Source organism: Rissa tridactyla, chromosome 3, assembly GCF_028500815.1.
Source record: "Rissa tridactyla isolate bRisTri1 chromosome 3, bRisTri1.patW.cur.20221130, whole genome shotgun sequence".
Lineage (NCBI taxonomy): Eukaryota > Metazoa > Chordata > Aves > Charadriiformes > Laridae > Rissa > Rissa tridactyla.
In genome coordinates this window covers 50,360,085-50,624,567 of record NC_071468.1, presented here as the reverse complement: position 1 = coordinate 50,624,567, position 264,483 = coordinate 50,360,085, and the positions used below count along the sequence as shown (strand labels likewise).

At 39.2% G+C, this 264,483-nt stretch overlaps 1 protein-coding gene across 2 annotated transcripts; it reads right to left on the bottom strand.

Moving 5' to 3' along the window:
- Window positions 1-30,065: 30,065 nt before the first annotated feature.
- Window positions 30,066-227,721, bottom strand: PDE10A (phosphodiesterase 10A). 2 transcript variants are annotated; one of them, XM_054195390.1, is made up of 22 exons: window positions 227,603-227,721; window positions 146,082-146,210; window positions 109,512-109,540; window positions 97,515-97,635; window positions 95,516-95,565; window positions 81,464-81,604; window positions 78,926-79,081; window positions 76,367-76,417; window positions 74,321-74,379; window positions 71,637-71,688; window positions 67,892-68,034; window positions 65,584-65,676; window positions 64,783-64,969; window positions 63,204-63,346; window positions 61,422-61,505; window positions 58,392-58,542; window positions 55,126-55,281; window positions 51,736-51,908; window positions 47,851-47,962; window positions 43,358-43,438; window positions 38,627-38,715; window positions 30,066-33,888 (listed from the first exon to the last, which is right to left on the bottom strand). In XM_054195390.1, the coding sequence occupies exons 1-22, from the start codon at window positions 227,628-227,630 to the stop codon at window positions 33,771-33,773; spliced, it is 2,346 nt and encodes a 781-aa protein (XP_054051365.1). In that variant the 5' UTR covers window positions 227,631-227,721; the 3' UTR covers window positions 30,066-33,770. The 2 variants fall into 2 exon arrangements, with proteins under 2 accessions (XP_054051365.1, XP_054051364.1); XM_054195389.1 differs by lacking the exon at window positions 227,603-227,721 and adding an exon at window positions 225,378-226,544.
- Between the last annotated feature and the right edge of the window lie 36,762 nt (window positions 227,722-264,483).

Sequence of the window (264,483 nt, the reverse complement as noted above, 5' to 3'; positions counted from 1 at the left end):
TGCACAATATTCAATACAAGCCTGTCTCTCCCTGTTTGCTTTGTACAACACCAATGACAATGAGAGCTCAACCAATAATGATGGAGCCTAGCAAATAAAAAAAAAAGGTAGTAACATTATTCCGTAAACAAGTATTCATGTTAATATTTGTAATGTTATTAAAAAATCAATTACTTGATATCAACAACCCATCATAGACCTCATTATCAATCTAGATTTAAACCTGACCTTCCTGTCTGTGTTTGAAACGTATTGCAGAGCTATGGTCATTTATATACTCCAGTGAATAATCTGCAGTAACGTTCAGTTATTTAAGCATCTAGAAATGGGATTTCAAAGGGAATCCAAACTGTCCTATGCCAACTTGGGATACTTGAAAATCCCACCAGAACCATCCCATTCTCCAGGCCAAGAAATACAACAGATTAAAAATAATGATGCTGTAGTTTAATACATATTTGGTTAGAAATCCCCAAACTCATAACATGAATGCAGAAATAATCCCTATGTCTGTAGACCATCATCTGACGCAGTGAGGATCAACCTACAAGCCTCCTGTTGCAGGGTCAGAGGCTGGACACTGTGGTGATCATAGAAGCGCCCAAACTAGGCAAGTATTATGTTCTCAGAGGAGAAAATAAAGACTGCTGAGTGTCATTCTTGGTACTAAAAGGCCCATCATGGTAGTACCTGGACATCAGTACTTCTCAAGAAACCTTGCTAGGACATGTGTAGAATCAATGAGTTCTTGCCTCTATTTCTTTAAGTGTTTTCCATGATATCCACTGCCCCAGAATAAACCAATTATTCTTTCTTCTCAGTCTCATTTCCTCCCATTTGTCGAGAACTTTACACCTCATAGATTCAAGCTGTTCAAAAACGGAAAGCAGTTTTCTTTCTGTCCTCTGTCTCTCGTGTCTGCTGCAGGTTTCTGGAAGTATAAAATACATGCACAATTTAAAGGACTGAAGTGGCAGTGGAAAGCTAATTGGCATCTAAGTCTGTGTCCATAGTGCTTTCAGTAGGCATACCCCAATATAAGCTTGAGTTAACCAAGCAGTACAGACCAGGAACACCCACAATATCGCCCCCCATTCAACTGGTACACATACCCACTGTACCCACACTTCAATTCCTCCAGTCTGAACACTGGCACACAAGCTATGCCACTCACCTTTCACAGTCTCCCAACCAAGGAGCTTTAGTACTTCATGCAAAAATATGGTCAGGCCCTAGATACAATGGGAACACAGCCAAGGAGGAAATCACTGCATCCCAGCACAGAGAACAGATACAGCATGCCAGCAGCAGAATAAACATGCTGTATGCCCTTAGGATAGTCCAGAAAATGCACTTTGGAATTTTACAGGCCAGCTTCACTGCCACCTCACCCACTCATCTCACTAAAACAAGTCAATAACATGATCCTACAAGATCCTACATGCCCAGCTCACGCTCCTGCCCAGCCAGGGTCTTATTTGAGTCAAAGACCTTTTCAGCTTTTCACAGCTTGTCAGCAAGTCCATCTGCAGCCTGCCAGTGTCCATGCTGCTGCAGCCGGAGCTGTATTATGAGGCTTTGCCAGCTCCTCATCTAGGGAACGAGGGAAGCTACATGCACAGTCTAATACTGCCCCTCACTCCAAGGGTATGGACTAATAAAAATGAACTGCTTCCTTCCCTGGTTACAGTGCAGCTCAGGGTCATGCTGCCTTATCTGTCTCCCACGCCTTGGTTCACCTCTTGGTGTTTGTCCATAAGGGGAGCTATGGAAAGGAGGGCAAACAGGAAAGATACCAGGGTGCAGGGTTACACCTCTGAGGCTCTGTGGTTGCAGAGCAGGCAGAGAGAGGAAGGAAGGAGGGAGGGAAGGCACCAGCACAGGGAGCAAAAACAAGGAGAGGAAGAACTCGTCTGCTGTGTGAGAGTTCCTAATGGTGTGGCCTGGCTTGTCTGATCGGTGCAGTGAGTGCGTCAAGAAAATCTGATGACTCAGGGGCTTCCCTGGAGCGGGGAGGGGTTTTTGGGGCCCTCAGTAGTTCATTAGCCACATTTCCAATGTAACGGCTTTGGGCCACACTGTCAGATTCAGGACTAGGGCACTATGTTGGCTAATGACGATGTTTCAATGATTAAAGACTGCTTGTTGTGATCCCAGGACACCTAAGCTTCCTACTCTCCAAGCAGTTTGTCATGGGCAGCCAGCCCCCTCCACTTCCCTCCGGTCTGCGGTGCAGTATCAGTGTGCAGTCTGTAGGTCCAGAGAGCCGACAGCTTTGATGAAAAGCGAGGCAGGATGGAGGAAGAGAGTGTGAGCCCAACTTGAGTGTGCGCTGCCTCATGTAGGGTAAGAGCCTGACCATGCTTCCTGCAGCTCCCTGTCCCAGGGGCTAACGGGCCCTCAAAAATCCTGTCCTTTCACGTGAGCCACTGAAAATGACAGAGAGCAAATCCCCCCCTCTGTGGATTAGGATAGCTACAGGTCCTGGAAGGGCCTTACAGTCATGCTACCTGGAGAGAGGATGCCTTCTCTTTTAGAAAAGATTAAGATAACATTATATTCCATTTTAAAGTAATCAGATCTCCTTTTTTTCCTCTGGGGAAACTGTAAAGTTCTCATTTCAAGTGAACTTGGATTGAATACTTTTTTAATTGCTTAGCACCTGACAAAAAAAAAAAAAAAAAATCCCAACAAATAATATTTGCAGAGTCTTGTTCCCTATAGTGCCAGCACGTTTTAGCACATTTGGCCCAAATTTCTTGGCTTGAGCTTCTAAATACAGCTGTAACACAAAAAGAAGAACAGAAACATTTACATCTTTCTGACTTGGCTGGTTTTGATTCCTCAGTGTGTAATTGAGGAAGGTAGGGAGGGGAAGTTTGAGGTTAACTGAGTAAGTATTTTTTTAAATTAGTACCTGGTAGGGAGGAGAAGGGGAGAAACCTTTACCCACTGTTTAAATGTCTTTTAGCTCATTTTATTCAAAACCATTCCTCAGATATGCCTTGGCCTGGAGAGTTTTGATTGTTTTATTCATTAGTCCTGCAGGAGACCCAGAGCCAATGACTGATTTTTATGGGTTTTTTAGTGGATGGCTGCAAAGCTCTGGAATTTAAAACCTGTACCATGCTGTAGAAACAAACATAATCAGGGCAGCTGCATTCAGGCATACATTCATTGACAGGAAGACAGTTAACACTAGGGAGGAATTTGGGCCAGTTTAATTGCTGAGGGAAAAAAAAAAAAAAAAAAAGCAGTGTTTGTAAAAGTGAGTTAGAGGCCAGTGTGTGTGAGAGGAGCTGCCCATATTGAAGCTAACAACTGCCCACAGCCTGGAGCAGGACACCAGAACACTGGGACACAGCACAGAGAGCAGATTTAGATCTTACTCTTTCCTCAAAGAGGAAATGCAGAAGGCATTTTATATCACCACTCAAACAGCTATTATTTCCTCACTTACCACGTTATAATTTGCTAACTGGTATGTTCTCTTGCCCTGGAAGAAAACTGTGCTTTGAGTACAGGTTTTCAATAAAGGCATAAAATGCAGGTGTATTATGGTCAGAATAGTTGGATTGTGCTCTACCTTGATGGCATTTCACAGGATTTCCCAGTTCATCATCAGTGAGCTTTTCTTTTTGCTCTTCCACAACTTTCCAGATTTGTCTTTTATCTTACTCAAAGGTCCTGATCCAGACTCCACTGATCGAAGGCCTTATCAGAAGGCACTCCTTTCTCAAACAATACATAAACAGACTGTAAACCCCATTGCTGTTACTTAGCCAAAGTACCCAGAAAGCATCCAAGAGGGTACTGGACTATTGTATGGATAACTAGAGCATCCAGTACTGATACAGTGAAGGCTGAAAAGAAGCTTAGGAAGGACACGTGAAAGCACGTGATTCAGGGCTTAACCTACTCATGATAAGCATGAAATCCAGTTATCACATTTCTGCCAGCTGAAGGGTTTCATGTACCATCCCCTGAGACATCTTTAACACACCAGAGTGCTGTGACTCCGACAGTGACAGAATCAGTCACAAACTCATAGAGATGATTTGGCGGTTCCCTAGGTTTCTTCAGCATTAGAAAGTCTCCCACTGACATCTACTGGTTTCAGATAAGGCCAGGAGAGAAAGAAGAAAGACGTTATGTGCCTGATTTCATTATATGTCAGCCGATTTTGATCATACTGTGGCATGCTACTAGGAAATATCTCAACAGCTGAGGTAATTTTTGGTTGCTTTTCCTTCCGACCCTTTAGAACACCTTATTACCATAATTTGTGCCATATTTCTTTTCTGCTTGACTCAGAACTGTCCTATCACTCACTTGTTTTATCTTCCAGAGTCTGTCTCATCCATAGCCCCATTTCTAATTCATTCTTCAGTCTAGAATAGAACAAAAGAGAAAAAAAGTTTCACAAATATCTTTTCAAGATCATCTACCAACTTAGATGTGAGCAAATAGTTATTAAGTGTAATGAAGACTATTACACATGTCCAGAGGCCAAATGTTGCTCTAACAGGGCATAGAGCAAATTCAAGCTCACTGAAGTACAGCGCAGTGACTCCAGGTTTGAATGTTCAGCGATGCAAAGGGGAGAAGAATTGACTTTCTGTGAGGAGCTAACAGGATTCAAACAATCACCCTCTACTTCATTAAAACTACAGCTTCTTTTCCTAGGAGGGGAAACTTCTTGTTCATTGAATGAAAATACTGAAGCAATTACACATTACTTACACACATAATGAGACACATAGGTACCACAATAACATAAGCAGACAGCTTAGTTCTTTCCATATACTTCAGCATTCTTTCTTCCCCTCTCCTCATCAGATCTCAAAAATCCTACCAGATATTCTAATATCTACTAACCAATGTTACTTTAAAAAAGACATCAGTCTTGCATGAAAACCTTTTCTTCTGCCCACCCTCCAAGGGTGGTTTACCTATACATAAAAAGGACTACACATGGTCTATGGCAAGAGGAAAGATTTGGTCTTAGGCTCCCAGTAGCAACTAATGCATGCAAACGACTCTGATTTTGATTCTTAGTTTTCATGCAAAGCTAGAAAATTGTCATTAGGATAGCCCAAGTTCCTAGACTTCTCTGGAAACAGATTGCTGCCCAGTACCGAACAGTCTTATAGGGTATTGGATTTTTATGCTTATAGCTGTCAAATCTCTCAAGAACTCCTTTAGATCATTCTAGGATGTTTATCATTATTCCCTTTCAGCCCGTTGGCAGAAGACAAAATGTAATATTTTTTCCCTTTTACCTCTAAAATATTTATAAAAGCTTGCACAAAAATCAATCTCTGTAGCCTAGATAAAATTTGCATATGCGTGTTCTATAAATATTCCATATTATACCCCTGATCCATCTTAAATTCGTGCCAGTTTGACTTTATCCCACAGTAACACATCATGAACTCTCTCTCTGTAGACAAGTATAGACATGCAGAGTACTGGGCCAATGTTAATTATTTTCCTGTTTACAGTAGAAGAAAATAGTGAACACGATTCCTTTTCACACTCCGGTATTTTAACTGCAGAATCATCCTAACTACATTTCAAAAGCACAGTGTAAATATTGTAATGTGTACACACTAAATACACTTGGAGACAACAACTGCAAAGGCATAAAAGACCTCTTAAGTCATCTAGACTAGTTAGAGTAACATTTACAAGAAAATGGGTAAGAAGGGGAACCAGCAGCTTAGCAAAAGAGTGACTTCTTAATTCTTCAGGTTCAGACAGAAGAGGGGGCAAGAACAGGAAAGTTGGTAGATAAGATCTCCTGCTAGGACAATTTTCAAGCCTAAGGTTAGAGCTCTAGAATTAAGCAACCATAAGGTCAAACATTGAGGGTAGCAAGTCAGATCAAAGCTTAGAGCAGAAGTAAGGAGATTAGGAAGCTGCGATATAAGGTATCAGGGGCACACAACAGAGGCATGGAAACACTGTGTCAGTCCAAAGAAGACAGGGAGATTTAGAAAGTTTGAGAATAAGCTAGGCAAAATAAGGAAGTCAAACCAAGTCCTGCTTAGAGGACAAGACGCAGGCAATTGAAAGCACAGGCTGTGTTGCCTCTGTAGCAGGGAAAAAGGCAACGTTCCAGCAAAAGTGACACAGTCTGAAATTTAACAATGCAGTCTTCAGTCTGCATGGTCAGGAGACTTCTCTGTGATGACATAGGCCCTTTGGTGAGGATCAGTCAGGAATGGCAAAAGAAAGCCTTTGTCCTGCTCAGAGCTAAACCCTGTCTCCCAGTGCGACTGGTACAAAAGACGTGGGTGGGGGTGGGGGGTGTCAAAAATAGATGTTAACAAAGGAGAAAGATCTTTGCCTAGAACAGGCCACACACAGGGTCTAATCCTTTGGTCTTCCCTCCAAGACCTGACGTTTGGAAAAAACTTCAAGAACTCTATTTGCTTGTTTCTGCTTTATCCCAACTACCCAGTTGCTGCTAGAGGGGCTGACAGCATTTGTAATACTTACTCTTTCTTTACAGAGCAGTACTGGCCGCCTTCATCTTTCCTGAGTGCCTGTATTTCTGGCGCTTTTGAAAGCTTTGTTTCCATCCCTTGGACCTAAGCCTTCACAGCCTATGAGAATGCATGAAAAAGTAAAATGTGAAGTCATGTAATCGAATATTTATCTCCTTTGCTACAGGTTCTGGCACCATTTTAAAAATTATATTTTCTGTGAAATTCAGTTCTGATGAAAACTTCTGAATGATCTGTTAGTGAGACTACGACCTAATGTGGCCAGACATGAACAAAAAAAAACCCTATGGCAGGCTTTAGAGTCACTCTAAGTTCTTTCCATTTATAAAGAGATTGAAGGTTTGTTACAGACAAAAAATAACATGGATGATTCTCTCTGTGTGTCACAGCCAGTAAATATGAAGACTCGTGCAAACCCCTTTCTTTTGGACAATCCTTTCAGGTATTTTGCCACTGAGTGGTGTGTTAGTCATCCTAGACAAAGCACTTATGCTGTCAACTGTGCCACATTCGTCATTACCTTTCATTTTCATTTCAACAGATTGTCAATATCCCACAGGAGATCCCAGGCTCAGTGCCAAAGAGAGAGGACAGCTAGGGTGAAATCCTCAGAGCAAATCTAAAGGATTGGCTCTGAGTTGATGGAGAACACCAACCTAAAAAGCTATCGGGAGTGGAAGGGGCTAGTTTTGGAGTAGGGAACATAAAAAGAGGAAGAACATGAAAGGGTCAGAGAAAGGAGCAGGGACTGTCAGGTCCAGGCTGGGCAGAACTATGCCATGGGTAGGGTGGGAAGAGGATCCAGGAGAGATGGGCAGGGCAGTCAGGGATGGCTCTGCCCTCAGGGTTTGACATCTCCTCTGTGTTCCCCTTCCGCTTCCATAGTGGAGCACACCTTTCCTGGCACGTCTTCCTTTTGCCAAAAGCAAGATGTCACTGTTGGAAAAGGTCGGGGGAAAGGGGGCGTGCAACTACTCCTGGCAGCCTGAGGCCAACGTCACCTTCTGTACAGCAGGACTTCTGCAGTAAAACTGGCACTAAGCCCGATGTGGCCCTACCAAAGAGGAAACACAAGGACAATAGGTTTGATACTTCTGAAATCCATCACAGGCTATTCAGCCAATGCTCTGCTTATTCTGTAGCAGCTGCTGTCTCAGTTTTCTCTAATGTGGGTTGGTCCTACAGAAATTATTGTAAGCAGTGAAGCAAAAGGAGAGCACTAGGTCTCCTATGTCAAAGATAAGTTCAGGAAGTGCTTATATCTTACTTCGAATACTTAATTTCTCTGTAGCATCACCAAGGAAAACAGCTAATATTGACAAGCAAATACTACCTTGTATTGTGCTATAAGCAGAGAGGCTGGAGGCATTGTCATGTACAGCTCATACCCACTCTAAAGAAATCGAGAGGAAAGAAGACCATCAAAAATGCTTAAGACAGTCCAGAGAATACAGAATCTTGTTTCACTTTGGCTACAGGAAAAATCATACCTTTTGTACTGTGACAGAAGGTCTACTTATGCTACCGCACATGGGTTTTTTCAAAACCCAGAGGTGATCATTTGGATTTTGACTATGCCAATGTGATTTTCAGCACAGTTCAATCACCCAACTAGCTCCTCTTCGACAAGGATTTCTCACTTGTAATCCCTGCCCTTTCTTCCCTTCTCTTGCTTACAAATGCTGGATTTTAGCGGGTAATTATTTTGTCAACAAATATGGAGGAATGACTTCCCCCCCCCCCCAGTTATTATTGGGAGAGTCAAGTAGAATTTCCACCATCACCAGCATCACACCACAGTGTACATAATCGGAGTGCAATTTCATTTTTCGCCTATAATATTTCAGTTGTGTTCCACATGCAAATCACTGTCCTGAGTGCCCAAGAGGAGAAACAAATAGATTTGGTCCCCAAATAAAGCATTTCAAATGTCATCCTTCAGCATAGTGAAAAATACAAAGGAAAAAAAGAATAGGAAACTGCCCGATAAATCAGATAAGAATTGTCACTGCTCACATGTAACTAGAAGTGAGAGGTGGAAAAATAATTCACCGGTAGGTTACAGCCCCATTATTTTTCCCCAAATATTTTAAGGATTTTAGAGTTAGGGCTAGAGTTTCAGAAAAAAAGTTAGTGAAGGTTGGGCTTTTGGGTCGGCTTAGTTTGTTTGTGGGGTTTCTTTTTAGTAGCGCTTTTATCAAAGTGCTTAAGTGGTAGCCGGATGTTTGGTGTCTGTTTGTGTAACTCACACAGTACATTAGAGGAAACCTGGGAAAGAACTCATATGTCTTTCCCAAAAGCTGTCTGCCCTTCTGCCCTGACCATACAGAGACATTTGAGCATGTGCAAATGTAAGTATTGCATGTGATGCGGCTGTTTTGTAACCTGGGGGACACAGCAGGAAAAGAGAGTCATGGCTTGCTGCTATATGGTTAATAAAAATGCATAAAGTCACAGTAGGAACACCAGCACACATGCAAGGGCTTGTCATCTCACCAGTCAGGTCAGAAGCAGATCTGGGAACACACTGAAAACACGATCACGTGGGTTTTATAGCCACGCAGTTAGTTTGCTGGTCAGCTATAAAAAAAAATGAGGGAAACAATATACACAAAGTTGCAGCCCTAATTTGAATGAATGAAAGCAGTGACTGAAAATGTAGTCTGCTCCTGAACCCTGAATATGAGCAATTTCCAGCTCACCTTTCTCCCCAGTGTTATTTCCTCCAGTCTTGTGGCCTTTGCATCTGCAGATGATTTGCACAGGTGTGCAACGATGCACAGGAGCTATGAGCCCATTAAGCTTGTTAGGTATGTTTGATTTAAATGTGTGAGCGAGGGGGCAGAGAAAAGTCTCCTGAAGAATATAAATCCCAGCAGAATCACTTTCCTCACTGTAGCTAAAAGGGTTAAATGTCCTGGATGCACTGAGGTAAAAAAAAAAAAAATGGCAAAGGGCACTGGGAGACAATGCATTTTAAACAATACTTAAGGTATACTTAGCTTATGTTGTGCTAAAGTTTAGGAATATTTTTTACATTAATGTCCTTCAGAATATCACGAAATATCAGAAAGGTGTTGCAAATATCTTCAAATAGTTCCTCCACAAACTGTAGTCACTTGAAATGGAGGGGATCACGGCCACGGATTTTCTGGAGCTCCTGTACGATCATCAAAACGAATGACTACATACCCGCATGTGCAGAAGGCGCTCTAAAATAGTTACTGTCAGAAGGTATTACTTTGTTCAAGTTCATGCCATTTCTTCTGACAGTACGCAGTAAGAAATATCATGAGAATCCAGATCAAGTCATGGTTCATAGCATGAATTCTGTATTTTGATCATCAGTAAGAAGAAAGCTAACATTCAACAAGACAGGATGTACTAATCATCAAAAAGACTAGTAGAAAACAAAGGAGATGCAGATTTGTGAGGCAGAAGACAATTACTACATTACACCTCAACTTATTGTTGAATATCTTGCATACATCTTTACAGCCAGTCCTTGTATATACGTATAAATTAGTCTGTCTATACTGACTTCAACACATCACCTCCAGGTTTGGAAGAAGCATCCCTTGGAACATGTTGCATCCCTTAAAGCAACTGTTAGCTCAGAGAGATATAATCAATATGTAAATAACCAAAGAAACCCTAGCTAAGGAATACAACAGTTAAACTCGTACACTTATAATCTCATGGTTATACATACCACCTCCAAGTAATAAACCTGGGAGAGAGAAAGAAAGGGTCTCTTAGGCAACCTGTGCTCCTTCCTCTGTCATGGGAACTTTTTCTCTGGAGTGCTGCTGGTCTCACTTCAAAGTGCTCTGTTCCCGAGATTAACTTTTTCACAAGAAGCCTCTTAGGTACAAAATAGACTATGGCAGTTTTCCCCTTTGTGAATATCCTTGTTTCAAACCAAGGCTGATAGAAATTTTGACCATGTAATCAAAGGGCAAAGATTGCCATCGCTGCTAGTTAGTACAGCTTTCTGCTAAACTTTACCAGAGTTACACTATCTCACAAAAATTGTACCAATTCAAATTGTTTCTAGGGAATACATTTTCTGGGAAAAACCTGCTTTAAAAATTACAAAATCAACCTGTTATCTTGGTATAATACAGCACTCTGCCTCCTCTGGTTTTCCCCATCCTTTCTTCCTTTTACTCTGGCCTCTCAGTGCCTCTGGAGGCAGAAGATAGGTTGCTTGGGATAATTACTGGGGTGGGAAGGAGCCAACTTTTTTGGCAAGTTGATTAAGCGCATGGCAGATGATACCTCCTAGAATCTGGTGAAGCATGGATTATGCTGCTTCTCCAAGAGTTATATCCACAAGTAGATTGAATGAATTTGTCACCTCATTTCCCTCATTTTGCATAACTTTTCTTGAAAAGCTTTAGTAGCATGTTGGAGGTACACAAGAAGGACGTCCGCTTATTTGCTTGATCGTTTCTTTGTCAGTTTCTGGTATACGTAGCACTGCTATTGGGATGGCTGTTTCAGTTGAGCCTGACCTCTATTTTCTCTATCCGCAGCCATCTCTCCACTGGTCCTGCAAGTACCACTGCTTAATTCTCTGTAAAATGCCCTTAATAAATCAGCTGACATCTTACAAAGGATGCAAACCTGGCTGTAAGTACCACAGTGAGGGACAAGGTGACAAATTCTTTCAGAAATTACTCATCTACGTGAAATGCCAGTTCTTCTCCGGCCCACACTAGCCTAGCCATTTCTTAGTTTGCTGACCCCCAACTGCTTTCATTCAGTTCCATCCTTAATTTCTATGAATCCAGTATCTTACTCTCACTCCTGAAATTGGCTCTGAGTGCTGATGAGACTGTTAATGCTTCCCTCAGGGCAGCAACTCAATCAACACGAGCAACATCTGCAAGGTGTATGTGCTTGACTGACCAAATTCACTGACCATCTCACCCACCATGAGAGGCCAGCCAGAGTGCAGCAACTGCCTGTGCAGAAAGAGATAGTCTACAGCACACATAGAGAAGGTAACTTCTTTTACAAATTATCTCAAAAGTGCTGCTGGGCAATACGCTGAATATATGGTTCCTACAAAGCTGCTGACCAACAATGATTTTTTCCCATACAGATCACCAGCTTGCTAGATCTTGCTTTACAGCATCCTTAATACAACATTTCGATGTGACAATGGAGAAAAGGGAAAACAGTGGTGTACAGGTTTGGGTTCAGGGTTCTGGATTATGTAGTAGGTGTGTCTTACAAGTGTGCAATCAAGCAAACACATGGGGTCATCTCTCTGACAAGAAAAGAGAGGTGATTTTGCCTAAAGACATGCCATCTTCCTGGAACACATTTAACCAATCCACCCAGAAAGATAGTGCAAAATTTACCTTTCCAATAACTTGGGGACTCCTTTTCTTTTCTTAGCCAGCTTTCTTTTATGCTGCTCTGATACATTGCCCCCTGCGAAATCATTCTGTAACAGTTCATGCCTTGCTATGAACTCCTTCTGGAAATGTAGGAACTTGTTAATCTGTTCAGTTTTAGTTATACCAGCCAAGTATGAAGATATGAACTGGTATTCCTCCTTGACAAGCTCCGTAACACATTGTCAGCTGTTCATAACTGGTTTGTTTTTCAATACCGTAATCTCCACATCTAACTCATCTCTTTTGAGACACATATGGAGTCTGTCGGTTCCCTTCTCTACTTTCTTTTTAAGAATTTTCAACTTTAACATTTCCAGTGGAGTAGAAAAAAATATCTACTGAGGCACCAACAGCAGTCACAGGTGACTGTGAATGTCTGTTGTTAGGGCAGGAAGATTCAGCCTGTACTGGAAGCAGAGGGATGCTGGAATAAAAGTTACCTGAAAATCTTTTCATCTTCCTTGCTCTCTCATTTTCAGCTGGGAATTGATTTTTTTCTGTCATGAAACTAGTTTGTTTCCTGGCAGAGTACCATTGTCCCTGTTTTATTTTTTCTGAGGGCTTATAAATCTTGTTATGATGTAAGTGTCTGGGGGTGCAAAGTTTAACATCTGTTCTGTAGTGTAGGCCATTTCCACACTAAGAGATAAGCCAGGCTCCTCACTTGATGGTTTCTCAACATGATGAAACAGATTGTTGTAGCACACACTTAAAAGAAAGATGACAGACAAAATACACTCAAAAAGGGAAAACTTTAGATGACAAAAACTTCCAACAGAGAATGAAACTCTTCCACTTCTAGAACAGAGTATTTTACACAGACATGGCATATAAAAATATTCTACCTTCCTTTTTATCCACAAATAATCAGACAGGTCTAGGGACACCTGTGGGTGCCTGGGAAGCTCAGCCTCAGCCCACAGTTCTTGTTAACACAGTCTCTGACGTTTTTCATGGTCTCCCCGTGAATTCTGCTGCTTGAGATAGCAGCCTCTTCTGTCCATTCATCAACACTAGACCTAAGCTTGGTCCCCTTTCTATGATATGTAAAATAATCCCTTTCAGAAACTCACAGTGTTCTTATTGGTGTGTTGCTTTAAAAATTTAGTCTTCCAAATTATAAGTCTTACTTTGTTCATTGCCAGATAATACTTTGTTACCTGCTAATCTTGTGCCAGTTATTTGCTTTCAATAGTTCTTCCCTTGTCACCTACTCTTTTATGTTGTTCATAGAAAGAAATCATGGTTCCTCTCAGCCTTCATCCTTTCGCCCAAGCAGTGTTTTGTTGTTTATGTATAAACATAGTTTTGTAAGATAGGCTTACAATCCTTCTACTTATCTCAATAATGATGCTTTGTTCCTCTTATAGTTACACAAAGTCACAGAATGGTTGACATGGAAAGGTGCCTCTGGAGATCATCTAGTGCAACCCCCTCTTGTCAGAGCAGGGTCAGCTACAGCAGGTTGCTCAGGGCCATGTCTAGTTGGGTTTTGATTATCTCCACAACCTCTGTGGGCCACCTGTTCTTATGTTTGGTCACTCTCACCATGAAAAAAGTTGTTTCTTGTGTTTAAATTGAATTTCCAGTGTTTTCGTTTGTGCCCATTGCCTCCTGTCCTGTCACTGGGCGCCAGTGAGAAAAGCCTGGGTCCATCCTCTTTGCTCTTCCCATCAGGTGTTAATACACATTGACAGAACATGGAAGAATAGAAAAAGTGAAGAAAAGTGGCCATCCTGCTCAATAGGGAAGGGAGCAGAGGAGGACAAAAATGCCAAAGTGAGATTTTTCCTTCACTCATCGCTGAAAAAGCGAGCAGGTGGCTGGTACAGGTAACATCAGTGAGAGAAGGGTAAATAAATGCTAAAAGAACTAATAGCCCAAATGAGCAGATTAGACAGCACTTAGAGTAATGTATTGCTAATTTGGCTGAACCTGATGAATATCTGTCTAGCACATGTGAAAAACTGCCTGAAACAGTCTCAGACACATTAGCAGTCACTTTTGAGAAGACAGCTGGGGTCTGGTGAGCTACCAATGGTGGGAATAGCATAAGGATAGGGGCTGTTTTTAAAAGAAGTGGAGAAGGGAGAAAGGAGATGAGTAAAAGCTCAGCAACTTTACCTTCAATTTCCAAAAAGAAAAAACATCCTGGAAAAAAGTAAATTTGTTCTAAGCACCAAGCTGAAAAACAAGGAGCTAAATAACAGCAAGTATGGTGGTTGAAGTGTTAGTACAGTGCAGAAGCAGTAGCTGTTTACTGTTTACTTAGGCTTTTGGCATTGTCTTGTGTAGCATCCTTATGAGCAAGAAAAAAAACAAAAAAAAAAAGGGAAGTCATCTAGATGGAGATAGGCTAACGTGAGTGCAAAATAAAACCAAAACAAAACTCTGTGAAACTATATTCAAAGAATAGTTATAAAGTTTCCCTGTCCAAATGGAAGAGGTACCAAGCAGTATTACATGGAGATTCATCCTGAATCTGTATCTAATTTTCCAAGCATTTTTGTTTATACTATGGATGATGGAATATACAGTACGCTTGTTAAATTTGCAGATGGCATGAAATGGAGAAGAAATGCAAATATTCTTAGAGACACGATTGGAACTGAACATGCTCTTGATAAATTGGAAAATTCTGAGAACAGCTGGATGAATTTCAATATGTGCAGAAACAATCAGCTGCCCAGCGGCCAGAAACAGCTGGCTCAGTAGAAAATTATTTACAAAATATCTGGGGAATATGGTAGATGACGTGGTCAGCACAAATCAACAATGTCAGTATGGTGAGCAAGACAAACGCTACTCTGAGATAAAATGGCTAGCGTTTAACACATAGCAAGTGGGAATGCTCCTGTCAGTGTGCCCAGCACAGAAGACGCTTCAGCCAAATGTTATGCCCAGTTTCAGGCACTGCTCTTCAGGAAAGATATAGGACAACTGGAGGATTCCAGAAGGGAGTGAGCTGAAACCATAAAGGAGAAGAAAAGAATTTAGTTTAGCCTGAAGAGGAAACCAAGTGAGGGAGATATAGCAGAAAACGTGTTTGTAGCATGACTGCAAAGATTTTAGGAGTTCAGGTACAAAAAAATTTCTCCAGCGTTACAGACCATGCCTTGTTTTTCCCAGTTTCTAAATGAGCAGCCTGGGGTGGCCAACAGCAGACCCTAACTGCTCTCGCTACCCAGGAAAACAGACTAGGGACTGATAGACACAGCCAGAAAGTCAAATCCTGACCCATCAGCCTAGATAGCATGATAACCCACAGAATCCCCTTGCTACTAAATGGTAATTTGAAGCATTTATTTAAATGTGATGCCATTGGAGCCTTGATTTACATATCAAGGAGCAATAAATTTAAGTGGGATTGTCTCACTGGAAGAAGGACCCCTGGGCAGAAGTAGCAAAAGGCATGCAGATATGGGTAGGTTTTAGGTAGCACGGAGTAAATTTTATAAACTCACATCTAATAAGGCAGAACTATATTATTCCTTCAATAACAATATGACACAGGGAGCAAAGGGGAGGGGGGAAAGAAACTAATTTTCCCTTCCTGCCACTCCATTCTTATCTCTGTTTCTTTTTTAATTGTCACCTCTAATTCCAGAACTGTTTAATTGTTCCTGTGATTGACTTGTGCTGGAAGGAATGAAACGAGCATGATTATAAGGTCGTGATTTTTTTCATGGAAACATGCGAGAGAAAGAGCCTATTGCAGCATGTTGAGAAAAGGAGAAGCAGCAGCAGCAGCAGCTGCTACTGAGAAGGATCTGCCTAGCCGATTATATTTGCTCCTCTTTTCTGTTTCTAAACAGACACAAAACCCTCTTGTGGAGATTATGGTTATTTATTCTAGAAATGTAATAGTAGGCTCGCTAGGTACAGGGCAGAAAAGCAGACTAAATGTATTTTCCCACTCAGAATATAGCCTGGGATGGCCCTGAAGGGAAGTCTGGAGCTGGGTTGAGATAAGTTCATAATCAGATGTTGTCCTTTCGTTTCCTCTTTGGGCAGATCATGGTAGTTTGAAAACCTCAACACAAAAGCAACCTTGAGCTCAGTCCTCATTTAAGCTGAAGCTTTAAGTTCTAAGTGGGTAGGAAATGAGGCAAAGTACAAGGTAAGGCACGAAGCAAAAGAAAATAATTTGTTATAAATGGTTTTCTTGAACAGTTCAGGAGCAGGAATTCTCTCATTTGTCTCCTTAGTGACTCCTTCAATGAGCAGATAGTAAAGGTGAACACCTCAGGGCCTGTACTTCCTGCTAGGGGATAGGTCTGCATGCTGTCACCATCACTTCTGGTGGTAAGTGGGAGGCTGATAAGAAAGTGAAAGTTTCCAAAGGCATAGGGCATCACGCTGGGCAGCACACGTCTTTCCTCTTCCAAGACTATCTCCACTGCAAGTAAGAACAGTCTCATAAAAAACCCTCCCACCCTGCTTCTATAGTCTATAACAAAAGAAAACACTGCTCTGAGGAGGAACTAAGTCTTTGAACATCTCTGTATGGCATAAACACAAGCACAAGAGGATGGGAAACTACATGGTTAACAGAAAGTAGCAGATAGATAGAAAAACTGTCTGAGAGACCTTGACAGGCTGGAGAAAGGGGCCAACAGAAACTTCTTGAAGGTCAAAAAGGGGAAGCGCAACATCTACAACGAGGGTGGCCTAACCCCACATGCTAGGAACGAACTGGGTAGGTAGCAGCTTTGCAGAAGAGTACTTGAGGGGTTCTTTTGGGCAAGTTGCACAAGAGACGGTAGTGTGCCTTGCGATGAAGGCAGCTACCCACATACTAGGCTCCATAAGCAAGTGCATAGCCAGCAAAGGAAAGTGCTTATTTCCCTCTACTCCGCACTGGCAAGGCCACGCCTGGAACATAGTGTCCAGTCTTGGGCCCTATAGAGCAGGCAAAACACTGACAAACTGGAGAGAGTTCAGCAGAGGAACACTGAGATTGCCGAGAGACTGGAGCATGGGCCGCCCCAGGAGGAACTTTTTTGTATAGCCCAGAGACGAGACCACTAAGGAGAGGCAGGAAAGAAATTGCAGTCTCCCACTGCAAGGAGTGGTAGAGAAGAAAGGTGCACAGTGAAAGGGCAAGGGGGCACAGCCACATATGCAACAAGGAAAAAATAGGTTGGACACGAGGAAAAAAAAATCTTCACAGCAAGAATGATTCATCACTGAAGCGCATGCCAGAGGGGCTGTGAAATCTCCATCCTTGGAAGTACCTGCAACTGCACTGGATAAGGTCCTGAGCATCCGATAAAAATTTCTTAGCCTAGCATGGAGGAGGGCTGGACTAGGTGAACTCCAGAGATCTCTTCCAACTTAACTTCTTCTCTGTTTCCAGGAACATCTTTAAGCTTGCAAATGAAACACTGTAAAGTCAGGAAATACCCCGATGTGCTTCCCCTCATCCTCTGTCTTGTGCATCCAAGCTGTGCACTGCAGGTGGCAGAGAAGCAACAGGAAAGAAGCAGCAGCAGCGTTATTGTAGTCACAGTGCCTGAAGGATGTAAGCAAGACGAGGCCTGTAGGAAGAGGTAATCTCTTTTATTAGATCGACTAATATAGTTAGAAGAACTTGGACAGGATTTCAGGCACACAAACGCTTCTTCAGCCCAAAAATAGAACCAGCCCACTTCAGTGCTAAACACAGGTTAAAAACAGTTACTCTGAATTTAGCTAGCTATATTTATCAACTAGACCATCTGAGAAAAAAAAAAGCACAAAAAAACGCAACACATAATTGGCACTTGCAGAGTGGAAGAGATGTTAACTACATTTTCATCTCTCCTCTCAGTATACCTCCTGAGGGAGGCAGAAGGATATTTTTACCTACAGAACATGAGGGTGGAAGAGAGGTTTGAAGCGTGACAAAGGAGCTCGGTACGGCTGAGCACGGGAAGCTTCCCGGGAGTCAGGAAAAGTTGAGCTGCACACTGCGAAACATGGTACCTGTGCTGGAGCCCAGGGTGATGTTCTGGACAAGGTCACTGAAGAGGGGCGGCCCCGCAGCCTGTGCCACGCCAATCCCCGCTCGCCAGCATGGACCACACGGGCGATGCTCGGCTTTTTCTGCTGGATGGGATGCCCACGCAGCAGTTGGCAGACAGGGCAAAGGCCTTGTCCCCTGCATCCCTTGTGGCTTCCTCACCGTACGCCAAAAGCCCCAGCTGGCCCTTCAGCCACGTGTGTCTGACAGGAACGGGCGCCTCAGCCCCGCAGTGCACACCTCATCCTCCCGCCACTGACAGGGCCTGGCAGAGGCTCGGGCCGTGCCCGCCACAGGCCCCATCCATCACCACAGACACCGGCCGGACACCCTGCTGTCCCCAGGCCCTTGCCCAGCGCCAGGGCCGAGCCCCTGGGCCTGACCCTCACCCTTCCCTCATAACATTTCAACCTGTGACATAAGGCCCGACCTGGGCTTGGTTTGGGATCAGCTCTGCCAGGTGCTTGTCTGACACCCTGCTGCCCCTCACGGAGCTACGGCAGGGACCCCAAGCCCAGCACGAATTTACCACAGAAGCCTGCTGCTCCTTCACAAGCGTTAACCTCCAGTTAGGAACCGCCCTCTCCCCAGCCTGGGGTCAGCCTGACACACCTCTCCCGGCCGCTGGCGCCATGGCCCTGCTGCCTACCTGGTGCCCAACTGCATCATCCTGGAGGACGGGTGCTGGGACGCGCAATGCACCCAGCCAGGCTTTTGGGACAGCCCCCCCCGGCCGCCCAGGCCAGCTTCTTGTGCTAATTACTTCTGCTTCTTGCATTAATTACTGTTTTCTCCAGTTTTGTCTAAGAGTGGCCTGACTGACACTATTTCAACCCCCCGCAGACATCCAGCAGCATGCATCCCTTCTCTAAAAGCATTAGTTACCAAACAAAAAAAAGAAGCGGGGGGAGGGGGAGGAAAACATTTCGTATGGCATGTCCTATTTTTGGTGAACTCCCCATCCCCCCATTTTCTGTTCCCTCCATGTCTTTAATTAGATTTACTTTTAAAATTTGTCCTGAATTTATATGTTCCTCATGTAACTAAAGATCAATTAATTTGTATGCAGTGCTTAGCTGTTACTTCTTCCCTTCCTCCTCCTCTCCCCCTGCTGTCCTTGAATACGGGTGGCACGTTTGCTGTTTTCCAGTTCGATGATGATACCCTTCATCCAACATCCTTTTTTAAAAAGCTCTCAGTGTCGCAGTACCATGCACGCACCAGTCCTTTCAACATCGTGCCCCACAACCGTTCAGACTCCCCAGAGATGACTTGAGTGTGGATGAGCAGCTGTGGTTCCTGTTCAGACAAGGCGGACTCCTTTCGTCTTGACTTGGTCTCTACTCCTTCTCCTCCTGCCTCCCTCTGTTCACTCACCCTCATTTGCCTCCCTCCACCCCATTTAAAGGAAAAGCTGTGGCAAAGCAGACCCATCCCATTAGGAGCATGGTTGTAGCAAATTTGAGGCACCCAGCACCTGTTCATGAAGAAATTCCTGGCTCCTGGGACGTTTGAGCATCCACCTGCTGCTTGTGGTAGGAGAGGCTGTGGAGGTCCCAGGCCAGCTGTGGGGAGCCAGGAGGAACGCCTACACAGAATATATATTTAATTTGGATATTTACTGCAAATCTATGACATTGACCCTCTTCCCACTATTTAGCTCCTATGGCCCTGCTTTTCTTTCCCTCTCTCACATTCCTACAGGTGCTTCTTTTTCACTGGTACAATTTCCCTTCAAAGGTTTGCACCAGCCTTTCTGTCAATGTAGGAGTGCAGAGGACCTCGGCCACCACCCTCACCTCCTTTCAGGGTGAGGCTTCATCTATGTCTAAAGAGATCATGTGAGTGTGACTTAGGTATTACAAACACAGGGGAGCTAAAGGGCCAAGACCTTACATCTAGTCCTCCGATAAAGCTTGGGTTTTCCCTCCACAATGGCTAACCTCCAAAAACCATAGTGTTCTTGTCTGAGGAGATTTCTTTCATGGACAGAGCACCAAGTCTTTTTATTATATATCAAAAATATTTTAACCTTTAAGGACAGAGGGTCTCCTGCTTTGCTTTGCTGACAGCAGTCAGCAACTGAAGATTTTTAGCCTTGAACTGAGCTGAGGTGTTGGGTGGCTGCAATGTGGAGGGGACCAGGAACTGCCTAATCCAGCAAAGCTGAATTCCTATATCCTCACGCAGTCACACCAGTATCTAGTGAGAAACTAAGAAGCAGGATGAGGTCAAAGCATGAGCCATTTCAGGAATGCGAGGTGGGTGAGAAGGACCTGTCACATGGGAACGAGCTATAGGCAAGTCTGTACTGACTCATGGATGAGTCTCTACACCTAAATCAAACAGGGGGACAACACCATACAGTGTGAAGAGGTGAAAGAAAACAAGTGGTAGGAAGTTTTAAGAGCACAATATCTAGCAAAGCCACAGACAAACTGAGCCTCTGTGAGTGTCAGACCAGACTTCTGAACCTGTTGAATTAAACCATAGACAAGCTGATAACACAGTGAGAGTGTGTAAGAAATATGATGGAAGATAGTCTTTCCCTGACAGATAACAACACGCACATGTCTGACTGGTTTTAGAACCATGAACAAGGCCCCATCTTCTTAGCACAGTTGTCCCATCACATATGCATTAACTTGAAAATCCCATAATTTGTTCCCAGTGCAGGAAGAAAGGAAGAGCCACCAAAAAAAAAAAAAACAACAAAAAAACCCAACAACAACAAAAAAACCAAACCCAAAACCAAACCATCATACTGATATCTGTACATTAATCCTACAAGCATACCTAATGAAACCCGTTTCTCCTGAAGCTTGAGTAATATCAGACTGCATGCCTGATTTCTGACAAACTAGATGACAACCACTCTAGTGAACATCAAGCACAGCACCGGCCATCACACCTGCCTGACTCAAAAGTCTGCCCTTAGGCTGCCAGCCATCCTGCAGATCGGCATACAGCAGCCCAAGCCCCGCATTCTGAAGGATCTTTGGTTTATGCTCAGGAGTCACAAAGCAGTTGGCCCCCCGTTATAGTTTAGAATAAATATGAATCCTCCCATCTGCACCCAGCAGTGATCATTCCCAGCCAACATTCCTATGTACGGTGACCACAAATTTAGCTAAGTCAATATAGCTTTGTTACTAGTGAAATATGTAGGCACCAAGCTGCAAAGGCTCTCTTACCTCTGAGCTATTGCTCCTGCTCCTCAAACTGTGTTTGTGTAAGGGGAAAAGAAGCAGTAGCATTCCTTCCATTGCTGTTGGTGCTACAGTGGGACTTTTGTTTGCAATGAACAGCAGAAAAGGCTGCCAGGGAATCAGATCTGTTGCGACAAGCTTTATGGTTATTATCTTTCTCCTCAAATGCCCTGAAATGCAAATATCATGGTTGTTATGCACTTCGTCACAGTCATGAGTTCCATTTACTTTAATTTCATATTGGTATTACATAAAAAGACGCAATCTACCAGAGGGCAGGGGGTCCATTTGAAGGGTCGGATGTATGTGTTCTGCAAGACTCTGTGAGGGGCCCGGACCAGACTACTGCAGCTGGAGCGACCTTGTGCTCATAATCATGGACCAGCCCAGAGGCTGCATAGGCCCATTGCATTAAGCGCCCCAGAAGCAGCCCCGCAGTGTGTGGAAGAGGCAGGATGAAGGCAGGCTCTTTCTCAGTTACCTCCGGCACAGAAACAGGCTGGATGCTGTGTTGAGCCAGATGTGCAATCTGTGCCATGTGTAGTGGGCCCGAGCAGGTTCAAACAGGTTCCTGTGTCAAAGGCAAGCTCCAAAGCTGGGTGGGGAATGGGGGCAAACAGCATTTGCATTATTACAGTAGGTCTTCTGAGGTCGCTACCAACCAACACTGTTACCTTCAGAGGCTAAATGGACATTGTAGTTTAGGGACTGATGATGACTCAAAGCCTCATCCAGCCTGGCCCTGAACCCATGCCTGGAAGTGTTCCAGGCCAGGATGGATGAGGCTTTGAGCAGCCTGGCCTAGTGGGGGGTGTCCTTGCCCATGGCAGGGGGGGTGGAACTACATGATCTTTAAGGTCCCTTCCAACCCGAACCATTCTGTGATTATGTGATTTAGGCATTTACACCTGTCCCAACTGCCCCCTAAGACTGGTCTTTATGAAATCAGTCAGCAGGAGCTTTCTGTAGAAATCCTCCATGAACACAGCCAGGACCCAGCTCCCATTTTACTGCATGGACCACGACAGAGCTGAAGGCTTTAGGGTGCAGAGAGGAAACCACAGGAGGCTGAAGGAGGCTTATCATGGAACTGGGGTAATTCAGTCCTTTCTGCTGTGCAGGGCAGGCTTTATACAAAGGGCAAAATGGAGCCCTTAAATACAGCCCATCTGTCAGAAACTGTTTATAGGGTCTGAGGACAGCATCGCAGTCCGGCTATTCAGTAGTCACACCATGCAGTCTCATCAGTACCATTGGGAAGGCTGGTGTCAACACCAGCAGGTTCCAGGATTAGACTTAAGAGAGTTTCTAAACATAAATCCTTAAACAAACCCAGAAGTCCTTAACAAGTCAAAATCTAAGATGATTTTTAAAAATGTGCTACTCAGTGGTTTGTCTCCATCCCAATTTCATAATCACACTTTTGTCCCAGAAATATAACCTGTAGGTAGTCCAAAGCATTGTTGCAGTCTTGAAACCCAGACTTATCTGTAAGGAAGTATTGTTCCCCATTGCAGACAGTGCTAAAATATCTCTACATTATGCATCTTAAACGGAAAAAACAAGTTAATCCCAGACTCGTTCTGAGATACTGCAGGCAAGTTGCATTGTTTAGTTTGTGTATTAGAAATGCCAAAAATAAAAGTTTGCTAGTATTCATACAGTATGTGGGGCTTCAATAGATCTTATTTTTTTACCACAGTTCTAAAGTCAAAGTTTAAACTGTAAAGCACAGCCTGATATCTTAGGTGGCTTTCCAGCAATGTCAGACTAGACCTCCCACTCCCTGGCACCTTCATTCTCCTCCTATAATTTTCCCCTTTGAATACATTGGCCCATTTCATCCAAACTTCACCAGGGAACAGTCTCAAAAACAACAGTGTTCCATGTTTCATAAAACAGGTGGCTGTTTAGAGAGAGGGCTGGGGCTCACCCCATAACTTTTCATTCTGTCGGCTAGTTGTGCAGAACACGGCATTCTGTGTATCATAGCCAAAATACTGCAAGAGATAGATTCTAATGGGAAACAGAGGAGAATTTCAAACTTATGTGTAGCAATAGCAGAAAAACCTAACTTAATGTTTTTAACTTAAGTATAATACTGCAAACCCATAGGAACCCAGGCTTCATCACCCCTGTGAGTCAGAGGAATACCTGTTTGGGAACACAGTGCAGGCTCAGGCCCTTTGGGTAGGATTTCACATCAGCTCTGCTCCTGTGGATTACAGCAGTTGGCTAATATGACTGGGGGCAGACATGAGCAACACAGTGGACTTCTGTACCAAAGTCTTTTCTGCAAAGGGGTATATTTGGTTTGGTCGTGTCTACTGCTTGTTGTTTGGGTGACTGGCAGAGATCGTTTTACCAGTGGTACTTACTGCTTCCTTGTCAGAGAGAACTCGCAGTCACACTGAGCACCCTCCAATCCCATTAACGCAGTGACAGTGATGTGCAGAACAGTTTCTAGGTTAGATCGCTCTAAACTGCCAGCGCTAAATAAGGTGCAGCACCACATAGGCGTATGTGACTACAAGAGAGAAAAGTGACTGCAGCTTTCCTAAAGCCTTCCCTGCCCTGCCAGCACCCCATTTCCAACAAGCTGGGGATCTGGCACGTGCTAAAAGTAGTTGAGAAAGTTATTTCTCAACATTTCAGCATTTTAAAACACCAGCGTTTTGCTTTTTGTAGTTTAGTTTTCATAGTTTAGTTATGAAGTCTCTTTCTGTGTGTTCCCAGCCCGTTGCTACCGTAAGTGTTGAAATTATATTATTGCCAACAATCATAACAGCTTTTTGGAGCCTATATAACCTGGAGAAGCAGCATCTAGGTGGTTTATTAACAAGTTAAATGCACCTATCCTCAGAGTAATAAAGTTGGTTTTTTTCAAAATATCACTCTAATGGAGTGTTCACAAGCACTTCCCTCTCACCATTTCTTGGCATGTAGAAATTACAGCATGTTACATTTTCCTCCCAGGCTACTTGCGTCTGAAACGGACATCAAATGCAGTGTGGGTGTAGTGGTGGAGAACCATACAGGCTGTGGGATAATCACGCATTTTAAAAACGTGTGCTTTTATGTATATACACATGAAAACACATGCGAAAAATTTGTCCCAACCCTGTAGGGTCATGTGGAGAATTACACAGTTTGTGTTTAGTTTCTAATCTTAGTGCAGACTTGATGAGACAAACTCTAGAAAGGAAGAGGATTCAATCTGTCCCAGACCCAGACTGTCCTCTCTCTCTGCTGAGGTTACCAGTATCGCCCACCACTCGGGACAAGCATGGCAGTAGCGTCATTTACAGGAGGAGAGAAAACTGGGTTACAGCCATCAACCTATCCTATAAAGATCATAGAATAGACACTTCCAGGCTGTGTCAACCTCATTAGCCTTGACTGCAGCAGCATAAACATTAAATTACAGCATTCTCAGTCACAGGACTCTCTTGTTTAAAATGCAGAGTTGTTACTAAAACACAGCAAAACAGTTAGTGATGTGTCACGGACACAAAGCCTTCCCGCATCTGAAAAAGAAATAATGTTCTGCCTCAGTCTTTCCACGGTATGTCTTACATCGACTGACTTAACTGAAAAAGATGACACAGCTCCTCTTTGGTACTCACTCCAGTTGAAAAAATGCGAAAAAAAAATGTTTCTTGTTTACCACGTGGATGTCTGCCACAGCATTTCCTGTAGCATCGGTATTCCCAGGGAGGGGGAACTCAATCAGTGTCAGAAGTGTTTTGTCAGGCTAAGGTTAAATACCAAACACAAGTGGAAGCTCAAGCAAAATTCTGCAAAGTCTGCTCTGGTTTACTGCCATTATAAGCCAGCAGCAAAAAGAGTAAGATACACAAGTGGCTTCATCTGTGACACAGGCTATGCAGGATCAACTAAATTCAGGAAAATGGTAAAAGGTCTTGCAAATTAAAAGCCCTCTTGATCTCACTCTGTAGTCCTTCCTTGTCGCTTCCTAAACAGGTCCGTAATACAGCTTCAGCTTCAAAAGAAAAGCACTGGGATCCCCAACAACATTAATTTCATCTACGCCAACTCTGCGTAGAGACATTGTCCAAAGCACTTCAGAAAGCTCTTCTGCACGATGAGCATTACGCTACACTGCTTTGAGGCAGAGGGTGCTTCCACGCAAGGCCTTTGTGCAATTCAGGGCAAAACTTACCAAGCAGGAGGACCGAGGAGCTGAGACTTCAAACCAGCCTCCCTACTTTAGGCTAGCCAGTGGGTGAGAGAAGCTTTCCCTGTATGCAGAGCCCCGTCTTCCACTTTAGTTCTGCCCTCGCCTTACCCTGACATGCCACAGCATTTACTTCATTCCAGGCTTTTCAGGTATGTAATACTGCACGCAAACTATTACTCTCGGGGCAGAAAGAAACTAAGGTCTCAGTTCCACAATTGCAGCTCATTAACTCTGTGTTTGCTACACGCTCTGCTCTCTGTGCTTTACATAAACCTTTGAAACGTAGCCCTGCAGAATAGCTTTATACTTTTAATTCCCGATCACTGGGAGTTAATTCAGACCACAGAAGTAGAAAGGGTGGCAGAGGCCATAGAGATGGCACTCTCTTTTACTCATGCAATTCTCAAAGGTGAAAGAAAAAAAGAAATTGTTCCACCAGGAAAGCAAATTCATAGGACAAAAGAACAGAAAGGAAAAAGGTAGAAAATGAGGAACCTGCCAACCTTATTAGCAAGTTCTACTTAATGATTTCAAGGAATTGATTTAGAAGCTTTCAGATAGCAGCTACGCAAGTCTGTTATAGGATGTTAGTTTTCCTGCGTGAAGCCTTCTTCGAAGTCTGCAGTACAGTAAATCTTGCTTTTCTGAGACTGGTGCTCTTGGGGTTCACACAATTTGTGGCAAAGGACAGAAAAAGCCTTCAACTGATGCCTCACCAGCTGGAACGGCAACTACCTCTAAACACTAGGTCGGCTCCCTCTGATCTGTTGGCTTTGCAAATGTTTAGAACAGACTCGATGAAGACTGTTGTCCTTGTACATTCAGGAAGCAAAACTGTATCAGCAGACATCCTGGATTAGCTCCGACTCGCAGACCATGTGGAAGTTCTTTACATTCACTTGATGGACCAGGCACTTTGTTCACTACTGCTGCCGGTCTATCACCAGTAAAAGATAGCTAGCTCTGATGGCACTGCTCTGCTGGGGACAGAAGGAGGGATTTCAGGGAATATTTTTCTGTGATATTCAGGAAAGTGTTATGAAAAACAGCTTCCAAAAGGAATATATTCTCAGGTTTTTTGTGTTATTTTACACCCATTCCAACAGCAAACAACACGAAAACCCGGTATTTATTCCTTGGAAACTAGTTCTACCATGCTTGTGATTCTAGAGTACCTAGAACATTTACCAGTGCTGTGGTGAATTAAGGAACTTTGAAAGAAAGGAAGTCAATATATTGCACGCAAAGGTCTGCGTGAGGCTAGAGCCTGTCTTACTATATTTGGTAACTAACCATGAAAACCAGGGAGAACTGCACAGAAGATAGACCCAGTTCCCTGGGCAGGTACTGAGTCCAAAACGGAATGTTGTCTGACAGCTGGAGCTGATGCAGAGAGTTTAGAGGACCAGGAGAATTAACCACACCACTCCCAGCAGCCCTGGGACGGGACCCCGCAAAATGGCTGTGGAACAGGAACTACACAGATGTGGTACCCCAAACCATTTGCCATTGGCCCTCACAGAGAACTCAGTACAGACTTAAAATAAAATCGGATCCTGTGTTTAAATAAAGGGGGAAAATTGATAATTTTTAAGATCATATAGCATTGTGACAGCTCAAAAGTTGTTAAATACGAAACTACATATGCCAGCTTGAAATCTTGCACTGTAATTTCTTAAGTGCCTCACATCTGGAGAGGATGGAAAAGGAGGTGCTCATCTATGGTACTCACCAGCATCGGAGCTCTGTGATATTTGTCCTTACCTGAGAGGAAAGCGAACATCATTGTACATATTATAAGGTTACCACCTGCTTGCATCTACATATATTTTGAATTCTGGACTGCATGTAACCAAGGTTCTTTACAAACATACATAGCATAAAAAAGTGTTTAGAGGCTTAAATAAGTTAACAAAAAACAAAACCATCCAGTGCTGGGTAACTTGCACAAGGTCATAATGGAAATCTGTCACGGAACAACTTAGTTTCCTCATGTCCATAAGAAGCATCTTAACAGATGTCCGTTGTCTTTCCAGATGTACCATAAATATTCTTCTCTGCAAGATTCAGTGCATTTTCATGGTAAGAGGAAAGGCACATGTCACTGGCCTTTTTCCCAGGCTAGACACATTAGAAACTACTTTTTTTTCTGCAAGGTGGGATTTTTTTGCCCAGTATCGAATACTTATTTTTTCTCCATAAGTCAGCAGCAGAAAAAAACTTGGACTTCACTAGTTGGAAACTAATGTTTGTTATCATACCGCTTCTCTTCTTAATGATCAACTTGTCCATCAGCACTAATTTCAAACTACCGATATTCACCACTGCACCACATTCACCGCTGCTATTAACATTGATGGTAAAATTTTCGAAGGCTTCTGACAGATATTGACTCTCTGATGTGCTTCCGAAAGGTTCTTTTGGCTTTTTTTTTTTTTTTTAAGCCCCATTTTCTTATTTCCATATGCTTATTAAATAGTGTTTATTAACAACTTATTTTGCTTCCGTAAGCAGCATAAATACGGCTCAAGGAACAGAAGTAGCTCCACAAATACCATATTCTCACCTATATTCACGGGGTTTACATTCCTGTAAAAAAGAAAAATAATTAATGCCAGCTGCATGTTAACAGGCGATGTGGTGAAAATCATTTAGCCCTTCCAGCAATGTTACAAACAAAAAAAACACGAAAGGAAAACTTTACCTGGTAAAACTAATTCTTCTCAAAGTTCTTGAGTCTCAGGTTTCTTCTTTCTTTTAGAAGACTTTTAAACAACAGCTCTTCTGCACACACCAACTACCTTCTGAAGCATTTTTCTGTAACTCGTTCTTGACCCAAAGATCATCTTCGTAGGCAACATCCGCAGTACAGGCAGCTCTTCCTAGAGCACTACTGAAATGCACTGAAAACATCTTTTCTCCCTAATCTGAGGAAGAGGGACTACAGAATGGGGAAGGGGAATTTCTCCTCAGTATTTATCTTCAAAGTAAGTACAACAAAGTAATCTCCAACACTTGTTGAGCAGGTGAAATCCATTGAAGCCTCTGTCCCTTAAAATTGACTCAGATGAGCACAGGATCTTACAGAGCACTTGGATACTTTCAAATAAGCCTAATTCAAAGTTCCTCAAAAACAACAGAAAGACTCCATTCCTCCCCAGACTTCAATGAGCTTCAGTTAAGGTGCTTTTACATTTATTTTGTCCAATATCTACCAGGGAATATATTCAGGGATTGTTTTTTGTAAAGCTCTGATGATGTTTTCTAATAGCAAAGGGCAAAAATGTTAAGAAAAGCATACCGACGGGGCAGCGACCATCAGCACAAAGCATCGTGCTGTGCTACAAGAACTAAGTCCGCATGACAAGCAGAAAAACATGAAAAGGTACGTGATTGACTGCCATCAATTTGAAAAGCTTAACCATAAAGTCATTAATTGACTTCAGACTGCAGTTCCTTGCCAACACAAGGTAGAAAAAGCTGGAAAGGGCCAAATTAATAGTATTCAAAGAAACATTCCTCATGTATTGCCTGTCCCTCAAAATAATTTGGAAAGTTTTAACTTAAATGAATAAACCCTAAAAAATGCATTAAATGTCAGTGCAGTTTCTGTTTCATCACAAAACTTAGCCCTAACAGCACGTTCCTTACAGCAAACAGAGCTTTCTGGAAGGGCTGGTCACAACAGCACAAACCCAGGTATATTTTGTAAAACTTGTTTTTGACAACTGTATGCGGTAGTTAAACTGAAACAGTTGCCCTGGAAACCTGTTTCTGTCCAAGTTGTCCCAGCAATGCTGAGTTCCTTCAGTGGAGGGAGACCAGGAACGTTTGGAGGCCATGCTGAGAACTGGAGAGAAAGCTCAGGTTGAACTTTCTGTCCCAGGCTCAACATCTTTGAGAATGGAAGGGTCATGCAGCCATCAAGACACGAGGCTACGCTGAGGTCTATAAATGGTAAAATACCGTTTACTGAGCATGAACAGTGCAAGAGATATTTGAAGCAAATCAATGTATTAGGTAGATAAATACACAGGATTCCCCACCCCCCCCACCCCCCATTTTTGTTTACCTATTTTATAAATATCTGCTAAGGTGTTGTTCAGAACTTTGCTTTACAGTTCCCTGAACCTACCTTATATTTTCAGGGTATTGGCAGCCGTTGAAGCCCTATATTACTTTGGACTGGCAAACCTTAAAACTTTGGGCACAGGATTATTTTGTTACAATTCAGCATCTGAGTATCTCCGTAATTCCCCAAAGGTAACAAATGATTCTTCGTTAGCTGCACTGCAGTTTGACAGTGGCAAAGCAAGGATCTGTGTGGAAGAATCTGTCAACAGCAAGGTAAGCTCTCTGGCAACAGGAAGGCAAACAGGAAAGCGGATCCCTTTGCAGTTTGTGACAATATGAACTTGCAATATTTGATATAATATAATATGTTTGGCTTTTTTTTTAAAAGAATGAACTTACGTTGGGAGAACACACCATACGCAGTGGACTGCAATTATAGGGAAAACCAGGCACTGCCTTTTTAAAGGACTGCATTATGCTTTGATTCCATTTCTGCTGTGGATTACTTGTGGTACCAATACACGCACACACACACACACACTTCCCATCCCTCACTTCCACTCCCAATGATAGCAAAAATAAACGTGAAAAATAATATTAAAAAACTCTGTATTCAGTAATATTCACACCAAAGTATATGTATAGATATATCCATTAAAATTATGAACATTTCTAAATATATTTTATGTATCATACATATATTTATATGTATAATTACATATCCACAGAAGTAGTGTTGCTGTGCTAAAGCCAGCATTAAAAGCAAAAACAGGTTTCACAATAGGACACCCATATATGCATATGTTCTGGCTGTTTGGTTTGTGAATTTATTTACAACTTAACTATATCATAATAAATGCTTACTGTTCTATTGTACAAACGTAATAGTAAAGGTTTAGGTTCATTTTTTAAATACAAAGACTGCAAATGAATACATGAAAAAAATTACACACCATGTACAGTATTTATAATTTATAAATGCAAAGTTAAGACCTCTTTAAATTATTGCACTTGCATATTTTTTTGTTTTTTTTACAAAGATAGTTTATATGTATCATATATATATATATGTGTGTGTAAATATATATATATATAAAACAAATTTCTCAGCTCACTAAATGTAGTAAAGTTGAATGTTGTTACCTTGAAGTTCTTTCTTCTTCACATAACAGCCCAACCTGAATCTTGAATATATATGAATCTACAAATCAGTTTGATCTACCCTAGAAAGCAGTCCGTTATTTTAGGTTTTTTGACAGAGTATACACCCGTATTACAATCGAGCACAGTTTTTGGTCAGAAAGCAAAACAAGAGTTGTGATGTGCCTTTGCTAGATTGGGATATATAACCTAAAGTTTGAACATGAACTTCATTGTAGTAGTGTGCAGAAAGCCTTTCCTGTGTTTAGAATGAACAAATTAATTGTTCCACTTCACAGAACTGTTCCTGTATCACAGTGTTTGAGGCAAATGCATTATTTCAAGAGGGTCATAATTGTTTTGAGCATCTAACAATCTCTATGCTTTAACACGAATAGTGCTATTTCCTATCCCTACAATTTTACACTAAATGCAATCACACCAAACCGATCACACTGTTCTAAGTTTAAACACATGAAAGAAGTCTGTGCCACATAAAAAGATGAATTCCACGCTGCATGTCCCCTCCGTATCCAAAAGACAAATATCTTCTATCATATACTCCAACTACCAAAAAACCCCCAAACTATTATATTTCTCTAATGGTCACTTACAAAAGAAAAAATACTGCCATGAGTTGAACCATTCAGTAGAATGTTGCACTACCGTACCAAATTCATAGATTAATTATAACAATGGAGTGTCTGTCAGTGCTATAATAAAATATGCAACATCTCGGATGAGTATCATGCCATGTCAACTATTTCTCTCCCTTAGCACATACCTTTCAGGCACAATTTCATAATACATTAGAAATGCTCAGGTATGGCTTCAAACAGTCCTTTTACCTTTACTGGGTTTAGAAGGGAAACACAATTGGAATTACTAACAAAAATAATGCAGTTCAGGGAGTATGAAGTCTAACACTTCTAGGAAAGGAGAGATCTGTGAGGTTTTTTGTACATTCTTATTGATCTGGGGCAAGATCAGTTCTAGCAGTAAGATCAGCATTCAAAGGGGGAGAATAACAGCAAATATACTTAACCCACGAAGGAAAAACACTCCATCCAGTTGTTGGGGTATCTGAATTTCAGAGAGCATTTTTGTAGTCACCATAGATTTGGATAATTTCCATGTAAATTAGGAACAGTGGACATATCTTAAGTACTTAGCAGATGAAAGGTTGCATCTGAATGATTTAGTTAGAACTGCTAAGGAGTAAAGCAGAGGACACAGCATGAGATACTGCTTTGGTGCAATTGTTTCCTGCCTTTTTTTTTTTTTTATTCCAAAATAGTTTGCTGCGGTTAACATGAATTTCTGCACTTAGAATTGGTAAAGCAAACTGAAAAAAATGATGGGGCTGCTGCTAGGAACCTGTATCATACAAATAAGATAACTTCATATTGAATTCTCAACTTCTGGGATATTTATGTACTGCAAAGGCTTAGGTGCATTTATACATTATGTGATTATGTACACATACTGTACACACGTACAGATACTGGAATGTGCTCGACCATAACAAAAGGCAAAACTCAAGAGTCCAAGTCATTTACATGAAACCCATAAGATGGCATGCTTATTAGAGCAATACAGCTCAACAGACGTGAGATGGAAAAAGAGAACCTGTGTTCTGTCTTTAAGTCACTACTATTATTTGTTGCAGTTACACAAATGGCCATGTTATCATGGAACCACTATTATTTGTGAAAAAGCATATAATGTAGTATAGGCTGTATGTGAAAGGTATGCAAAGACTGTGTTTTCACCTACTGTGTGGATTAATATGAAGATATTTTTTTCCTCGTTGTTCTTAAGAGAAAGATGAAGGCAAATTAACTGTTGTTGAAACATACTCTGTACAATTGCACTGAATTTAAGAGTGGCATTGAATGTAAGGTCTTAAAGTCTGTGCATAAGTTTGTAAGGCTGAAGCCTATGTCAGCACAGAACTGTAAACATAATATGTTAGAGTACTTTTCTTCAGTCAGCTATTCTTTCACTGAGAAAGGCAGTTCTAAGCCTGGAAATTTTGCTGAACTAGGGGAAAAAAGCAAACAGACAGATGGAGAATTTTACTAATTTCACTTATCTTGGAATGGTGAAAAAGAGCAGTAGAAGACATGCAGTGTTACTGTGCAACACAAAAGCTAGTGAATACAAAACCATTTTTGATTTATTATGATGGTACTACAATCCCTCTTATCAGACCTGACTTTTCTGACGAGGCTTTTGTTCCCAGCAGATAGCATACTTCAGGTATGTTTCTAATACCTTTTAAAATACAACTCAGCAGGTAGAAATAAAAATGATGACTTTACTTAATTGCGAGCTAGGCAAGGAAATCTTTGCTGTCACATTTAAATTCTAATCTGATACTTCTGTCACTACGGATACAAAATCTCCAACCTGAAACTCTCTGTCATATTGGAGATAAATATCCAGTATACTTCCAGTGTTTTAAGGGAGGAGTCATCTGGGTTTATAAACCATTCCGAAGAACAAAGCACCATCACTAGTTCTTTCAATGTTTGCCTTGCGAGTGACAGACAATTTGCATCATGAAGCTCAATGAAGTACTTTAACCTGAATGTTGGTTTTCCTTTAGTTTGCAGCAAGAGAATTCACTGTAACCTAAGCATGAATTACGAGTCTCCAAGGATTCTGCTGGAGTTCAAACTGATTACAAGTAGATCACACATAAACATTCACAATAGCAATGGGTATATTGTTCTATTTATAGCCAAGAACTCCCAAGTGACACTGGTGTTAAAGCCAGCCACAGTACGGTATAATAAAAGTACCATTGAAACCCTTACTAGAAAGATACAATTTAGAAGTACCCGCTAAGATTTCCCCCGCCCCCCCATCAGTTTTAAATTAAGGCCTCAGCAATGTAGCCCATGAGATAAGACCAGTCTTTTATATTCACAAGTCCTAAGTTCTCTTTTGATAGCTGATTCCAAAACATCTGCGTTGTCGTTTTCCCTCCATTCACGTTGTGTCACTGGTGTAGGTCAGGAGATTGGCTGCCAGAGTCATTGAGCTGAGGTAACTCCATGGGTGTTACCTTCATAGGCAGATCTGCTTCTTAGTTCGTGTTTTGTAGCTTTTCCTTTTTTTTTTTTCCAAATAAAAATGAAACTGAACAAAAAAAAATCAACCCCCAAATCAAGAAGGGATGCTTTTCGAGTTAAAGCAATTTGTTGCTGCTGTTCAGTCATCAATCTTCACAGGAAGTGAATCTGAAGTCCCAGGAGCATGGGACTGGGAGGGAATCCATATAGAGGCTTCCTCACCTCTTGTTACTTTCTCCCATTGGTTGAGATTGTCCCTGGAGATGCAAAAAAGTCAAAGAGGTAAAGCATTTTTCGTAAGTTTACTGGTTTCCTTCCTAACAACGCTGTCTACTGGACTATACTTGAGATGGAGCTTTATGCTGTGTATAAGTACCTGTATATCATCAAGCTTTTATCGTCTTTATTTCATCCTTCACCTTCAGTTAGGCCATTTTGTGATTCTGTGTGGTTCATATACATGTTGACTATATATAAGCTTATGGCATACCTTCCCCACAACAAGCCCTGGACTTAAAGGCTCCTGCTTCCATTACAAATTTCTAGCCCTCATGGCTGCAGAGAAAACCCGGCTGTGACCCAAGAGAGACATATCTGCAGAGACTCCAAAACAGCAACTCTGGAGACAAGAGGCCTTCCTCACTTCAGACTTCAGGGATTTCACCACAGCATACTTTGGCCCTTTTCAAAACCACCACAGAGATCAGGACTTTCGCCAGCAAACTTCTTTCACTGGAAACCCCCGAAACACATTAAGCCTCTGAAACTCCTGTACAGGGGCTGCCTGACAGCGTATAAAATGTTGCACACCAAGATCACAGTATCAACTTTCAGTTACTAATGCGGTGATCATACTATCAATCTCCTACATTTAAAGAGTACCCCTTCCTCAAGACAGGAATTGTTACTGCCTCACAGCCGGTAATGTTCTAATGACCTGACGGGAGTACGGACCCATGATCTTACTTGCTGTACACTAGTCCCGCTCCAGTGACTCGGGAAGTCTATGTTGATGATACCCATAAGAGTACCACGGCCAAATCTAGCATTCAAATACAAAGAGAAACAGAGCAAGCTCAACTGTTTCAATTTCATCCTATCAGATACCTAGTTACTAAAACAACAGTTCTCAGAAGTCTTCAGGAAACAAACGCGATGGTAAAAGTACTGAGGTCTCACATGCTGTGTCATATTATCATATTACATCAGAATTTGTGTGTCAGAGCTCTTCTGATTTTTATGTCATAGCTCTGCCAAAATAGTTGATAAAACAGCAAATAATGAGCTGAAAGCACAGGGAACAGGTAAGAAGAGAAAAATGTTGCATTTTCCGGGGATGGGGGAAAGCAGGATCTGATGGAGTTTACCGAAGAAAGCTGGTGCCCTCTAGGGGAACACCTACACCAGTTTCTGCACGCAGATGGAAACCTGCTCTGCCAGGGCTCCAGGCCAACTGGAAGTCATGAAGAAAACGTTAATATGGCACTGAATAGCAGCTAATACAATCAGGTACTAAGGATCAGAAAAACTGAATCATCACTATTTGTAGGTCCCTTTCCTGAAACTGAGAAAAAGTAATGAGGAGAACTGCAGCCAAAATATTTTTAAATTATATCAATTTCAGCGAGAATTGAGAGACTTGAAAGCACATGGAAAAATGCTTAAAATTATTTGGTCTGAAATAAAGGAAAAATTAAATCTCTTCACCTCAAACTCAAAATAAATGTACTACCATAGATTTGCCACTTTGGTAGGCCAACTGAGTACATAGGACTTATTCTGAACACTGTAACACAAGTGGCTGATAGTTTTGATCTACACAGAATCACAAGAGAGCATTTAAAAATGCGGAATAAATTACAGGAGAATAAAACCTTCTAGACTCTTAGCTGCTGCCTTACCTCAGGAAATCAGTGACTGACGCTTTTTTTTTTTTTTACGATGTGTATAATACGCTTCATTTGCCTTTGTGCTCCCAATCAAACTCTGGCTCCTCCCTGATTCCTAAGTGTCTGGAATAAATGCCCAGAGGCACTCAAAAGATAAAAACTTGATGCTGACATGCTGCCTTAGGTGCTTCTGCTGTTATTATTTGCAGCTGGTGTCTGAGTTCCAAACAACTCAAGGACTCAGCAGCTTAAACACCGCCTTCCAAGAACGAGCACCGCTGGTGAAAGGGTGATATCAAAATTGGTTCCGTCAGCAGCTGAGGCAATACCAAATAGGAATGAGGCTGTATTCCTCTCATCACACTGAATAACAGTTACCCATCAAAAATAAAGGACAAAAAAATGTAGTGCAAAATCAGCTATTTGAAACACTCTGGAGTAACCTAAACACTGTAATAACATACATTTTAGTAATTGGGGAATTGAAGATAGATCTGTGTTCTTCATCTCTTACTCTGCATCTCCAAATCTCAGTTCTCAACACTTCCTCCTCAACCAGACAGCAGAGGGTAATTTCAAGGCTAAGCTAAAGTTATTAAACGTCTCCTCAAAAGCCTTTATGCCAGGGTGTGGATTATCAGGAAGCTTTTTAGTTTTATGGAAATCTTAAACCCCATCCACACATCTATGCCTCAGTTCTGCATCTGTTTGAGTAGAAGCAAGTGTAAACACTCATGACAAGCATTACTGCATTTCTACTGGTGGGTATTATAGTTGATGCTGTTTAGTCCATGTAAACAGTATAAAAATCTTTCTGACTGAAAACATGGTTACACAAAGCACAATCTGTGCTCCAGTTACATGGATCGAATAACCGACCATTTTGCTTTCAGCCATCAATACAGCTGAAACTAGATGCCTTCGAGCAAGGATTACAAAGAGAGAGCAGTTAGAAAACTTCCAAGATCTCAGACTACCTCTCAGAAAAGCAGTTGGATAACTCATGACCTTGTAAAGACTGAAAGGATTACAAGCAGTTCTGTAGTTTACTTCATGTTCTCTGATTTCACACCGAAAGCAACTCTTCTTTATTTGTCAGAGTACACATTATTCCATTATCTATAATCAAACTATCAACACGTACCTATTAGGTCAACACAGCTCAAGGAGTACAAAATCCTACCCTGTACTGTAACTCCAAATTCCAAAACAGGAGTTGAACTTTGATACCATTATGATAGTAACACACTCCATGGCATTTTGGAACTAGAGAAGAGCTTAATGCCATATTGTAATTGATGGAACCACTAAAATATGGACTTAGGAATACTTCCATATTACTCAATTTAGGATAACAAATTACTGCCTATTATTTACCAGACATTGTTACTTTCATAGCTTCTAAAAACGAAAGACACCATAAGGATCACCTAGCCTGAGTGCCTGGAGAAGACAGGCCTTGGCAATTTGCTCACAGTAACTGTGCCTCAGACCTGTACCGCTTTTACCTCTCTCTTTTAAAAAGTATACCTAGCCATGGCTCAAAATCTTCAAATGACATTATTCCAAATGCTAAAAAAGACATTCACCATATTACTTGTTTGAATCTTTGGGCTTCAAGTAGTCTTTACCTGCTAAATTACTGAGCTTTGCCTAATCAGAAAACATATTATGGGGTCAGTTACAGATTTTGATAAAGTCATTCTTTTGGCTAAACTTAATATATTATGTCAGATTTTTTTAGTCTCTCACTACTAAAGATCTCAAAACATTCTTTAAGGTCTTTCTTAATCTTCTCTTATTTGCTAGTGTATTTATCTACTCTTCTTAAAGCACAGATGCTAAACAAGATTCCAGCAGTAGCCCCATTAATGTAATAACTACAGAGGTACAGTCTCTAATGCTACTTAATATTTCCTCCATATCCATCTAAGGGTTGCAGAGCCGTGCCCAGCAGCCGGACCTTAGAGGCAGCGAACTATAAATGATGGCTCCTAGATACTCACTGTTTTTCATATGATGTCTGTCCCACTGGTACAGACCTACATGTTCTTCTCATACCTATATGAAATAGTGTTTGGCTGTGAATGAAATTATTTTTGCTAACCACTGTGTGAAATTTCACTGTGTTTTGTACATACTGGGCGCCCTTCTGTTACTTCACACAGATCATTTAGTCCACAGGATCAGGAAAATGACAGAATAGGTAGATCTGCCTTACAGGACAAAGAAAAAGTTCAATGCAAGCTAGAATTTAAGGACTACAAGAGGAAAAAAAAAGGAAAAAAAATATTATGAGAGAGATGCTAGTCAGACCATAGAAAAATAGGCCTCTTTTCCCTGAATAAAGATTGCTGGCATTTTATGAACCAACTGTTTTTCTTTAGAGAATACTGATTAACCTGAAATGAGAACATTTTCATGAAGCATACTCGTTTCAACAGAAGTTCTGTCAGGAAAGCTTGGCAAGGTCCTATCCTGGACAGAACTACCTACAAAGACATCCACCATCATTCCAGGGTAGAAGCAGACAATTGGTTAAGGACCCTTGCCTCTCCCTTCAGAATATCCCAAGCTACCTCCCAACTGATTGATAGGACAAAGTTACATTTTCCTCTCCCACATCCCAGTGTCACTACTCTTACATTCCCAATTACTGAATATTTCAGGGATCTTTCTTTTCCTGCTTTTTAATAAAAAAATGTTCTGACATGAAATAAAACATGCCAAAACCACATTTTTTAATGAAACAGAATTCTAGCCAATCTTAGTTGTGAGAACCATGTTGAATTAAAAAGGACACAGAGGGAAATTGCACTGAACCAGCCTAGATGGGGATACATAAGCACTGAACCTGCTTCTCTCCAAATGCTTTAGGCATCAAACACATTTTAATCAGCTGTGTCTGTAGATCTGCGTTAGATAGTCCAAGCCAGTAGTTATTGCCCCTGGGTTTCTGCATAGATTAATGCAAGATGCATATCCCTGTTTATCTGCATGCAAATTCTAAAATTAAAAGTCTGTATTTCCAGACAAACTTGCAAAGCATGTTTGCTTTTTCTTTAACCAAGCTACACGCTGTGCAAAAACTTCTGCTTTTACTCACCTGCACGCTCGGAGTAGTGGCCCAGTTGGAGGAAAGATCTGTGCAAGTGTGGTGTAACATGGGATGGCTACAGCATTGTAGAACCCAATCTATGAAAAACAACAATAAAATAAAAAAGTCAAATGTTGCCAAACTACAGCACTGCAAGTTAACAGCCAGCTAGCTCAAAGCTGTTGACTACTTACTTAATTACTACTTATGTTAGTACTTCCTACTTCTGCATCTCCTCTTAATATCCGAATACTTTTAAATGAAGCTCTCACAGTGAAGCCTCTGGCAATTACAAGTTGCTTACCTGCCTCTCTTTTGTGGCTAATATGGCTGCTTCAGATAGGATTTTCTACATTACTTTTTATTATTCAATTGACTTGGTCAGGATCTGTCTGGCTTTTTGATGTCGGTAGTGGCAGAAGTAGGTGCAGATGGCAAAGCCATTTCTGTAAACATTATTGTTGTGATGCATTCTTTTTTTAAAAAAAAAAAAAGTAAAGTTGTGCAGCATGGTCAAAATATGGTCAGATTCTGGACTATTCTGATGTCCTTCAGAGTATGTATTCCACAGCTCAATTTACCCTAGCCAATGCTAGGGGCTTTGCACCTTTGGAAAGTTTCTGAAAGGCGTGCACTGTGATCAATAACTGGCTTGCAATTTCTTTTCATATATATGGTTCAGCAATATGTTTTTACCATTATCATATGAATCTATTTAGAGAACATCAAATGAGCACCTTTTTAATGGTATCTGATTCATACAGGCTTAGGGGCCTATGACAGGTACCGTGTCACAGCTGAATTGTCATGACATGAGAAAATTTTTAGAAAGTGCTACTTATATATTAGCAAGGACAACAGGTTAAATTCAGATCCATTATAACATCACGCATTTATCTCAGACTCTCATAATAGTTACAGTAGTGCACTATGATCCCTTTCTTTGGGCAGAGTTTTTAAATGCCTTTTAGTGAAATACCATGTATTGTACTGTGACCAAAGCATTTGATAATAAGTCTCTTTTTAACAGTCTAAACATTGGTCCTTATTCAGAATCTTGCCCTCAGCTCCATCAATACCAATTCCTGCCATACTGCTGTGTAACGAAGTCCATGCCGTACTTTAAAAAGAACAATAAAATACATTTTCTGACCTGAGAGCCCAACAGTCTGAGTTGAAGTAACCATGATGTAACCAACAGGAAGAAACTGCAGCTGGTGAGAAGGCAAAGCTGCTCTCAGCGGTGATGCCTGCTCAGCAACAAAAAGTTTGCTATTTTGCATAGTGCAGTGTTTTCTTCCTATGTATTTTTTCTTGTGATTTTTTTTTCTTGTTTATTTGTTTTTAAGGGGGACTATTGTATTTCACTGGAAAATAGCAGATTACCCCCCATAGCTATTAAAAATTAAAATGGGAACTTAGGTACAGTCACACTGTAGACCTTCTGGCCCGATGAGAAGTTTGTTGCCGTTGCAAAACATAGAAGATTTCAACCAAACTAAGTTTGTCTGCAGTATATTCTGAATGACCTTCTCTTTGGAACTCCGGTATATAGAATAAAATGTGTCCTTTAAGGTCCTGAAAACTTTTAAGTTAAAATGCACATCAACCAAGGAGGAAAAACCCTAAAAGGCTCAATGGATTTAGGCTTTGAATAAAGCCAAGCTAATTAAAAACATTCCTTTGTGAGTTTCCATTTCTGACTAGAGCAAACTCACACAAATCCCTTTTGTAAAAGGTTTAGATTATCTGAATAAATTATTCCAGATTTATTTTTATGTTGCTGTGGCTAGACAGAAAGCCTAGAGTTCACTCAGGTATGACCAAACTATTGAAGTCACTGCAGGAAAGACAGTATATATATATGTATGTATGTATGTGTGTGTATATATATATCTCCTAATGATGCATAAGCAAGAGGAACTAGAAAATATCTTTTGTTTCTGAAATAAATTGTTCCTGTCTCTCCAACTGTGCATCCCAAACACACTGCTAGCTTTAAGAGCTGAATCTTTAATGTTCTGACTGACGTAAGACGTAAGACCCTTAAGATTTTAATTAATCCTTGCTGCGTAAGACTAAACCTTTTATTTTCAACTTGAAAACTGTATTTCTGGGGTAAGCTTTGACTGGCCAAAGCACATGAACTGTTCCTTCTCTCTCCCTTCAGTACTAAGTTTGGCTTGACTTGCTTATTAAAAGGGCTTTCAAGTCACTGCATAGTTTTGGCATTTCTATTTTCTTCACAGGTTCCAAAAGGAGGGGCAGAAAAGAGGGTGATGGGATCCTTGCTGAATCAGGATCCTCAGTGCAGGCTCCACAGTAGGAAGACACCAAACTCAGAGACCTTACGTGAGTTGTGCTGCAAAGGGCATAAAGCACAACAGAGACCAACTGATCCAGCCACTCAAGTGAGAGGAAGAGCTAAGCACAAGCTATTCTCAAAGATGAATACTTGAGGCAGAAACAGAGTTTTTCAGAGATTACATGTTTATACAAAACCTCATTTCCTAAACATCATTGTCATTTAAATGAGGTATTAATGCTTTAATTAAAATCCACATTAAAATACTTATTAATGCTTTTTGTTAGAGCCCAAGGAAATGGGTGATAATGCTTTAGTAAATTCTTCAGTCTCTACATAAATATAGGAATGGTTACTTTCACAGAATTATGTATGTCCTAAATCTCACATTTTGCTGTAATGTTGTAAGATACAGCAGCTACAACTATGCTACTGAAGTTGGCTTTGAATGTCCTATCATGTTTAATTTTTTACTGTTATACTACTAAGAAGCATGAAACAGAGCACAAAGTAAAAAAGAAACTGATGAGGACAGTACCTGTTGTCCACTTCTACTTAAAAAAGATTAACCCCGATTTGAATTGGGGTTTTGGGGCCCTCACTACAAAAAAGACATTGAGGTGCTAGAGCAGGTCCAGAGAAGGGCAACAAAGCTGGTGAGGGGTCTGGAGAACAAGTCTTATGAGAAGCGGCTGAGGGAGCTGGGGTTGTTTAGCCTGGAGAAAAGGAGGCTGAGGGGAGACCTTATCACCCTCTACAACTGTCTGAAAGGAAGTTGTAGAGAGGTGGGGGTCGGTCTCTTCTCCCAAGTAACAGGTGATAGGAGAAGAGGAAATGCTGCCAAGTTGCACCAGGGGAGGTTTAGACTGGATATTAGGAAAAATTTTCACACTGAAAGGGTTATTAAGCATTGGAACAGGCTGCCCAGGGAAGCGGTTGAGTCACCATCCCTGGAGGTATTTAAAAGACGGGCAGACATAGTGCTTAGAGATACGGTTTAGTGATGTTTTTTGTCAGAGTTAGGTTGATGGTTGGACTAGATGATATGAAAAGTCCCTTCCAACCTAGGCAATTCTGTGATTCTATGAATGCAGAACACAGAATTCAGCAGCCCACATACCCTAACATCAAATACAATCTTCACTAATATATAAAATGTTTTATCATAGAATAGTTTGGGTTGAAAGGCACCTTTAAAGGTCATCTAGTCCAACCTCCTCTCCAATGAGCGGGGACATCTTCAACTAGATCATGCTGGCTCAAAGCCCCATCCTGCCTGACCTTAGAATGTTTCCAGGGATGATGCATCTCCCACCTCTCTGGGCAATCTGGGCCAGTATTTCACCACTCTCATTGTAAAAAAATTATTCCTTATATCTAGTCTGAATCTACCCTCTTTCAGTTTAAAGGCATTGTCCTATTGCAACATGTCCTGCTAAAACGTTTGTCCCTGTCTTCCCTGTAAGCCCCCTTTAAGTACTGAAAGGCTGCAATAAGGTCTCCCCGGAGCCTCCTCTTCTCCAGGCTGAACAACCCCAACTCTTTCAGCCTGTCCTCACAGGAGAGATGCTTCAGCCCTCTGATAATTTTTGTGGCTCTCCTCTGGACCCACTCCAACAGGTCCATGTCTTTCCTGCACTGAGGCCTCCAGAGCTGGACAAAGTACTCCAGGGGGTATCTCACCAGAGTGGAGCAGAGGGGCAGAATCACCTCCGTCAACCTGCTGGCCACACTTCTTTTGATGCAGACCAGGATGCAGTTGGCTTTCTGGGCTGTGAGTGCATTGTCAGCTCATGTCCACCTACTAGTACCCCCAGTACCCCCAAATCCTTCTCAGCAGGGCTACTCTCAATCCCTTCATCCCCCAGCCTGTATCCATACCAGGGGTTGCCACGACCCAGGTGCAGGGCTCTGCACTTGGCCTTGTTAAATTTCATGACATTCACATGGGGCCATTTCTTGAGCTTGTCCAGGTGGTTCTGGATGGCATACCGTCCCTCAAGTGTGTCAATCGCACCACTCAGCTTTCTGTCATCTGCAAACTTGCTGAGGGTGCACTCAATCCCACTGTCTATGTCATTGATGAAGACATTAAACAGTACTGGTCCCAATAGGAACCCCAGAGGGACACCATTTGCCACCATGCTGGCTGTCACTGGGTGCGATGTTTCCCTTCTTCCAGTCACTGGGGTCTTCACCTGACTGCCATGACTTTTTAAACACTGTGGAGAGTGGCTTGGCAGCTACATCAGCCAACTCCCTCAGGACTCTGGGATGCATCTCGTCAGGTCCCATAGATTTCTGTATATTCAGGATCCTCAGGTGATCACAAACCTGATCAGTGGGAGGGACCATCCACTTGAGAGGAGGAGTTTTCTCCATACATGTTTTATTAATACTATAAACATGTATCATTTTACTGAGAGAGTTCATACCTGACCCTGAGGGACTTCGTCTTTCTTGTCTCTGTCCATCATAGGAATAGGTTGAATACCCGTTTTCTTCATTTCATCACCCTGGAGAAAAGCAGAGAGAGCAATCAGGAAAACAAAAATCAAGACTACTGAGATCTGAATTAATTCCCATCTTCTATTGTATATCAATCTAAAAATCCAGAATTTAAAACTGCCTAAGGAGGGGCTAATAAGCCTACATTATACATTCACCTAAATGACAATGTAGACAGCAGATACTGAAAATGAAGTTTTTGAGTCAATGTACACACATTTTCCTTGTTTCCAAGAGTGTCTCCATAGTAAAAAGCAACTGGAAGAATAAAACCAAATAAATCAGTTCATTCTATTCTCTTCTATTCATAGTTGGTCTCATCTTTCAAAACATTACCTGTTTAAAGCACTATAATACAACGACCAATAGAACACAACTCACCCATTCAAGGAAAAGCTAAGTAAAATAGATTAATTTAAATCTTTTTGACTATGCTGCTTTGAAGAAGCTGCCTGTCAAACATCCTTCTTTAAGGACATTATCCCTCTACATTCATAAGAGAAATACTAGGAAAGATGAAGTATATCCAAAGACCGGATATATGTAATGTACAAGAGAAAACTCTCTCCTTATATTTCACCCATTACCAGCAGAGCAGCCAAAACACATTTCTGAGCACTATACTGGGCTTGAACACAATTACTTCTTAAAAATCCATAAATTTTCCAATAGTCTTATGCCTCAACTGCATTGTTAAAACACCATGGATATTTAATCTTGAGGTTATAAAGTCAACTACAGCCATAGCAATGGTTGCTTTTGGCTACTGTTCATGTGTGAGGTTCCAAAGTCAATGGGATCTTCAAACTCCTAACCTTAGGTATTGGATTTGCATGGTGAGGTTTTGGTAGCCAGGGGTCTACAGTGGTGTCTTCTGTGAGAAGATACCAGAAGCTTCCCCCATGTCCGATAGAGCCAGTGCCAGCCCTATGAAGGCTGCTGTGGGGAAAGCTAACTCCACCCAAGCCAGACCTTAGTTAGGGAGAAAGCTTATGCAGGATAACTGCTTATAAAATATTTGCTTATCTGCGTCCTTTAATGTGAGATTCAGCTTACAGAAGTTTAGCTATCTGAAAGCTTGGGACATTCCCTAAATCCATGTTCTATGCTTCTGATACTGTTGGTGAAGGGATCTCCAGAAGACAATTTATTAAACGTTTCTCATCAGATTTTATAAAGCCATGTTTCAAGTGCCAATGTGCCTTTCAAAGAAGGATTTTGGCACCTTTACTCAAAGAGAAGTTTGCAATATAATAAATTGATTCTGATCTGAGCAGAACATCTTTCTGTTCATCTGCCTTGCAATTACCTAGAGGGCAAAAAAGATGGGGGCTTCTGGAAGTCAATTCCTTCTTGCATATTTGGCCTCAACAACACCTATTAACTATGATCCTGCTCAATTAACCAACAAGAGATGTAATCAGGAAGCTATTTTTGAACTGGTGTCTGTACCACTCTCTCATATCACATATTTCTTTCTCCAAGTAGTTAGAGAGGCTAGAATAATTGAATCTAGTCTCTGTTAGACATTTTACTACTGAAAGAAACAAAAGGAAAGGCCTCCTTCGCCAGCTGATAAAAAAAAAAAAGATGCCTGTAACAATTCCAGGCACAGAAGTTCAGTGGATTTTTGTTTAGGAACTGTAAGGAAATTTTGTTATTATGTGCCCCCAGTAAATAATTAATTTTTTTTCACATTTGCTTGAAGTACTGCAATTGATTGATCCAGGACTCTGCAGCTACCATAGTCTCAGTGATAAGAACCTCAACACTAAACCACTTATCTTCATATGATTTTAAGCTCTTCAATTAACATAATATCAAATGCCTGAGAAACACTTGAAGTCAGAGCTTTGAGGAAGCTGTCCAGCATCTGACTGATTATGCCAAAACTGAACAAAGCTCAGATTTGTGTTCACCATTTCACCTTGAAAGAAAAAGGTATCACAGAATGGTTTAGATTGGAATGGACCTCTTGGGATCATCCAATCCACCCCACACACCTACACCAGCAGGATCAGCTAGAGCAGGTGATCCAGGACTGTGTCCAGTCAGGTTTTGAATATCTCTAATGATGGAGATTCCACAACCTCTTTAGGCAACATGTGCCACTGGTCGACCACCCTCACAGTAAAAAAGTATTATGTTTAGATGGAATGCATGCACTAGAAACATAAGTGTTTTCTTGTGTTCAGTACATGCAAACACATATGTGATACACTGTTGTAAAAATACTGCTTTTATCCTCATAGTTATGATCATGATCAGAAAGCTAAAGTTTAAATTTTAAGCAAAGAAGTTTGTATCATACTTGCACTATGGCCATAATAAGTGGCTTAGAGTAAGTCTCGTTAAAAATACTGCAGAAAGGGTTTAACAACTTTCTAATGTCTCATAACTCACAAAAAAACCACAGCAGACAAATCTTATACAAGCTTTTAATCCTATATAATTGATCAGCAAGTGTATTATTTTGCTTGAGTTGTAGCACTGTGGGAAAGCTTCATGCTTAACTGATATAAAGTTAAATCTTAGCTGAAAACATCAGCTATATGTATCGGCTTCATTCAATGAAAAGACCAGCGTGACATACCACAAAATTCCTGCAACCTCTCCTGCAGTTACTGTTTTAGTTAATGATTACACAAAGAAGAAATATTATTTGAATGTTCTGATTAAATCATTCAATATATTATGAACTCAAGTAGTAATTAGAAGCAACATTCTATTCTACTTTTAAAACTGTAACATAACCTAGTCATAATCTAGTCAAATATACTTTTCTAGAATTCACCTTTTTTTCCCGAATTAAGTGACAATTTCTGCAGTGAAACACAATCTAAACTTTATATTGGTTTAGCTTTCCCAGGATTTTCTCTATATCTGTCTCCAGTTTTCTCATTTCCAGAAGCGTTTATACCTCTGGCTGGGTTTGTCGGCTGTCCTGACTAGATCACAACATGCTCAACTTCTGCCACATATCAGTTACCTCTTCTTAAAGAGGATTCAGTAAAACACCAATTGCAGAACTCAATTTCTGTCAATGACTTCTAATTTACATTTGCTCCATGTAGTAGCAATATAACAAGATCCATACATCCTTGGATTACAAAACAGGTTAGTTTGGGGAGGCTCAATTATGTCCATAATGCCCATCTTAACTATTGTTGAGTAGGAAAAAATCAGTTTGATCCTTCCTTCTCCACTGAGTTCACAAGATTTGCATTAAAAAGTCTTTTTACTTGTAAGCAAAAAAGTTGAGTATGTAATTAGTGAGGCACATCAACGTTACACCTCCATTGTATCACTCATAAGAATATTCACCTTCCAGTGCTGACATTTTAGAAAGTGAGCGCTGAACTAGATCTTTGAGCTTATACAGTCTGCATTTTTCAAATATTTTATTGTTGTCTGAGCTGTTCATAATTAAGAGAATGAGAACATGTCAATACAAAAAACACCCACAAGCCATGCACATCTTGAATTTCATAAAGAACATGCAACAGGCACGACAACAATCTCCACACTAAATGCATGCTACAACTCTGTGGGCCTGATTTCCATTTTATACCTGTGTAAAACATAAATAAGCCCACTGAATTCTGCAGTGTTCCACAGGACACATAACAGAAAAGAACACTTTATGATACACGTGTGCAATAGTAGTTCTGACAATACAGCCTATCTTCTAAAACTGCATAATTCAACTCTATGCAACACCCTCAGAATTCATTTCTTATCCCTAAAGTAGTCATTTCCACTTTAAAAATTAAATGATTAGAACATTTACTCAGCCTAAGACACGTGAGAGACTGTATCTTTATTTATGAACATGATTACGTTAGCGCAGCTCAATGCCTTGTTTCAATTCTCAGTACATCTTATCTGTGCAGTAACTTTCAGTATATTAAAAAATCAGCTCGCTCTCACACCCAGTTGTTGAGCTGTCTCACAAAGTAGATTCAAATGGTCAGATCAGAAAAATGTTACGGTTTGTCGTATTTGCTTTAGCATTTCCTGGACTCATACTACAGCTTTACAAGTGTGTTTCAAGGCAGCTGACCTGGAAGCTGGTTTCATATTTTGGATTTCTAGAATACAAATAGATCCTTCACAAAACTACAGTTAGTTACTCAAAAAACATTACTGATTTTATTCTGTGTTCTGTTGCTTCGTCACTTTATGTTAGGACATACTTTCTAAACTCATCTTTAACAGAGAGAAAAAACGCTGCCTGAAAACTAGGAAGCTAACTTAACTCCTTAAATAGCTTCAGAGTAAACAGCAAAACACGTGCATGCACCAATGAACACTTTTTAAAACAAGCACATCAAGATATCCAATAACTTATAGTTGTTTTTTTCTTCCTCGATACTTCCATTTATAAAGTAAAGACAGTAAACAAAAGAAACACACATACCTCAGCCCAGAACTCTGCATATATATCATTGGCTGTCAGTCTGGTAACTGGCCACAACTTTGTTACAGAACACAAATCACAAGCTGTCATCATCAGACCAATCACTCTATCCCTAAAATAAAATTACATTAAATTGTAAGTTTGGTAAACAATTAATGATCACATTACAAACTTTTCAGTTGCCCTTCTTCAGTTCAGTCTGAAGTAAAGTATATATACTACAAAATTTCTCCTGTCTTGCTTGTTTCTTCCTCACTTATTTACGATTCATTGGTAAGGCATCACAAACATTGTATATTATATTCCCTGCAGTATTCCCTGCATTGTTTGCAACCAGAGTCCATTGACAATCCTCTGCACAATCACATTCATAGAAAAGTATTCAAGAATGCCTGCCTGTTAAAACACTCACGTGCCCCTCCTTAATTTTCTGAAAATACAGTACAAGTCTATAAAAAGAAAAATGCCATATCCTGTTACTACACTTCTTTCCGTTCTTTAAAGAGGGACACACATACTCCAAAAAGAGGAAACAAGTAGTTCTGAGTCTATCTCAAGGTACTGTCATTGCTTTGTTGGAATGAATTCTAATGCTGACAGAATGAGAATCCTAAACATAACTCTGTCCTATACACTGACAAACCTGTTTACAGAATAACTGCAGTAAGACTATAATCATTATTAGAATAAGGCACACACACAAAAAAAAAATCTTATTTAAACAGTTTTCTAGCAGTCATCTGCTACCCAAACCTATGTTTATGAATCTAAGTTTTATAAAGAAAACTGGCAAATTAATGAGTGAATTCATGTGTTTTCCACCCAATGGAGAGCTTAAGATGACACTTAAGGACACCTGCATCTTTGTTAATTACGCCTATTACATGGAAAAAGCACACAACTTGCTAACTTGCATGCCAATGTGATGGCAGTCATTAAAACTGATTTGATAGGTGGACTGTTCAGTGGATAAGGAACTGGCTGGATGGTCGCATCCAGGGGGTGGTGGTCAATGGCTCGATGTCCACATGCAGAAGGGTGACAAGTGGTGTCCCTCAGGGATCCGTACTGGGACCAGTGCCGTTTAATATCTTCATCAATGATATAGACAGTGGGATCAAGCGCACTCTCAGCAAGTTTGCAGATGACAGCAAGCTGAGTGGTGTGGTTGACATGCTAGAGGTACGGGATGTCATCCAGAGGGACCTGGACAAGCTAGAGAGTTGGGCTCACGCAAACCTCATGAAGTTCAACAAGGCCAAGTGCAAGGTCCTCCACTTGGGTCGAGACAATCCTCGTTATCAACACAGGCTGGGGAATGATAGCCCCTGCGGAGCTGGGCTGCAGGGAGCAGCCCTGTGGAAAAGGACTTGGGGGTACTTGTGGATGAAAAGCTGGACATGAGCCAACAATGTGCACTCACAGCCCAAAAGGCCAATTGCATCCTGTGTTGCACCAGAAGAACCATGGCCAGCAGATCCAGAGAAGTGATTCTCTCCCTCTACTCTGCTCTCCTGAGACCCCACCGGGAGTACTGTGTCCAGCTTTAGAACCCTCAGCACAAGAAGGACAGAGACCTGTTGGAGCGGGTCCAGAGGAGGGCCATGAAGACAATAAAAGGGCTGGAGCACCTCTCCTACAAAGACAGGTGGAGAGAGGTGGGGTTGTTCCACCTGGAGAACAGAAGGCTCCAGGTAGACCTTATAGCATCCTTCCAGTACCTGAAGGGAGTCTACAAGAAAGCTGGGGAGGGGCTGTTGGCAAGGGCATGTAGCAATAGGACACGATGCAATGGTTTTAAACTGGACCAGGGTAGGTTTAGATTAGACATTAGGAAGAAGTTCTTTGCAATGAGGGTGGTGAGCGTGGCAGTGTGCTCTCTCCTTTTACCCCCTGGCTCCTGCTCAAGCTATGGCCATCAGTGGGAGTTGTTATGATTTGCACTTGAACTATGGGGGATGGCTGGCAACATAGTCAAAACATTGTCTGGAGTGGGGACCTAGGTATATTGTTCCTTTGCGAATATGACTATAGGTCAATTATCTTACTAGTGGACAGCCCAAGAGCCCTTTGAGCCCTCCTGCACAGCAGCAGGCTGCAAGACAGGATCTCCCCTTGAGTGGGGACACTCACTTAAGGTTCTACTCCTCGAGGTTGAGAGATTCCTTGCTGATTCTCAGTAAGTGACTAGTAGCACGCTAAACTTTGAAATCTTAGCTAAGTGATATAAAGGAATGATTGCATATATATAATCCTTTAGACATAAACCGTTGACCAAGTCTGGGATTAGGATTGGATCCAGTCACACCTAGACTCCTCTCTGAGAAGGAGTTTAGGAAGCAAGGGGGTCCTTTCTGAACCTCGTCACTCAACGGGAGGGTCTCCCTGACAGCTTGTCTCACCCTGGCCTCCATGCAGTAAATAACCAAGCGTACCCTGCCATTGAATCTCATAAAGCACTGTCACGTTCATTACTAACTTTGTTAAATCACTGTTTTATGTTAATAAATATTTCATTACTTCTCTCTTACAAGTGAAGTTAATCACTCCGCCCGCGACAGTGAGACACTGGAACAGGTTGCCCAGAGAGGTGGTGGAGGCCCCATCCCTGGAGACATTCAAGGCCAGGCTTGATGAGGCTCTGAGCAACCTGATCTAGTTGAAGATGTCCCTGCTTACTGCAGGGGGGTTGGACTAGATGACCTTTAAAGGTCCCTTCCAACCCAACACATTCTATGATTCTACGAAAACCGTACCAACAGACAAATATACCAAGGAGAATACATAAATACACAATATAAACAACAGATAGATGGCAAAGTGCGATTCCGCTGAGTTAAGAAAGAGGATTCATCAGCCACGTAAGGACCAAATTTATCATTTGGTTGCATGTAGAGATACCAACTACAAGTCTTGGATTCTTTAGCCACATTACAAACTGATGTCCTATCTTCGGGCACATGGCTTTGCATTGAAAGTGCTCTGAGGGCAGGTAAGATAAAAAAATACAAACATAATAGAATATTAAATAGCACACTAAATATTTGTGATGCTATTTAAATTTTATAAACCCTAAATTCCAGATTTCTGGTAAATATATATTTAAGATGTTGAGGTTTATTCAAGTCTGACAAGCTTCAGTTACATACTGGGAAATAAGCTTTTAAAAACCACCCTTCCTACAGTGTTGAAATAATTTATTCAAAACTACTGGCAAAACCCTGTAAAAGTCCTCAGAAAGAAGAGCCAAGTACCGAAGTTCCCTCTGTAAAGAGATCAGAAGCATGACTCTATTTTTTCCCATATTACATCTCTAATGTTTCGCTGCATTACATTGATGACAGGATCAACTTTCCAGCAAAGCACCTCCAAAGGGCTGCACGAGCACTTTAATCAAGCCTGTTATGAGAGACATCTCTCATCCAGGGTGCACTACGTTTTGCTTATGAGGACAGAGTCATGTATTTATGAATACATGTGCTTGTATACTTTTAAAACTTAGAGCTATCTTAATTCACAAAGGTTGAGATCTGACCAGAATTCTTTCCAAAAAAGCATGTTGACAGAAAATAAAAATATTGACGTAAGAATAAAAGTAAGCAATTATCGCACTATATCTTTTTCCCCACCACCGAACTGCCTGTGCGTTAACTTTCCTCTGCAGGTGGTCTGTCACTGAACTGTGCAAATGATATCCAAAGGCAGTGAAATGCAAATATAGAACAATGGAAATTACTGTTACATACTTGGAATTCTACATACAGCTGGTCTGAGAAATCTCGTATGTAAGAAAATTACTGTGTACACAGAAATGTTTTTGCAAAAATAAGGTTTTTCTTTCCAGGACTAATGCCATAGTGAACTAATACTGGTTTGCTGCTTTACCTGTGTGCTTGGTTCTTAAGGTTTAATGCTCCAGTCTGATGCAGCTCTTCAAGTTGTTTTCTATTTCCAAAATACAGGGCAAGGTCCGTGGCGATGATGGCTTTCCGGATGATCTCAAGTACTTGCTCATATTCACTGGAGCTCAGATTGGAGAAGACATTGTGCCCTTCCAGCTATGAAAAAGTAAAAAACCAATAAAAAGCACAAGCTCTAATTCTGAGATGATTTCAGTCTTTACTTCACCAGACAGGTTACAATGGTTTTACAGCCGAATGACAATTTTTGTGGCAAATTCAAATGCTGACAGCCTGAAATTCCCATTTTTATCTTTCCTTTTTAAACACAGTCATGAAACCTATGACTAAGCCACTGATTTTGTTTTGGGACTACTCCATCTGAAGCCTAAACGTATTAATAGAGAAAAATGCTAGCTTTTTCTTCTCTGATTTATAAGCACTACAGACACAGCACTTCCAGACAGTATTAGCTTGGGAACTCGTGATTCAATACTAATCTAGAGTACTGCATTGCCAAGTTGGTAAACTGTCTGATTCACTCTGAAGTACAATTTTGATACTGCATAACACATAATATGGATAAGGAAATATCCAAGTTGAAGTACTAAAATAATTCTGTTTTCATAGTGTTCCAAATGAAATGTGCCTGAAATTGCTGCAATTACTGATACCATTTTCACTATAGAAATAAAGTTAATTACAGTATTTTAATGTATACGAACATTTAGGGGAAAAAGCTGCTTTGTTCAACCATGAGTTGACTGACTCATAAACTAAAGACAATGGTTACCACTATGGAGACTCTGGCAACACGCCACTGTCATCCCTTTTCAATTTCCACTACGTATTATTGCACATTTAATGGACAATATCCACGTACTGTAATCGCTCATAAAGCTATATCCCATTTTGAAAAGTCAACACTATTCGCTGTCTCTAAGATTTGGAAAACAACTTGTCAAAAGTCTTCCTATTGTTGAGAGGAAACAGAGAAAAAATAAGAAAGAATGAGCCAGTCATGTCAAGCTGTGCACATTCACGAATAGAAAATATTATCAAAATACATCAAATGCAGATGTGTTTTGACATTTAATTGGCATTTGGGCTGAAGCTCATAAAAAGTTTTCCTGACTTTTGTCAAGCATTTACATAATTTGTTCAAAATAAATCCTCCATGGCACAAATAAAGGTCGGTTTCTCTCACCATCCGGAACGTAAACGTCATTTTCCAACATTTTTACTTGGACAAGTAGATTTATTGTGAATAATGAATAGAAAATACAATCCGTCTATGTCTCAATGTTCCTTTGACAGACTAAGTCATAGACATCATGTTTAAAAAACACAGTTCAGAACATTTTAACCCATCATCAACACTTTGGGAGCAGGAAACGACTACTACTAGTTTTCATGATTTAGGGTTTGGGGGACACTTTCCTCTCCAACTTTGCTGCCTATCCATGAGAACAGGCTATTTGTCCTAATATTTGAATTATTCTAGATTCTACTCTTTAGGCTTTAAGAAGTTGCACTATCAGAAAGTCCACTCTGACATCTTCTGTTCATACTACTAGAAAAGAACTGATTCTGTTCAGTACTGACAGAAGCTGCCATTTCTGAGCATGTCACTTAGGCTTTTGAGTAGTACATATGAAGTATAGCTCCTAAGATTTTACTCTTTCCCTGCTGAGCTAAAGCTAGTCAATGGAATCCTCTGTATTCATAAGTATGGTGTACACTAGAACTGCAGGTGGATGAGCAAAGCAGCTATAAAGTTTCAAACAGTGAAAAGTACTGCAGGTTACTAACATAAAATTAAAACTCATTGAGATAAACCCTAAAGGTTTGATGGGTTGCTTGGCTTTTTTTTTTTTTTTTTTAACAGTCCAGGAATTTAGTAAAGCTTTTTGATTCTAACAAAAACCAGCAAGTCTAAAAGGCTGCTCTAATCTGCCTTTGCTTCTAACGACGGGTAGGCAAGTGTTTGAATTTACTCTGCAGCCCTGACCACCTCTCTTCTCTTTCCTCACTCACACTGATGGCCAAAGCTAGAAGATAGTAGGGAAGGCAAAAGGGTTCCCTGCCTTCTTGGCAAATGGGACTTTCATTGATTACAGCATTTCTGCAGGAAAAATGCAAAATGGTTTTTGAAGAACGACCAAAGTCTGCTTCATGTAGCCATAGTGGGACAGATAAGTGTTAATGACTGAGGAACTTGCTCACTGTGCACAAACTCACACGAAGAATGGATACTAAAAATCTAATGCCGTACCACCACTGAAGGATTCAATTACACCCTCCTACATGGAGGAGCATTCAGACATAAAGTTTCCGTTCTTTGATGAAATGCATATGATACCTAAAACCACAACCACAAGATGTGCTTCTGAATACAATACAGAGTATGTATTTTTCCTAAAAGGTGATAGGTATTTAAGAAAATATCTATCTTCCCCCTGAAAGACCAGAAAGAAAGAAAAGTTAACAACGAATTAGTGGCACAGTAGCATGGTAAGGCTGTGCGTCGAGCGCGTGTATGGTAAACTAAAACCAGTGAGCACAAGTATGTTATGGACTGGCAGTGGTTTCACAGGTGAGAGTTCTCACTCTTCTAATTGAGCATGAAAAGAATTTTCACTGATGAGAAAATATCTGTGTGTCAGTAGCACACTTGGATTTCTTTCTGCATGCTTTCTTGTAGTTCTCTAGTCATTAAACATACAGACACATTACCTCATCTTAGGAACTCTCTTTCATAGAATACCTTACTCATTTTTTTTTTTTTATTTCAAATTGCTGAATAACCAAAAAGCACATGATAACACAATGAAACAAGTTTAAACTTTTCATGCGTGCAAAATTAGCATTTCCTCCGTCATGCCACACATTTAACATTCACAGAATTTATTACAGCAGGTTTTCAAGCTTCTCATGCAAACTTTTGCCAGCACTTGAGTTTTTATTCAGAATTTCACGATGGTGGAAGACTTTGTTGAAGCACATTATGCCAGAAGTATCCAGCAAGTAACAAACTGATTTTTCATTTTCAAAGTTCCTATTCCATATGGTCATAGGAAAAACCCTCATTGATCCAGAAGCTAAAAGCTCTGGCCATTAGCAAAGACCTTCAAATACACAATATTTTTTATAACATGAAGATTTTGAGAAAGCTATGTTTTGCACTATTATTTAATGCTTGGTTTGCTAATTGTGGAACCCATCTTGCTGTAATAAATCTACCACTCTTCTAAATGAGCACTACAATCTAGAAATTAAATTAAGCATGCTTCAGAAAATCTACTGGGTAATGATGTGACTCCTGTTTCCACCACTGGACTCTACTGCACAGAAGATACAATTTCAATAATCCTACCTGCAGAATGGACACAGTCTGTGAGAAGTGGTGCTGTTCCATTGTTGACGTAGAATAGAGAGCAGCTAAGGGGTGATCAAATTTCTGAAGATAGCTGTTGCTGTAACCTCTGTGATCCAGGTCATGGCACAGGCATGCAACTAAAAGACCTTTTCGCTACAAAAAAATTGAGATAAACATGAAATGTAAGATGTATTTCCTGCCCCTAGATGTCACTCTCTCCTCAGAATAAGGTAAAAAGTTGCACTATGCTTACAGTGCCTTCAAAAGTCACTTGGACAAACAATCTTAAAATTGTGAGAAACATGGAAGTGAGGACATACTGAATTAAAATTCTCGGTGCAATTGTAATTCAAACATTTAATATATTATGAAAGTAAAAAACATTGTTGCACAACCACATACTATAGGAGGGATTCTGCTTCAGCAAGAAATCTGAGTTTTAAACAGACAGTCTGGTCATCCACTGAATCATTACCATGTTTATTAAAAAAATAAAAAGTGCAGTTATTGAGGGAGAGGAAATACATAACATGTATGATCTCCTGGCCAAGGCAGCTGAGCCAAAGTCCAATGCTAGACCTGTCTCTGTAACGCTCCTCATAGACAAGGAGCAAGTCTCCTAGGTTTAACTCTTCCTAGGAACTCACTAATATGAGCCACAGAAACACTCGACAAAGCAATTGCAAATGAAGAAAGACGGTAACTGATTTTTTTTATTTAATTAACTCTTAATATCCTGAGAAAATTGAGTCCCTGAAATCTCTCTTTCAACACACAAAATACGTGAACACTTGTAAAAGTTTTTCACACAGCAGGTGTGTTTTGAAAACACATTCATTAATGTTTGTGAAGCAGTCTGTCGGCATGGAGTATCACAAAAATGTCTTTATAGACTTAACAGTTCTGTCTTAGAGTTTGTTCTGATGAGTGTTCAGTAAAAAAGGATAAGGCTACAAAATGAAGCAGAAAAAGAATACTGATTAACCACCTATTAAGTGAGCAACATCCAACCTGTATACTGTACTGAGGCACATGATTCTGTGGAAAAATAGCAAACAACGATGTAACTAAAGATTTTACCACAAATATACAACATGCAGAATTAAGGCTGTAGCAACCCTAACTGTATTTCTGATTTTGAGACCTTCACTTTTATTTTAAATCCTTCATATTTATTTTAGTGATATCTTTTTAATATTGCATCTTGTGAAGTGCATTTTTAAAAAGCACATAATAAAATAGATGATGCAGCAGCACATGTCCACGCAGATCCTCAGTGGAGGTGGAACCCTTAAGAACATAACACACACCTATGTTACTTGAAGTCACACAGTTACAACTATAGGAAGCTGGTATCCCCTTTTCACTACTATCAGGAGGGGCAAGAGGTGTAACCAATAGACTTGAAAAAGTCTCTGATGGCAAAAGAAAGATGAATCTCAGAATCCTTTGTGCTACGTGTTAGATCTAGTGGGCATAAGCTTTTCTGTCCTTCCCCCACAAGTTTAATTGTCTTGTTGCATTCTGTACAACCTGTATGTTTTCTAGTCTTAACAATTCTCATCAGTCTGTCTCTTGTAACAGATGGTTCTCTTTGCCTCCAGTCTCCAGGTCCCACGAAGTTGTTCTTGTCTCTGTCCTTCAGGGTTATATACAATGCCTAATCCCACTGCTCTTGACTTTGTACCCATTGTCCCTCCTCAGATCTCAACTCTTTGACCACTGCCAGCTGCTGGATCTATTTGTCTCTAGATCAGAAAGCCCTTTTCAGTGTTTCAGACTTCTCTTCCCATGTCTAAGTCTATCAAGGCTCATGTAATCATCCTTCACCTGAGATGAGCCCATCCTAGTTCTCCAAAATTTAATTCAGCTGTTCCCTGGACTTTTACTGGATCAACAAAGTGAGTTGTTGGACTCAAGACTCAAGTCTCAAGAAAGGAGACTGCTAGAAAGAGCTGGAACATAGGCATTCAAACAGGTGAAGGCTGGCTGGAGTTTAGCAGGGAACAAAGATTGTTTCCATCTCTCTTAACAGCTGCCTCCTTTGCTCTCCCTGTCTTTTCTTACTCTGCATCTCCAAAAAGATGGGGCTTACTACTTGGTTAGTACTGAATAATATCAGAGCTTTAAATATTCCCTGAGGCTGCAATCCACAGATTTTTGCTGTTAAAGAAATACAAATTTTTTCAAACTTGTATAGCTTTGCCAACTTTCAGCATATGCCTGGCAAATGCCACTTTCCTATTTCAGTGTCAATTTTCAAGTCCTTGGTTTCCAGCAGAATAAACTAGACCTTTTCAAATGAAAGATCAACAAATCTTATTGTACTCTTATACACTGAACAAAAACTTGATTTCTCCTAGCATGTTTCTTTAGAAGAGCCAAACAATTTTGGCTGAAATTTCCCCAAATGAATCAGCTTGGGAAAGTCAAGGAGCTTGGAAAATTACAGCCCATATGGCTAGTAATTGGCAAAGTTATACACAGCTGAAAACAGGTTCTCTCAGTCAGAAGTTTCAGGTAGTGTTAATGATAGTGCTCCCAGTGGCACCCACCATAATTCATAAAAAAAACAAACAAGTGGCAGTTCTTCATAGTGTATATTAACGTTTGACAATTCTAAGCATTCCATTTTATTATTATAACTTTTCCAGTTAGTGACCCATTCAAAGTACTTTTTTCCTGATTTTTTTTAAAAACTATGCATTTATCTTTAAAATATGTACATGCATACTAAGGAAAACTGTTGTATAATAAAAGTTAATCAGTGAATTAGCACATTTGAATAACTGTTTTCCTTTCATCCTTTCTGCTCTTCTCCTTTACTCACATATATCAACCCTCTCTGCAACACCAAGCCCTTCTCCCTTGTCCTCCTATTCAGGATCTCCCAGACCTCACAGGGTTCAAGATCCAGGGTGCTTCCCTCCCCCTCAGTACAGATCTGACAGTTAGTTAAATAATTAAAATAACGACTGTGGTTGTAAGTGGGCAGGAAGAACCTCAAAATGTGGACATGGACTTATGGCAAATCTGCTATAGTTTCTTCAGTGGGCAGACCCAAAAAACATGAAGGAAACACTAGGATTAGGAATCTGAATAATTGTTCTTCCTCAGGCTTTCCACTCGCACCCGTTCCTCTAAAGGCACATTTATATACACTCTGCCCAAGCTGACAGCAAAACTCTAGCATAGAAAACATACTTCTCTGAGGACCGATACCTCTGATGAGGTCCAGTAACTAATACAATCATCTCACCTACCTCTAGATCAGTGAAAAGCCCCTGGTTGTTCTGAAGTATGGCATACATGCAATGTGCAACGGTAACTGCATGCTTCCAGTTGTGGTAGGGTACACGGCGATAATTCTTCTTTACAGACATAGTAAATCGGCATAGCTTTTCAAGTTCAAAGCTAGAAAGAAATTAATTTGGACAGAGACAAGAAGTGAGAACGGGAAAAATAACCAACAGAGGATAAAAGATGCTCTTTGGTTTACTCTTCGTGCTAGGATTGACTCTCATTGCAGATGACTCGTTGATTACAAGAGTCATTCAAGTTTTGGCAAGGACAGAGGAGTGTGGATAACTGACAATGCTCCTCGTTTAATCTGTAAAGTTCTGGAACATAAGTCAAGCTACCCAGCTCAGGCAACACAATTGCATAACATTCCCAGAAATTTGAAGTGTGGTTTCTTTAAATCATTATCTATTCAACCTGCCAAATAGTGAAATTTTGCATCTAATGGACAATTTGAAAACATCATTTATGATCAAAACAGAAAAATAGGGAGTTTTAAGCAAATGACATTGAAGAAATAATCCTGTTCAAATTAAAATTTCAGCCAAACACCAAACACATAAGTTGTTTTGAATGAAAGAAGTTGAAATGCTCCATATTGACATCATGAGAATAATTTATTTTTACCAAGACTTCAAGATTTTTTTCCAGTTTAGCCAAATGACCCAGAAATTCACATTTCATTGTTTCTTCATTTTCCATCAAAAATTATTTTGTGAAGTAATTGCCAGTCAACCATGAAAACACCCCAAATCTATAGCATTTATGAGATTATTTCTTAAAGATTTTTTTTTTCTTTCTGCTATTAATATAGACACACAAAATGAATTTATGAACGAGAGTATTTTCACTAAGGTAATAAGAAAAAGCAGTAATAAAGTAGTTGTTATGTTTGGCTTGTATGTTCATCAAAAACACTTCTGGGAGAGTTCACATTCTGTAGTACCAGAGCTCTGCACAATCTTTAATAGACTTTGTCTACCGATGTTTATTTGAAAAGAAAGTTGAATACTTTTTGTTTACAGATGGGAAATTCAGGCAGAGATGAGACATCAGCTAAAATTTTCGAAAGTACCTAATCCAAACCGCCCAGGGTGAAAAAGGAACATTACATTTGAGCCCAGAACTGAACTGAAGATGCCGGAGTCCCAAGTCGTGGACTTATTCTCTCATAAACAGATCAGTTTTTCTTTATTCTTATTTTTTCCCCTGTTACTGTGGCTTGAATTTTTTTTTTTTTTTTAAGTTCCATCATTTGATCATTTCTTGGGTATCTCAGGGAAGCAGTTAGTAACATTCTAGTGTTGCAGCATATGTGGGCTGAGAAAACAAAGCTGAATGCCTCTGACCTATATGTTAAAATGTAAACACATCTACTATACAGAGCCAGTTAGATAGAAAAACATATTTCTATGGTTTGCTGAGCAAGGTAATTATTCTTCTTAGCCTTTGTCTGATGTTAGTAAAAATGGCAGCATATTCTTTCCAAAAAGCTTTACGGTTTCTCTTTTAATTCTAGAGAGTTAAGTCAGACGGCTCTAGAACAATTGTTACAACTACTGCCTAAAACAGTCGATCATAATTCAGAATATCACAATAGTCACCTCCATCTACCTCCAATATCAACTCAATGGTTACTATGGGATAGTACAGTTGTAGCCAAAGGGAAAATCATTATCAATGATACCTCAATGTAGGCTACTATTACTTTCTCCATTGCTGTATTTTGTACACTTGATTAAAGCAGTAAAAGATTATTTCTTCATGAGAGCAAAGAACATGTAGTGAGTATCATACATTTTTCTCCAAAATCCTCCCAGTTATACATTACATATGTGTATACTTAAAGGCACAGTCTTACTCCTCAACATATTAAAAATCAAATTTTTGTCTTAAAATAGCTGTACTTATTTCAGAGGGTTGAGAAGTTTTGTTCTTTCAGAAATTAAATACGAGTCCAGTCCTAACAGCCTCCTTTTCAAATATTTCCCTCACTTTTGTTTCTTCAACTGTATATGTGAAAGCTGAGATTCATTTGAAAAACGTCAATTCTTTGCCATCAGTTACATCTTGAAAGAAAGAAACTGGGAGATAGGCAGGGAAAAGAACAGAACATAGCTGGAAATTTGAACCCCAGTCCTGCATCCACAGCCATTCATTCAGGAATGAAAACAAGCTAACTACACTGCGCAGCAGAGAACTGTATTTAGAACAGCCACCCACTTTACAGTATTGAAGAAGACACAAGAGAGACCCTCAGGTCTTTCTATATGCTTTGAGGGCATGGAGATGTTACTAAGATGAAACAGTCACCAGCAAACGCTTCCCAAATATTGCCCCTTTTTGCAGGGAGATACTTCCCCTTTCAATTGCCCATCTGTAGATTTTTTCCATAATTCGGAGCATCTCCTTTCTTTCAGCAATGGGATATACTTAGCCAAAGGACTACTGATCTTAGTAATGATAATGGACACTGAGAGAAAGGACAATAAATGAAGCATTTCATCTGAAAAACATTCACTTCCATAATTAATGCACAATGATGCCGATAACTGATTTATTTAGCAAGATAACATCTAACCTTGTATTGCTATAACCATATACTATATTAATTTCAGCAATCATAAATTTGAAAAAAATCAGTATTCGTGGACCTTCTCTCCTTTTTGGCAAGAGTGCTTTTAATATTGCCACTATCTTCTGTCTGAAAGCCAATCTCATCTCTGAACCAAACAATCCTTCTACATATTGGAAGGACAACTGTTTGGATGATACCCTGAGTTTTTTTACCTGGATGTTCCCAAATTTTATTAACTGAAGACCAAGAAGCTGGGGCAAGAAATCCAGCCTGCTTATTATAACCCTTTACAGACCAAAGCAAATAAACTCCAAAGACAATGAGACCTTGAATTAGAAAATACTAATCTCAAAAATTCCTAATAAATAAAACACATAAATAACAGAATTAAAGCTATAAATCGTGTACTTCATACCAGGCTGTCCCACAGGACTGGTGAACCATGTAGACAAAAATGGCAGGCCAGACATCCTCATACGGACTGATATCAAAGTGGTATCTAAGAAGAAAGTTTCAGCTTAGTAAGGACAAACACATTTTCATTCTTACTAAAAGCAAGTGAAAATGACTAGGTAATGTATATCCAACAGCATTCACTTGTTTCGGAATACACACAGAAAACTGACTTTATGGGCTATATTTTCCAGCAATGTAAGTGAATATATTTCTGCTAAGATCAATGGAAGTACACCCATAGAATCATTTAGGTTGGATAAAACCCTTACGATCATCGAGTTCAACCGTTAACCCTTGGTTAGCCTTTGGCTTTGTTTACTTAATAGAAACTTCTTTATTTAAGAATCCATTGCTTAAGTAATGTACAAAACTCTTTGTTCTACAGAGATGATGAGAGCTTTACAGGCACTCCTAAAATATTCCAGACTTTCCTCCCAGGAATTGTAAAGATGCTGTCCCTAATAGATTTAGTGGCTTTTTTTCCCAATAATTTCTGTCACAAATTCTGCAAGGCTCGATCTAATTGTGATAGAGGAATAAATCAGCTAAAAATTAAGCCCAAACTTCAAAAATCAAACATTTAATACTGCATTTTTTTATGTTTCATTAGCTGAGGACTTCTCCCCTCTCCCAATATCAACATTTAGGCCCAATATTAGGGACCCGCTCAGCAGAACTGTTTGTTCTTCGATTATTAATTAACCCCTTTTCCCTGCACCTGCTGCGCTGCAAGCCTTTTATTCACTTGCCATTGAACCGAGCTAAACGCTTGCACATACGCGGCATACCGAACAGCACAGCAGGTGCAAGAGAGCTGAAGGTAGCTGAATTGCTTGGAAAATGGTTAAATGTATTCAGATTGCTTGAACTAAAGGATGTTAATATAATTTAGAATGAAACCTGTCATCTTGGCAAGTAGAAGTCATTTTTGTTGAGGAGGTGGGTTATATAATATCATCTAACAAAGCACAAGAAATTGTATTGCAAAGAATAAGCTTCTATTAGGGTGTAATCCTGCAAGCTGCTAATACTTTGGCTTTCAAGCAAATCACTTCAGCATGTAACGAACTTTAACTGTAAGCAGCCCCTATTAAGCATATGCTTGCGTGCTTTGCTCGCTCACAGCTACAGCACTGAGTGCCCGAGAGGAGCGAGCAAGCTCTGGAGATTAGGTTTACAAAGACAACTTAGATTTTGTGACTCAATATCATAGAGTTTTGATTTTAGGCACCTGGTCACTACAGTAGAATTTATTGTCCTGGGACAGAAATAGCGATGAAAAAATGAGGTAAGTCCTGGTGTTAGCGTTGAGTGGGGACTGACTGGTAAAATACAGAGAGGTACATCTCCAGCACACAGCAGACCCTTGAGAGCTGAAAGTAATTGAATTATTTCAGAGAAAGCCAAAGAGGCTGGATGGGAAGTCCTCCTCCAAATTTAGACCACAATTCTAAACTCTAGCACCTGGGATTCATAACTCTGAATCATCTTCAGAAGTTTAGAGATCTGTGTCTATCTTCCCCAAACCTTTATCTATCTTTAATAGATAAATTTTGTTCACAAATCATTAAGCATAACTAAGTATAAGAAAGCCAGAGATAAACCCCAATGATTTTAGGACAGTTCAATAATAGAAGTGCTTCCTACAAAATGCTCCACTACACATGGGGGCGGGGGGGAAATAATCTTTTTCACAGACTGATACAAGATGCAACTGGCGTTATATGAGAAAAATACTTACAGTTCAATTTCTTTATAAATATGTGGAGGCAGTGTACAGTGCATGAGGTTTTGCCACTCTTCTGCTGTACAAACACTGTGGTAGGATAGCTTCTCCATTGTTACACGGTAAATACACTCTGAATGGCGAATTCTGTGGTACATCTGGAAAAGGGAAGTCATTCATTAGCGTGAAATTTTAATAAAGGAAAAAACACTTCCTTCCTGTATTCAAGCACTTATTCTTAAAATACACATCTGCAAAAATGTTAGTGCTTTTGGCTGCTCAACTTCACACATTAGGAAAGTGACAGATTATATGAAATTCAGTACTTCTGGAAAACTGGGCCTTCTATCACATCATTCCACGTCCACTCAGTCAGATAAACATCTAAGGCTCGGCTGATTTTTCACTGCATCTGAGCTCTCCCAAGAAAAAGAATTAAAGTTCATGAATTAGAAACAGAACTCCATCCCTTGCAATATGCTAACAGAAAGAAAACGGATAACAGGGCACAATCAATATTTTGTGCCACTGCATGAATTCAGCTATTAATTGCTACATATAACTGCTACCTATGCACAGTAAAAAGTACATGAGATGTTTATCACACCTACATTACTATGCAATAATGGTGAAAAATAAGTACAGTTAATTATTGAGAGGTTCAGACAGCTATTGCAGACACGGCATGGTTTGTAAACAAGTAAAGACACAACAATTTTACTAGTAAAGAAAATGCTCTGGAGCAGGATGCCCTGAATGGTAACATTCACCGTCTAAAAAGAGTGAGCTCACACACAACTGAATGATTGCATAGTCCCAAGTTTCATTTATATGCGGGACTTTCTATGTGCCTTGAGTCATGTGGAACAAGTTTAAGTAATTGTTAGTAAAATTTGCTGCCTGAGCAGCAATATCAACAGCATCCTGTTGGTAAAATGGCTTAATGTAAATCACCAGGCTTAACTGGCACTGCATTGTATCTTGCCTTCCACAAACATGACATTTCTTCTGCATTGCATTTTTATTGCATTTATTGCATTTTTATACTTAAATAGTAATGATCATTAAACTGTTTACGCTTCCTACAGGAACAGTAATTTCTGTGACGATAAAGGGTTTGAAAACAAAAATAGCTATCCACTCTTACCTAGACGCATGGATAATTATGAGTATAAAGCACAGCATATAAACGTATAAATCGATATCTTTAAATATTAAACATATGGAATAGAGAATACATAACATCTCCATCCGCCAGTTAAATCTCTGAATTTATGAAATAAGAATCATACTTTCTAATGGAAAAGAGAGGACAGACAGATATCATACACATTTCAGAGCTTGCTCTCTCAGTTTAGCTACACCGAATTGATGTATCCAGAGCACAATTATTTCAGAAAGCATCAAATGAATCCCTATCATCCTCTTAAAATACAATTATTCAGCAAAGAATTCAATGACTCCTGTTTCCTCATTAATTCAATGAAACAGATTTATGAATCACTTTAATTATCTGGAACACCAAACCCCTTAAGTAGCATTCTAAGTCTTCCCACTATAACCAACAGCTTACAAAACTGTAAATAAAACTTACATTAGCACAGTGTAAGGCTAAAGCACAAAAGACTGCAAACATTTTAAAGTTGTTCTCATCAGTTTTAGAGAAGGCACTTCCACTTATTTTGTTCACCATCTGCACAACACCTATTACACTTCCTCGGCTTACAATAGGCATGCACAGGATATTTCTGGTTGTGTAACCCGTGTAGAGGTCTACTTCTCTGTAAAGTCAGAAAAGAGAAAGAAAAAAAAAAAGAAAAGATTTAATATTATTGATTCTCAGAAATGGTGATGTATAATATAGTAAATAGTAAGTAGATGTAATTAGTACCTGCAAGAAGTTCACCTCCAAAGTTCTCAAATATTTCCATCTACTGTGTCATATTTAGAAAGAACTTTTTAATCTTTTAATGTCCATTTGCAAGATAAAGAATTAATAGTTCCTCAAATGTACAGTCAGCTTATTCAAAAAATTAAAGAATACATTCAGATACTTAGGCATGCTATTTGTTAGCAAACTTTTTTTTCTCCCCTGAAACTAATCATATTGCAGGGAGGCTAATAAAGAAAATCAGCAACAGTCCACCTAACTTGGCAAAGTTCCATAACAGGAACAAGAACTACATTTTTCTCCATTATATTCATATTTGATAAAAATAACACTTTGTATCTTAAAAATATCTCTGACGGTTAAAGCATTTAAATAGGTATCTATAGGTTGTCTTCTCACCAGAGCGTCACAGCTCCATGAATGCATCCTAATATGAAGTTAAAGTAGTAAATTTAAGTAAAAGGTTTGGTGAGCTATCTTCCCCTCTCATGAATAAAATCCTACCTGTTAAAGCGTGGATCTGCATAGGCATCAGGGATGTTAAGGACTTCTCCCGTTCTTGCCACTTGACCAGCTATTCCTTTTTCTATTGAGAATCTGCAGAAAAGAAAAATGTGTGTTAGCCGCAATATGAACTATCTGGAAAAACATTTTTCCAGTGGAGTCTGTGTTGGACACGGTAATGGATATTTCTTCCCAACCAGCGTCATTTTGATGCTTTTAGGAGAAAAATCTTACGAGACAACAAGTAGTAGTAAATAATAAAATAAAAAAAGCACATACTAATACATACTTGCTGAAAACACTTTACAGAACTACATAGTTTAATACAAAAGATACCATAATATGACCATTTTAGTGACAAAAATTCCAAGTCTTCAATAACCCTGGGGAGTTATGCCTAATAAACAACACATTTCTACAGAACCTGAGACTTGCATTTACCTTTACAAGCTATTGATTTTATCACCGATTTTACATCTTCGTTGTTTCTTTAAACACATCACAGGCAATATGGAACTTGTTTCTTCAGGATGCGGGGATTTGGTAAAATAAACTTATAAACTTTGGAAAAAGACCAGTGGAAATTTCAAAGCTAAACATTATATGCATTTATGCATTTGCCATGTACACTTCAGAACAAATAACTTGTTTCATCTCGTGACATGCAAACAATGCCATGGTAGTAACTGCATCCTGTAATCACCACAAGACAGTTAAACACAAAAAATACATTCTGGAGTCGAATCAGAAAAATCTACAAGTCTGTCTTGCGAGGAAATAATTTTCAATTCTTTGACATAGAACAGTTATGACACACAGGCACAAAAGAATTTGCGGAGAAAAATAAGTAGAAAGAATCACATGTGGAACGCTTTCATATCTAAATGTACCTGGGTAGCAATCTGCCCCCACTGAAGTTGGTGACAAAGCTGACAGGATTTCACCCTGCACACCTGATTTTAAGTTACTTTCTTCTGCTACTTGTTATGATATGTACATCACTCCAACTTAAGGCTCCTTCCTAATGACCGACTGACTCAGTGTCACTTTCTTACAGAGATTTAAGTTGTATTTCTCTTTCAGTATCCAGCACCCGTGAAATGGCTCACATCCTTGCACTCAGAGTCAACATTTCAATAATTTTCATACAGAAAAGACAGAAAGATATAAGCACGAAAAACAATTATCAAGCAGGAGTATGAAAGTGTATGTTAAAGCAGGCCACCTTCTTTAATTTACACCACCTCCTTGCTTGTCAGTATGTAAATTGCACCAATTTTGACTCCTTCCATTCTCACTCACATAATGTAATAAGTGGGAGTGAGTTTGTCTAAAGGAGTCTAAGTGAAGACATGAATCACATCTCATATTGGCCTAGAACTTTAAAAGCATAAGGAGAAAATGAAAAAAAATTCTGAGAAAATCTATGCTGAGTATGTTATCAAAATTTTAGTGCAGGATACTTAGTCATACATTTATTTCTTTCTAAGAAGCTGCAGATTTAAAACCTGTGTGTCTTTGAAAATCTCGATCTGTATCTATTAAGTATTCATAGTTTTTGAAAAGTGAAAAATACTATATTTAATGTTTTGGTTTGCCTCTTTCATTAAAAAAACATGTATATGCGTCAAAATTACATACTTGCAACATGAAGCAGAAAACCACATCAATTTTAGGCAGAGAATCCTCTATATTCATTACGAGCCCATATACATTTTCAAATTCACCACTTCAAGCACACTTCAGAATCACAATTATTTAACAGTTTGAAAATAATCTAAATTCACATGAGGAAAAAGTAAAACTAAATTACTGGACTTGAAATCTTCAAAACCAATGACCAGTCCATACTACATTCTACATATGCCTAGTCCATCTGTAAGAAGTACAAATTGCGATTTCCTTGCTTTGTATGTTCTCGAATCGCACAAATTTCAATTCCTCTTGGGAACCCTCTTGGGAAAAAAAGTCCCATACTGGCAGACTATGGATTAGGTGCATCTTTACCTGCACCTTTACCTACCTCAGAACACCTCTGTTTTTTTCCCAACATGATTTCCAAAAGGACCGCCTCCGGAAGACGGCATTTCCAGGAGTGACGTTATAGCTTCAGAGACGTTGTTTCGATGGCACTGCAATGTCATTCCCAGAAGTACTACCTTCTGGAGGCGGGTCCTGGTGGGAATGATATCACAGTATGACAAGTATTGTCAGGGTACCTGCAGATAGGCACAGAGACTGGGTAATAAAATGCCTGCACATCTGTAGTTATAATGAAAGTGGATTCTCTTCTGCTAGCTACTCTTACCTTATTTCTTTGGTCTTCTTGAAGACAGGTTTCCCATCATTTTCTTCTCCAATATCAAAAAGGTCTGAATACAGCTCCTTATTTTTGTGGTCAACCTGGAAGAGTGCACACCTATCTGCATTCACCAGGTTTTTTGCATATATCTATAGACAAAAAACAAAACTAGAGTTAATGGTCATCAGTTAAATTTTTTTCAGTCACTTATCTGATAAAAACGTAAGTCCCTAGAAGATAAAAGCTTTGAGAACTTATCCATTATGAAAATATGTTTGAAGGAGCACCCATCTTCACAGCAATCTTTTAGGATACAATTCAAAATGGAAGTGTCTTATTCCGTATTTTTATTGCAAATTAGAGTGTTCTTCTCTTTGAGAAATGCAGGAATATCTTTAGAGGCTGGAATGTTTTCTAAAAGAAAAAAGGCTTTCCTATTACACACAAGTACAAGGAATGCTTTTCAAAATGGTATCTTTCCTCCCTCTATGTTTAGATATTATTCACCTTTACTTGATTTTAAATAGATAGGATAAGGCAAGACTTAAGAACATTTTTGGCTTTTTGTCTTTATCTTCAATGCAAATACATTGCTATTGAATATCCAGCAAAGACAGATGTAACAGAGGGGCTAGCGTTTGTTTCTTAAAAAGCTAAATGTACCTATAATACATAACAATGAACAAATAGGGAAGATTATCATTGTCACAATTACCACTGTAACTATGGATTGCCCTATGCAGCAGTATAGGAAATGGCTGCACCCTCCAGATGCTAGGGACAGCTCTTGCACAAAAGCTGAGACTTAGTAGTTTTACATGAACTAACCAAAGCCCACAAGGTACCACCCAAAGTCAAGAAAGTACCACAGTACTCAATACACTTGCACAGCCTCTGTCATACTTTGAACCAGCTAGTTTGATCTTAGCAAAACTAACTGCCAGCCAACTGCACTGATTGGCAGAACAGAATCTTGTCCTGGGAACACAGCAGCTCTTCACTGAAATGTTTCTCAGACATACAATGGACTTTCTGAGAACAAGAGGAAAGACAGAACCAGAGTCAAACAAGGATCATTGTGTTAACTAAAGATGCCGTACAGTAAGAACCTGCTCTACCCAATTCAGGTGTGTATCCTGTATTTCTTACTTGCTCAGAAAGTATAGTAACTACATGGTAGAGCATGATCTGAAGTAGATCATGCTCACCTTTTAAAAATTATATATAATAGCTACCTAGTCATTCAGCCAGAGAAACAGGTTGACTACATCTTGGTGTGCAATGCATGCAGGTGGCACGTCTTAAGAATTCTCAAGACTTCCATATGAATGGATGAACTTCTCCCCCACCCCCGCTTGTATTTCAGAAATAAAAACAAAAACCTGAACTATTTCATTTAATATTAATGCAAATAGGCAAATGTTATACCTTTGCAGAACCCCACTGCCCCCACCCCCACCATGAGATGATAAATCATTAGTTGGGAGACTCTAACCTCATGTCATTTGAGATGCTTAATGGGAACTGCATAGAAACCATCTAGACCAAGTCTACAAAACATGGAGGGCCCTCCCATATCAACAGAATCCATAGCTGGAAAGATTCTGTTGCTTTCTACTCCATTTGCTCCATCAGAGTGGTAGACAGTCAGGGAGACTGCAAGCTAAGAGGTAACTTTTGTGAAATATTACCCACATAGAGCACTAAGAAGTTTAAAATCTCAACCGCTCACACCATTTATGTCTTTGCTCAAAACAGAGTGAATATAAACTGTGCCGAAAAGGACAAAGGGGTCCAGTAAATGTTTCCCTACACCTATTCAGAAACTGTATCAGATTTCTTTACAGAATCAAGAGCACAGTGTTGATTTGTCACAATTAAACTCTTCTGTTCTAATGCATATGACTCAAGAACTTACCTTGGTCACGACTCATGCTTTTCAAAAAGAACTGTTTAAGCACTACTAATTGAGAGAAATGGTTAATGGGATGAGAAAGTCTTACTTCTGGTAAAGTCCTAGCTCAAATCCAGGCCAGCAGCTGAAGGGGAATATCAATACAAAAGGTATGCTCTGCATTGTCAATAGGGAGGCCAGGGACCACCTTTTGGGTAGGTCACTTGTAACTAGTCAAACCTATTGGTAAGAAGATTTGTAAGGCAACTTGAACTTTCACTTCCCCTCCTTCATTTATATTCAAAACCATCCTTATACCACTAACTTCACTGAGGGATTTTAATGCAAATAAAAATGAAAAGAATGCCAAAATCCCTGTTCTTTTGTCTTTATAATTACAGGGAAAAAAACAAACTTCAAGTGCAATCATCAAAGGGTGAAGCAGTGAAGTGAAATTGAGTTCCACTCTTTTCTTACCATGGGACACAGAATAAGCCACATAATGATAAAATCACACTCACATAAAATGGCAATAAATGTGCAAACGCGGAATTCAATGCATTGGCCCAAGAAACAGCCAACTGCTACAAGTTTACAAAGGAAGCTGAGTATGAAACATCTACGCAGGTTAAAATGCAGAATCATAATCCAGCCAAGTGTTGGAAAAGAAGATGAAAGACTAAGCGTATTCTACTGCCAAATGTGTTTTCCACCAGACCTCTATTCATAGGGAAGAATATCAATATTTGTTCTCAATGCCATATGTTATACTACACCAGTTCTTTTAAATGTTAAGCTATTTTTAAGCAGTTCATTTAAATTGGAAAAGTCAACGTTCAGAAATGTGTCCTATGTGCTGAATTCTTGACCGTGTACTAACTAGAATAAGACAAACACTGCAGAATATTTTCCATTACTAACTCAAGTTTCTAAATAAAACCATTTTAATATTGTTTGCATTCTAAGTTTGTTGTCTTTGAATAGTCTAGCTAAGAATATCACTTTGAAAACTGGAGCAAGTATTGGAGTACTGTTGGACAGTAATTTTGTGAATACGCAAACTGAAACAATAGCATCACAGACCTGATTATGATTTATATTCAGGATGCAATGAATGTTCCTAAAGCTAAAATGCATAATTCATACATCAAACACTCAAAATGTGCTACGAACAACCAGTCCACATGTATTTGTAAACACTATTCAGGAAATAATTTTTAATTCAAAATTGATTCAGAAAATTATAATCTGTTTCTGAACTGTACTTTAATTCACTGATTAAAAAGTCTTAGTTATTTCAACAGACTTGGCTTTAGTGGTTTTTATAAAACATTGGCTCTGCCACTCTAGTTATGGGTCTACATACTTTTGCAAAGCAAAAAAAGGGATGTCATGACTCGCACATCTCATTCAGCAATAGAAAAAACACTCTTAAGAGTCATATTTGACCTCTAGTCCTTCCTACAGACAACAACTTCTTAAGGAGTTTTTTGCAGCATGTAGCAAATTTAATTTAGGAAAAAGGAATCAATACAACAAGCTGAAATAAGAAGAAAAACAGAAGCCTTTCTGTTACAATTTTCAGCTTTTCTAAAACACAATAGTAGCTATTTAGTTCAGAGACAGTCACGTTTCATTAGTTATGAAAGCCGTGAAATGAAGTTGTTGCAGCAATGAAAAAATCAAGCTGACCTTTGCCACCTTCTTCCATATAGAGATGTTAATACTGTTTGTATTACGTATCCATTATAAACAGCTCATATATTTCAATGACATAATGCATTACTTCAAGGAAAGGAGAATGAAGGACTTTTAATAACTAAGACTAATAAACTTAGAAGCGAAAAAACAACTTACCATTATATGTTCAAGTAGAGAATCTATTGCAACTATATTATCAAAATACGTTCTGCAGAGAAAGAGAAATCAGTAAATATTGGCATTTAGTCAAACGCTTCTCAAGTGGCTGTCATGGGCTCTTGTTTCACAACCGCTTAACAGTGGAGCCCGAAAGGTGAGGACAAACCTCTGCACCTTGAAAATCACTGACTGGCTTGCTATAGCACAAGGGAATTGAGAAATGGTCCTAGTTCTGTTCCTTTAAGCCATTATTCTACAATGACAGAATTGTATTGTCTAGAATATGTAGAATTTTCTCTGTAAAAAAGGAAGACTACCAAACATTGCCTACCACTAAATAGGCCCCTGCTGAGCAACACCAAGAATGTATCAAAATGCTTTGTCACCCTTTACACACTGAAAATTTTAAAAGAAGAAGCAAAAAAGAAAAGCAATCCAGAAGACAAAAAAAATATTGTATCTTCCATTGCTGATACATACTGTCTACATGCTTTCAAAATATTTCATTAGGTTTATGCATAGAGGACTATGTACTGAGTACTAATGAAAACTATGTATTGAAGCTAAATTCAGGTCATATTATGCAACCCTTAACTCTATTTGAAAGGCAACAAAACTTATAAAACTCCTAATGAGTTTTCTCTATCAACCCAGGTGTAGCATGTTGAAGTTGTAGAAAAAGACTGATCTTGTTTCTCAGGGAAAAAAAAAAAAGGTATCTCAGTTTCACGGCAAAGTGGTAGATGTCCAAGGACAGTCAAGAACATTGAAAGATAAAGGTCACACTTATTAGCAAAAGAAGTCTAAATCTTCCACATGCCAAGTCTTAATAACCCTTGGATTACAATTTTCCCAGCAGACAGAAAGACATTGTCCCATGGCCTTGAACATATATACAGCTCAGTTCTGTTTGGGTCTAGTGGAAAGGAAATATATAATAGGCTAGTCTTACATTGTCAGGGACATGAAGAGGTGGAGCACTGCATACTATGCTCTTTCTAAAATGCTACAGAACATGTCCCAGTGACATTGCATGCTAACAATTTCCTCACTGAATAGGAAACCTTCTTTCCATGTAAGAAAGAGTACAGACCATTTCTAAGAAGAAACTAATTATTTTCTTGCTAGTGCAACTCTTTACCTACATGAAGTTCATAAAGTTGTTATTAAATGATATCCCAATTTTGTGGCTTAAAACATAGGGCTTGCTTCTAGCAATTGATAATTATGTATGAGAGGTATTTTCTTATAGAAATGCATATTAAGTACTTGCAGTATTTATTGAAAGTTTTATCTTAAAATTTAAAAATCATTACAAAGTTCTTTAAAACAATCTCAGTATTATGTACCAAGAGTAAATTGCCAGCCAATATATTTGGGTAGATTAATCCAGAGTTCTCTGGTAAACTAGCTCAGTACAGACGTTAGCAAAATAAAAGCACTCTGGAAAGGAACATAATGGTGCAAGGGACTGCAGCAAGTGGGTAGCTCTGGCAAGGGCATGATGAGAGTGCCTTCCAGGAGACATACTCTGAACGTTAAGCTGAAATTAAAAAAAAAAGTCATCCCTGAGGGAAAAAGCTAGGAAAAACATCTGGATACATCCAGCTTGCCCTCTTTGCAAGGGGTAGACTCCTCCCTGCGGTGTATCACTCTTCATTCCAGGCAGGTCAACTCAGCTGCCTGCATTCCTGAGCGATGGCATAGGAATCTTGGATGTCCTCTAGTCTCATCAGTTTGAGAATTGTTCATCAAGACCCAGAGAATTGTTTGTAACAGCAAAAATCTGAGACATCTCATTTTTCCACAGTATCATCAGTCCTTAGAAATTCTTCAACCAACTAGTTTGATAAAACACTGTTACGCACCTCAGACTGGGATTTACTGAAAATACAACTTTGGTTTGTCTTTTAATTTATTGGCTATCTCTACTATTTAAAGATGCTAATAGCAGCAACAAAGAAAAATGCATGAAGGAAAAGCAGATCACCTAAGACGCTAAGTTGACTTTGCAAGTCTAAGCCCTAGGTTTCATACTCTTACTGTGTTTTCAATTTAATCTTGTGTGCATTGTCACAAGAAATTAAAAGAAAACACACTAGATGCAGTTACAGTTTTTGAAAATGAAAACAGGGCCTCCAGCAAATGCAGGGAAAGAACAATCATGCGGCATCCCTGATTCTTCAAGCATATATCCCTGAGGTGCATATACTTATACATGTGTGTGTGAATACCTACATGTCAAAAAAAGGGGCGGAAAGCTGAAGCAAGCTAACTATTTTTTCATAAAATCCTTTCAAACCTTCTAAAACTGCCCATGGAAAGAGATGGCAAGCCTATTCCTCGCTTCTCAAAAGAGGGCCATGTTTAACATTGACAGAAGAGGAGGGAAAAAGGCTAAAAAAGCACGCAAAAGACCAAAACAACAAACAAATTCTGTTAAGCATAATTGGATGTCGCAACTTCTTCTGCACCACCACCAATAAAAAAGTTTAACAGGTATACACCAGTGCCACTCACATCATTTGTTCTTGCCCCAGTGCTGAAGTTTGCCCACCCTCCAAGGTGTGCCTTCACACCTGCATGTGAGCTACAGTGTAAAACACAGGTAGACTGAAAGAGCCATGTTAGAAAAGCCCACCAAAATAACTTGAAGAGATTAGAGTGCAAATCACACTTACTTCGATACATCAAGCAAGAAGTCATTCAGTTCAGTCTGCTTGGCAAGGCCCCGGCACACCTGGAAGCACAGATCACGTTATCATTTGCTTCAAAAGAACACTGAAGTTAGAGGGAAACTGAAGTCACGCAATCTACCAGTTTAATTTGTATGAAAAAAATACTACTACTAGTATATACATATGTTACAGCACTGTATAAAATTAAAAGCTGGATTTGTGTGCTGGGCTTCAAACTTAGCTATCTAGCTGCTCAGTGAAAACTATCAAATGCAAGTAACATCTTTCATAAGACTCTTTAAAAGATGTTGGCTGTTAACACTTGTTCATGCTGCCTCAAAGGCTGCCACTGAATGTGATTATGGAATGAACTTAACACCACCTCCTTATCCAGACCCTCAGCTCTTCTGAGAATGTCGAATATTTTGTTTGCTTTCTTCCTTACCATACTTTTACCACTTTTTTGCAGGTTGCAAAGTAGCGTGTAGACACAACTGAAGACTGACATCAGGCAGGTTTAAGTAAGCTAAGTAGCAGATGATAAATGCTCAACTTTTGGAGAAATTAGCATGAGTATGAACACAAAAAGTAGTATTCATACTACAGCTTAGAAGGAAAGTATTAGATAAAGCAAAGCTTTGAACTGTATTTTTACGTCACCTAATTGCATACTCTGTATCTAAAGTATAATTGTACACCTGTATGTTACTAGAGCAAGCACTGACATCAAAAAAAGAAAACAATCCTCTACTGTTTGTACCTTTTACACTATAAAATATCACTCAGAACTAGTAATACCTTTCATATGTGCAATGCAGATATAAATAAATATGCAAAATATGACAAACTACATCCACAAGCATATAATTAGGTAACTAGGTACAACTTCTTGATACACACTACTTCCTAAAGCCCAGCTGTGAGGATGCTGGGTATGGCCCAATGCCAGATCAAAGTTTTTGCATTCTTCTCATGCAAAAGCTTGGGAAGGGCAAGTCTTCTGCTTAGCAGAAGGGAGAGAAATGAAAATGACCAGTGGACAGGCTTAAACTAACCCTTCTGTGTTTTGTTCTCTTAGGTGTGAAAGACTTTTCTATTAAAGAGGGAGTCATTGTTACAAAGTGAAGCTACAACTGCACACAATTGCAATTCTACTAGCACACAATATTCTACATCAGCTAATTCTGCCTAAATGTGGCAGGGTGAATGACCATCCTAAACAAAGTCAACGACCTCCAGCACCAAGGTGGAAAATATTAGAGCCCAGAAAAGAAAAGCAGGAAGTTTTGTGCGAGTCTTCTGCCAAATGTATGAAAGTCACCTTGGAGAAAAAAAGAATGTTGTGAACTTCCTCCTGTGAGCTAACAAAAGAACCTATTTTAGCATCTTCTGTGAGTTGATGGAATATTGGATGGTCAGACACTGGAATAGGCTGCCCAGGGAGGTGGTGGAGTCACCATCTCTGAATGTGTTTAAGAGTTGTTCAGGTATGGTGCTAGGGGATATGGTGTAGGGGAAAACTTTGTAGAGGGGGGTCAATGGTTGGACTCGATGATCCCAAAGGTCTTTTCCAACCTAAATGATACTATGAATATGTTTAGTTTCAGTGTTGCTGTCTTCCGTTAGCCGAAATAACAAAACCTATTAGCAAAGCTGCTTCATTAGGCACCCGACTAGGGACAGCATAAAGTATCCTTAGTGGAAGGATGTTACAGGACCATGTAGTAACTAGCAACGGTGGCTTAAAGTAGGCTTTAGCCAGCAACATCTAATAATCTCAAACTGAATACCAAAGCAGGAGGAAAGCAAGCAGTTGGTCCAGCAGTTACCTTCTTACAAGAAGAAAACATGTGAAGTTTTTATAATTCTGCTTTAACAATTATTTATCTACTTTGTTAAAGTTTCTTTTTCCTTTAGTAAAATCTACTGCTTGAATCAATGTTTTAGTAGTGACTTCCACTTAAATTTGATCATAATCCATGTTCCTACTAATCAAGTCCTGGCAGAAGGGTTACATGATGAAAAAAATGAAAAAACAGCCATGCTTACTTGTACTTGATGTATTGCTACTGAAGCCCAGGCAAGATTTGCTGTTGCAACCTGAAACAAAACAGGAGAAAGTAACTCTGAAGAAACCTTGAAAGCTTCACATCAGTTACATGCTCATTTTCTCTATCTAGCTGCTAAGTAAATTATCTGAGCTGTTTTAGACAGGCAGGCAGTAACAATTTGTGGAAAGACAGTTATTTTGTGAAAGTCTCAGTACGCTTGTGAGTGTTTCAATTTTAGTAAGGTACATTCAGTCACAAGAGAAAAATCTTCATTTTTTGGTACCAAAAAAATGCTTACCAATGCTCTTCAGAAGCGGTATTGGGAACCGATCAGCTCAGAAATACAACATCAAAACAAACATTCCATAAGCCAGAGAAATAAAATATCCCATAACATCTTTCTGAGGCTGTCTCTCTTCAGCCACAGCTATTTCCAGCTGTAAACAGGCACTGTTCTTTTCACTACCATTTTGGTGGCAGAAGAACCAGACCTGATCCCTCAGCTCAAGACTAGTGTTTTAAGTATGACAGTTTCCAGGCAACATTTCAAACAAATGTCACGTAAACTGCAGTTAACTGAGATGTGCTACCATGCATAATCTCCTGGCCTTGAAACACAGGAGCTTTATAGGAACACAGAGGACAGAAGTACAAGAGGTCTACTGCTGTATACCCTCCTAAGATACTTTTTTTGTAATTTTATTTTTTTTTAAACAGAACACATTGTACACATATTATAAAAACCGCTGATGGTATCCAAAGGCTTTCTGAAACTTGAAAATGAAAAGAATGCTTTAGAAGACTCAGAAAGTGACCTTAAAATATTTTTAATTTACTAACAAAATACTCTTATTTAGCAGCCAGTCTTTTCCAAGTAGAACATTCATGAACTTAAGTTACAGAAGGTATTTCATATACCATAAAAGATTCCTATTTGCACAGAACAATGTGTGTCTGAGACCTATCTGAATTGCAGATTCATTAATGAAATAGGATAATTGTAAAAAATAAATACATCGTGTGTAAGCAGCAGAATTAATGAAACCCGGTTTTGTATGAATGCCTGTTCTTTGTTCTGTGAGCAGGGACACTGTCACCACCATACTAATCCAGTCCTCTACCATGACCTCTACTTACTGGTGGAAAAAATACCAGATGTGACGCTGAGGCTGAAGCAGCATTAACTGCCCAACTAATACACACGTATAAGCATCGCATGTACGCTAGGCTACTTAGGTTACTGATAAACAGAATATACGATTGACAAATATTGATGTTTTTTCCTCCCTTGGGAGGGCTAGTTTCTGTTCTTTTCATAAGATTAATTCCTGTTCAGTACAGCTAAACTGCTCAATGGTGCATCTGGTACCACTAATAAGACAACACACCTGTCTAGAAGTCACCCCATTTTGTCCTAACCTCTGTGTTCATGTTCCTTTCCTTGGGGAAGGGTACAGAGAGAAATGAATGGTACATTCATCTTAATGTGAGAGCCATCTTAATACGTAGATGGGATATAACAAGGATCCTCACCCAGACATGAGAGCTAAGATGCACTTCTAACACCTTTAATACAGTGCTAGCCTTTGAGACAACTGCTCTATGTTCAAATTTGTTTCTACTTGGCTAGCAACTCATAACTTTGGATTGACAAATGGACACATATGGACAACATAACTAAACAGGCCTTACATAAATACAGTAAACCATGCAGTGTAGAGAACAGTTATGGAAATGGGAAGATGGTTATGAATGGGAATATCTGGATGGGGAAGCATCAGAACGAAAAAAAAAAAAGGCAGAAGAGATCTTCATGAATGGTACCTAGATTAGCAGATCATCCAGGTACCAGCACACATACACACAGTTTCTAAGAACATCTAGCTCAGGAGACAAAGGACAGTGAGTAAATCTTGATGATTCAGAGAGATGGGACAGGCTAGAGAGACAAAAGATGTCAGCCCCTAAACACTAAAGAAAAGGATGACCTAAAACCAGCACATTGTTGTCAACCTAGGAAAGAAACCTAAGGAAACATAAGGACTCAACATCTGGCATCATGTTTTAAAATGGGGCTAATTCACTGAGAAGCCACACCTAAAAAGTCAACTAAAAAAAAATAAATATTTCCATACTGTAAAGTAAAGTGTTACTGGAAAGTTAAAATTGAGATTCAAGATAACTCAGCAGTGTCCTTTTTATACAAAGTGATTTCATTTTTTGACACATGATTTACACTCATATTTCATTCACCTGCTCTGCATTAGCTTCTCTAACAACTCTGTATTGATAAAGAAATGTTGAACCTGTTTTCCACAAAAGAACACAAGGTAAAATTCTTGAGGTTTCCCTGTACTTGTATATGTAAATTTTACCTTCTGTGACTGAAAATACAAATCACTACCTATTTTTTTTTCCAATTGGTAACATTCGATGAGAACAAAAGTCAAGTACAAAAAAGGCAGAAAAAACATGAGAAGAGTGATAGAAGAAAGTCTGTGGGGGCTGAAGTGCTGACCATTGTGAGGTAGTGGGGAAAGGTTGGGCATGAACTCACCTCTTGGTGACTAAGATGGAAAGCTTCTTTGCCTAAGTGACGGTAAAGCTCCAGGATACCAATCAGATCACCAATTGCAGTGACAATTGGCAAACACAGAACAGATTGGATACGAGTCCCTGATTCCAGTCCAGTACCTTTGGGAAATCTCTCATCCTAGAAAATGTAAACATAATCTGATAAAACGTAAATATCGTAACATTAACGTGAAAGATATACTGACATTTTCCTCCCTCTTCTGGCTGATTAAATCTGCAGGAAAATGATAAAATTCACTAAAACTCATATCTCAGCATAATTTACACACAGTGCTAAGACATCTACTAAAAAATGCAATAAAAACATCTCAGCATTAATTTACATATACAGATAACCTTATTGATGTAAAGTCAGAATTAGTTGTTGTATTAGACCCAGCTTTGGGTTTGTTTTTATAATGCATTTTCTCTAATCTCACAGGTAGAAAAACCATCACTTCGTTGCTAATGTCAGATCAGATTAAGTAAAAATCCAAACAAACAACAGTACCTCACCACACTATTTCCCTCCCAAAAAAACCCCAAAGCATTTGTAATTATGATGTGGACCATTCATATTTCAGTGTTAACAAGCAGACAGCAGTGCTTGCAAGAGAACAAAAACTGAAACCTGAGGTTTAGTTTATACAAAGTTATAATCCTCAACCGACTCCTGAGGAGGAAAATGTGTTCTCAAAAAAATTATGCATGAGAGTCAAAATCTTTCTCATTGCCTTGCTTATGCATACTGAATAAACCGGTGCAAAAGTTCCAGGAACAAATATTAAAATAATCTAACAGCTGCTATAAAAGACCCAAATTCTTAACTTCTAATCTACACAGGGAACATCCAAGGCTTTATAGCTTCAATTCTCCATGTATGAAAACTCACAAAGACCTGAGAAGCCACCTGGATGTTACGGTTAGTAAGGCAGTAACTAGCCTACATGAAGTGTGAGAGACCCACTCTGCTGCACATCAATCCTTCAGTCATTTAGTACTTGATTCCTGCCAGATGTTCCCTGCAGGCTGTGGTTAGGCAAGACAGACACACCCTCAAGGCTCATCAAAATCTCTCCTTTCTCAAAAGAAACAGCAAGTAATCTCTACTTTAATTACTATAACGACAATCAATCTGGAGGGCTAGGAACAAATAACAGACAAAAAGAGAGTGGGAAGCACTTTGCAACACGAGCCTCTCGCTTTCATTTTTTATTTCTGTCCTCCAAAAAAAAGGGCTGGCAGTCTATCTGCAAGTGCTTCCTGTCACTGTTGAGATCCTCCGAAAACCGCCAGAAGGCAAACCATGTCACCAAAATGAATCTCCCTGTTCAGTCAATAATACACTGATACTGTAAACGAACAAAAAAGTTCAAAACTCCTCCCCACTATCTCCCTCTGGTTTTATTATAAATGTAAAATCAAAACATACACACCCCATATGAAAGGATATCATAATATTAATCGGAAATTAACAGTAATAATTTAAGCCCTATATGTAACTCAAAAAACCTAACAACATATAAAATCTTTCTAGTCCTGGTTGTATAGAAAGTATTGATTGTTGCTACAGTGAAAGCGGCTTCTGCCTTTTTATTTTGTGGTTCTAGTTAAGTCTACTCACATTAGGCATTTAGGATTTTGTTTATAGCTCGGGTTTGCCCAATAAAGGTCATACTTTTTTTATAATAGCAATGTCCAATTTTGGCCACAGCATCCAAAGACTGTTATTTTGGACAAAGCTCAGAAGAACAGAAAGCACTGAAAAGAGAATTTAAACTTCCTTGGTGTTCTCATAACCAGCTGCTCATAAAGTGTTCTCATAAAGTACAGGTGAAAGACCAGTTTGATACAATTGCATAGGCATGACTAGAGGATTAAGTTTTTCAAAAAATTAAAAAGGACAGACATGCAGAGTGCCAAGAATTATCAGAATACCACCTTAGGATTTTCTGAATCTTTTTATGGACAAAGGCCTATATTTTGATATCAGTTACATTAGTGTGCCTTTGATGTAGGTCTACTGATGTTGTAAGTATTCTAGCTTTACATTAGCGTAAGCAGAGATCAAAATCCTGTCTAACGAGCGGAATTCTGACTAACGTTCTTGTCAGTATGAGCCATGTATTATAATTAAATCAAACTTTGAGGGACTATATGGAAGTCATCTTGTTTGGGATTAGCACACTAAGTATTTCAAGACCAGGAAGACAGGAGTTTTGATTGATAGGGTTTTTTTCCTCTCCAAGTGACTATAGTGCTATTACTTCTTTATCTGACAACAAAAACAACAACAAAAGGTTAAAAGACAAAAATCCTCTAAATTTACACTTAAAAATAAATGAGGTATCCTGAAATTATTCCATTAAGCTAATCCAAACTTGCTAACACATTTCCTTGGTATCAAGACAGATGTAAATTCCATCATTATACATTCAGCTCAATAAACATTTCAGCATCAAAATATTCATTCTAAGAACATGCTGTAATCATCTAATTAAAAAAAGAAAAAGCTTTTTACCCCCAGAATATCTTCTACTAGCAACGTTTTTCTGGATCTGGCTACATAAGCAGATACTGTAGTGCCATGTGCAATGGGCCCTGCGGGAATGAGCCGTGGTTGTCCTTCTTTAGCTCCTGGTGGTGTAAATACACACAGACTCTAGTTAGAAGGAAAAAAAGAAAAAGAAAGAATGCAATTAGAAAGCGTGGTTACTTTTACACAGTTCCTGTGCTACCTATGTAGTGCAAAGGATTGAATAAATTAATTTTAATTAATAAATCTTGCTGCCTAACTAAAACTGTCTCATTTGTTGAAAAGTCAGGTATGACAACATTCACATCATGAAATATCTGATAATTGTTCTGTAACAAAAGTATTAAATAAGTTAACACCACCAGAATGAATGGGATTGCAAATATTACTTTCCAAAAAGAAAATTAAATACGCATATAAAGAGGTCGAACCTGCAAACCTTTCTGTATGCCAAACACTCTTCAAATCTAAAATTTCATTCATTTTGGGGTGAAAAAGAAACTTTATTGGAACAGTAGAGTGCTGGAAAGCAATGTTCTTATCACAGTCTCTCTAAAATTTTCCTTTACTTTTTCCCCTCAGACAACCTGAAAAGCAGCAGTCTGTTAGTGCCAACAGATTTTAAAGTCACAAAACCACAAAAAAACCCACCTGTCTTCAGTGCAATCAGCAGGAACAGTTCATTTCACAAGCAAAAAGTTTCACCTTCTGTTCCATTTTCCTACCTTCATCTCATTCCATCCATCAATTTATGTGTCTCCTAACACTATGGAACCAGAGACTCTCAAAATTTTGAAGCATTTATACTGCCACACCCTATTCAGCGTAGCAGAGCTATTACTCTTTAAACACGCATGGAATTTAGACACATGAGGAAAAAATGACATGGCAGAGGTTACACCAAGTGTTAGAACAGCAGGGATCAAATCTGTATTTCCAAGACTTCAGCTTAATGTCTAAACTCTTGAGCCATTCCCACCTCATGCACTCTAAATATTAACACAATTAAAGCACTACCTCAGATACTCATCTTCTACTGGCAAATTGTGTTTTCTTATTTACTATTATCAGTGATCCAATTAATTTCACTGATAAATTTGTAAGACCAGTAGTATATAGTGAGAGTTCCTGTAGTAAGTAACTCTACTGCTAAATAACTATATGATTTTAAATTGTGAACTTAAAGCATATGAACTAAGATGAAACATTTTAGGCAAAGAACCTTGCTAGGCATATATATTTTATTTTTTTTTTAATTTACATTTCTAATACCACAGATAGATGGTAGTGCCACCACACAACGTATTACTAAAATTTCTGGTAAAAATGGCCACATATTGCGCCATTCGCTCCTTTGTATTGATTAATTTTACTATCAGACTTTGCTTTCATTAGGGCTGTTACAAGGGTCAATCACCCATAATTTTAAAGCATCAACAGTTATGATAATTAATATTAATTACATCTAATCTGTCTCCTACATTTATCATTCACAAAGGTTTCTGTATTAGTAGACAAAAGCAGGTGCACAGGTACTCCAGACTGTGGTAGCTCAGAATGCAGCATTGTCTTGAAAGACTGAAGAAAGAACTTCTAGTTTGTTCAAGTAAGATTTCAGCTTAGGCTTAGCATTTAGCAGGGAGCTTCGCATTGGAGTTGTTATTATTTAAATAGTATGCCATTATATGCATACTTATTCCTTGCGGAAAAAAAACACTACAGAAAATTTAGAAAAAAAAATATCTATGGGCATGATTCATTAAAGAAATTAAGCTAAATCCAGTCACTATGAAATCAATGGAATCTCCCTTATTTCACTCTGCTAGACCTGTGAGGGCAGTATCACTCTAGCACCTGAGTACTTCACAATCTCTAATTATGCCTTATTACAACTGCCCTGTAAGTTGGGTGGTGATGCTATCCTCATTTTATAGAAACTATGATAAAAAATTTGTATTCATACAGTTATTTTAGCTGAGGCTCCAATTACCATTCGAGTATGAACTTCACAGCTCACCACATACTCTACAGAATGCCTTGCACTATGTCTTAGAGCTAGAACAAGACAAAGAAAACTCAGGTACGAAAGGACAGACACAGATTTCAGAGATCAATAGTTACCAATTTGGGCCCTGAGCAATCACATAAATTACTAAACAGGGGCTGTTTTCTAGCACAGATTAGAGGTACAATTTGCACATGAAAATTCAGCATCTACTGTCAGCTGCAGAAAATGAACGGATGATATGGGATGTATTCTCTCATAACTATCGTTTCTTTATCCTGCAAATGTGTGAGGCACACCATAAAACATACTAAGCAATTCCAGAAAGAACACACTGAAATGTTCAGAAACTAAGGAGATGTGATATAATGCACTATGTGTAGGTACTCCTGCAGCAATGAAGGTACCTTAGCTGTATGAATTAACAGCATTTTGGAAAGAGAAAGCTGGACTTCATACTGAGGGGAAAACAAATGGTCAAATAAAGGTACGGAATTCATAGCCAAAACAAGAGTGAAGTCTATCCAAGAAGAAGAGTTGTGCAATGGCTAGGGCATTTAGTGAGTTCAAAAGAAAAACACTCAGGATTCTGATAAAACCAGTAACTGCGTATTTGCCTTGCTCTTAAGCAGAAAGGCAGGCAATCTCAAAAAGTTCAGCAAGACGAGAAGGGAATTTTCCGTCCAGTTACTCTTTTGCTAATATTGTGATACAGATGAGAATTAGACTCTCTTCAAAGAGAAAATAGAGCTCTGACTAGTCATTTCAGCATATTTATTTCATATGTCTCATGCAGTTGGAAGGAAAGATACTTCTTCCACGGAGTAGCTCTACTGAACATGCACCATATTTACTCCACTTTGATATCTTGCATTAAATCTTGAAATTTTCTGTTTATTCTGATCCCAAACATCAACCTTATTCTTCAAACCCATTTACACTCAAGGCTTCTTTAAAGAGTGGCCTTTAGCACTGAAAGACACTGGAAAAGTCAGAATGCTTATTTTCCATATGAATTACAAAAATGTGCCAGGAAAAAAAAAAGCAGCAACACACACACACACAAAACGCAAACAACAAAAACCATTAAATTAATACATTGAATCTGACAGAACAAGCCCGCTCAATTTACCAGAATGAAAAGCTCCATTTATTCTTACTTTCCTATAATCTAATAAAATAGATACACATAATTCTTAAATGAAAACTTAGTTTCACAGTTACTTGCCTTCATAAGCTTCAATTTCATTTTTTCACATGTGCTTAAACAGAATGAAAAAGAACATTTTACATAACTGATCCAAAAAAAGCACCCCACAATCTGAAAAAAAGTACATTATTCTAATAAAACTGAAGAAATCACAGTCCACGATTTATTTAAATCAGTGTTCTGATATAAAATATTTTTTTAAAAAAATCAAAGCAGCCAGTAAAAGGTTTAGGATATAAAGGGTATAGAAACACAGACATACATATTTTCACAAACGTTTGACCTGCTACACTATATGCTTATAGGAAAAAGATTTACTATTTAAAAACTACTTTTTTAGCAGGGACAGTAACACTATAATGTGTTCAATACTGAAAAGGTGGTTCATATTGCAGAGTACTGCAAAATGTAGGAGATGAAACACAATGTTCAAAATTCTGAATTATGTCGTGTAAGTAGTGGAATGAGTCAAATTAAATTAACAGGACACTGGAGACCAAAGTTGATCTCTCCAAAGATTAACACTATTATTCACACCATTCTTCTTACTTTTTCTTAAGACGTATTTGCTTCTTTATGCCAAGATAGCAATGTATGACGCTTAGCAAAGTAACTATGTTATTTAAATTACGTGTATAAAATGTGCTTTTCCACACTGGTCTCCTGAGTCATGCCCATAGCTAAATATAAAACAACACAGAAATCCTTCTCTTCTCAGAAACAGCTTCTCAAAACAAAATACAAGGAAAAAAAAAAAAACCAAAAAAACCCCCAAAAAACAACACAAAACCAAATGGCCACTTTCACCAGAAAACAAAGAACTCACTTCTTCCACACATGTATTTTTCTCCAGAAAAGGCCTTCACTGGATCTTCAATGGCCAAAAAACTGTGTTGACACCATGAAGTGTTGCTAGCAAAAGTTGCTTTTGCCAGCACAGTCTTTCCTGTGTCCTTGTGTAACTACCAGTTTCGCTGGTAAACCCCTCTGTTCCTACCACCCTGAAGTACTGCTGTGAATAGGCACCCCTATATGGGAAAAAGATCATGGACGTTATTTTACTTTCAGCGATAAGAAGAGTTTTGCAGAAGCAATTCCATTCTGCCCACTGCTACGGGCTCAGAGATCAAAAAACTCTTCAAACTACCCAGCAAGTTCTAAACTTGCCACTCTTCCTCCTGACTCTGTACAAGTAGAGAAGTACGACTGCACAAGGACAGTGTCCTTGACCTAGTGGACCTAGGACAGTCCACCTAGACCTCAAACAACAATCCTTGATCTCCAACACCACGGAACAATTGATAATCTTATCCTGACCACGCAGCATTATTAAAAAGAAAGGCAAAATTTCTCATAACCATATATAAGCTGCAATTAGTCCATAAGCCTCTACCCATTCCACGTTGACTTTATACATACACCTAATGAAGTTTTATGACTGCTGATACATTCCATATATAATCAATTTAAATCTGAATGAGTTTAAACTTTTATTGCCAATTAAGGATGTGCAAATTTCTCAAGGTTTGTTGGAGTTTTGTTAACAAAGCTTTTGAATCCGAGAATTCATCAACGGCAAGGTCACACAAATGAAATGCAGTCAGAACAAATAAGCTGTGCTCTGCTCTCCTACAGCACGTTACTGAAATAATCTCTGAGGCACCCCAAGACACTGCTTTAACAGAATCTCTTTAATTACCAGTGTCCAAAACCACCAGGTTTTTTTCACCTATCCAGCTCACGTTTCCTGTTCTTCCTTTTGTTTATGAAAATACTTATAAAATAAAATGTACAGTAATAATAATAAAATTTGGGACTCAACTAATCTCTTCTAACCATGAATCACGCTAGCATTCTTTTAATTTGCAAATGCAAATTCAAATCATCTTTCACTAGCTCAAAGGGTAATTAGAAATGTTCCCATGCAGACATCAGATATATTGTATACAGCTTCACAAGTAAATGAAGAAACGGATAGATTGGGTCCTTTTAAATTACTTGCATTCGTTTAGTGGTTTTGAATATTTTACTTCAAAAACAGACGAACAGTTTACATTTCTGGTAAAGACACTGAACGGTGATTAATAATCAAAATAAGGAACTGGTGGATTTTCAATGACAACTTGAACAATATATAGTCAATAAAAAAGGAAATATAAGAATATAAAGTCCCATAATTTCCCAAATACTATACTGATAACTCACAATGCAGCAAATGGAAAAGGCAGAGGAGACAGCAGGATGGCTGTACGCTGTTCACAGGATCTTTTGCTGCTATAACCACTTGCAGTGACAATTGTCAGTATCAGAAACAGATAAACAAGAACAGCTCTTTATGACATTGTAATGTCACTTTCTCTCTCCTGGCAAAAGTTTAATAAAAGATACCTACTGTACACAGAGCATTAGATATCTCTACTAACGATGAGGGAGAAGGCAACCAAGATGGGAGAGTCACTCTAACAAAAGAGCAAACATCGGCTTGGAGAGTGAATCCTCTGGAAGTTTCCAGGTTTGTGAATTCTGGCACCTGGCTGCTCACGGGATCCTGCAATTCCCTATTTTGATCTGTTTCCCCTCCTTCCAGACACAGATAGAATCTCCTTACCTACATCAAACTCAACTACCCTATTACCAATCTTTTTCCAACAAGTTCCATATGGCAATGGGCTTCTTTCTTTAAATGTAGTTCGGTAGGGGAACACTAAAGTCTAACACCAGAAACCTCCTATACCTTGTTGGAACCTCAGAGCACACGAGGTGCTTGCTTTCCTGCCTTCTGCGACACGACAGATTGTTCCAGCTGGGCCCAAAATCTTCAAAATGATACCTTCCCTCCCAGTTTAATCTCTAAATTCACTTTGATACAGTCTCCAACCAAAAAAAAAGAAATCCTATTCATTTTGACTGATGTTACAGTGTGGCTTGGAATCCACTAATGGCATGACTGTGGCCACAGAGAGCAAGGGTGCTTAAAAAACCCAAACTGAAACAAAACAAAGTCCAAAACAAATGACAACCACAACGAAGGTTCAGCCACTGGTGAACACAGACAAACGCAACAAAATTCACCCTTTTATATTTCACAGGCACTTTAGGTATAGGCAACACATTGTAATCTCTAATGTATTTTTAAAATCCTAGTATATTAACAGTCTTCCAGTCTACAGGAATGCAGAATGATGTACACTGTAATCCTGTAATCAGTTCTTGAGGGGTATCAACATGGCAGCGTTTTCAATTCACTGCTAAACACAGCAAACTCGGCTTTCAGATACATAACAAAATTAGTAGATAACCAATAAGCCATAACAGTACAGCTTTCGGTGCTCTTTTCTTGGTGCCATGCACACAGTCAGTTGAAATTATGGAGTAATTTATCTTGACCCTCTTTTACTGTGGCTGAAAAAACCCTCATTACTGTTCAGCTAAGAGCATGCACATGAAGAATTACTGATGTTCATCTTGTCATGCTGCCATAATTTGGCCCCACAGTTGGTTTTTCTAGTGAAAATCTAATGTTTGACAGAGGAAGCAGATTAAAATCCCAACAAAAGAAAAAATGAGGAGTAGCAGCTCAAGCCTCATAACACAATACCATCAGCACCTCCTGACAGATATTCTTACAGCGATAAGTACCTACAGTTTTCAGGTGGTTTCAGTCTTTGGTTCTTCTGATGAAGAGATCAACTACAGGTGTAGTTGATGCTATTTTTCTAGCGACTGTTGGTGGGTAGCCCATGGGAATCTGGCACAACACCAAATCCCAACCCACAAAGGGTAGAAACCATTCAGCTAACTATATAAAGTTTGCCAGGGCTGGATTTGAACTGCAAACATGTAATGCTCAGCATTTCACTAACTGCTCAGTTGTTTCTTCTTTTTTTATAATACTCCTTGTAACTAAGCAAATACCAATCATAAACCGATTTTTCTAAAATTTCTTTGCAGAAAAGAGGTCTGGGTAAGAATCTGGTTTAGTGATTAGAATGAGGGTTAAAGTACACACATGACAAATATTCCATTAACAAACTGTTATGGTGGTAAGGGTGACTGGATCCTGATCTAATTTCTTCCACAGTGAATTTTGCTGATAAAACTGGCCCTAGAACTGCTTAATGGAAAACCAGTTAATATTGAACTGACATTAAATGGAAGCCTTAATACTAAAGCATTGCTCTACGACTTGATGCTTGGGAAAAAAACCCCAAACAAACAACATTAAAGAGAAATGGGAATTAAGCAAGTTGATATTAAGTGAGCTTAATGGTTTTTGCTGCTCACATCCTTTTCTGTTCAGTAACAGTAATAGATTTTTACTCTTGGTAAAGGAGGTAACAACTCTATGTAAGACCACACAGCCTAATGATAAAATTATTTGCAGATAGGTATAAAGGCTGTGCCCTAAGGCCAGGTTTTTTTGCAGGAATAGAACTCATCACAACAAGCAATGACGACCAAGAAAACCAAACGCACACAACTAACTTGGAAAGTATCCACAGGCAAAAACCTTGAATTTGTAAACTGGCTAAATTGAAAGAGTAGCCCTATAGAACCACACTAAAATCTTAAAGAGCTATGAGCAATTATGTCCTGGGTTTAAACACAAGCGCAGCAATCCTACTACATGAAGCACACAGGGATAAAAGAAGTGGAAAAAAACCAAAACCAAACCAGCAACTACCTCCACTGTTTAGAAAAACTTCTTAGTTCCTTCTTGATAACTGACAGTGTACTTTACAGGAGATCTGCATTTTTAAACTACATAGTATGTACAAGTGTTGGATACTTGTGAAATGAGGACGATGCACTTATATGCTGTAAAACAAGTAGTAGTTGTGTGTTGGGTTTGCAGGTTTTTTTTTAATGTTTTCCTCCTTCTGAATGGTTTCAATTTCTAACTGCACTTCACTCCTGGAAACTTCCCAGTTGATTTACAAAACTGAAAAACACCACAAGAGTTACATCAGTTCATTGACACAGAAAACTAAGTTGACACACCTCTCTTCCATCCCGTCCATTTTAAGGCATGGTCAGCTAAGCATTTTTCTGAAAGATGTTTGTCCAGACAGTTCTCAAACACCTCCAGGGATGAGGATCCTGAGCTTTCACAAGCAACACACTGTAGTGCTTCATTACAGCCACAGCTTTCCTAATGCCATTTCAAGCCCACTACTTCTTGCCCTACACACCGTAGGTATGGAGAAGAGACGATTCCCTTCCTCTCTATCTTATCCAGGCATTTCTTCACCCCTCAACTTCCTTTGTTTAGACTAAGCAATACCAGTTTTTTTTGTTTCCTGACCATTCTCCCTGCTCTCTCCTGGACTCACTTCAGCTCCTTCAATTTTTTCTTAAAAGTGCTGTGCTTAAACTAGACATGTCATTCCATCTGAGACCTTACCAATGGACAGAGGAATGGGAAAATTACCCAAAGGCTAGATTTCTGCTTCTAGTACACACAAGAGTGTCTTTTTTCCTACAGCAATGATATTGCTGACTCATGTATACCTTGAAACTCCCTGCAAACCCCAGAACCTTTCTCAAAGTCACCAACTGTCCTACAAAGAGAGGGGCAATCTATGAAGAGCCCAGCACTTGTCCTCACTCCAGTTTCTTCAGACCATTTTTCCAAGATCACTTTGAATTCTAATCCATCCCTGCAAACACATCTGCACACCTTCCCAATTTCATGTAACATGCAAATTTAATAAGCCTATATTCTTCCTTCACCCATGCATTAACGAATATACTCAGCAAAACTAGATATAGGATAAATCCTTGAGGATTTATGCAAAATACTCTCCCATTCTGATAGTGAACCACAAACAACTCATCTCTGTACAGTTTTCTAACCAGTTCTGCATTCTACATATAGTATATTCATCATGACCATATTCCACAAGTCCATTTACATGAATATTAAATGAAACAGGACCAAAATTTCACTAAAATATACCCTGACAGTTACCTAATTTCTTTCAGTTTGATAATCTATTGGCTCAAAGTTAAACCACCACACTATAACTCATCAACAGCTTTCTCTCTCTGATGAGTATCACTATTTACTGGCAAATAAGCAAGCAACAGATTTCTTCCACTTTATATATAAAAAGAGTACATGATGTTCGAATTGATTAAAGGACAGAGACCGAAATTTTCTGAATTGACTTGCAGCTAGAAGGGTTTCACCTGGAAATATGTTTAAAAGACTCAAATTTCAGAGATGTCTACGCACTCAAAATAAGGTATCTTAGCCTGGCTCAAAACCCTGAAACAGTTATCAAGCAGTAAATGTTTTTATCCTGGTTCTTAATAATTCAAATCACCCACCCCACAAATTCACTAGGTGGCAGTGCATATCAAGCTGCAACAATTCCTGCACGACCAGAAATTCTAGACTAGCTTAATAAGACAGACCCTGAAGCACAGAGTATGTGCACATATTTGTGGCCTCACATAATTATTTCTTACAATAAAGCTATTGGAAACTTCTATCTGAAGCAAGGATGATCTGTTTGTCAACACAATTTGCAGTTTCAGGAAGTAACACTCACAAGACCTAGTAAAAGCTACTTTAAGTGTATGCCTATTAAATTTGAAGTCATACATTTTTTATGTAGGTATCACAATGTAATCATGAGGTGAATTACTCACACAAATAAGGACTATAAACAAGAAGTATCTGAAGAATCAGATAATATAATAATACATTAGAAACTCTATAGCTGTGATAAATATTTTAGAAATATTGCCTTGTAAAGACGTCAGTTTATGGGCTTAAATCCATGCCCACCTAGCACGGTACTTAGGCACATTGACTTACACACACACACCCCCAATCCAATATGAGAATTTCAGTAAATTCTTTAAGTCATGTTTGAAGATGATATTCAGTTATGGTCATAACATGAAAATTATGAACTATATATTCATTCCCCTAAGAACCAAAACATAAAACTGAAATAAAGTCAAGTCCTTTGCTGGAGGGCTGCGAAACATCCTTGTCTGATTTTCAAGTGTTTCTGGTCTCCAATATATAGCATTAGCAAAATGGCCGTGATGTACCTTAAGAAGAAATAATTTTATTTGCATAACCGCACTACCCACGGACAAAGATCATTTCTTAGATATGAAGAAAGTTCAAGAACCAGAGGCAGTATGGGCACAGGTCTGTTCAGACCACTTGACCCTGATGAGGAAGCTATATTTCCAGTACTTGAGTATTTTGCAATGCATTCTACCATATGTATAGCATATGCAAATCCAGAGTGATACTCAGGGCAACTTTATGGGGATGGAAGGAGCTGGGCATGTGTGTGGTACTTACCTGCTTGGGGGCAATTGTTTGAAAAGCAGAATGATACTATCAGAACACCCTTAGCAAGGAGCGTGAGAAGCGCCAGCACTCCCAAGCAATTTGAACAACCAGAAGGTTGCTAAAATAACTGAACTGGTCACACTCATTCTGGCACCAATTCTGAGTAACACTTGCATAAAGAAATGCACTGTAACATGCAAATGGTGTGTCATCTTTCATTTCAAGCAAATTCACTCAAGTAAAGATCCTGAAGGCATTTGACCTGACCTGTCAGCCAGAAATTACCTTGTCCTTATGCTGTTATCCAACTCTAATACAAATCAAGATATAGTTTTGTAAACTTCAATAGAGAGAAACAAAATAAGGCCATAAAGAACCTTTATATATGGACAGGTATTTTAAACTCACATTTGTACTGTTAAACTCCAAAGGATTTTTTTCTAAAACAGGGTCCTCCTTTAAAGGCCAGGGTATCATCTATGTTTTGCAAAAAGGAAAAGACCAGCTAATCTAGAGCTTTTCTTCACATTAAACAAATTTGATTTCAGTTCTAATATCATTTTCATGTAAGGGAAGCACTGTCCATATTAAAATTTGCATCAAAGAAAGATTTACAATAAATTCTTAGGAACCCATGGGAAAAAAAGATTGCAATGATATGGCAATTCTCTGAATATTAAAAAATAAGAGCACACAGTATGCAGTAATCATTTGCTGGTTTTCATTTTGTAAATATCTAGAATTTCTCTAAAAGGAAGTTATCTTCTATCCTAATTAGAAACTCCCTATTTAATCTAGGCTAAAGGTAGTTATGGAAATCTCATATTGCAAAAATGTTCGTTAGCTGAGATTAACATGTGTAAAGATTCTCAGATTTGGATGTTTTTAAACAGACAGAAGTCCACCTATACGTATTTACAGGGGGAGATGAAATGAAGTGGAGTTAATGCTTTTGCCTCAGTTTTGATCCTAAGTTCCCTTACAGAATTGAGTCAGAACACACATCACTAAATGTTACAAAACCGTTTGGGAGAAAGAACTTATCCACTTATTAACAGGATTCCTCCATCTTCCCCAATCCCCTCCCAGTACCTAATTCTCAAAAAGACATATACACACACTCCAGAAAAGCTGTACTCAGGCACAAATAATTTCTTTGAAAGCATGGTGGAAATAACCAGGTCTAGATCTGAAACACGAGGCTGCTGACTGGATAAATACAAGCAGATTTATGTATATTTCTCAAGCTAACAAACAAAAAGCCAAATGATAAAATAGAAAAAAAAAAAAAAGGTTTTGTTGAATTTGCAAAATTTAAGTCACAAACCATGCACCAAAAATTAAGCCACCAAAAACTAGAAGCCATTCTTCAACATGTGTCCATAGGTGTTCAGCAACTACTCTGTCCAGGCTAATGCTAGGGTTTTGTATCATTTTTGAAACTTCAGCTTGAAGAATTAGCTCCTTTCCACCATTTATGCTATGCAAAGTCTTTTTGTTCCCATTTGAAAAAGATATTTAATAAAGATAAATAAGAATACATTGCCAGTATTTGCTGGACAATGGCTAATCTCACTTGGACACATCCTTTAAATTAAATATTCAAGAGACAAAGATATCCAAATTAATTTTCAATTGCAATTTCTTACAAAAAGCAGGCTAATGCATTACCATTTAGTTACAAGACTCCCAACATGAGTCTGGCCCAAAGCCCACTAACGTGAATGGAAAATCTCACACTAACTTCAAAGGATTTGGGATCAGTCCCTTTAATAGCTACATGAAGAACATTCCATTTTGGGAGATGCAGCTACATAGCAGTGGTTAATAAAGTCAATATGTGTTTTTAGTGGTTGGAACTTCTTTCAGGAAAGAGTTATACTGGGAAGCAAATAGATTCCACCACCTAATTGGCTAGTAAAAAAAATTAAAAAAAAGAAAAAGAAAAAGCAGAAGGTCATAGAGTGTCAAGGCCCTCAAAGCATCAGAAAACTAGGAAGAAGCCCACACTAATAGGAAAAACCTCACCATAGTAAGAATTCTCTGGGTCTCAAGCTGTAAAGTTAATTTTACTGTAACCTTTGACAAAGCATTGAGAGACGAACATGCTCAGCTGGCATGCAGTGACGGCCACTGAAGCTGGCCATCGCTGAGCATTCAGAACGGATGGCTGCACTTCCTGAGAGCTCTGCCTTTGGCAGCAGGAGGAAGCTCTTCAGTGACTGTCTGCATCACCCCCCACTCACAACAGTGGATGCTATCACCTACTAATGAGAACCAAAGATTGCATTCATAAAGGATGAACAACACGTTACTTAAATTACACCCCTTAGTGAAAGGGTTATTAAAAATATATGCTATTTACTTACTTACAGAACTCATTCAGAGAAGATCCAATTTCAGAATAATAAAATGGGTTATCTTTATTATATGAAATAATTATTAGATGAAAAATGAAAAACCCATTTCAGAAATTTCTGTATGAGCCTTCTTCCCCATTCTTCAAATTAGACACTATCTTTTTGAATAAGTAAAAAATATACTCAGGCAAGGCTCAAATCACCTGCAGGTTTGTACATCTTCAATCCTGTTTCCATTATTTCAAAAATGTCATTTTTTCCTATTATTCTGAATTCAATTATTTCACAAAAAGCAGAGGAAATTGGCTAATGGACTATACAAAAAAAAAAAACCCTACAAAAAAAACTGGCTGTGTACAGTAAGGAAACAAAAACAATGAGAAAAATATTTTCCTCTGTAGTCATTTTTCAGTAAGAAAAGTTTAATTTGTTTCTTGAACCAATGAAAGACATAAAAATTCTGACAAATTATGATTTTTAAGTTGATGGAACTGACTGAAGTATAAACTGCATTTCCTTCTTGGCAGCTGTTTGAAGTAACTACAAAATCCTACATAATGGTAACTGCACAAAATTAATCTGGATAGAAAAAAAATGTAATGCATTCTAAAGGCCAAATAACAAACCAGCAAACACTGGACTCACTCTTATTCAAATTATTACATCAGAAACTAATTTCAATTATACATTTTAAATGTACAATATATTTTATGCTAACTACATCTAAAATTTACATTATCTCTCTATCAAGTTGCAGTTGGCAGTTAACAGAAGACCCAATAATATTTTTTAAAAACATCAGAGAGTAAATCCAAGTTAAATTCTGTTTGTTAAAGACAATTAATAATGGGGCAAAATCACAAGTTAAGTTGTTACAATCAGAGAAACAACAGCACTACTGCCAAATCTTTAAAAGAATTGAAGGCCAAGGATCTAAATGCAGGAAGCACTTTTTCATTACCACTCTATGTTCAATAAACTTCTATTTTACAGAAATACAGATAACATAAAGCTAATATTCAGCACTCAGGTAACATTTCCTGCTAAATGACGTGCAAAATAAAATCAAAATACCATTGTCAAATTGGAAAATGCACTTGTAACTGTACAGAAAAGCAGCATCTTAATCCAGTATACTTACATTATTGCATTCTCCCAGGAAATATAGTGCAAATCCATCAGCTTTTGTAGCTGCCAAAGCAATAATAAAAGAAATAATTGTACTTACAGGGGGAAATCGAACTTACACAAGATCTCTGAGGTGAAACCACAGATTCAATTCCACTTAGGACAAACATCTAAAATTCTAAAGGTGAAGGTCTATTGCTGCATCCCTTGAAACTTCTCAGACTATACAAAGTTAGAGGTACAAGATAATTCTTGTTTTCCCCATTGTCATTTACTACATTCTAAAAGATAATTACAAACAACCTCTTTATACATCTTATTCCTATTCCAAGGTCTAATGCCTGTAAATTCAAATTAATTCACATGACAGTAGAGAAGTAACATAAGAACACGTATTTACAATGTAATCAGCCAGATAATATTATCATTTCCACGAATAAAATAAATACCATTAGTAGATTATAAGCTATATTTGTCCTTGCCTTAAGATAGAAAATTATGGGAAAATAAAATGTTGCAAATATTGCCATAAAAATGTGTTTCAAAACAAACTGTTTCTATTTTCTGCACCTGCCCCATATTCAAAATACTGACACACACCAGAAAGTTTATACTTGTCAGATTTCTGCCAGATTCAGATTGTTGTATGAAACAGGGTAAAGTCCAGTGACCTTAAATTTTTGGGAGTTTAAGGAAACCAACCGTTATAACTTATTGCTAAAATGAAAACTCTCAACATCAGAAGCGGATATTGCAGTCAATGTTTTTTACCCCGTTTTACACAATAGACTTTGATACTTCGAGTGTACGTATGTCTGTTCAACAGTTAATAAACATTTTAATCAGTAAATGTACATATCTGATACCCAGGTTTTATGAATGAAGACAAGAATCCATTCAGTACATTTCAGGAGAGTGACTATACTCATGTGTGATCAAATCAATTGTCTTTCTGCATTTCTTTGACAAAAAGAAAAAAATCCCACTGTGTAGTTACTTGCTTATTGCCAACTGTGTAAAACCAGTGAGAGTTCAGAGCATGCTAATTTGCATTCAGATTTTAAATCCTTCAGCTGTAGTATGTAAGCATATTGAGTTAAAAGGCAAATGAGCACTATAAAGGAAATACATATAAAAAGAAAAATCTCATCTGCTTTAAAAAAGAAAAAAAAAATTGTAAAAGATAAGCAGTCCCTGTCTCCTCTAGCTTCTCGCTTGCTGTGTATTAAAAAATTCCAGTCTTATTTGCTGCGAGCTTGACATCAATATTCAAATAACCACTTAAGCAAAATCAGTAAACAGAAGTGGTCCTTTTAAAACATCATGTATATAAACCAGAAACATTACTCACCATTACAAAATAACAAAGTAGCAGAGAGGGTAAAACCTTTTTGAAGAGTTGACTGAAAGCTATACTGGACAAAGCTACTGATACTTCCTATTGAAGTCTGAGTACCTCCACTCTGGCTAAAAAGAATCTGAATTACGCTTATATTATTTTTTGAAAAAAAATAATTATTTTTTAACTTCTGATCATGTATAGTATTTTCTTACCACAAAAGTTACTTACATCAGATAGAAAAAAAATGGTTAAACAACTGTCTGTAACTTGAGATCCGCAAAAGATATGCCCTCTTTCAGTAACTTCTCAGCTTTGTTTCAAAAGGAGTTCAAGTATGCAGTGATATTACCGATAGATTTATTTATTTATTTTTACTTTCACTATTGACATTGCAACACCATCATAACCAGAATAGTCTATTCCTTGGTTCATTTAACAGGGGAGTCTATTTTTGCAATTGGATACACAAATCTCTCCAAAGATTAAATTCACTTAAGTGCAGTCCAGGATTCACTGAGGGACAGAAGGTGAAGTAAGTTCATACTGAAACAACACCCAAAGGAAACACTGTTATCCCTCAATACCTGTCTTTATCAATGAAACCATGTAAGAAATGTGCTGTGCACTGATGCTAAGTAACAGCTCAGAGACACACGATTCTCTTTCTTACCTATTTTAATGATGCTGCTCAGTTCATACAGAAGTAGTTGGTTATCTCCTCCTGTATCCAGGCGCTGTTCTATGTAGCTGTTCAATTCGTACACTACACCTTGCATATTCGTATCCTGGTACTACAGAAGCAAAGACGAGAAGAACATTTTAGAATAACTCAGATGTACTTTGCACGTTTTAAACATATAAATTTGTTAAAAATAATACGTTGAGATTTCAATACTGAGTCAGTTGTGACTGTTCTAATCCAGCTGCCTGAAGAACTGGGTCACTGCCAAGCAAGAGGCACAGCACTCCACTCTATGCTCCTTTAGATATTAGTTCAAAGGGTACTGAGTACACCACTGAGCAGTTAGTAATCACCTAAACTTGGCCAACATGACAACGTCTCAAGAAGAAGCTGAGATGCAACAATTATAAGGAAAGTAACCTTCAACGCCTTCCTTTTAAGCTCCTACTCCACCACAAAAAGTAGGCAACTAGCTGCTTTGCCAGCACTTTCCACCTCAAATTCATGAACCAAATGACAAAACTGTGCCAAGCACCAGAGCTTTGACGCAGTAGCTCAAGGAACCCAGCCTTTCAAATACATCAGCAATCAACACCAACAGACTGAAGTACAGAAATCGCATGAGTCAATTGTGATAGTCACTGTGGCTTAATAGGCATTTGTTTCAGCTGAAGACAGCAGACAAAGCCAGAAAGAGATTACAAATCGGTTAGGATACTTAGATGTGAGCAATGGGGCGCTTGTTGCTGGTAAGATGAAGCAGCACGACATGGCTAAAATCTCATAGGAAAGGAGACACGGCCTCTCTTCAGGGGCCCAGCTGCATTTGGTTACCCAGTTCCCAAGTCCTGAAACCAAGTTGTGAAGGGCTGATAAAACTGGCAGTATATGTGCATGTGTAGCATGACAGCATCACGAACAATAATTTCACAGAAAGCAATACTTGGCAGTAAACAAAGATCCATTACCCTGCACAAAACTGGTAATGTGGTAACTGAAGAAAGCAATATGGTCAATTACTTATGGAACTCAGTGATGCAGTAAATTATGTTGCTTAAACTAAAAATGAAGTTGGTGATATTTAGATGAATTAATGTTGCTTGAAAGACTAAGACTTATTCTCCTGCTCATTCATACTTTAAAGCCAAACGTAATGTAGACCAGAGTAATGTAAACCGTATTATGGAAAATGCCACGAAAGTTCAGAGTCCCACAGTCTATCCACCACTCCCATGTTTATGCACACATATCTAACTCTGCTCCTTATCTCTCTAGATCTTCTCTGCCTGTAACTTTGGGTAAACCCGTACACGTGACACTTAGTGATGGATTAAGCATGTAACTTACACAATATATTCCATGATACAACTTTTATTCCCACTATTGCTTTCATGCATTTCTACATACAACACACTATGTCATGAATACAAAGCATACGACCATATATTCAGGATATATTTGGCTTCTTCATCTCAAAAAAAACTCCCAATAAACTCCAACAACAAAAAGCCCAAGTACTTGCTGGATAATATCAATTTCTGATTCCTTTAAATTAAACATATCTTAATCTTGACTTTAAAATGGCTCCTGAAAACATACAATCTTTGCTATGATCCCTTCTTACCACAAGGTGTTGTCTTAATCTATTGCTCCAGATGGACATATTAGAACATTTAAGACCTAGGGTGTCCAAAATGTTCTCAGTGTATAACAAACTTAACACTGAATAATTCTTTCTATAAATTGATGTGACGATTATAAATTTTGACAGCGCTGCAAGGTCACACTGCATACATGCATAAACTGCTGTAAGTCTTGAGTTTACAATACAGCATGCCATTACCATTATTAGCACCATATGGCAGCTGGCAAGCTTCCATTGACTGTTCTCTGTTGTGTCCCACATTTACTACTGTATGATTCTTCAAAGGGAAAAAACAATAACATGGTTTCATGAAAGTGGCATTTTTATACTTAACGATATAGCTGTAAGTAGCCATATAACAGGAAAACGGTGAACAAGAGTCTATATTATTCATATGTGTTAACCCATATCTGCAAAATTACGTGTAGCCACATATCCTAAAGCAACAACAGCTAATCAAGCACACATGCATAAAGACTTTATCACGTGGAAAAATGCCAGAACTTGGAAATGAATACGTATCTCTTCACCTGCGATGCAGTCAGGATTTAAACCAAATCTTCAAATGTTAAAGCTAATATACTAAGAGAACACATCATCAAAATGACCCCACTGGCATAACAGCCATGGCAGAATAATAACTTTCCCTGTAATCAAGCAGCAGTTCCGCCTGCATAATAATTATATAATAAGCTATGTGCCCTTTATCCTCACCTCTGCAACACACACTTCCAAACATTTTGTAAGTGGGGCAAATCATTACATGCATCCATGTTACTAAAAAGATGGTAGCTGCATAATACGTACAGTTGTAATACAGCAGATTACCATTACTGACAATCTGTGGATCCACAACTGGCCAAATGAATAGAATTTGTCCAGATTCACAATTAAGTAATTCTAAGACTTAGATCAAACACCAGCGAAGAATTACTCTGTCATGCTGTAAAATGGTTTTATTTTTATTACAGTGGAGTGAAAGAGGTTTATTTATTTGGTTCTAGGCATTTTAGATTGGATAACCACAATTATGTTTGGTTGAGAAGCCACAGTATTCTTTATGAAACCATGTATTTAAACACTGAATAAGTCATCAGCAAACCTTGGTACAAGCACTATCCAATGTGGTTGCTAAGACAGACTTGCACATATTTGGTGTAAAACTTACTTTAGGAAATCCTCAAAAAAATTCAACGCACTCAGTGGAAAAAGAATATTTATCTGTCACCAGATATAGCATAAGTACTGTTTCTTAATTTGTTAGGTAGTTTAGTTTGCAATTTAAACATTATTACTCAACTCCCTTTACTTACTTCCTTCTTCCCATTGATGATTTCCTTCTATTTAAGATTCAGTGTCTACAAGTATTTTGGGCATACTTACTGTAAAATTCTGAATTTCAGTGACATTACATTAAAATATTTCAAGTGGACTAAAACCTGGTTTAGCACTATTATACCACTATCATATTGGCATCATATATTATGATGCTATGAAAATGAACTAACAATTAAGAAGGGAAATCCTGTTCTAAATATTCATATTCAAATTTATAAATATAAAAGGATATTTTTGCAGGATTTATACAAAAATATTTCTATGGTTATTTGTCTTTAGAATATTGTGGTACAAAAGAAGGCAGTAACCCATGACAGTTGATTTAACAATAGTGCTGTGACTTAGATCTAAACAAAGAGGCTGAGAATCCCAAATATTTTATTCCATGAAAGGAGATACTGAAATATCAAGAGTGAGATGTACTTTAAGCATTCGTTCTGAACAATTAAGGTACAAAAAAAAAACATTCAAGGACACAATTTAATATCTAAAGTAAATTTTATGTATGACGAACTGAAATGAAGATTAATTTCCATGCTTTCATGCTTATGGGGTAGCTGTGCCAGGGGCATTTCATGCTCCTGCAGAAGAGAAAATGGCCTTCTGCTGCAACAAAAAGCCTTCATTTATACAGCACAAGGTCAATAAGTGCCAACATAATCCAGAAGTTGATGTGTTTCCTCTGTAACTTCTTAAAAAGTCTTCTGAATAACAACGAGAAGAGCAAGCTCCGATGTAATACTTCCTCCCTACTATAAAGCTCTTTCTCCACAGCAACAACTGCCTGATTCTGCAACAGAAACATGTCCTTTTACAGACCTCACAGCACACAACATTATCGCAGGATAGGAGGAGTCAGAATAAACGAACAGCTCAAATTCCAGTAAAGTGGAGAGGGATGTCCCCCCCATTTTGGGGACACAGAACTTCGTTGGCTGAGAAAATAATAATTAAAAAAAAAAACAAAAACAAAACAAAACAAAACAAAAAACCAAACTGTGAAAGCCATAAAACATGGGGGAAAGTGGCCACATCTGGAGAGATTCCTCTTGATGTTGCGTACTTTTCATCTGTAATTTAGGCATCTTAGGCTGGTTTCAGAGGATGTCAGAGAGAAGCACAAAGAAGCTCTTCATCAACTTATGCAGGCGGCCTCTAGCCCACCACAGGGCTATGAGGGTCAAAGGACTACTGCCTTCCGGGAGGTGGCTGTATACTCCTGTTTCATTACAGGCTCAATGGAGAAGGACAGCACAGGTGTTTTGCCCAGGAAAAAAAAGATGCTGACCTGTCCTATCAGTATGCCTTGGAAACAGAGTTTTGGGAAAGCAGGGACCAATTCTTCTAGCAAGCAGCAAGTATTTGCCTTAAAAATTTTCAAGGCTCCTTACCCACCCTTTCAAGTATTATCAGACTGAAAAGTAGAGAGGCTCTGGGAATGCACTTTGGATCTTCATAATCAGGGCTTCAGGTCCAGCCCCCGGTGCCATTCCAGGCTTCCTCTATTTCATTTGCTAAGCGAAAGGAGCTGGGACGTGAAGAGCTGCCTGACCCTCACCATTGTGCGGGCAGGCTGGACAGAGTGTGCAATAAGGACATCAGCAGTGCTGAGAGAGCTAATGTTATGCATGTTGAGTCCAGTGCCACCCCATCCATTTGCAAGGCACTCTAGAGGTGCCACACCATGGATAGGTATAGGCTATTCTGGCCTAGGGCACTTGAAATTGAGGCCATAAATGTAATCTGAGACATGTACATGGGGTGGGGTGGGGGGAGAAAAAGCCAAAACCAAAACGCAAAAAAACCCAACAACAAAAAAAAACCAGCTTCAAAAAACTAAGGACAAAAAAATTTCATGTGATCAAAATTACATTCTTAAAAAAAAAAAAAAAGGGACAAAACTAGCTGTTCAGGTAAGAAGCAATTCCTGGACCAGGAGTAGGATCTGTTGGGACAAACCGAGGCTCTTGGAAGGAGCCTTAGCTGTTGAAGTGTGCTAAATCATTAAGAATAAAGGATGTACATAGGCCAAGGAGACTGTATATAGACACGGGAGTTTAAAATGCCTATTCTCTCTTTAGTTATATCAGGTAGTATTTCAGATACCCAGCTAATCCTTTATCAAGCCCCCTAAATTAATCTGTCAATGACAGCAACAAGACTTGCAGATAGTGAATCCAAGTGATTCTGCGCAGCACTTTATACAAAACAGTGTCCTTAGGCAGGGAATGAACTTCACCACAAACACCAAAGTCATGAGATTTGAAGTATGACAACAGCCTCTACCCAAACTTCTTCAGTCTTCTCTTTAAAACTGACAGCTACTTTCTTCTCCATGAAGCATGCTACAGAACATAAGCAGCTGCTAAAGCCAAAATGACCAAAATCTCATGATAAACTTCTAGCCAACACAAGTTTTCTTTCCCACAAAACTATAGTCTCAGCAACAAGAGAATTTAAAGATGGACTAAAAATATCTTCAAATAAAAAGAAGTCCATTCCTTTGCAGCCTTAATGGTCTGAACGTTTGCTTGACATTTGATTGAGATGTCAGTCTAAACTATTTCATGCTAGGTATGTTCATACCAGACCAGAAGTACAAAAAGACTGGTCTTATGTATATAAGTTCTCAATGCCATTGATACCTGCTTTATAAAAAACAGAATTCCCAACAACAACACTTCTTAAAAACAAGCATTGCAGTCACAAAAATAAATAAACAAACTAAATTGTTTGATGCCTTTTGTTGAAATAGATCAGCTTTCCCTTCCTTTCAGGTAGCATTATGAAAAAACCCAGATCCACATTTACCACCCTGATTTCAGAGACGCGCTTTATATAATTTTCTGGTTGTACCCATAATTAATATTTTGGGAAGACCATCAATATGCAATTACTGTATCTTTGTTAAAGAAATATTATATTTCCTTTAAGAATTTTGGGACCATTACTTTATTGGCCTGCGTCATAAGCAGATTTTTAAACTGAAATACATTCTTGCCTCTTCCCGCCCCCTCCCCCTCAAAGGAATTCATAACTAGAGAGGAACATAATGGTGACCAAATCCAGTCCCTTGCAGGCAAAGGCAGCCTTGTAAGAGACGTCTTATTTAGAAGTACCTAGAATATTCATTCCATGTGTCACTCCACTTCACTGTAATGATTATTCAGACATCTTATTTAGAAAGAAAAAAGGCCAGACCCGTAAGTATCACAATAGTCACCTACTTCTTTAAATGCAAGAAATTATTGCATTTTAGTTATAGTCATGTTACTGCATTTCTGATGACCAATGGGTATAAAGAAAGAAATGCTTGTAGAAAAAAAAAAAAGCCAAAATATTTAATTAAACCAATAATAAAATTGAGAAAAGGGGAAAAGGACACAAACTTTTATTCAGGTTATTTTTATGTGTATGTAAGTTAGATTGTGTACATGTTTGATATATATTATTTACATTTCCTGCTACATTCCGTAGGCCTTGTACTTCCACTGGCTGCAATATTTTGCCTTGTTTAGCTGCACCAATAGTTAGTTCACAGCTTGCATAGAAACTGCTGTTTGTCAATTTGGGGCACAAATAACTAAGAGATAACTGTGTCCTAAAAACAGTGATAACATCTAAAACATCTAAACCATGCATGTCAAGAACCAAAAATATGGGTCTGAACTTAATTTAAAAAACAAACAAACAAAAAAAACCACCAAAAGACCCCTAAAGAGTAGGAATAAAACTGCTTGCTTGCTTCAAGTTGGAAATGCTGAGCCAAAAGATGTCAGATCCTCAGACAGTAAAAAAAAAAGCGGAGAGAAAGCGGTAAGCAAGCTTACAGTGCGGAGCTGGCTTTCAGAGGAGCGGTGAGCGTGGAGAGGAAGCTCAGAAAAATCTCTCTGCTCCAAAAAATCAGAAGAGGTAACTGGCATTGGCTGGAGTAACCAGTTTTGTTTAAACTTGGACACTGGAAAGCAAGAAGCTATAAAGAGCAGACTTAGCTGAGGTGATTAATTTTAATGCTTGTACATAGCCTCAGAGAAAACTGCTTCTACACGCATTTGTCTGACGTCTATTCTTCTTGTTTTGACTGGAGAGGACATGGGTTAGAACTTGCTCGGTAAATAAAGTTTAGCATTGCGGCACTGTACACAGGTATTTATGAATTGTTTGTTCGCACATCAAACACCGTTCATGACAAAAGCAAAGAAGGGAGAATATGAGATGACATTTGGCAGGACGGGCCCTATTATGTCAAAAGATGCAAATGAGCTCTCACTCTGCACAGAAAGGGTTCACTAATTTTGAATGCACATGTTTCACAGCCTGTTTACATAGCCGATTTCCAAGCCTTGGGAGAGATGGTGAACACCTTCCCTAGGAGAAGCGTCTTGCCAAATAGCCCCCATTCACTGGCATTCAATTCTAATCTTTCCATCAGCTCCTTCCCTGTTATCAAATGGTAACTGAAATAAAGTGCTTCGCTAGTAATAGGAAAATCATATAATAAAAAGCAAAGGCTTGGCTTACGAGAAAAGAACATTATGAATATATAGAAGTAACCATATAAGCTGTTATTAACTGTAAAGCTCATAAAAATGCATGAATATCTCAATTATATCACCTCTCTAGATTATATAATAAAACAGCATAATGAGCTTCATTTTAACTTGACAAGGCTGAATACTGCTCCTTTTTTTTGAAAAAGCTTTTTATAAAATCCCATTCCCTCCTAATACTTGACTTGCAAGCACTCTAAAGACATCATGTACAAAATTAAAAATAAACTTCCTCATTTTCCTACCACTGTTGCTTACCACTACCACAGTATCCACAAGATTTTCTTTATAAAGAAATCAGCTTATACAAGCATCTTCTCGTGACAATGGGTACAACGCCATTTGCACCACTTCTAAAGGCTGGATATATATGTTTGTTCCAGTTCCCCTAACTTTTTGATTAATTCGTCAGTCTTCAGTTCTGGGACTGTGGAAAAACATTTAAATCCCATCTTTAATAAGGGAATAGAATGAGCTTGCTTTGCCAATGTGTCACAAAAAGCCCAAACTTTTATTATCAGATGCATGGTAAGGATACATGCAATTACTGCAACTATTTACTGAAAACACACTTGCTAATTCTGTAACTGTCAGCGACATACCGTGCTGGGTGCTAGCTGGTGCCAAGGCAGCTGCCAAAAGCTCCAAGTCCAAAAAGGGGAAAGGAGAAGATTAAAGTATTATTCCCGTTTCCAAGAATAAAGTACTGTAACTGAGCAAGTCACTTGCTAGGTAATAATTTTCTGATGTTTATATGGTAAACTTCTGCAAAGTGAATTGCTGTTGGCATCACCGGAGTTTACAAAGCAAAGGTACTTGCCAAAAGGCAGCTTCACTGGAAGTATTATTCAAGTAAACATGGAATGGAAAGTCATTAAGCAAAATGAACAACAGCTAATTTCACTGTGATCATATCAGGAACATTAAGTATTTTTGTTTAAACTTTGGAATCTGAGGTACAAAAGAGCACACAGTGATCATGGGAAAGTTAGCAGCACGTAGAACAAAATCCTGGCTACAGTTCATGTAGGAATGGGGTTATTTTTGCCAACTGAAAAGAATAACATGTCTCCAATGCACACTGTTTTCATTAATACTGTCACAGAAGTATATCTTTAGTCTAGATATACATGAATACATATGCAATTAATGCTCAAACTCACTCTCCTCTATTCTAATTTCTTTTGTGGACAAAACAGCAAAGGATAAACTTCAGCTTAAGTTTTCCTCATCAAAATAGTTCAATAGTTGGTTTTCTTTCCTAAATCCCTCTGCCCAGAAAACCACTTCTGTAGCTAGGATGGGATGGGATCAGCCAACACACATCTGCACAATAAGTAAGCAGAAGAAACTCAGCATTTCCAAGGATGTTCCCAATACTACATCACATGAAAAGGAGATTCTGTCCCCAGTTACATATATTTCATAAATACTGGAACCTAGCATGCAGAAAAAAGTTCACAGGTTCACTCTTTGGTCACAGATGCTCATGAGATATTTTGTAACCAGAACTGTTCTTATACCAAAAGCAGTCTATAGGAATCAGGAAATCTTTCCCCCCCCGACTCCCACCCATCAGCTACTATGTCAGGCCAAACTAGGGTATCTTTACACATAACTTCTGAACACTAAAATATTGACGAAATCACTACAAGTAGACCAGATTTAAAAATAATTTATTTTGAAAAGTTTCTTTTCTATTCTGTAAACCTCAAAATTTAAAATATATGGAGGGTTTCTTCTATTCTCTCCTTGTAATGCTGATAGCCAAGATTGCTGCTTTATTTTCATTTTTCTACTAAGCTGCTAAAGATGGAAAAAGATTAAAAATGCAGTTCCTATACAACAGCATTTTTCAGAACTTCCTCAATTCTCAAAGAGTGAAACTGCAATACAAACCCTTGAAAATACCAAAATTTCCTTTAAATAATTCAAGAAGATTTTTTTTTTCCCCCACAAATCTGGACACCATTCATCCCAATGTGTTTTGCTGATAAAAAGAAAAAAAAAAGGCAAATGAATGACAATTTCAGTATTTTGAGCCCTAGAACAAGTTTATAATCTTGCATGTTTATAAAGAAAAAAGGTGAGGCTTTTTTGGGGGAGAAAGGGGTTAAAAAAAAATATCCTCCCCCAATTTAATTCTCTTGTCCTGTGTAAGCACAATTGAAAAGAAGACTATTGAAGCAACTGATGTCACAGCATATGACTATGAATGTTTTAATGTTTTCACTCTGTTCAACATTGAATGATGGAAAAAAAAAAATCCAGTGATGAAAACCACATTTTTTCAGCATGTTTCTACCTTGATTCCTAACTAATATAATACTTTTAACCAGTTGGTGATTTAATTCTGCAATAAATTTCCTTTCACTAACCTTTATTTTTGCTTCTCTATGATATAAGCATCTTCTTGAAGACATTTTCAGGAATTAAAAATGTAACACTTAATGACTTTAAAACTCACAATTCTTCAGTCAGCAAGAACACGTCTTTTTGTCTGAAAAACATTACTCACGTACAGAACTTTCCTAATTTAAATTCTAATTTATGTTCAGATTTTAATTAAACTGGCATCTGTTTGAGCTGCTGCTGAAGAAAGAGAATGTATTACAAAGGTTTACGTTATTATATACAGCATTATTCAAAAATACTATAAACTAACAAACATGTTCATTTGTAGTATGGTGCATTACTGAGCGCCCTCAACTGTTGTACTTCTAAAAAAAAAAAAAATAATAGTGTAACATGGTATACGCACCAAATGCACAATGACCGATAGCTAAACAAAAAAAAGGGGGGAGAAAACGTTTACTTTAGAACACCTCAAGTATCATCTGCATCCCACTGACTCCAGGATTTGAAGTGACAGCCCATGCACCTTCAGGAAAACTCTAAGTCACCATATATGACTTCAAGGGGCTGAGGTGGCTGGGACCAGCATGTTTGAGAGGGGGGTAACTGGCAGGGCAGACTCGGGTGGGGGCCGTTCAAGGTTCCAAAGCTTGCTTTTTTTGCCTCAAATAGCTTGAATGTGGTAACCTGGATATGTTTTGTAACTCCATTTTACAGAGTTTTAAGTAAAATGTGAATCTATTTACCAAATTACTTAGAATGAAAAGGAACTTCCTTCCACAGAAATAATTACAGCTTCTGAGATTGTTAGGCAGATCTTTAATTATTTTGGAATAAAAAAATATATAGAGATATAATAATAACAATAATCTTTGGTTGCACTGATAGGTATTTACTCAACTACCATAACTGTTCAATACTAAGGGGGGGGCAAAAGCTATTATAAATTAATAAATTACTAAAACATATTAATTGACACCTAAATTCTCAACACCCTTACGCATCCATAGCACATCACATATATGGAGAATTTCTGCTTGAATAAATCATTTTAGACATTATTAGACATCTTTTTCGTAGTCTCGTAAGAGATGAACTTCAATTCCCCCTTATGGAAGCCCTCTGCTCTCCAGGTTACCAAACTGAGGTTTCCACTACCAGCCCATTTCCGCTCCTTCCATGTCCCAGTATTTTCCAAAAGACTTCTGCGAGCAAGACCACCCAGCCAGCTTTTGCAATCTTTCAATCAGCCTTATTTTTTAATATGTGTCTGACACCATTGTGTTTCTCCTGGGAATGTGAAATAGTTTATGCAAGACATTCAAGAAGAGGAGGAAAACAGGACTATGATTCCACCTCAGAAAGCTGTAAGTGGCCGCCTCATCTTATATGAAATAAGATTTGGGTGCCTTAGGCTGACTGGATACATTTGAGGGCAACAGATTGTCATATACTGATCTTTTGTCATTCCCGGCAAAGGCACAGGTTTCTAAGATCCCCTAACTAGTCCTCAACCACGGACTGATATTCTACAGGACACAGTGTCAACCAGATGTAAAGCTAGAGTTGGGAATTTATTACTGAATATATTTTTTTTTTAGATTTTTAAATTACATTTCATACAGTACACTGCAAAATATTTCAAAGATTTTAGTTCATCCATACCACAGCACATCTCAAAAGGAGTTATTAGATAGGGCGTATTCCTTCCCTTGTTTCCTCTTATGCTTGCTATCTCTCGAGGCAGTAACACTGATTAAATAATCTGCTGTTATGCTCAAAGTCCCATGACTTTCCTGGTTTCCGTGAAGTACCTTTTTAAAACTGGATCATGAAAATAGCACTTTGGGAACTCTAAATTTGTTAATGCAAAATAACCTTTAATTTATTTACAGCCAATTAAGTGTTCTTAATATTTATTTTCCTTATTAACTGTTCTCTAGTCAGTCAGTCCACCAATTTTTTTTCTCTGGAGAACCACTATGTCCAGGGAATAGAGTCAAATCTTGATCAGAGACTGCACAAAAGTCATCTCAAGTGAACAGTGGGCCTCAGAGACTACACTTTTTTTTAGAGGGGATACAGAGCAGCACTTACCCTGCTGACTTCTTTAGGAGTCGATTCATCTAAGAGGAAACAAAACAAACAATTAGGCACTCAGGGAGGTTTCTAGACTGAATGAACAACAAGATACTGCACTTCAAACAATTTTTGCTCCTTCTTACAAAACTTTTCTAAAACAGTTCAATAAAGTAATTGAAATATCCTGAGACTGCTGTGCATTTACAATCTATTAAACTTCTAAATCAAAAAATGAATTAAAATTAGGATAAAGTATTGAGGAACTCTGTCCTGACTTAATAAGAATAAAAAATTTCCTATATTTCATAAGTCATTCTCCCACATTTATATTCCAATTCAGTAAAGCAACTGTTAGTAATTGCACAGTCTGAGAAGGCGGCCCTTTGCTACCAAATATATGCCACCAATTCCTACATATACAAGCAAGTTAGTGAGTAGATTTGGACTTTTTGTTCTGAAGATCAAAGATGCTATTCCTGTTGACTTCTTTGGATGTGGAAAAAAAGCCTTGCAACCGTAAGAATAAAATAGCATCACTGATGCGATCTGGTATAACACATTAAAAGCACATAGATTACAAGGTTTTATATTTTTGATATATACATACACACAAACACTATAATGTTTTGTCATTTCAAATGCAAGTAGACCCTCATGCATTTTTTTGCAATTTAAATATGTAAAAATAAACACAGGTAGAATACCAGAGGACTGGCTAAAACATTGACCAGTGTTTCTGAAAATAAAAGGAAAGCAGTTATGTAGCAAGCATCTGCCACAGGGGGAATTTCCAACTTCCAGCTCAAATATACCAAAAGTAGCTTAAACATACCCTTACAAACCTCCAGCTGATTAGCTGCCTCTGAAAACATGAAGGGAACTATTTGTAATCTTTTATTTGATACTAGGAATCAAATTACTATGCTTTAGAAATTAGTTTTAAGTCACTAAATAGATTCAATCTCACAGAGAAAGATCATGTGTTTTTATTTGTGACTGTTACTTTACACATATTTTGATACATCTGCATTGAGTGGACTTTCAGATAACTCTGTCAGAAATACATAGAGTATCACCTCGGCAGCTTAACAGCAGATACACTACATTTTCTCCAAAATCATCCCCAGATGAAGGAGGGATCTCAAGATGCCCGTTAAGAAGGGCACATTTACAAGTATTTCAATGTTATCACCAGCAAAGGCTCTTCATATCTTGCTATTTAAGATTAACTTTAAAACAATAAAGCCAGAAAAAAAAATATTCTAGAAAACAGATTCAAGATCCAATTTCCAATGAAAGAACTCCCTTTTTTTGGCCTCAGTCTTCACTGGCAAGTGCTCTAGCCACACCACCCAAGTCACAGAAGGCAGAGATAGGGACTGGGATAATGAAGAACTGCACACAGTAGAATCAAGTTTGAGACTATCTAAGGAACCTGAAGGTGCACAAATCCATGGGACCTGATGAGACGCATCTGCAGCTCCTGAGGGAACAGGCAGATGAAGCTGCTAAGCCACTATCCATCATATGTGAGAAGTCATGACGGTCTGGTGAAGTTCCCACCAACTAGAAAAGCGGAAACATAACCCCCATTTTTAAAAAGGGGGAAAAAGGAAGAGCCGGGGGAACTACAGGCCGGTCAGTCTCACCTCCGCGCCTGACAAGACCACGAAGCAGATCCTCCTGGAAACTATGCTGAGGCACATGGAATATAAGGTGATTGGTGACAGACAACATGGCTTCACTAAAGGCAAACTGTGCCTGACAAATTGGGTGGCCTTCTGTGGTGGGGTTACAGCATTGGCAGACAAGAGAAGAGCAACTGACATCAGGTACCTGGACCTGTGCAAAGCATTTGACACTGTCCTGCACGACATCCTTGTCTCTATCTGGAGAGACATGGATTTGATGGATGGACCACTTGGTGGATAAGCAGGTGGCTAGATGTCGCACTCAAAGTGTTGCGGTCAGTGGCTCAATGTCCAAGTGGGAACCAGTGACGAGTGGAGTTCCTCAGGGGTTGGTATTAGGACCAGCGCTGTTCAACATCTTTGCTGGCGACATGGATAGTGAGACTGAGTGCACACTCAGCAAGTCTGATGATGATACCAAGCTGTGTGATGCAGTCAACATGCTTGAGGGAAGGGATGCCATCCAGAGGGACCTAGACAGGCTTAAGAGGTAGACCCATGCAAAACTCATGAAGTTCAACCAGGCCAAGTGCAAGGTCCTGCACATGAGTCAGGGCAATACCATGCACAAATACCAACCGGGAGGAGAATGGATTGAGAGCAGCCCCGAGGAGAAGGACTTGGAGGTGTTGGTGGATGAGAAGCTCAACGCGAGCCAGCAACATGCATGTGCAGCCCAGAATGCCAACCACATCCTAGGCTGCATCAAAACAAGAGTGGCCAGCAGGTTGAGGGAGATGATGCTCCCCCTCTACTCCACTCTTACAAGACCCCTCCTGGAGTACTGCATCCAGCTCTGGGGCTCCCAACATAAGAAGGACATGGACCTGTTGGAGCAAGTTCAGAGGAGGGCCATGAAGATGATCAGAGGGCTGGAACGCCTCTCCTATGAAGAGAGGCTAGGCTGAGTTGGGTTTGTTCAGCCTGGAGAAGAGAAGGCTCCAGGGAGACCTTACAGCAGCCTTCCAGTACTTAAAGGGAGCCTATAGAAACGATGGGGAGGGACTCTATCAGGGAGTGGAGCAATAGGATGAGGGGTAATGGTTTTAAACTGAAAGAGGGGAAACTTAGATTAGATATTAGGAAGAAATTCTTTACTGTGAGGATGGTGAGACACTGGAACAGGTTGCTCAGGGAAGCTGTAGATACCCCATCCCTGGAAGTGTTCAAGGCCAGGCTGGATGGGGCTTTGAGCAGCCTGGTCTAGTGGGAGGTGTCCCTGCCCATGGCAGGGGGGTTGGAACTAGATGATCTTTAAGGTCCCTTCCAACCCAAACCATTCTATGGTTCTATGATAATCATACAGATTTCTCCTCAAAATTGAGTGACACCAAGAAAAATAATATATTTCACAACTAATAGAGAATATTTGTCTTCTCTTACTTCCAATCAAATGATATACCAGTAATTTACATATGCAGAACAGAGAAGTAAACTTGAGCTACTTAAGGTAGTTCTGTTGTTTGCAATGCAATGTATAACACATACTCTGCAATGTCCAGTGACATTATCTTCCTTGACAAGATAGATCTACATACCAGTTACAAGAATAGCCAAAGCTAGACTCAAAATCCATCTCGCCTATTACCTGATTTCTGAAAGTGAACAACAGAAGATGTGAACAACAAAAAAAGAAGTGATGACATAATGATGCTTCCCCTGGAGTATACTCTCAGTTTTCAGAAACCAATGGATCAAACATTTCTTGAATGAGTGGTGATATTTTTCTGTTTAAAAGACTAGGATGGGGTTTTCTTACTCACGCTTTTGGGGGATGAGAGGTGTGTTAGATTTTGTTTGTTTGTTTTTTAAACCTGAGCCACCATCCTCCAGCATTCACAACATTCTCCAAGTTCCACGGTTTAAATAAATACATATAATGAGAAAAGCTATCTCTATTTTATTTTGAATCTGCACTTTATGAATGTCCTCTTATCTATAGAGCCTGTGATTCTACAAATCTCTTAAACAAGCCTTTCTCTGCTTCACACCCTGTCAAAACCTTTCCTGGCTTGAGAAGTCTGGACTGGTTTGCTGCTGGTGCCAAGCAAGCCACTCAACACTGCTGGTCACTCTCACCACTCCTGCCTCCTCTATGCCTCTGCATCCTTCTGGGATGGAAAGTCCAGAACAACAGGCAATACTGCAGCTCAGTTAAAACAGTTATTGAATGACACAGGGATGATTTAGAAGTCTGCCCTCTATTTGAAACAAGTAATCCTTACATTTTACCTGCTTCTTGATGGCTACTAAACATTGGGCTAACATTTTCAAACATATATATTTTGTAATACGAATATCTCTCTCCAGAGCACTAACAACTAATTAAGAGCCCACTACTGTATAAATATAATTAGAAACATCTTCCCCCATGTAAAGCACTCAGCATTTATCAGTATTAACATTGTCCACTGTTTTATCTCTCAGTTACACTGTACTTTCAGCACCCTGAATAACATCATACCCTTTTCAAGTTACCTTCAATCCTGCATCCTCTTACCCAAATCATGTATGTATATGCTGAAAAGCATGGGTAGATCATACTAGTTATCTCCCTCTACTGGAATAAAAGGAATTTCTTGTAAAGTATCTAGTGTAAATGAATACCATCACATTCCTATGGCTTTCACACCATTGTGAGACATAACTGTCACTGCAATTTCCAATGGCAGACAGGTTAGATTAAATGTACCAAATCTAAAGCTTACTATATAGTATAAAAGTCTACATAATCTCTGTTTGGGCCACCACAAAAAAAAAAAAAAAAAAAAGTACTCCAATATCAGAAAGAGCAATTAATGACTTCTTATTCTTGGAGATCATTGACAATGCCATTTCATAGTCTGAGCAAGACGTTACAAATGCCATCAACACAGCATGAAACTTCCCACACATATATAAAACTATGCTTTAATTTGTATAACATGAGATACACAGGTGTCATTTCTGCCTTGCGATTCATTGTTAATTCCTTTATTTATAGTAAAGGAATCATTCTTCTAATAAGAAGTTGTATAAATGTAACATATGAAGCCCCTGTCCAGGTCTGGGTCCATTTTCCTGGGTACAAGACATGAAAATGGCCAGATGGGGATTACTTCAAAAAACTTTTGATTTTTTTCTGTGAGGAAATTAAAAGAAATATGCTAACAGATCAGGAAGGAAAAAATAACACCTCTGATACAATTATTAGAGACAATACTTTTACAAAATGAAAAAAGATATAATAAATTTGCATTTTTTTCAGAAGTAAGATAAACAAAGTGTTTTGGAGGTTTGGTGTTAGAACTCCACAGATAAGGTTTGCAATTCAGAGATTATGAACCAGTGGGAAAAAATGAAGATATTTTTAGTGGAAGGAGGAAAGCAAAAGATGAGGGGGAGAAGGGAAAAAGTAGCATCAAATACTCTGTTAATACATCTAGATGCAAGTTAAATTACTATCCAATGAGCTAAAAATAATTTTCCATATTAAAAGAAACCAAAGGTCTAACAATGCCTTTTTTTCCCCACCCAAGAGTAAAGGAAGAATCGTGAGTGAATCAAATTGCTTTTCTGGAGATGCAGTCTTTAAGGCCCAGGTACACACTGAGTGACAGGATGCACGTACACCTCAGTGCCGGCACCACTTTGCTGTGGTTTTATCCATAGCACCGAGTACGGTATTTCCCTTATGACTTTGTTTCTGTGAGCTAAATACAGAGAAAATCATTGGAAGCAGCTTTTCCCACAAATTATTTTAATAGCCAAAATACAGGATTAGTTAACATATGAAAGTAACAGGGGGCTGATGAAAAATACCCTCAATTTGCATACTTCTGTTTATTTAAAAGCCATAAATTCTATCTGTTTAAAAGGTACAAACACTCCAACCTCGGTTGTAAATCAAGTTCCATCCCTGTAAAATATGAAGCTTTTAAAGAAACAGATTAACCATTAAAATAAATTCAGAGACATTAAGTACATAGCAGCTTGCTATAGAGTTAAATCTCTCAGAAAAATTCTGTGCTTGAATATAAAGGTCCCTATTTATTATAGCATATTGCATGGGAAAACAGCCAGATAAGGGAAAGTATCTTATTAGTGTCTGCATTGAGGGAAATGAACACCCTGGGAGAAAGCAGTATTTGTGAAAGAGATCATACAAATGCTCCAGCCCTTAGAGGCTTTTCAGTTGGAGTTCACTTTGTCTTTAGACATCAAGCACAGTCAACCATGATACATGAGTAAATGTCACCCTCTCAATCCCATTAGTTGGCAGAATTGCCGTTCACAGAATATAGAAGGATCACGTTAATTTTTTGTGATGCCTGACATAATTATTAACACAGTAGTACAAGAAACATGTATGATTTCGTTCTGGAGCTCTGAATATGCCAATGTTGTTCTCAACAGTTTCAAAAATAAAGTGATGAACTCTTGAAAAGAAAGCACTGTACCCACATACATTAACTTGGCTGTACTGCTCAATCCAGGCTGTTGCAAACTGTATTTTTAACACCATGATTCTTAATGTGGCCTGGTGCAGAGTGAGGTAGGCAGTCAGCAGCGGCGTGATGGGAGCAGCTCAGAAGAGCACACAAGATGAGCAAGAGGTAATTTTATCCTCCAGAAGCACTAGGCACGCACCAGTAATCTAGCAGAAGACCCTGGTTAGCTGATGTTATAAACTCCGTTATGTTAACATCTTATTAATTTGGGCATAAACACGCAGTGATACCACAACTGGAAAAGCAGGAAACTGTGGGGAACAGAACTAAATTTCAAGGGCTTCCCCACCACTGTATATCAAGTTTGCAGACCAAAGCCCTTGCACCAGCAAAAATGTTCTTCTACCCCACACTGGGCTAGTTCAGCCCACTAAATGTGCAGAAAATGGTTCACTTCCTAAACTTAAAAACCAGGTAACTATATCCTAGACCAGAGGAATAAAGTTACACTCAGTTTTGTCTTGACAACTTTGCAAACATTACTATTTTAAAAGCTCTCTTCAGAGGTTAGTGACATTAGGACAAATAAGAAGAGTTCCACGATAAGATTTGGGTTTTAAGAACAAAATTACAATTTAACAGACTTTAATATCTCAGCTTTACTACCTGTACAACTATGATTAACAACTGCACAGCACACTACAGATATGCATGATAATTGGTATGGTAATTGAAGACAACATCCATCTGGAAAAGCTTCTATACTAAACCAGGACAAGCAAGATACAAAGAAGCAGAAAACAAGAAAGGGAACACATAGAAAAAAAAATAACAAACAAACAAACCAAACAACCTCCACAGAAGGTTTGGAATTTGGCATAGTATAAATAAGGCCAGGTTTGGTATTTGGCACAATATACATGAGGCCAAGTTTAGTTTGGTTTGGGGTTCTCTATTTTGGGGGTTGTGTGAAGGGCTGATAACTTGTGTAATAGTTCATTTAATAGCAAAAATTCAGATTATATTTTGCACATTTAAAAAAAATCTGATTTCATACTTGTATTTCTATGCATGCTTTTATTTTTATTTTAAAAAAGGTGAATGATGTTTCAGCAATTGCAAGATGCTAAGCCAGAGCAGTCACAAAGACAACTTTAATGCAAAGCAAGCCTTCAACATCTCAGATATGATATTCTGACACGTTTATCAAGGAAACAATAATTCTAACGCCTAGTTAGTTTTATCACAGGAACTCTTTCAGAAAAACAATATTGCACTTTCTCTCCGGTCTTACGCTGTTATTTGTTCTGTGTAGTTAAACACTGCTGCTGGTCCACCATTGTTGTTGATGACAGCAAACAAATGCTTAGGATTAATTCTGTTTATGAGATCCCAGATAGCTGTACAGTCACATTTTCCCAAGGAATGTTTTCCCACACAGCAGATGTCAGATTGACCTAATAATTTTTCTTTTCAAAATTTGCTTTAGGCTCCTTTTCCTTCAGCTAATAAGACACAAGTTGTTTGGAATGCAATTAGACTAGCATAAATATCTTTGCTGCTTTTTTTTGTCCCTTGAGAAGTGTCACACACCCACACGTCAATAGAAATTCCACATCAGTAAGTGTAGATTGGTTAAAGACTGATCTCACCACCGTGAAATAAAGTTTACCAGGTTTAATTTATTTCTGTGGTAGAATGGCACCAATGAGATGAGTTGGTCAGTCTATTTTAATTTCAATTTGCATCCCTGTTTGAGACACTCTGCATCCTTATTTTAGACACATTGCATCTGGCAGCTTATGCCTCCACGGAATTTGTAAGGTCCTGCAAAGACACCTTAGCTGAGGGTGAGTTTCCTAAAGCGGCAACTGTCATACATATATAACAAAATGCTAAAGCCGTCATTCAAAAATCTTCTTGCTTCTTAATGCACAATCTCACCGAGAGCACCTGAACAGCTCTCCTGCCTTCAACTATCTGGATTTATTTCACAATTCAGAAGCACTTGTAATGTTACTTCATAGAAAACAAACAGTTTGGTTAGACATAGACTTAGACGTTGAAAGGGAATATTCATTAGTATTAATCCCTGGTGGCACACTATTTTTTTTGCTTTGAAGCTGGACAAAACATGAATTCTAGCTCTTTACGTCAACAGTAAAATCCACATTTTTAAAAGTTCCTGAAAAAGGATGCTCAATTCTTCCTCTTCTTAAACAACAAATTAACATGGATCAAAAAATGATTATGTCCTGAACCAAGACTTCATTGCAGATGGTAAGCAAAGAAACATATTGTCTGCCAGGTGTCCTAAAATTTTTATATGCTCCTTTGCATATAGGTGAACAGGGCACTACACAAAACAGGAACCAGGAGACAGTCCATTTGACTTCATTAGAGACACCTAAACATATGGAAGCTCATTGTTTCCTATGGTCTTAGCCCTCACAAAACTGAGGAAACATTTGGAGCAATTTTGCAGGTCAACCTATTCTGGCCCAAAAATTTCCAAGAGCGACCATCCGAAAGTATCACCAGCCCTTGTGAGAATAGCAAGGCATATGGAAGACCCAGATTTTGCTCTTGTTTCTGAAATTGCTTAACAGTACGAAGCATACTGATAGTAGCTCCGCGCTTTCCATACCCATGGACAAAAAATTCTCAACTGTATGCTTGATGTGACAATTTAGGCTAATCTAAGCAGAGTATTTCCACAAAATTATGATCAAGAAAATTGCTTTATAATTAACATAGACTTACCTTCTCACTTTTGTTTAAATAGCTGGATGATCGATGTACCTCTGAACTTGTGGAATGACATCTTCCCCACATTAGCTAAAAGTTTTATATAATTCTGTAAAAGTCTCTCAAGTGAACACAGCTCAGCAAAAATCATGTTGGAACCTGGTCTCTGACCACCAGGAAGAAACTTAATAGTTTCCAGCAGTGAATGTACTTCACCAAGTCTACAATTGTGTTTTATGGTAATTAGCCTATGACTTCATATCCTATTCAACGAGTGTTGAATGAAGAGACTGTCGAATTGGTTAGGTCATCTATCTTATCAGTCAACAAGCTGCAATCATCGTTACTTATTACCAGAATACAGCCACTAGACAATGGGCTAAAGAGCATGTATAACAACTATCAATTTTTTTCATCCTTAGCAGCTTACAGCTACACTTTTTTGTCTGTATCTAACACTTTCCTTGCCTGACACTCAATTCTGCTTGGCATTTACTGCCCTAGCTGTTGTAGGCAGCTTTCTTTAAAACTGATTATAGATCTTGCAAACATGCTTGATGAAGGAAGTCTCATCCAGTACAATTTCAGTATCACTCTTGTTAAATCAAATTTGATATTCTCCTATTTTTTGGTCCCAGAATCCTGCTGGTTGCTGAGTATAAGGTACCCTTAAAGTTTACTGCAGTTGATGTATTCCAGAAACAGCATTAACACTACTAAGCTGTTCTCTCACTACTGAACAAAGCTGTTCCTTCACTTTTGAATTCATTTCAAATATACTGCACAAAGGTTGAAGTTTTACTGTGTTCAGCGGGTGTTTTCAATGAGAAGGAAAAAATTACTTTGCTGTTGGCTCAAATACTACTCGGACATATACCTTAAGTAATTCCATTGAAACAGAACTGCTACAGCATGCATTGAAAACCAGAAATGCTTTTATATATTAAATGTCATGGCATTCCTGTTATGTATTCAGGGCCGAAGTAGATCATTATAAGAGAACACCACTTGAGGCAGGTCCTACAAAGCTCCAACAACCCAAGAAAGCCACACTGGATCTTGTCCATTGCAAGACATTTGGATATTTTAAAAACATACATGATTATGCATACACTTTGGACTCTGCCAGGCCTCTTGGGTTTGCTTTGGCTTGTTCATTCCTAGTCCATGATTACCTCTCCCTGGCTGATAAGCTGTCTGGAGGATTTCAAGGAAAGGCACTTCCTCTTCCTTCCCCAACATCTGTATACAGTCCATCCTCCGCTCTCAGCCCTTTGAGGCAAGGGACAGGATCAGAGAGTACACAGAGCTCAGGGCCATGAAGTTCCCATCCCTGGCATGGAGTGAGGCTTCAAAGGTTTGTTGTCCCAAGCAAGCGAAAAAGTTTCAGCCTGTTCTCAGCTTATAGAGCAGGAAACACTGCATCATTTACCTCAGTGACAGCAAGAGAATATAATAATAACCTTACACTTGTTGGGAAAAATGTAATCTTACACTTACTTTGGGGAAAAAGAGCATCAGATGCCAACATTTTTACTACACTTTTTCCCTTTAATTCTTTTCATTTTGTTCTCATCCTTACTTTTTTGTTTACTAGATTCTCACCTCTTTCTGTTTAGAAACATACAGCGTGGGGGTTTTTAGAAAAAAAAAGAAAAAACATGTCCGTGTAATAAAATTGTAAGCGATCACACTCTTATGAAGTTGTTTAAAATTTTCAGATTCCAGTGTTTATCTGCTATAGAGAATCTAAAGTAGAACAAGAAGCTTTACAGCCTGCCTGATTTTCTTGTTTCTGTGTCTCTGACTACATTGAAAACAAATGTCACGTTACTGAACTTTGCAGTAAAATCCTTAACATCTGCAGAAAAATCAAGACTGAGCAGTTTTCTTCTCTTTAGACCAGCTGACAAAGGAAACAAAAGAAAATGCCCCAGAGGAAAAGTTTGCTAACGTCAACAAGGGTAAGGGATCATTAGAGCTTGAGATGATAGGTTACCACATGGGAGGGTGTAGTGATCCGGTGTGAAACATATTTACGTCAGGGGAACCATTTCAATCCCTCTGAAGAAAACCTACTGTAACTACAACATACGTACATTTGTATGTATGTTATTTATTTTATCCTGGATATTGAAAACTGAGAAAAATGATCAAATTAATCCGGATAATACTGAAGAAGAAAAAGCAGCAGAATAAAATTTACAAATGAAGCCTTTTTGCTTTTAGGATATTTCAGCGGATTTCTTTGTAATCATAATCAAGTTCTCAGTGACTTTGCATTGAGTATTACGGATAACGATGTGTAGATAACTCAGGACTTTGGAGCCTTTGAGAAAATTACACATTACACTAACACGATAAACAGATTGAAACCAAGAGAAGATTGAACTATTTACTACTTATCAGCACCATCACCATGAGTGAAACATTTTGCTTGCAAGAAGACTGTTAGAAAAAAAAAATTAATTATAACTTCAGTGAGTGTAAAGGAACAGAATATGTAACTACAAAATTATAGATAGCTCTCTATGAAAGATAATGACAGTACCATCTGAATTTCTAAACTAGACAGTTTTACTATAAAAAGATTTATAATGACAGATAATTATAATCCAGAGGAATTATACAATAAAAAAAAAAATCTTTTTGGCTGCTGTACAACACAAAAAAAAAATTAAAATCCATGACATGTTGTGGAGTTCAGTATTCTTATACTCATATTTCAGCAAATGCAAAATTTTAACTCTCCCTAGTAGCAGCTACAGTATTAAAGATACTAGGCCAGACTTAGAAAAGTTTTCAAGCAGCAATACACGCACTAGGATTTCCAAAAATCCCTAAACCAGTCACGTACCCAGTTCCTTGAAACGAAAGGAAGTTAAATACCCCAACTGTAAGTAGGCATGATGATTTACCACAGCTCAAGTGAGAATCATAATTCACTAAGTTGCGGGGGGACTCAGCGTAGCATCATCTTAAGGCTCTGCACTTTATAATGAACCTCTGATTTAATGCATGAAATAATTGATGAAGATCATAATATTGGACAGTGAGCTTAGAAAAGCAACATATAAAATGTGACACATACCAGTTATTCCTGGCTGGAAAGAAGAATGTTATAAATTAAACTCGGTTTATATACCTGCAATTGGCCTTGCGTAAACCTCAAAGACACACTGTGACAGCCAACATCAGGCACTTCAGCACTGGAACACATTGCAAAGTCATGGCATCTAACAGTCCACATACATCAGGAGTTATGCTCATTAAATGTCTTGGCAAATCAGCCTCCAGATTACTCGAGTCCTTTTATCCACAGTGGTTCTCTAAGAGATTCCACAAAAATCAACAGTCCTCAGTGGACTGATGGTTTTCTCATTTCTGAATGTATCTACCAGCACATCCTCATGCTCCACTACACCAACAAATCTACTGCATACCAACTTTAAGTACAGAAACTTTGACACAGGCTTCAAAGAGAGGAGTGGCTGTACTATCAGGCACAGGTGGTTGTAAGGATCTAGCTGATAGCAACATTCAACCATAAGCAAGGGAGGTAAAGCATGGTACCTCTGCAATTACGAACATGAGAAAGACTTGGTGACAGAAAGCATCCCATTTTTAGAGGCTGCAAGGCAAAGGTGCCTCAGACACACACCCATACAGAAAACAGATTACACAGGCAATTTCAGAAGGAATTCTCTGCTCATGGCCCACCTGACAGATAGATATCAAGGAACAAGGAAAAAAAAAAAGAAACCGTAGAAACATCCAAAAGAAAACTGCAAATATATATGTACATGCTTAGAGTGAATGAAGAAGTGGACGTGTTCATGCAAGATAAAATTATTTTCATGTGCTTTTTTATTTAACTAACAAAATCCAATGCAGATGGTAAATTAATTGAAATACTAATAAGAACTCAGGAAATATATAAAGAAATCAGCTGGGAAGCTAATAAACTATATCTAACACAGCAGTAAAAGCGTGTGGAAGTATAACTTCTGTCAGTAGAATAAAGGGAATCAGAGTCAACCGTACCTCTTCAGCATGGCTGAAGTTGCCACCTGCTGGGATAAGGAGCTGTGTCTATCTCCCAAATTGTCAATCTAGGAGAACTACTAATGATCACACACTGAGAGCAGGCATCCAAGCGAGAAATCTATTCCTGCAAGTATGAAAAGGGTAATTCATAATCTAAGTCCCTTCTCCCCATGCCTTCAAAATAGTTTTGAAACAGTCATGATTGAGGAATCTCATTTTTGTCAGTTACAGCATCATTCTTCCCAACTTCCTTCATCAGGCCTGCCATACGGTTCTGGCAACACCAACATGAATTTCTTACATAAGCAAGCGCCACACAACTACCTGGAAGAGGACTTTGGGAAAACAACACCATGATGTAACTACTCCTTAGACACTTTCTTTATATTCTGCATCTACCTAGTTAAGGAACACCAGAGCCACGTTACTTAAAACAGTTTGGGACTTACATCCACATAGGCATACATAGAGTGCCATCTGATTTTTCACAAGCAATAAACGGCCAGCAGCACTAACTCATTCAGGAGCTATTAGGGTCTTGACCATTTCTAAGCTTCAGGCCACTTATTTTGACACCTAATGGCAGGAGTGAGATTAAGTTCCAAAACAGTACACCAAAGAGAACAGCCTAGTAACTACACAGTAAGCTGGTGGTTCAAAAGACAAACGTTAACACAATTAAATAAAGCAAGACTGAAAGTGGGAGAAGAGTCAAAGAAAAGAGCTTCAAAACAGTTTCAAAAGGAGGAGATGCAGGGAGAGAGGGACAGAGATGCCAGGATGAGTAGGAAGCTTGGACAAAGACGTCAGATGCTACTAACTATGATGTACTTTACTGACGTCTCTGGGACTATTTTACTTTCTGCCATGGTGGAAAACAAATTCTACTAAAAAGAAAAAATAATACTGTTTATTACTGATCAAAACTGCATCTAAAGAAAATCATACATATAATTCACAAGGTAAGGTTTGCACCAAAACGTATCCTTTTGTTTGCAATATTGTTCACTGCCACTGTTAAAGAAAAGACTGGAAACTTAAATCTTAAGCTTTAAAAATACAGCTGTCAAGAAAAAAAAAAGGCAGTTGCTTCAATGTGCTTTGCCATTTTCCATCAAGTGAACAGATGGCATTATTAAAATTCTAGTAGAATGAAGTATTTATAAGTTCATTAGACAACACTAACTATACAAAAAAAAAAGACAGTAATATTGCAAATAAAGCTGAAGGATCCAAAATAGCATACAAGTACAAATAATGGTTATAAATCCACAATTATGAGTTAATACATAAAAAAATAATGCCAAATGAAACAAAAGCACACAAGAAACACATGAAAAACTCTATAAAACAGTAATTTATTTTCCAGGGTCACTTCCAAGTTACTCCATGCATTCTGAACCTGAATTCTATACAGAGGGTTTCAAGTTAAACAGTCTATAAGAGAGCTGAGAGGGAAAAAGCCTGTTGGTTTCGCTACATTTACTTTTCTTTAAACATATAAGTAAAATTCATACTATGATATACAATAAGTAACAATGAAATTACTCTAGAAATAACCCCCACAGAAATTTCAGTCTTGTTCTCCGAGGTTATGTTCCCAGAAAATAAACAAAAGGTCAGCCAAATGCGTCTAGCACACGTGTCAGTGCTTTTAAACGCTGTGCCAGACTGGCTTATTTGATACCTGAGATGCTTTATCTGCTGTTCTCTTCACCATCTTGAATTATTAGCCTACACAGAATTCACTTAGGAATCGTATGATTTGTAATTGTATGTCTTACTTTCTATTGTCTCTATTCCAGCCACAGCAATGTCTCAACTCAGTAGATGTCTGTTAGTATTCCAATTTACTTGAAAAAGATGCAAATTCCTGTCACCTTCAAAATGTGACAAAATGGATTCACTATAAAAAGAGATAGCTAACACACTAAAATTCAGCTTTCACTCCAAACTAATATAGATCAGTTCCCATACGTGCTGATTTATTCAGATGCACACCGCTTCTCTCTGCATTTTTTGTTACTACAGTCTGTGTTAAGGTTTAACTCCCGTAAGCACCCTGTCCACTCTGAGCATATTTTATCCAATCTAACATGTCATTCTTGGAAAGTCCTTGCTTTGATACCTATATGGAAAATGATTCGAAGAGGGATGCATATTATTTCCAAATGTGTATTTTTTCCAGATTTTAAAGAATTGCATGGCACTTCTTTTTTCTTTTGGTGGCTCTATTACTCAAACCTTATCCAATATTTTGCCAACGTGCACCTATTACTTAATCTACTACAACTGATGCGATCTCAGATTAGAATATTTGAAAGTGTTTCTTCCTAAAGAGCTGAACCCATCTAGAGAGGAATCACAGGGTGCAGGTCCACACCAGCAAAAACCAATTTAAGCCTGAGCTGCCACTTTTGTGCTCTCCCCTCTGCCTTGGGGCAGTTTTCAGCTGCAGGAACTCGGTGAACTGTAGATATAATCTAAAATTACATAAGCAGAACGACCAATGCAAGGGAAAGGCTGGATATACACACCCAGGGATGGAAGCTGAGGGCAGGCAGTGCAGGCTTAGACTGACCACAGAGTTTTTTTCTGGGAACCAAGAGGTTCTGGGTTGAGTGAATACTGCTTGAGCAGACAGGACTCATTGGCATCTCAGTTTCTTAATAATCGGGTTATTCAAGACCAGTTGGTGCCTACTAAAAGAGCGTGATATTCTGAAGACTCTTAAAGAGGCACTGAAAGCTGTCTTTGCTAAGATGACTGGGGTTTTTTGTTTGTTTGGGGTTTTTTTAGCATAACATGTTCCTTCATATGCAATAGTTCCATATTTAATTAACAAAAAAGATGCAATTATGGCTGCCTTCAGGCAGGAGACACAAACACACATCCTCTTTAGTGAAGTGTAGCAGTTGCAGAAATGTCTAGATTTAAAGGGTTTTTCCATTTAAAGGGTATGATGACCTACATCAACATTCATTTCTATTTATTAGTTTCCTTTAGCACATTACTGGAAAGAATAGGAAGTTTTAACACGTTTTAGATATCTCTACAGCATGCAGCAAGAGGCTTATGTAAGAATTCACACTATTACCTTCAAATCTTGAAACACCATTTCAACATTCAAGACAAACACAGCTAAGTCATACCACTGGGCAGCTTCTGTTGATCCATCCAGATTAAGAATTATTGTTAGCTTCCTGGTTTTGAACTATCAAGAACAAAACAAGCATGCAGAGAAGTCCACTTTGACAGCACAATGGCAGATCCCCTAACTTCATTCTGAAAGATGCTTGTAATTCCAATTAGTAATTTACACTGTATTATTACCTTTACTGCTTCCTTTTTCCATTACAATTCCAGGTATATTGAAGGAATGCAAAACTACTCCCTAACTTACTTTTTTTTTTTTGCTTGCCTACCATAGTATGGCAATGAAATTGCATGAAGTATGCCTACAATGTCAGTGACAGGGTTAAAACGTGTCCATTTCCAAGGAAAATCCTGGCTAGAGACTACAATTTTGACAAAGTCACTTTAGGAATGAAATGAGTCTATTATATTTCTGCTTTGGCTTGGGAGAAATATGACCTACATGGCTAGAGAAAATTTATTCCTGTGAATATCTAATACAAAAGATTACCGTAAAATAAAAAGCTATGGGTGAATGCTATAAAGGGGTGGATGCACCCTACTGTGCAGTAGAAAGCTGAAAATAATAGCTGGCTTTCCAGTGGAAAGACTTGGCCGTCAGCCACGTGGTGCAGACTGGGTTCGGTCCCCAAAGACACGTTCACATTGGCAACATATTGGGAGGTTGTTTAGAGTCTAAAGATTAAGAAGAATAATCTTTCCGTTTAATCTATCACCTGGTCAATGCTAGTCATAACCTTATTGTACATAATTTGATCCAAAGAAAATATAGCAAAACGAATATTCAAAAAGAATTATTTTAATGACAGAACCCTGTGTTCTTCTACTAAAAATAATTTTTTTTAATTATCAAAACAAGCAAAAAAACCCTGATTAAATGTTTTGGTTCTGTTTTGAAATACTATCAGTCACTACACTTATTTCTCGTTCCATATATCATTCAGCAATAGTGTCCTTTAATTTGACATAGAAAAGGATTTCCCGTAATCTTAAAACAAGTACATAACTGCAGGTGTTCTTTTAGAAACTCTAAGTTGGTTGTTTAAGTTAACAGCTAATATTAATATAAATAGTACTTATTACTTGAATTGCAACTTGTTATTTCCTGGAAATTATGTTTTCTTTAAGTCCAAAGAAATCAAGGCTCTGTCACATCCTACTTGATCAATCTACTAATAGCTGGAAATGAAAATCGGCAAGAAAATGAAAACAATAAAAACTCCACATTTATTGGAATGGTTTTTTATTATTATTATGGTGTTTATTAATTGAAAGGGATGAGTCTCTCAGCCCACCATCGGCAATACATTATACAAGCCGCTCCTCCTTTTCCTAGTCCAAGTGTATCCAGTCCCCCTGTTTTTATCCATTTCTTAGCTGACTTATGCTAACCCAAAGGGCTCCAGCCCCTGTACATAAGGGAATCCTTAAAGAAACCACTAGACAAAACTGTTTCATATTCCTATCTTTACTGGGATCTTAGCCAAGGATGTTTACAAAAAGCGTAAGTGGGATAAGCAGGTAAGCTGTTTTCTAAGCTTCGCTACTGGCAGAGCAGCTCAGTTTGTCATGTATTATGCCACAATGTCTTTGAAACACTAATCCTCAGAGCAGTAATTTTTCTAGTAAATGCTAAACCTAGTAGTGGAAAATTTATAAGATTCTGAATTTGTACAAGGAGTCAATAAGGTGAGGATTTATAAACAAACTGGGAGGGTTCTAGGAGGGATACAAATTCAGTACGAAAGGCAAGAGTAAATGCTTAGGTACTGACAATTTCTTTAACACAACTGTTCTTCACAAAAAATATCTTTTTGGCCAAAGTCACAGAGACTTCATCTTTAGATGTGTTTTAGAAGCAAAACAAGACAACCTTTGTATCATCAACTCAAAGAAAAGCATCATTGTTGAGCATATATTCTCCTGCAGCATTTCAATTGGACATAAGGAATTCTAGATATCTTTTCTCTGAAAAAAATACATTCTGCTTTTGCATAAACCTAGACTTTTCTAGTAGAATTCATGAAATAAACTGGAGCTATGTGATTTATTTTTTTTTCCTGTCTATATGGATGCTAGTATTTGGAACTCAACATACACTTAGTGCAACCAATGAAAGGAAAATTTGTGAAGATGAAAAACATCAAATGAAAAAGCTTTTAATTAAATATGATCTCCTTCGCAACTAATCAGAGGTATTCTCAAAGCAGAGGTCAGACTGAGATGATAACAGGATTATTGGAAGGTCAGAACAGATGTTCCATACTGTTCTCTAGATTCCTAATCTGTTTTCTCAATGAAATACAAGAGTTACCAAGCCAGTTTTCACTGATTCCTCCACCAGGTTTGGATCATGGACATGTTCTAAAAACATTTTCAAAACACAAAGTGGTATCTGATGCAGAAATCCCAAAAGAGAAACACACAGTTTTGTGGACCCTGGTAAGACCGAAGAAACTCCTGTCCTACTTTTACTTGATTCTTCTTACGGAAATGTGTATCCTTGTCACTTACCACAGCAATGGTTTTCGTTAGCCTTTTGAGAAGTACAGATGAAGCCTCAAGGATATGAAAACAGTAACGACAGGAGCCCTTATTAAGATTTTTTTCTAAGAGGTAAAAGTAGAGTCAGCACTCACCAAAGCTTTATTAAATGAAGGCTGCTATCAGTCAGAAAGCCCCTGACTGCCTGGCTCTGAGACAAATCTCATCTAACTGCTGTATAAGTGTCTCCATTTCTGCACTCTTTAAGAAAATCCATCTTCAGAAAGAGCACTGAAAGACAGACAACCAGGTCTGAGGGATCCGGACATATCAAGACAGGAAGAACCTTGAAACCAAAGGAAATCGTTTCATCACAGCGACACATTAAAAAGAAATGGAAGACCTTGAAATGAAAACCTACTAAAAATTGTATATCTCCCAATAATCTTGGAACTACACAAATACATTAATATAAATATTTTTAAAAAATGACAAGCCTAGGGAGGTGGAGGAAATTAAGGAACACCAGCCTTTATTCTGCCCATTCATCAAAAGGTAAATAAGATAAAAATACAAATAAGCTGATGCTAACCTAAGCAGTTGTTGATTTCAATGCCTGAAGAGGTGGTCTATGTAGAGGCTGTCACTCAGAAAGAGCCAGTCACTCCTTCACAGTCTGTAGAAGAGAGAGCTCTTCAAAAACTCAACTAAGAAATTCTGCAGTTGAGAAAACTTTGGAAAAAAAATATTGCATTATTTGTAATAAGTTGTTATTGTGTATTTTAAGATGCACCACAAAAGTACAGCAGCAAAACCAGTATAACAACTCAAGTACTAAGATACATTTATCCAAGATCTTACGCACATTTATTAAGAATGAAGAACGGCTAAATCAAAGCTCTTCTCCCCCTTTAACTGCATATTTACAAGAAGAAAAAAAAAGGAGTAAAGGAAAAAGTTGAACTTCTAACCTGACATTTATTCCTGAGGATTCTGTGTATATGGTTTTGCTTCTTTCATTGTTCCTATTAAAAAAAAAAAAAAGTGGCTCTGATAAAGGAATCAGACAACTGTCTAATGAATTTGTTTCGGCTGATCCCAGAAGCACTTCTATATTCTTCTTCTACATACCTAGAAGTGCTCCAGAAGCACCTCCAGATAATTTGCTGATGGACGGCTACATAAATTAACAAATGACAAGTCCAGAATGATGACAAGCCATCCACATCTGTGAACAGGAACATCATCTCCACTACGCCACTGCAAAGAAAAAGTTCAAATAACCTACACTATCCAGAAAAGAAGCATAGGTTTGGTGAGTTTCCTCCAAGTGTGTTTAAAAGCATCTTATTTATGTCCCTATATGAGAGGGCCAGGCTTGCAACGCTTAAATCGATCTGTCTGTGAGGAAACACTCAGTTGTTCCAAAACTGGAGTTTATCCATGCTCATGTCATAAAGACTTATTTGTGAAATACAACGGCCATCATGGGCCAGTGGTCCATTCACCAGTATTCAGCTCTGAAAATAATCAATAAAAGATGCTGGACTGTACCACGTCAGACAACAGTATTTCTGATGTTTCCTGTTTCTGTGACTCTCCAATACTCCTCCGTGCCACCTATTGTGAGTAGAAACACCAAACATTTTGAAGAGACTAAATTGTTCTGCCAGACCTGCTCAAACCATGTTGATTCATAATTTGATAAGCATTATTAATAGTGCAACCAAGAGTTTTTGATGGAAAAATAACAGCACTTGAGAAAAGGCTTCTAATACTCTTTTCCTATATTATATGATGCCATTTTCACTGTACTTGGTGTATACAGTTGGCTGCTACAGTATGTACCCCAAACATTCAAATGTATCAGAGTTTTACTGTCACTAATGACTACTTATAAGCAAAGCTTTTTGAGGAACACAAGCATATTGGCAGAGGGGAGGATAACACGTGTTTTTGGCCAGAGAACAGTTGGAAGAGGCAATCTGGTAATAGTGCATGCCTGTAAAAACACACTATCATTTGTAGAACTAAAATTTTGCTTAAGAAAAGTCACAGGCAATAGGGAAAATTCAGATTATTTCTAAAGCACATTTATATGATATACTATGAAATACATACATGATGATAAACCAGCAGGTGTCACAATGACACGGCTTCCTAGATTATATAATGTAAAAAGAGCATATTCTAGAGATTAGAGATTTTTAAAAATTCAGTTGAAATAACCTTCTCCTGTCCTAAACAAGCACTCACTGTGTGGGTCATGACAACTCTGATGCAAAAAAAAAAAAAAAGTCACTGTGTAGTTACCAGCTTTAAAATTTGTTTTGTAGACCACCTCCACAAGTGTTCTATAGTAAATCTAAAATCACTGCCCAGCAAGACGACAGAAATAAACATCTCTCCCTTGCTGCACAAATACCTGATGCACTGCATGAAGATATTTCTGAGCGTTCACAATGAACTCACTTGAATCGAATTAGTGTAATTGTAACAAGTCTGTTGTCACTTCCCCACCCCAATCACCAAATCCTAATGCCACTGCTACACCCAATTACTGTAAATCCTTCAAAAACTCACACACATTCCTCCTCCCACATCTATTATTGAATTGTGTCTTATTAATTTCCTAACCATTGTTCCCCATCAGTGCAATCATCTCTTTCCTTTTCACTCCCCATACTTACTTAATGACAAATGAAATTAAACTATAGTGCTTCGGGGTGAGGGCCAAGCACCTTGTAAAAGAAGGTGCTCCCTTCTGTTTGCTGAACAGCTAAACAAGCACAGAAAACATTCTACCTTTGCATTCAAAAAAATATAAGAAAGTTATTCTATTGTTCCGTGTTACTCAGAAATTTCAACTGCGTAAAAATAAAACTTCTCTTTTTCTGCAAGCTAAAGAAGACCCACAGTCATCAGTTATGGGTATCTCTGCATAATGCAGGTTGGAAGAGAGAATAAAGTAATTTAGCTCAGTACTACAGCTAAGCAACGTGAGTCTGGGTAAGGTGCTATCTCCAAAGCGTTTTAAAGATGCCTTAGTGTTACAACTGAAAAGGCCTCTTGCAGCTTACCTAAAAAGATCCATAAACAATGTGTTACATTATAAAAACACATTTTTTTTCAGTATATTCAAATGTGTTACTGAGACAACTTGACTCGTAATTCTAACAATGGATGGTATATAAGTCCTAGAGAGGCAGTAGCGTAATCATAGAGAAGAATGGCCCTACTCTGTAAACTAAAAGTCCACCTACTCAAGTTCATTGGCTATGACAGTGGACAGTCATTATGGAAAAAGTATGAAGAAACTATGCTATATGAAAAGGAGAAGAGCACAGAGTATAGATGCACAGAGTATACTTACTCCAGTATGTCCTCAGAGTAATCAGATGCTTATGAATTTTCTCAGCTGGAGGCTGCATCAGGATCATAGTATGTAACAGCTCTTGATGAAGTATTTCTTCCTTGGAATGTGTCTAATCACTTTTTGAACCCATTTACATTTTTAACATCTAAAATATCTTATGCTAATCAGTTCACAATTTAGGCATGGCTTGTGTGAAAAGGGACGTCCTGTTGTTTTAAATCTGTAGCCAATTCATTTTGCGGGGTGCCCTTCAGTTCTTCTGTCATGAAAAAAGTAAATCTGTCAACTCTCTTCCTCATGACAGTCAGAATTATAAAACTTCTGCTACAGTTCAGGTCTTTTGCAGAATGAAGAATATTCCTCTGTTTGGTAACAGCATCCTAAAAGTCCTAACAGGGTAAAGATAACAAGCAAGGCAGGCTTTTTAAAGAGGTTAATAGTGTTATCAGGAGCAGGGGGTCTTTTTGTAGCTGACTTGAACTAGATGCACTAGCCAGTGCAAACAATTCAGGCATTGTTAACTTCCCTCCACCACAAGCCTCCACCATGGATACAAAACAAGCATCCTCAAACTTCATCTATTAGTTCAATAGACCTAAATGTCTTCACAGAATTTATGAAGAACAGAAAGTCAGCATTATTGTTGAGAAAATATTATTCTTAAAACAAGTAATTCTTTTTCAGCTTTCCAGTCCTGATGCTCAAAGAAGACAAGTCTTTCAAATAAAATTTATACCTGTTATTGAGTCAACAGCAGTTGACACTGGTTTTATAACCCATTTCATCTCCCCCAAAACCTCCTTACACCTGAGCTTCGCTTTAAGTGTTCTACAGGCAAAAAAAAAATAAAAAAAAAATCCATGCCTCTCAGACCCAGAGAAGATTACAATCTCCAATCTCCTCCTGTTCCATAATCGATACTCACTCGTTTCACTCAAATTGTCTAAATGATTAAAATAATTAAACATAATTAGGTTCAGTGTGCTGTTATCCAAGTACATTCTCCATTGGAAATGTCAGGTTAAGTGGTTCCTACAATCCCCACATTTCATTGCCCCCCTCGGGTGTGCTGATAGAACTGTTCGCTTGTTGCATATTGGATCAACAAAAAGATATAAGTCTTAAAAAAAAAAAAGCTTCCTTTTTCGACTATTCTGACTATTTCTGACTTTCAGAAATACAGATTATAGACTTCTACACATCTGGTCATCTTTGTTCTTCTATGTATCTTGAGAAGATGACCTCTATAGAGCATCTGAACTTCAAATTAATCACAAATTTCCCCAATGACTTAATGATGTGTTCCTGTTTGGTTGCATTTAGCTGAACTATCTACTTGTTGCTAAGCTCTAATGGTTGATTTTTCCACTGTATTCCCAGCACCTCTCCTTGAGCTGCATTAGCTAATTCAGGCTAGGCCTAAAATAAACAGAGGAAATAAGGCTGAAGATTGGCCTTGAACATCACTAGTACTTGATTCACTGTTTGCACCCACAGCATGGTTTGGACATTGCCAATTTGCACTTTCCCAAAACAACATTTGGGCTCAGTTGAGAGGACTAGCACCTGCACAGCACCATTCCAGGAGGCAGTTTGGATGCAATGTCCTATTTGGGAGGGAGGGAAAAGTAGGTTAGCCTTGTAGATGTGACTTCTGACATGCAACTTGGCCTCAGAGGCAAAGATCAGTCAAAATTGATTTTATCTGCTACTTTATTCTTCAATTACTCAGCTTTATGAGAATCTTTTAAGTCTCTATACATCTGGGTTTAATTTTCAGTATGCCTGAAACTTTATCATCCTAGTATGCATCCATTTTTCCAGAGAGCCTATGAAAATACCTTCTCAGACTACTGATAACCTCTGTAGTGGAAATTGTCTAGGCATTTCTATCGTTTACGTTCTAGTTTTTTGCAACTTTGTCATCTGTAGGAGCACTTTTTCTCTAATACCTGTATCTTTGACTGTTACTGAAGAAAGCTCATGTCAAAGCTTTGTGATTTTTTTTTTTTAAATCTGAAACATCAGTGCACACTGAACCGAGTAACTTCCATCTACATGCTTAACAATATCTTCAAAGCATTTGAGTAATATTTGTGACATAAGTCTTTCTTCAACAAAAGTCTACGGCAGCTAAACAGAGGTAAGCAGTCTTCGTTTATGCTTAATACACATATCCCTCCTGTAACATACTTAAATAAGTATCATTGCCTGAAGCGGTTAGTTAGGGAACGTATAGCAGTAAAACAACGTGAATGAAGTCATGCTTAGGCCCTCCTCTTAATGAGTGAAGCAGGAATGTTATTTAGCATGCATTCATAAAACAGGCAAAAAAAAAAAAAAAAAAGGATTTTATTATAGTCTAGTTCAAAGTTCATTGCCAGAATATATTTCACTATGCATAGGATGAAGAAGTCATTTTTGGACAAAGCTACCTCTTCAAAGCATTTGACCTACCAATGACCACTAGGACAAATAAAGTGGCTACCTATGACTCACCATGAAAAGTGTAGTCTTTGAATCAGCTGCACTAGATCTGATAGACAAGCATGGGGCAGCTAGTCTAAAACTCCACCTAACCATAGATACTTTGAAGGATAAAGTAACTGAATTACCATCATCATTAGCTAAATCAGTATAGGATGACACACTGAAAATTGATAGTCTTCATTAAGCTCATACTATGGATATACTGATGTCTGTGCTTTACTTTTTTTCCTGTCTTTTCAATCTGAATTCAAAGCCTTAATACAACAGAGCAGTTTCAGCAGTAAGCTTTCTGCTGAAAATCTCCAATACGAGGTTAAGACAAGCACCATTATTCGCTTCCACCCACAGAAACATAAAATCATCCATTTACAGAGTATGGAGTTATCATTTATATCCAACTAGGCATCTCCACAGTAAAAGATGACTTTTCAGTCATCCTCAGAGCTTCCTGTGCGATAAAAAAGATGGCAGAATTTTTACATACGTATTACATATGGAAAAGGTATCAAGAACTTTGCTGAACTGAGTTTTTACTACTGGCATACAGAGCAACCACGAATAAATGTTACTCATCCTTTCTTTGTGCACATGTACTGTAACAATTAAACTGCATGACCACATACTGTATTTTCACCAAAGATGCAAGTCTCATTTAATGGACAGAACAAGCAATGCTAACACATAGTTATTTTACATTTTGTCTTTTTATCCTCATTGGTCAATGTTTGATTACAGGCCTTGTCTAGCCAACATTTCCCAAGTTAATACTGTTGTTCTTGGATTAAAAAGCTACTGTCCCATAAAAGTTAATGGCTCTTCCCTTGTTCTCGTTTATTGCTTTCTCAGTTTACAGACCATGGGAACGTTCCTGCTCCATTTTAATGCAGGTAAAACAGGTTAGCTTACATCGCCATAAATAATCATTATTGAAAAACGTTGGCTACATGGGTATATAGTCTCCATACATGTGATCAGAATGGAGCTTCTCCATCAATTACTGAGATTTTTTTTTTTCCTTTTGGTTGCTCGATTATTCCTCTAAAACCAAAGATCCCATGTACAGGAGGGAACCAATCTGAAAACAAAGAGCAGCAGGGCCAGAAAACATTAAGGAGTACTGTCTTGCATAGGAGCAAAATAGTTTTGCATTGCATACAATATTAACGAAACCATTCTTGCAATAACTATCCCTCTTAAACTCCCCACACTTTACATAAGACATTGATAATCTGGAAAGGTTCAAAATGTAAACCAATGAGAAACAATAAAAGTGGGAAACCTGTGTCTCAGTGAGATACTAAAAGAAGCTCCATGTCCCAATTTGCTTGAAAGATTGAAAAATGACAAAAATTACAGTCTGTTTACTTTCTAATATAGCTAGCATATAAGGGCAGAAAATGATTCAGTGACGCAAGGTTTATAAACAATGAGAAGCAGTATTTTTGAGTAGACAGAAAAAAAACCCAACAACAACTTAAAACCTCTTAATTCAAGCCTAACAAAGACACAACAAACATCAATTTAAGTACATGTTGAAAATAATTGCTCTAGATATAATATGATTAACATAATTAGTTCAAGAGGGAGCTCAGACCAAGCAGTGACGTGTACTTCCTAAAGCCAAACATCTCATCAGTAAAGGATTACCTTCTGCAAATCTCTGACCATCTAAACAATTCTAAATATGCAGGAGAGCTCCAGAAAAACAAAAAAAAAAAAAATCACCTCCTTCACCTAACCCACTCAAAAAAAGAAACTTTCAGATAACAAACTCTCACATACTTCAACAAATTAGAAGAAAACGATCCAGAAACACATTCAACTAATGTACCAGGCTTATTTTTGCAGTTGTTTGGAATTTGCTGGTGATAGCCATTCAAATAACAAAGAATAAAATCAGTAACTGCTTCAACATCAAGCCACATACTGAACAAAAAACATCACCACCACTCAAGACCTCAGTATTACCTAGTAAGAGGCCACTGCTCAATATTTCTGTACTGCCAGTACCTAAGAACAATTCCTGATCTATCTGATGTACATCTGTCTTCATCTGTCTGCCTCTGAAATACTGATACACCAACATAAACTTTCTAGACACATGAAAAATGGCAACCTGTTAACTGCTCCATACAAAAGTCTACCGATCCATTCTATCTCTGTGGAAATAAGAACTATACCAAATACACGGAGGAATGTGGTCTATGCAGTCAAGTCCCCAGATATTATTGTGACTTTTCCAAGAAAAACATTCACAATAAAGACAACTTTTATCAGTCTGGATATTATCCCAGAAAAGTAGCACCTGTCACCATCATAACTGTTACATTGGTTCAGACCAGCAAGACGACCTAGCCCAACATCTTGTCTCCAACTGGCCATTAGTAGATGCTGAGGGAGGAGTAAGAACAGGGCAAGCAATTATGCCACTTGTACTTGGGGGAATGGGATCAGAGGATTCATCCTTTCTGTCTTATTTCAAGAAAAAACCTCCAAGAAAGGCATTAAAATATATAAATAGTGGGGTCTGGTAATAAGAAGCATTAAGAGCTACTACTGTGGTGTCAATGGTGCAAGTCACCCATTACCCAAATCATTCCCACATTTGCTCTTGCTTTTTGGCAAATAGTTGTTGCCTGCTTGGATATCACGAACATAAGCACAGCAGGGCTGCCTGAGAATGAAACAGCATGTCTGCGGCATCAATGAAATATTAAGACAGCCTAATTATAAATCAAGGCGGTCATTAACATGCTGCCGTATCAGTTCCTCTTGCCTGGAGTGGGGAGATGTCAGAATAGCAGCAGGTTGTGGAGTATTACAACAGTGATACTCTCCAGCTTCTGAGTATCCTTCATCTACTATGCTACAACTACTACCCTACACTACAGAACAGCTCGTTCTGATAAGTTAGCGTGGAAATGCACAGTCTTAAAAACTAACACATCAAGCAAAGGCTCCATTTTTTTCTTTTTAATTCTGGCAGCAAGCTGACATATACTTAGCATACATATACTCTTCCTGCTTACATTCCTGTTTTCACATATTCTATCCCTGCTTATGGAAACGCATCTTAGCCATCCTTCACTTATTTAACAACTTTAGCCAACGTGCAATTCCTCTACGCGACATCATTTAAATAGCAGGAATAAATTACCTATTTAAAAGAGCAAATAAAGGAATAACTATGATTTAATGTAGGAATGTGCTCTTCAGTATTGCTTAACAATAAATACTTAAGTACGTAGTTACTCCCTAAACAGAGCCACACATCAACATCTCTCCAAAACTTACTACTTTCTCGCTAATAGGACTGTAACAAACTTTAAAGCACATTATTCTGGTATCTTAATATCTTAAAGTGTAACACTAGAAAATAAACAACTTTCAATCTATTTTGGATCACATAATTATTTTTTTTTTACATTTTAATGATGCAGCTTAGCACAATTTTTGTTTTAGTATTAGCCTTAAAGGGCTGGTAAACAAATTCTCTCTGTATATATCTCAAAGTATGGGTATCATAATACCCATACCCAAGTCTTTTGCCACAGGTCCTATTCCTCCAATCCCTTCTCTAGTACAGAAAAATAGACTAAAAAGAAAAAAAAGATTTCTTTGTCTAAGGACCACAGAAGGTATCAGGCTTAAACAAACTAGCTCAGACACCAGAACCATTTCAGTCAACCAAACCTTCACCTCAGTACAGACCAAAAAGTAAGAAAAAGAAACATATTTAACTAACCCGCACTGAACTCTATTCTTTCTATGCTCAGTTACCTCACTGAAAGCTATCATAGGTATTGCTAAAATATGTACACACACACACAAACACATATATATATATGTAGGAAGATCCAAAGGAACATGTGGGTGAAGGATTTTACACATATGTCTTTCCTCTGGAAGCCTACTCAATTTGCTACCAATTTGCTACAGTGATTTTCAAAATTATTCGAATGAATGGATCCAGAGATGACTGCTTCCAGTCCTCTGTCAAACTTAAAGCCATCCCATGCAACAAATGTGATTGCCATCTTTGCCCACTTCTAAGGCACATAGTAGAAAGGAAGGCGGAAAGGGTGAAAAGGAAATGGCTGCGCTAAAAAAAGGACAGAATCAGGCTTTAATCTCAACTCTGAAACCACACAAAGTTGTCGTATTTGCTTCACAAGAAGCACCACAAGAATGAGACACGCCATGAGAAAATCATGCGTTTAAATGACTAATGAAGAATTACATTTTATACTGCTGTCAGCCAGACTGTAATTACATAAAAGTAGCAATGAATACACTCTGATTTATTGTGTAATGATAAATAAAAAGAAGCAAAAGTACTTTGAATGTTCGCAAATGTCCTTTAACTGAATCAACCAAACACATTCATTTAATCATTTGCATCATACTAGCAGCAGCACAGCTATCAAATAGCACTTATTTAACACTGTCAGTAAATTAATGGATACAGGAAAAAAATCAACAGTTCATAAAAGAATATATGTAAAATTACTTAAAATGTAATTTCATATTTCTGTTTAAACAACTCACGTAAGGCAATACCAGCAAATGCTAAAGCTAGGGTTTCTAAAGCAGCAATATTTTGGTAACGCTGCATAACACATTCTCTTCTTGCTTGAACGTACAGCAGTTTACAGCATAGTATTACATTATGAAGTCCATAAATGGAAATATTAGTATTAGGATGGCAATACCTTGGACTTACCCTAAGACAATCAATCCCATTGTTTTTCAAAGCCCAGGAAAAATTGTGTGATAATTTCTTGAGGACTATACAATCTGAATAAACATTACAGCACTGTCACACTAACACTATATTAAGCAATTAATTTTCTGATTTCTTACCTTTTTTTTTTTTTTTTAACAGGTCAATTATGAAATTTTGACTTCCTGTAAATGCAGCAAGTCGACTGCACTTAACAAACAGTAACATATGACTGCATATAATCAGTGTCATACTGCGTACTGAATATACTTTTTTTGGACACAATTTTCCATTTAAAAAAAATCTCAAAAATTATATTTAGGAATTACTTAACAACAGCGTTTGTATGGTAGCAAAGCACCTTAAGTTCCCACCATACATAGCTTTACGTGGTGTCAGCAAGTATTGCTGGAAGAAAATAATGTATTTGTCAACATTGTTAATGTGTCCAGATTCAGCAATAGTTAAAGCACATGATCATGCTCTTTGATGAGCCAGGCTCTAGCGTACAGAGAGGGAGAAATGGCCAAGAAAACAATCACATGCATCAGAAAGAAAGGTACATAACTGGTAGGCCAAAACTCTGTGGAGGCTGCTGTACATAAACATGAAGGAAAAAAAAAAAAAAAGACAAAAAAAAAAAAGACTCATAGCAAGGAATGGAGACAGACACCTGACTGTAAGAAAAGTAGCAATGAGAAGGTCATTTCACAGTGACTGCTTCCCATGGTTTTGATTTTTGACTTCCACAATCAGACTCTTCCCAACAGAGGTCTGGCCACTCTGCCAGAAGATACAGTGATGTGGGATGTCTTCATTTAGGCTCAAGGAGAACCCTGCAATGCTTTGGGAGTATCTGAGAATAAGACCAATCTGGGGACACAGATTCCTGTGCAATGCAATGATTTTTAGAAACCCAATTAAATTATAAGGCAAACCATGTCTCCATCATAGTTTAAAGCCCTACCAAGAGAAGCAATTCTGGAGATCATTATGTTTTTCTTAGAATACACTTGTCTAGAAGACTAGAAATGTAAAATTAAGTGACATAGCACAAAGACAAGCAAACAGATGTAATCCATTCTGCTTCTATAGTGGAAATACCTTACTATGGCCATACAAATTGCAGGGCTTACCAATGTATTAATAAACATGATCATTAATGAAATTTCATGGTTTATATTCAGCTGATATTTACAATGTCTTCAGTAGAAAATCTGCTCGCTACAAGCCCTGATCAAGTTTGGCCAGAATAACATAGATTGGGCTGGGTCAAAAGAGTTCTTTAGTTTATTAGGTTCTCCCACCACTGTAAGCAAATATTCACCATTGTCTTTACACCTGACTTAAAAATCACACATATTTGACAATGATAATGTTGCTAGTAACTTCTGAACTACTAATTTGGAAGAAGGGCAATAATTTATTTCAAATTAAGTTTTTCTTCTCTCTTCCCTACCCTTGTAAAAAGCTTAAGAATCATATGTTCAGTTTTTCCAAACAACTAACTCTTTGCTAAAAAAATGATAGAGCCATAGAATGTGTTGAGTTGGAAGGGACCTTTAAAGGTCATCTAGTCCAACCCCCCTGCAGTAAGCAGGGACATCTTCAACTAGATCAGGTTGCTCAGAGCCTCATCAAGCCTGGCCTTGAATGTCTCCAGGGATGGGGCCTCCACCACCTCTCTGGGCAACCTCTTCCAGTGTCTCACCACCCTCATTGTAAAGAACTTCTTCCTAATGTCTAATCTAAACCTACCCTGCTCTAGTTTAAAACCATTGCCCCTTGTCCTGTCGCTACATGCCCTTGCAAACAGCCCCTCCCCAGCTTTCTTATAGGCCCCCTTCAGGGACTGGAAGGCCGCTATAAGTTCTCCCCGGCACCTTCTCTTCTCCAGGCTGAACAACCCCAACTCTCTCAGCCTGTCCTCACAGGAGAGTTTGTGCCCAGTGACTGGCACAAACTTGAATATAGGAAGTTCCACCTAAACATGATGAGGAACTTCTTTACCTTGAGGGTGGCAGAGCACTGGAACAGGCTGCCCAGAGAGGTGGTGGAGTCTCCAACTCTGGAGGCACTCAAAACCCGCCTGGACGCGTTCCTGTGCAACCTGCTCTAGGTGATCCTGCTCTGGCAGGGGGCTTGGACTAGATGATCTCCAGAGGTCCCTTCCAACCCCTACCATTCTGTGAGTCTGTGAGAGGCGCTCCAGCCCTCGGATCACCTTCATGGCCCTCCTCTGGACCCGCTCCTAACAGGTCCCTGTCCTTCTTGTGCTGAGGGCTCTAAAGCTGGACACAGTACTCCAGGTGGGGTCTCACGAGAGCAGAGCAGAAGGGGAGAATCACCTCTGGATCTGCTGGCCACAGTTCTTTTGATGCAGTCCAGTATGTGATTGGCTGCAAGCACATTGTTGGCTCATGTCCAGCTTTTCATCCACAAGTACCCCCAAGTCCTTTTCCACAGGGCTGCTCTCTATCACATCTTCCCCCAGCCTGTATTGATAACGAGGATTGTCCCGACCCAAACTTGTACTTGGCCTTGTTGAACTTCATGAGGTTTGCATGAGCCCACCTCTCTAGCTCATCCAGGTTCCTCTGGATGACATCCCGTACCTCTGGCATGTCGATCACACCACTCAGCTTGCTGTCATCTGCAAACTTGTTGAGGGTGCACTTGATCCCACTGTCTATGTCATTGATGAAGATGTTGAACAGCACCAGTCCCAGTATGGATCCCTGAGGGATACCACTTGTCACCCCTCTGCATGTGGACATCGAGCCATTGACCACCCCCCTCTGGATGCGACCATCCAGCCAGTTCCTTATCCACCGAACAGTCCACCCATCAAATCCATATCTCTCCAACTTAGAAGGATGTTGCAGGGGACCATGTCAAAGGCCTTGCAGAAGTCCAGATAGATGATATCTGTAGCTCTCCTCTTGTCCACTGATGCAGTCACGCCATTGTAGAAAGCCACTAGGTTGGTCAGGCAGGACTTGCCCCTGGTGAAGCCATGCTGGCGGTCTCGAATCACCTCCATGTCTTCCATGTGCCTTAGCATAGCTTCTAGGAGGATCTGTTCCATGATCTTCCCAGGCACACAGATGAGGCTGATAGGGCAGTAGTTCCCAGGGTCCTCCTTTCTACCCTTTTTAAAAATGGGTGCAATGTTTCCCTTTTTCCAGTCACCAGGGACTTCACCTGACTGCCAAAATACGCATAGACAGTTCAAAAATAAAAAGATTTTATATATATATATATTTCATAAAATTAAGAATATCTTAATCCAAACTGCTACTCACTGCAATTGTTTTGAAACCTTAGCTATACCTGCCAAGGGAATAACAAAACCAATCACAAAACCAACAACTTTGGAATATCCTCCGTATGTAGAACAACATCCAAGAAATCAATCCTAAATGCTGTGATTTGACCAGAGATTTTCAATACTTTTTGTATTTGCTGAGGAGGAGGAAGACAGGACTGAAGCTGTGTCCCTGCAGTTGCATCATGCAGGTATCAGTATGACTTTTTTTTCTTCTGTGCCTGATCCCCACTGCCTAAAATCATGAGGACCATCCCCTTCAGGTAGTGGTAACTTAGCTCACACAGAGCAAAAGGTGATACAAGCGCCTTCCATGTAGAAATTCTGTGCCAGTACAGTTTGTCCTTTCCTCCTATACAAAAATGCCATTAAAAAATTAGGAAAGACACCTGTGAAATTCAGTATTAGCAATGTAAAAGACACACATCTGGCTTAATGTTCTTAGCCTCTTCTTATTGTTATGGCAGTGAAGCTTCAAATAATATAACTAAGGTTATATAACTATGGTTATATAACTATAATATAACTAGTAAGTATTTTTCTGATAAATTTGTGGGAATGAGGATCTATCCAGCAGACCCTAAAACTTCCATAATTTTACGCCTCCTGCTACAATCTTCTGTTACTTTTGCTTGAATGATAGGGAAGATGATAAATGGAGTAAGTCTTGTGAGTTCTGAGAGTATTATATCTAGGCATCTGGAAAAGAAAAGATCTCCTTCCGGCAGATTAATTCTTAAAGTCCATTGAAAAAAATTTCCTCTCAAGATGTACATTCAATGAATCTTTAAGGCAAGATCATGTATCTTATTGATTTAACTTACACCAGCACCTCAAGATTATATATACAAGCAAAGGCACTTTTTACTGTGTCTATATAAAGACAATTTTCTGATCTATAAACTTCATAAAACATCCCATAAGGCCATAACACATGAAGTACAGACCAGACCTCTTAATCTGTAAACAAGTTTCTTCCCCAGCTAATATGTAAATAACTTTGAAGAAGGCTTAAAATGAAACCCAAAATATCTAATCAAGAAATATCCCAAAATGAACCCTGAAATATCTGTAATCAAGACACCCTCTTATGTGGTTAAATTTTGCTTGCAAAGAACCAATCAAAAGTACTTTGCAGGAGAAGCAGTCCAGTTTCTGCTCCAATTTAATTCAGAGTCCTGCCTAACTCAGCCATGATCTGGATATGAAAAATTTTAAACTCAAGTGTTACTTCATTGCAAATAGAGCTGCTTGGAAATGCTGTGTGCAACGATATAAAGCCTGGCTGTGTTTTGAGCATGTATTTTATTGATAGATAATAGTCAAGGTTCAAAAAGTTGCAGTGAATACCCAAATATCAGTATAAGCAGCATTCCTTCCCAGTGCTACCTTTGCAGGTTTTCTCCAATGTACTAAAAATAAAAAATAAAAAAAAAAAATCTTATAATCCCAGGTAGATTGCCATCAACCTGTCATGAGCGACTTTCAATCTAACATTTACTGTGAAAGACACAAGATTTATCTGGTACACACTGATGAAACAACACATGCTATTTTGGGATACAGTTATACCTGAAACACTGTAGTATTTACTGATTGCCTCCCTTTTTAATACTTCGGGGGTTTTTTTAAAAAAATCCATCTAAAGTAACTAATTCAGTGAATCTGTCACAGACAAATTTTGGTTCATTTAAGTCCAAATCAGACATTTCGGTTTATGCTCATGCTAATGAAATTCAGATAAACTACTCTGGCTGCAGGCCCACTGACTTCTGGCTGAAGAGCCCACACAGCTGGATGCCTGTAAATCAGGCAGGACACAATTTCTGCATACAGGTTAATGACTGTTCTGCGTCACCAACATATATGAGTACAGACACTAAGCCAGAGATCTCGAAACAACATTTCGCCTGCCTGGCAACTTTCTAACAAAAACAAAGCTTATTTTTCTGTCTGTATCACATTACATGACGTGAACATTTTTAAAGCAGACTACGCTAAAGCAAGAGGGATAGGGGGAAAATTATACCCCTATTGATGTAAAGTGACTTAGGCTACATATTCACTTTAAGTCATCACAGATCCATGCTAACACCAAAAGAATCCATTCCGTTTTCTCCTCATTTCTCACTGCCATCATTACTAAGGCAGTAGGATTTGTACATACATAACATGAACTGAGTAAACCATCTCGCAGGTTGCTTTCCTAAAAATGTTGCATTCTGACAAATTAAGATGTTTTGTTATCAGAGACATTTTATATGGCTGCAGCCTTTATCTCTCTAGAAGAAAATCACAGATAAGGCTAATCAGCATCTGTTTCATTCTATAAACAAAATGCATTCAAATTATTCTTTTTGAGTGGGCAAATCTTGTTCTACTTCTTTTCATCTAAGAAATCTAACACCAAGAAAGCCACATCTGCATAGCTGCCTTTTAGCGTAATAAATTTGGCCACCTTAAAGATTACTGTCAGCAAAAGAACGTAGCAGGGAAGGTAGAAAGACTTTCTTGATGATAACTGATACAAAGCTGAATGATGATATCATAACTATTGCTTGACACTGTTAATTCAACAGTTTGGGGAGTTAGCCACAAAACAGACGTTTTAAAGTTTAAGAAAACAATGGACAAATCATACAATTGCAGCTATTCATGTTAAAACTTCACTAAGACAACCAGCAGTTACTTTGCTTTTGTAGTTGGCTCAAAAAAAATTTATAAGCACTTTCACAAAAATATATTTTCAGATCACTCACCCAAAAAAGGGAAACTTTCAGCAACTGGTAATAAATTCACCTTAGAATATAAGATTCTTGAAGCTGAAATGCTATCCAAAGCATTCATTCAGTTTTAGCATCAAGATCCTTGATCCAGACTATAAACTGTATTTCAAACAACGATTTCTTATAGTGATTTCAAGCACCTTAAAGAAAATCATCATTTTCATAGGAACATAGCTCTTTAAAATCAGTAGTGTTTGTTTCTAGTAACATCAAAGCATCGTCAAGACTTACTCACTTGATTCATAACACTGTTTTTCTGATTGCATTTGTGGATTATAATGATAGCCATCCTGCAGTGCTGTGGTTTGCAAACCACAAAGAAAGTAGTAAACAGGTGGTCTATTGCTACGTACTTTTACTCTTCCATTAGGTAACCTCTTTATACCAAGAAAAATGTATTACCACCTGGTATCAGATACATAGTCATCAACACCAAAAATCTGACTTGATACAGCCTTTGTTGTCCCTTGCCCACCATTTTCTTTCGGTATAATTCTGCAGAAAACATTCAGTTTATCTTCTGGGAAGCAGTAATAGCCTCTCTATTTAAAATGGAAATTATCACCAGAACTTAAACGCCAAGCACCTTAGAAGCCAGCCACAGAGCAATGCACACGCAGAGTAAAATCAGTGTTTCTTTTCTCACCTTCTTGGTAATGTCCTTTTTTGCATTTTACCTAGTACATTCCAAATCATTGTTAGAACTGCAGGAATCTTATGTTTGCACACAATCTCATAAAATTTAAGAACATTACAAAATTTACAATCATTGTCAACCCAGGCCAACTCATAAGGAACAGTTTTCTGGGTCTATTACGTGAGGGATTATACCTAAAGGAACCCAACAAAAATACTTCCAGAATTCAACACTCTGCTTATAACCTGCTTCAATGTACGTATCTAATACATATTGCAAGTAGGAACTTTTGAGATGGTATATCCAGTATTTTACTGGGGCTTAGATCCTGCACATACTGCAGAATTTTAATTCAAAACTTAACAATTTTAGATCCAAGATCAAATTATGTTCTCCAAACATACGCTAGTGTAACAGATATTACACGTTGGTGGAATAGTATTTGCAACTCGAAATGGGTAAACCGAACTTCCAAAATGAATACCAATATATTCCAAAACAGAAATGACAAAAGGCTGAAAGTATTTTTAAAAAATTGTTAACATCTTTTGCCTTTCAAAAAAAACAGCGGAACCTAGACATAAAAATTGTAACAGTCAAGTTTTGCCAAAACTAGGTTTCCTTTTAAATCTAAAAATAAAACTGAACTGTTCAAAGCTAAATAGTAATCACAAATAAAAAGGACTTACCTTCCTGTCTGTTATTTTTCCTTTTTAGCCACTTTTCCACAGTTTCTGCACTTACATTTTCTGACACAAACTCATCCAGTACCTGGGGGTGAAGAGAAAGATAGGCCTTCACTTTTTCATCTGTTAAACCTGAAAGAGAGAATATTAATTGATTACACTACTGGTATGAAATTCCTCATATGAAACAATAGCTAAATGCCAGCAACAATCAATATCCTTTTGTTTAACAGCCTGATTGAATACATGCCTATTTAAATTGTCTCCTCCCAGACAGGACAATATCCAATCAAAAAAATGAGCTGTCATATAGAAAATAGTAGAAGCAAAGCATATCCATGCAAGATTCTGCGTACAAAAAAATCCCCCACACATAAACATTCCCTGGGAGAAATGGCCACGAAGGAGTTTATGATTATGAGTCCAAAATTACTTATTCCCAAGATATGCAAGATGATAGATTGATAAAGAAACTGGGTGGAAGGAGACAGAAGAAAGTGAACTGGTATTTCTCGTAGAGCATCAAATTTAGTATTCTCATTGCAAGTAGCCGCAAAAGCAACAAAAACTATTATGCAACGCCAAAATCAAGCTCAATTTCTAAATACTGAAGTTACTTAAGTAACTTTAGAAATATAAACTTTCACATGCATGCTTCCAATGCCTTAGTAGTTCAGTTATCAAAACAAAAGTAATTGTAGACAAAAGCCCTTTACAATATCTGCAACAAAAAGAAAACTCCAATACACATTTTGGAAAAAGATGCAAAATTCATAATGTCAGATACCTGACGCAATCATAAATAAATTCCCCAATTCATAAAATTACAATTTGATCATAGTCTTTGCAAATCTCCCGAACGAAACCACTGGCTGCAGGGATGTGAACCCAAGAGTACCAAGACTTTCTAAGGGAGGGCAGGAAAGAAGCGCACCCGTCCCCAGGGCATGAGCTCCAGGCTGCCACAAAGGGCGCAGGCACCCCCAGTACAAAAGCCTTAACGAGATCTGACGGGAAGAGAAGTAACAAGCACTGTAACGACTTTAAACACGTCTTCACCTCTTGTGTTGGGCATCCGTAAATGTACCTGTAAATTCACCACAGAAAGCAGACCAGGCTCAGCAGAAGAGAAAATCCCCTCCCAACAATGCTGACCTCTTTTGGAGAGTATTCATGCTATAAAAGATCAATTTTTCCCATTTTATGCTTCGCACAGTACCAGAATATGCCAAAAAAAGCTACAGCGTAATTTAAATGCTAGTCAATGACTGTAACCTTTAAGACATCTTACAAATGTTTACTATGAAAGCCTTCAGGAAGCAATACCAAAACACAAATCAGCAACTTCCACCTGCAGAGCACTGACCACACACACCACTCTCCCCATTCCCCGCACTGACTACACCATATCATTCCCACCACATCAGCCCTCAACAGCCTGCACCTGTCCAAACCTGGTTTAAAATACCCTTTCTCTTAATCTATGTAGGTGGCAGCTCCTGGTGGGTATCATAATCTCAAACAACAACATTCTCACTTACAGGCAAGAATCTCCAGATCTGGATCATTTGAATCAAGAGAGCTAAGTGAGCATCCTGATTTTCATCAGCAAAGAAGAAAAGATTCTTTCTAAATCAGTAAGAGCAGGAGATGATCAAAAAGTGGACGGAAAACAAATGAAAACTCACTGCCTTTGCTCAACTGAAAAAAACTTGATGCCTTGAAAGAGTAAGTCTTTCTAATTTCACAGTAATAAAATCTGAAAAGAAAATATGTTTGAAGAATCGTTCAGAAAGACTATAGTGTTTTGAAGATTTATCAGAGTTATCCATCAGAAAGTCATCAAAATTTAACTGTTTTTTATGTCCTGAATGAAAAATTATTGATAAAGGTCTGTCACAAAATGTCTGCCACTTACAGGTTGTCCGCAAACAAGCATTTTTGCTTTTAGTAATAAATTAGGAACTGAAAAGTTTGTAAAATTAGCAACTGAAATTCTACAAGGTTTTATTTGTGTTTTAAGTGAAAATAACCTTACTTTCTTACACATGCAGTCTGCACTCCTTGACTTCAGTGGAAATGCTTCCTTGATTCAACCTTTATAGGATGTATTTTTTTGTAACATACACATCAAAATTCAACAAAACATCAATTTGAAAGAAGACTTCAGTCTACATGTCGTGAGTTTAATATATATTCCACATATCCTGCAATTTCAGCAACCTCAGGGTCAAAACTGCTTTAGCCTTATATGGAAAAGTGATTCATGGAGCTGATATAAGAAATCCTACAACAATCTTTAGATTACCCTCCTTTATTCCACTAAAGGTATCTGTGCAGATGTGTTTTTTCTATGTCAGAGTTGTGGATAGGAGCAAGTAGAACAGGATTTACAATTACATTTGCAGAGTTAAAAAGGAGTAATTTAAATCTATTTTCTACATAGATTAAAGCAGACTTATTGGTCCTCTTAATTGTTAGTCTACTTTGTTGAAAATCACATGCTACAGCCATACACACAAAAACCACAAACAAACCCAGCATGAACACAAATGTAACATTACGAAAATGTAACATTAACAGAGAGCAACCTTTTAAAAGAAACTTAAATGTTTTGTGTTTTATGCACATTAAGGCAAAAGAGTGTTCTAAAGAAGCTTGAATGTAAGAGCGTTTTGCAGCTGTGCACAATTATTTTATGTCCATTCACATTAGAAATATTTCTTCACTACTCCTTTCTTCTCCCCTTACTACTATTGGACCTGTAGACTAGTACAGACAGTAGTCTGTGTCTACTATTTACACAGCGCGCTCTCCACAACAGGGAGCTTCCCATCAACTCCAGCAATGCCAGAACTTCTCTCATTCTTGTTCATCAGTTCTTGCACAAAGCATAAAGTATATACATCAACAGTGTCTAACAAAGGAAAAGGTAGTAGCGCACACATTCAGAACTGTGTTGATCTATACGCTTTCTCACAAGTAGCCCAAACAAAAGCTCCCTTTGCTTCTTGCCGTGCATCCCCAGAAAGCTTTGCTCTTGTATCTGGAACCTGTCTGTCCTCTGATGGAGCTGTGGCAGTTATCAAGAAGGACCATCACTGAGGAGGGCTGAACTCTGGCCAACAGCCTAGCATGTTGCCAGAAAGCACAGAAAGACTGGAACAACCCTAATTCCTCTGGGAATTAAAGGAGGAATCTGGCATTTGAATTGACTGTCCATTCATTCCATTTATGCATTGGAGTTTGACTTCCTGATTCATGCATACATCCTGTGTAATTAAACACACACACCCCCCAAAACTACCTTTCTCCCTTGTATCCTTAACTTTTAAAGAGATAAACACACATTTCAGTGCTGATCTCTTTCTGACATTACTTGCCTTGTTTTATGCATGCATTAACTATTCATTCTGGATTTGTGATCAAATAATAAAAATGATAATAAAAGTATCACGCAAAAGGACACACGCATATCAGATAAGCTCTTCCTTTTTTCATTTCCCTCTGAACAAACCGTAGGCCAAGAAACGGCTCAGGCTGCCCACTGCTTATGCTAGCTCAGCAGCAACTCACTTCCTGACCAGCACGCCCATTTAGGTTCTCTTTGTAGATCTCGATTTGAAATGTTCTCTTTGGCCATGCAATCTGCTTTTTAAAGTTCATTCATACACACGGAAGACATTAATCAAGGCTGGTTTGGTTTCATTTTTTTCCACTTCTTGGCCACTCCTGTCTGAAGAGCAAATGAAAATACAGCTTTTCAATAAATGCTGGGGTTTATGCAAGTATTTCACCTTATTAGTTGGGGGGTTTTTTGTGTATCTCATTTATTATAGGGTAGGATGATATAAAATTGGCAAAGCTCCATACAAAGCAGAGGGCAGAAGACATCCTGTCCCCCCAGCACCACCCAAGAGGCAATTCCTTGATCAGCAAAAGGCCTTTTTACTGCCAGAGGGAATGATCCTTCTGTCAGGACATTCATTCTGGGACATCAGGAATGGGAAGGGCGAATCAAATGATAGAAAAGAAACAATTGTATTTACTTATAGTATTTCTAGAAACTGATATATTGGTGGCACTCTACCAAATAAACAAGACCCCTGTTTTTCCACTTTGCATATGCCTGAGGCTTGAGCTGTTCATCTAATTTGTCATAGCTCATAAGAGTCTATCAAAATTTTGGTTTTGTGTTTTGTGGTTGGGTATGGTTGTTTTGGTGGTGGCGTTTGTGGGTTTTTTTTAAGTAACTCCTTGGCTTTCAATGGAGCATGTATAAGAGTGGCTTGGGGGTGGGGTTGTTTTTTCCTTCACAAACTATGAGAAATAGTTTCTTTTTCACTGAAATTAACAGCAGAAATACATATAGTTGAAGACAGACTTATGGGTGGAATTATTCCCTTTCTTACTTTAGTAAGCTAACTATAGAAAATACAAATACTGCTACCAAATATCACAGTCCAGTAATTTCAACATAAAGTAGAAAGCCAAACTTTTTTGATAGTTTGGTTCAACAAATAGCTATCTTTCCAGTGGTCCCATGATTAATACTTAAAAAACAGACTTCGTTTCACTAAAGGAAAAGAATAAAGAAACCTTTATCTGAAGCTAATTTAGCAAGTTTAGTAGAGCTATTTAAAGAGGAATAGTTATTCGCGTAGATTCTGAACCACCACAAAAAACTATCGCTTCTTTTTATTTATTTCAACTGTGTACCAGGACCAGATCATTCGGGCTTTGAAAGCATAACTAGGACTTTGTCTGTTTTTGTTAGTACTTATACTAAAAGCCAAGTGAAAACAAAAACCCCAGCACCACCACCTTCCAATATACCTGTATATCTGTGTCTCATACAAAGCCAGTGCGAGTATTGCAGGCTGCTTGATTTAGTGATTGCCTGACCTGCTCAAGTCTGAATTCCCTTTTTCACCTACCGGTAAAATCTTTAATTTCAACAACTCCAGCACTTCATTAGTGATAACGTCAGGCAGAACCCTAAAAAAGATCAACTGAATTCATGGAGCAATCTCCCACTGTTCAGTGTAAGTAAACCAAGATCTTCCTAAATCAGAAAGAAAATCCATAACGCTAAATAAAACACTAATTAAAATGAAGGAAAATTAGGGAATTTTCATTGCAGCTGGGCATGCTAGGTAAGCAGATCATTTTACAGGCACTGGCACAAATACTTCTCAAGAAGCCTCAAGTGACTTGCCAAATGGAATGTATGTTTGAATGACCAATAAAGAATAAAGCATAAAAGTGGACAGAACTTATAGAATAGGAAGTTTCATGTAATAAATGTGTTCATATTCACCCTGTTGATTACCACAATCCCCATAATGTCTGTGTTGGGGTTTAGCAGAGACAGAAACTGTAAACACTGTCACAGTCTTATATGTTGCCCTAAAATGCCTGCAAAATACTCTTTGGAAAATAACTGGATATCAACACTTTTTTAAACAAAAAAAGTATAACACACTACTACTTATATCTTAAGAGAGAAACTGCTTTTTGAGCAGATGTGACAAAGTACATTAAACTCAGCATCTTAGAAATTCGCTTTACTGGTTTAAATTGTAATGGTACTGCCAGGCAATGTTACATGTTTGTCTACACCGGTAAACTGAATATGTCTAGGGCTGTTCACTGACCTGAAACCAAGCGGCTTATAACTTCTTCCGTTCTTACTATTAAGCTCTCTTGGCCTCCGATGATGAAGATGACGGAAAACCAGAACGGGAATACATGCTGATTGCCTGCTGGGAACTATCACTGGCCTCACCTTACTCCAGAGCAATGCCCAGGACTTGTCTGGGGCACAACTAGCTGGCTTTGCCCAATGCATTGCCAAGAACCATTTTAACAATTTAACAGTATAGACCGCCAAAAAAGTCAGCACATAAAAATGCTCCTTCGCACTGTTTGTTTATTATCCCAGATATAGCATAGCTGGATTCAAAAATAAACTAAGAAACAAGACTTGCTTCAAACATCAATTATCAGTAATTACTCCCGGCCTTCAAGCCAGCCTCCAACAGCCTTCCTTTAAATAAAAAAAAAAAATAAAATAAAAAAAAATCACTTGAAAATTGTATTTTTGCTTTCAGCTGTCTATGCTGACTAAAATATTTAAAACATTTCTTAGATATTAGATAACCTGTGTAGTCCTGAATCGATTAATGGCTCTGCTCTCTGACTCTTAATCCATGTCATACTGCGCTCTCCTCTGAGAATAACTTCACTGAGCTCAGTACAAAGCAGAACGGACTGTGAATGAGCTGAAAGAATTGAAGCCTCGAGCTATGTTTAAAAATCTGCTCCATTTAGCAACATGAGTCAGTCACATCATTAGCAATTCTTGCAATTTTTTCATTAGTTTTGCGATATTTGGTCTTTTTTCTAAAAGCATGAGTTTAATCAAGTCTCATGATTAGGCAAGAATTTTAGTTTTCACCTAAAGTTTCTGGTTCCTAGGCTGTGGGGCGCGTAGAGAGGCAGAGGAGAATGGATAAAAATTGATGAGCCAGCCTAATACTTGTTGAGGCTCAGCATTTTATTCTAGAACAGCTACAGTCTGAAAGACCGCAGTCATTGCTTTCCTCAAACTCTTGCAACAGTGTTTGATACATATGAGGTACCTTTCGCCCAGTTAGGCAGATCCAACCTTGTGAAAACACATTGTGAGGATATACATGGGTCAATATAAGAAGTCATATTGATTTTATGTACCCAAAAAGCTTTTATTAATAAAGATTAAAGGAAATAACTATAAATGTTGTAAATGTTGCAGCTGTTAACATTTAAGAAAGAAAAAAATAGTGGGTTTTTTTTCTAAAAATAAACCAACTAAAAAAAAAAATCCCACAAATTGTCTTGTTTGGTTTAATAAACAATTCCTCCCTGAAATTAGAGGGGTCATGGAGTCACAGCAAATATAGGCAAAGTCATAATTTGTCCAAGTATATAACAATATATTGTGCCACATAGAAAATCTGCAAGCCAAGGAAAAAAAAAAAAATAAAATCATGAAGATAAACACTTTCCAGATAATATCTTATCTGAAACAAAAAACCACCTTACCTCAAATGGAAGCAAAAAGCATGTATAATATTAAAATACATCTTCTCATCTGGAATGTCAAAATGATGGAGAGATATGTGTAACACTTCCCCAAAATCAGCACTTGAAAATAAATATACTTGTACAAAAAAGAAGCTTTAAAAGTATCTGAAGGTAATCCAGATGAGCTAATTTGAAGACAACTTTGCCTGTGTTCTCCTTTATTTAAAGCTTTCCCCACCTCTTTCTTACACAGATCACCTCTCTGTATCTTTCTACAGAACCTTATAAATGATATTTGTAGTTATTCTTAAAAGCATTCAAGGCATGTGTGTACATTGCTTCATTTGGATTAAGCATTAATCCCATTAAATCAATCCCTTCTTTGTTCAAAGCATCAGGATTCAAAACCACAGGCACAGTCAGTTTTTGGAATATCCTTTTCAAGTCAGATTTTTTATCTTAATCCATTTAAGTATACAGGAATGTAATGCAACGAAGTGCCCAAACTCTGTGAAACCTGACATTACTGGTCTGGCAAAAAGTATAATCACTAACGAGAAGCAATCAGAACGGTCAAACCTCTTCTTCATTTTTCTTTTCTTGAAGAATTAATTCACAAACTCATCTGTGAGCAGCTCCATTCACTTTTTTTGTCCCTCTGCCTCCAAGTCCCACCTACATTGCTAAAGAAAAGTTATACACAGCTCTGGTGTTCACAGTATTAGCAGTGAAAAAAAAAAAAGCGGTACACAAAAAAAGACTACAGTGTCAATTTTAGTATTTACAAACGGCTTACGTTGGTTTCACAAATCTTCATATCAAGATAAAGGCTTAATTTTGCCAGTCTCCAGGCAATGCATAAAACTACAAGCTCTGTATACATTAAGATCGCAGTTTCACCTACAATCAAGTGCAGTCACTCGTGCAGTGGCTACAGCAGCCAGCAGCACATGATGCAACATTTCCGCCAGGATACCAGCAGTGCTGTCTAAGTTTTAGAGAGAGAAAATAAAGACCAGCTCGGCCAAACAGATCTGAAATGCATTTACACAGAATGAATACCAATAACCACCTCATCCTGTGTCCTGTAATTCAAATCCCTTATTCCTAATTAAAGAGACATGGTTGTATTTTTGTATCTGAATGTGCCAGATGCTGAGCAACATGTGGACATAAATGCCTTTAGTTTCCACCAACTTCCACAGTGGTTTTTCTGGTATTATCAGCATCCTGCAAACTTGAGCCCTAGACATCTATAGATACTGAGCTGGTTACGGCTTCCAAAATGCAGCACTCAAGAACTGTACAGTACTGTCAGCTTTGAGCACTGTTTCAGTATTAAAGCAAAAAGCCACCTAAGAGTGTTTATGAAAGCGGTTTTCATTAACTAGAGGTAAAAGGCCTGTTAACACTTCCATAGGAATTATACATACGTTTAATGGGGTGAATGAGTGCTCCTAATTTTAATAATCATTTTCATAGGATATCAATACACACTTCAAATTGTCTGAATGGCATAATCCCACACAGCATGTACAGTGTTATGCTGTAATACCATCCATTATTTCATGTATGGGGCTTTTTAAACCTCTGAATGTTACTTTCCTGCTTTAAGAGTAGCTTCTCTCCCGTTCTAATTAGCACTTTGAAGTAACTCTGAGGGGTCTGTAACAAGCTTTACTCTCCTTCCAGGTGCATGATGGGATCAAATTTGGGGATTTAATTAACACCCAGCAAAAAACTAACCAAAGGAATACAGAAATGCTTTAGGAGTTGGAAATTGTAATCAAATTAATATGTATGATCTTAAGGTTACTGATAAAAATAATTATCACCATACTTAAAAATAATACATCACACTAAAGCATGCAAAAACATATTTGTAAACATATAAGGAACATCTCAGTATGACTTAAAATTATTTGCTCTTTTTTATTCTCTTGTGCAGACACACAGCTGGGGTACCTTGTTACCTGCCCAAAATATACCTGACCAGTAATGCTCAATTTAACAGTGGCAAGTATCAAAATACAGTTCATTTGTAATTCATTATGAAAAATGTGCAAGTCACTCAGGACTTGCACATACCTAATCCCTGGGAAGATCACAGACAACTGTAAATTAAACTACTTAAAATCTAACAATTAAACAAGGTAAGAATGCCTTAACTCTTCCATTGGAAACAGGTGTTGGGACAAAGTTCTTGATTTATGAGTTCTCTGATAATACCTTCTGGATGATGTAATGTCTTCCTCCCACCTGACACCTGATCCCTGAGTAGCTCCCTATTCGAGTAAACTCTTCTGGCTCAAGAATAGTCCCATTGTCTTTATTACCAAAGTTTTACGGCTGTTTTTTTTCAAAGGAACTCCCACGAATAAAGTTTTGTAAATCCTTTATAGTCTACTTACCAATATAAATGTACAGTGCTGCTCCCTAAAATGCTACTTAACTTATTCTAAACAAGATACAGTATGATGAAACCTCCTTTGAAGGGTACTACATGCCCGTGCCAAGTCTCACTGTTATTTTACTAAGTAGGACACAGAGAACGTTCTTCCTTTTGAAAGGAGCATCCCACTTCACCTTAACACTTACATTAGTAGACGTGTTAAGGCAGTTTCCTAGGGCACAGGACTCTTCTTAAATAACAACTACACATAGTCCAATAACACACTACCTACCAACAGGACCAGACACCTGAGTATTCTCTGCTATGGTAGTACTAGGACCTTATCTGTAGCACCACAGGTAAGGATTTGTCTTTTTTTTTTTTTTTAATCTCCTCCAACCTTACAGTCTTAGGAGGGTTAAAGAAAAATACAGTCAACATCCTTTACAAAATGGGAAGGTACAAACCCCAGAGAAATCTTTACTAAAACGCTCTATTAAGAAGAAACCTCACACAACTGCATCTGGCAAGGTCTGATTTGGTTCACGGGAAGCAAGCTCTTCAAAAACAAACCATGCTAGTCCAATATGTTTCTGGACATCATGGCTAAAACAAAACGTATAGAAAAATACTCGTTTGTTAGTTTAAATTACGTATTTTTTAGATTCTGTAACTGCACTTTGCACAAGCCTGCTAAGTATATGAATGGAAAACTCCAGAGGGGATGCGAGGAGCAGGCTGCAAGGTGCTGTTCTTACCTGATCTAAAGCTCAGCCATGATGTTTATGGTTTCATTTGTTTTAGGACAGATAGAAACTACTGTCAAGATCCTGACCGACTGATTAAGACAAAGAGTGTCACCTGCTAGCTGGTACATTAAGCCTAATAAACTGAAGGCTGAACTAGTGCTTATCTTTAAAAAAAAAAAAAAAAAAAAGACACATGAGTTTAAACAAAAGACTCAAGCTGTAGAATAGTTTAGCATGTTTCCCAGTTTATCTCTTCAGGTTACTAACGGGTAGTAAATGGGTGTAGCTATTTAAAAAAAAAAAAAAAAAAAAAGAAAAGAAGAAGAAAAAAACCCATCACACTAATTCCAGTATCAACTGTTCTTTTTTCAGCTTCCAGCAATTAAGGTTTTTTTCATATTTTAATTATTAGCTTAAAAGAGTGTTCAGCATTAGAGATCATCTCTTTGTAAAGGTACCAGTAGTCTGAGTGAGTATAGGCTTGCTTTTCTAAATTATAACACTGTATTCTTACAGCATTTCAGAGATTTAACTCCAAGTATTCATATGCACTATCTTACAGTAGTTTCAGAGGTCTCCAACCTAACTCAAGGACTTTGACCATATTTCAATACTTGCAACTAGAAAAGAAGTTTTAAAAAATAAAAGCTTCCAAAAGTCTCAAAAAAGCAGGTTTTTTGATGGATATTCTGGCTTTATCACTTGAATCTTACAGAGTACAAAATCACCTTCCCTCAACCCCACCAAAAGCGCTACAGCAGATGTTTTAGCAATAAAGTTGAAACAAGAAATGTTAGTACCACATAATTAATCTTGGAAACCGCTTTTTTACCTTACCCGTGCTAGTACTGTAAAATATAGATACAAGATGCCTCTTTATACAAAATTAAACTTTGACTGACATTTAAAATAAAAAAAAATCATCTATTTAATTCTCATGTGGGTAAAAGAAAGCCTACCTTCAGACTAATTAAGCACTGAAAGTAAAGCACTGACTCCATCAAACTGTCAGAAAAAAGTCAGAAGCTCCAATTTATTTAAAACACAATAAAGGAAGAGAATTGTTTTCTTTTCCTGACACCCCTTTTTTTCAGCTGTATAAATGAAGAGATAGGAAGATGATTTTTCAGAGATGCTATCTCTGCTTAATTCTATGGTGATGGATGTAATGATATCTCCATGTCAGTAAAATATGGCCTAGGAAAAGCAGTATAATTTGAGATATGCCACTGAAGTAAAAGAGGTTTGAAGTGATAATTAAATACTGTGTTACATATGCTTGTACGTTACAGACAAGGACACATTGTGCAACCCTTACTTGCACTGGTGAACACTTATAGGAGTAGTCCTATTGACGTCAATGAGCCTACTTACGTGGGTAAGAGCTCACTAACATGTGAAGGGTTGTGCAACAAAGCCCCAAACACGTTTCATTCCACACATTGTTTCAAGCTTTGTTCCCCAACCACAAGTTTTTCCCTAATAGTGTTAATAATATTATTTCATTAATGTTACCACTCAGAAAAATATGTGAGAACATACAGCTTGTTCACTGGTATCTGACATCGCCTGGTATTTCAGTTAAATACCAAATAAGAGGCATACAAGAATCGCAGATTCACTGAAGCAGGCAGGCACCCCTAGAGATCGCCTAATCCACCCCCTGCTCAAGCAGGGTCAGCTACAGCAAGTTGCTCAGGCTGCCATCCCATCAGCTTTTAAGTACCCCCAAGGACGGAGACTCCACACCCTCTCTGGGCAGCCTCTCCTGTTCAATCACCCCCACAGCGGAAAAAGTGTTTTCCCATGTTCAGGTGGAAATTCCCTTGTTTCAGTTTGTGCCCATTACCTTTTGTCCCATTGCTGGGCACTGCCAAGGCTTGGTCTATTTTACTTTCCTGCCATAAGGTATTTTTATACACACGGATAAGATCCCCGAGTCTTCTTTTCTCCAGGTTGAACAATCCCAGACCCAATCATCTTTATGGCCCTTCACCGGACTCACTCTGATATGCCCGTGTCTCTCTTGTACTGAGGGGCACAGAACTGGACCCAACAGTCCAGAAGCGTCTCACCAGGGCTGGGTAGAGGGGCAGGATCACCCCTCTCAACCTGCTGGCAACACTCTTCCTAATGTAGCCCAGGATGCTGTTGGCCACCTTTGCTGTGTGGCAAAGCACACCGCTTGTGCAGGTTCAATAGAAAGGAATTACAGGACCCAATGTTATAGGGATTCCTAGTTCCTAGCAGGTGAAATAAATGGGAATGCCTTCTACTGACTTGGACGTTGGCACAATAAAATGAAAAACAACCTATGAGGTCGGCTGCTTTTCCACAAGCTTTCACTGGTGTGGCAACCCTCTACTCACGCAATCTCATCTGGCAAAACATCTTCCATCAATACTATGTTAGACGAGAATTCAAATAATATATTTGTTACTATTTTAACATTTTCTTGTTGGCAACCACAGTAAAACAAAGATGCAGTGTTTCAGTCGGGCCCTTGTTTTTATTATAAAGCTTAAGCAAATGCCACAGAATTCAAGGCTAGTTTCAAAAATTAAAACTGAGCAGCTGCATCTTTTCCCTGTCCTCCTCCCTCTCATCATCTCCCCACCCTCTTTTGTTTGTTTTGGAGACAGTGTAGCTCACTAACATGTGTTCACCTCCAAAAAGCATCCTTAGAAGAAAAAGGTGGGAGGGGGAAGAAGAAGAGTTGGAAATAGCAGAACTGAAAAGGAAAAGGAAAACAGGAGAGATTGAAACTGAGAATTTGTCTAGGACTCAGGAAACACCTTAAAAAAAACCATTTCAATCTACATTCCCACATTCACAGGATGCATGTTCCGCATTGTGCCTTTACTATAATGAGTCATATAAAAACCTTTCACAGGCAAGAATTATAAAGTACTCAATGAGGAAAAAAAAGTTCTAGTAAAATCGCTTCATCTTTCAAAGTAATTCAGCTTTGTAATAACCTGATTTTATCTAACGCCTACTTGAACCTGACCATTGGCTACATTCAGAAAACAATTTAGAACTATAAAGATGTCCACTTAAGACAGACACTCTAATACAGGAAATTAAGGCACATTTCCACAGAGCTGGTCATAAATTTTCACTTTAGTGTGTTCCAGTCCTGGGGGCTGAGATTCCAATTTCTGTCCAGCACACGGACCAACCAATAAACAGTTCTCATGAGACTGTAATAGGCCCATTACAATACCATATAAAGACAAAACAAAAATTCTAAAAACATACCTAAAAATCACATTGATAGCACATGAACAGACTGATCCACTGCCAAAAGTAGCCAGCTAAATGCTGTATCATAAAATCTCCAAAGGAGAAGCAAACAGAAGAACTTCAAAAATTTCAAATCAGACAAAATAAAGAGATTGAACAAATAGGTAGCTTTCAACATTTTTAAACTCCTTCAGATTCACTCTGGGAAAGCCTCCAAGACTGCAACTTCTGTAGGCTGGAGAATATAAATTTTAATACTATTCAATTTAACTGAGAGTGACATGAAAGATCTGGAGAAAAACCCAGTGCGCCCAAGATAAAAAAAAAGGGACTCCATGTTGTACTGCAAGAAAAACGGCACCAGGAGGTCTCTCAAGGATATGGTATCAATGACAAAAAACAGTCATAAATGACAGTACATTACTCTTTCTCCTTTAGTACCCCTGTCGCATTATTTTACAGAGTAATGGCTTAGTAATTTCGTGAACAGCAGTTTTGGGGACGTAATAGTGCTGGCGCTTTGTTCATGTTACTTCACAAGGTAACGAATATACCTGGCAGTCAAACTCATCTGAGTCCCCTGGCACGTCTTTCCAGTAAACAAGCAATCCTGTAACGCTTATGTTCAAATGACAGTGACACACATACTGTAACTTCATTGCAAGATATCCAAGCATACTGAGGTCAGTAAACACAAAATATTTTCACAAGGAAGTTGAGTGTGCTTAGCATGACAGCAGCTGAGGAAATCTTAATCTGTATGTATTTTTAATTGGGGGGGAGGGGGCAGAGAGCAGTGAAAGGAATGGAGAGAGGCAAGTAAACGGCTAATGAAAAATGCATCGTCTCAAAGGTTTTAGGCACAGTTGTCTTCTTTTGTGATAGGCAGGCTCAAGAAATACTGGGTATATTATCATCAGGAAAAGGTCACAGGGCTCCATCCGTGACCACTCTTTCATCATGGATTAATGGGCAGAGTAAAGCTGGGAGAAAGGACAAAGAGAAGATAGACGCAAACTTGAGGGGCATGAGGACAAACACAGGTCGGAAAGAGTACAAAGACTGTATTCAGGAGGTAAGGGAATGCAGCTTCTGTGTGGATAGGCACCACACAGAACTGGAATGAGGAATACACACGGAAACAAGTTCAAAATTAACCAGGGGGAAAAAAAACAAACCACCCAAACCCCCAAAGTAACAGCTTTTGCCACAATCAAGTTATCCTGTCTACCTGTGTGAACCTTTATGTTGTAGCAAAGAGCGGGCAGTACGAGAGCGGGAATAAGCAGCCAGGGTGGAAGGAAGGCAGGATGTTTTCTTACAGAAACATTGTCCATCCCCCCTGGTTTACAATGATTGCAAATTACAGCCTGAAACACAGGAGAATAAAAGCATGCCAACTGAGAGGCCATGTAGCTACACTTTAAGTATAAAACATACAGAAAAGAGATCAGCTAACACACTTTTTAGATATAATAAACAAGTAACACCACAACTGATTTGACAAAGTATGAATCTATTGTTTTACAAAAAATGCCAAAGATTACTAGATGTCTCCTCCACGCAAAACTTGAGCTGTTCAGCCCTTCTGAACCAAAAAAAAAAAAAAAAACAGATGCAGGGGGAAAAAAAAAGGTTTTCTGATCATTTGCTCATTGTACAACACTGTCTTACCTATTGCACATTGTTTCCATGTCAACAGTTATAATAGCAAGCTATTTTATTCTATGTAGTCTACTCTATGAAGCTCCTTTGAACAACTATTTTTTGACAAAAGGAGAGGTCTCCTAACCTTGAAAATCTGATTTAAAGATACAGTATATGATCCCTCTTTTATAAACATAAGAAATACGAATTTTACAAAACTGATGGAAACTGTGCAAGGAATTGCTTAACAGCCTTGGAAACAAAATCTCCAGACACCTGCAGCACAAGAACAAGTCAATGCAAATGTCTCTACAATCCCCTGATTTAAAAGGGTCATTTACAAGCGTGAGAGCAAGGCTTGCAAGTCTTGGTCAATGATTAGTATCTTTAAGCTCTTTCGAGAATGCTGTTTTACCAAGGACCATCTAGCTAGCCTAAAACTGGAATTGATGAAAGCTATTGTCCCTCTACCTCCTTATTTGCTTCCCTGGAAAGACAATTCCATTACTTTCTTCTTTATGAAATCGTGGGGCAGGGGGAGGTTGGGTTTTACTTTTCAGAAGGTCTGCAGGCAAAAAGAAGCTTCTCTTTGATACAGATTTCTAAACTCTTCTGCTCATAGCTTTTCCTATGATCACTTAGAACTCACCCAACAGCAGATTACCACTAAAAGGAGGGTGCTGCTTCATCTGCCACCCCCAACTGCATATTCCTGATACCTTTTTTGTATCTTTGCAAGCTTTTGAGCAATTGTGAGGCAAACTGCATGGAATACCCATCCTTCTGAAAACTGATACATCAAAAAAGTTTGATTTCAGCAGACAGCTTCCCTGGGAGTGAAGAGAATAGTGAGGACATCCTACCTGATGGCATCCTATCTTTGCATTACCTTAAATCAAACTCCACTTAGGGGAAAAAAAAAAAAATTAAAATGTTGTGATTCTCAGCATTTTTCTGATGACCCTAAGAGTTCTGATAGATAGCAAGACAACTGAATAGAGATTTCGTATTTTATTGTGAAGCTGCACAACAAAGTTGTGCCTTTGGAGGTACTGAATCTGAATTTTGGAAGTACCTAATATGAATTTTTAGTACTGGACTCAGTGCCTCCTAACAGCTGAAGTTCTTCTCCTCTCTGTCAAGAAAGGTATTAGTATCAGGTTTTTCCATACATACAAAATACTTATTAAAATGATCCAAATCTAATCAATTAGCTTCTTAGAAGTAGCTGGAAGTAGAATTTCCCAAGAAACATAAATATTCCAGCATCCTGAAATTTCATTTCATTCGTAATCAGCATTAAAAAAACTCAACTTTTGGCCATTTACAGAAGAATAAAAATTGGGGGCTTTTTTGTTTGTTTTTCATTTTATACAACGTAACAAATGCCTCCAGTCACATCAAAATCATATACTAAATATTTACATTATTTTATTTAGAAATCTGAAAAATGCAAAATGAACTATTAACTCACAATGTTTCTAATAGAACTAACATGTTTGTATCTTGTCAACAGTGCTGCATTTTCCAGAACCTACAAGTGAGAGGTGAGAGCCCACGTCTCGTGCCACTCAAAATCCCTCTATTATGCAATATGCAGACACGTGCTTGTTTCTTTAACTTTTCCTTACTGGAAGCACTGGAATGATCTGAACCTTACTAATCAATTTACTTGGCAAACCATAAAGGAAAAAAATATTACAAGCAGCATGGTCTCATAGAGACAAAAAAAAACGCCCACAACTAAGCTTCCTTAAGAGTAAGACAAAGAAAAAATAAGCTGAAATCAAGCAGTGTTTTTCAACATAAGCAGGCTACCTAGTCAAGCTGAAGATGCCACCCAAGAGACACAGACACACTGGAATCAAAACTGTCATTCAAGAACTGTTTTGTACATAGCCAGTCCTCGCTGAGCACTTATGTATTTAATTATGACTTTTAAAACTTTACTCAACCTGTTAGTAAAACCCATCATTTAAAAATAAAGAGTTTAAAACTCAATCCATGTTTCCCTGTTCACTGAAAGGTTTATTAGCAGTTACGTGTAGATTAGCATTTGCAGTTTTTCTTCAGCAAAGGAACAGTGTAACATCAAAAAAAAAAAAAAAACTTGCCCAAAAGAAGCACTTTTGCTGAAAAATAAGTCCTAAATATTAACCCATGTAAGACATGAAAAATGAGTGGGTTTTATTGATGAAAAGAAAAATTATCTTGAATAACAAATTTAAAGAAAAAAAATCATTTTCCACATAGTCAAGCAGCTGCTAGGTAAAATTAGTCCTTAGTTGCTTCATTTTTTCAATTAAGTATAAAAGTAGAAAACACAGGGTAATTTTTTGTAACAGTGTTTAAGAAAATTAGCATTTTTTTTTTTGAGCTCTCCAGTTAATGTGAAATCCATTTAGAATTTAAAGGGTTTTGACAAAGAGTATCAGCCTTTTTGTCAGCAACAGGACATGTGGTGGATACTTCCCAAACTTAAAACTATCATGAAAGGAGAATGAAATGTCTGGGGTTGGGGGTGGGTTGGTTTTTTGGTTTGTTTTTGTTGGTTTTTTATGGTAGATGATAATATGAACTTAAAATGTCTTCTTTGGAAATCTACTGTATTCACCAGCATTTTCTTTATCCCAAATAACTTATGTCCAAAATGTTCATAAAAATGTACATATAGCACAAATTTTCTACAAAGTGTGAAGAAAAAAAAAAAAAATCAGCTGAAATTGTAATTAATCCCCGTAAGAAAATAGCAAATTTTAACTAAGCAAAGCTGTAAACCTAAGCCATCAGTGTGCTATCCTGCTTTCCCCTGATGTGGTGTGGCATGTCTCTGAATTTAAAAGATAAATTAGCAGACTAATGGCCAATGTTATATTATTTCAAGTTATCGTAAGTACAACATAGCAACTTACTGGGTTTCTGTTTTGTGGTCATCTTCATTTAAAAAAAAAAAAAAAAAAAAAAATCACAAACACATGAAAATCCTTGGCGACAGGTTGACTACTAAGAGATTCCTTGAGATGTATGTAGGAACACATATAAATGAAACAGGCATTTCTCCTGTTACCCGAACTGAGAAAAACACTTTCTTCTCTAGTATTGAGAAAAAACGTCTTTGAGCGTTGCTCTCCTTCATGCTCAGGGTATGAGTCTACCACATCTTCTGACATATCTTAGTTTCCTCTAAATCAAAGAAACACAACATGAAAAATCTCAGGGAACACTGTCACTGCTTCTCTGACCTGAGGGTTGCAAAGGGATGCCTAAACATCTGAGAGTCTGAAACTATGGATCAATAGGAACAATCAAAACCACCTCTTGATATAACAGCCCAATAGCAGGCACACCTGCAGAGAAGGTAGGATGTGTAGTATCCTTGCCCTCCTCAGCCAAAGCTATTTAAAAACCAATGACTCTTAAATCCCTGCAAACTGCCTTAACCAGCACACAGTGAGGAGCTCTAGTTGAAGACAGGCGAAGGAAGGAGGTAAATTTTTGAAGTAGGTCACAGTCGTTCCAGACATTGAGAAGTGAGTCAGGAGCAGAATAAGCAGCAACATTGCAGCACAGGGACCGCAGCACTCTGCTGGCAGCTGGGGCTCCCCCCAGTCCCGTTTTGGATGCCCATGCTGGTAAAATGTTCTGCACTTACAATCATAAACATTGCATATCCAGAGATAAAATGTTACTGGTTTGTTCAGCAGGTCCTAGTGCTCCCTTTCACTGCCCTCCGCATACACCCCTAAAAAAGAGAAATTCAAACTTTTGACAGCAGGAGGCCACTATTTCAGAAAGTTACTATTCAAACATCTAGTGTGCAACCATTCCACACACACACTAGAATAACTATTCCCTTGGTGGGGCTTTAATCAAGTTCATGAAATCTACCGAAGCGTTAACTTTCCCCTATTACTAAGGATACATAGTTATGCTTGTCAAGCTAATATAGTATTTGATAGTTTTATAGATTTATCTGCCTAATCTATTATAAGAAATGCATAAAGCTTATTTCATTTCCACTATTAAGCAAAAATATTAACTGAAACATTACAACTATGGTTAGAAGGTAGTACATATGCGTGACATGTACCCATCTGGTCATTTAAGGAAAAAAGTAATAGAAATTGGAATATTGTGGGCCAGTGTGATGATTAAATCATGGCAAGTGAAAGAACAATCAGAAATACGTTCACTCACAGTAGCATAACAGAAACTTTTACTGTGGATTGCAGCAACAAGTTGGTAGCTGTAGAGAGTCCCCATTTCAGAGAACTTTTGATTTGAGATGAGGCAGTAGACACACACATGGCTCGCCTTAGGGAGCATCAGGAAGCAGCTAAACAGTTGAATTCAGTATACTGAAATCTGGCTCTGACTGTTTTGAATACTCAGAAACTCAGCAGAATAGTGGCACTTTTGTCGGAACATTAAAAGTGAAAGTCTTCTTCCTGTCCAATCAGATAGAACAGCAAAAGAAAAGCATCAAAAGATACATGCTACTATTACGTCTGCTACAGCACTCATTTCACCATGCTTTTACATGTCTCAGTTTCTTTTAAATAGCATAATGAAAAATATGTGTTGTTTAATTAAAATAAAAATTACAGCAGCACCACATGCAGTCACAAAAAAAGCAGCCAATGTCATGGTGCCTTGATGCTTAAGGTTGTTTTCTACTTCAGAACAGTGATACTGAAATTAGGAGAAGCATCTTCTCTGTTTAATGACTGGCTTATCAGAAGCAGCATCTTCAAAACCTCCTCAGCTTTTCTTTGCAAAAAATAGATTCTCTCTGAAGACAGAAAAAACGGTGTTTCAGAGGTTTGTATACTCCTTAATGTCACTCCTTTTTAAACAACATGAATCTTGTCATAAGCAATAACTAGCTCTTAAAGTTTTGTCCTCCATTTCCTATAGTTTCACTCTATCAAGCTGTAAAAAACACTGTGTAAGCTTTAGTTTTTAGGGCCTACAGTCACTACCTTGTTATTTCAAAATAAAGCACAGACCTCTCTCAAAAAAACCTGAAATACAGCTTTTCTATGTTTCCCTAAAAATACTTCATTTTCATTTAAATATCACCTCAATGTACTATAAACATTAATTAATTAAACCCACAGACATTCAAGAATATCAATTTTATGATCATATCAAAGAAACAGAGAGGTTAAATGATTCCTGCACTTCGTTTTCTTTTAAGTTTGGAGGAGTTCAAATTACTACTACTTCATTATATGAAATAAACTCATACAGCTTTAAAAGCTTATAATGTTCCTGACACTTAAAGATGAACTCAGGACAGTATTTTAGTCTTACTGTTATAGCTATACACTCATATCAAATAAGGAATATTTCAACATCAATGTCTCTTACCAGAAACCTTATATATTATTTACAACTCCTAAGACAACATCTAACAGTATTTATACTCGTGTATGCAATGACTTTGCTCTACATACCCTGCATAAACATTTTCAAATGCGATTTGTGTCAGGTCCTTTTAATCATCTGAAGTACTGTCTGTCTTCCACATTCCCAAACAAATAGTTAGTACAGCTAAAATATTGGCTGCTCATAAGCACTCATCTCCATTAGTTTAACAATATGCTGTTACTAACAACAGAAGGAAGAAATGGTTTTGCACACAGTGAGCAGCTGGATTACAAAGTTAGAGTACTCTGCCCCTAACCAGAACTGGTGGGTGCTGGCTTTGGTCTTGAGTGTAGAAAGAGGCTCAACAAAATTCAATCCCTCACTTCCACATGAAAAGCACCTGTAACGGTGCTCGGTATGGCAGAGATGAATTTTCATTCTTTGTTCTTACTTTGCTTTGCTGTCAAGTATACCAGTGAGATTGAGTCCAGGCTTCAACGATTCCCCTACCCTAGTTAACTCACTTCTTTCAAAAAAAAACTTCATAGAAGACAAACGTTTCTTACAGTCATTTTTTTCTACTTTCCACATTGTTATACATACAGTAATCGACCCTGAGGGATCAACACCAGTCAAACTATCAGTATGGACAACAATGCTCAGTAATACAGAGCATTGCATGAAAATACGTATCTTACACATAAGAGGAATATAGGTTCTTTAAATGGCGTGTGAGGGGCCTTATGTTTATGATCCTACCATTTCAAGACCCTCATCTAAGTAATCTTATTTGCAGAAGTGCATTATCTTTCACTTAACTCAATGGAAGTTAACTGTGACGTTGTCATGTCCTGAATATGCAGTCCACTTTTTCAGTGCTACTTGTCCAAAAACAAGGTAATGAAAATATTCAAAGCCTAGTGATTTTTCAGATCACCTATAAACTCTGAGAGAAGAAACAAGTTTTCATGCTTTCCAATTCACCCCAAAATCAATGCAGTCTGAAATACAGCAATGATTCTACAAATGTTTCTAAAACTGTATTGTATTAAATAAAGATACAGAACAAATCTTGGTTGTGCCTTAATTTGTGAATTCACTTATAAATAATATCGGATTTTATACCTGCAGAAGGTTCTACAGTCTCAATGAAAGATCCTGTTTGATGAGGTAAAGAAATACAAATCAAAAACTTTACACTAAAAGGATATCTCACTGTTTCTGGAAAGACCTAATTGTTCCCGCAGATGTCACACTCACAGGAAAGTACCTCGACGCTTTCAGCAAACACCGCACACTGTGACAATAACAGAGATTTAATCTAGAACTTGAAAACAGAAGAGGACAAGCCAAATTTGCAGTGATTATACCCTCACGTAATGATGTCAGATGTTTTACTAAGAAGCCTAACAAACATTTATTTCTGTGACAGTCATCCATCCTGCTTTGGTTCTTTTGTAAATCCTACTGCTTAGTGGAAAGAAAGAATTGTACGTATTTGGATAATTCATACCAAGTTATAATAAAGTGCTGTAATAACATTCTGGCTTTCAAGTGACAAAAAGAAAACTGTCAGTTTAAATTAATTTAAATCACGGGTGTCTAAAACTTTTCTTGTTGATGTGCAGGCAGTACAAAACAACAGCTAGAGGCTCTAGGCAACAACTGTCCCATCACCGCATCCCTTTAATCCACACATTGCATTCCTTCAGTCCACGAAGTTTGAGCTTGCCTGCATGCAATCATAACCTCACACCTTCTTTTGAAGTGAAACCTCCTATTACGCCCTCTTTTTGTTTTAAGGTATTTTCTTCAGTACTTAGTAAAGGCACGAAGAGCGTGCTTTGCCAGCCACTAAAAAAAAAAAACCCAGCCATCAGGGGACTGCACATTCAGCTGCTGCAACTTGGCCTAAACCCCGCTATAGAGCACTAACCATCCGGAAATGTCATCCACCTTGCTGAATTGCTGAATGCTATTTTGAACAATTGCGTTATAAGCACTAAGGACCAATCTAATATGTCCACCAAGATCATACGCAAAAACATACCTGTTTTCTCTGAATCTCATGTTTTACGTTTACATCCACCATTTTGTAACAGAGTAAGAGCAATAACGCACCCCAAATGTGCACTACAGTATTCCTTACATTATTTCCTGCCCAGACTTATGCAATTCCCCACATACCATATTAAATGCACGCATTTTTCAAGAAGTTTGAATGTTGTGGCTATATTCTGCTGTTGTGCTAGTTAGTAATTCTTTATCACCTCCCTCCTGCCCCTCCACCACACTTCTCTTCTACCTCCTGCACAGACTTCCTACAGCCACTGTCAGAGTGGCAATGTTAAAAAGACATGCTGGTTTCCAGACTTCCAATAGTTAAATCTTCTCATTTTCTGAAATTCAAATATTCAGCTAATGTTTCATTTTGCTTCTTCTGTCTTGGCTCCTTCTCTGCCTTCATCTTGCATTTTTCTACAACTGGGGACAGAGACGTTCAACTTTCAGTTGTCTTTAGTCTACACATGAGTCAAGAATATTTTGTCCCTTCTGTAAACAATAGGTTCCTATTTGAGCTAACATTTAAGTAAATTCTGCCCAAATTCTTGCCCTCTCCTAAATTATAAATGCCTTTTAAAGGATTTTGGAAGACACTTTAAAAAAGCAGAAAGTAAAAGCAAACCAAACTGCTTTAATCACATTAATTTAGCAACGGCATAGTGTTCATATACCAAATTCTGTTTTGGAAGAAGTAAAAAAATCTTTGAAATACATTTAAACTATTGTTCTCTGTGAAAGAAAATACAGGAGATTTCTAAAAATCTCGTAAATCTTGCATTTTCCTATTTGTTGCCAAGATTCAGAGGAGACACTAAAGGGCTAAAATGCAGGTCACTCACTAATTTTCTGTCTTTTTTTTATTATTTTAATAATTAGTAAAAACATAAAGCCAAAATTTTCATTTTCACTATTACAAAGCTCCTAGATTTAAATCCTTTTTTTACAGACTAAAAGTTACACAATAGAGGTGATCAAAATAAGGACTCAATTACACAGTAAACAGCACAGAAACATAGAATATGAGAGAACCTCTAAGTCTCTCTCTCTCTCTGCTCTGAAACAAGATCAAATAAGTACTTCTAAATGGATCCCTTCTCAGATATAATTTGAAAGCTGTTCCTAAAAGTCTATGGAAGCAAGCATTCCAGTTTATATTGTTTTACTGTCAATGTATTTCTTACTATTTAATCAGCATCTCCCCAACGTTTTCTCTTGTGATACCATGACCTGCCACGGACAACTGTCTTGCTTCGTGTACCAAGTTCTCTCAAACTGATTGCTATATTCTATATTACCCTTTTCAATCCATCTTCTCTTTTCTAGATGGATCAAAATTTATTATGTTTTCTAAATCCCTTACACATTACATTACATTGCTTTGGATTCTAATTCATTCATATCCCGAGAGCTTGGTCTTCCAACATACACATTATTTTGGCTACAGCCTCACCAGTGGTGAACAGAGGGGAATTGTTTTTTTGCATTTCATTTGTAATGTTTCTATTAATTAAACTTTTGCCACACGTTGTTGACTTACTCACTTTGCTATCCATTACTATCCCCGTATCTGATTCTGCAGTACATATACCTACCTATTTCTGATTTTATATTTACATATGTTGTATTTTGCATTATTCACAATATTTTGTTTGGTTCATTACAGATCACTACTCCAGTTTATGAAGAATTTTGAGTGATAAACCTTCTTCACAATTTCTCTCTTGCTTGGTAGCATCCACTGATTTTTCTACCCTCATGTTTTGTACCCTCTTCCATGAAAGATATGAAATATATGCAGCGCAATAGAAGATTTGCATGTGCTGTCAAGTTCAAGAGCAAATAACTAATAATTATTCTTTGAGTAACATTGTTCACTTTGTAAAGTAATCCCGTTATAATAATTTAAGTGAGAGTTCACTGCTTTATTTGTGATAATGCACAGAACAACATTAAATTCGAGATAAAGTTCTCTCAAGTCACCATAGCAGCTCTCAAACCAAGAAGCAGAAAAGCCTGAAATGGTATAGGAGGAGGAAGGAGGAGAGCAAAAAAGGGCATGAGAAATGTTCACTGTGTCATCTTAGAGTCCACTACCACATACAAGTCACAGTAATGATGGACAGCTATTATTGGTATCCCTTCTGAATGCCCGAGGGATGAGAACTTGGGAATGCCTCTCAGAGGCACAGAGGAAGTCCTCAAGGGCACGGAGGGAAAATGTACAACCCATTCCCAAGCAGCCTCGCTGTGCCACAAACATTGCCTCACAGGAAGCAGCTCTCGCTGCCTGGGACATCGATACAGCACACCTGGGCGCAGGTGCAGGCAGGTGGCGCTTCATCTGGGAGAAAGAAGCAGCAGCAGGCAAACAAAACTCCATACTGGCTGGGAAGAAGAGGGCAGTTCCCACAGAATTAGAGCCTCAGACAAAGATCAAAAATTTCATCAAATCCTATTGCTTCGCCTGCATCTAACTTCCAGAAATGTTCCTCACCTGCTATGTTCCTATTATGTGATGTTAATACAGCTGTATAAAATGTTCAGTCATAGTTAACCTTCCTACAGTCATTAATTCAGCCTTAAGTGCTCAATTCATTTCTAACTTCCCTCTGGCTCTAATGGCTCAGCTTTTTCTAAGGAATAGCTTGGGGTTCGTTTCACACAAGCTATAACTCATTTTCCATCTCACAATTTCCGATTTTAATTTTTTTTTTTTGAAGCACGATACATTTTTCCAGTTACTGTGCATAATGTAGCTTTCATCCTCCTTTCATATCATGCTGTATGTCCTGTATTAAGATTACAAAGCATCCAGAATGTTACAAATATATTACTAAACCACGCTTCACACAAAAACATCTTTTTAAATGACTGAGTTAGTTATTCTAAAAGAGGTTTGATTAGTGAGATTCAGTATCTGTTTTAGAGTTGCATTTACTCAGAAGAAAATTCTTTCATGAATTTTAAGTAATATAAGCAATACAAAAATCATTATAGCAAAAGCAAAAGAAGAGTACGGAGCCTGGTGCTTCCCTTAAAGATGACGAGATCATGCTGATGACTATAATGAAATCCATTTCAGCCTCCAAATTGCTAAAGGACCAAAATTATATAATTACTCACATTAAAACACAATTATCTTTTCAGGCAATTATTAAAATGATGCTAACTGAAAAAATGAAAATTTAAGTTATTTTCTATTTTATAAACATTAACATTTCGTGAGTATAAAGCATTGAGAGTCACATTACGTAGGAAATTAATACTATGTATGATAGCTTCCCACTGAGAACTCATGAAATGTTTCTGACTTCAAAATAATAATTGTAATTCTTTCCAAAATTATCTGGGGATAACCATTCTTGAATCCCTACGATGAAACATCATCCTGCTCAAGTTGGATGGGGAGATTTGGCCTCTATTAATTACAGTGTCTACCTGTACTTCCAATCCAACTCAGAGCCACCGAGGCGCTAATTCTGCAAACTCTTCCTGATCAGAAATTCAGTTGAATTTTGCAAGCATTACCTATGTAGCCAGGGGAGCGCCAGCCCCAAGAGAAGCTCTATTTTAAGACACCCAAAACAGTACTTTGAGCAGCACTGAGAGCTAGCAACATTCTCCAATTGAGAAATGCTGTTTTGCAGCAGACTTTCACATTTAGCATTTTAAACATACACAGACACTCAGCTACTTTTCTGTCAATATTTGGTCTAATGATAAATGGATGAAGTTCTACAAATGGATGACAAATAAGACATACAGCTTTATATACAAAGTAGCCCAAAATGAGTCAAAATATGTTAATAACTTCTGTATAACACCTGTAAGATGGCACATATACCACATACACTGATGTTCTCACTGAAAAAGACACGTTAAAGTTAGCATCAACCCCACACTTTGCAACACACAGACACACTGTCCTCAGTTAAGGTATCACTAAAAGTAGAGACCCAACAGTTGTTTGAAGTATTCCCTTAGACCAAAAAGCTTTGTATAAGGAATTACCAAAAAGCTTTGGATAAGGATTTGAATCGTTAGCCCATGCTAACCATGTTAGCGCCATTCTGACACTGCTTCACCACTTCAAGGCTACCTCTAGAAGACTTAGAGGGCCTTCAACAACAGTAGCCACTGCAGTGGCTATGCGAGCCTCTGATGCCACTGATTAATTAGGTCATCTTGCCATGTCTGATTTGGATTTGGCTTTACAGTAGTGTAAAATAAAATTGTCACCATATATTCCCATGAATACATCTGCAAGTACACTGAAATGTAAAAAAAAAAAAAAAGAACATAGACATAAAAATTGCAAATTACTTAATGCAAATTTTGAAACATTTATAGATAGATGAATATATCATTTTCAAACAAAAGGCTTATACAAATATACAAAAATAAGCATGTGATTATGAAACACGTTCAATTTCCTATCTCAAAAATATTACAACACTTAAAGCTTTGAAGTCATCTTCTAAAGGTTTCAACATTCAGCAATATCCAGCAAATAATTATTTTATTAAGAAAAATTAACAGGAGAAAATATAACACATGCAATGCACAATTACATCTTTCAAAATCTGAAGTAATGAAACTACAATTTAATACAGATGGTCAAACAACAAGAACTATAAAGATGAAGAGAAAAAATAAAAACGGTGAAAGACTTCAGAGAGTAGCACTATTCTATGTTTATTATGGAATCATTTTGACAGCTAACTCACTTTTTATCATAAATTTTGACTTAAATTTGGGAGGGTTTTTTTGTTCTGCTTCACAGTCAGATATTAGGTTCTTGAAAAGCATGCTTCATATAGCTTTAAACAGCATTGTAACGTGGGCTTGGCTATCATGCTTTATAAACACTACACGCTGTATTGCATGTCTGATGCTGCAAGTACAGTCAAATATACATCACGCATGATGAATTAAACACACTTTTTTGAGCGGACATCTATTCTTGCCAAACAATTCAGAAATAATACTAAATAGTTTAAACAGACAGAACTCTGGCCTGAATTCAAGACAAGCAGCAAGATGTTAAAAAAATATCTCCATAGAGCTGCCTTTTGCAGACAAAGAGCCTTTTTTTCCCCTCTTGGCACAGAGGTTTGGGACCAGAGCCAAGGTGCTACTTATCAGCTGTTTGACATCAGGGGAGGACTGCGTGCGTCAGTGGACCCAGTAGGGACCCCTGGCTTATGGCAATGCACCATGTGGTTCTTATCTTATCAGTTTGCAGGGTCTGGCACTTCAACCACTACAGTGTGAAAAGAAAAGGGGAAAAAAAAAGGGGGGGGGAAGGAAGGAAGGTGTGTATAACTGGGAGGGAGGAGGTCAAAGGGGACTTGTGAGCCAGGTTGGACTGCAGAACAGGGCCCAGATTATACTTTGGCCTACTGCACTGCGTTCAGTTGCAGAAAATCCTAATGGAGATTTCTCCCGCTTTCCCAAACACTAGTAGGAGAGAGGAACTACTTCTTCTCATTTGATTTCAGAGAAGGCAGAGCAACGTGCATGTCAGGGGGACAACGGTCTCTTTCACATACAGCTGATAGAGGGTGTTGCCAGAGAAATGGGGGAATATGATATACTCATGAAAAAGCTTATCAAGGTAAGGGCGTCCTCCAGGAAATCTCTGAACTAGTACAGTTTCTTATTGCAAACAAGATTTAAACAGCCCGGATTATTTCTTAAAATGCACAGCTTCAGCAAGATTTATTATAGCAAATTATTCTCAGGCACAAACAAGCCTTATGATACACTACAACTACAAGCTTAAAACTTGATTGCACAAATGAACCTTTGTATTTAGTACTAAGAAAAACATTCACCCAGGAAGGCAATCATCGGGTAAAACACCTGCTTTCCAAGGTTTATTCCAACTGAAAAATTAAAATAATTGCTCAGAAAAGTATGATTTGTCTTACCCTACCCTTCCTACACAATGTGTGTGAATCAGACAGCAAAAGTCACCTCCTTCAGATTAATTTCCTTAAATTAAGCACTATTCTACCTCTAAAGCTGCATCACAAGGTATAAATTACAAGAAAAAATGAGAAGCTGTTAAAGTATCTGTGGAAATTAGGGCTTTTGTACCCCTGACCAATCCTTATAATTATTTCCAGGTATTTCCCAACAAAAACTTTTCATCTCATACTGCAGTGAGCCAGACTAACATCACTACAGCACAAAAGAACTGCTCGACACTTGCACAGAAACCTTGCTCACAAAGGATTCAGCAGAGCTCCGAGAACATCTCCCTGCTGAGGACCAAGACTGGGCAGCTTGTCATGGACTTTTGTCCACTCTAATAAAGGTTCTAGTTTTGTTCCTTCAAAATACTGTTTTCATAAACTGTATCATCAAAAATTTTGTTTTGCTGCATACAACCATCCTGTGCTTCAAGTTCCATTCCTTGTGTTATGGCAACTTGCTGAACTACAATAATACTGTGGAGTCTGTGGTACAATCATTAATCTGAAGAGGTGATATGCTTTTATGGTCTATGCACTAGCAGAAATGAAGAACTAAATGAAAACAAATCCTAAGCCTTTGTCAACATTGCCAGTAGGAGAATAAAATCTGCACTGTTAGGTTAGTGTATTTTGGGAAATTTTCCAGTACAAGTAGTACACTTTCTTCTCCAAATATGACCTATTTATTAGGTAAATACCAATAATGTATTCTGACATAAAACATAAAATAAAAATTTATGATCAAGGATCCTGACATTTAAAACACTGTCTATAGAATGAAATACTACATAATGACTGGTTTGCTATGAATATCTATGAAATTAACACAATCTGACACTTTTTCTGATCCTGATTTTTACGATTCTGATTTATTTTTCTGTTTTCTGATTTGTTACTTTGTTTTGGTCAAACAGGTTGTTGCTTTATCAGGTTTAGGAGACAGAGAGAGAGAGAAAAACAGAATCAGAAACCTGAAGAGAAACATCACATTTAGACACTAATCTGCAGTCTAACCTTTACCGTGGATTTCTGCGCTTGGATGAAGTCACTGCTGCGCTCATCTCAAAGGCCTGTGCATACGGACTCGGATACAGAATCGGTGGCTTGCAGAGCACGCTGTTTCCCATTGAGTTAAATGATAAATATAGAAGTTATTGGCAGTGATCAAAGATCACATCATGTGGGATCATGTGTCTCTACATGTCACGTGAGGTAAGTTTCTCAGTGTGATTTTTTCAAGAAACAGTACTCTTTCTACTTCAATTAGAAAACACAATTAGCAAATGAATTGTAAGTGTAGTTACAGACCTATGACACATACAAAAACACTGGATGAGATGCTTCATTAGCCAAGAAAAACAGACACACATGAAAAAATAATGTGCATCATATCTTTGAAGACCATATCTGCCACATTACGTGACTGCTTGTGTACAAAAAGGGCCTACCTTGTATATGCATTTTGCAACTCCCTCTTCTTCCTCTTTTTTTTTTTTTTTTTTTGGAACAAGACAGTCATCTAGATCTCAGTGCAAACATGCAATACTAAGTCATTTTATACAAGTCGATTTAAGTGCTAAACTTAAAGTTAAGTCATATACCAGTGCTTTGCCAGCTGTTGTTAACAGAATTAAGTAATTTTTTACATAATTCAATCAGATCACAGGCTCTACACAGTGAGTATATATGCTCTGTACTATTCAAGTGTGGCTTTCTTCAAATATGAAAGCCAATTTGTTTTTATAATAACGAAAATTCAAAGCTACATCCAATTAAGTAAATGACCAAAGTCATGCTTGGATAACATTTCCCATGGCGCCTCAAGTCCTGAGGAATGAACGCAGGCCTTAAAAAATTAACCAGATGACACTCCTTGCATACTCTTGTTCAATTTTTTTTACTTAAACTGTACTTAAATGCTAATTAATGAAAATGTTGTCATGTCTACTAAAGATTTGATGTCACAATTGGTACATTCTCACACAGCAAGCTTCCGTTGTTTGTATTGTAATAACTTACAGAGAATAAGGACCTCAATTTCATTTTCAGCTTCAGATTTTAACTTGCTGTCAGACACAAAGAAGTTGGTTGAGGAATTCTGCTGTTGTTCTGCAATATATTTTAGGTTTGTGCTAAGATTTTTAGGCTTTTGGGTTTTGCAGGGAAAAGGAAGAGAAATGAGAATGGGGGGAGGGAAAAGAAGAAGAAAAAGGATTTTTTTTTTTTCTAGAAAATAATAGAAAACTAGAATTCAATTTATTTAGAGGGAAGGAGTTACTGTTCATATGACTAGTCAAGTAGTTTCCCCCTGGCTTCTACCCCAGAATACGAAACAAGAACAGGTATAATACTTTTTTCTGGAGAGCTCAGTTTGGGACTGGAACTCTGGATCCAGACTCTGAATCCACTGTGGAGGCAACCCCAGAGAAAGTCATGTGAGACATTTCTTACTGAGTCTAGATTCCTTGTCAACAGAAGAAACGTACTTCTGCCAATCATAACCCTATCCTATAGGTAGAAATTCTGATGACACATTGGCCTAAACACCAGAAAGAACAAAAAACTCTGGCCCTCTGGTTGCGAGTGTCACCTACCAGCATCGCACAGACGAGATTACTGGAGAGGCACAGTACAGTTAGCAAACTTGTTCAAACACGGTCAGTCTTTCAAAACAACTACTAGTATCTGCAATCCTTGAAGAAGGATTGCCAAACTTCACAAGGAGGTGGCAGTTCTGGATTAAAACCATTGATTTTTAAATTAAACAATTTCAAAATACTTGTCAAAAAGTAGCACCTGAACTGGCAGAGGACGGATAATTTTTTAAGGAACAAAAATTGTTTCATTTCTGATTTTAATACAGAACTTGAAAAGATGTTACATTAAATTATCTGAAATTTTAAATAGACCAAAACTTAACAGGGATTATTTTACATTCTCCATTACTGAAACAGAAAAAAAATGTAGATCAGTAGCTAGGGTATTCATTCTTCCATTTAGGTGACGAGCTACATAAGGAGGCTGGGAGTGGAGAGCATGTTATTTACTCAACTACTGAATGCTTTATGCAACAAAGTCAAATTTCAAGCTGAAAAAGAGGACCAGTTCTTTGGTAACCAATAACCTGAGAAACAAAAAGTTTAATTTCTGAATTCTTGCGTCTGACCATGGAACACTGCTTCACTATGTACCTTATCTTTGTATCTGTAAAATGGATATAATTCTTTTCATTCAAACTTTACCTCTTCTGTTATGGTAATATCCCAATACTTACACAGTATTTCTACTCAGGTATTTAGCATAATTAAATCAATAGGATCTCTTAACATGCTTAAAAGATAATCACATTTGTGCTCGGCAAAAAGATGGGTATCTGTTTGTACCTTGCACAGGTTGAACATCTTTTTTAGTACAATGTGGCCTTGATCTTGACCATGTCTGCTAAAAATACTCTAATTAAAAAAAAAAAAAAAAGAAAAACAAAAATTTGCCATTGATCATTCTCTTATAAGCACTTTCATTGATTCCTGTACTTTCCATGACTCTTTTCTCTGGTATTCAAACTGCTAGGCAAACAGTGGCTGAAATTAAGGCTCCTAACAGCCATGTGAGATAGGAAAGTTTGGGTATCGCTTCATCTATCTCATTAAAGAAACTCCCTCAGACCTTAAGGCAACACTGTTTTTTTGACATTCTGATGTAATTCCGTTCACCAGCTTTATGTATGTAAATATGAAAGCATTAGGAAACCAAAACTGCACAAAGAATGTAAGTCAGAAGGAAAAGAATTAAGTGAGCTAAAATGGCCAAAACAAAGGATTAACATAGCCAAGTTAATGAAGTGCTATGACAAAGTTAACAAACCCATATAGTATGAATTGTTATCTCATCCAAAATAAGACATGTCCACAGCTAGAAGAATGATGCGGCATGGACTGAAGGAAAAAATTGTTTCCTTCACCATATCAAATTTCTTAAAATACTCCTTAGCATGAGATCCCTCAAAAGATCACAGCACGAAAGGTATGCACTGGCCAAACACTATCTCCCCTAGAATGTGCTCAAACTACATTAAGAGAACAACATAAGAAATCAAAGTATAAATATGTGCTCTCTCTTTAAAACCAATGTACGTTTGGGAAGGGAGGGGGGCAGTGATGGTGTATGTATTTCTGTTTTAATTATTCATTTTTCACCCACAGAGATCTTGGTCAGCTTTGGCAAGACAAACAGCTGCAGGGATGTACACAAAATGACAAAATTCTTTGTGTATAGAAGAATGACCAAGTTGTACTTGCTTCTAAATAGCAATTATGAAAAAACATTTAAGATATGGAATTACTGAATATTTTGCTATTCTTGCATTCCGTCATGGAAAAATACTACAGAACTGGCAAAAGAGAGTCTACCGTGCTATTATTTTAATAAGTCAGACAGCATGAAGGTCTGCAGAAAAATAAACTTTAAATAAAGCAATATAAACAAGGAAGTCTTTTATGCAGACTCAGTAGTATCTGTATAATCTTATGTTTTCATCTTCATTGAACTACTAAGACTGACCCACAAGAGTATGGGAAGCTAGGCGTATTATAAGGTACGTATGGGTGCAGTGAACCTTCTATCTGTCGCTATTTAGGCAAAATGTTTATTCCTGCACAAAACTCAGTAAAACTACCTGGATAGGTTACTTTCAAGAAAACACCATAGATACAGTCACAATTATGACCACTGTTTTTATAAAATTACAGATTGTCTTAACACCCATTCCTTCCTACTTTCTCACAGAGAAATACAGTTTATAAGGTTAAAAGCTCAAACTAAATATCTTGCTTCAAGACAATTTTAAAAGGACTGAAAGAGCACTCATACCAAAAACACTATCTGTTAAGCGTTCTGGTAACTCATTTTTTCCACTTTAACAAAATCTCTTCTAAAACAAACAATCCTGTCTTTACTTCACCCTGTCAAGTAACAGATAAGGTTTCAGACCTACATATTGTAATAACTGCCTCTATATTGCATGCCCAAATTATACTTTTCTGGAAATTTAGAACCTGTGCACCCTAGAAAGTTTGGCAAAAAAAATCAACTAGACTCCTACTAGCAACTGAAGTACTCCAGCAGAACATTCCCAGCCAGCTGCCTTTGCTTGGGCAACCTTCACAACACCAGGTCAGCTCAGCTGAAGAGATCTGGCCTTGTTTATGGGCACTCTTTCAGCCCATGCGCTGCCAGCTAACATTCCCCTTTGGGGAAAACTTTCCCAGGACAGTCAAAGCTGATGTAGCACACTGCAGAAGATGTTTATATCCTCTCAAGGAACTGTAGCCATTTGCAGTCAAACTCCACAAAGCTCTATTTCAACTTGTTACTTCAGGATTTTTTCCCCTTGATACAGAAAACCATAAACTCTTAAAGGAAATTCTCTATACATAAACATTCCCTATGCAGAGGGAGAATAACAAATTGTTTGGCATTAGTAAAGCGACTCTATTCATTGCCCTCTATCAGTTAAAGTTCCATTCTGCAGGAACGATAGTTTTACCGGATTCATAAGAGTTCTCAGTGGTTGGCTGAGCTGGTACCATTTTTCTGCCTTTTTTTTTTTTTTTTTTTTTTTTTTTTTTTTTTTTTTTTTTTTTTACAGGCCTTTGCCCAGAAGCTCCAGGCCAACTACGGTGCATCATCCAGTGCCTTCCTGGATGCCCACACTGATAACACCATCATAATTAAAAAAAATCCTTCACAGACAAAGTACAAAGTTAAAATTTTCTTGTTTACCTTTCTGAAATATACACAGGGATCGTACAGTTCACAGCGATCTCTAGATTGAGAGTTTAAGATTTATCCAGAACACTCATTTCTGCAAGGAGACTGCACTGCCTGTCCATCACTGGAGAAAGAGTTTTACTGATACAGGCACATGAACATTTCCAGTGCTAGTACACTAGAAAAAGGTTTAGGTTTGTTCATAAACCTGTCAGCAGATTTGCCAGCAAAACCTAACAGCTTTTTTCAGACTCCAACTTTTGACTGGGGAGGCACATGAGATGATACTTACAGAATAAAATTTTCTGCTCAGAAACGTTTTCTGTGCTGAAGTCTAGATCTCAAAACCTGCAAACATGTCAGCATGTGTCCAATTTTAGGTATTACTGATTTCAGCAGGCATATTCACATATCTAAGAAATTTTAAGTGACTCCCACGCACAAATGTCTACAGAAACACTGAAATTGTGAAAGGGATCAAAATTCTTATACAAAGATGACTTTTCATCTTCAAGTTTTAAAACAAGAAATATTGCAAGTTTTTAAAAGTATTTTAAAGTAGAAAACGTAAGAACTTCACCTAGTGAAATCTATCCACAGAACTGCAATAGTGTAGTTCTGTAGTAATACCAGACCTTGTTTGTTTTTAAAGCAGCCTCGCTCTTTAGGAGAGTGACACTAGGGATTCTCTCTGGCTTTGTTTTTTTATAAGGTTGTCCCTTCCTCCCAAACCAGACAGGGACAGATAATCCCAAACTGGGCCAAGGGATGGCTGTAGAGATTTTTCTCTGAAAGGTATGCCTCCCCTTGCACAGCAGTACTACCTCTCTGCTTCTCCAGTTAGACAATATGTCCTTGTCTGCAAGAGGCTTTGAAAGATGTCAGCCTTCCAGCCTCAATAAAACAAACTAAACCTTCGCCTTTCAGATCTGCACGGTTCTGGTGGTTTCTCTTTGATTTGTGGGTTGTTTTTTTAAGCTGAGTGACAATTAGGTAGAAGTAATCAACACATTTGTCATGCGTGTTTCAAGTAGTTACCCCAGGCTCAAGTGTCTGTGGTTTATCCAAAAGGATTTCAAGGCAAGCCACAAGTGTTTGTAGCCGGGAACAAACATTTGAGGAGCGTCCAGATGAGCCTTTTAAATGTGTTGACAACCTTGAGCAAGTAGCATGTAAATGACTCAAGTTGCAGGTCTGGTGAGGACAAACACACACAGAACCGTTCTGGGAGACAGACAATGGTAATTGCTTGGGCCTCTCTGTAAGAACAGTCATATAAGTGGCAAGACCCAAGGAGCCCCCAAAGGGTCACGTAAACTTTTAATGGATGCTTCAAGCTGGTCACACCCTTGATTTCAAATGCCAACTCATTCATCCATTTTAAAGCCACAGCCCTTTACACAGCAGAAAATATGCTGTGCTAAGAAATCCCAGGCCGATATAGGTATACCACATGAAAAAAAAAAAGTTAGCCTTGCATCTTAACAAAGGATTTTTTAATATTAAAACTATCAATATTTTCATGTGAACAATGGGGAGGCAGTTGAGTTGAATTCAGGCCAAATACTGCAACAGAAACGCTCAGCAATTCCATATAAATCAGTGGAAAGTACACGCACAAAATGACAACAGCATTCAACTTCAAACACCCAGGATTTTACGCAGGAGACAAGCTTTAATTTTTAGGTTTTTCCTTTTTGAATGTAAGACAAAGAATAAAAAGAATACTCAGAGTGTGAAAATTACAGGACCTGTATTTGATTCAAGTTAATATGTCTTTAAAAGAAAGGAAAGCAAGTCCATAAACTGATAAATCGTCTGTTGCTCAAGAGTCGTTGTATTTTTAACTCTTCAGACACTTAAACCCTAGCTAACTGCATGCTTGGTACCATTCAGTCCTTTTGAAGTTATGCCCATTCCTTACTCTTGAAGTAGATTCCATGTTTTCCTCTTTCCTTCGCCATACATATTCTTTTTGTTCCCCCCATTTTCCCCTCCCTCCATAACAGATAGAAATCTATTATTACCTATTATAGGGGGCAAACAGAGCTTGGATACTTGGGAAATGTGAAAAAGTTTGACAACTTGACAACAGAAGAACCTGGTAAGGGGGGCAAAGCAAACATACAACTGCATAGCTCCAGGTGAGGCTAGCCACAGTCTGACATGGATTCCAATATCTGGAACACTGAGGAACTAGAAGAGCCATCCAGTATTCCTGCAGTAGCCACTCAGGTACATAGTATCTGATGCCTCATTAGGCTAAAGGAGTGTCAAATGAAAGATACCAAAGATAACTGTTCATAAATACAGCTCAATCATGTGTTATACAGTGTATTTTCTGTGTGATTCTAAAAACTCTGAAGATGACAGTGTGACCCACTTGTTTGAGATTTATCTTAGCTGATCATCCTCATTACAACTTGATTTAAGAAGCCACAAGAAAGTCACCTCAGAATCCTGCCTCGCCAATTACATCATTACAACAAAGAACACAGCAAATACAAGAATTTTAAGAGGCAAGTAGAATTAACTGATATAGTACAAGCAAAGGCTGGGTTCTTAGAAGCAGCAAAAAAAGTGATGTATAGCTAACTTTTAACTTTAGCCAAGTTGCTTTCGCAAGCCCAAAATGTTAACGCAATTCATGTACTGCAAACACTGTCCTTTATTCAAAATAGCTCAGTTTGAGCTTATGTAATATAAGTAATAACTTTCAGTTCCAAGTCTAGGCTGACCCCAGCCTCAAGCAAGGAATGAAAAGCTGCTTGTTAAACATGTAAGTTTACCAACTACTATGCATATGTGCTTAACTACACTCAGACACTTTTAGGCTCCTTTTAATCAACCTTCTCCTACACAAATGTTCCCACTTGCATACAAAAAACTATCACCTGCAGCATGTTAAGAGACAAAGATTATTCCTAAATAAAACTGTGTTTGGTTTTATGCATTTTAATAATTAAGAGGAGACTCTTTCAACATTAAACATGTATACAAAGTTTTACTTTGACCTAGTCTATACTTGGCACCAATTCCGCTTCAGCTTGCATTGTTAAGGTCTCATACTAATCCATTCTGTGAAACATCACTGACAATGCTTGCATAAAAAGAATAAAAATAAATAAAAATTTTTGAAATTAACATTATCATTAGCATAAAACAGTTAAAAAATCATTTCTGACTATTACTATTTTGTGGATGTGCATTTCAGGAGTTATGTCTTTAACAGGATAATTAAACAGCTTTATGGAGCCCACCTTGACAGCAGTGCTGTTCAAGTGTCTGAAAAAAAATTACAGTGCAGCAAGATGACCACAGAAGCCACTTTCTTAATATTGGACATCATTTCTTTTGCTCATTTTTTTAATATAATAATTATGACCTCTGACTCACATATTCTCAACTTAGTCTTACCACATTTTTACCTTCACCACAACATCCGGTCCCCAAATCCAGCAACGACTGCCCCGCAACTGAAAGGCATGAATATTGTAACAGTCTTAGAGAAATAACCAACACTAAAAACCTATCAAATTTCTTGCAGAATGACTTTACAGTAGTGTTCTTTTTTGAATACAGTATTAAAGTTCCTATTACATACAGAAAAATTAAGATTAATAATAATTAGAATAGCAAAGTTCATTCATTTTTCAAAGAATGTGTAGTGCGCATATAGAGTATAGCATACATGTAATGTACAGCACTATGGATTGGAAGGAAGGAGCGCTAAAAAGTTCTTTTGAAAAATACTGGCAGTTTCTCTACAAAACAGATTAGTACTCTTCAACTGATGTTCCTAAACCTCCACCCGTACATCAGTACCACATAACGACTGCAGAGGGAATCCGGGAAACTATACATTTTAAAACCGAAATATATTTTCTGCTCTGATCCATAGATTGATATTGTTATGATTAAATCCACCATCCCATACAGAAACACAACTAGTCCACACTGCTTGGAAAGAATTGACAATAGATCACAAGAAACTGAGCATGAATGCTCTTTAAATAATTATTTAAAACATGAAACTATCTCAATTGAAGTCTCCATTTATTAATGTAAAAAGAGAAACTGTATTACAAAGAAATGCATTAAAACCAACATTAAAATAATTTCTGCCATCACATATTGTCAATGTTTGCATTCAGGTCTCTGGGTTCCATTGTTTCCTCTGCTGTAATTGGCAGCATCAGTAGAACCTAAATCAGCAGTAGGAATGTAATTCCTCATAATTTAGGTGTGAGTGATGTCAGCAGCTGTTAAGAGAAAAAGAGTAACCCTTCGGGCTTTGCTCATGTGAGGAAAAAGCCTTTCAATTAAAATTTAAAATTAAAAGCTGCAGCATTATTTAATTAAAATAATGTGGCTATTTGGCTCCACTCCGGCTATGGTTTGTTAAAAGTCCTCTCCTTGAAGTAGTCAGCAGCCTTAGTTCGTATGCATCCTTCTCATAGCATAAGGAGAAGGCAGAAGCATTTAAAACACAAGAGATATAAACCTCACAATCGGCAGAAAGATCCAGTATTTTCAAAGTCTTCTGGGAGGGCTGAAATTATTTTCAACTCATTAACCTGAAATTAGATCCCAAACTGACAATTCTTAAGATTACTTGTGTCAGAAAAAGCCTTTTTCAGCTAATTGTAATTTTCACTGTTCAAGACAAGTTTATCATAACATTTGCAGCCAGTAAGATCAGGCTTACAGATAAATAGTTCAATTTGTTTCAGAAATGGGGGAAAAAACAGAAATTGGGGAAAAAACAACAAAAGACCAACCAAAAAACCCAAATCACCAATACTGTCAAACAGCGCATCAAGTACTCAACTGAAGGATTCACAACTGAATTTTAGTTTGAAGACAGACTTCCATTGGCAAAAATCTATTTTGCAGTTGGTCAAGTCAGAAGGTTTTAAAAAAATCAGAATATGTACATCTACTCTATTTTTTCCATTAGTAAGTCCTTAACTGACTCATCAAAAATGTAATAGAATTTTAGACCACGCTAGCATAAAGTTATCCTTTTTCAATGCCTAATCTTGAGATGTGAAACGTGAAAACACACATTTGTAAAACAGAAGGTTATTGAAATATGTAAGCAGCAGACCCTCTCTAGCTATTCACTTTATACACTTAATAGTGCTTCAAAGTGAATCCAGCCCATACATTAGCTTTCAAAGTTTGTATTTTGTTATTGTATTTGAAGTAGTCAAATCAAAATCTGAAACATTTCAACATGTATCTTCCTTAGTAAGTACAAGCTTCAACATTCAACTCAAGGTTTTGCTTTAATTAAAAAAAACAAAACAAAATAAAATACAAAAAAAAAAAGTAACTGTCATCATTCCCTGACTCTCCTCTCCCTCAGAAAACTGTATTAATGCAAATTCCCAAAATAACCATTCTCAGACAGAAGAAAAAAGCCTGGGAATTGCTACGTAAGAGCATTAAGTTTTAGAGTATTTAAACCAGGAACTTTTAGTGGAAACCATGATGAAGCCTTAATTATAACATTTTTGTTAATAAAAATAGATTTGCTCTAGAGAACAAAATTCAGTTTCCACTTCTGACATCATTTTCCCGTGAGATCTTGAGGAAGTTCTAAAGGTCAAACCACTCAGTAGGAACCAGCAATTCCAGATGTCATGTTCTGGTACCCATCAGAGACTTCTTCAGCCAGACTGTCTGAAGGGCTAGTTTGTTTTCTATTTAGATTCCTTCTGTGTTATGAAAGTGATTTTAAAAAGCCCAGAATTTTCAGGAGAGACATTCTAGCACAGAGAAATGTAAGATTTGTGGTTATATTAAACAATACGGGTCTAAATGTCTCAATTTCCCACCTGTAAAAAGGCCGTTGTGCTAAAAGACTACAGTAATGAGCTTGACCAGAAAAACGTGTATAACAAACCAAGAGACAGTTATGATCTTTACTGCCATTCACTTATTTTTAGAATTTTTTCTTTGAATTCTTTCACATGGAGGAGTGGCTCTTGAATACCATGATTAATCTATGGTGAATAAATTCCATTAGTCAATCAACCAAGCAAGAATATAAAAGCAAATGGACTGAGTCTTGTCTTTTCAGTCAGAATGATCAAATAAGCTGTTATTGAATCAGGATGCAAAAATCCCTATCACATTTAGAAGGTTAAAGTTAGTTGAATTATTTTATTGCCAGGATTTCACTGCTTTTTTTTTTTTTTTTTTAAAAAGCCATTAGCCTTTTAAACCTAGAATATTTTGATAAGTAAGCAACGATCAACTCCTACTATGTTACAGCACAGATTAAATCTGTCCAAAAAGCTGCACGCTTGATTCAGACTCCTTATATAATAAATAAAAACTTTTAAAATACATATTACTGCCTTATTTAAGGTTATCTTCTCATATACTTTTTAAAAGCTAACTAGACCAAAACTTTTCATAGATATGGATAATAATAATGAAAGACAGGAATCAGAACTGCCCAAATTCCTCAGATGTTAGGTTATTTAAGAACACTTAATACAAAAAGTGTTATTAAAAATATGGAAAGTATTTTCCCTCTTCACTACTTAGATGGCTTACAGAATTAATAACATTGATATCATTTTTATTTTGAGCAGCTGTAATTGTCTGGCTATTAGCTTTGCTTTTTTTGAGTTTGTTTTTTTTTAAACACATGAATACCAAAGCCTGTTACTAATCTGCTAGTTTGTACACTTGGTGACTGAAAAGAAGCAACATTTGTCTAATTATGACACATCTGTTAAAGACTCTTGAGATTAACATTTAATTGTGAACTGAAAATCAATGGGATCTATATTTTACTTAAGCATCTTTGGCCTAACCAGTATTCCTCCAGCAACAGAAACTATTCTATTCCATTGTTTCTATTTTCTTTAGGATTAACCTTAGCAGTACATATTGCCAATGGTTGCTACGTATACACCACAAAATAGCAATATATTCAGCAGGTTCATACGAAAGCATCTATACCTACCTCAGCTTCAGTACATAAACAAAATTCTTTGTTCATTCCCTACCCTTTGCTCAAAAGTTGTAAGTAAATTGGAAGTGTCACACAGTCACAATTTACAACTGATCTTGCAATGAGCTGCCTGTGAATGATCCATGTATGGATTCAGAGTTAATTTTGGCTCTCTGGAGATGCAGAGTCTGCCTCTGTGGGGCTGCTATTAGATTATGGACAATTTTGGACAGTATTTTGGCTGTGGTCATCTGTAATTAATTTCATGATGCAATGCTGGGGGAGTGAATTGTGGCATCAGTCCCTCAATGAACTGTTTGGATGGAAGTATCACTGAACAGAGGCTGAAAACATGAAGTAAAATTAAATAACATAATACCCAGTCACACGGGTGTTACTGTGCAATTATAAGCACCCACAGAAAGTGTCATGGGATCTCTGAAGCCCATTTGAAGACAGTTCTGGAGCACACTGACAAAGTTGGGAATCCCGAGAAACTCTAGAAAACCTGTAGCTAGGGAGGAGAAGCTGGGACTCTAACTAGTAGATTAGTCCTCCTCTCTAACAAGCACTGAATTAAGTATGCCAATTTAGTTTTCACAGATGTACGCATCATTTAAGCTTTAAAGTAGTTCTCTGTGGAAAGTGGTTAAGGTTCTCTCTAAAACATCACAAAAAGAGAGAATCACAACCAACCAACCCAACAGGGAAAAGAAAACAAGGAGGTATTTTCACATGTGTACCTAGTGCAGTAACTCTGCATAACCAAAGGAGCCCCATTACAAATATGTATAGTTATTCCTTTCCAGTTGTAGATTCAACAGCACTAAATGCACTCAAAGTAAAACATAGGGTTACAAAGACTATGCATTAATACTCTTGTTAATAAAGCTTAGGAAAACATTGACATTCTGTTTCTATCTAATAGCACTACTATTTTTTTGTTACAAAATGCAGAATGTATAATTCTAAAATTTCAAGAACTTCTACAGATACATCTGTTAGGAAAAAAAAAAAAAGCACTACCTGTAACCTTGCATCAGATTAGATATGCAGTACTGCCCCTGGCAGTGGCAAACTGCCACTGAGCATGTAATTTGATGTGTAATCTTAGTGGCAACGTCTAGAAGTATTTATACAGTTATCGCAGTATAACCAGAAAAACTAAAAACATGTATGAAGGGAATCTATCCTCTACATCCTCATCTATCCTCTACCTCGTACTTTAAAGTGGTGCAGGCTATTTTCTTCTTGGTGCTGGTTTGTCAACACATGCTAGGTCATTTTTTCCTCTCACAGCTACACGACGCCCACTATCCTTTTAGGAGCCATTAGGATAACTGTTGCTGTAGCAGTAGTAGTAGAGTCATTACACTGCTAATAGAGTCAGATCACTTCTGATAGCTCAACAAAAAGGAAAATATGACCAGGGCTGTAAAAATAACACAAAACATAAAAGATAAACAGAGTATTCTCAGAAGCAGAAGGCCTTAAGATTAGACAAGTTCTCCTGCTCAGCTTTCCAGCCCAACAGTCACCACAGTTCTTTGCAGTAGGTGAAGCACAGAAATGGGACATCTAGTCTTAAAGTTGTGTGCAGTCCTTGCAGTATCCCAGTAACAGATGGAATTATATCTATACTGTACGCAGGAATTAAACTATACTTTTTTAGTATATTATTTTAAAATATTATTTTCTGGCTTGGAATTGTTCCCTCAAGTGTGGTTTTTTTTTTGCTGCTGTTGTTTTTTGTTGGTTTTTTTTTTTTAAATAAACTTTCCCTTCTGCTTTTGCACGTATACATGCAGACGGTAAGTAAATGAAAATATTATGAAACCTCAGGCATAACATCCAAAAGTATTGACATTTATTTTTCACCTGGCCTGTGAAATACCACCTTGTCTACATACTTTCCTGCATCTATCATTTGCTTTCTCGTGTTCATTTTTAACCAGAAAAGTATTTGCAATTGATAAATTGGTGAAAAAGAATGATACGTGATCCCCTTGATTATCAGACGTTTTGGATTAGATCAGTTTTAAAGTAAGCTAGGAGGCTTATTTTCACAGTTGGGTTTGCCATATAGTCTATCATCTACCTCAGGAGTGGAGCAGACCCCTCTAAAAGGCATCTCTATAAAGCATGCTCTGGGACTCTGGCAGCAAGACTTTCAAAAGGAACAAAACTCCTTGGATTAGACAAACCGGCAGGGCGGGAGGAGAAGAAAGAGAAAAAAAGAAGTTGCTTCCTTGCTCTTAATACAAAAAGTACCAATTAATTCTACTGTGCTACTCCTGAACACCACCCAATGAACAGTGAATTGTATTCAGAGGATTTATTTTACTGCCAATTTTTTCTGCCTTCAGCCGAGAAGCAAAACTGGAGTAAGGAATTTAAAAATTCTTAGTCAACATTTAAAGCTGTTGCCATTGTCAGGCTGATAATACTAATTTGTTTTATTACTACTAACCTGCCAGACCCCAGCTGTTGTCTTAGTCAAAACCTGAGTTTTCCAATAACTAGGAACTGCAGCTGCTCAGAATGGGGCACCAGGGATTTGAACCACCACAAACATTACTCATCTGGTCCTGCCCTGATCACACTTCTTTGGCCAAAAGGCAGGGTCAGGCCTGCCTGAGATTTGAGACATAAAAATTAAAAGCTTCTTTTTTTCTCCCCTCATCTTCAGAAAAATATTTCTCATTCAGCCTTTGAAAAGTTATCCATGTTTCTCACCTAACGTATGTCCAATCTGGCAAGGCCTACTTTTTGTGGATACTCTACACTAATTAGCTTTTGCAAAAAAGATCATGAATTATAACTGAAGATATCCACTAAGTTACTGCTCCCATCTATCATTCTGTCAATGCCAAAAACTCAAAACCAAGAAAGTATTATTTATTTCAAATACCTTTATTTAAAACAAGCGAGACCCATAAGTTTCTCCACTGTGTATTTGCCAGCTGCATGTAACAGGTGTAACCATAAACATCAGAAAACACCACATTTTGATGGGCAAACAGCTGCCCGATTTAAACATCCCAAACTGCAGTTATTTTTGTTTAACAAACGCTGTCACATGAAGTACCTTCAACAGAGCCCCAGCAATTATGGGAAATGACTATTTAATGTTTAACATTTCACTGATATTTATTGTTGGTTTTACTCTCATATATTAGATTCAGATGGGAATCCTCGCCAAAAAAAACCCTCACTTTCCATTCCTCCAACTCTTACTAACTGCTTCCGTTTGGATTACCAACATCACACATCCTAATTTCTTCTTTCCCTTTCAACAAGTTTCTCTCCAAAAACATAATCAAACTATCCTGTTCCCCGAGCTCTGCGGCCCTCTACTGCTTATCCTTCCTACTCCATATTTTCTTTCCTGTTATTCTGGCTTTAACTCCAGCATACCACTCTTCTTGCATTATTCTACCATTTCTGCATTGTACAGCATAGTAAACTTTCCTGCAAAGCAGAAGCACTTGCTAATGAGCAAATATATAATTGGAGAAGTCAACATAGCTTGTTCAAACATACTGAACACAGCAGTGTTTTAATGACAGAGACAGTATGAAGAGCTATTTTATAAATACCTATTACTGGCCTACCAGTATCTTAAGGGGGCCTACAAGAAAGCTGGTGAGGGACTTTCTAGGATGTCAGGTAATGGTAGGACTAGAGGGAATGGATTAGAACTAGAGATGGGACGACTCAGACTGGACGTTAGGAAGAAGTGCTTCACCATGAGGGTGGTGAGACACTGGCACAGGTTGCCCAGAGAGGTGGCGAAAGCCCCATCCCTGGAAGTTTTTAAGGCCAGGCTGGACGGGGCTCTGAGCAACCTGATCTAGTGGGAGGTGTCCCTGCCCATGGCAGGGGGGTTGGAACTAGATGATCTTTAAGGTCCCTTCCAACCCTAACAATTCTATGATTCTATTTTCCCTGTGGCTCTTGAGATAACGTGTACATCCATTGTACATAGCACAGGCTACAGATCACCCAATAACTGGAGCCTGTCTCCTGCAGAGGAGCAAGGAAGAGCTCCTGCCACAGACGAAGCGCACTGAGCTGAGTTTAGCAGAGTACAAGCAAATTGTGCAGAAAACCACCACACTTAACATGCAAAGTCATATGAATATTTCTTAACAAATGGACTGGGCTCTCGGTTTTCATTTTCGCAATTTCAATATTCAACAGGACAGTAGCCTTTAATATTACAGTAAGCTTCTGCTCCCTTACAGACACAGGAGAAGGCAAACCACGTACTGGCCAAACCAGTTCCAACCAGTTCAGTTGGAGACCTTTTCTCTTCAGCATTACCAGGCTTTTCGTGTTCAAGAGCTGCTTTACTACAAGCTGATACTGTCCTTTGCATCTCCAAGATTTTCAGGTTTGACAGAAGAAATAACAAATTACTCATTAATCTCCACACAAAAGCAGACAATTGTCAGTGATGGAGATGAGAGGTCAGTCAAGCAAGCAGGCAAGCCACGTCTGGGCCAGAGGCAAGGGGAAGAAAAGGGTGCAGGGACAGAAATCTCTTTTGGAGTGAAAGAGTTTGAAGGCTTTCCCTTTTGCTAAGTTTATTTGCCTCTCACATTTTTTGAGGTTGAAGTGGAAAAACATGAACAAGCAAACCTTGAACAGCAAATTTTAAAGTACACCTTTCACTGACCTTGTACAAATTGAAAGAGAAGAATGTATGAATTCCAAAGCCATTGAATTGCCTCCTGCAAACAAGAGCTGAACCTCTTCAGGCAAAAAATCTGTCAGTCACAAATAAATCAGTGAGGCATGCTTATTAGCAAAGGTCTCTCACTTTAAGTCCCACAGTCTCTACAAGTACTGCCAAAATTTTTAAATCCTAGGAAAGCGGATAATTCATCCCATTCAGCTGACCAGCTCTACCTTTCTCCCGCAAAGGAGCTAACACCTTCCCTCTCCCCATTAAGCTAGCTAACTCCTCTCTCTAGGAGAGGCCCAGGCTGTGAATGGAGTTACTCAGCAATAGCTCTTTTCTCCTCTGACCTTTCCATCCACCAAGATCTGGCCGGCTCTATGTTTTTTTTCTTTCCCTTTCACTAGCTTTCTCCCCATCGCACCTCACTTGGCCCTGCTTTTTCCTTTGTATCTTCTGGTGGTCTGCAAATACCTGCCAAAACCTGTCATCGGTTGCAGTGCTTATAGTTTGGGATGTGTCCGCTGACTGCTGCTGAGGCCTAACCACCACTGACACTAATCTTTGGCTTCCTCACGGCTATCGAATTTCAGAGCTTTTAAAAAAAAGAGTACTTTGAATGAGACAAGTGAAAATATTTCTTTTAAATTCACAAAAGTAACTTAGAACCTAGAGAAGCTTCTGGAAAGAAAACGCAGACAGCCAGTATGCATTTATTATTAATAGGCTTTTGTGGCCTCTTCTCATCAGCGGCAGATATGTTAATTTTAAAGCCAACAAACAAACCAAGTTGCTGAAAGAATTTCAAATACAGTTATGCCTGGCCAGTTGGGCAACAAATGCATATAAAGCAAAGGAAAAAAAAAAAAAAAAGCCCTGAATTTTGGTGTGTGAAAGCTCTTTCCCCCTCAGCCCTCATTTTCAACCATCTTTTCCCTCAACAGGCCAACCCCGCCCATTCTGCACTGCTCACAAGCCCTGGCTCCCAAGCATTTTTTCCTCACCCATTTATCCTTCCTTTTTCTTTTTTTGTCATCTCACCCGTGGGTCCAGGTGTCACTTTTCAGTCCCCTCTGACACACTTCTTTACACCACTCTGGTGGATCAGGGGTCGAGGACGTAAATGCTGAACGCCCTGTCAGGGCTGATGCCACACTCGGGTCACTCAGCTGGCAGCAAGAACAAAGGATGGGGTGGAGCAGCGAGCACCCTGCCCCTTGCCTGCTGATAGGCAACGCTGGCACATTGTGCCAGTGGCCTTCAACGCACCATCACTCTCTGGAAGTTTTCACTGTGGGCCCTAGTGAAGTGACTGCAGCCTAAGGCTCACCAATGCAGGACAGCCCAGCCCCACCAACCCTGCAGCCCACCACAGACACCGAAGGAAGCAAAACCTGAAGCGAAGCACCACTAGGAGATTCCAGAGGTATCCACAGTGCTCTTCAAGTGTGTTAACATCACTGCCAGGGGCACGCTATGGGGTGCACATTCATGCTAGCATCATGCTAGCATGTTAGTCATACATCACAGGCTCAGAAGTTTGCTTCTGAAGTGAATTTCCCTATTTTCCCCACTCACCACACCTTGATTCCTATAGCAGAGCCGTATCAGATCACATGCATGAAGGCTCCCCCATAGGCATCCTACACGGGAAGATGCACTCCAGGAGCTCCAAGGGTATTATAATGCATAGAACTGAAGTAGAGTCAGGCTGAAGTAAACCTCACTAAAATGCATAGTATCCATGTCGAATCCTTAGCACAAACCGTTTTCCCCTACAAATCCACTTCTCACCACAGTACTTGCCCTCTTTTCCACATCTCCTTCCCTGCAACACACATCCCCTCCACTGCCCCACTTGTGTGGTTATCACTACATACCGTCTTAGAAAGGATCAGACTCCCAGCGACTTCATTGCATTACTTCTGAGCACTGTGATTCTCGTTCTTCATCAATACATTGATAAACACTGCATATCACTGATAGCTTTTGCCTGAAAGAGCACTTTGTCTCCAACACGAAAAGCACTGAAACAAATAGTGTGGATGGCGAATGAAAACAAAGATTGCAGGCAGACTTACCTCTCAAGCTAATAGAATTCCAGTCCATTTGCTCATGTGTTATACAAGTCCTCAGAGAGTCACATGGTAGGCCCTCCTCCTGGTACACTGGCTCACACACCAGGGGAGGATAAGTGCATTTTAAACTATAATACCACAACACACTTGCATCCACACCGCATCACAGGAACAGTCAGCCTGTTGACCTGCAGAGTCTGGCATACCACCTTCTCAGGCAGGAAAGCAGTGAGTACATGCTGCCCTGCAACTTGAGATCAGGGATACGAATGCCACAGCACGGGAGTGTAAAGCAGAAGCAAGAAGAAAGTATGAACTCTGCATTCGCCCCATTAGACTTATGCAAGTCTGGCAACATCCTGCGCAAGTCGGAGCCACTGCAGGAGTCTAGAGGAGAAAACACACAGGCTCCACAGTGCTTACACCTTCAGCCCAGTTCCTGTCTGACTGGCTGGATCAGCAGCCTCTCTGCTTTCGTCCCTTAATAACTTCTGGGCTTATGAGCCAATTTCAACTATAACCAACGCAGGACAACAGTTATCCAAGGATAACTACATTCCTGAAAGTTTCATGGCCACTGGCAACTGGATAAACTGGTGTGCCCATGGTTAAAAGAGCTTCAGATTTTCTCTTTCCTGGCAAGGGTTTAGTCAATCAGCACACTGGCAGCCAGTCAACCCATGCCATCAGTCAGGTCACATGCTACACCTCCATGTCACTATGAGGGGACTTGGAAGGAAGAGCATTTGGGGACATAGGCCAAAAGTATTACAGTGGGGAAGAGGTACCTCTAGAGATATGAAGTTCAGAACATGTTATTCAGCTCAATGTCAAACAACATTAGTTTTGCATAATTTCCAAAAGTAACGAGCAAATTAGATAATCAATATATGTGCAAATATGCGCATGTATGTGAGAAAATATTAAGTTCTGTTCATTTGCAACTAAAAATATTAATCTCAGGGATATAATCTGTTTGAGATCACCATAGAATACTTCAGACTAGTAGAAAAGAGGGTGTATCTATGCCTCCACTGAGAAAAAGGCTGCAGCATCAGTTAAATTCTTACAACATACAAGGGCACCTACAGAGGGGGACCAGCCACCAGACAAAACCAGAGGAAACAAAGCTTTATTAATCCCACTGTTGAGTCTTGTGGGGCTACTTAATCACTTGTGCTCTCACTCAGGAGTCAACCAACCCTAACTTTGCCCAGCCTGAGGCTAGCTCAACAGATAACACCATCTGGCATATGTCAGCACCTCTAGAGCGCCCCTTCCTCAACTATTTGCTCCTCTCCCCACAAAGTCTTCCCTGTTGTTCTTAGGCACATCAACACACTCTCTCCTTAAGGAAATGTTTTGCCTTGCCCTCCCTTGAGCTGGCAAGCAGAAGATCTTAGAAACGCCAGCACCGACTCTTTTAGCAGCAGTGTTGGCATATGCTGGCTTGAAAAATTTGTCAGACTGCCCTAAAACATCAAAGCACAAGGTCTCAGTGGTCTAACTGCTGTCTAGCTTTTTTGCTTTTCTTATTTGTCTTCAATATTTGAAGAAATTTGATATTTGTCTTCACAGAGCTTAATGAACATAAGCAAGCATCACACCTAATTATTATTACTATGATTATTGCTAAATCATTAGGCAATTTATCAAAGTAAAAATAAAATGTACCGTTTATAAATTTTCCAAAATGGATGACTGGGATAACAGTGTCTGTCTTTATAGTTAAGACTGCCCAACATTATTCTTTAAAATCATCACTTCATAAATCACAGATTTTAAATAAAAGTTTTCTGTGACGGGTCTTAATTTAGTGGAACTTACATTGAATACTAAAACAAAAACAGAAAAGAATTATTTCAGAAAACAGCGGTAGAAAACATACAGGTTTGCCCACAGATTTGCCCACATTCGGTAAACTACTCATTTGCACATTTGCCTAATTAGTTCTGGCATCTAATAGGGTTAAAAATAGGAACAGGGATCACAACAGAAGTCAGAGTGATACATAGCTATGCAGAAAGACTCCACCAAATATGGTTAAACGATAACCAACTTATATTCTTAATTGACAACGCACAGAACTTCAACACTTGTCCCAGAAACTTCTTCATGTTCCATCTGCATTAAATATGTTCCCAAAGTGCAGTTAGTCTCAGGAAAAATATCCAGGTCCACAGAAATCCCGGTAAAAACAGTAGCTCTGCATTTTATAAGCATATTATTTAGCCTCACAGCATGGTAGAACATGTCCTCTTTGAAATCCTCATTTTATAATGTTCTGCTCAGCTTCCCCTCACACTCGCTTGGGTTGAGGCTTTACTTTACAAGCTTTATTAACAAACAATGCCACACGCTGCTAATTTAAGAGGCCCCGTTTTACAAGTTGGATATCTGAGTATTTTTTACAATGGAAAGATAATTAAGTTTTGCTGATTCTTCCATATTCTATTTTTGTTCTGTTTTAAAAGGGAAATTTAAGACAAAACCGCTATTTTATGTCATCATTTCTCACTCGTGCAATACCAGAATTCAGAAGTTAGAATACACCTCAGGATCATCATTCAAACCTAAGCCTGTTTTCCTGTGCCTGTGCAGTATCATTACCATCATGAATTACAAGAGTGTATAGTACGATATCCTAAGGACTGTCTTAGTGGGCACACAAAGCATATATTTCTTCTGGAAAGAGACAACTGTGCATGCTTATTAATCTCTATGAAAGTGTGATCTCAACACCTACCATGCAACAGTCCAGCCATGCAAGGGATGTGGAATTATTACTTTATCTTGATTTTGTTAAAACTACATTAAAAGAAAGAAAAAAATAAGATTTCAACATAAATGAAAATCAATAACATAAGTGTCATAAACAGTTCCCATATATTCCACAGTATTTTAAAATTATTTTTTTTTACATGTAATATTGATGTTAGATACATGATGTTAAACACAGCAGTCTTCCTCCTGTCTCAAAGGTTTATAGCTGTACGCTTCCAAATTTCTATTGGAACAAACATCATCTAAAAGCAAGCATGCCATCCTAGGTGGAGCTTCCAGGTCTTGTTAGGAGGGGGGGGCACCCTTTCAGAATTAGAAAGTACACAAAGTATATAAATCATCAAAATATATAAATCACCAAAACTACATTACAAGTTAAATATCATTATACTGTAATGATTTATGTATGTATTTACTACAGCATTATTCCTGCATATTCCTTACAATAGTCAATCTGCTTCAAAATCAGCATGTGCAAAATGGACAAGACCTGAAGACACGACTGAATTAAGTCTCTCTCACCTTCAGGTAATCTAACCTCCCTCCTGCCCCCTTCCCAAGCCCTCCCTGCCCCGCAATTAAAAACAGTCTTATGGTGGGAAGAGGCTTAGATAATAACCTAACATTTCAGTGACTATTCCTTTTGTAACAGCTCACAGAGAAAAACACATTTATTTTGTGCTTACATTTATTTTCACAATAATGGTCACGTGTGGCCTAGCAGCTCTATTTTCTGCAGTTGACAGCAAGAACTGCTTTGCCTTGGGAATGGCATAAGAATACCAACGAAAATGTGGGGTCTAAAGAAATGGACATTAAACAAGATCAAATACACATATTTTATATGTTGGTGTGTACAAAATATAACATTGACAAACCTGGATGAGAAAATTAAAGAACACATGCCCAGCCAGACTCTTTCATCACCACCAGTCATTTCAACTTGGTTTAAATCCTATTCAGGCTCTACCACAACTTTTCAGGAAAAAAAAAAAAAAAAGGCAATTCACAATAACTAGCAATTATTACAACTGGGAACGCCATTCTCAGAAACAAATTCTTACAGTGCTGGTTTTTGCATAACACAAAATCCATACCTTGGAGGTAGGATTCAACATAGGTCTATAGTGCACGAATCTTAAGTGTGACTATAAAGATAACAGAAATAGGTGGGTTGATGGTTCAGTTCTCAAGAGGGCATATAAAGTCAGTCACAAACTCTGCATGATTTACATCTGTTATGTGCACAAGTATGTTCACTTACAGCGTTCATCCCATTCATTGCTACACACAAGCACGCTCATGAACTCCACTCTGCTATTTTTCCAGCCAACAGCCTAGAACCTTGTGCAACAAACCACATCTGTGACAAATGCCACATCTGTATTTTTAACATGCTGTCAGTGTATGCAAAGAGCAAAGACAGAACTACAGTAAAAAGTACCAACACAGTACCAATGGAAGTAACATTACACAAAATAGTAAGTAATAAAATCACCTTATCTGTGGTTAAAACATTGGTGTCAGCGTCCTCTATATGAGCTACATGGCACTACTCAAATTCAAAAACACCTAGACAGTTAGCTTATATTGTTGGAGTCAAAGGCAGCCTTGGATAACTTAGCTGATGCCAGTACAGGTACAGCATTTATCACACAGGAGTTTGTACGGTTTACTTCCTAAAGCAACTTCACATCAGAATCTCTGGATATCAGAAACAGCTAGTATAAAACAACTAATAAACCACTAATGTTGTCACAGCAGCACTGACAATTCTTGGCTTAAAAGAAAAAAGAAAAGAAAAACCAGTAACAAAAATGCCAACACACACACTCACTCACTCCCTAATATTAAGTGTTTGGTGCTTATAACATAAGTATGTCAGCATACGTGATACTTCCTGAATGCTCTACTTAATTACTCCAAGAAAAAGTGAGATAACACCAAACTTTAATATGTTTCTGTCAGTGCAGTGCTTGCACTAGAGATGATTGTAGTGTTAGTAATGAAATACAAAAAATTGCAAGATAGAATAGTGATTTGTTATCAGTCAATAAAACGCTTGCAAGTAACTGTGACCATGGTTACATAAAACATCAGCATTAGGAGAACAAGCTGCACCTGCTAAAGGTAAAACCAGTGATTTACGGAGAACAGAAAAAGAGAAAAACAGTATTTAGGAGTTGAATCAATTACAGTGCACACATGATATTTTTTTTTTTATTTTGTCTTATTTGGCATTCCAGCAAATGTAACAAAAAGGCTTCTCATCAAAACACAAATTATCAAATCCTAGCAAGACAGCTAACACCACCCTATGAACATCTCCCCATGCCATGCAGAGAGAGGCAAGAACGGCCACAGTGCATCACACCTGGAAGGAGCCATCAAGGGATTCACCCCAGCTCATGGACTCAGGGAAAGTTTCACTATAAACTTCAGCGAGAGTAAGATACAGCTTTTATTATAATATTGGTTCTGTGCTTCACTGCTGAAATGTGCACTTTCTTGACAGCAAGTATAAATTCCTGTTAGACTTACAATGTTACACTGATCAATGGCATAAAATATCAAATCAGACTGGTCTTAACACAAATAGGAATTTAATTAAAATGGTATCAGTATAGCCCTAAGCAAACAACGCGATGTTCAGTTTTATTTATTTTTGCAAACATGGATGTTCCTATGGCCTGCCAGTGACACTGTGCACTGCCAAATGGGAAGTCAAGTTTGAAGCTCAAAATTGGGCTCTGGCTTTTCTGCTTTGGAACACAAAAGCAGTAGCTCCTGATATATGATCCAACTACACACCACCTCAAACACCACACTCACTCTCTTCCAACAGCTGCTTTAAGAACCAGGTGAGCTTTGGATGACTCTCATTTAGCTTACCTAGCCAGAAACGACACTAAAATAAAGATGCGAGAATGCAAAGCGAACCTTATTTATACAGACAAAGGGCAGTCTGAAAATTAACAGAAAAGATCTATTCAAAATTAAATCACACCCCTGGAAAATGAGAACAAGCCCACTGGAATTATTCTGTACGTGAGAAGAAGCAGCTCAGAATTGGGATCACACAGTTCATGAACATGTGTGTTCTTCAGACCTTTCTGAATAAGGTTATTTTATTTTTAACTCGGTTAGTCAGAAAAGGGGATGTAAGTTTGTCCATTAGGCATTATGAGGCTATGAAAAACTGCACTTGGCTAGATACAGGAGAACGAGGAAAAACTAAAAAAAAAAAAACACCTCACAACCAAAACCCAACATTCACAAATTTTGTCAAGAAAACTCTCATTATATGGTTTAAATTAGGACTCTTCTATCAGATTCAATATTGCTATAAAGAGATCTCACAACAAAGGATTAGTAGTTCAGTCTACAAAATTAGTTATAAACCAGAAAAATAATGGTGTGACACTCAATATTCTAAGTGTGGGGAAGAATGTAATTTTCCTCTCGTCATTTGTGTTTTGAAAGTGTATTGGATTTTTTTTTACCTCCTATTTCAGAGCCATGGCATTTCATAACCACACCTATTCGAACTTTCCGTAACTATATCCGACACAGTGCATAATGCTGTTCTCAGTGAAATAAAAATTCTGATTTTCTTTGCAAGTAGGCTCTGCTCAGCAGGATCAAATTTATAACATTAATAAATCACCAAAGCCCAAGATAACATCTCAAAACAGTGTAATATATAAGCCTTAGCTATGTTTTACAAACACATTAATCATGAACAGATTGAATAGGCCCATGGTAAAGTGATCCTTCATCCGTATCCATCTGATTTCTTTTCAATGGTTGATGAAATATTCTTAAAGCAATATTTTACACTATTTCCACCGTGCTTTGCCAAAGCTCTTCAGCAGACCTTGGTCTTCAGAAGTCGTTTTTCAGACACATAGGTGCAAGCAAAACATTAGTCAATGCATGACATACACCTTGGGTCCCCCTTTCTGCCACCACCATAAAGGATTCCTGTGGCACTGCTGAATTTTCAAAGCAGAGCGAGCCGCAAATCAGATCTGTGCCTACATTAGCACATAGCACAGCCAGCCAGGGGTGGATTTCCAGACCAAAGCAGGTGATTACGAGGACCCAGCATTCATACTTTTAATAGTTTGGTGGGTTTTATTTCAGACCAGATCTAATCTGGTCTACGCACCAAACCTGCTTCATTAGCTAGAATACTGTAGGTCACATCCCAGTTTTGTTTTGTTTGGAAAGAATCCAGTTAATGGATGGATGCTCTGGGGCAACATTTTCTGATGTGAACCGGGAAGTAACGAGAACCATTAGAACCGTGATCTCAAAGGCACACTGCTGACCTGAACACAGTAATGTAGACATGCTCCCAGTCACACTTTTCTCCACTTACTGCTAAATCTTGATGTCAGCCAAGGAAGAACAATACAGCAGATGGAGGCTTCAACAATGAGCTATCCAGTACACTGTCACCATAAAGCAGGCAGAACTGAGCCTCTAATAGGAGAAAATTGTCAGTGGTTCTTCATATAAATCTGCCCCAAATCCCTGCCCTTCTCTCCACTCGATCATACCCTTCCTTAGGCCTAGGCTGAAACCACTTCCTCCATGGCCCAATCCTTACTCATCCAATCTCACTCAGACCACGACCTGAAGCACTCTTCCTCAGGAACCTCCCCATCGACCTTGTTCCTTTTCTCCTTAAACTAGCCGTAAGTCGAGAGACTTTAATTCAGGATGATCTCTCCTCTAGGCTTCCTACCAATCTGCACAATCATCTAACTCTCATTCTTTCAAACCAAAACTGAGGCTCCAGCACACACAGCCCTGAGTACAGCAATGGTGCTGGAAGAACAGATGAGGAAGAGCGGAGTCAGGCTGTGGCAGCCTGGAAAGGGAACAAGTCTCAAGCTTGCTAGAAAATGAAAACCTTGCATGAGTTCGACAGTCAGGGAATGGTATTGCACTTGAGTCAGGAGGTCATCAGAAGGAAGATATTCAAAAAGTCATCTAACAAGATTGAAGGGGAGAGGGAAATTGACTCCAGAGAGAGAGTAAAGTCGCCCGGAACAGAATGAAAATAGATCTTGTGAAGTATTACACACAATGCAGAAGCATAAGAAAAAGCGAGAAAATATATATGGGACGGATACAGGCAATTCATATGGCTAATTTTTTCATTAGAAAAATCTAAAATACTATTTTTTAACAAAGTGCTTCTCTCTAACATGTCACAAAATCTTCAATTTAATGCTAAATAAGCTTATTGCAGACTGTGGCTGGAGGTGGAATGCAGCCAAGCTATTGCTCGGTAATGGTTAATATGCCATTTAATTGATCTACTTCACACAAACTAAGTATTAGTGCAATGTACGAAGAAAAGCATAACGTATACGTCTAAAATAAAACAGGGAAATGTAAAAATAAAAGGAATATACACCTTATTTTTAATTCAAACATATACTGGCTTTTTATTCCTGTATGTTTCCATATTCATGCTCCTTGAAAAATGAAACCATTATTGTAAACTTCACCTCCAACAAACGGATTTAAGTAAAAAAGGAGGAAAGAAAAATATTTAATTTATCTGTCTCAGTTTTTGTTATCTGAACCTAACCCCAACTTTTCACCTAGTGAAAAACTAGCCCGATGTTTGTTATGGAACTACGAGCAGATACAAATTTTCTTCTCAATAGGCAATTAGGTATTTCTGAAAGCAGGCAGTAGTAATAAGAAACTATTTTGCAGCACTAACTGTCTTTCGCTTTCAGCAAAAACTGTAATAGTAAAAACAGGAAAAGGCTTAAACTAGCTCAATTTAATAAGAAATACAAGAAAATGCAATAATAGTTTTCACAGCTGAAGATCTGTGCAAGGGCTCTAAATCAGCCCTGTAAGAGCAAAGCACTGCAAGATGACCAGGAAACTGAAACACTCCCTGCTAAGTTTAAAATGCAAAACAGAAATGAACCATTTCTTTTCAATTAAAAAAAATCATCACAAAACACAAATCAAAAGTCATTGTTGCTCAGAATACACATATGAAAGCCTTAAAGAAGCAAAGCACTTTCCCCACAGCACGGAAAAAACTCAAGGTTAAAAATTTAGGCCAGAAATTATGAGTTCGACCCACATGAATCTCCTGTTTATTGAAGAGAGTTAAGCTTACAGAGTCCCACACATTTACAGACAGACTAAGGCAACTGCATTATTTGATGTCCTGCCCAGTAACGCAGTCAATCTGGGCACTGTTTCTTTATAACACTTAAACACCCTGGTCTCAAAGGCAGGATGCATGCTGCTCTCTTCACCTAGATCCATTCCTTCCTCCCCCTCTTGAAACTTCAATACCTTCAGTAGCTAAAGATATTTTTATAACTTTTTTTGGCCCAACCTCTAAGACAACAAAAAATATTTAAGGGGATTTCCCTACTTTGGGGAAGACTCCTATCTGCTTGTCAAAAAGAGAGATCATTGAGTTTCAAGCATCTGTCAAATCTAAGCAATCTGCTGTACAGTATTTTATTTTTGTGTAAGAAATTCAGTTGGAATTTTCAGTGACGCCTAAAGCAAATCAGCTGCTCTGTTTCCCACTGTCCTTAAAAAAAAAAAAAACACAAAAAAAACCAAACTTCCCTACTTTCTTTTAAATACCTTCTCCTTCCAAGTACAACAGGTAGGAGAAAAAAAAAAGAAACCGCTCTGGGCTTTAGTGTGCCAAAAAATGTCATCATCTTCAAGACTGTCAACACAACAACTCTAATTAACCCTCCAGAGCAATGTTACAGTTTTAGGGAGGATTTTTCCTATCCGGTATACTGCATGATCTCCCCTAATTCAGAAATAAGCCAGTGTCCTAACCAGGGTGCCCGTGGGCTTGACAACACAAGCATTGGGACGAGTCCTGCACACAGCCCTTTATCAGAAATCAAAGACTCTTTCTGTGGTCCCTATTCATCAGAAATCAAGGTCTCTTCTACTACACCTGGAACAAAGATATTAAAAATAAAATATTGTGACCAGTTGAAACTATATTAGTAGATAGAACATAATCCTACAACCATGAGTTTCACATCTTCCCCCCCGCTTCCTGTCCTCAAGTCTGTCATCTGATGAAATGCAGAGATAATGGCATTCCAACAACAGCTAGAAGAAGCTCATTTTGTGGTGGTTTAGGATCCATCTGAGAGAAAACTGTTTCACTGCTTCCCCACACACACATACTCCGCGTTTCAGTCTCCTTGAGTAAAAATGGGGGCACCCCACATAAACCCCAAAGTTTTTGAATTATTAGAATATAATACCACAATTCTGCAGTCAATTAAAGATTTGTCCAGCTATTCTTGGGTCTTCTGTGTGATGATGCTCAGCTTGATCCTCCAAATCATCAAGGAATACTATTAAAGGTCTTCATACAACAATAAACAAGCGTACTACTGAGCCACAAATAGTCAAAGACTGAAATAATCTTTCTTCTATTTAACTTCACCTTAAATGTTCTTCCTAGTCTTTAATCCAAAAGTAAACAAAAAGGCAGTGAAAGCCTACAGGTCTAGTCTGCACGAGCATCAGCGTTGGTCCTTCTCAAAGCCAAACAACTAGGGTAAGCGTAAACATTTACATACTTAACATCTATAGCTGCAATTCCCTAACACACTTCCAGGATACAAACCTGAGCCCGGGCTGTTTTGAAGTGCACTGAAGCAAACAACTGTTCATTATTTTAAGCTAGTCCTCTGCTTATAAAACCTTCACTTTCCAAAATGCTGTAACGTTCTATTCTTTCCTGAAAGATGACTGTTTTTACTCAGCCCGGCAAAAGATTTGTCCATATATGGACAACCCCGAAGACAACAAATGGCTCTTTTCCCAGTCTATTATCAAGCCAGGAAATTAGACTGCCTGAGGTACTCTGCCTTACTTACTCGCTTCAGAGCCAAGAGAGGAAACATTCGTGAGTTCGTCAATCATCCAGTTTCACACGAAGGTGAACGGATGCTTATCCTTTACAGCTTTAGCAGCAGTCGCCACTGCCAATTATATAGAAGATTAAAGTCCTCACACAGCCGTGTGAGATAACAGAGTGCTAATGATGACAGGCGAAGTTACGGGGCAGACAGCTGTGTTCCCTAGGGCTTGGCGGAGGGGAGAAAAAAATAAAGTAATATTTTAAAAAATAATAATTAAAAAAAACCCACATCAATAAATTCAGCAACACTGAAAGAGTGGAAACAGGAAGAAAGCAAAATCCCATGACTGTCTACTAAAGCCTCATACATTTCCGTGCCATTCCTAGTATTTAAATCCATTTCTGTATAAACCTAAAGTCTGAAGAACGCCACTGGTACGAAACACTTTGCCCTCTGATACTCATGTGTCTGTAAAGCACTTTTGCCCAAGAAAATATATATACAAGGAATCTATACTCTGAATAGCTCTGAAAAGTAGATTCAAGGTCCAAAGAGGTTAAGAGTTCCAAAATGACCAAGAAATACCATCCTCCTTTCACATTGGAAACCTGCAAAGAAACCCCTCTCACAGAGTCAGCTCAGCTGCCTAGAAACTTAGTGACAGGCCAGTCTTTGCCTTTTTAAGCTGCTACAAAAGAAATTATTAAGGAAGCATTAAGGCCTAAGTGTGTCATAAAAGGCATCTACCAGAAAACTAGCCGCTATTTGCAATAAAGAACATGCCTTATTTACACAAGAAAAAAACACCACAGTCCCTATATCCTCCCAACATATAGAGGAAGGGAACATATCACAAGAAAATACGACCAAAAGTTTGATATTTCAGTTGCTCAGACTGGCAGAATTTCTTTCAGAAACTTGAGTAGGTGGGACTATATCTCCTCAATGGAAAAATATGAACGGATGTGTCATAATCTATTTTTGTTTTGTTGGGATTTTGTAAATCCTCCTCTTCTGCCAGAAAATTCCTTATTGCCCCTTCCATTTTTTGATGTCCCAATTGTCTTTCCAGCTATGTTTATTTTCTGATCGGCAAGTAAACTATGAAATTCTATCTTGTTTCTTTTATATGTTCTCTTGCTCTGTTCCGTTTTCCTCCTATTAACACATCCTGCGCACATTAATCTTTCAAAGTACACTTCGCAGTAGAATCAAGCAGCCCTTTATGCTGCCAGCATTAGTCAAGACAATAAATAGCTGTACGATGGCTACTTACAGCAGTCACACAATTGTAACTGCTAGATATCTATTCCTAGTATTTTTCCAAAAGATTATGGGTATGTATAAAACTACCAGTCTCATTCATTTGACAGCTGCTCTCCCTTAGTAAAGTTGTCAATATGGGGGCACGTGTTTGGTCTTTCAGGAAAAAAGTCTTCTGAAATAGAGTTGTGATGGGATAAAGAACAAACCAAAAAAACCCTCTTCCTGAAGATACCACAACTACTAAGAGGCTGTGGTAGGAATCAATTAACAAAACATACAAGAAGTTTTGGAAGGAGGAAAGGCCACTGAAAGCTCTCTCATCCTTTCAGCAGATAGCCCTAATAGGGGAGGCAAAGCCGTCATCTTGCCCCACCAGGAATCCCACCTCTGTCTTTTAGGAGGATATGAACAAATCAGTTTATATAGTTAAAAATACTGTTACCAGCACTTGGTAGTATTTTATTTCCCTCCTTAGCTTCCACCAGCTGACCACCTTCTACATGAATGATACATGGGAATTTGACAAAGGTACACTAAATTAGTAAAGAAAAATATATTTACCATAAATCTAAATCTAAACCATGCACAACTTAAAATCAGCAAGGAAAGGGAACAGGTGACTAAGTGAAACTACAACAGCTCTAGCAGTTCACATTTTAACAACTGCATTTAAAAGCAGTATTTCCCTTCCACCTTTTGTCCATTAAATCAGTCAAATGAAGGAAGAGTTACTTCACCTACCCAGCATAGCAGTCCACTTCAAAATGCCACAGCACTGAAAAACAGCTGCTGTCTACATACAATTATGTGAATACCAAAAGAAAAACTGTAGAATGGTAAACTAGTTTACAATCCTATTTGGACTCCAGTCTCCCAACCATAACCAACAGCACTGTTTCCTCACCATGACCTCAGAAACAGCAACTACCATTTCTTTTCACAAAGCCTGCAGACTTTCAAAGATGTCACAAGCCCTTCTGTTGAGTCAAAGAAAGGAAAGTGTCTGTAACTTTCCAAAAAGCGTGAGGAAAATTAAGCTGAATTCAAGTCAAATGTAGCAAGTGCCTGAGTATGAACTATTCCTTCTGTGACCTGAGCTGGAAGAGTGAAGGGTCTTAAATATGCTGTAAGCAAGATATTCATTTCCTGAAATAGAGCAGCTTCTTGCTTTTCACTTTCAAGAGAGAAAAACCTGTTAATTATAATGAACCAAAACATACTCAGATATCAAATATTCTGGTTTGGGCAGTTCCACTGTGCTTCCTTCAAAATGTAAAATGAAGGTAATGAAATGAATTATCCTTATCCAAATTCATTATCCTAGCAGCTTTTTACTGTGTTTGTTAGGGAGCTTTGATGATCTGCTTCCACAAGAGTCACAAGGAAAAAAAAAAAAAAAAAAAAAAAAAAAAGAAATGTTGACAGACTTTCAGCTCTGAACATTGCACAACTGGCTGAAGGACAAGCAGGGAGTTGCCTGTCTGCAGCATCCGATCAGAAGAACCATCTCTATGCTCTAATATTCCAGCTGCTACAGGATCAGCATTGTCCTTAACTCATTTTTAATACTTGCCACAAACACTGGGGGAGTAAAAAGTCTGTTTCAAGTCCGAAATGCAACTCATGATTCAGAAATACACCTCTAGTGCATTTTATGACTGCTGCTCCTTTGTAAAACAGATATTTAATGTTTTGTTTTCTTAAAAACTTCCATAAAAACATCACAATCCTTTCATAAGCAAAACATGAGTCACCATACCCACCCATCCCCCCCCACCCCGAGCTGCAGGCCAGCAGGGAAAAAGGCCCTATTTTTTATCATGGGGGAGATAGTGAAGGAAAGGTGTTTTCCATTTTCTGTTGGACATGCACGCAAGGAGAATCAGCAGCAGAACTGCGTAGAAGTTTCATTAGAAAAACCCACCACTGCTTGCAATTCCCTACTTTCCCTTGATTTCCGTTTTCTTTATACAGTTCATGCCCTTGAGCTTGTGCCAATGAATGATTTTACAGAAAGGCCATGTGAAAAACTTAGTGGTTCAATATGACTTAAACGACCAAAAAACCCAAATAAAAGGATGACAGTTGTTTCAGATGCAATTGCTATTAAATAGGAACTGAGTGCACCCACATCTGAAAAAAAGAAAACTTTCACCAGTTTAACATACATACCTTATTAATTCAGACCACCTGATAGTGTCCTTTCAAGTTAATTTTCCTGAAACCTGAAGCTAAACCAGTCTTCATTTAATTCACAAATGCATTTAGAGAGATGTTACCCCACTTAAAACAAATCTATTTGAAAAAAATCCATGTACAATTTTCATCTGTGAATCCAACTCTTGTTTAGAAAGTTTTATTGGGATTTGAGTTGCAAATACATCTTTGGCCTGAAAAAACGAACAGCCACAAAATGACCATAAACAGAATAAATATCTTCAAGCTGTTACAAAAACATACTTTCTTTTATTTTACAAAATCATTTTATCCTGCTGTTTTTAAACCACTTGTAGAAGTTTTCTTCAGCAAGATTTATGCAGAGTTAAGCATACAAAAACCTGACCATTGGGTCTTCTGCCCTACAGCATACAGAAAGAACAACTATCTAGTTACCATTCCCTTCCTAGCAAGGCTGCCACACGGTTCAGCCAGTGGCTTGCAAACCTCCTTGAGATCATGAGCTACAAAACAGCACAACGAATTAGCCATAACACAATTAATTATCATTATTTGTAGTGATACATAGCCATTGGAGCACTACTATGACCAAGAGAGATGGAAACCTTTGCAAGTAGTCATTTTGGTCCCATATCTGCACACATAAGTAACTGTTAAAGTGCCTAAAAGGTTCCACGCAACAACATCATGCAGGTCTGGCTGAATTCTGAAAACACCTCTGTGATCAAGGTATCTGTGCACAGGAGGGACTTTTTTGCTTTTCAATGTGTTTTTTTATTGGTTGTATACTTTCCTGCCCCCTATACTACCATTGCCTTAAATACAGCAAGAATCAACAGAAGTTACTAAGCTCCAAACCTGTTCTCTACTCCACGGCTATGATCCCCCCTGAGGATAACCAAAAATAACTAAGGGACCAGTATTTCCTTCAGAGTGTTCCTGAAGATTTTCTGGTCACAAATTCATTACACATAATTATTCATGCTACAAATTATCACCAAGGTAAATTTCTGTGTGTTGGATTCAAACAACTGTGACCACATAAAAACATTTGGACACCCCAAGGATTCTGACCAACCATTTGTATAACATGGAGCTCATGTTCTTCCATATATTGCCATAACTTACTTTTTCTGAAGTCAACACAGAGGAAGCCATGTCAAAAAAATTAGCAAGACAGTCATCGTTTTCCAGAGGCCAAAAAATAACATTCAGAAGTAGTCACTGAACATTTCTGGTTTGAATCTTTGAAAAAGGTACAGCATTTCTGCAAGTGATTAAATGCAATGTGTTTCTACTTCAGATTAAATTTGGCTTAAAGATATACTGTTGCAGCAGACAGGACTAAAGTGATATTTTTTCAACTTAATGCATTTTAGTTTCTAAGACAGACTGGGAAGAAACAATGCATCTTCATCAGAAAATATATTCTTGACAGGAGTAATACACATTAGATAAATATTTAATCTATTTGAGGAATTTATCTATCAAGTCCATCCAGCTTTACGCATTTAGCCATTCTTGCTGTATCAATTATGTCGATTCCCTGTTTTAGCATAGTCTGCAGAGGAAGAGTCTAGAAGTTTTGTTGAAATCAGATTTGGCTGCACCATATTTCAAAATATTTTGTAAAAATATTCTTCTTGAATAAAAACTTTCAACAATGCTTTGAGGGACTGATGTCATGAAATCGGATTCATAAAGCATGAACAGCCTGTTATAACAAAAAGATCGAATGATAGGAGTAAATATGATGGCAACTGAAATCAATGACAAATCTTGCATTAAACGGAGCGGAGCTGCAATTTTGTTCTGTTTCCAGGAAACACAAATGCATTACATCAGTTGAGATGCACTTCCCATCACGATGACTCGATTGCAGAGTCCCTTGGTAAATTACACTTGAGAAGGAAGAGGCTACTGAAAACATCATTGACTTCTCCCTCAGAAGCTACGTATCTCTGCCTTGTGCATAAAACATTAAAAAAAAATTGGGAATCCAAAGAAATTAGAGCCATCATTAACAGAACCTCAATGCTACTGAGAGAACAAATAAAGATGCAAAACAACAAAACCCCAACAAATCTTCTGAAGGTCAAAAGAAACAAAACATGCAATTGCTTACTGGCTTTTCAGCTACAAAATTTGACCCTATAAATACATTTTGACCTTAAGACTAATTGCAACCAAATTTGACCAAGTGATATATGTATCAGATGAGTTCATGAAAACCAACAGCTAGGAAGACCACAGAGACATGAACGAGTGGCCACTAAAAGATAACAGAAGTTCTGCCCACCTTATGAGATAGCAGAAGTTCCAGGCAGCAGGAAGGCTAGGTAGAAAGAAACAGGTGGAAGAAGCAGAGAGATATGAAAAAGCAGCAAGAACATCCAGACTTCAGTTCTAATGCCCACTGAATTGCTTGGGGTTTAGAGGTTATTGGTCTTTGTCTAATTTAATTTGAATTGCTCTGTCGCAGGTGCAGAGTTGAACAGATTGCCAGTGTTTCATCAGAAAAACCATGCAAGCGAAGTAGCTGAAAATATGAAGACATATGAAACAGGAGAGCAGCACTTTGGGTGGTACCCAAATTATGCATAGCTCCAAAAAAAGAAAGCATTAGGGGAGTAAGATGACAGTATTTGTATTACAGTGTTTTACCAAAATAATTCATGAATACATAGCTAAATTTATTCTTTTTTTTCAGAACAGCATTATTACCAAACAAGTGAGGGATAAAAATAAACTGCTAAAAACTAAATAAATAATTCTCAAGCCTGAATTCAAAAGTTTCACTGACCTGTGCATCAACTGATAAAACTGAAAGACTAAACCTTCACAGGTTGCAGATTTTGACAGCCAAACAATGTAAAAGACAGCAGTAGGTAAAGGCCCACATATAACCTCCAGCAGTACAAGATAGAAAGTCACCATTACCCGTGCTTCTGCACATAAATGACAGTGTGCGTGCTGAATAGCAACATAGGAAGGTATTACTAACCATCATCTAGACCGAAGATACATTACTTTACAGTCACCATACAATTTTAAACATGCTTATCTGTTTCTCCTTATTTTCACCCTTTACTGATATTCCTCCCCCCCAAAAAAATAGTTATTTTGAAGTTCAGGAGCTCTGATGTAGTTTCACAAAGATTTCCCAACTGATGCAAAGATGCAGGTTTGAGTTATGAAAACATCTACAAAAAAACATCACATTACCAAACTGCAGTTCTCTCTCAGTATGGCTTAATACTGCACTCTTTAAGCAACAGCACTGACTGCGACACAATTAGCCATGGCCAGACCATACCAGTAAAGACACAAGAGAAAGAAACGATGTTCTGGAACTCAGAGCAAATTCACATTAAAAGGTGAAGTATAACAACTGCAAATTCTAATGCTCAAGATCAATAAATGAGGCATAAAACTCTAAGTGCCCAGAAAACTAGGAACTGCAAATACAGTCTAGAAGCATCTGACGGGTATCTTCTGTCTTCTCCTTCACATTCCCCCCCCCCAGTCTTATTGATGCTGATGAGGTAATTTTGTTGTCTTTATTGTTCTTACCATTTCTCAATGAATATAACACTATGTGCTAAAACAGTAATTCTTCCCTTAATGAAAATGTATCTTAGAAAAGTGGCAGCAGCAGAAGTAGGTCTAATCAAAAGTAATCATTAGCTCACTTCACAATTTTAATACAAGCACATTTAAACTGGTTTCACTGTTGGCCTTGAAGAGAACGATGCACCATTATGTTTTTCATTTAAAGCTCCTAGTTCCCCAATGTCTGGGAGCTGTTTACGGAAAAAGATAAACACAACAACAAATTAAGTCACGGGAAGCTATAGCAACATTCTTCTTGGATCATTAAAGCAACGTTGTCTGGCAGAGGGAACCCTAGATTAGAAGCCAGGTCATAAAGTCTCATTGTGGCTCATGGAAATGGAAAGCCATTTTTCTACTTTGTAGCCACTCACCTAATTTGAAATGGTTTCACCAACTGCTTGGAAAGATGTCAGAGGTGTCCGTGTTGTCTAAGTTTTAGACAACCTCCTGGTTTAGAAAATTTACAGGTTTGTTGTGAGAATTACTCTGTGCTCACACAGGACTTGGGGAGGGAGGTGAGAGAGGGGTAAGGGTGGTGGATATCATTATTTCAGGTTATCTCCAATCAGTGACACAGAACTAGTGACTATTCTTGTACTTTTGTGTAATCCCTTTGGCGTTCTTCAGTAACATGCAAGTGAAAAGAGTCTCTTACTGCCCCATAGTAAAAAAAAAAAAAAAAAAAAGTTATTTCATGCCCACAAAACTTTCATGCAACCTCTACCAGTAGAAAAGCCCGTAAGACAATTAGCAATTCCACACACTGTGGAAGGTCTTCCATATAGAATTAGAAGGATTCAGGGGTTGCTAAGAAAAAAAGATGTGAAGTAATACTTCTTATCATCAACAACATGCACATTCTGGGCTGGGTAAAATACTGGGCAAATGAAGCAAAGTCCTGTGGGGAAAAAAAACAAACAGCAAAACAAAACCCACTAAGCATGCAAGTAGAAACCTTCATAAAGTTGACTTCCAAGATGGCAAAATCTACATTACATAAATCACACTATTTCCCCATCTCTGAAGGACACAATTACACCTTAAATAACACATTTTAAACATGCGCTTCCAGCTTGTTTTCAGAAGTTTATGAACACTTTAAGGCATGCATCTTCTCCCTTTTTAATCCTGGTCTGTTTTAATTGAGAGCAGCTCCTCAATCTACATCACCACGGGGCCACACGAATGTGCCCGCACAAGGGAAGAATATACATGTATAGGAAAGAGCAGCCTTAAGGAGGAAGAATTAGGCCATTTCTTTAAACAGGAGGGTTAGTTTATGTGAGCTTTAAGTGACTGTGGAACTATGGTGTAACTGTATCAAGCACAGTCAAGCTGATCTAAGATAAGCTGCTGGTGAAAGGGGTCATCCTCTTGGCTGACGTAGCTTGTTTTCCCATCAGCACTGGTGATCCTCTGACTCCACAGGGAATTTATTTAGGAAGTTAACCAGCAGAAAACTTACCCTACACCAGAGAGAGTCAACAGGCACCTACCATCCAAGCTCCCTGAAACAGCTTGCTTCAGGGTCAGACATGTTCCAGCATTAACAAGACAGAAAGGGGAACGAAGCAAATAGGTTTAAGAGTTTATGTTCTCATTGATCCTAACAGCCTCTTGCAACCTGTTTCTAGAGGTCACCAGCACACCAGAAGGACTCAAGGTCACATTTGCAGTTCTTCATCAATCACAGCTGCCTACAGCTCAAAATACTAGCAGACATTCACCTTTGCATGTATCACAGGCTAGGAAGACAGACAGTGTGCTTGAGCCTCTCTTCTGCCACCTCTGCTGAGCTGGAAGTGACTGAGCAGAGCAGCATAGGTCAGGTAACTCAGCTGCCACTAGCAGACCTGGCAGAACTCATCTCTGAGAGGTCTAAAACCTGCCAAAATAATATTAGTTTAAGACAGTATAAAAGTCTTTATACAGGCTTTCAAATCAGTTTCACAACTCAGTTTTAAGTTCCAAAGTAAAGTTCAGCACAGGAAATTTCTATATTTAAACAAAGCTTAAGTCTTACTAATTTATGTTTTAGCAAAAGAATTTCAATATTCCAATATTGCTCAACATAACTGTGTAACTGTTCTCGTGTTCTCCTTTCAATTTTGATATATATAGCAGATTTCAACTTCCTTACCATTCCTCCCCCTTCAGCTCCATAAACACCAAAAGAATTGTTGTCAAACACGAAAAACAAAAACCTCCTCTTACAAGCACTTGGAAAAAAAAGTGTTTCTTGGCACAGCAGAATGGCTAGTTGCTTTGATTCAAACACAAGTTGTTAAAACAAGATGTTGCAAAGTGCTAAGAGAGTAGTTCAACATATTTTTTAAAAAAAGGTACACACAGCTGAATGAACAAAAACAAACAAAAAATTAGCTTTGCAGTCAAATCGGAAGGTAACAACTACAACATCGTCTTGCAAACAAGAATCAAGGCTTGTCATGGGCAAGTAAGAAGTCACCATCAGCAAAGTAACCAGCCACAGTGATGTTAGCTAATACTCACAACATATCCACGGCTAGAGCCACCCAAGGCGATTCATGTTAAGTGACAGACAAGGGGCATGCACTCTACATGTAGCCAAATTTATGCTTTAATAAACTGTTAGAAAAACCAGGAACAAGACAGATAAGTTATTAAATTACAAATAAAGCTTTAAAAAAAAAAAAAAGGAAGAAAAACCACACATTGTAAGACAATAAAACTTTCAGAGTAACCTAGTAAAATAACGGTAAAAGACATGTCCAGCTGGCATACACAAGAGATTGTCAAATAGCAGTTGGCTGATCAGTGAAGATAACGTTAAACTACAAAAAGTGAAGAAATAAATTAAAATATTATCTATAAGTACATTCATAAAGTACATAAGATTCATCGGTCACCATTTACATTGTTACTAAAAAGAGGAAAAAAATTTAAAAGTTAAGCAGAAAGAAAGCATTTGTGACATTAAAAAGAAAAATACACCTCACACTTAAAAAAAAAAAAACCTGTAATCTTACACTTCAGTGAAATCTTATACTTCAGTGAAAAGATTTCTTCAAAACTTGATGATTTGCTGGGAGATATTTACATATCAAGTCTTTCATCTACCACAAAGGAAACCTCTCAGACTTTATAAATAGCTTTCCCTATAAGGATGAACTTTTTCTTCTGCTGTAATCGCATTCCTTTGAGCAATAAAAATGTTAAATTTCTCTTACCATTCCAGGCTTCTCCTTTTTCTATTTCTGATTTCTGCCCCTTCAATACCACTGCCGTAGATGGATAAGCCTCCATCATTTTTCATTAGCATAAGATATGTGGTATTCACCACACACACACTTCATTCATCCTGGTCAACTGACAAACTTTGTGTCTTCTCATTCCCCTATGAACATTCACTTACACATTTTAGCCCCAACTTTTAAGAAGCCTTCCAAAAGTAGCAAGGAAACAAAGACAGATAAGCTAAATGATTACACTGAATCAGGCAGCAAGCCACGTTCTCCAGTAATGGTCCATACTATTCTACGATTCACTAGACATATCTTTCATTCAGGACTTCGTAGAACCTGTGGTTTGTTCACTAGGAGAACTTGGTCTGTAGAAACAAAGTCTGCCCTAGTGCCACAAACAGTATAAAGATTCCTCTGCTGGTCAATATGGCTATATCCCTATACGAGTAAATTAAACAGCCCGGAGCCTGTTCTCTGGCCGCAAAGTAAAGGGGCATGAGACAGCTTGTGTCTGCCAAAGCTAAACTCTTCTCCTTACACAAGGTCAGAATAGACAAGTGCCATTCCCACTGCCTTTTGGGAATAGTCCCTCTCTGCTTTCTCCCAACAGACGTGCAGGCAGTTAGGCATCAGTCTAAACCAGACCAAGGAGCACACTAAAAATTAAGCAGAATGGACAGGGCTAGAGCTTGAGCCCAGACCCTCTCTGTGCTTAGTTCAAGTATAAGCACTGCATATAGCTCCAACAAAAGTCCAAAAAAGGTTTGAAAGAAACGGGCAATCTACAAGCACATTCCTACCCACAAACAGCCTATGAAAGTTCCTACAACACGCCAGATGATCCACTTCTCTCTACCACCACAAAAGCTAAGCCAGAAGTTGTAAGGGGAACGCACTGTTCTATAAACATTGGAGCCTGCATGTCACCCATACTCTCTGACTTCTTGAAAGCACTTCTCAAAAGGACACCTCTAATCCCAGGCCCCTCTTGCATTCATAATCATGAGCTGAAGGCCACAGAACTATGCTTAAGACTCAAGACTCATGAAAGAGCAGCTTCTTGAGGGTAGTTGTCTCAGGAGTCTTTATTGGTGAAAACTGAAGTCTGAAGAAAAAGGAACAGTGAGACACATCCACACAAAAGCGATTTGCTCACAAGCATGAGACACGGGAGCCTGGCATGATGCAAGCTGAGCATACTAGCTAATGCAGTGCCTGTTTTGAGAACAGATGAGTTCAGTTTCCTGTTACATCAAACAGCAACTTTCATCAGTCCTACGTTCCCTTAAAAAAAGGCAAGAAAAAAAAAAATCTCTACTGACATCACACTTAGGGCTGGGCAGACAGTGGCGGATTAGGAAATACAATGAGTCACTGCAAATACAGAACACATAGCTAGAGTTTTCATAATGCCGTGCAAAATCTGGTCTTACAAAAAAAAAAAAAAAACAAAAAAAACCCCAAAACAATACATATGAAGTGAACTACACCAGAAGAAGAGTAACAGCAGCATAGTACCTTCACACAACCAAAGCAGTTGGGGAAAATAAGAACACTGTAAAAAGGACAGGGATAGACACAGGCCCACTGCAGGAAGGAACAAAATCAACACAATTCAACCATCAAGAAGGAAACATCAGTTAAAATGAGCTAATGGGTGAATGAGGAGGAAATAATATTAAGCTAAAAATACAGGTACAACTGAAAAAAAGAGAAAGCACAACTGACAGAGCTATGTTCCAAAATAGAATTCACTCTGGAGAAGCTGCTGAAGTATCTGTATATGCATAAAAGAAAATCAAAATATAACCACAAAAAAAACAGTGTAAGTAAAAGAATGAGTTATCATCAACTTGACTGCTATGTGTTCTGGAAAAAAAATCCTTAGTGAAATACTAAGGCACATAACTTTTTTTAAAACTTTTTTTAGCCACCATAATTCAGGCTAAACATCTTATTCTCTGAACCACCAGAACACCTCAACGTTGCAGAAATGCGACTAAAATATTTAGGGCAAAGAAAGTGGCATCTTTCCTGCCAATTAGGAAACTTCCCCACAGGGTGAAGCAAAGTAAATAGTATCATTAAGGTGAACATGGCAACACTTGTCAGCAGTTAGAAATATCTTCTATTTTGGGTACGTATGGATCAGAAGGATTAGAGATGCGAGGTTTCTGTACAAAGTTATTAGAACTTCGGATGCAGAAGTTTTCTTTCCTTTAGGAACTATTTGTGGCTTGACATTGGGGGATTTCTTTTTGCTGCAAGTGGAATGATAAGAGGAAGGAAGAATGTTGGAATTATTAACAGCTGAATAAACTTTGTGAAGAGAAGTAGAGCTCAGCTGCACAGGAGTTGGTTGATAATGCAGAAACAAGGAATCAGATCAATAAGTGCTAATGAAAGCATTAAATATTCACAGTTTCCAGATGGAAGCTGGATTAACCTGTCTCAGACCCTGACAATCTTTTCTTTGGCTCCCAACATCAAAGAAGGTGAGATTACTACTACTGCTTCTATGTTGACGTTTTTTATTATTTTTTTTAATTAGAAAGCCCTAAAATGAGTATGAGCTCTCTAAAGGCAACGAGTAACATCTAAAAGCCTTCTCTGTTGGTATTCTTGAGCCAGAACTACTTTGGAAAGCCTTCAAGCAGTACAGAGACCCCAGTTCTAGTCCTATTAAGCCATAAGATTTGGCATTTCTCAATGATGTGACATTTTATTGTTAAAAGTCTCACTCACCCAGACTGAAACTTGCTATCAATGTATTTTTCAAAGGAATATGAAATTGGGAAACACAATATTTTTTTCTTCTTAATGCCACCTATGACAGGGTGCTTTGGAGCTGGGAATTAAGAAAGCTTCCTGTGGCGATAAATCACTGGGAAGAAGATATATAAAAATAACTCCAAAAGAAAGGAGTTCCTTGTAAATATGTAAATGATACACTTTTTTGAACTAATTTGTCCTCTTGCCAAGTTTTTTTTTCCCCTAAGAACACAATTAGCATACTTCTAAGTTGAAATAAAGCATTCGTGGTGTGCATTAACAGTAAAGATGAGTTAATCAATTTACCACAAAATTCAGAACTTGTTAACCAGATTGTCGTTCTCCCCTGCAAAAACAAACACATCATAAGCATTTTTGAATGTTCATTTAATAAAGTCATGATTGCAAGTCTGTTACCTGCCTTTTGAACTGTCTCATTTGAGTGTGCAACACATTAATACATTGTCTGGCATAGCAGAAGCCAAAGTGTTCTATAAACATCAGGCAGGCTGGTTCCTCCCACACGAATTATGACAGCTTGACAAGAGTGATGATGAAACCATAGAAATATATCGCTTTCTCACAAGCTTTTAAAAAGGGGACAGGGGGCGGTGGGGGGAAGCCCACTTCCCAGGACGAAAATCCTGTTTCCTCACCTTGAAACAAATTAGAAAGAAAAAATAGAATCATTTAATAGAAGAGGTCAAAGCTGAGGCGTGATTGAAAACAGTTGCCACGTTCAAGCACATCAAGTCACATCCCACAAGATAAGCGAGGCTGAGCTGCGAGAGCCTTCAGATGGCAAAGGAACGAAATACTGGAAGGAGCTGTCAATCAGTAGGTGGCACTCTTCAAACTCTGACAGCGAGAAGTCAAGTACCAGCACAAGTGAGGACACATTACATAGCAAAGTCTGGATCTTTAGCAGAAATATCAACAAGAAATACTGAACAATTTTAACCCTAACTGACACCCATGGGCAATGCAATGGCTTCATTTCAATAATATATACAGCAATCCTTGTATGTAATCTTTGAAATTCCTAATTATAATTTTTGAGTGCTATAAATATTTTGGATGAACCCTACTGTATACTAGTGTACTAAAATGAGTATCTTAAGAAATTATCCATTACATACGCACAATACTTTGAGTGCAGCCTTGTAGCTAATTATATAGATGTAAGTCAAACTCCTGAATGATAAAAATATCGGGGTTTTAACATAACAAAACATAGCATTATTACTTAGATTTTGCCATACCTGTTCTTCAAAGCTGGGCAGTGAATTTGTTACAACAAAGAGAATATGTAACTAAATGTTTAGGAACAATATATGAATTGTTATTTGTTATATTTACTAGTGAAGATGCGGCCCATGCACCAAAAGATTCAATTGTTTTTAGAGTTCAAATCAATACAAAGTATAACAAAAATGAGAACATTGCTCCATAAAACAGGTGACAAATTTTCCATTCCTGCAAATAGTGTTTCTTCATTTAACAATTATAGACTTTTTTGCATTTTAAATACAGATTGAAATCAATACACATTACTGCTCATTTGACAAAACAGTAAAGGAAGAGCAGATTCAGTAACAAAGTTCGAGTACAGGTACTTGTAATTGAAACAGCCAGCAGAGGGAGTATAAAAACAAAACAAAAAACCCCAAACAGCCCTTCTTCTTTTTATATATATTTTTTTTAATTATGATCTTAGCTTTCTTTTAGAATATGATAATAGTGCCAAAAGTGAAAAAAAATAGAATATTGTAAAAAACATTGAATTTTAAAGTATTAAACATAATGAATTGAAATTACTTTTAAAAGTATCATTAAAAAATTTAGCTTGTACTAGCCTCACCAAACTAAAATACAACTTTAATCACAGACAAGGTTAACATCGGCCAACAAGCTGCATAAGCCATTTCAAAGTTATAAATCCACACGCACCAAAACTCTCATTTTCCAAATATAAAACTAAGTTCAATATTTGAGAATAGGAAGAGAATGTTAGGTATAATCTATTTGTGTTACAATACAGCACAAAATCTTAAAACTGAACAAAAGGTGCTGTTGTACTGATCTGTACAACAGAAGATTTAAAAGCACGCCAAGTATATGCCCTGGATCATTAGTGGAAATGAGCATTTACACAACTTTCAAAATCAAGTCACCAAGTCATGTATATGCCGAAATAAAAACCCATCTTTACACTTTCAGGTTTTCACCACATCCACCTGATGAGTAGGGCTTAAATAAGAGCAAAAGAAAGGACGCAAACGGGGTGATTGGAGCCGCCAGCCTTGTGTTAGAATCTTAAATAAGCTGCCGTTCTCCTCGCAAAAGTGACAAAAGAGAGACCCTGTCCCAGCTCACCTACACCATCCCACCGTGCATAACTACGCCTTCCACAGCCCATCTTGCAGGAGGAGCAAGCTTACTGAGTTAACAGTGAGGGCGTTACCTCCTTTCTCAAGGCCTATGAGCGCTAGGTACTCCCAAGCCATCCGGCAAGCATGAGCAGCAGAGCTGAGGAGTCAAAGGGACAGAGGATTAGTTATTTCAAATGTAAACTGCATGCTTTGTAGACAAACATTTGTAAAAATATCTGGCTTGGACAAACAAGCCCTCCTTCGCTGTTCACTGCTTGTGCCCGCACGGTTTCCATTCCCTTTCCATACCATTCCTTGCTGTCTGCTCTATGTATTGATCCATTATCCCTCTAAATAGAATGGCAGTGCTTCAAACCAGAATACGTGGTGTTCTGTATGTTAATGTAAAATGTGGTATTAAGAACTCTCACCAGTCCTGATGGGAGCCACTGAACGACAACATTTATCATATTGTCACTATGCTTTAGTGACAATTTTGCTTTCAATTAATGCGGAACCAGAATCCCTGGGGTGAAAACCAGAGACAATTCCATTTTCTACATCAGCATCTAAATTTTAAGGATGATTTAATTGTAAAACCAAACCGTGCCCACCTTTACACATGGGATTCATTGCTGAAGATCAGCATTTGGTTTACGAAACCCTGATTGCAACTAATGAATACACAGATCAGGAAAAAAAGAGAGTCAAGCTAAGATTAACTTTCCTTTTAGTGCAGGTAACAAGGAATACTTTTAACTTTATTGAAACGTTAATTGCTATTCTCTTCCACAACTACAGATTTTACTACCTCTACTCTTTCTTAGAGTGCTACTCAATCAGAAAGTCTCAGCATCTGTCACATGAAGGTCCAGGATAAACTTGCTGCACAAAGGGGGGGGGGGGGGGGGAAGGCAGACAAAAAGGTAACTGTATAAAATACCAATATACTGATACATCTCGGGCAAGCAGAAAGCCCCCATACTGTAAAATACTCATACCTGTGAGTAGACTCACAGGACACAGATGAAATATGCTACACATGTGCAGCTTGAGAGACCCGGAGTGTAGAAGGAACATTGGATGGTCCCCAGAAAGTAAGACATTTCACAGAAACCTGGAATTCCTGGCAGTTTGCATTATCCTAAATATGATAGAACTCCACTGGAGAATTGATCCAGGATGTTAGATACTAGAAGTTTCTTAGAACACTACATTATGCACCAAGTTACAGATTTCAAACAGTTAAGAAAAATAACACACACCATACAAAGTTCAGGTTCGAGACCATCCAAGGAACCCGAAGGTGCACAAATCCATGGGACCTGATGAGATGCATCTGCAGCTCCTGAGGGAACAGGCGGATGAAGCTGTTAAGCAACTATCCATCATATATGAGAAGTCAGTCGTGACAATTCAGCGAAGTTCCCACCAATTGGAAAAGGGGAAACATAATCCCCTTTTTCAAAAACAGGAAAGAAGGAAGACCCGGGGGAACTACAGGCCGGTCAGTCTCACCTCCGCGCCTGACAAGACCACGAAGCAGATCCTCCTGGAAACTATGCTGAGGCACATGGAATATAAGGAGGTGATCGGTGACAGACAACATGGCTTCACTAAAGGCAAACTGTGCCTGACAAATTGGGTGGCCTTCTGTGGTGGGGTTACAGCATTGGCAGATAACAGAAGAGCAAGTGACATCAGGTACCTGGACCTGTGCAAAGCATTTGACACTGTCCTGCACGACATCTTTGTCTCTACCTGGAGAGACATGGATTTGATGGATGGACCACTTGGTGGATAAGGAACTGCCTGGATGTCGCACTCAAAGTGTTGTGGTCAGTGGCTCAATGTCCAAGTGGGAACCAGTGACAAGTGGAGTTCCTCAGGGGTTGGTATTAGGACCAGCGCTGTTCAACATCTTTGCTGGCGACACGGATAGTGAGACTGAGTGCACACTCAGCAAGTCTGATGATGATACCAAGCTGTGTGATGCAGTCAACATGCTTGAGGGAAGGGATGCCATCCAGAGGGACCTGGACAGGCTTGAGAGGTGGGCCCTCTTTACTGTGAGGGTGGCGAGACACTGGCACAGGTTGCCCAGAGAAGCTGTGGATGCCCCATCCCTGGAAGTGTTCAAGACCAGGCTGGATGGGGCTTTGAGCAACCTGGTCTAGTGGGAGGTGTCCCTGCCCATGGCAGGGGAGTTGGAACTAGATGATCTTTAAGGTCCCTTCCAACCCAAACCATTCTATGATAGAAGCTTTTGCTGTCCAGTCCAGTGCTTTACCAGGAATCTTAAAAACAAAAATAGCCAGATAGAGCACAAACTGAGTATTGTGGAACCTAAAATTTTAATAATATCAAGAACCTTCTAACAAAATCCTGACTGGAAAGCATGCAAGTCAAAAGAGCTCAGAGGAGAAAGAAGAATACATCTCTGGTGTTTTCACTGTTTTCCAGTCTTGAAGATTCTGTTAGGTCACTTTTAAATTTCCCTTCCAAAAAGCTCATCTCAATACTCTTCCCTACAGAACTCCTCAGTTTCCCTGTAAAAGTATTTAGGCTTTTTTGTCTTTAAAGTCAAACAGTGTATTTATGTATATTCATATGTGTGATTTAGAATCTAAAATGCAATTCAGGAAACAAAAGCTATGAGATGCAGCACATTATCTTCATTATTCTACATGACCTCATCCTCTTCAAAACAATAATAGCCTTCCGGCTGAGCTGCAACCAGGACTGTGCACAGTACTCCAAACAGTTGGACAAGTGCTCTTTGCAGTAGCTGCACTGGAACTGAATAGTATCTTGTTTGACTTCCCTCCACTCCTTTTTTCAGCCTGGTTTCCTAAGGAAATCAGACTTATGCAATCACTCAGGGAAGGAGGGAAGTGTACGCATATGTATGTACGCACGTGGATGTCTGCCTGTCTGACCTCACTAATACCTTTTGAGCCCACTGGCCAGTTTCAACCACATTCGAGAGGAGTAGAGATATCAGACATTTAAGTTCTTGAAAGTTTCATGAGGGCAGGCTGCAGAGCACAGAAAAGTATCTCCACAGAGAGAGAGGCTGCATGTCGTCTTAGACGTCAGTAAACTCACAGGGGAAAGAACCACTCTGCTCCTTTCCTGCCAGCAGGAAAATCTTCAGTCAGAGGTCATAACCAGTCAAAGACGACCAGGTTTCTCGTGTTCACGTATCCATAAAATAGCTTAAGCTGAATTCAACACTGCTTTTAAAATGGTGGTTTATGTTTTCCATGTCTTTTTCTTGATCTAGCATAGACCGTGTGCGTCGTGCCATTTCCCTACATGACACACATTCCCTGGCTCAGACCCTTGCTCCCAAGACCACTTATTTTAAAATGTCAGAGTTGTACCACTCACATAGCAGCATTCTACCCCTCTTAAATACAGAGAAAATAAAAATTGGAAGAGCTTCAGATTCCCTTCAGGCCTCAAAACTAAACAAGTATGTGGCTCTGTAACATAATCAACTATTGAATAAAGTTTGAAAAAGACAATGCAGTAAATCTTTATTCACCTCTACCACAGACCAGACCAAGTACTACCATGCAGGCTATTGTGCTAAAGACAGCTGCAAGGCAGTAAGACAAATAATGAGGTTCCAGCTGACATCTCTATAGTTCTTCTCACATGTCCCCAAAATACATACATGTGCAAACTATGCACTACTCACCTGTACCCAAAAAGCCACCTTTTATGTTATCATGTTAACAGATTAAAACACAAGTTTAGGGAGACTTTAAGGCATAAATCTGTGTTTTAAGAAATTGTCACAAGAAAAAAAAAAACATAAACAAACCACCCTAACACAATTAAACACAGGTGATCGCCATCACCCTAGGCATCAAAACGTTAGGCGAGAAAAAAAAGTTTCTGATAAAAAAAAAAAGATGTATTTCATCCCTGACACATGCTCCGCTTAGAAATTCATTAATCCCATGCCCAACTGAACCTCAGCACGTTTCCTGGCGGGACGCTGGAGCCGAGAGCTGGCGGGAGGGCAGGGGCAACCCGACCCCGGGAGGTTTCAACCCGAAGCCCCGGCCGCTCCGGGGACGCCGCAGCACAAGAGGCGCCCACCCGGCGGGGCGCGGTGAATCGGTGGAACGCCTCGGTGAGGGGCAGGCGGCGGCGGGGGCAGCCTCGAGGCGAGACACCGGAGGGGAGCCGGTCCGCGTCCCTGTGAACGGGGAGTTTCTGCCATGCGAAATCGTCCTCCCTCCCCTCACAACACGCCTCAGCGGCTGGGGCCGGCCGGCGGCCCCCGCTGCCGCCGGGAGGGCACCCACAGACCCCCTCACCGAGCGGCCGAGCGGCTGCTCTCGCCCCACTCCCGCCCCCCGACACGGGGCGAGCGCGGCCCCGCGCCCTCCCCCCTGCATTTGGGCTCGGGGGGAGCCGGCCAAGGTTTCGCCGGCAGCGGCGGAGGATCGCTCGGAGCGCCCTTTACGGAGCGCCTCAATGGCCCCTCTATTCCGCCCTCCTCGTCAGCCGGTCCCTACCCCCGTTACAGCGCCGGCCCCCCACAGCAAGGAGCACATGTTTCCTCTCCGGCTTCTCGCCCGCCTTGCAATGAGCCGCGGCCAGGAGAAGGAGGCACCCGCTATCAAAGAGGTATCAAAGGCACGGAATCAGCCCGCCTGTGGCGGATCTGACAGGGGATGCAGAAAGAAGCGATACGTTTCGCCCTCTTCGGTCCTCCGCCGCCTTTCCGATACCATAATGCTTCCTTACCGCTACTTCAAGTAAGTAGGGGGGAAAGTCTCCATTTCCCTACATATCATTCCTGAGCAAATTAAGCATGCACCGAGTAAAAGGCTGACACACATATACGTAGAGTTGTCTGATTCCGGAATGATGCCGAAATCACCGAGGCGTTAACAGCCAGCTCCCACAAAGAGCACTCAGTTGCATCGAGCATCCCCTTTGTCCGTGCATCCTCAATACACGCCCGGCCGCTCCTCCATGCGTCCACGCACGCCCCACGCATACGGCCCCTTTGTGTCTTCGCCTCCCCCCCCACAAAGAAATGCCCCTTCCTCAAGGCGTGCACCCAGCCTCAGACACAGCTCTTCGCCTCCCCGCGAGACACGCGCGACCCGCCGCCGGGCACAACGCTCCGGTACCTACTTGTGTTCAAGAAACAGTCCGTAAACCTCCTAAAGCAGCTTGCAGAATTAGATCCATCTTCCATGTCTGGCCCTAGGAGCAGGGGAGACGAGAAGGAGAAGAAGGCGCCTCTCTGCCGCTGCTGCCGCCTAGGAGTCCTGCTCCCGCCGGGGCCGTCGCCTCCTCGGATCCCGTCGCCGCGGGCTGCTGCTGCTGCTGCAGCACCGAGGGAATTGCAGGACCACGGGCGAGAGGCGGCTGGGGAGAGGAGGAGCCGGGAGTGGTGCTGCCGGGGGCCGCCGGCTGCGGAACGGAGCAGCAAGCCCTGGATGGAGGAAGAACAGAAGAGTCTCCTCCTGCCGCTGCCGCCTGGATGGGCGATCAAGTGAGCTGCTGCTGCTGCTCCGCCAACATCTCTTCCTCCTCCTCCTCCTCCTCCTCCTGCTGCTCTCACTGCCTCTCCTCCTCCTTCCCTCCCTTGGAGACTTGTGAGGTTAAAGGAAGACGAGGAGGGGAAACGAGGAGGCGGCGGCAAGAAGTAAAAAGAAGATGGAGAAGCGGAGGAAAAGGAGGGGATTGGAGCGAGGAAAGGAGCCGCTGCCGCTCTGGGGACGATGCTGGCGGAGGCGGCGGAGGAGGCTGTCCCTGCAGCGCGGCTCCTGCTGCTGCTGGTGGTTGTTAGGAGGAGAGAGAGGGAGCTGCAGGCAGCCGAGCCGCCCCCAGGAGCGGGGGGAGGAGGAGGAGACCCGCCGCTGCCTCCACCTCCGCCGCTCTGGCCATGGGAGTGGAGCGGGCGGCTGCCGGAGCCGGGCTTTTCCCCGGGTGCTGCAGACAGGGGGGCCGAGGGGCGGGATAAGATCCGCTTCTCCGGGTTGGACATGCTTCCGCTCTTCCCTCCCTTTCACGGTAGTTTAAGGCAGGACGTCTAGGAGAGATACTGGAGTAAAGCGAAAGGGGAAGCCGAAAAAGGACGGAGCCAAACGAGGGGCACCCGCGGTTCGGTCCTTCGTTCCCTCCAGCAATCCCCGGGCAGTATTTCCTCTGCACCCCGGCTCCCCGCCCTCATAAAAGCCTCACATTTCCGTTCCCCCTTTAGGCCGGAGGGGACAGGGCGCTACTGACCGCCAAGCGGTTCCGATCCCCTTTTAAAGTCCGTTTTTCCTCATGCTCCCACCTCGCATTCAAAGCAAGAAAACGCCAACAACCCGTATTTTCTTCGAGCGAGGCAAATATTGCCCCGTATGTGCGTGCGCGTCTGCAAAGAGGCAGATAAAATCACTGCAGTGCCGCTTCCAGTACCAGCCCCGGCCGCCAGAAAACGCCCACTGGCGGAGCCACCGCTTCCCAGGCTGCCTCCCTGCCTCTCATTACCAGGCGCGCACACAGGAGCTACAGCACAGCGGTTACCTAAAGGGAACGCAGGGAGAGAGACACGAGAAAAAGATCCTCCCTATGCAGCCTCGTTATTTTAAACAGATATTTCCAGCCACCCAGCTAAGACGGCAGACGCCCTGCGGCGGCTGGGATGAAGATGCCAGAGAGCTGCCCCTCCGTTGCTGTGGGGCGTCAAACCCCCGCTCCTATACGGAGATGCATAGTCCCTCCCCGATGCCCCGCATCACACGTGTTTGCTTCAGCCCCCCTATACCACCCTCTCCCCCCGGTCCGGGTCTGTACATGGCACACCTGAGGCCACTCAGCCCCAGCCCTCCAAGCCCCCCAGCTCCCCGAGGGGGCTCCCTCACACCCTGGCCTCAGGTGCCGTGTGTCTCCAGGGCCGCCACCGGCCTTGCTCCACAGGCACAGGCGGCGCCGCCGCTCACTCAGCCCAGCCTGTCGCGCCGGCCGGCCGCCACCCCGACTCCGTGGCGGGGTCCCCGGGCAGGCGGGGACCCGCCCGGCAGCCCCCCAGGCGACAGCGCTCCCCTCGAAAGACCGTCCCGCCACCGCCGCCGGGCCCTCAGCCGACGCCTCGCCACCCCGCCCCGCCAGCCCGGCCGCAGCCCGCCCGTCCCGGCGGCACGGCGCCTCGGCGGGCCGCGCTACGGCGTCCCTCAGCGGGGCGGCTGCCGGGGGAACGCCCGGCCAAAGGAAGCCCGAGGCCGGGCTCGGAACGGAGCGGGGCAGAGGTCTGCGCTGGAAGCCCCCGCCCCACGTATTTCGTTTTCGCCCCGAACTCGCTCTGCCCTGGGCATCAGCCGCCGCCGAGAGGCGGACGGGGAGGTCCCAAGTTCACTGGAGTTTACCTCGGAGAGCGGGGAGCGGCTTCGGCATCTCCAACCGACCGCGGGGCTCCCCCTCAGCCCGGCCGGGGCGCTTCCTTCGGGCCGGGCCGGGCCGGACGCGGCCGTTGGGAAGCCGTTGCCCCGCGCCGCCCGTCAGTTTAACGGAACCCCAGGGCAACGGGCTGCCGCCCCGCCCTCCCCTGCCGGGACAACCGCTCCCCTCGCTCCGCAGCGCGCTCAGCGCCGTTAACCGGCGAGCATCATTCGTGACCCGGGCGGCACGCAGAGCCCGCGGCGCCCCTGTCCTCGCCCGCTGGTGGCGGCGTTCACCCGGGCGGGGGCCGCCCTGCTCTCGCCTCCCCTCGCCTCGCCCGGCTGCCGGGCAGCGGGGCTCTCCTCGCCCTCAGAGGGGAGACTGAGGCGCGGAGCCCGCTGCCCGAGCGCCGGGCTGGCAGCGCCCGGCTCCCTCGGGGCAGCCTCGGCGCCAGCCGCCAGCATCGGGGGGAGCTGCGGGGCCGGCCCACCCCGCAGCGCCGCCCTGCCTCGGCGGGACACCCCGGCGGAGGCTTCCCCAAATACCTGGATGGGGGGGAGGGAACCGCGCTCCTCAGGTACACGGGGACAGTTCCCCCCGGGCACTCCCATCCGCCAGCGGGCGGAGAAGCGGCCGCCGCGCCGGTGCCCGCCCGGCCGGGGCTGCCGCCGTGCCCCCGGCGGTCGACTTTGTTGGTGTGCGGCGGGGACGGGCTGCCGGGCGGCGGGGAGACGCCGGCCGCGCCCTGCGCAGGGGGTCCGGGAGCGGGCACGGCGGGAACCGTTGCAGGTATTCGCGGAAAAGATGTTTCTTTTGCTGTTGCCGGCGGGGCACCCGAAAAGCGGGAGATTCTGTTTTTCTCCTCTGAAGTCCCGGAGATGGAACCTCCCCGCCGTCCGGTGCGGCTGCAGGTGCTGCCTTAGGGGGTCCGCCGTCCCAGGAGTCTGCCGCCATCCGCCGCCAACTATCGCAATCTTCCTATTCCCGTTCAAAATTAGGCTCTTTTCTTTGGAATTTCGACTCCTGGTTTAGAAACAATATAAACCTACGCTTTTGGTTTTTATTTTAAATCGTTCGAGTATTTCACGTAGATCATTTCAGGACTTCTTTTAATGGTAGAATACATACTAACTCCTGTCAAAGTTACCGTCTTTATGTACCAACTTAATCTGGAAGGCTGCAAATGGAGATGTTCCTCTGAAAACAATAACGTTTTCAGATTAAAGTGCGTTTTCAGCCAGGTGAATGTTCTGTAACAGTGAGAAACAATCCAGAGAGTTTGCAAAAGATTTAAAATGCCAAAACAGATGAAAGACTCTCATAAAACAAACAACAAACCCATAAAACAAAACAAAAAACTCAGGGCAGGTTTTACTAGACTGTTTTCATCTGCATGGTTCTTAAAACCTGCTGTTGCCTAAAAATCCTGAACTAAAATACAGAAAAACTGCATCTGCTTTTGTGATCCATTTTCTCTTAGTGTATCTGACTTTATTAAAACAGTTTAGTAACTTCTATTTCATACGCCTATTTGTGCAAGATGCTTTTATTTCCTTGAGTCCAAGCATTAGCTACTTTACATATAGAGTGTTTCTCTCCTAACCTGCTGCAGGATGACTAGAGATCCAGGAAGTATTTAAATTCTCTGAGAAAAAGTTTAGCTAATGGAAACAAAACTTTAGTGAATTGTGTTTTGTTGTTGCAGCCTCTTTGTTGAGCAATTAACAGGTTCTTGTTAGAAAATCTCTTATACTAAAATATTTAAATTGAAAGAGATAGGCTGAAATGACTGACAAAAAGCAAGAGCTATTCACCTGAAAAAATGAAAGTTGCTCCCTTAGACAGATTAGTCCCAAATTGTTCTGTCAATATCAAGAGTAAATTACTGAAACTTTACATCGTCAGTTTATAATTGTAGAAATCTTGTTTGACTATGCTAATCTATGCTAAATTCCTCAATTGCTGTTCATCCAGACTCCAGTTGTTCAAATATAACTGCCTGAAACTGGTTGTGTATTTATACAAGGAATGTGAATTGTGCATATATAAATATCTATGTGTATATTCAACAAACCAGGCAAAAATACATTTTGATTTGTAAGAAATCATCCGATATTCTAGACAAGCAGCTTTCAGGTTAAGGGTTATTTACAAACTGTTCATTTGATTATTATTCATTAGCCATTGGCCATTCATACCTGATTGGTCACCTGCTTCTTGGATGGGCAAGCAAAAGCAATTGCAAAAGAATTTTCAAGCTCTGTACATAATATATTTGTAAAATATACAGATTTGTGGACAAGTCAAATACACTTGGTGGCCATCTCAATACCTGGGGATAAATTAGTGATGAATCACATTTGCTCGTTCCCCAATGTATCTGTCAATCTGGGTTTTCATTGCTCAGTCAGCATGACAGTCTCCGCTGCCACAGAAGGATGATGTCACTGTGGGACTAACCATACACCCATGTCATTTACTGGAAAAGCCTCACCCACTCCGATAGGAATTTTTTTGATGTGGAACAGCGAGGTTTGCTACATCATCCCCCTCAAAAAAAAGGATTTTAAAAACCCTGAAACATGAAGAAATGCAAATTAAAATACTTTGATGCATCCACTTGCATCAGGTGCAAAGGTTCTGGTGCAATGGTGGGCAAAAGTCTTTGGTTGTATGTGCATGGGTAAATGCGATTTCACAAGAGTTCAGGAGTCAAGAGTTCCCAGTGAGGCCATCAGGAGGTCTAGTGTCCATCGTACTTACAGGAACAGGCCTGGTTTGAAAGAAGCAAATAAGTCCCTTTGGCAATAATTTGGCAATATTAATCAAAATACTTGAAGGAAAACATTGTGGCGGCAAAGTAAAATCAAGTTATAACAACAGTTGTTTGGTATTAAATACAGCTTAAAACCAAACACCTGTTCTTTCCCAATTCTGGCTGCTACATTTTAAGAATGACAGTGACTCATCTTTTATCTGGTCCCACTCTTTTGCCTGGTAAATCCTCTTATCTCGCTCATCAGCCTTGTATCCTAAGATTCCCCTCTATGATGCATGATCAATTCCTTGAAAAAAATAAGGAATAAGGTGGATTATAGGGAAAGGGACTTTACAAAAATGTCGGATGACGGCAGTAGAGAAGCTGAGTGAACCAACCACCTGAACGTGGGTGAGGCAGGAGCAGCCTCAATGAAATGCAGAGAACTTGCTGGAAGGGTGCAAAGCCGGGAGAAAAGGATAAATGCAGCTAAAACCCAAGCTCTAGAGCTGAGTAAATACAGCCCCAAATTAAATCCCTTATGGAAAAGTCCTGTGCAAATTAATAAAAATAACTGCATTTTTTTTCCTAGGGATTTTCTGCTAAATGATCTTACAGATTACAGTAATTATTACCCAGCTACTGAATTGCTATCGTAAATTAGAAAACTACAGAAAAAAACACATTGTTTCCTAAAGCCTTATTCTGGAAACCTTTAGAGTAATTTATAGAGAACCCTATTTCCCAAAAGATTCTTTTTACAAAGGATTATTCTCAAACATTGTACACATGCAAGGAGTAAATTTGTTTAAAGGGTATGTATCAGCTATTTTCTTTGATGCCCACAAACCCTCATACAAGCCACCTCTTTTCTACATGAATATTAACTGCGAGTGTCGATAACATGCAAACGTGTGCTATCTTGAAAGTGGTTTTGGAAATTACCTACTCCAGATGCAGAAGAAATACTGTGAGCTCCAAAATGAACTGCAATTCATTCAGCAAATCAAAACAACACTTTTTGGGTTTTGGGTTTTTTTTTTGGTTTTTGTTTGTTTGTTTCTAAGAAGTCCAGGTCTGTTCAGAGATAACTGATATTCAGAAAAAGAAAAAAATAAATAAATATATTGTTTGCTTTCAATAGTTTGTTCAGCTCTGGTTATGTCATTTTGCTTTCTGCTCTGCAAGGTGACAGCTGAAAGGTTATGTGGCTGGAACTATAAATAATAAGTGTTTCTCTAGAAATGCTCCATTAGGTGATGCATGATGGTTGGGATATTAATAAAGCTGTAAAGACCATGTCTTTTCCTGGCAATTTTTTCCTTTTAGAAAGCACAAAACTACAAAGTTATTTTTCAGGGGAAAATTGCAATTCTTTATGGAAAGAAGATACCTCATGTGCAAGGGTGGGACATTTTAATCTGAAAATTTTCAGGTAGACATAATGCTACATATTACCTTGTAAGAAAAAGCAAAATAGCTTTAATTTTCAAACGAAATGCCAATGCATTCAAAGGGAACTATTTACATTTCACTTTCCTACCAATGTAATTGGGTTTGTTTCCTATAAAGGACAATGCAAGTAGCTAAAGGAAACCTTATGATGCCCTCTACCATTTTGTGCTGTTCTGTGCAGCACAAATATCAGATATTTATTGTGGTTTTTTTTAAGTTTGGTCAGAAAAGGAAACAGTTGTTTGGACTTAAGTTACTTTTGTTAAAGCAAAGAACTTCCCCCTTTCCTTTCTCTCCCTTCCACCCTCCCACCACCCCCCAAAAAAAAACCCTGTCCTCTAAATAAATGAAAATGCCAGTAGTAGCTGTCTTTACTGAGATGCTATATTATAAACCAAAAGCACCAAAAACACTGTAACCTCTTTGATACAAAGACCATCTTTTGAATCATGTCCAGCACAACAGGATCCTGGCTTGGGACCAGGGCCTCTGAGGTAGTAATGAAACACAAACAGCAAAGGACATAACAGTTGGCATGGTAGGCAACAGCACTGTTGTTACCTAACACTATTGGAATAGCCATTTTTATTGCAACAAAAATAAATAGGGTTATCAGGATTTTTGTAATTTTATCTTTCTGTTTTCCTAATGAAATCCTGAGTTAATTTATGACAGAAGAAGATTGTTATAATTTGCTATCTGCTAGAGACAAATAATTAAGTTGTTTCAATTCTGTACTCAATTGGAACATAGAAATTCTAACCTTCACATGAACTAAAGCTGCTTTAGATGTAACAGATTTAAGAAAAATTCAAAAGAAAAAGTTAATACTGACTTATCTTTTACTCCTTTGCCGTGAGCTGTGCATCTTGCTAGCACGTAGCGCAGCCCATACACTGCTACTGTCACTAGAAGGATGCCAGCTTTCCTCCGTAACTCTCTCTTGCAACCCCTTCTTCACTTTCCCAAATTTTCCAACCACTAAAACCAAGCAGACTTTTCCTCAACATGGTTTGCACAGTTCATGCGAAATCCTACTGCCCCATCACTGGCAAATTCTTTGATGGAATTTTCAAACTCAGCTCTGAGTTTAAGTGTAGGGCTTTGTTCTAGCCTAAGTCTACAGATGGTTCCTTTTTGATATTAACAGCAGGTGCAAAAATAAATGAAGAGACTGAGTCCAGCCTTTAGAATTATCTACGAAGAAACCAAATTCATGTTGAATTCCAGCATCTTGTTGTGACTTCTGAGCATCATTCAGAGGGAAACAAGTTTCTTTTTAAACAATGCTTCATCCTTTTCACTTTAATTTCTCCTTTGTTTTACACTTTCTCACAAATTCCATTTCTCCCAGTTGCAGTAACTACCAAATTACCCCCTGGGAAGAACAGGACTTTTACTCCAACCCCATCTGTTAAAAAGTCAATCCTGAAACTGGGGCTGTTGATAGTGAAATGCAATCATTAGCCTTCAGAGTTAACACCCTGATGATGCAAAAAGTGCAGAGAAATGCATACCCTCTAGCAACCACGGTCTATTTAACATGTTTTCTAAAACAGTTTGGTTTCATTCCATGCCCCATTTCTGTGTGGAAATATATCTTTGCAATCCTGAAAACGAGAACGCTTGGCTTTAAAATGAAAGCTTGAACTCTTCAAGTTTGTCATGCAGCCCACAGCTCTCCTGTGTGGACTCCCAGACTGATGCTATTGTAACATGCATTCATTCAACACCACAGTCAAGCTGGCAAAATTAATAGAAGTTTATTATCTAAGTAACTTTTCTCTATCCCATCCTCACTTAAGGCACCAAACTCAACCCAACTTACCTCCCTACAGCAGCACACATGCTCTGAACATGTACCTGCTGTCTTTATACCCCACCCTAGAACAAATTTGCTATTTCTTTCTTGCCTGTTTTTCATACTTCTCCCTCTCTTTTTTTCCTCTTTTTCTTTTCTCCTTCTCTCTCTCTCTCACACACAGAGCCAGTATTTCTCTAGCTGCAGAATCAACGTAATGGTACAGATTTCCTTTGGAAAACAATATTAACATGTGAAAAACACCATGTAGAAAGCTAGGGTATTACTGCCATCCTCCCTGAACAAATACTGTCTCACATACGCAACCCTAGACCATTGCAGACAAGCTTATTTGATTACATACAATTCTTCTCCTCCAGAAATAAGACACCACTGCCATGTACTTTTATCCATTCTTTATCTGCCTGTCTACTTATTCCCCATTATCTCCTTTGCCATCAGCCCCTGTTACTCCGATAGCTTTCTCTCCCTCGTGCACGATCCATCCATCCTTCCCTCTGGTTCACCATTTCTCCCCACGCTACCACATCTGCCACATCTCAGCAAACATACTTCAAGCTGGCAGCAACCCTGCTGTCTCAGCTGCAACAAGCTCTTCACCTGCTTTCCCTTCGCAACTTCCAAAGTCTTTCTCCAGCAGAAGCACCTCCTTCTGCCCTTCTGCTGGCCAGGTCCCATGGACAGCCCTGGTCCTCGCTAGGGGAGGGGGATTCTTCTTAAATCTTTGGTCTAAATAAAAGGCAGCTGGTAAAGCAGAGGAAGGGAAAGGACAATGACTGCTTGTGCTCCACCAGAAGCCTGGGGCTGCGTATGGCAAAGGCGTTAGGATGGTAGAAATGAAGTGGCATTATCTTCATCAGCCTGACTACAGAGACAGGGAGTCACTCATCTCTCCTGCTTGACATGGGTTCCCTGAAAGAATGACTGAGAGACTGAGTACAGACCGTGGAGCTCAAGCAGAATAAACAGGGCGCATCCTACCTCCATGATAATACAGGACCAGCAGGTGCTCCAAAACAGCCCAGAAATAAAATGAGCACAAATAACGTCTTTAGGAGTTTTCCTTAGCAAGGAAGTAAATCTACATTCCATACGTATAATTGACAGGACTCCCGTTCAGGCTAGGAAGCTTTGTATTCATGCTAATCAAACAGGATGGGGATTCTAAAATATATTGATTGCTTTATTATATAGAAAATAAATAGAGCAGTATACTGCAAAATACTGCAACCATATTTGGAGAAAACAGACCTGAGTATCTAGCACATTTTTGCAAACAGCTTATCTGAATTGATAATTTATTTCTTTTTCTGCAAATCTCCTGCACCTTTAGGACAAAAGCAGAAGAGAAAGCAAAGTGTAACCAACTTGAAGCAATCTCTACAGTATCCTCAGCTCAGCTTTCCCTTGCTGGATACAGTCTGCAGAGAGGTAAACGCTGCACCTGTGGCTCGGACTATTTTCAGGACAAAGCAGCAACGTGGCTCCCGCTGAATCCCATAACTCAGAATCCATACCCTGAGAAAGCTTCTGGCAAGCCCTCTAGTTCGTAGTTTCTAAGAGCAGAAAAAGTAAATCATACAGTAGTCCCAACACCCAAGTTACATCAGACCATCTCTACATGTGATCTGGCTCATGCACACTCAGATATAATTATCTATCATTACCTTTTCTTTTTTTTTTAAGTATAGATTGACGTCGAGACTAAACAAGCCATTAATGCAGGAGGAACTCTGGGTTTATTTCTGAAGAAAGGGTTCCTTTGTGAGACCGCAAACCTCCTACTTAACCTAAAGCTCTATGTGGGCTTTTTCACCCATGGTTACTCTAACATAAGTTGTGGTTTGACTGGACATAGCTTCACTAAATAAAATCTAAAGGATTTTATTAGAAAAGGAGAATTTTTGCTGCCAATAGCTTTTGTTGCCTATAAGCCCTTGTCCTGCACACGGCTTATCAAAATACAGACCATTTTTCTCACCTACAAAACTATCAGAGTTTAATATCCAACTATTTTGGTCCCTTGGAGCTCCAAAATAAGAGGCTACCATTAACACAGCTTTAATTGATCCATGGGACAAGGCTTTAAATAAGGAGTAAAGGGAGCCGCAGGAACCTTTACAGGGGGAAGAAAACAAAAATGAGATAATCGGGCAGAATTTTGGTGTGAGGAGAAGCTTGGGAAATGGCGTGTGCCACAGGAGAGGAACCCACCCACCGCCCCCTTGCCCAGAAGCCGGGCTCTGGCCGCAGGCGCTGCCACGTGGAGTCCGTCACTCTCTTCCAGGTCAGTGGAGCTCCGAACCAGAGGCCTGCGAGGGATCCCCTGATCCCTGACGTCAGTCCCTACTATCGTAGACTGGTCACACATCCAAAAATCAGTTCCACCGCTTCCAGTGCCTCAGTAAAAAGGTCATTCAGAATCTCACTCTTCCTCCTCCTAATTTCCAGCCAAAATAAATGTATGGCCATTTCTTTTGGAACAACTTTTTCTTCTAGCTTTAAATACCTCTTCTGATTTCTTGACCTTTGATATTTAAAAGGAGCAGTAGTATCTCTCTCAGGCTTCATTTTCCTCGACTAATCGAGGCACAATCTTTTAGTTCTTTCATATAACAGTAACTCCAGTCTGCTGATGCATCACTTTACAAGCCCTTCTCTACACCTCTTCCACTTGGAATTCATCTTTCCTCAGTTGCAGACACACTCTTGCTAAGGTTTTACAGATGGCTTAAACGTTTGCCCAGTTCTTTTGAGAAAATTTGCCTGATATATCATGGTTGCAATACTGGGGGGGTGGGAGGGGTCATCGTGTTAGCCAAGTTATTTTCTGATGAACACAGCCATGAGGACTTTCTTTTCTCTTGGTTGTTTCCAATTGATGAGCTCAAAGACAAAATTCATATTCGTCCCTAGGTAAATGATTTTGCACTTTGTATTGCTACATTTCATCCCACTTCCAGTAATACAGACTTCAGACCTCTCTGAATCATACCAAAATCTGCTCCAGTTCCCCTCTGTGCAGACAATGGCCTCTCAAATTTTATAATCTATAAACTCTGCTAACACACCCTTACTTGCATGCAGGAAAGAAAATATGAAACCAGTTCAGTCGCCAAACAAATTCTCTCTAAATTCAACTTGTAACCTTCCTTATGCCAGTGGGGCAACTGTCCTCCCTTTAGCTATAAGCACTTCGTTCTCAGGTACATTCTGCAGCACCCAGTGTTTCTGCAGACTTCACAAATACTCAAGCCATTGCCTGACAGCTCTGCAAAAACAGGGAAGTATTGTTCATGAATGCTGCCTTACCAAGGAAGAAACACAGAAATTTAATTTTTTTTCCCTGAAGTTATGCAGGAAGTTTAAAAAAGGAAGAGTTCTAAAAGACCGTTGAAAGAATGACACAAAAGTACCCCGGTCCCCCCTCTATTCCTCTGCCTGCAATATCACCCTCTGTTTTCTCATCCATTGCACGTATGAGGAAGGAGTCCAGGCTGGGGCTGGCTACAGGCAGAGGCAAAAGTAAGCAGATCCCAAAAGCCGCAGACTGCCAGAGGGCACCTGGCTGCCTGCTCTGCCCTTCCAGGAAGGCAAGCAGACGAGCTCTTCCAGCTGGGTAGCCACCCAGAGAGCACAGCTCCAGCCCTGCCTAAAAAGCCTCCCGCTGTCTCAGCCACCGAGGGTATGATCACAATGCATGGCTTGTCCTTAGTGCCTGCTCTCCCGCTTTTTTAAGGAAAAACAAATTTCTGCTCTCTTTTGTTTTCCCTCTTCCCATGGCCATTTTTCTTTGTTATACGTGACACTAAACAGTTTTTAAAACAAACCCTCTCATTCAACAGAAGCGTAATTTTTCAAAACCACACTCAGTGCTGAGATGAAACCATCCCTCCTCGGCTGGGAACTACCAGCCCTCTACGCTCTACCGAACATTAAATTACAAAGTACATACATGACTTAATTTAATCTGAGAAGAAATTTAGCAGCAGCAACCAATCTGTTATTTGATACAAAAACTCTCGGTTGGTTTGTTTGTTCATAGTGAGATGTAAAAAAGCCTCCACCTTCCCAGTTACGCATACCTTCCTGTAAGCAAGAACTTGTTCTCTGTAATCAGATATCTGCCCTGGCCTGGATGTAGAAGGAAGACCCCCACCTAGTGATTAGTGCATTGTCAACATTGACAGCTTTCATGAGATTGCTGCATTATGCTGCCAAATGAAAATATTTGATCCATGTGACCCATGCTGAAGCCTGGCACGCAGTTTGGGATGCTTCTGAAGTTTTTCTTAGGTTTTTCCAATACTTGGGTTTCAGGCAGCAATATGAACATAACTGACACAGCAGCAGCTGCTGCAGTTGCACTGACCTGTACTCCTTTTTGGGACACAAATGACCCAACCACAGCAGGATTTATTACAGCTGCTACTCCTGTGCGTGCTGTGTGTCCAATTAGGTTTTTCAAAAGACATTTTGAAATGGCTCATTTTGAGTAAGAACAGCAACAAAAAAAAGTTAATTCATACTAGTGCTCTTCCATGACAATCAGCATAGCTTCATTTCATCAAAGATATCTCAGTGTAAAGCCCATCCTACTTCCTCAACTCTCTATAGCACTTTAAGGAAATGCAAGAATAAATGTAGGAAGGACTGGAAAAGATTTAGAAATCTGATGTATGACAGTAAACAAGAGAGAATGGAAAAATAGCTGTGTTATCAGATGGCAGGTTAAAATTCAGAAGGAAGGGAAATGTAGAGAAAGGTAATGGAAAAGTATGCCGAGTCACCATCTTGGAGCTCTATGGGAGCCCTGGGAAAGGATGCATCTTCTTTATTGAAAAAGCAGGATATTTTTTTTAGCTGTTTAGCTAGCCGTTATTGTAAATCCTACCACACCCTTGCAGTAGGTTCAGTCAATCAGAAATATGCTTGCCTAATGGACTCTTCACGTTCTTACTCCCCAAACCATGAAACAGTCTTCTCAATGAGAAGCTAAAGCTGAACAATGATAACTCACGTATTTACCCACTCATCTACCTGTGCCTGATTCTCTTCTGCTTTGTGCCAGCAAAAAGCCACGGACTTAAATGGATTCAATTACTTCTACCGCAATCAGAGAACAGCCAGACTGCACGTTTTTGGCCTTTCCTTCTAGCCCTTCCCTTGCCTGTCTGCCTTTTTCACTCTTTGTAATACTTTTTTTTTTTTCCAATGTCAAAGCCTTTCCAACTGTGTCTCACAGGGATGTGGCTGAGATGAGGTTCTCTCTCTTTCTAGGGTAAAAAATGCTAGAAGTTATCTAAGCCTTATGCTGCCGGTGAGCACTTGCCGCAGTTATGTGGGAGAAGAAGCAGATCCATTCCTCGATGAGCACTGGAAGTGGAGGGAAGTTTAGGAATCTCCATGCAGGTAATGCAGTTCGAACTGTGTGACCTGAGCAGCAGTGAACAACTTCAAGCCCACCACTCCAATTAGATGAATCTACCAGATGGAAAATTACTTAAAAAGCTAACAAGACTGTCATATTCTGCTGATTCATCAACATGTGCCTTCCTAGCATGTTTGAAAACAAAACAAAACAAAACAAAATCCTCAGAAAGCCAGGGAAAGCAGAATTACAACAGGGATTTTCACATATAAGACCAAAATAAACTGCTCACATTTGTAGAGTCAGTCTTCACTGGCTATTTAGATGCAAGGTAAATTTTTCAAGTCCTGCATTAACAGCTGAATGAAAGGGATTTCTTTAATGTTCCTTATAAAAAGTGTATTTTAAAAAGAAAATCAAGTGGGACAAAAGGAAGAGACACTATATGAAAGCCCATTTGTACGTAATACACCAAAGAAATCGTTTAAGGTTCATTACTCCCTGATGTCACTGACTGATCAAGTAACTCACCATAAATTATCTGACTTTGCGTATATCTTCAAAACCATTATGTCCTGCTGTTCGGGAAATGCTTTCTTTACTTGAACAAAAGCTTTTCTGAACTTCTTTACTTTGGCATAATTTTTTGTATTGTACTTCCCATAAGAGCCCAGTGGCATTGTCTTTTTGATTCCATTGGTACACATTATGGTCATGTTTTTTTTAGAAGTTTGCATATTCCAAGCACAGACATTGACCATCCTCGGTTGACAGGTCATTTCAGCTCACCTTTAATCCTTGGAACATTTTGTTCTTGTGTGTTTAAGGACTCTCTGAACACTGTGTTTATACAAACGGCTATACACACAGAACTAACTAAATAATTAACACTAAGTACTGAGGTATACCTAAGCACTTGTGAATGGTGATGGTATCTGTTGTTTTCAAACACTTGAGGAATCAGGCTACTGTAGTGTGGTTAATAACTAAAAGGGTTTGCTTCTTTTCCAGAAATGCTAAAACTGTATAACTGGTTAAAAATATTTAGCATATGCAATGTGTAACCATGCTGTTGGAATCACTGCTATTTTAAAAATGAAGTGTTTATAGGCAGTTAACAAGGTTAAGCTTGAAATTAGAAAAGAAGTTCACCTAAGTTTCAGAATTCAGGCTGGAAATTCAATGAACGAGGCTAGGAAAAATCCTCTCCCATGAACAGTTCTTTCCACAGATGCCTTCACTGAGATTTCTTGCAGATTCTTCCAAAGTTTCTAAGAGTGGACCTTCTCAAAACAGGGCAAGACCACTAGACAGGCTTATCTGCAGTGGTTTCTTCTGTGTTACTAGCAAACCTAACCTTGAGGAACAAAAATAAAAAAAAAATGCTGGGGATAAGGGGGACACATGGTTTAACCAGAGCAATGGAGCACCTCACATGAAAAAGAAATCTGGCAGAACAGAAGATGAATAAGGACTTCAGAATATAGCCCGATGAACAGACTGCATTCCCAAACAGTACCTGGCTGGAACAGTTGGTTTAACTCGTTCTGTGTGATATAACAGTACCTAAGAGTAGGAAGTGATCTAAAAATATTAGTGTTCATATGTTAGCAATAGTGTTTTTGCAAAACATTAAAATATTGTCAGAAAGTAGAGATTAAAGCATGCAGTATAAATGTAGCGGTTGCCAAATGTCTCTGTCCCATATTGTTAAAAACTTTGAAACGTGCCTGTTCACAAATGCCTTCTGGACACTGATTTTCTGCCTCACTGTCTCGCTCCTTCCCCCGCGCCCAGTCATCAGTTTTCCTTTGCAGCTCCATGAATCACAAAACTGAACGCACTCTGAATCACCCCAACACTCATCCAAAAGGTAATTCCCCAAGCAACAATTTGCTTGATGTGGTGATTGCAAACAACATATACATGGCTGAGGCGCGAGGAGCTGCATGTTACCACCAGACAGTTTTGGCCACCAAGGCCAGCTGAGCTCAGCTAGGAAAAATACTCCACCTTTTAGTGGAGTTCAGCTGTTTTCCCCCCTCGATTTTCCTCCCCCAAATGAATATGTTTGGAATAATAGAATGTAAACAAGAAACTGAAAGGGACACGTGGATATGGACACACAAAGATCCCCAAAATCTCCCAAAATTTTAGCTTTTCATGACCTCATCTTCATGTTTAAGAACCTGCATTTCATACTCATGCTGGGAGACAGTGCCATCCTCCTCATTCAGTCCCTCTGAGGGCATCCTGTCGGTACCCTGCTCCCTCCTCCTGCTCTCTGCTGATAGGACCACCGTTAAATTTTAGCTAGTCATCCAAACTGTTCCCCCCAGCTCCGTTAAATAAGGGGTGGCAACAACGAGGCAAAATTGGTGACCCAAGTTATGATGCTGTTTTCAATTAGTGGTGCCTACCCCTGATTCTTAACGCAGCCAGTCAGACATAGCCTCTACCTGGATGCAAGTTAGTCCTCGGCAACAGGCAATGGAAGTTCCTTACACCTTACTTTTTATGTTGAAAACCTTTTAGGCATATCTGCTCTCCATTTCTGTAGGTGGGAGCATTACTGAGCTCATTTTTATCTCCTTGTCTTTCACGTCTTTTGTACGTGGAGCTGTATCTTCTTCTCTTTCTGAGTCGTCCCCTTGACAGTTTTTGCATGTTTGAGTTTCTAGGAGCTGGTGCCTTGTTTCATTTTAATGTCTTTATGACTGTGTTTGAATCATGGCTGCAATGCTGAGCAGCGCAACGAAAGACTCCCCAGAAAGGGCTTCGATAAATCTTGCTCCCTGTACCTCTAAACAACTTCATCCTTTCTCTCCATGCACCCACTGCAGCTCTGGAGCAAGGCCTTGGTCTCGGGGGTGCCGGGTGGGCTCTGGCCCCACAAAGAGGATTTCCTTCCCTCCAGACCCCGCCCCAAACACACCCGGGGTGCCGAGCTCCGCACCATCACCTGCCTTCAGCACCCAGGGGCACCCTGTGCTCTCCCCCCACCTCTTAGCCAAAGCCAAACTCCTTACTTTTACTTCCCAGGGTCTCTTTACAAGCAAATCCCCTTCCTCGCCTGCCCATCCTCCTCTCGCTGTCTCCATCTGCTCACCCCAGCCCTCCCCCGCCTCCATTCACCCCCTCCCTCCAGCCCCTTTGTGTTCCCCTCACACGCCTGCTTGCAAGCTCTTTTCACGCTGTCTCTCTGCCTGGATTTCTCTTCTTAAACCCCATCTGGCATGCATTCGTTCTCTCTTCCTCCCACCTTATACCCCTTCACAAAACTTCAATGAGACTTAAACAGTAGCCTCTGCCACATTAAAAAAAAAAAAGCCTTTAGACTTGTTCATATTAATCTGGAAAATTCAATGGCATCGGTCATCTGTATTAATTTTTCCAATAATCACACCGGTCTCGCCTTCATTCACTTTCACCCCTCTTCCCTCTCATTCCCTCCCTGTTGTCCTTCCCTCCTGTTTGTTCTCCTTTTAACTTGGTCTGGAAGCTTTTCAGGGCATCTTTACCTCAATCAAAAAGTGCTGCGCATGTTGATGAGACGATGGAGCTGAACAGAACCAAAACATCCTGCTAAGTCCAGACACTGCTGGAGATGCTACATCTGAGCTGTCTTAGTAAACTCCAGCCAGAAAGGATGAGTTGAGAAATTATAACTAGAGATTTGGCTTGTGTCAAGGAGTGATTTCCTGAGGTAAATTCTGATAACCCCTTCTTTGGCAACAACTGGTGTTTTGCCCTCCCAACTGAAGGCGACAGAATCCACCAGGAACTTCTTGCTGTCTTCCAGCACATGGGAGCAGCACACAGCGTAACCCAGGCTCCCCGGCATCTGCAGACCTGCAGTGGGTGATCCTTTTCAAAGCTCAGGATGATTGCATTTTACACGCTCTCCGCATCACCACGCCACATCTGGCGTTCTGCTCCCACAGACATCAGCCGCTGAATTTCACTGCTAACTCAGGAGCAACAAGCACTGTGCTGCTCGAGTTTTGCAGGCGTGTAACCACATCTGTCTGTCCCACTTTCTACAATTTGAACTGGAGATAATGTATATACATTCCAAAATGTATTGTGAAGAAGAGAGCAAAGATGCACAGGTCACTCAATTATGTGCATAATGGAAGTACTCAGGAGGGCCTGTGTGGGGACCAGTGGGCAACCCTCTACTCCAGTGAGTCTGTCACCCAAACCCTCTGCGGCTATTCCCAGTGGGGGCAATTACACTGCTGGGAAAAGCACTCTGGGCAAGCAGGCAGGGAAGGCGCAGAGGCCAGGGACAAGAACAAGAGGTGAGGATGGGTCCTGACCTGCTGTGAAGGGGGAAAGAACTAAGAGTGCTATGACAGAGGCTCAATTCACTCTCCTGCCTATTCCTTGAGCAGTCCCCAATGGCAATTTGAAACCATACAATTAATGCATAATGGGTTGCATCTCATCGTAGTCTAGCATCAACACAAAAAGCAGCACATGTTTGTAGCACATCACTGAATTGGTATCTTCAGTAACAACAAAGTAAGAACAAAAACATACCAAAACAACTTCCTTTGCAGGATAAAGCATCAAAATCAGCGCAATGGTACAAAACTAGAGGGGAATGGGTATCTCAGGAGGCTGGTATTAGTAACAACATTTCACCTTGAGGCTAACAAGACTAATAATTCAGTTATTAATATAATAATTCTTAATACAGCACTCCTCACCCCTTAAGTAAAGGGGTCTCATTTCATTCGCAGGGAGATGTTTCTGTCAAGTACAGCTCAAACCTTTCTCTGTGCTCTGATGGCTTCCTGGTTGCCTGTAGGGCGTTAATGGTTGCAATTCATTTCTATAAAAGGGAGGGAAATGGTACTTTGAAAACACATTTCTAGAATGAAAAATTATTAACAAACCTTCTCAGTAGTTTCAGTGGAAGAAACTTGGGGGTGAATTGGCTTGCAGATTTAACTCTCTTCATTCATTTTTAAGAGTCCTTCCAACCAGAGCGGAAGAAAACAGGGCCATGACACTGCTGCTGTGCCTAATTCTCAGTCTAGACCTGCCAGTCTCAAACCTATTGGTGAGGAGCAGCCAGAGTTTCCATAGCTGGGATGACTTCAGCGTCTTGGTGGCATTTTCATGGGACAGAATTTCTATTACAAAGAGCAATCCCAACCTCCCATCTGAAAAGTAACTTTAACTTTTGGGAGATTGATCATTACTAACCATTACCCCGAGAAGAATCTCAAGACTCCTCCTTCCACTTTATTGACCTTCAGTTATTAACCAGTCGTCAAGAACTGAATTTTTTCATGGAGAAGTTTTATGAGAGGGTGTAATTAATCAAAGCATCTGACTGCAGTAAAGTGCTAACACCTACAAAAGCTAATTTTCAAGGACTTACAAAGCCTCATGCACTTTTTTAACAGTACTAGAGAAATCTTTAGTAATAGCCCAACAATCCATTTCTCAGTTTTTGTCTCTGCTAGGCCAGCAGAACATCAGGGACAGTCCTGGAGTTTGACAGTGATGAGAGCAAACTGTGTTCAGCAGCCACCATACATTTCCTTAAAAAGTCACCAGAATTTTACTGCCATTATTTTTTTCTCTTTCACTAAGAAGAGCCTTGACTTGGACAGCTATGAAGTAGCAGTTGCGTGAAACTAGCTTTATGGGGTTTTTATACTTCATTTAGACTATGTATTTACCAGTTTGCTTGTCAGGGCTTTGAAGCAGGGACAGTCTACTGTTCTGCGTTCGAGCAGTATGACAAACTAGCACGACAGATCTCTGCTCTGGGTTACTCCAAGGCAATTCTGGAAAAAAAATAGCAAGTGGTCAGTACAGGGGACACAGAGTAAGTACCTTAGATGCACCATTTTCAATTGACCTTTCTTCACTGCAGTTTAGGAGCAACCTCTGTCCCTGGGATGCAAACAGTAGCACAGTGGTCTCCTCCCTGTGGCTACAATGCCATAGTCACAAGACCTTGGCACATGCAATTTTTTGCCAGGGGAATATTGGTGTAGAGAAGACTTCACTGGGCTTCCATGCATATATATACAGTGTGCGTGAATGTCAGGGAGCAGGAGAGATTAATGAAAACCTGATTTAAAACACCTTATTGCTTCACAGCAACAGTCCGAAATGCTGTATCCCTAACACAATTTAAAGATGTGGTGGGTTTAGCCACTGCTATGAAAGACTAAGTTTTATTTTGGTGCTTTTTAATAAGAGGGAAGGAAATGCCTCACATTGCTCAGCAATGATTCCTTTGGGCAATTAGGAACGACATCAACAGGCTAGAGGGAGGTTTGCCCAGAAATATGAAGGGTGCGGGCCAGAAAGCAACAACAGCAGACCCTTGGAGGTTTGCAAGTAACACGAAGGATACCCAGAGGCAAGACCGGGAACATCTTAAATCAGGGAAAACAGCAGTAGCTGCATAAAGCCCATGCTGTTTTCTGTTTTCAGGTTTACAAAAGCTTCTGCAAATGAGTAAGCCATGTGAAAACGTTAAAAGGTTACAGATAAGACGTGGAGTAAACTCAGCTGTATCTGTGTCACAACCAGCAATATGCTGCATTCCTAACTAGAAGATCCTGGATACATTTTGGACGGGACTCAAGCTGCCAGGCTCAGAGCCAACACAATCTGTGGGTGGGTGCTGGATGCTTGCCTTGAAATCCTCTCCTTGCCAGCTAACCTATGGAGTAATAATGGCATCAGTTTTGGAGGGAGCCTTCATAGTGTTTAAAGCTAGAAGAGACCACAAGTTGATCTACTGTGACCTCCTGCTTATCACTGGCTGTTAAATTTCACTACTGCCCTCTCTATTGAGAAAAACGATTTTGGTTATAATAAAGCAATGCATTCATCGGCCAACCAAGCTATCTGCATGCTGCAAAACCTTGAGCAGGAAGGAAAGAAGGAGCTCAAATACTTGCAGCCACAGGTGTGGTAAGAGCACACATTCCTTGTAGGTGACCCACACACCCATCCCTGAGAGAAAAATCAAGATGCTTCCTAGGTCTCAGCTGAGTGACCAAGAGAATAAATTTTTTTCCCCCTGGCTGATCCAAATCCGATAGCAGTTTCACATGAGGTATAAGACGAGGAGACACTAGACAGGTATCTTAAAATAAGAACTCCCTCTCCTCTCTGCCCTATCTGGTCTCTCATCTACAGCTGTGGTCTGTCTTTGAGGAGTGAAAAGGAGAAAAATACCCCCCAAAACACATCTTGCTGACTGTGCATCAGAGGGAAATATCTTTCCTAACCCCTGTGGGCAGCCAGATGAAGCCCTGGAGCATAAGACTTTATTTTGACACTAGGATGTCTTCCAGAAAGGAAATGGGGGAGGACAACAGGACAGAAAGACGAAGTACAAAAATACAGCACTGTCTGAATTCCAAGTAAATCTGCCACCTTCCGACTCCAGTACACCACGTGGGGAAACTTACAGGGTAGGCATTTGTGAAGATCACACTCAGAGGTAAAATCACATTGTAAACTCCCAGTCTCTTCTTTTAGCTCTATCCAACATTCTAAAAGCAGCAGCAGAAGTAATTTTGAACAAAGAAGTTAAAACAAGGTAGGCTAAGCCCACTGAGATGATAGCAGCGTGAGAAATAAACACAACAAAAAGCTGAAAAATGAGAGAGCAAACAAGGCTCGTTGAGAGATAACAAAGAAAGAATTCATTGGAAAGCGTGTAAGAATGAACAAGTTTATTCCCTATGTGAGGAAATAAATATTAACAATGCTGACAACATTTTCATGTGAACTAATGAGCGCAAGGAGCAGAAAAGTGGTCCTGAACAAGGGGTAAGCAAGCATGTTTTAGGGCTAGAGGGAGATGAAGCACTATATCAGCATGAGTTACCTAGAGATGAAAGATGAAAAACGTGACTCATTCACTATTTGTAGAAGTATTTTCCAAGTATTTGGAAACAGACACCATAGTTCCAGCATTTAGCAAATAAAGATTCTAGAAGATAGGCTGACATTATCTCCCTAAAAGACTAACACCTACATTTTTTTTAAACCCTTTGAGATATTTATGAGTAGCCAGGGGATACACTTGGAATTGTGAAATTTAATTAGTGAGTCACTACAGAATTATGAAGCGTAAATCAGGTCAAATTCATTTTTATGCATTAGCTGTTGGTCTTAGTTCAGGCGAGGAACCAACAGATCTCACCTAACAGATATTCAGGGATTTTTGCTTTTTAATCAGGTTCCATGTGGACTGGATTGCTGAATAACCCACTTCATTCATTAACAGCAATTTTAAGAAATGAGCCTGATTCTGTACCTGGTATGTTAAAAAGCCCATCGATATCACCATTGGGAAAGCTTTCTATTTAAAGAATGGGAACAAGGAGGCAGAGATCTAAATCTGGAGGGTTTGTACCCTTCCCTGGAGCTGGTGAGGAGCGAAGCACTAACACGGCTCTGTCTTCATCATTCATTGATCATTTACATCAAATACAAGCGTCCCTTGCACTGCTCTCTCCAGGCAAGGCTCTCCCAGCACTTCCCAAAAGCAGCTGTTACACACAAGAGAACCAGAGCTCAGAAAGGCCCCGGTTTATCTCAAGTCACACAGCAAGCGTATGGGTTTGCGCTGGGGAAGCAATTGTGGTTTGGCCAATGGGAACGATGAGCACACACCATCAGCGGATTTCAAAGATGTGCTCACGTCTATCAAGGTCATGCTGAGTGCTGTTACTAGCAGCATTCCTACTAACGCAGCGGCAGAATTTCTTCCTCGAATCCCTCATCTGTTTCTGGCTCCTTTTAATGTGAAAAAATTCACACGGTCTTGCTGTCATCGTCAGAGATACTCGTCTCTGCTCCTGTATTCCCTGTGCTCACCCATCTTTTCACTTCCCTCCACTAGTCAATCCCTGATCTGATGACTCTGGCAGGTTCTACCTCCCGTTCTCTGTTCAGAGGAGAACAGCATTAAAGAAGGCTAGAAGCTACTTATTGGCAGTAAGGAGAGTACACTTTATAAACACAAGTACTTAAGAGTAAAATGGAAGTAGCATCCAATCACATTGTGCTGTGGTTTTCTGATATCAAAAATGGAGGCATATGAAATATCTGAACAAGGCAAGGGCTATTTCAGCTTTTTACATGTGTCCACTTGAAACTTTTGCACCGAGTACAGCAACTCAAAATTAAATAACTGCTCTAAAAAAATCATTAATTGTTCAGTTTCTTCATTTAAGGCAGCTGACAGTGGTTGCTATATGCTTATGCATTCTTCTTGAATTCCTCTTGAATGTTTTATTGTTTTAAAGTCATGGTAATAGTGCTTGAGCTGCAGTCTAAAACTAATCAGTCAAGTTTTAAAACCATGTTAAACTTGGTGATCCAAAGGATCACAAGACAGGGATATTGCAATATAAACTGAATGAAACTCTACCACAAAAACCTCCCCAAACTGACCCGAGCCCCAGAAAACACTATTATTTTACACCAAGCTGTGTATAATTGAAGCTGACATCCCTAGCTGAATGGCAGCAAGTTTTTATACAAAACCAGGAAGACAATATGGTGTGTACCGAGAAAATATCTGCTGCAAACACACAAAAAGCCTTCCTTGTGAATTTAGTGACTTTTGTTCGGTTCTACCACCCAGCCCGGCCTGGCCTCTGGGATATTTCACATAGAAGAGTTTCTGCAATCTTTCTTGTCTAGACAATTTGTCTTTCTGTTGATGGCTCAATTTTATGCTCTGGCTACGAGGGGATAGCACAGGGCTCCTGACTTTGGCTTAGCAAGATTAAAGGGAACATTTGTAAGTTTTTAAACCTAATTTCTGGCCCTGTCCCCATTCCCTGAAAAATGAAGACTTGACAATAGTTTGCTTCAGACTAGTTTTGTAAACCAAGGTTCTAAATTAAGCTCAACAACTAAATGCTAGGCCCCAGCTAAGCTGGCACTGCCTTTTCTTAGGTCTTTGTAATCACTGCTTTGAAAAGAGTGAGAAAGTTATAAGCAATAGTCTCAATCTAGAAGGTAGTTAAACCTCCACACATCACTAAACCAACACCATTCAAAAGCAACTTCCGCAAAGAATCGCTAAGGTATTTGCATGTACAATCAGTAGAAGATCTCAGAATTATCTCAAAACTATTAAACAAATTAAAACAAATCGCTTGAGACCCCTGTGTTTAATAAAGAGCTGTGGGGAGACTGTGTTCTATATTTTCAGTTCCTCTGAATATTTTTGTTGCAGTGAAATAAATTAAAGGATGGACATTCCAGTTCAGCCCGTAGCAGGCAAGCACATTCAAAGAAGATATTCCTGGTGAGACACGTGAAAGGTTCTTTAGGTTCCCTGAACTCATGTTAGGGCTCATGCATACTGTACCATTACATTGGTGGGGGAAGATATTACCCACTGGTTGACCCAGGGTTACCAATTACACACACTAACAAGTCAAACAGCAGAAGTTTAGGTAAAGGCAATTTACTTTAAATTTGCAAAGGCACAAAGGGTTACCTTGTGTCCAACAGCACCTACTAAATCAATGCTGAGACAAAGCCCATAGCAATAGCCTTCTATACTCCGGCAACACAGGCACGGACAGTAACAAGGACAGTCTTACACTGCAGACTTCTGTGCTTTGTAGGAGCTCTGCAGCCCAGATACGGTGCAGACAGGAGCAGCACATACATATGACCACCTTCTGATTGCCAACTCAAAGCCTGGGGGAGGAAGAACGTCTGCCAGTTTTATTCCCACATGTATTTATTTGGTTAGTACTTCCATTTCCCCTGTATCATCATTAGGTGATGTCACCAACTTCATCAGGTGGAGAGATCGTGTTGTTAAAAGTGGCAAGTGTTTTAAGTTTTTCAGAAGCAATTCAGGTGAAAATGGCTTAAAAGGCAGAGCACTGAGGAGAAGATAGGTTTGACACCTGAGGCCTCAAACTGGATCCAGTTAATGGCTCTGCAAGAAACTTCCAGTATGATTTAATCCCTATTTTAACACTCTTTACAACCAGGCTAATGGTACTTCTCAACCTTGTGAGGATGATGTCAGGACTAAGCCTCTAGCATTAGAGATATTCACATTTGGTGATGATGGGGAGCTTCAGCAACTTCCATAACGAGTGACAACTGGCGGTACAGTACATGCTCCTATCTCTTTACAGGTAGGATATTTAAAAAAGCAAAACAAACCCCACAATCCCTTTGCATCAGCTCTGAATCCTAAATGATTGATTCCCTTACTTTCAATAGACACAGTCTAAATGGATTTCATTCAGTTTAGTGGTCATAAAAGTATCATCATTTAACACCAGTGGCAAATATTGCATAAGGGAATGAAAAAAATAAAATACTGCAGAAATCTGAGCTTGCCCATAACAAAAAAAACCCTTCCAGTCTGGAAAGTTCAGGACTTTGTTCTCTTTTTCTGTAACGAATTAAATTGCAAGTGACCTGACTATTTTCTGCACTCTTAACCTTTAATGTTATTTCCCCTTGGCTGGCAATACTTGGATTGCAGTCCCAGCAGTGTACCCCATTAAACCAACAAATGATGATTACACATCTCCTACGCTGAACGGATCGTGAAGGCTGTGGGTAACGGGGCTGCACACCCCAGTGCTCGTCATTTCCCTGCTTCCCAGCACACGATGGATGCAGTTGGCCCATCTCCGGGGTCCCTGCGGTGCCAGCCTGTTCTGCCCCCTTCCCGGGACACCAGCGGCTCGCAAGGAACCAGTGCATCCTTTTTTCATCTCAGCTAGCTTTTCCACTCTGCGAGCCTCCTGTCATGGGGAACCCTTTTCTTTTGCTTATTGTCTGGCTCACCGGAATTACTAGTTTGGGGAGGCTGGTTAGTTTTGTTTTTCAAGACAAGTAAGTATTTCAGGTAATGCACTGCCACATTTTCCAAAGAGCTCAATAAAAGTGATAATTTTTATATAGGGTGACTCACTATCTCATAGGGCCATTCTACAGAGGAAAAAAATGGACAACGCTGAACTTTGAATGATTTTTGAGTCACAGAATTTCAGTTAAACAAGAAGAAAGTTAAATAGTGGCCGGTCTGATAGATTTATTTAACTCACAGTGACTGAGTGTGCAAAAACGTTTTTAAGCACATTCTGATCTTTTGTTGAGGATTTGGAAAGGCAGGAGCATTAAGGACAGTCATTTTGTCCAACTTAATAAAAACTCCAAACCAAACCCCCAAAGACAGCAAAGAAAACTGAACAGGATGTGGTTTGTGATGGCCCACACTACCCAATGCCTGACATTCAGAGGTGAGCTTGACCTGCCCATTACACTCCCAATCAGGGCAGTTCAAGGTGAACGCTTTCTGAAACAAAGAACTTCACTAAAAGTCAAAACTGTAATTATAAAGAAGAATGAAGAAAGTAAGTCTCATCAGTTGATAGGATTTTCTGCTACCTCCTTTGTTTGAAAGCTAAGTGAGCCTTACCTACCTCCAAAAGAGGCTTCAGTATGGGCTTCTTTTTTTACATGTGAGCTCCAAGAGAAACGAGAAAAATGTCTTTAGAGGGTATTTTCCAAAGTTTCATTTAATCAATGTCTTCAACGTATGTGGATCAGATGATGTAAGAATGAAAAAATAAGAAGGAACTTATTTTCTCCCTTTCTTTTTTAAAACCACTATCGTGTCACTACATGAATCTGAAGTTCAAGTTTCTGGAGATCACCACCTGTGGATGGGTGTCCTCAAGAAGAGTCAATGGTCTCCACACTACATCCCATACATGTGACAGCAACTCCTGCAGAGGCACCTGAGCTCCCTCTGAGACAGCCTGCTCAGGGACCTCCATCCAAACGCTGCGGCCGCTGCTCCCGCTGACTGTTGGGGGAGCGCTCAGGGGGTACGGTGCTGCACAGCCCACGTGGGGAAAAACAAGCACAGCAGTTCTGGTAGCCCAGTATTTGTCACTGGGAGTTTTAGCCAGCACAGAGAAATGCAGTATTATTACTTCTGCAGTATCCAAAATACAGATACTCACCAACTATGAAAAAAATTAACTCCATCCCAGGCAAAACCAATACAACATCCTACGAGGCGAGGAGTGAAACACGGTCCTCATTTGAAGATGAGGGAAGCAAACAAATCCCCTGAACAAATTTTTATACTCCTTCCCTACCCCTTCTGCTTCCCACCAACTACCAGGATGGCCAGCTGACTTGAGATGACAATGTGCATTACTCGTGACTTACGTATATGAGCAAGCATCTCTGTGTTGCTCCTAATATTTGGGCAGGAGCTTCCTGTACACATCCACAAACGTCAATAGACACCAGTCCTTCAGTAAAGCATCCTTGCAATAGAAAGCATAGCCAACACCTAACCCAGGGCTGGACTGGTCAAATACAGCATCGGTTGGTATCATGCCGTCACTGTGGGAACAGGGATGCATGGAGGAGTCTGAAAACTCTCTCTCACTTTCAGTTCAGTGAAGATCGTATTAAATTCACTTCCTACCTTTTCTCTTAATTTTCCAGAACGCTTTTCACTGCTTCTGCTCCAAACAACACTGAATCTGCACTTCAGGAAGGAAAGGTCGTTTCTTTAATAGAGGACACCAAACTTAAATACCAAGGAGCTATGTCATTTAAGAAATTAGAAGAGTGGGATGACACTGAACTTCTTTTAGTGCTTGCCCATTACCATAATCAAGACTACTTCATACTTATTTACTACCTAGTATGGGAATTACCGGTGAGCTCTAGTTAATAATTCTGCCGATGAGTTAGGCTACCATGGGGGCAGCATGCTAATCAGTTTCATATCCTCGTAAAAGAGAATATTTTCCCAGCAAAATTGTTCAGAACAAAATCAATGACAAGCCTTGCTCACAAAATATTAATCTGTTTGCATATTGAGTTACTTGCCCAATATTAGTTAAAATTCAGACAAAAAACTTACAAACAAAAGAATTCTGTGAGAAAGGAGCCTATTATTCATGAAGACAGTTAAGTGTGTGATTACTTTTTCCCACTGGTGGAACAAAATAGAAATCAGCCCCAAGATCACCAGACCGTCACATGGGTGAGCAGAGCTCACTGACAGCGGCTGCAGTAGTGTCATACCAGAGGGCAACAGCCGGACTCGAGTCTTTTTAATTCAATAGAAAAAAAGCAGATCGTAACCTGCACGAGAGAGATTCCTGAAGCATTAAGCTTTGGTTCAAATAGGAAAAACACCCACGGCAACAATAAGCAGGAGTTTACAATTAAAAAGGCCAATTGCTCACTGTGCAGGAACTGCGTTTTCATAAGAAAATACACAGAAATACAATGCCAACGATCTGCAGCTGCACACAATTCTGCAGACACCACAGATACAGCCACGTTGCTCAGTCCTTCCTCCATACACAGAACAAAAACCTTTCACTCATGGTGTAGACTTTTGCTACAGTTTTAGAGTTTAAAAGCTGTATCACGATTTGAAAACGTGGTTCAGTCTCCTCCGTAGGAAGCCAAATTAGACAAGCACAAAAGTCTTTTGGCCTTCATCAGCTATGAATCACCCATATGTGATAGGATGTTACTGTATTTTAGCCACAGGGAAGCATGACATGCACTTTTACAATGAACTGGACTAATACCGCACAAAGCAGCCAAGGTCATGTTCACCCTATATGCACACAAGGACCCATAGAGTCAACAGGAACAACACACGCGCTGAAAGGTGGACTTTGGCCTGACAGCCACACTGGCTTGGGACCTGGAGCCATAATACTGTACTAAGCTTTCACATATCCATTTTCTATGCATCATACAACTGCCAAAATACATATGCTTTCCACACATGGACCCAGCACACATATTTTATATTAAAATATGACTAGACTGCTGAATTTAGCAACTCCCTTTGTTCTTGTCTATTCATATTTTTTCATATGAGGCCTTCCCATTTGGTCTCTCCCATTTGATCTTCCTTGGAAACCCACACTTTGTTGGTCATTAGCCTCTCTCTCCTGCCCCAACAATAATATGTAAAAGAAAAATTATAGTCTGTCTTCCATCCTGCTCCAGGAAGAACCTCATAGAAAGACAGAAACCTCATACATCCTGACAGAGCAGACTTCCTACAACAAGGGCTTCTAAAACCAGTTGGAATTACAGACAATTTTTAGTCATAATTCACATATGTTCTTTATTGAGGTCCAGTTTTATCTTCTAGTAGAGGAAGATTCATGGGAAGCTGCACTTTTACTAGTAACTCTACTTTACCCCCACTCCCTAACTTGACCCAGGGCTGATCCTGCACAACCTTAGCAGAGACCGGGTGGGAAGGGAGGGAACGGACTGTGTCATTTAGCATTGCATCATGTTAAGGTCTCACTCCAAGGGCCTGTACAAACTAGGGAGACGAAGCTCTCCTCCCATCTCTGCTCTCGTTAGTGGAAAATCTTTGCCTGATGGAACCCTCCTCGCTGACCTGCCTTTCAAAAAACCCAGGAAATTATCATGTGCTGGGAAACAACAATCACCGTGCCTTCAGCATTGCTAACACAACCACCTAAACAATACACACTTGCTAATCCTCCACCTACAAGAGGGTATTTTACTACGAACACAAGCATCATGAATCACAGACCATGAATCCTAGCCTCAGTTCTGCTCCACAGCAGCATCAGCCTTCCCCCAATTACCTTCTGCTCCCGCACACCATTTTTTTTTGCTACAATTCAGTGCCGTAGCAAATATCTGCCACTGCCTGTGTTTTCTGTGGGGAAGGAGAAGGAGCTGGTGAAGAGAGTGCAGAAGGGCAAGCTTTCTCTCCACTAATTAAGCGCTGGGAGTTTGCAGTAACGGTAAGGGATGGACATGTGGGTGGAAGGTATGCACTGCCTTCATTTTCCAGATTCTTCCTTTTCTTTGGTTTTGTGTCAGCAATGCTGCACGTACATCAGCTTTTGATTTTTATGCTTTTGTGGCTTAGGGCCATCAGGGTTGCTATATACACACAAACATACAACATAGCTGTTTCACAACAAAGATTTTTGTGCATTAATGCTGCAGAGGGTTTGCCATCAGAAAGTGTTACTGAAGACAAGAACACCAGTTCTAGCAACAGATTGATACAAAGAAGTGTTATTTAAAACACACAGAGAAGAAAGAATGGGAACATGAGGAGAAAGGGAATACCAAATTCTTTTGCAGATATTTATTAAACAAAAGGACCACTTGGATGTACTTGTCCAAATTATTTTCTGATGTAACTTCATAGGCTTCAGAGAAGGAATAAGAATGAAAGTATCTGCTCTTGAAATGTATCATCTGTTCACCATACTCATGTAGGTGGGCAGGTTACCTTTAAAACTATAAATTAGATATTAAAAAAAAAAAAATTATTGGATGCTGCTCACTCGAGATCAGCTTGTCTACATTAATCTCATCTTCTTATAAATGAGTCCCTAGAAACAGGAAGGTTCATTTCGTGGAATTCCAAAAAAATCAGGCATGATTCTGAAGTTTAATTTAAATAATTCAGACTTCTGCCTGAAAAACTGGGCTGTCATAGTAGACAGAAGTGACCAGAACCACATGGAGGGGGGGAAAAAAAAAAAAAAGCGAACCCCGTCTTAGATGCACCACCACAGATGTTACCTCTTCTTGTGCCACACTGGATGCTGCTTATTTTTTCTTTTACCCAGGCTTGCTCATGTTTCCCTAGTCCTGAGAAACCTGAGTGAGGCTCACTGAGGAGTATTTGGATGAACAAAGAGGCATTTTAAGGACTGTCACTACAGATTCGTATTTCTTCAAGAGGTCTGTCTTATAGAAGGAAGACCACAGCAAACTTAACAACTCGGGCTACATAGTCTGCGATTTGGATCGCTTTTTATTTCGTTTCCACATTGCATGTGACAATGAAAGGTTGTGACATTCTAAGTGGTTCCAGACTCCATCAGGCTGTCCACAATGAATTAAAAAACAATAAAATCCAGATGCTTTCTCAAGTAAACACTTCCTTTCTCAGCAAAGGGAACCAAATGCAAAGGATACTGCTGAAAGTTTTCTTCTAGCATGTTTGTTTTATATAAAGGTATCGTATATTTCACTGGCACTTAAGCGTTCTCCTTCCAACACAGTACAGCCCCTGGCACTCTTTTCCTGTATTTCTGGTGTTGAAAGCCAAATTCTTGAGAAAATATCTCACTTACATGAATGATTTTAATTTGCTTGTAGATATTTAACGAAGTCTACATCTAAAATAACACTGACAATTTAAATTGGCTCCTGGAATATAGTTTGCAATGAGCTAGAGTAAAATAAAAATATTCATTCTTTAAGAAAAAAAAAGTAAATTCAACTTTCAAAGCACAGAATTTGTGTCCCAAAGAAGGAACATGAAATTGTTTACTAGTAAAAGAAAAACATATCTACTTTTCATTAGCAGGCTGAGAAGCAAAAAAGCAAAATTAATAAACCCACAAAAATTTCAAAGTAAATTCATTGTGTTAAACTATTTGTTGTAATCTTCTAAAACATTTTTCGTATCACAGGTAAGGACTTTGAAATGACATATAAATATCCCTAAGTGGAACTGTGTTCTTGAGAAACACTTCAAACATGAGATTCCAAATGCAATGCATTGCAATTTCCTTAGTAAAAATAAATCAAAACCAAAACAGACACGTCCAGATCCTGGCCTGCAGATAACAACAATTCATCAAACCTGGGTGTACCTGAAGAAGAATATGATACCTTGGAGTTGATGCCCTCAATGCCTAGAACTATACAAAGAAAGGTATCCCCCCATACATGCTACTTTCAGACCTCTTTCTTTTCCATCATGAGGGTACTTCCATTTTCACCACCCTTTCAGTGCTCCTGGGCTAGAATGAAGAAGAAAAAAAAAAAAAAAAAAAAAGATGCTAACTATTTGCACAGCCAGTCTCTTTTCATAAAAGCCCAGCAGCGCAGCAGACACACATCTAGCCTTTAGTAGCAACAACAGGGATCTATTTGTCAGAAGATGGTGGTTTCGGTCCTCTTGGCCATACGTATGGCTTTCTACAGATCCTTCCCTGGCCCCCACTGAGCTTCAGCAGTGGCTTGGTGGAAGGCAAAAGCACTAGAGCAAATTTATTCTAAAATACAGTTCTTTTAAGGACTGTACAAGGCATTGCTTCATCCAGAAGAAGCTCTGAGAGATTAAATAATTCTATACCTACGCATCCCCCAATATAAGGATGTATTTTCAAGCTTAAAGGATTGCCAGAAAGTTTTTTTGCTTTTTGATTTAGGATCTTCAGCTAATATATACCAATCCGCTAAGGGACACCCCCCCCCCCACCAAATCTTATCCCTAATCTTGTCATCTTGAAAGCCAATGAGTTATTTCAATATCAAGTGATAAAAAGGATCCAACTGCATTTAATATAGAGCATGTACTGCAACAACACTCAGGGTGATCCTAGTAACCAAACAGAGCTTTCCTTTTTATGGGACTTTTTTCCCCTTTGAAGAAAAACAAGAAAAAAAACAAACCACAAAAACATAAAGAAATACAGGAAAACACGAAAACCAGCAATAACAAACAAGTGGAACGAGGTAATCCTTGGCAACAACTGAAATTGTGACTGTAGCCATTGTTCCACACTTTAAGACATTAGAAGAGGTGAAAATATTTTTGCGTGCTAAAACCTGACAGCATAGCCCCACGTTTTTTTCTGATGCAGTTGCCATTGCTCCCACTAATAGCTGATCGCTTCCTCACACCCATCTCACTTTCTCTGGCTGTGGGTAGCGCTGAAACAGGTCCTCTCCTCCCTTCCCTCTCTGCAAGTCCATGGTAACTCCATGGAAACCAGTGGAAGGGTGCTGGATGTTTATCTCTCACGGAGGAAACGGGTATCTGTCCCACCACGACTTTAGAGTGAGGAGATCTCCAAATTACTTCATTTTAGCTGTTAGACGCTCTCAGTTCTGAGAAAAGGGTTTTTTCAGTCTTGCAAACTGTTGAAAACAGAGCCTTTTAACTTATCACACGTTCTGATAAAGTGACTTGGAAAGCCTTAAAAAAAATCCTTGAAAGGAAAAAGAGGGTGAAACATTCTTTAAAGACGGCTTAGATAGAAAGAATATAAATTTCTTCTGACCAGGCCACATCACAGAGGTTTACTTGACAAAAGCAACATGTTGATTTATTCCATTCCTTTCCCCTGCTGCCCAAGCTGTGAAATACAGGCAGATGATGCAATCCCTCTGAGAGAGAAGGAAAGGGAAAAAAAAAAAGAAAAAAAAAAAGGCAAGGAGAAAAAAAGAAAAAAAAAGCCAGAAAGCAGGCAAGAGACTATTTCACAGTGCAGCATATTGCTGGCATGTCCACAGTTACGTAGGCTCCTGAAGGAGCTCCCCAATTCACCGCGCTGCAGGCAGGACTGGAAAATGGGTGTTCCAGACCCCTCCAGCCCCGGGGGGGGCTCAGAGCCCACCCCAGCAACGCTCCCCCCCACCGCCTTCAGCCCAAGCAGGAAAAGCATCTGAAACAGACTGACAATCTTAAAAACCAAACAAAGCTGTCATCACCATTTGTGTTTATTAAAAACAGAATCAAAACCAACACTGGTGATTTCTCCTAACTAAAGATTAGCAGAAAGTCTTTTGTTCTGATGTCTGAACTCATCAAACATGCTTACCCTTTCAAAACAAAACGCAGCAAAACAAAAGCAGAGGCAGGAATTATAGTCTCTTCCCAAATTGTGCGTGCTCCTTACCAATTTCTGCATAATATGTTCTCAAGACTAAATCACTAAAATTTACTTGAACTCAAGATCTTTCTTTTTATTTATGTGAGATATTAATTAGTGTTAATTTGCACATGAAATAACATAAAATTAGATTAACATAAGGTTAAAGCATTAGATGATTTTATAACATGAAGGGTTCGTTTTTTCAGTGTAAGAAATGATTTTAATATAATTTATGTATCTGTTACTTATACATAGGTCAGATCAAATTCCCTGAGAAGTCTGGAAAGGCTTGCTTTATTTCAGTGTGGCTTTGAATTAAACAATATCTAGGGTATTGCTAAATTCCCCCACTTCTCCCATTCTTATTTTATTGTAACTTGAGTCTCATGATATTTAGCCTTTTGGACAAACTTACTAGGTTCTGGTCTGAAAGAAACAGCTTAGGACACTCAATTTTCATTTATATAAGTTTAAATAAAAGCTATATTCATTTTTTGATCATCAGGCATTTACTTAAAATGTATAATAGTTAAATCCTTCAGTTCAAAGACCAGAAGATAAACTGAAAAAAGAAAAATCAGCCTCCATTAAAAAAAAAACTCATTAAGTTCTCTATAGTACGCGAATAATTAGGATCCAGATCATTCAGTTATTTCCAATTTCAAGTACATTCATTTTAAAACTATAGTGTCTTCCTAGATTTCATCTTGCCCGTCACAGCCAATTAGTCAAGGGCAATCATACACAACGGCAGTGCATCATGAAAAATCAAGCTGTGGTTATAACGGTGTATACACAGAAGAACAATAATATCTGGATATCAATTATGCTTTCTCTCAGCTTCATACACTCAGGGATCACCGCTGTTGGTGGATATCTGATCTGCATTGAGCAATGGCTAGACACACAACACAGCAGGAAGTGAAGACGACCTTGGTCAGCTGAAATAGCAAAGGAAAACAAGGTAGAGGGAGCGTAGTGCTCAGCGACATTCTTGCCTTAGAACTTCATGCCAAAAGATCATGACAAAGCACATAGGTATGTCCTAGGTTGTCTGAAAATACAGTATAATGCCAGCTGTGGACAAACACTTTTTTTTTAGCATGTGTCTTCTGACAAAGGAGTCAGCCCAGATCTCTCACAGGTCAAACCAGTGGAGGAGGTGACTCAGGAGGGCAATGGTACAGATGTTCAATTGTTCAGTAATCACCATCTGCTTCAGTCCATCCCAAGCTTCCCCATTGTAACCGCTTCTTCAAAATATTTATAATGCATGGCAAGACGCTTGCGTGGATGAAACACCAGATGATGTCATCAGATATAATTTTGCTGAACATATAAACACAGTGGGCTTCAGATCTGCTCTCTGAACAGAGCTAATGGCCGACATCCATGCAGTCTGACTGGTAGGTGTGCCAGCCTAAATAAACCTATCTTGAGGAACATTGTGTTGTACCCTTTTCAACTGGAATCAAATCAACAAGCAAAATAAATAACAGTTCCTTGAGAGAAAGCGTGGTGGTGGCTGGACAGTGGGATTGTGAATGCTCTACCCGTACTTTATCTGGGCTTTGTTCTCCATCGATAGTGCTATTCAGACATGTCTAAACCTTTTTGGAAACAGTACAACCAGAACAACTAGTCAGAACCGAACAGGGGGACCTGAAAGCCTACGCCTACACTTTTGGAATACTTCTCAGATCAAGAAAGACCAGCCCTGCCGAATCCATCTCCACACACTGGATAAACACTGTAAATCGCTTGCCACCACCCTGTGACAGAAGCATTCATCATATCGTCACTGCAGCAATTCCAAAAGTCTTTGGCACTGAAACGGCAGGCACAACCTTAACTGACCTTGGCCAGACCTCTGCTACCTCTGACAGTACCAGAAATGAAATGGCATTTGGTTGGTGCACTGTCTCACTTGCAAGCTTGAAGGAGGAGTTTTGTTCCTCTGCAAAATCCCAGGGCAGAGGGTACCGCACGCCCTGTCCCAGCCCTCAGGCAGTCAGGAAGCTGGTAACACCAGAGAGGACATCTGAAGATGAGATGTTGGCTGTTCTCTTGCTTACCCTCTTTTTGGAGGATAACTAACACCCTCCCTATTGCCTACATGCTTAAGCTAATTGGGTCGCAAAACAGTGAACAAACGTCTCTGGGATGGATCATATCTCATCACTCGTAATGAACCTGTTACAAGCCTGAGTATTTCACATCCTCCCAATAGCCACGCCCAAACTTATTTAAACACGTTGCACAAATAAAAAAACCTTGTGTTGTTCCCCATCTTAGGCACAGACCTTTCCTACTTCTCCATCGCATTAAGACCAATTCTGATTTAAGCATCCCTGAACACCAACTGCAGCCCAGACACCAGAGAGTAACTTCAGGTCAGAAAGTCTGCAGTCTCAGGGCCAAATGTGGGATCTTTACTCTCTACATCTTATCAGCTGATGTCCACTGCTGTCCTCAGGGACCTCTGCATGTTCATCAGGACTAGGTTTCTGGCTTTGGGCTTGTTTAAAGACCTTTAAACAAATTTATCCAGCTATTTAAATCATGTGTATGACACGATTTACATACAGACAAAACCATCCAAGATGGCAGAACAGGCATTGAAGCTTTCTCCCAGAATCTCTCCTATCCTTTATTTCCAGAAGACCAGCAGTACTGCAAATAAAGCTGCCACTGCACTGTTGCCACCAGGGTGCCGCTGATGAGCAAGCAGAAACTTGGCCCCAGATGTCCTGCCTCCCCCCATCCCCTTACACCTCACCAAAGTATATGTAGTTTAGTACCGATCTATTACAGGATACTGACTGAGGCCAATAGTGAATGTTATTAATAACAATAGGAATAAGGAAAAAAAAAAAAAAGAAATTAAAAGCCAAGTCATCAACACAAAAGAATTTCTTGATATTGCATAGGGGAGAGACTTAAAGAACTTCAATCCAGAATCACTTCTGCTGTCTATTTTCAGACCTACCACTCAAAGGGGTACAACAGCATCACAGAATATTTAGACTAAAAATAAAAAGCCTTAGAGACCTGCAGAGAATGGGCCCATACATTTCTCCTTGTTTTGTAGACTCCCAATCTGAGATTTAGCCTCAAGTCTTACTTAAATAAACAAATTAACAAACATTTAATGTTTTATTTTTCAACAACAGCCTTAGATGGATCCATGAACTGTGAAAACCGTGGCTGTGAGACCCAGTCTCTCAACGTCTTGGAGACTGGGACGCCCTTGGATAGACGGTGTTAGATGTGGACAAAGTCCTATTACTGCCATGACACTCGCTGCTAGTGAAGTCCAAACCAATGTGACTCCACAGCTAAGAAAAATATCTTCATGCCAAGGATTTACGTAACAGGTGCAAACAGCAGAGGAAATACTCTGGCAAACCTACACATTCAGCCCAAAACCCATCACCAAGACAATAAAAACAAAGAAAATAAATATGGGAAAAAAAATTCACTAATTCTACAAACATGCTGACTGCAGTGTTAAACAAATATGCCAAATTACTTTGTGAATTGCCAAGTACTGTACTACTAGGTTTCCTCCTGCACAGCGTCAGTACTGCCACTGCAGGTCTGGTTAGGATCACTGCTGGGAAAAATAAAACTTGTGAGATAGACCACACGGTTTCTTTGAACAATAAATTATCTTCAGCCTGGTTTGAACAGCATTAAAGTGTATGCAGAATTCAACAGGGAAATTTCAGCCCCTCTCAAAAGTCAATGACAAAAAATCTCATTTGTGGCAGCAGATCAGGTTTTTAATCCTGACCTTAGGTTACGCTTGTTACAATGTTAAAAATACTGATCTTAGATAAAGCAAGCAATATGGCAACACATGGATCAACAACACAAGAAACATCCTCATCTTAGGAAAACCGTCCTTTAGAAACTGTAATATTTGTAAAGTCAAAGCATGCTGTGCTCTCTTCCCAGCACTGATTTTGGACCAGTCACTGCAGTTTTCTACATTCCAGTGATCACGGCTGCAAGAGTGGGGCAAAACCACCCTCACAAGCACTTTTCTTTAAAGCTCATCCAAACTGAGCGGAGATGAAGTTATACCCAGAGTTGTAGTATGGTATCGTTAAGTGTTGACACCGAGTTTAATATGGCCGGCAAAACGTTTCCACTTCCACCGAATTCTTTTTCTTTCCTTTTGTTTTACAGCCTGCTGAAATGGTGATAGTCCACATCTGGTTAGTGTCTGGTTCAAGACAGACACCAAATAGAAAAGCCCATGTTTGGGATTAAAGAGGCAAGCATTCATTGCACAGGGCAGAAGAGCCATTTAACACTGTTCTGCACAGCAGGAGGGGGAGAAGAAAGTGTGCTGTAATTTTGGGGACATTTTTTTCTGCTTTCTGAACCCCAAACACCTAGTTCAAATTTACTTTTCTTGGTCCTTCTTCTCTCTGAACAGAGACTGTGTCTAATAAGCACAATGAAATATACAATAAAGATTAAGCTATTTCAAACGTTTCCAACAGCAACCGCATAACGTGTATACAGGGAAAGCATGAAATGAATTCTTCAGTGATAGCCTTATCATACATAACAACCCAAAAGACCCCTCGCTGTTACTAACTAGAAACAGTAGGAAAACCAAGTGGTAATATGTACAGAGGGCACCAGCAACCAATGGAAATAACCCTCATATAGGCATACTATTATAGAGAAACATCCCACAAAGAAGTGATGAATACATTAATGGAAAAATAAGCAGAGATCAATGGAGGCTACAAACGAGGAGGAAACGAAGCTACCCATTAAAAATAGTGAGAAAAGCAGCGTAAAGTGGTATTTTTGAATGTCTCCTACATTATCAACACATGCCCTTTAAGAATCACTATGATCAGTTTACTTAATGCAACAATAGATGAGTAATTACTTAATTCCATAATGGATTGTATTAAACCCCTTTGAAATGTGATGAATCTAACAGCAATCTATGATTCTATGTAGAAAAAGCATTAAAACCCCAACATAATTAGCCTCCTTTCTGGAAGAAGGTATCAGAAACAAAGGCAGCCTCCTCCTTAAACATGGGCACAGACCACCTCACGAACACAGGCACATGCTATACACGTGAAGGAAAAAAGGTCTTTCAGTGACTCCTGTTACAGGAGGATGTATGACCAAAAAAACTGAGAGGAAAAAACCAAACAAGCCAAAGCAAAGCCCCACAGAGGCAGACAAGCAGAGGGAGCACAGCATGACTAAGCACTAGGCTCACAGACACCAATCCCACAGGGAGCATTTTGTTTTCCAAGTAAATAGCATCTATCTGGGGTTCTGTCCCATTCCCTCCATTTCCCTCCACCACAAGCCTCCCTCCTCCAAGCACACACCCACCCCACCAGTGCAGCAATACAGGACTTTGCGTATTTGCTGACATGCAGGGCAGTGGCACAGACACACAACTCGCACCATCATTTGCTTGACCATATTAGTAGAGCTTGAAATTTTGCTCAACCGTTTGAGTCCAAGAAGGCAAATTATATTATTTGGTAACGTTAGCAATGTAAAGATGACAATGAATTGAAAACATTTCGTAGACATTACATTGGTGATTTGTTAACGTCAGGGAGCAACCTTGGATGTCTGAATTGTAGGTCTCACATATAAAAAAAAAACCACAAAGGCAGCTATATAACTCCTAATGTGCTTAGAAACAGAAGTCATTATTTTAATGCATCTACTAAAACCATGTTTCTCTA

What these genes read in the sequence shown, in the direction of transcription:
- PDE10A (XM_054195389.1), bottom strand. Translation starts at nt 226,236, where the DNA reads ATGTCCAACCCGGAGAAGCGGATCTTATCCCGCCCCTCGGCCCCCCTG. An exon ending in CTCTACTTGAACATATAATG is followed by an intron (nt 68,035 to 71,636) that starts GTAAGTTGTTTT and finishes TTTTGTCTATAG; the next exon opens with ATATATGCAAAAAACCTGGT. An exon ending in GGCTTTTCACTGATCTAGAG is followed by an intron (nt 55,282 to 58,391) that starts GTAGGTGAGATG and finishes ATTTTTTTGTAG; the next exon opens with CGAAAAGGTCTTTTAGTTGC.